The following is a 275,510-nucleotide window of genomic DNA, read 5'->3' as shown; positions in this document are numbered from 1 at the left end:
GGTACGTCTCGGCCGGCCGGAAGACGGATGGCCGGAACTCGTGACTCGATCGCGGCGGTAATAACATAATATTTTGTGTACGTACACACACTACACGGGCGAAGGCCTGTGCGCCGCCACGTATATAACACTCCTATGGTAAGCAAAAGCTGAGTGGGGATATTTCGCATATTATATTATGCGGAGATTAAAGACTATTTATAGTGCTTAAAACAGTATTGAGACGTTATTGTAATATACACACACACATATATGTATATAAAACAGTACCTAAATAAATCTATACATAAATTAAAGATGTCATTGCGTAATATATAGTATACAAATACAATTCATAATGTATACGTAAAAGTTCTATTAAATCCCCACGAACAATGTTTTTTAATTATAACAAAATAAATAACATCAAAGTAATGCCTACATATATATAAAAAAATATATCTTGTATACGTTTTAAGTAACTTTGAATTTCCAAACCTAAGCTATACAAATTGAAGGTTATTTATCATTTCATATTACAAAATATTGTTTGTAAATTTTAAAAACCATCATCGTCAAAGTTGAAAATATGTAAAAGCATTTTTACATACCAAGAGAATACACAGAAAAAAATAATAAAAATAAACTGCGGACGCGTCATTGTAAAATCAATACATTCATTGCTCTACACAGAATCTATAAACGAAAAGATGAATTTGAGACAAACGAAATGATGTAAGATATATATATATATATATATAGGTAGCTGTATTTATAAATTGTTAAATAATTTTACACTCCAGTTTGTAAAATTAGAAGCTTCTTGTATATGCTTTCCATTGTATCTTAGGTATACAAAAAATATAGTAGTAAAAAAATGAGAATCTGCAATCACATATAGATTATATGTTTTAAGCAAAAAAATGAATTCTTGTAAATGCAACTATGAATAATAATAAAACCTATAATATAAAGCTGTATGTTCTTTTTATCAGTATATCTATTTATAGATAAATCAGTACATAAATTATCTTGAGTCAGATATAAAATACGTCCTATAGTGCATATTTATAATATATTCTGAAAAGTTAAAAATTATTAAAAGTTTAGTTTATGCATTCATGTACATTATAATGCTTTAAAACAAATTATAAATAGGCGAATATTAATTAGGTTTTAACTATAAGTACATTTATATTGTGTGTACAATATATATATATATATAAATGCATGTATTATTATAATTTATAATACATAAAAATTAAACTGATAAATATTTCGACACTATAAATTATTATGACTATAATATATCGTATACGTATAGTAGATTATTATAATTCTATTCATATATTTATACTTATAAAGAGTGTAGGTGTATTATAATATAGAGCTATGTATTGTATATGTATACATATTTCAATACCTATAAAAATAATAAATTGCAATACTGAATTCGTTAAACAATATCACATTAGATTGCAGGTACAGCCTAAGTCCTATAACCTTTTAAAGTTACAAATTCGTATTTATAAAATGTAAACGATAAAAAAAAAAATGCTTACTTTATAACTTTAGCTGTGATGTTTACAGTTATAACTATCTAATAAGTAATAATAATATAATATATATTATTTAAACATTCTATACCAACGCTATAACATGATAAGTATTCACCGCGTTAGCACATTCACATCTCAAGTGCTACCCGTATATATATATAATTAAACAGATAGGAACTTACAATAACTCACCCACATACATCAAGCCTATTATATTATAGTCAACATAAATATTAAGTATAATAACATAAATATTTAATACTACTTAACAAATAACAATGTTATTATTAGTCTCGGCAGATTTATACAGCATATTATGTTATTTGGTAAATATAAACCGCGCGTATAAACATATTTAGATGTATATTTCTTTCCTCGCTGCAGATAGCTTATGGATGTACTTACCTATGTTATTATTAGGATGTGCATCTAAATGCCCTAAAACACAAGAAAAATATACCTACCTAACTAACTTGATGTGCTATAATAATGTGGCAAAACTTTAAATAATACCCTAAAAAAAAAATTACCTTAACTATTTTTTTAACATAATGGTAAGTAAAAATAACTAAACAAAAATCTATTCCCTAGTATTTACGGTTTCGTAAATCTTGATATTATTTCAATTATTAATGCCATCCATATTATCTTACTTGTATAGTTGTAGGTACATCAGTCGTTTCTGCCTGCAGTACTGCCACGGCGCAACGAAACTTTCGTTATTCATTATAACAATCATTATGTAGTTACCGCTAATTTTATCCAGCACAGAAATAAAAACATAATATATAGGTACATACATTTTTTCTAAATTTTTATCCATTATTATAAAATATACTCATCAGGATTTAAAAAAATTCTTAAAAATACTCTAAAAATAACGGTTTTATTTTTAAGTTATTTTTTGCATAATGTATGATGCAATAATGTTTTGGGACATTAAAAAAAAAAAAAATGCAATTTGCATTTAATTCCTCCACTAATTATTAGTTAAAAATATTTATCATAAGGCAATTCAGAAAAACAAATATGACAACATTTTTATTATGCTTACATAGTTATATATATGCAAGTTGAAGTGATGGGTAATTGGGCAACAGTTTAACTACCGGCTCTGATTAAAATATTTATTTATGTTTTAAATGAAATGTACATTTTAAAAGTACACGGAGATCGGGCAACAAAAATAAACAAATATACCTAAAATATAATATCTATCATAATATAATACTCTTCTATACTATAGTTCTATATAAACGTATTTTAATATTATAGGAAGATAATTAATAAATATAAAATTGAATGATTCTCCAAACATAAAACTCGCTCACTCTTTTGTTGCAGTTGATTATTGTAATAAATTAAATTATGTATAATTAAACACCATATTTTCAGGTATTTAGATTTTTATACTATTTAAGAAACATCTTTTTTTTAACGAGTACCGCCCTTTTTATATTGTACATTTTTAGACAAAATTTTTTTTTTAATCATCTGGTTGATATATTTAAATCGAAATTCTAATATGTACCTATAGAGTTTCTGATAATGACTTAGCTATAAGGAGCAGAGGGGACTGCAACCTTACCCAAAATTTAAAAATGTTTTCAGTGTTTTTTTTTTTTTTTTTTTGTTAAAATATGCATATTATTTAAAACGTAACTATATTTATAATAAGTAATTTAAAAAAATCTAAAAAATGTTTGAATTGTATACCTATAGGTGCTCCTGACATCAGAAAATACCAAACTGTTTTGAGAGAACCTATATAGTTCAGTCTTTGCCGTTTAAAAAATTAACGGCTTCTTCCCTCATCAAAATAAACTCTTAATTACGCAACAGCATACATATATAGTACTTATTTATAGTTTATACATGTATTTATTTTAGTTTATATTTAATACTATACATTATTATCTCTCTCGTGTACTATATTATAAACAATTATAATTTTAAAATCACCATAATATATGACTTCCAGTTACAACTTAACTTTAAACTTAGCATTATGAATTATTATTCGTATATACTCGCTTATTAGTATACAAATCATAAACTTTAATAATATTGAACAACTATATTATACTGTCTCAGTCTCCGCGTTTGTATTACGGCTTCTATAAATAAATGCCTACATCGATATATTTTTTAAATTATTTGCGATTTACAGTAAAAATTAATTTTGTATCACAACATACAACACCTTAAATTACATAAAATATTTTGCCATTATAAAACACGCGATTTAATTAAGTATACCTATTATTACTTATATATGTTATTTTTGAATAAATTAATTACACAAATAAAAATGGGAGTGAACATGCATGATGAACCACCATATCAATAAAACCTACACATCACATTATTTATACTTTATACGGATTTTTCTCATACCATATATCTATATTACTGTCGATGTTGCAAAAAAAAAAATGCATGTAGGTACGTGAAATCATATTGCTGTTTTATTTATCAGAATACTATAATATATATATATGTATTATACATACTATAAAACTCCATTAAACCATGATATATATATATGTATTTGGTATAGGTTCACTAAAATAATGAACTGCATTCTCTCTTGGTTTAGTGTCAGCAATTTTCATTGGGATTCGGTAAAAAACAGCAGTATATTTATATAACATACCAATATCATGCCACTATGCGCTTGCAGGTATCCACAAAAATATGAAAACGAAGGGCTCACTCGGAAGTATACAACAAAAACACAACGTCAATATCATATATACATAGTGACTGCCATCATTATAACATATTTGAATCTATTTTTATCTTTGAGAATTAAAAATTTTATTTGAAAAAATGATTTTTAGTGCAACTTAATTGAACTCGCATTTTTTTAATACTATAATTTTTGAAAATGTTGATGATCTCTCGAGGAGCTTAACTGAGGAAATACAATAATGCGCATAGTTTGAAGAGTAGTACATTATAGTACATTTTTACATCACGTATAATTTTCCTCACTATTTCTTTTCTATAAAACGTCTTGGGCGTTTTAATAATTAATTAATGAAAATAACCCGAATTAAAAATACGACAATAGATGAACACAATAAACGTGATTTGGTTAAATCATCGGAATGCACAAGCAGATTAGACAAATTATTATAAAAACGATCCGTCATTATCCGTCTATTCGGAACACAGATTGTTCAAGTTATCTATAGCTTTTGTTTCACAAGAGAACGGCATTTATTTCGACTTATCATTGTTTTAATCTTACCTGGGTCCCAATGTATACAATAACTATCTTTAATAATACACCAACTATAAATAGACTTGATTTCTGTTTGATAGATACAACGTTATACCTACTTATATTAAATACTATTACTAAGAATATTTCATACGATCCTCTCAAAATCTAATATAAATGTACTTGTCTTGTGTGCGTAAATAATAAATCCGATTAATAAGGTAAAAACAAACTTATAAAGCGTGACTTAGTAAGGGGAATGATTTAAATAGTTATCATTTATTATATCAACCCTCTAATACTATACATACATTAGGAAATGCAAATATAAAAAAAAGGGGGTGTAACCTTGTTATATAACCTTACGACACGCGCAATATGTAAACAATGTACGAAGTTTATATATTTAATACAACTGTAAACGAGCAAACAACTGTATAGTTCGAAAAATGATTACTTACCTTTATTAGCATATTTTATTTTATTTATTTATTATAATAATTAATAATATACAAGTTTTTCAATCATTAGTTGGAATATATTATCTGTTTCTGGCTGTCATCATATCTTGGGGCAGTAAAAATACTTTAAAGTTATTTTAAAGTTAAAGTTATGGTGGTGGTTGCTGGTGGTAAAATTTAGTTGGTATTTTAGGCCAATGCTTTATAAATGTCTTCACTAGTTATTAAAGGCAATATAATCCAACAAATATTAACGTTTTTATAATATAATTTTATATTTCGAATCCTACGCTACTGATGAAGGTTTCATCGTAACAAATTTGCCTGGACGAGAATCGCTTAGCGAACGCAGTCTGTCACGGCTGAAACGAGTTCTTCAACCTTTCAATAAATTATCTATCTCCCACACATAGGCGAATCTAGAAATTTATAGCAGGGTGTGTCTTTATAAAAAGACCTCTGTAGTTCAAAATACCTCTCGGTTATCATACGTTTAAGAGATGTTTTCCATTTGAAATAACAATAAATAATATTAAGATTAATTGTTATCAGTTTAGATGCTATTGTTTATGCTGTAAAATACACATAGGTATAATGATTAAAAGTTATTCAATTTAATAAACTACAACTATTGCAAAGTACAATATATGTTACTCAATTATTTTTGGACACACTCACAACCTACAATTAAATTGTGAATCAATTGTGTTTAAAATTCTTGGAAGTTTAATACAATATCTTAATTTTATTATCATTAATAACAAAGAATTGTATTAAATATATTATATAACTGGGAGCCAATTATTGAAATCGTACGACTAATTCTCGCATGTGACATGAGTCATACACTTTATCAACTGTGACTAATTTGTATCGCATGCGGCATACAATTGGTATTCTTTTACTTGGTACATTTGCTATCATGTTTATCACGATAATATTTACTGACAATATTTGTAGCCATAAAAATGTATTAAAATTAAAAGATAAATTGTTTAATGTTATACTCAATAGTCAATACCTTTGTAACTGAAATGAGTATTATAGGCTCTACACGGGTTTATACGAGTCGCAGGGTGTGCACTGGCACACTTGGCACACTCTGTATATTCGTCTATCCTAGGCCCTATAACAGAGTCAGCTTGCCACTAACAAGCAGCCTTGTGCTAACTGAAACCTGCAACTTCCCGAATGGTCATCCATCCGAAATTGTAGCTAAACGGGTCACTGCAGTGCGGTCTCTTTGGTGGCCGGTTCAACCGTTTTTACAGAAAATCCGTGTATCAACTCTACGGCCCATAATTGAAGCGACTTTTCAATTGGTGACTTCAATCAGTGACCCAATTTGACTAGTGACGGCCCGAAATGGTAGAGCATTTGCTGTGTTTTGAGCTACTTCAGAAGCGTGTATTAGTGTAATGCAACGTCGCTACTTCCATGAAAATAACCCGACGAAACCCTATGTTAGGCTAACCATGACTAAGCGATTCAGTTCGAGGTTTCTGAGGCGGAGGTGGGCTGGATGACTGTATCGAGAATAATGTTATGAGGATGTGGGTTACTTGCAGTTGTGGAAAAATAATAACTATGTAAAGCTCAGTCAATAAATTGGCAGACGCGTTTATTTGAAGAAAATTAAAATCGATTTATTTTTGTGTTTTAGTGATGACAATGGTGTTCAGTGTACTAGTGTATTATATACCAATAATGCTTTGCCGACCTCCACCGATACGCCGTGCAGTTGTCGCTATAGTTAATTGTGCGTGTGTTCGTCTGATTCATATTTACGTTGACATTATATCTTTTTTTTTATGTATAATTATTATTATTAATTATTCGTAAATTATTCGTATGGCTTTAATGAGATTAATAAACAGACAACTTTTTAAATTACTTCACGTGACAAATTCATCAAATTGTATTTAAAAAACAATAAATTGGGTGTAAGTCAGTTTCATAAAATTCGGTTAAGTAAACTACTTTAAAGGAAAACTTTGCTATAAGTTTAAATCAGTTTGGGTCGATTAGGATCACTGCTTCATGGTAATGCCATATGACTGTTTTTCATAGGCAGATCGAAGTTGTCTGAGAAATCTGCCCTAGTGCATATTTAAAAAAAAAAATAATGTTAATGGTTTTGTTAATTAAAAACCAAATATTCATGAAGACTTGAAACATTTACGTATACTATACATTTTTCATCACACAATATTTTGATGATATTTAAATTAATTTTAGACTATAGCCCATTTTACACCACGAAACTATTTACACCGTTCTACGATAAAGTGCACCATGATATTGACTCAACTGTTAATAATAGCAATGTATACGATAAAAATGTATAGTATATTATATAGTAGTTAAATATTATAATGTAATAAATTCAATGTTTTTGTCAAAAATTCGATCAACCTATCGTAAAATAAATTACTTTAATATAGCAATATAAACAACACGACATACAATATACTTAGTGATTATATAGGCTGACAGACTGTTTCGACGTAGAACTATGTTTCATATACAATAATATAGTATTAAATTAAAAATTAACACATCTATTACAGTAACGATATTAATTGTATTAATACTTATATTAGTACCTACTTATCAATAACAGCGAATCGAACTAGTTTTGTTTTATATATTTTTCGAATCGTAACAATTAAATTCTTCTAATATTTTAAATAATTTATTCTTTTTCCATAAATTTACTATACCTATAATGATAATAAATAATATATTAAAATGACAAAATGTATAATTAATCCGCTTTAATTTTGCGGGAAAAAATTATCATTTGTATACGCAAGCTCGATTCAAAAACCTCGAAACCCGTGTTTTCTTCGTACGTATAGTGTTCGTAAAATATGACGAGACTTTTAAAGTGGATTTTGAACGACAAGCCTTTCTAGTATACTCGTATGCTCCGGAAGGGTACTCACTGCAATTATACATACACGTAACTTGACCGAGTTTTTGAAACAGACGAATAACACGAATCTGCTAACACTGATGGACACACATAATGTCGTTGTAATCGTAATAACATACAATGAAGAACAAAAACTAAATAAAGATATATTAAGTTAGCTATTCCTATTTTATATCCTTATTATTAAAAGAAGTTAATTCAACTATCACTCCTTTTTTGGGATTTATCCCAGAAAAAAAATAAATATATTGACTACAGGAACGTACCATAGGGCTAAATAGATGGCTAAACTTAATATATTGTCTAAAAAATTACGCGTCTCGTTCTAAGTTTTATTTAACATCAAGTGAAAAAAATAGTTTAGGTATGTAACTTTAATGTTTTCGTTCTCGGCATGTATATGTAAAGTAATGGTTCACTGCTCAGTCTGCCACATTAGCAAACAATTTTCTGGAGTAACGATTTTAAGAATTTATCTGGATATTTTTGGTATCTCAGTGAAAAATTGATTGTTTTAGCATTTTTCGACAATTTTTTTTTACTAATACAGCCGAGTCACGATAACTCGAAAAACTTGACAACTTAAATTTTTTTTTATTCTCTTAGAAGTATAAATTAATATAAGTTCGAGTTAGATACTTGAAGCGAATTTTTATCTCCCTTAAACTTCGAGTTATCGCGACTCGACCATATAAGAACTCATTGAGCTACCTTAAAAAATTATTTTAAATTCCTCAAATTGTAAAAATATAAATAATAAATTATATTATGTAAAATTATTATGGGTTGTCGCATTGATTATATTAAAATTGAATATTTTTAATGGCACCCGATTCAAATTTATAACGAGTATCCTACATCGGGAAGTATCGTATTTTTTCGCCTGATAATCATGTGAGGTACAATGCAACACACACGCCTCTGCATCGCCTTTTGCCTATACGTGTAACATATTATTCAATTAGTAGGGAATTACGATATTACCACAACACTTCCCTGTAATATAATAATTAATAATCAACTATGATTTATGATATTATTATAAAAATATATCAAGACGTATATAATCATAGTTCATAATATGAGTATATTACACATTATAATTTTTTTTTATTTATTGGAAAAGAAACATGACCCTTGGCATCATAGGTCATTGGATTGAAAGATAATTTAATTAATTACACGATATATTATATTATATTATGTATAAATATTTATATATACATTTGACTACTTATTCTAATTATTCTAATTGTTTAAATCTTGGTTTGAAGTTTGGCGGCTATGATGAAATTGATGGTGTTGGATATTGACTGAGGGCGATTGTGAAGAATTTCAGCTAATTTTTCCGGAAGGTAGTGACTTGTCTTGTTCTTATGTTATGGTGAATTCGGCATTCAGTGAAAATGTGTTTGATGAAGACTTGGAAACCACAGGCTGTACAAGTTATAAGTGTTATTGTGGTCGTATTTATTGGTAAAACATAATATACATATTTTATTAATAGATGGATCAAATTTTAATGGTCACACATAGGTAATCTAAAATTAAAAACTTTTTCAATTTGAAACCGAATTAAAAATTCAGTCTACTCTAAACACTATACTTGTCTGGTCATGTGCATATGCTATTGCGAGTACACTCATGGATATACGTACAATTTAGCTCATGAATGCACAAGTAATAATTATAAGCTATTAATTACTAATTATCATATAAGTTACAATTATTATTGCTAATCAAATTGTATACTTGGACACCTGTACGTCCGTAGATTAAAATTATATAAACGTTTTAAACATAATATAATATTATGTAGTTCGATGTTACAATCGTAAAAAAAAAGGTAAACATGCTTTTTTTCATAATTATTGTAAACTCCCACCACTATTTGTCATGGTAGATTTACCGCCGCTTATGAATATAAAGAGGCGCTTATACGTATTATTATTATTATTATTATAATTACACACTCGTATCTGAAGATGTGCGACGATTTTACCCGCCCTACGCTGTAATTAACGACAAGGAAAATAATATGCAAACAAAAAATTACCATTCACGATTATTATTACTCAGTGGCCATAATATGATATTATAATATTATAGCTATATTAAGTGGGTAGGTAAACTGTGTAAGACACACCGCAGTGTTGCGTGGAACCCGTGTGGAACGTAGAAACCGTGTCGGCGGCAGCGCCAGTGGACGAGTGAGGGGGGAAATCGCAATGCGCACACAACATAGTATGTACACCTTATACCTGGTTGACTACCTATCCGTCATATATAATAATAATAATATTATGTATAAGACAATTGTAGTTATAATATATATATATATTATATAGGTATATATCGAAGTAATATTTTCACGACGGTTTCTCGATTTAATTACATATGTGTATGTTCACGCCACGCAATTTGTCGGGAAAATTCATCAAGATTGTCGTATCAGATAGCCGCATTTGGTGACCGAGTTTCCTGTATTAATGCATTATACCGCAGTGTATACACTCTATAATATAATATATGTATATACACTAGTGTATACATACTATGTTATTCGTACTCATCGTAGAACTATGATAATAAGGGCGTATTGCAGACACCGAGTACGGACTAGCTGGGGAAGTCATATAGAAAGAAATCGTATCATATAAAATCTATATGGTCCGGATCGGCTCAGTGACTTTGGAAACTTGGAAAGAATATAAAATAAAATATTTTACCATGTCATACGTAATAAATGTACCTATCTACAACTTATTACTACATACTTACAAATTACGTTTATGCGATAACCGTAGTACTACCCGTATCTCTATTTCCAGTGTTGTGGTGGGGCGTATATCAATCACGCCGAAATTACCCTTTTAGCTGTAAGAAATCTATTGATTGCGCCGCGTATCATCTCCGCCAAACATTTTTATTTTCCGCCGACAATCGATTATTTGCAAATTATTTATTTTAAGCATGTTTACATTACGTTAAAAGTTTTTTTTAATCATCTTTATGATGATTACATTGATGAAACATTAAAATGTAATCCAAAAATACGGGTGTCGTCTTTAATTTCTTCAAAACGACCAACTAACAGTTGTGATTGTTGTGAATCGTTTCATTCAAAAACTTGACACGCAGAAATTCACCAAAGCACATTCAAATATATTTTTTTTATACATGTATTGAATTTAAAAATGCAAAATTATTTTTATATAATAATAAGAAGGCTAAACAAAAATAAAATTATAAAATTAAAAAAAACTATATAACAAACATTTTTGACGATTATATTAAACTATTATTTAAAAAATAATATAATAAATTTGTAAATAATAAAATTGTAAACATTTAAAATATTTTGTATAAAACCAATTAATCAATTGTTTTTTCTGCCATATATATATATATATATATAATTGTGTTATATTGTCCGTTGTGGAAGACAATGTTTGAATTGTTTTTGAAATGTTTTTATTTAAAAAAAAAAAAAAAATACATTTACTACTATGGTAAACTGCGTGTACCTATTCTGTTAATTAAAAAACAAATTCCGTATAATATGATACATCGGTTATTGTTTAATAAACAGTCAGTATAATCAACATTAACAAACATCCGGTGGAATCGATAGCCGACGGAATTGATATTAAAAGGACGGAATCTTGCAAACTCTTATGTGAAAGACGGTCGGTTGACGTATAGACGTATAGACGCTTGACGTATTGAATAAACAAAAGGTTTTATAATACCTAAAGGCTATAGTAGTTATCATTACATATCAATTAATAATAGAGGGCTATGAGTTTAAATGTATCTATAATAAATACTTGATGTAAATACCTATTATAAATATAAATTTCAAGTTTCCATAGTTATTTGTTATAAGCCACATTGAAAACCAAAATCAATTTTTCAAAAACTGATTTTGCTTAAAAATTCCAATTTTCTTAAACTTTTTATTTTCCCGATTACTTTGCGAAATATTAGAAATATTTAATACCTGTTTAAAGTATAAACTAGATGTAATTTAGTATTAAAAACCACACTCAGTGTTGAAAAATTAATGAATTTTCTCAAATTTTCACCGTATATTTATAAGAACACATGCATTAATGAAAAATTAACACATCCATCGCTTCGCTCATAATATAATATTTAACGAAATATAAATTAACTATCTAAATTAATCCAGTTCATTTCAACATAGTTTTTAAGATACTTCCGCTCGATGGGCTACAGTTCCAAATATTCTCTCCATACATATATGGAGAGAATATATCTACATTTTCTTATCATACAATGCACTGTATACAGTCCATTAATCACATAATATATTATATAATCATGATTACAAAAAGATTGGTTGAAGTTATCGGGTCACCATTTTTAAATTGTATGGGACTGTGGGTGATTAATTTACAAATGTTATTATATCATAGTTGACTAATGACCAGTTTTTCTATTAAAAGTACCTACTCGAACTGCAATAGATTTTTAAATGTTTCGAATTTCCATCTCCGCGCGTCTCCAGTCCTCTTTTTAACGTATAATATGATACATAGGAATAATAATGATTACAAAATAGAAAAAAAAATGAAGAATTAAAACAGTAACATGTTTACCATGACCAAATATAATATACAATATGTTATATAATGGTATATATTATACATACATATATATAATTGTATACGTTATTATTATTACATTAATAATGATAAGCGTCGGGCCTATGAAATAATGTCCATGCTGAAAACACATTCACTGAGCTGTGAAATTATATTTTCTAAATCGTAGGAAATATTAGTTTTAATGGACATGGAAGTATAATATATATACATATATGTATTAATGTGTAACATACGTCCGTCACCGCGTATAAGTTCTGTCAGTCGCACCGTTTAATCTATATAAATACCTATGCATTAAATGAATACTTTAATATATTATACACTCACCAACTACCAAGTCGTTTGTTATAAAGAAATTTAACACGATTAATGTACACAAAACGCTACGATTACATTCGAACGTAAATCATACCATATTTATTATTATTATTATTATTAATATTATTTTACTTCCGTTTCACTATATATACTGTACCTGTATCGAAGGAATCTACTAAAATAAACAATTTTACGATTGAGTTGACCATATATTGTACGGGGCCTACGCAGAGGATAACGGAGCAAATCAGTTGGACCGCTGAAAAATCAATCTGAACTTGATTATTTTATAAACAATAATATATCACGTATTAATCCATGACAAAAATGTCATCTATTTTAGTCATATACTTATCTGTGTTTACTGTTTATTATGATTTTACCGTAGCTTTTGCTAATTGAGCATACGGTAGCCGTGTGTGCGAGTTATATAGCTATAGGTACAACTAGCTAAATAATAGTTAATAACTTATTACTGTGGAATATTCCGAAACCCCATTCAACTAGTAGCCGCGGTACGAACCACTACCAAGGTCATGCTCATTCATTTGCGCTTCGTCAATGATTCTTATATTATTTATGTTAAAGTTAATGATAATTTTTTTTCGTTTTGGTTTGCTCTTCTATTATGTAATATTGTTTAATATTATAGAATAAATTATTTTATTTACAAATAAAAATAATGTAAAGTTCACTTATTTTAACTAACTCGATTCAAATTGTTAAAGTATTATAATAAATAAAAACTACTTTGTTCATTTGTAACAAATTATAAATACAAATCATGAACAATTTGAAAGTAAAATCGTTTTATTTTAATATTTAATCTCGACATAAATGTGGAATACCATACAATAATATACTACATTGAGATAAATGCGCATGCCCATATCATACATCGACGGAAGCATTCGCCACATGATATGTATATATATATATATAGTATATACATGTTATATTCGTAATACATTTATTATTTTATCCTATCGAATATCGAATCCTTAAATTCCACACCAACTATTGAATTATATAAACATATGAACTTTAAGTATGGGTGCTTAAAAATTCCAAAAATAATTGAATAAACGCATGATAAAGTATAAAATGAGAACATGCGTGCATGCGGCGAATCGTCATATCATATGTAGTCATTACTAATACGGTGCACTGCGCAACATAAATAGAGAAATAAAAACAATTTATACTATATTTTACTTGGAATTAGACGTCAAACAGCCACACGTCGGACGGGCAATCGAACATTGTCGGTGAAATGTATTTTTTGATCGATTTTGAAACGTCAACAAGCGAGTGAAGTCCCGCGCACATATCTTATTCCACAAAAATCTTCGAGACGAAAAAACTAACGAAACAATTCGGATCGAGATGCCTACATCACCAAGTATATACAAAACACATGGACACACATAAATATTATATACAGACATAATACAGGTATACTCATTCCCGACACTCTGGCCGGTCGTATATAATACGGTTTTGTGTATAAATCAGTTGCAACTAGGGTTGTGTATGGCATTTGATAAATACACACACACATATATATATATGTGTATAATATTATATGCATTATAGTTAACGCGCGACCTGCCGTTTCGGGTCGAATTCGGAGGACGTGATGATCGGCGCCGATAAGAAAACGTGTGCTCACCGATTCCAGTCCGGAGAGAACATAATAATATGTATATTGTATAACGCGCGCGCGCTTGTGTGCGTGCATGTAATACAAAACGAGAGGAAAGAATCTTCGATCTCCCCGGGGCCGCTTTCACGGACGGATTCCGTAAAACACTCGATACATAAAATATATTAAATGTACAATGTCCCGTGTCCATATTAGCGGCTAGTGGCTACGAATCCGTTACAGGATTAACACACTGCGGAATGCCTTCAATCGCCGTAAAACGATCGTCAAATACGCCTAGTGTTTCAGATTACATGGATTATATAGAACATTATATATATTGCATATTTTTTATCGATACATTTATAATATGATAAATTAAAAATCTATACATAATAGTATAAATAAATATAAGTAAATAATTTGTCAATGTTACAATTTACACAGGTAATAAAAACATTTGCTTATGTAGATTTATGTAAATTTATGCAGAGTACAATCAAGAAACTAATAACGAATAGATTATACTCATAATCTACTATACCTACTTGGGTATCATAGTCTGTATACTCTACGACAAATACTGATTACAGTAAAAAAAAAAAAAACCGGAGAAGTCGCTTTGTTATATACTCAAAGACGTTGGTAGGTTTTAAGAAGCCGTGACCAAAACTTAAGAATACAGATCACATCATCTTCGATTAAATGTGCATCAATGATTTGTATAACTTAACATTTACAAAATTATCGCATAGATACTTAAAAATTACTTTTCATTAAATCATTAAATATTCTTAATTCAGAAATTCACTCCATTTGTGTTTGACTTGTTTAAGAGCTATTGCGTTGAATTTAAATTGGATTGTTGACGCCCTTATTCTATTGTTAAACCCGAATTAACAATAATGAATTCTATTATAATTACTGCACTCATAATTAAAAAATGTTTTTCCTGGTTATTCTAATTTGGAAAACCAGCTTAATATATCGTCGGAAACTGCCAGTTACTTTATTATATTTTTAGTTCTGTGAAATCTATATTGTTTATATTTATCTAAAAATATTATTAATACTTTTAGCATATTCACAGATATGTTAATTTGATATTCAGGAATATCTAATCATCAGTATTGTGTTCAGTTATTATTATTTTTTATTTATTTATTTATATGTAGATATGATATCTGGACTCAAAAATATCAAAATATAGATACTATGATACATAGTTAAAAATCTAAATACATTATCAATCTAGATAGAAATGAGATAATTTATTTTCCATATTATTCTTAAAACACGCCTAATTTAGTTATGTATTATTCTTGTTATATCTAAATAGTTAATAGTTATGAATATATTTTAAATGACTTAAATGATCTCTCACATAATTTATTTGTCTAGATGGCTTTAGTAAAATTTCTATTTTTTATTAGATTTATTATAAGATAACATTTTTGTATCTTAATGAAAATGCTCGAACGTTTTATGCAAAGTTTCTCGAGAGTTATCCTTACAGTTTTTATGTGTCTGAAGACACTTTTTTTAGTTAACACTTTTGGAACATGATTAATTTTAACATTAATAGTATATAGGAATAAAAATCTCCGAATAAAAAAAAATAATTAGTCATTAATCATAAGAACTGTAATATTCTTTCATTATAACTATATACATATTAATTTTAACAGTAGCCAAAGTCAAAGTATAATAGAATCAAGTGGATTAAACCAACACTTTACATTTTTAAAATGCTTATTAAAACATTTATCTATTTACATTTATCATCTATAAATGTCGATATTTCATATCCAAAAAGTCAACACGATGAACGAATTCCCACTATTCCTACCTATCTCATAACAGTAGTACAGTATAATTAAAGGTTCTAAAATAGTAGGGTAATAGCTACACTAGTTTAAAAAAAATTAAATCATACATTACTATATTACATTACTACATAACAAGTCATATAGTCTAATACAACCAAAGCTGAGCATTAAAAAATTACAATTAAATTACTTTTAACTAAGTTACCCAACGAATTACTTTTAACTATGCGTTTTAATTTAAAATTAACTTTTAACTCAATAAATTAATTTTTATGTATTATAAATATCTTAGGTTTCATATGTTTATTTTAGAGTTTATGTTTTTTTGTATAAATTAATGTTCTACATATAATAATATTAAAAAAAAAATAATAATAATAAAAACAATATATTGTAACTTTATTTATAGTATTGTAAATTCTAATTTGTAGACTACCTAAGTATTGAATGCACTATTTTTGGATTCCAATACTGATTAATATATTATTTATTTTACCGTGTATTTAGTTTGCTTCTTATAATTCATTACATGTATTACACACGAATATACATTTCGTTTAGTTTTACGGTTGATCCGAAAAGTAAATTGTCGTTTAGAAATAATTATTATTCTACACGTTACAATAGAACTATGAAACATTGAATACATTCTATTATACTACCCATTAGTGCAGTGCAGTGCGTAATAGTCCATGTACATCGTTTGGTCTGCTGCAGCCATATCGACAGGTGAGTGACCCATTTATAGACGTTTTATTTCCATGGCCAATTTAATGTTTTAAAATAATTTTTCAATGAAATATAGCCACTATTATCTATTATTAAAAATATGCAAAGTTTAAATTTGAATAAGATGAGAAATATTTAAAATAATATGCAAAACTTATATACGGCCATAAAAAAATAATTATTATCATATGTATAGTAATAATTTAAACACCTATACACCACTGCATTTTATATTTATTCTTTTCTAACGCATGTTTATGTTATATATAAAATTAATTTAATCATTATAAAGCCTGTTACACCTGGAAAGAAATATTCATAATCGTTAAAAATATAGTGTATAATGTATATACCTTATGGACAGGATACTGCAGTTACTATAAACGTTGGGCGCTCGTCTCGCTTCACTCTTTCCGTTTCATGCTAGTGTCGAACTAAAATAAATTTTCTGAAACAAATGATAACAAATCATATCGTTTAATAAATGTGTTAAGAACCATATTATATATTTATGTATAAGTACTTTATACCATTAAAGTTATATAAGTAACAAATAAAAAAAAATGAAAACAATAATTGATAAAAATATACTTAACCTCATAATGATAGTATGATATTGATATAATGTCGCGTGGACCAAATCTAAAAAAAAATATTTAAAAAAAATTACTACTCTTGATGTCTTAAAATTGTATCTTTTTAAAACTAAAAAAATAACAATTGAAACCATTTTTACCAAAAAATATAATAACATCAGATTTTTAATTGTAAAAAAACTGCAATAGGGAACCTTTTATTGTGCCTATATTTTTAATTATTGAGATATCTACACGTTCTTAAAATTTAATGTTTTTGAATTGAAAACATAGTTTAGGGATATAATAAAATTTAACACTATATAAAGTTATATACATAAAATTATAACACCACACATTTTCTACGAATTTTTTATATTAATTATTAAAATAGTTTTGTAACAATAGTAACTTGGTTATTTTTATTTAATTAATAACCATGTTTTTAAAACTTTTAAAGGAAAAATCTTCAAAATACATTTTAATTATTTCATTGATCAATCATCTCATAAAATCTATTAAGTTTAAAGATAATAATTTGACAACTTGTTATTAGTACTATCGTATGGATAATTGTATGGTATTTACGAAAGATAACAATATTAATTAGATACAGTTAAAAATTAAAATAAATAAGAAAAATAAGAAAAATACAATTTTGAGGGCCAAGAACGTAGCCAGGATTTTATTTTATTTATCATAATAAAATAATTGTTTATTAAAATAAAAAAAATCATAAATTTATAATAACCGTAATAGATGGTTAGTAGTGTTTTTACTTAGATAACCATAATACATAGAGTTTCTTCAACATTTTACACGCTACCCATCATTAGTTTAAAAAACTCAACGAAAACATTTATTACTTTGTGCCGTTCTACAAAACATGTTTCACATAAGCCAAATATAGGTACGTGTTTTTTAGTTTTTATAATATGTCCTAAAGTTGCATTTATAAGAATTTCACTGGTTAAAACATTATCTCTAAACAAATTAATAATATCATTCATGACACCAAGACAATTTCTAACAATGTCTGTAGATAAAACCGACGATAAAACAATATTTAATCGATGCGATGCACAACGAACAAAAACTGCTTTTTGATTTATTCTAAACCAAACATCATTAAACTATCCACTCATATTGCCTACACCATCATAACCTTGATCGATAAGTTTATGTAATAATATAAAAAGTCCACGTGAAGCTGATTATTTTGATTTGCATAACAAGCACACATAGAAAATTTCTCTATACCAGATTTAACTTAAATTTAGAACTAACCTATTTCGAGGGAGGAGAAAATCCGAACCCTATGGACCCCCTGATACCGGCATATATAAATATAACAATTTGTTATTAATTATCACAACTATAAGAGCAATTTTCTTTTTGGACAATGATATAATTAATTTACGAGTATTACAAAAATAAAAAATAAATTATTTATAATTAAAACATTTTTTGAAAATATACTTAGTTATTTATACATATATATTCGGAGGTTTCAAAACATGAAATTTGTAGTCCTATTTATAACTATATAGTAATATGCAATAATAGCTTGACCAGAGGATGCATGCGCCATGTAGTTGTACGTGTTTAAAATAAAACCAAAAAACAAAAACGTAGCTAAATATGTAATTATTGTGTGAAAAAATTAATGAATTTTTAAATGCAACCCATCCCGTATGTGCTATCCAATGAACTCCTCAACCGTGTAGGTTACAATAATAAAATATTAAATTATTGTGATTATTAAGACATAAATTATGTAAAAAAACAAAAAGTGCGCGGTTCGAAACGTTTTAATTATTTGTTTCCGGATCGGATCCCGTTTTGAACCACTTTTTTACTTTTATATAGTACCTATAGATATTACAAAGTATATATCAAAAACGAAAAACGAACATTGCGTGAAATAACTTCTTGCTGGACATACCTACCTATTATAGTATGAGCTTACGTTAGTTGATCTTGAGCACTATAGTTTATTATTTTTTAATTCTATTTTTTACCATTACCGAGTCTCATAAACGTGTAACTATATACAGTATATGGTTACCGAACTATACAATCAAAAACCTATTTAATGAATAAATAATATTATACCAGACGATATACCTAAGCATTAACTCGGCTGATATCCCATGCCTGTTGTACATTCATGATATACGGCTACAACACGTTTAGAAAAACGCGACACATTTGGGCACAAAAAATCATAAAACGTTTTTGCATATTTTTTTCTGATGTCGAAACACGTTTGGACAATATAATCTATTATACAAAGTATATTTAAGTTTTTTATGTGCCTTTTCTATATAATTCTTTTAATTAAAAATCATATATTATGAACATTGAACATGCATTAAAACTAAAAAACTTTAACAATGTACATGACGCCATGACCTACGCTATACGTGTGGCTGTCAATTGAGGTTTACTACAATAATAATTATAGTGGGCTGCGATAAAGTGCATGATAATTACAGACAATATATAAAAACCGTCTATTATTTCTAAAAATGTATGATATTGTTATATAGTATATACCTATAGGCTATAATATTTGTTGTATTATTTTATTATTAAAAATGTTTACTATTATTTTATTGATTAGTTAATATAAAAAATGTCATTAACACATCGTTTATTTATTTTAATTATCACAATTTAAGTGTAATGTATGCTATTTATGGTTTATATATTTTAAAATAAAATGTACTGCACACTTCTTTTATTTTAATGCCTAAACATAGTGTCTTTTTAGGGATATCGAATCGCCCGAACGTGTGGAGTTTGAATACCGAACAATTAAAGTTTACCGATCATGCTACATCACATTTAGTACTCATACGTTTACCTACTAATTGCTACGTTATTTTCGGACGCACGTTAATTGCAGATGTAAGATAATCGTTAAAACATTATAATAATTAATAAGCAATATGCAAACCGGTTTTGATATTCCAATTTCAATTATAATATTATATTTTAGATATTGCTTAACATAATCATTTATTTTCGAAAACAGTAGTTTAATAGTTTACACGCATAGTGATTACTGATTAAATACAATTCATAAACGCCTTATACAGATTCTAACTGTACACAATACGCACACACACACACACATAATACACACCAAACGGCAAACACTCATGTTATATGTGTATAAGAATAACTGTAATACATTAATACTACACCTGCACAGTGCACATGATATGTGCATAAGAGTGTATATTATAATAAACGTCAGGCGCGGATCCAATGGGGGGGGGCAAGGGACGATAGCGCCCCCCCCCCGTAGACTCTGCCACACGGGTGAATTCTAGGATGTCTGGTTTAGACAGCCAAATTATTTGTCGGATATTCGCCCCTTTCCCCCCATAAATATATTCTGGATCCGCACCTGATAAACGTATATGTAAATGATAAATGGTTCAAACCTAGAACAGATCTGGAGGACATTCCCCTCGCCTCAAGGTAAACATACAATTGTAAAAAAAAATTAAAATACGTGTATAGATTAGATTTAGGTACTTAATATAACAATTAATAACTATCACACGACTCCCTTAAAATATTTTGATTAAATATACATTTTGCCTATTAAAGTTTATAAAATTATCTAGTCGAAAAGAATAATCTATTTCGTGTTTGGCTTAAATTTCATCTTTAAAGTCTAACGCATCGTAATAGTTAAATTCGTTATTTTTAATATATTATTATGTGGCTGGTGTATAATATTATTATGTGTAAATACAAGATACCGTGGAACAATTATATACGTGTTCAATTTTTTATTTTTTCGTTTAACCTCTGACGTATAATATATATATACATTTTTTCTATTTAAATTGTTTTTCAATCGTAACATTAGTCCTCCCCATCCATCGAAATGAAATTAGCCCTTCCGATTAATTCTTATAATTTTAGTTAACAATCAGTAAATATTTATATAGATATAGTGCTGACTGAAGATATTTCTTCCCCCACAAGACTAATGCCGAATCGCATAAAACTAATTGATTAATTTAATGGTCTAGTCACTAAATTAAAAGAACCGATTAGTTATATTATAACATTATATTGGTTAATTAATTAGTTTAGTGATTGTTTATACAACCCAACATGAAAAATCGACTATTTAAAAAATGAATATCAGCAGAAAATGTGTTATAATAATACTATAAGTCATAAGACTTATATAGTAATTTCTATATTATAATATAGTAAGATGATCTTTATTTCCTGTAATATTCACATTCATAATGTAGGAGGATGCAATGACATAAGGGGTGTATTTATATACGATTTAAAAAAAAAAAAAAAACAATTTTTTTTTAAAAATGTTTGTTAAGACCTTATAATTATTTAAAAAAATAGTGTCCACCATTAAAACAATTAGAATAATATACTCACCATATTAGATTTCTTATATTTTTATTGATTATTATATATAGCTATCATTGTGCTTCTCAAATTCTATTTACGCCTTCGTAAAAAAAACAACTGCTTATCATTTCAAGTCGGGACTTGAAAAAATTGTTGCATTTAAAAATGTTCAAAAAAAAGTAATTAACATTACACAAAATTCCTTAGATTTTGAAAAATTTCTGAATATTTTTAACGATTTCATTATATATTAATGATAACTTTTTATATTATAGAATTCATAAAACTTTGCAATTAATAAGTTTTACGTTAACCTGAATATTCATAAAATTACACATTTACTTATAATTTCGTGCCATGTATGCATATATGTGTGTTTGTACGTATATTATTACAGAATGCCATCCACGTCTCTACTCGAGACAATCGGCCCTGCAGTTTAAAGGTGGTATCCGGTGATCGACGGACGTTATTCGTGCACGTATTATTACGGTTATGATTATTACACCCTGTAAGATATTTATATATAAATACAATATACAATCTCACGCGGACGGACGAAAAGAACGGAAGAAAAACCTTAAAAAGTTACGATGGGAATATGTGCTGCAACGTGTGCGTATGTGCAGGAAACAATTTACGACGGAGCCGCGGCATTACCTTTGCATAATATATTATGATTATACGTATATAGTAGCTAATATTCATCCTCGTCGGGCGGCTGTGGTGCGGTGGCGACGTCTGGTAAGTTATTTTATCGCGGGCGGGTCAGCGGCAATACGACAAAACGTCCGCCTATTTTTTTATTTATTCATTCGTTTTGCCGGTCGTCGCGTACACCTCATACTCAATACGACTTTAATCGTCGGTAGTATACGTACACCGCAGGTATAGACCAATACAACTATATGTATCGTTATCGAATTTCGGGATCTGCACGGCGTGCGACGGCGTCGGCGGCGGCGGCGACTCTGGAGGCAATGGACATAATATCGGGTCCCTTTGACGCACACGCACACAACTGCACAAGTGTAATATAATATACAGGGTGATTCTCCATGTACGTTCACCCCATTTTTCTTCTCCGATGACGCAGTTGTTCAAAATCTGATTTTTGTAAAAAAAAAAAACAGAAGCTTGTACCGCCACAGCATGCACTGTTTAAGTGGTACGGAAAATCTCAAGAATTCGAAAAAATCGTCTTTAAGCGTACCTGCGTATTTAAAAATTCCAAAACTCAAAATCTGTATGATTCTGTTATTTAACGAAAAATAGTACTGATCGTGTTCGGTGAATCACCCTGTACTGAAGCACGTGGGTGTGCGAGTGTGTATGTGCGCGCGCGTCTTGGATCATCTGCAACGAGCGGCGTCTACTTCTGATGCGAGACCGCGATATATGTATATATACACATAAAATAAAGGGGAAAATCACTTTTTATGTGTCTGCGGATACGCGTTTGTGTTTTACCTGGTAATCGACGTGGCGGGACGGGCGCCTGCGCTGCAATATATAATGTATACCTACGACTAAGCGTGAGATCCGTTTGCGTTTTTTTTTTTTCCTTCTCTTCTGCCCCGTTTACGTTTTCCGCCGTAGTAAGTACCGCGCGAGTTTTCTCGTAAACACGCTGCATAGAACAAAACAAACCTTATTATATTATATTGTATATATCGTAAAAAATAATGTGGGTACGATTATTTTTGTACGTAAATCGCGGACGACGGCCGGCGAGCGTGGAGGGCGAAAAAAAAATTTAATAACACTACTGTGAACGTCGTGATGAGATGGTAGCCGGGCGTGAAAAAAAAATAGTTATTACACATTAGATACACTTGCGGAGTTGCGGCGCAAACCTGACAACCGGAACAATTCTTCGCAGTGGCCGCGGCGGTTTCCTATGTGTAGGTACGTCACATACACACATGGGTGGTGTACCTATGTATTATATACGCGTGCGCATATGTGTGCGTGTTATGTATGTATATATTATTTATATACACACACTCCGAGCGTCTCGCGACTACGGCTGCGCATGAGCATATCCGTTTCAGGTTAATTAAAAACGAGTTAAAACGAAGTCGGCGAAAAGAAAAAAAACCAAACGCGTATAAAACATTTAATGACCACCGCTGAATAAAATAACAATATATATGTGTCACTGTTGGCTCGTACATTTCATATGTGTGTGTGACTTGTGTTGTATATAAATGTGCATGCTCGGTGTGTTGCACCGCAGTTAATAGACTTGGGCGCGTAAACGGAGTTCATCTTCTCCTTCGCCACACATGCACAGATGCGAGATATATTACATTTTTTTAACTTTTCACTGCGCCACTCCGTTCAAAACGGATGCATTGTTTTTAAATGGACGACGTGTTCGGGAAATGCACATTTCGTCATGCGTGGCTTAATAGTATATAAATGCATGGCGATTGCCAACCGCGTCGCGGTCAGCCAATACCTCAGACAATATACAATAGATATTTTTATTTTCTCATTATAATATATCACACAATCTGTAAGCAATCGTTTTGTCATTTTGAAGATTAATAAATTCTATATTAGATAGTCAGGATGAGTATCAATTAAAGAAACACATCGATCGATGGAATGTAGCGGCGCTGAGTGTACTTATATATATATATGTAGTTAAATTTATTCGACTGTAAATCAACGCAACTGCACCATTTTCATTTTAAACAGCATCTGTAGAGATACTGAAAAATCGGATAATATAGGTTTGTAATGCGGATGAATAGCTTGGAATGATTTGAGTGGAAAAGATTGTAGATGGTTTTGACGTCGTTTATAGAACAGTGGTAATGGATTGGTAGGTAATTTATGGAGTGCGCTATAATAGGTATTTAGGTATTTATAACGAAGAAAGATGCTTTAAACATTTTGATGAAAGCGTTTAAAGTCGCCGGAATGTTTGGCGAAGTCTCTAAGTTTGTAACAAGTAATGAAGACTTGGATAATCTCCTGATGCAGATTGAATACATTGTTTCAAAAGAACTTTCAAGGGATTTAAAATAGTATTTTCTTAACCTTATTAATGAGAATATAATAAACTATAATTGCTTACAAACATGTCTATCTGACTAAATATTTTGATCTTAAAAAAACAATTATAATTTACAAATTATTATTTCGTTTCTCAAGACATTATTCTTGTACAGTACCTGGTTCACGCCTTCATGGTAATTGAATCACTTTGTATAAATATTATATATCCTACATCATAATGTAGCCTACACGCATTTATACATATATTCTACCGTCACATTATAACACTACTACTACATATTATATTATTCTTCAGGAATGCACGTAATATAACGATCTATAGTGTTCAAAAAATGTTCACGATTATGTTGTGACAAGATATATATTATATTATAGAGTGTGTTAATATTATATATTAAACAGTTATCGATCGGTCTGTGATACGCGACAATAAGTACCAACTCATCTCCCTCCCCGCCCCAAGGAGTAGATTATTTTCAAATCGTGTCGTTTCAAACGGATTATAAATAGCGTTAAATTACTGTTGTACAAAGAATTTAGAATAAGATCCATATAATATAATTATATACAAAGCGGACGGCTCATTCATTATTTATAAATAATATATAGGTAACCGTAGTCTATACATAATTATTTCAAGTGAACAATCCACTTATAAGTGAATTGTATATTATAATATATTAATAAATATTTATACATTAACGCTCCAGATTGAAATACAAAAAATACTCAGTCTAAAAAGAGAGATAACGACATTTTGGATTCTTTTTTTTTTTTTAATATTAATTTAACGAAATGTTACAATTGTTTAAACATAATATATAATTAAATATAATACTGCCAAACAGATAAACGATTTAACGTAGCAAAATACTTACATATTAAGACATTAAGTAATTATTAATTATCATATAATATTTTATAATAAATTAATACCGATAGGTTTAATAAATTATTGCCAAAAATAAATCTTATATCATATTATACAGTAATGTTATTTCACAAACTATTACTACATGTTATTAACTTATATATACAATCTTAAGTTAAATTGTAACGTACCATAAAATATATGTGAATAGATTCATAATATAAAAAGTTTAAAATGATTTTAAATGTTTTAAAAATTGTATTATGTTTGACAAATAATAATGTACGAAGTTTAAGTATGAATAATTTATATGAAAATAATTTTCCCTAATTACATCAAAATAACTAAAATGACTATTTTAACAACTTTTCGTTTAACTATCCAATTTCCATTTGAACTTGAAATATCTATAAAAAAAAATATTTCACATGATACTTTTAGTTAGCTCTATGAACAACTTATAAGGAACCTTAAGTATTTTACTGAACTATCAAACATTTTTAATCACAAACAATAATTTTAAATTTCTATAAATAGCACAAAAAAAGCCAAAATATTTTGAAAATTCAACTCATGCCTAGAAAATTCTTAATGCTTACATAAGTATTCTTAGAAAAATTCAAGACTACAGTTATTCGTATTTGAATTACAACAAAAAAAAAAAAACAAACAAAATAAATATTATTGTCTATATAATCGGTCTTGCACACAAATTCCAGCTTTTTCCGATGATTTTGAAAAGTTCTTGCTGAGCTTCTACTGCTTCGAAAAGTATATAATAGCAGACACACAAAAAAAATAATTACTATATTCAAACAATCCTTAAAGATACCGTCAAGACTACCTTTATATATTTTAAACATAATTAGTCTAGCTGAAGATGACGTTTTAATATACTTTTTATTTAGAATTTACTGACGAGTAGTCATACAGTACAAAAACTATAAAGGTATTTAAATTAGATTATTAATGAATACATTATTATAACCAATGATTGTAAACAATTATAACATCGTCTCGCAGCAATAGTATGTATACAATACCTGTATTTTTTGAACAATAAATAAATATTGTTCAAGAATGTTTAATATTAAAGATAGTATGTACAAAACTGCAGTTAAGTAAACGCGTACATAAAAGTGAGGTTGTTTTTTTTTTTGTCGTTTCTATTGATTGAAATGTTTTTAAAACCAGGATTTTTTACTCGTCATTGTTGTTCTAAAACAAAAAAAAACACTTATTCGTTATGAATGGGGACCTCTACAGCAGATCGTATCACATACAGCGCGTTGCCGGTGAACGGAAGGGTGAGAACCGATCGAAAGAAGAAATTATATACCCTCTTCTTTTATTGATAAATATCTCCTGATATGGTGGACGTGAAACATGTACCTCGCAGCAGTAGATGAAGATGTTCATAGCGGTACCACTCATCACTCGCATCTATCTATATTATATCTTTTTGTATACGTATAAGTACTAGGTATATAAGTAAAGACGTCTGTACCGCTTGCGCAAAGGATTTACGACAACGACCAATAAAATATGGCAATTAATTGATATTAGTTTTTCAAACAAATATACAATAATATACTTAATATTATACGTACAGGGTATATCAGAAATAACTAACGAATGCAGCTAATAATTAACAATGTGAAACATGTTTTGATTTTCGTTTTATTTTTTAAATATGTATAGTATTTACAATAATAATATTAATTCAAAATTTTTTAAAAAATTTTTAGAATAAAAGTAATTAAATCTGTAAATTATCTATGTTACACCCTATATATATATACATAATGTATGGTGTAATCATAAAATCACATCTACCGGTTTTTTTATGTTTTTTTAAAATTACAGACACGATGTAAAATGATTATAGTCGTACATTTTTAAAACCAAGATTACTCAATAAATTTGGCTTTCGATGTAAATTGTTTTGGAGCCATTACACTTGTTTTAAGATTGGTTTATAAAATACTAAAAAAAAAAAAACACTAAAGGTAGACAGTGCACGGTTAACGGGTAAACTTAAACGATGAGATTGGTATGCTGCTACACATACACAATTCAGGGATATAATCTTATGTATTTGATATATATTTATAGGCACGGAGGTAACGATGATTTTTGAAAACATTGAAATAAATCTTTTTGTATTTAAAAGTAAGGAATTTACTCACACATGATACCTATTACAATCTATATTATTTTCAAAATATATATATACCTATAAATAAATGCATTGATAAGCCATAAGTATAATAAACAATAGACTTGATCATAAAAAAAAGAAAATATTTTAAAAAATAAGTACACCCATTATAGAATGTAGCTGAATATAATATCTGACTAGATATAATAAGTTATAATTATTTTATAAATTTGAGTATTAAAATTTACAAGTACTGCAATAGCAAATAAATTAAACTTATAAAAAAAAATCAAAAATTATTTTGTTAAATATAGATATAAATCTATCTCAAATTACAGCTCCATGTCTCAACGAGAATAATATAATAATACAATATAGGTACCTAGATAACATATTGTTATTCATGCAACTTAATTACAATCCACAATGTGAGTTCAAGTAGAGAAAATGATATAATCAGACTAGATGTCTATAAATATAATAACCATCTGGATATAATATCTAACTGTTAATCGACAAAATGGTTTTTTGCTTTAATCATAAATGCGCTACTTTGTAAGCATGGTTATTTTATTTAAATGTTTATAGTAGAGTTTCAGTTCTACGAGGTGAACCCAGTATTTAATTTATAGTTACATAAATATAACTCATTGGTATTTCGAATATTTTAATAATATGAAACCATAAAAGTATTTCAAAATAATACAACGCCAACATTTCCGTCGAAAAAGCATTGTTATTGTTTGTTTTTTCTTAATATTTACAAAAAAAAACTTCTCGACCGTCCCTAACAATATAACCAACGTGTTATTACGTAGCGAATTTCTCAGTGTAGATGAATGTTAACTCACCGGTATGGCGTGATGTATATAATGTATATTGGTATAATTGAAAACTGGGCGTTGAAGAGAGCATCAAACGTGTTATTAATAATATAATCTAGGCTCGAAAACCGTATGTCTTTACACAATGCTTTGACGTCATCGGTACTTTGATAAAAAAAAAAAAAAAAAACGATTAAGATTTCAAACGTAAATTAAACGAAAAATTAAATATAGTTATACGAGAGAATAAGAATATAATTAAATAAAAATAACTATTACTAAACAAAAAATATTTTCATATAAATAATTTACGCCTTCGTGCGCTGTATACAATTATGTTCAATCGGCTCATATTTTTTCTTTTCATAATCGATTGAAAATAAAAATCTATAGCTATATTTCCAATCATTTGGAAATTCCGCGTTGAAAAAAACGCTACAGCTAATAATATTTTCATGTTACAATACAGATTTAGGGATTGAGCGTGTATGCTTGTGTAGCACTAAACGTACTAAACATAATTTACTAAACTAGTGAAATTTTGAGCACCCACTGGGAGTAAGAGAAACATAAATACAAGTGATTTACTAAAATAAATTATCAGATGCAGTATTAATATATTAAACACATATAGAACTACAGAAGCATAATATATTATTTAATTTATAACATTAAAATTTAGACTATTGTTAACTAATAGTTACCACTCATCACGCACCGATTTCACAACTTCAAAACCGACTGCGTCAGGCGCGTTATATATGTTAATAAGTCGCGTGTTTGCGAAGACTTGAAATTACACTCATACACTCATACAGCCAAATATATATATATATATATAATAGTTCGTATACATAATCGTAGCTGACGACGTGACGAACTACTGCAAACGTAAAACATTGCAAAGTCAATACCACGAAGGACGTAGATACTTTTTCGAATACGTGTATATAGTTACCGGTATGATACATCGTACAACTTCTCATAATACTGTTGTCGTCGTTGAACTTGCGTCGACTTACCAATATTTTCTTTTAATTTTTTTATGTTCATTGGAATTAGTTGTTTCAATACACTTGGTATTATCACGATGTTACGAAAATTAACAGATTGTAATATAAGTGATAACAGTTAACAGATTATCTAACCATGTGATATAATGAATAATTTAATAAGAAATCCGGAAGAAAATAATTAAAGGGCAATAATGCCTTTGGTAATGAGTGTGTTTAGTACCGTGGAGAGAAGGGAGATAACAGATAAGAGAATTGATTAATGATCGTAAATTAGAAAAAACCTGGAAAATGTGTCGGTAAATTGTTCTGTATGACTGTATGTGAGTCTCGTTTGGTAACTTCTGCGTAAGATTTGTATCAATATTTTTTATATCATACAAAACTATTGAACATTTGACATTTTTTTTTTTTATCAGAAATCGGTTGTCAACCAGACTTAATTTTAGTATTTGATATTTTTTCAACATAATTAAAATATTATATTCCATATAGTCGTAGGTACTTTGAATTACATTCATAACTTATAAATTAAATAATTATTACTTATTTATTTTAATAATAACAAATACTCGAAATATTCTTATGAATTTTGTTTTTTCGGGAAATCATTGTTATAAAAATATAGTTAAACTCACACAGTTATTGATCAGATGCTCGCTCGTTACACATTACATTCGATATTCGATGTACTACTTAGTAGTATTTGGTTCATAGTATTAATGATGATAATCTAAGCTTATTATAGCTCCCAAAGGTGATAAACAAAAAAAAAAAAACACACATCGCCTTAGTCATTATACTTACAATTATCGCTTCGCTCAGAATCTAAAATACCTAGGTTTAGAACTATTGGTGTAAATAATTTTAATGCTTATTAATAAAAAAAAAACACTTTTAGTTGAAAAGAGATGTGTAAACAAGTACTTTGTGGTCTAGGCTATAACATTAAAATATAGAATTTAATTTAAAAATCAAATAATGATTGATCAAGACATTAAATATTAACTAATACATAAATAAATAAGAGCAAAGTACGAAATATGTATTAGAATTTTATATAAGACAATACGAAAGCGCCTACCATCAAGACAATTGACTCGAATTTAGTTATACACTTATAATAAATATTTATTTTATTTTAAGTATATGGATTACCTACGTAAAATAATATTATGTAGTTCATCATTATATTATAATGTAGGTGTAACAATATAAAGCGGTACCTAACCGCGATGGTGTAATGCGTCTAAGTATGTCAAAGCGCGTCACCAACGTCTATCGACGTAATATGTGATTGACAATAACAGCTATCCTCGTAGTCCTCGACTCATCGTTATACCTACCACATTCATGGTAACCACGAACGATCACATATTCACATGAACTGATCGTATATTATTTTATTTAAATATTTTAAATGTCGTTTGCACCCCAGCCGGTGTTTCGCAATCGAGTTATAAATGTAAGGTAGGTAGGTATTAAAAAAAAATGTGGAAATTTATTCGTTTTGGTTATAAATGTATAAGTCTTAGACATTTTAACTGAAGACACATAGAGTTCAAACTTTAATGCAAAAAATTGTACTAAATAGATACGTATTACTTACTCATTATTATTATTGGAGTTTCATATTTTTATATTGTAACATAAATGAGTAATAAGTTTCTTTTTTATTTAAGTAGGTACATTTTTTATATAAATTCAAAGTCTCTATGACTCCATACTGTATTGTAATAACCCATAAATAAACAATAATATATTTATATGTAGGTATAGGTGACGGTTTGTTGGATTTTTAATTATTTGATTTGTCGCGTATATGATCACACCGGAATATAGTTTAGCCGGTTGGAGATGTGATGAACTCATCAAACAGAATGTAAAGAAAACTAACATCAAATGTTCTAAATAGAAATACAAAAATCTATGGATTATCGCAAAGAATGTGTGTACATTATAAAAGATAATGTAAGGTCAGAAAGGCTGTAATTCAGGTAAACCTTGAACTTTTGTCCTCTATACAGAAAAATGTTTTTCAGTAAGAAGTAGATAAATTGGTTAAAATTCCCTTATTGTTACAATTTCATTGATAAGGTAGGTAGGTAAATACTAAATATTATGTGATATAAATGCGCGTGTTTAACGTTTTTGAAACATTAGTTTTACATAAATAATAATTTTTCGGCTCGTCGAGTCTTAAATTAAAAAAATAAATAAATAAACAAGTAAAACCTAACCGTGGGAATGAAACGTGCCCAGAACAATTAACAACACAGAATCTACAAAAGCTGTACGCCTGCTCATCATATTACTGTGTTACGATTTGTGGATATTTACTCGAGAACGGTAAAGTTATAAGAAGTCTATGATTATAACACTTCCGCGGGCGATGGAACATTTGTGTACTGTATACGTGTGTGTCGAATTCGATCATCGCGATCGCCGAGTTCTAGACGATAACGACCGCGCGATCTACCGCAGTCGTTTGTAATCCTTCCGATGTTTACGTAAGCGCATCAGCCGTCACTGTCTCGTCTTCGTCGCTGCGTAGCGCTGCTGTAACCGAGTTTCGCAGTTTATGCATTTGAATCGATTTTTTCGGGTTTCGACTTGGGCCAATCAACGGAGTTAGCATTTAAGACTATACTTACATAGTTACGTGTAAAGATTATATATTTTTTTAATAACCACCGGCCAATGGCGGATAGCGGAAAACAAATAAATCGATTTAGGTACCTAAATGGAGAACACATTAATTTATTGGTGTCTGCGTTGATTGTACGTTAGACTATTCTATGTATTCCATCTTTTAAACTATCATTTTTCTGGAATTTAATGTTGACATAATATTATTCAGTTTTCGGTTTCTTTATGTTTTACACTATTCAATTATAGCAATAATACTTTTCAACGTGCAGTTTTATTATTTCTACCATTTTAGATGATACACTGTGTAACGACCACGGTTGTGTACACGGTACAGTAAACCGTGATTACCACGTGGCAATTGCAGATAGAACGTGAATCGTAGTCCGTGAGCCACAAAAACCGATGATGTCGATGCATCTACAAACGGTTTCGTTGTGTGCGTGTTCCGCGGCCGTCCCTGTTACGTGCAAAATACCACGCACGGGTACACACAATAATATTATACTCGACAATGTTGTGTACACAAACGTCGCAGACAATTTATTTATTGCAATAGTAATAATAAAAAAAAGTTACTCAAATGCGATAGTTCCCTGGCAGAACATAATTTATGGTATATGAACGGGACTCGGGGTAATTCAAATCAAAAGATTCTGCATTCCGAAATATATATTATTATTTACCGGACCGCAGCGATGAGTTGCATAAAGTCAGTGCACAGTGACCGCACGGCGGCTATACGGATCCGCACGGAACTGCGCTCACGTGGCGATCGTTTTCTATTGGCAGAGGAGAGGACACGCGAATACGACGACCATCCGCGGGACGCGTGTCATCGGGGTGTCGAGGTGTCGGCAATAAATTGACGGACACGTGCGAATATCATCGGACTACAACGGCGGCAGAGTCGCACGGGCAAGGACGAGCGGAAAACCGGACCGTTGACCGTCGGCAACGGACCACACAAAATACTATATAAAGCATATACACATAATACGTTAAACGATTGTTTTAGTTTGAAATATTTCTTGTTCATCAAAACGTGATGTATTGAATTTTATTTTTATAAATAAATGCGCTACTGAGTACATCGGTGTACAACTAAGAGTGTTCAGTATCTCTGTATGGTATTTATGGTTTACACATTTCTGTTGATTTTTTATCAATATATAAAAAAAACTTTAATGATATTTTAAAGTAACAAATAATTATAAGGTAAATATACCAAATAAGTAATGATAAATGAACATACAAATACAACTGATAACATTTATAATAAAAAAAAAATATATATATATATATTTTTATCAATTTATTTTAAAATTTTATACTTGATTGAATTATCTAACATAGTAAATATATTAAATCAGTCACCAAAATGGTTATTAATTTATTATAGTATTTCTATATAAACAAATTGATATTAGTTTTCTTATTTATATTCTATTTAAGAGTTTCTCAACCTGGAGGTCAGGATTGCGTTGGATGGGTGATAAATAATAAAACTCTGATATACGAAATACACATATTGGTCAAAATATGGATTACCAACGATAAAATGCAAATTTATACTTATTAAAAAAAAAAGGGGGCGTCGCGAAATAATTAAGCGTACTTTAGATCTATATTGTGAGTCCCTAGACTAAAAAGGGTGAAAAACGCTGATCTACTTCCTAAGCTACTCATATCTCTAACCGGCTCGACAATATTCCAGCATGATGATGTATGAAACAAATCAAACAAACAAAAATAACACAAAGCTAATATTAAGTCGATTTGAAAGTTAAGCATAATCACGATAAATTAAATATATAAGTAATCTAAAAAAACTTTTTTGAAAACAATCGTTATGGCAGTGAAAGATTTGTAGTGGCCAAACAAAAAAAAATAAAATAATCCAGATTTTTACATTACATATAAAGATGGCCTCGGGCCCTGCGTATTTTTTGACGTTTTTCACCAAAAAAACTAAATATACGTATTTTTAAGATGGAAGCGTACACGCGATGACTCCAAAAACGTGGTAGCGGGTACAAGGGACCGTCGGACCTGCCGTCTATATCAAAAAATTTCTTAAAATTCAAATTTTAACCACCCAAGTACGGTAAAAACCACTTTTTTGAAAAAAACTCGTATGCAAGTTTTCGTGGTGAAGGATTTGTTTTTCGACTCTGAAACCTTACACGCATCGTCAGACGGGTTGTCGAAACGGTTTGCGCGCAAAAACAAACGAAATAATCGATATTTTTTTTTTATACTACGGCCGCCCACGGCCCCTGCGTATTTTTTTACGTTTTTCACCAAAAAAACTAAATATACGTATTTTTAAGATGGAAGCGTACACGCGATGACTCCAAAAACGTGGTAGCGGGTACAAGGGACCGTCGAACCTGCCGTCTATATAAAAAATTTCCGAAAATTCAAATTTTAACCACCCAAGTACGGTAAAAACCACTTTTTTGAAAAAAAGTCGTATGCAAGTTTTCGTGGTGAAGGATTTGTTTTTCGACTCTGAAACCTTACACGCATCGTCAGACGGGTAGTCGAAACGGTTTGCGCGCAAAAACAAACGAAATAATTGTTATTTTTTTTTTATACTCCGGCCGCCCACGGCCCCTGCGTGTTTTTTGACGTTTTTCACCAAAAAAACTAAATATACGTATTTTTAAGATGGAAGCGTACACGCGATGACTCCAAAAACGTGGTAGCGGGTACAAGGGACCGTCGGACCTGCCGTCTATATCAAAAAATTTCCGAAAATTCAAATTTTAACCACCCAAGTACGGTAAAAACCACTTTTTTGAAAAAAACTCGTATGCAAGTTTTCGTGGTGAAGGATTTGTTTTTCGACTTTGAAACCTTACACGCATCGTCAGACGGGTAGTCGAAACGGTTTGCGCGCAAAAAAAAACGAAATAATCGATATTTTTTTTTTTATACTGCGGCCGCCCACGGCCCCTGCGTCTTTTTTTACGTTTTTCACCAAAAAAACTAAATATACGTATTTTTAAGATGGAAGCGTACACGCGATGACTCCAAAACCGTGGTAGCGGGTACAAGGGACCGTCGGACCTGCCGTCTATATAAAAAATTTCCGAAAATTCAAATTTTAACCACCCAAGTACGGTAAAAACCACTTTTTTGAAAAAAACTCGTATGCAAGTTTTCGTGGTGAAGGATTTGTTTTTCGACTCTGAAACCTTACACGCATCGTCAGACGGGTTGTCGAAACGGTTTGCGCGCAAAAAAAAACGAAATAATCGATATTTTTTTTTTATACTACTGCCGCCCACGGCCCCTGCGTATTTTTTTACGTTTTTCACCAAAAAAACTAAATATACGTATTTTTAAGATGGAAGCGTACACGCGATGACTCCAAAACCGTGGTAGCGGGTACAAGGGACCGTCGGACCTGCCGTCTATATAAAAAATTTCCGAAAATTCAAATTTTAACCACCCAAGTACGGTAAAAACCACTTTTTTGAAAAAAAGTCGTATGCAAGTTTTCGTGGTGAAGGATTTGTTTTTCGACTCTGAAACCTTACACGCATCGTCAGACGGGTTGTCGAAACGGTTTGCGCGCAAAAAAAACGAAATAACCGATATTTTTTTTTATACTGCGGCCGCCCACGGCCCCTGCGTGTTTTTTGACGTTTTTCACCAAAAAAACTAAATATACGTATTTTTAAGATGGAACCGTACACGCGATGACTCCAAAAACGTGGTAGCGGGTACAAGGGACCGTCGGACCTGCCGTCTATATCAAAAAATTTCTTAAAATTCAAATTTTAACCACCCAAGTACGGTAAAAACCACTTTTTTGAAAAAAACTCGTATGCAAGTTTTCGTGGTGAAGGATTTGTTTTTCGACTCTGAAACCTTACACGCATCGTCAGACGGGTTGTCGAAACGGTTTGCGCGCAAAAACAAACGAAATAATCGATATTTTTTTTTTATACTACGGCCGCCCACGGCCCCTGCGTATTTTTTTACGTTTTTCACCAAAAAAACTAAATATACGTATTTTTAAGATGGAAGCGTACACGCGATGACTCCAAAAACGTGGTAGCGGGTACAAGGGACCGTCGAACCTGCCGTCTATATAAAAAATTTCCGAAAATTCAAATTTTAACCACCCAAGTACGGTAAAAACCACTTTTTTGAAAAAAAGTCGTATGCAAGTTTTCGTGGTGAAGGATTTGTTTTTCGACTCTGAAACCTTACACGCATCGTCAGACGGGTAGTCGAAACGGTTTGCGCGCAAAAACAAACGAAATAATTGTTATTTTTTTTTTATACTCCGGCCGCCCACGGCCCCTGCGTGTTTTTTGACGTTTTTCACCAAAAAAACTAAATATACGTATTTTTAAGATGGAAGCGTACACGCGATGACTCCAAAAACGTGGTAGCGGGTACAAGGGACCGTCGGACCTGCCGTCTATATCAAAAAATTTCCGATAATTCAAATTTTAACCACCCAAGTACGGTAAAAACCACTTTTTTGAAAAAAACTCGTATGCAAGTTTTCGTGGTGAAGGATTTGTTTTTCGACTTTGAAACCTTACACGCATCGTCAGACGGGTAGTCGAAACGGTTTGCGCGCAAAAAAAAACGAAATAATCGATATTTTTTTTTTATACTGCGGCCGCCCACGGCCCCTGCGTCTTTTTTTACGTTTTTCACCAAAAAAACTAAATATACGTATTTTTAAGATGGAAGCGTACACGCGATGACTCCAAAACCGTGGTAGCGGGTACAAGGGACCGTCGGACCTGCCGTCTATATAAAAAATTTCCGAAAATTCAAATTTTAACCACCCAAGTACGGTAAAAACCACTTTTTTGAAAAAAAGTCGTATGCAAGTTTTCGTGGTGAAGGATTTGTTTTTCGACTCTGAAACCTTACACGCATCGTCAGACGGGTTGTCGAAACGGTTTGCGCGCAAAAAAAAACGAAATAATCGATATTTTTTTTTTATACTACTGCCGCCCACGGCCCCTGCGTATTTTTTTACGTTTTTCACCAAAAAAACTAAATATACGTATTTTTAAGATGGAAGCGTACACGCGATGACTCCAAAACCGTGGTAGCGGGTACAAGGGACCGTCGGAACTGCCGTCTATATAAAAAATTTCCGAAAATTCAAATTTTAACCACCCAAGTACGGTAAAAACCACTTTTTTGAAAAAAAGTCGTATGCAAGTTTTCGTGGTGAAGGATTTGTTTTTCGACTCTGAAACCTTACACGCATCGTCAGACGGGTAGTCGAAACGGTTTGCGCGCAAAAACAAACGAAATAATTGTTATTTTTTTTTTATACTCCGGCCGCCCACGGCCCCTGCGTGTTTTTTGACGTTTTTCACCAAAAAAACTAAATATACGTATTTTTAAGATGGAAGCGTACACGCGATGACTCCAAAAACGTGGTAGCGGGTACAAGGGACCGTCGGACCTGCCGTCTATATCAAAAAATTTCCGAAAATTCAAATTTTAACCACCCAAGTACGGTAAAAACCACTTTTTTGAAAAAAACTCGTATACAAGTTTTCGTTGTGAAGGATTTGTTTTTCGACTCTGAAACCTTACACGCATCGTCAGACGGGTTGTCGAAACGGTTTGCGCGCAAAAAAAACGAAATAACCGATATTTTTTTTTTATACTACGGCCGCCCACGGCCCCTGCCTGTTTTTTGACGTTTTTCACCAAAAAAACTAAATATACGTATTTTTAAGATGGAAGCGTACACGCGATGACTCCAAAAACGTGGTAGCGGGTACAAGGGACCGTCGGACCTACCGTCTATATCAAAAAATTTCCGAAAATTCAAATTTTAACCACCCAAGTACGGTAAAAACCACTTTTTTGAAAAAAACTCGTATGCAAGTTTTCGTTGTGAAGGATTTGTTTTTCGACTCTGAAACCTTACACGCATCGTCAGACGGGTTGTAGAAACGGTTTGCGCGCAAAAAAAACGAAATAACCGATATTTTTTTTTTATACTACGGCCGCCCACGGCCCCTGCCTGTTTTTTGACGTTTTTCACCAAAAAAACTAAATATACGTATTTTTAAGATGGAGCGTACACGCGATGACTCCAAAAACGTGGTAGCGGGTACAAGGGACCGTCGGACCTACCGTCTATATCAAAAAATTTCCGAAAATTCAAATTTTAACCACCCAAGTACGGTAAAAACCACTTTTTTGAAAAAAACTCGTATGCAAGTTTTCGTTGTGAAGGATTTGTTTTTCGACTCTGAAACCTTACACGCATCGTCAGACGGGTAGTCGAAACGGTTTGCGCGCAAAAACAAACGAAATAATCGATATTTTTTTTTTATACTACGGCCGCCCACGGCCCCTGCGTATTTTTTTACGTTTTTCACCAAAAAAACTAAATATACGTATTTTTAAGATGGAAGCGTACACGCGATGACTCCAAAACCGTGGTAGCGGGTACAAGGGACCGTCGGACCTGCCGTCTATATAAAAAATTTCCGAAAATTCAAATTTTAACCACCCAAGTACGGTAAAAACCACTTTTTTGAAAAAAAGTCGTATGCAAGTTTTCGTGGTGAAGGATTTGTTTTTCGACTCTGAAACCTTACACGCATCGTCAGACGGGTTGTCGAAACGGTTTGCGCGCAAAAAAAAACGAAATAATCGATATTTTTTTTTTATACTACTGCCGCCCACGGCCCCTGCGTATTTTTTTACGTTTTTCACCAAAAAAACTAAATATACGTATTTTTAAGATGGAAGCGTACACGCGATGACTCCAAAACCGTGGTAGCGGGTACAAGGGACCGTCGGAACTGCCGTCTATATAAAAAATTTCCGAAAATTCAAATTTTAACCACCCAAGTACGGTAAAAACCACTTTTTTGAAAAAAAGTCGTATGCAAGTTTTCGTGGTGAAGGATTTGTTTTTCGACTCTGAAACCTTACACGCATCGTCAGACGGGTAGTCGAAACGGTTTGCGCGCAAAAACAAACGAAATAATTGTTATTTTTTTTTTATACTCCGGCCGCCCACGGCCCCTGCGTGTTTTTTGACGTTTTTCACCAAAAAAACTAAATATACGTATTTTTAAGATGGAAGCGTACACGCGATGACTCCAAAAACGTGGTAGCGGGTACAAGGGACCGTCGGACCTGCCGTCTATATCAAAAAATTTCCGAAAATTCAAATTTTAACCACCCAAGTACGGTAAAAACCACTTTTTTGAAAAAAACTCGTATACAAGTTTTCGTTGTGAAGGATTTGTTTTTCGACTCTGAAACCTTACACGCATCGTCAGACGGGTAGTCGAAACGGTTTGCGCGCAAAAACAAACGAAATAATCGATATTTTTTTTTTATACTACGGCCGCCCACGGCCCCTGCGTATTTTTTTACGTTTTTCACCAAAAAAACTAAATATACGTATTTTTAAGATGGAAGCGTACACGCGATGACTCCAAAAACGTGGTAGCGGGTACAAGGGACCGTCGGACCTGCCGTCTATATCAAAAAATTTCCGATAATTCAAATTTTAACCACCCAAGTACGGTAAAAACCACTTTTTTGAAAAAAACTCGTATGCAAGTTTTCGTGGTGAAGGATTTGTTTTTCGACTCTGAAACCTTACACGCATCGTCAGACGGGTTGTAGAAACGGTTTGCGCGCAAAAAAAACGAAATAACCGATATTTTTTTTTTATACTACGGCCGCCCACGGCCCCTGCGTGTTTTTTGACGTTTTTCACCAAAAAAACTAAATATACGTATTTTTAAGATGGAAGCGTACACGCGATGACTCCAAAAACGTGGTAGCGGGTACAAGGGACCGTCGGACCTACCGTCTATATCAAAAAATTTCCGAAAATTCAAATTTTAACCACCCAAGTACGGTAAAAACCACTTTTTTGAAAAAAAGTCGTATGCAAGTTTTCGTGGTGAAGGATTTGTTTTTCGACTCTGAAACCTTACACGCATCGTCAGACGGGTAGTCGAAACGGTTTGCGCGCAAAAACAAACGAAATAATTGTTATTTTTTTTTTATACTCCGGCCGCCCACGGCCCCTGCGTGTTTTTTGACGTTTTTCACCAAAAAAACTAAATATACGTATTTTTAAGATGGAAGCGTACACGCGATGACTCCAAAAACGTGGTAGCGGGTACAAGGGACCGTCGGACCTGCCGTCTATATCAAAAAATTTCCGAAAATTCAAATTTTAACCACCCAAGTACGGTAAAAACCACTTTTTTGAAAAAAACTCGTATACAAGTTTTCGTTGTGAAGGATTTGTTTTTCGACTCTGAAACCTTACACGCATCGTCAGACGGGTTGTCGAAACGGTTTGTGCGCAAAAAAAACGAAATAACCGATATTTTTTTTTATACTACGGCCGCCCACGGCCCCTGCGTGTTTTTTGACGTTTTTCACCAAAAAAACTAAATATACGTATTTTTAAGATGGAAGCGTACACGCGATGACTCCAAAAACGTGGTAGCGGGTACAAGGGACCGTCGGACCTACCGTCTATATCAAAAAATTTCCGAAAATTCAAATTTTAACCACCCAAGTACGGTAAAAACCACTTTTTTGAAAAAAACTCGTATGCAAGTTTTCGTTGTGAAGGATTTGTTTTTCGACTCTGAAACCTTACACGCATCGTCAGACGGGTTGTAGAAACGGTTTGCGCGCAAAAAAAACGAAATAACCGATATTTTTTTTTTATACTACGGCCGCCCACGGCCCCTGCCTGTTTTTTGACGTTTTTCACCAAAAAAACTAAATATACGTATTTTTAAGATGGAGCGTACACGCGATGACTCCAAAAACGTGGTAGCGGGTACAAGGGACCGTCGGACCTACCGTCTATATCAAAAAATTTCCGAAAATTCAAATTTTAACCACCCAAGTACGGTAAAAACCACTTTTTTGAAAAAAACTCGTATGCAAGTTTTCGTTGTGAAGGATTTGTTTTTCGACTCTGAAACCTTACACGCATCGTCAGACGGGTTGTCGAAACGGTTTGCGCGCAAAAACAAACGAAATAATCGATATTTTTTTTTTATACTACGGCCGCCCACGGCCCCTGCGTATTTTTTTACGTTTTTCACCAAAAAAACTAAATATACGTATTTTTAAGATGGAAGCGTACACGCGATGACTCCAAAAACGTGGTAGCGGGTACAAGGGACCGTCGGACCTGCCGTCTATATCAAAAAATTTCCGATAATTCAAATTTTAACCACCCAAGTACGGTAAAAACCACTTTTTTGAAAAAAACTCGTATGCAAGTTTTCGTGGTGAAGGATTTGTTTTTCGACTCTGAAACCTTACACGCATCGTCAGACGGGTTGTCGAAACGGTTTGCGCGCAAAAACAAACGAAATAATCAATATTTTTTTTTTATACTACGGCCGCCCACGGCCCCTGCGTGTTTTTTTACGTTTTTCACCAAAAAAACTAAATATACGTATTTTTAAGATGGAAGCGTACACGCGATGACTCCAAAAACGTTGTAGCGGGTACAAGGGACCGTCGGACCTGCCGTCTATATCAAAAAATTTCCAAAAATTCAAATTTTAACCACCCAAGTACGGTAAAAACCACTTTTTTGAAAAAAACTCGTATGCAAGTTTTCGTGGTGAAGGATTTGTTTTTCGACTCTAAAACCTTACACGCATCGTCAGACGGGTTGTCGAAAGGGTTTGCGCGCAAAAAAAAACGAAATAATCGAAATTTTTTTTTTATACTACGCCGTCCACGGCCCCTGCGTGTTTTTTGACGTTTTTCACCAAAAAAACTAAATATACGTATTTTTAAGATGGAACCGTACACGCGATGACTCCAAAAACGTGGTAGCGGGTACAAGGGACCGTCGGACCTGCCGTCTATATAAAAAATTTCCGAAAATTCAAATTTTAACCACCCAAGTACGGTAAAAACCACTTTTTTGAAAAAAACTCGTATACAAGTTTTCGTTGTGAAGGATTTGTTTTTCGACTCTGAAACCTTACACGCATCGTCAGACGGGTTGTCGAAACGGTTTGCGCGCAAAAAAAACGAAATAATCGATATTTTTTTTTTATACTACGGCCGCCCACGGCCCCTGCGTGTTTTTTGACGTTTTTCACCAAAAAAACTAAATATACGTATTTTTAAGATGGAAGCGTACACGCGATGACTCCAAAAACGTGGTAGCGGGTACAAGGGACCGTCGGACCTACCGTCTATATCAAAAAATTTCCGAAAATTCAAATTTTAACCACCCAAGTACGGTAAAAACCACTTTTTTGAAAAAAACTCGTATGCAAGTTTTCGTTGTGAAGGATTTGTTTTTCGACTCTGAAACCTTACACGCATCGTCAGACGGGTTGTAGAAACGGTTTGCGCGCAAAAAAAACGAAATAACCGATATTTTTTTTTTATACTACGGCCGCCCACGGCCCCTGCCTGTTTTTTGACGTTTTTCACCAAAAAAACTAAATATACGTATTTTTAAGATGGAGCGTACACGCGATGACTCCAAAAACGTGGTAGCGGGTACAAGGGACCGTCGGACCTGCCGTCTATATCAAAAAATTTCCGAAAATTCAAATTTTAACCACCCAAGTACGGTAAAAACCACTTTTTTGAAAAAAACTCGTATGCAAGTTTTCGTTGTGAAGGATTTGTTTTTCGACTCTGAAACCTTACACGCATCGTCAGACGGGTTGTCGAAACGGTTTGCGCGCAAAAACAAACGAAATAATCGATATTTTTTTTTTATACTACGGCCGCCCACGGCCCCTGCGTATTTTTTTACGTTTTTCACCAAAAAAACTAAATATACGTATTTTTAAGATGGAAGCGTACACGCGATGACTCCAAAAACGTGGTAGCGGGTACAAGGGACCGTCGGACCTGCCGTCTATATCAAAAAATTTCCGATAAATTCAAATTTTAACCACCCAAGTACGGTAAAAACCACTTTTTTGAAAAAAACTCGTATGCAAGTTTTCGTGGTGAAGGATTTGTTTTTCGACTCTGAAACCTTACACGCATCGTCAGACGGGTTGTCGAAACGGTTTGCGCGCAAAAACAAACGAAATAATCGATATTTTTTTTTTATACTACGGCCGCCCACGGCCCCTGCGTGTTTTTTTACGTTTTTCACCAAAAAAACTAAATATACGTATTTTTAAGATGGAAGCGTACACGCGATGACTCCAAAAACGTGGTAGCGGGTACAAGGGACCGTCGGACCTGCCGTCTATATCAAAAAATTTCCGAAAATTCAAATTTTAACCACCCAAGTACGGTAAAAACCACTTTTTTGAAAAAAACTCGTATGCAAGTTTTCGTGGTGAAGGATTTGTTTTTCGACTCTGAAACCTTACACGCATCGTCAGACGGGTTGTCGAAACGGTTTGCGCGCAAAAAAAAACGAAATAATCGAATATTTTTTTTTTATACTACGGCCGCCCACGGCCCCTGCGTGTTTTTTGACGTTTTTCACCAAAAAAACTAAATATACGTATTTTTAAGATGGAAGCGTACACGCGATGACTCCAAAAACGTGGTAGCGGGTACAAGGGACCGTCGGACCTGCCGTCTATATAAAAAATTTCCGAAAATTCAAATTTTAACCACCCAAGTACGGTAAAAACCACTTTTTTGAAAAAAAGTCGTATGCAAGTTTTCGTGGTGAAGGATTTGTTTTTCGACTCTGAAACCTTACACGCATCGTCAGACGGGTTGTCGAAACGGTTTGCGCGCAAAAACAAACGAAATAATCGATATTTTTTTTTTATACTCCGGCCGCCCACGGCCCCTGCGTGTTTTTTGACGTTTTTCACCAAAAAAACTAAATATACGTATTTTTAAGATGGAAGCGTACACGCGATGACTCCAAAAACGTGGTAGCGGGTACAAGGGACCGTCGGACCTGCCGTCTATATCAAAAAATTTCCGAAAATTCAAATTTTAACCACCCAAGTACGGTAAAAACCACTTTTTTGAAAAAAACTCGTATGCAAGTTTTCGTGGTGAAGGATTTGTTTTTCGACTTTGAAACCTTACACGCATCGTCAGACGGGTAGTCGAAACGGTTTGCGCGCAAAAAAAAACGAAATAATCGATATTTTTTTTTTATACTACGGCCGCCCACGGCCCCTGCGTCTTTTTTTACGTTTTTCACCAAAAAAACTAAATATACGTATTTTTAAGATGGAAGCGTACACGCGATGACTCCAAAACCGTGGTAGCGGGTACAAGGGACCGTCGGACCTGCCGTCTATATAAAAAATTTCCGAAAATTCAAATTTTAACCACCCAAGTACGGTAAAAACCACTTTTTTGAAAAAAACTCGTATGCAAGTTTTCGTGGTGAAGGATTTGTTTTTCGACTCTGAAACCTTACACGCATCGTCAGACGGGTTGTCGAAACGGTTTGCGCGCAAAAAAAAACGAAATAATCGATATTTTTTTTTTATACTACGGCCGCCCACGGCCCCTGCGTATTTTTTTACGTTTTTCACCAAAAAAACTAAATATACGTATTTTTAAGATGGAAGCGTACACGCGATGACTCCAAAACCGTGGTAGCGGGTACAAGGGACCGTCGGACCTGCCGTCTATATAAAAAATTTCCGAAAATTCAAATTTTAACCACCCAAGTACGGTAAAAACCACTTTTTTGAAAAAAACTCGTATGCAAGTTTTCGTGGTGAAGGATTTGTTTTTCGACTCTGAAACCTTACACGCATCGTCAGACGGGTTGTCGAAACGGTTTGCGCGCAAAAAAAACGAAATAACCGATATTTTTTTTTTATACTACGGCCGCCCACGGCCCCTGCGTGTTTTTTGACGTTTTTCACCAAAAAAACTAAATATACGTATTTTTAAGATGGAAGCGTACACGCGATGACTCCAAAAACGTGGTAGCGGGTACAAGGGACCGTCGGACCTGCCGTCTATATCAAAAAATTTCCGAAAATTCAAATTTTAACCACCCAAGTACGGTAAAAACCACTTTTTTGAAAAAAACTCGTATGCAAGTTTTCGTGGTGAAGGATTTGTTTTTCGACTCTGAAACCTTACACGCATCGTCAGACGGGTTGTCGAAACGGTTTGCGCGCAAAAACAAACGAAATAATCGATATTTTTTTTTTATACTACGGCCGCCCACGGCCCCTGCGTGTTTTTTGACGTTTTTCACCAAAAAAACTAAATATACGTATTTTTAAGATGGAAGCGTACACGCGATGACTCCAAAAACGTGGTAGCGGGTACAAGGGACCGTCGGACCTGCCGTCTATATCAAAAAATTTCCGAAAATTCAAATTTTAACCACCCAAGTACGGTAAAAACCACTTTTTTGAAAAAAACTCGTATGCAAGTTTTCGTGGTGAAGGATTTGTTTTTCGACTCTGAAACCTTACACGCATCGTCAGACGGGTAGTCGAAACGGTTTGCGCGCAAAAACAAACGAAATAATCGATATTTTTTTTTTATACTACGGCCGCCCACGGCCCCTGCGTGTTTTTTGACGTTTTTCACCAAAAAAACTAAATATACGTATTTTTAAGATGGAAGCGTACACGCGATGACTCCAAAAACGTGGTAGCGGGTACAAGGGACCGTCGGACCTGCCGTCTATATCAAAAAATTTCCGAAAATTCAAATTTTAACCACCCAAGTACGGTAAAAACCACTTTTTTGAAAAAAACTCGTATGCAAGTTTTCGTTGTGAAGGATTTGTTTTTCGACTCTGAAACCTTACACGCATCGTCAGACGGGTTGTCGAAACGGTTTGCGCGCAAAAAAAACGAAATAACCGATATTTTTTTTTTATACTACGGCCGCCCACGGCCCCTGCCTGTTTTTTGACGTTTTTCACCAAAAAAACTAAATATACGTATTTTTAAGATGGAAGCGTACACGCGATGACTCCAAAAACGTGGTAGCGGGTACAAGGGACCGTCGGACCTACCGTCTATATCAAAAAATTTCCGAAAATTCAAATTTTAACCACCCAAGTACGGTAAAAACCACTTTTTTGAAAAAAACTCGTATGCAAGTTTTCGTTGTGAAGGATTTGTTTTTCGACTCTGAAACCTTACACGCATCGTCAGACGGGTTGTCGAAACGGTTTGCGCGCAAAAACAAACGAAATAATCGATATTTTTTTTTTATACTACGGCCGCCCACGGCCCCTGCGTATTTTTTTACGTTTTTCACCAAAAAAACTAAATATACGTATTTTTAAGATGGAAGCGTACACGCGATGACTCCAAAAACGTGGTAGCGGGTACAAGGGACCGTCGGACCTGCCGTCTATATCAAAAAATTTCCGAAAATTCAAATTTTAACCACCCAAGTACGGTAAAAACCACTTTTTTGAAAAAAACTCGTATGCAAGTTTTCGTGGTGAAGGATTTGTTTTTCGACTCTGAAACCTTACACGCATCGTCAGACGGGTTGTCGAAACGGTTTGCGCGCAAAAACAAACGAAATAATCGATATTTTTTTTTTATACTACGGCCGCCCACGGCCCCTGCGTGTTTTTTACGTTTTTCACCAAAAAAACTAAATATACGTATTTTTAAGATGGAAGCGTACACGCGATGACTCCAAAAACGTGGTAGCGGGTACAAGGGACCGTCGGACCTGCCGTCTATATCAAAAAATTTCCGAAAATTCAAATTTTAACCACCCAAGTACGGTAAAAACCACTTTTTTGAAAAAAACTCGTATGCAAGTTTTCGTGGTGAAGGATTTGTTTTTCGACTCTGAAACCTTACACGCATCGTCAGACGGGTTGTCGAAACGGTTTGCGCGCAAAAAAAAACGAAATAATCGATATTTTTTTTTTATACTACGGCCGCCCACGGCCCCTGCGTGTTTTTTGACGTTTTTCACCAAAAAAACTAAATATACGTATTTTTAAGATGGAAGCGTACACGCGATGACTCCAAAAACGTGGTAGCGGGTACAAGGGACCGTCGGACCTGCCGTCTATATCAAAAAATTTCCGAAAATTCAAATTTTAACCACCCAAGTACGGTAAAAACCACTTTTTTGAAAAAAAGTCGTATGCAAGTTTTCGTGGTGAAGGATTTGTTTTTCGACTCTGAAACCTTACACGCATCGTCAGACGGGTAGTCGAAACGGTTTGCGCGCAAAAACAAACGAAATAATTGTTATTTTTTTTTTATACTCCGGCCGCCCACGGCCCCTGCGTGTTTTTTGACGTTTTTCACCAAAAAAACTAAATATACGTATTTTTAAGATGGAAGCGTACACGCGATGACTCCAAAAACGTGGTAGCGGGTACAAGGGACCGTCGGACCTGCCGTCTATATCAAAAAATTTCCGAAAATTCAAATTTTAACCACCCAAGTACGGTAAAAACCACTTTTTTGAAAAAAACTCGTATACAAGTTTTCGTTGTGAAGGATTTGTTTTTCGACTCTGAAACCTTACACGCATCGTCAGACGGGTTGTCGAAACGGTTTGCGCGCAAAAAAAACGAAATAACCGATATTTTTTTTTTATACTACGGCCGCCCACGGCCCCTGCGTGTTTTTTGACGTTTTTCACCAAAAAAACTAAATATACGTATTTTTAAGATGGAAGCGTACACGCGATGACTCCAAAAACGTGGTAGCGGGTACAAGGGACCGTCGGACCTACCGTCTATATCAAAAAATTTCCGAAAATTCAAATTTTAACCACCCAAGTACGGTAAAAACCACTTTTTTGAAAAAAACTCGTATGCAAGTTTTCGTTGTGAAGGATTTGTTTTTCGACTCTGAAACCTTACACGCATCGTCAGACGGGTTGTAGAAACGGTTTGCGCGCAAAAAAAACGAAATAACCGATATTTTTTTTTTATACTACGGCCGCCCACGGCCCCTGCCTGTTTTTTGACGTTTTTCACCAAAAAAACTAAATATACGTATTTTTAAGATGGAAGCGTACACGCGATGACTCCAAAAACGTGGTAGCGGGTACAAGGGACCGTCGGACCTGCCGTCTATATCAAAAAATTTCCGAAAATTCAAATTTTAACCACCCAAGTACGGTAAAAACCACTTTTTTGAAAAAAAGCTCGTATGCAAGTTTTCGTGGTGAAGGATTTGTTTTTCGACTCTGAAACCTTACACGCATCGTCAGACGGGTTAGTCGAAACGGTTTGCGCGCAAAAACAAACGAAATAATCGATATTTTTTTTTTATACTACGGCCGCCCACGGCCCCTGCGTGTTTTTTTACGTTTTTCACCAAAAAAACTAAATATACGTATTTTTAAGATGGAAGCGTACACGCGATGACTCCAAAAACGTGGTAGCGGGTACAAGGGACCGTCGGACCTGCCGTCTATATCAAAAAATTTCCGAAAATTCAAATTTTAACCACCCAAGTACGGTAAAAACCACTTTTTTGAAAAAAACTCGTATGCAAGTTTTCGTGGTGAAGGATTTGTTTTTCGACTCTGAAACCTTACACGCATCGTCAGACGGGTTGTCGAAACGGTTTGCGCGCAAAAAAAACGAAATAATCGATATTTTTTTTTTATACTACGGCCGCCCACGGCCCCTGCGTGTTTTTTGACGTTTTTCACCAAAAAAACTAAATATACGTATTTTTAAGATGGAAGCGTACACGCGATGACTCCAAAAACGTGGTAGCGGGTACAAGGGACCGTCGGACCTGCCGTCTATATAAAAAATTTCCGAAAATTCAAATTTTAACCACCCAAGTACGGTAAAAACCACTTTTTTGAAAAAAAGTCGTATGCAAGTTTTCGTGGTGAAGGATTTGTTTTTCGACTCTGAAACCTTACACGCATCGTCAGACGGGTAGTCGAAACGGTTTGCGCGCAAAAACAAACGAAATAATTGTTATTTTTTTTTTATACTACGGCCGCCCACGGCCCCTGCGTGTTTTTTGACGTTTTTCACCAAAAAAACTAAATATACGTATTTTTAAGATGGAAGCGTACACGCGATGACTCCAAAAACGTGGTAGCGGGTACAAGGGACCGTCGGACCTGCCGTCTATATCAAAAAATTTCCGAAAATTCAAATTTTAACCACCCAAGTACGGTAAAAACCACTTTTTTGAAAAAAACTCGTATGCAAGTTTTCGTTGTGAAGGATTTGTTTTTCGACTCTGAAACCTTACACGCATCGTCAGACGGGTTGTCGAAACGGTTTGCGCGCAAAAAAAACGAAATAATCGATATTTTTTTTTTATACTACGGCCGCCCACGGCCCCTGCGTGTTTTTTGACGTTTTTCACCAAAAAAACTAAATATACGTATTTTTAAGATGGAAGCGTACACGCGATGACTCCAAAAACGTGGTAGCGGGTACAAGGGACCGTCGGACCTACCGTCTATATCAAAAAATTTCCGAAAATTCAAATTTTAACCACCCAAGTACGGTAAAAACCACTTTTTTGAAAAAAACTCGTATGCAAGTTTTCGTTGTGAAGGATTTGTTTTTCGACTCTGAAACCTTACACGCATCGTCAGACGGGTTGTAGAAACGGTTTGCGCGCAAAAAAAACGAAATAACCGATATTTTTTTTTTATACTACGGCCGCCCACGGCCCCTGCCTGTTTTTTGACGTTTTTCACCAAAAAAACTAAATATACGTATTTTTAAGATGGAAGCGTACACGCGATGACTCCAAAAACGTGGTAGCGGGTACAAGGGACCGTCGGACCTACCGTCTATATCAAAAAATTTCCGAAAATTCAAATTTTAACCACCCAAGTACGGTAAAAACCACTTTTTTGAAAAAAACTCGTATGCAAGTTTTCGTTGTGAAGGATTTGTTTTTCGACTCTGAAACCTTACACGCATCGTCAGACGGGTAGTCGAAACGGTTTGCGCGCAAAAACAAACGAAATAATCGATATTTTTTTTTTATACTACGGCCGCCCACGGCCCCTGCGTATTTTTTTACGTTTTTCACCAAAAAAACTAAATATACGTATTTTTAAGATGGAAGCGTACACGCGATGACTCCAAAAACGTGGTAGCGGGTACAAGGGACCGTCGGACCTGCCGTCTATATCAAAAAATTTCCGAAAATTCAAATTTTAACCACCCAAGTACGGTAAAAACCACTTTTTTGAAAAAAACTCGTATGCAAGTTTTCGTGGTGAAGGATTTGTTTTTCGACTCTGAAACCTTACACGCATCGTCAGACGGGTTGTCGAAACGGTTTGCGCGCAAAAAAAAACGAAATAACCGATATTTTTTTTTTATACTACGGCCGCCCACGGCCCCTGCGTGTTTTTTGACGTTTTTCACCAAAAAAACTAAATATACGTATTTTTAAGATGGAAGCGTACACGCGATGACTCCAAAAACGTGGTAGCGGGTACAAGGGACCGTCGGACCTACCGTCTATATCAAAAAATTTCCGAAAATTCAAATTTTAACCACCCAAGTACGGTAAAAACCACTTTTTTGAAAAAAAGTCGTATGCAAGTTTTCGTGGTGAAGGATTTGTTTTTCGACTCTGAAACCTTACACGCATCGTCAGACGGGTTGTCGAAACGGTTTGCGCGCAAAAAAAAACGAAATAATCGATATTTTTTTTTTATACTACGGCCGCCCACGGCCCCTGCGTGTTTTTTGACGTTTTTCACCAAAAAAACTAAATATACGTATTTTTAAGATGGAAGCGTACACGCGATGACTCCAAAAACGTGGTAGCGGGTACAAGGGACCGTCGGACCTGCCGTCTATATCAAAAAATTTCCGAAAATTCAAATTTTAACCACCCAAGTACGGTAAAAACCACTTTTTTGAAAAAAACTCGTATACAAGTTTTCGTTGTGAAGGATTTGTTTTTCGACTCTGAAACCTTACACGCATCGTCAGACGGGTTGTCGAAACGGTTTGCGCGCAAAAAAAAACGAAATAACCGATATTTTTTTTTTATACTACGGCCGCCCACGGCCCCTGCGTGTTTTTTGACGTTTTTCACCAAAAAAACTAAATATACGTATTTTTAAGATGGAAGCGTACACGCGATGACTCCAAAAACGTGGTAGCGGGTACAAGGGACCGTCGGACCTACCGTCTATATCAAAAAATTTCCGAAAATTCAAATTTTAACCACCCAAGTACGGTAAAAACCACTTTTTTGAAAAAAACTCGTATGCAAGTTTTCGTTGTGAAGGATTTGTTTTTCGACTCTGAAACCTTACACGCATCGTCAGACGGGTTGTAGAAACGGTTTGCGCGCAAAAAAAACGAAATAACCGATATTTTTTTTTTATACTACGGCCGCCCACGGCCCCTGCGTGTTTTTTGACGTTTTTCACCAAAAAAACTAAATATACGTATTTTTAAGATGGAAGCGTACACGCGATGACTCCAAAAACGTGGTAGCGGGTACAAGGGACCGTCGGACCTACCGTCTATATCAAAAAATTTCCGAAAATTCAAATTTTAACCACCCAAGTACGGTAAAAACCACTTTTTTGAAAAAAACTCGTATGCAAGTTTTCGTGGTGAAGGATTTGTTTTTCGACTCTGAAACCTTACACGCATCGTCAGACGGGTTGTCGAAACGGTTTGCGCGCAAAAACAAACGAAATAATCGATATTTTTTTTTTATACTACGGCCGCCCACGGCCCCTGCGTATTTTTTTACGTTTTTCACCAAAAAAACTAAATATACGTATTTTTAAGATGGAAGCGTACACGCGATGACTCCAAAAACGTGGTAGCGGGTACAAGGGACCGTCGGACCTGCCGTCTATATCAAAAAATTTCCGATAATTCAAATTTTAACCACCCAAGTACGGTAAAAACCACTTTTTTGAAAAAAACTCGTATGCAAGTTTTCGTGGTGAAGGATTTGTTTTTCGACTACTGAAACCTTACACGCATCGTCAGACGGGTTGTCGAAACGGTTTGCGCGCAAAAACAAACGAAATAATCAATATTTTTTTTTTATACTACGGCCGCCCACGGCCCCTGCGTGTTTTTTGACGTTTTTCACCAAAAAAACTAAATATACGTATTTTTAAGATGGAAGCGTACACGCGATGACTCCAAAAACGTGGTAGCGGGTACAAGGGACCGTCGGACCTGCCGTCTATATCAAAAAATTTCCAAAAATTCAAATTTTAACCACCCAAGTACGGTAAAAACCACTTTTTTGAAAAAAACTCGTATGCAAGTTTTCGTGGTGAAGGATTTGTTTTTCGACTCTAAAACCTTACACGCATCGTCAGACGGGTTGTCGAAACGGTTTGCGCGCAAAAAAAAACGAAATAATCGAAATTTTTTTTTTATACTACGGCCGCCCACGGCCCCTGCGTGTTTTTTGACGTTTTTCACCAAAAAAACTAAATATACGTATTTTTAAGATGGAAGCGTACACGCGATGACTCCAAAAACGTGGTAGCGGGTACAAGGGACCGTCGGACCTACCGTCTATATCAAAAAATTTCCGAAAATTCAAATTTTAACCACCCAAGTACGGTAAAAACCACTTTTTTGAAAAAAAGTCGTATGCAAGTTTTCGTGGTGAAGGATTTGTTTTTCGACTCTGAAACCTTACACGCATCGTCAGACGGGTAGTCGAAACGGTTTGCGCGCAAAAACAAACGAAATAATCGATATTTTTTTTTTATACTACGGCCGCCCACGGCCCCTGCGTGTTTTTTGACGTTTTTCACCAAAAAAACTAAATATACGTATTTTTAAGATGGAAGCGTACACGCGATGACTCCAAAAACGTGGTAGCGGGTACAAGGGACCGTCGGACCTGCCGTCTATATCAAAAAATTTCCGAAAATTCAAATTTTAACCACCCAAGTACGGTAAAAACCACTTTTTTGAAAAAAACTCGTATACAAGTTTTCGTTGTGAAGGATTTGTTTTTCGACTCTGAAACCTTACACGCATCGTCAGACGGGTTGTCGAAACGGTTTGCGCGCAAAAAAAACGAAATAATCGATATTTTTTTTTTATACTACGGCCGCCCACGGCCCCTGCGTGTTTTTTGACGTTTTTCACCAAAAAAACTAAATATACGTATTTTTAAGATGGAAGCGTACACGCGATGACTCCAAAAACGTGGTAGCGGGTACAAGGGACCGTCGGACCTACCGTCTATATCAAAAAATTTCCGAAAATTCAAATTTTAACCACCCAAGTACGGTAAAAACCACTTTTTTGAAAAAAACTCGTATGCAAGTTTTCGTGGTGAAGGATTTGTTTTTCGACTCTGAAACCTTACACGCATCGTCAGACGGGTTGTAGAAACGGTTTGCGCGCAAAAAAAACGAAATAACCGATATTTTTTTTTTATACTACGGCCGCCCACGGCCCCTGCGTGTTTTTTGACGTTTTTCACCAAAAAAACTAAATATACGTATTTTTAAGATGGAAGCGTACACGCGATGACTCCAAAAACGTGGTAGCGGGTACAAGGGACCGTCGGACCTACCGTCTATATCAAAAAATTTCCGAAAATTCAAATTTTAACCACCCAAGTACGGTAAAAACCACTTTTTTGAAAAAAAGTCGTATGCAAGTTTTCGTGGTGAAGGATTTGTTTTTCGACTCTGAAACCTTACACGCATCGTCAGACGGGTAGTCGAAACGGTTTGCGCGCAAAAACAAACGAAATAATTGTTATTTTTTTTTTATACTCCGGCCGCCCACGGCCCCTGCGTGTTTTTTGACGTTTTTCACCAAAAAAACTAAATATACGTATTTTTAAGATGGAAGCGTACACGCGATGACTCCAAAAACGTGGTAGCGGGTACAAGGGACCGTCGGACCTGCCGTCTATATCAAAAAATTTCCGAAAATTCAAATTTTAACCACCCAAGTACGGTAAAAACCACTTTTTTGAAAAAAACTCGTATACAAGTTTTCGTTGTGAAGGATTTGTTTTTCGACTCTGAAACCTTACACGCATCGTCAGACGGGTTGTCGAAACGGTTTGCGCGCAAAAAAAAACGAAATAACCGATATTTTTTTTTTATACTACGGCCGCCCACGGCCCCTGCGTGTTTTTTGACGTTTTTCACCAAAAAAACTAAATATACGTATTTTTAAGATGGAAGCGTACACGCGATGACTCCAAAAACGTGGTAGCGGGTACAAGGGACCGTCGGACCTACCGTCTATATCAAAAAATTTCCGAAAATTCAAATTTTAACCACCCAAGTACGGTAAAAACCACTTTTTTGAAAAAAACTCGTATGCAAGTTTTCGTTGTGAAGGATTTGTTTTTCGACTCTGAAACCTTACACGCATCGTCAGACGGGTTGTAGAAACGGTTTGCGCGCAAAAAAAAACGAAATAACCGATATTTTTTTTTTATACTACGGCCGCCCACGGCCCCTGCCTGTTTTTTGACGTTTTTCACCAAAAAAACTAAATATACGTATTTTTAAGATGGAGCGTACACGCGATGACTCCAAAAACGTGGTAGCGGGTACAAGGGACCGTCGGACCTACCGTCTATATCAAAAAATTTCCGAAAATTCAAATTTTAACCACCCAAGTACGGTAAAAACCACTTTTTTGAAAAAAACTCGTATGCAAGTTTTCGTTGTGAAGGATTTGTTTTTCGACTCTGAAACCTTACACGCATCGTCAGACGGGTTGTCGAAACGGTTTGCGCGCAAAAACAAACGAAATAATCGATATTTTTTTTTTATACTACGGCCGCCCACGGCCCCTGCGTATTTTTTTACGTTTTTCACCAAAAAAACTAAATATACGTATTTTTAAGATGGAAGCGTACACGCGATGACTCCAAAAACGTGGTAGCGGGTACAAGGGACCGTCGGACCTGCCGTCTATATCAAAAAATTTCCGATAATTCAAATTTTAACCACCCAAGTACGGTAAAAACCACTTTTTTGAAAAAAACTCGTATGCAAGTTTTCGTGGTGAAGGATTTGTTTTTCGACTCTGAAACCTTACACGCATCGTCAGACGGGTTGTCGAAACGGTTTGCGCGCAAAAACAAACGAAATAATCAATATTTTTTTTTTATACTACGGCCGCCCACGGCCCCTGCGTGTTTTTTTACGTTTTTCACCAAAAAAACTAAATATACGTATTTTTAAGATTGAAGCGTACACGCGATGACTCCAAAAACGTTGTAGCGGGTACAAGGGACCGTCGGACCTGCCGTCTATATCAAAAAATTTCCAAAAATTCAAATTTTAACCACCCAAGTACGGTAAAAACCACTTTTTTGAAAAAAACTCGTATGCAAGTTTTCGTGGTGAAGGATTTGTTTTTCGACTCTAAAACCTTACACGCATCGTCAGACGGGTTGTCGAAAGGGTTTGCGCGCAAAAAAAAACGAAATAATCGAAATTTTTTTTTTATACTACGCCGTCCACGGCCCCTGCGTGTTTTTTGACGTTTTTCACCAAAAAAACTAAATATACGTATTTTTAAGATGGAACCGTACACGCGATGACTCCAAAAACGTGGTAGCGGGTACAAGGGACCGTCGGACCTGCCGTCTATATAAAAAATTTCCGAAAATTCAAATTTTAACCACCCAAGTACGGTAAAAACCACTTTTTTGAAAAAAAGTCGTATGCAAGTTTTCGTGGTGAAGGATTTGTTTTTCGACTCTGAAACCTTACACGCATCGTCAGACGGGTAGTCGAAACGGTTTGCGCGCAAAAACAAACGAAATAATTGTTATTTTTTTTTTATACTCCGGCCGCCCACGGCCCCTGCGTGTTTTTTGACGTTTTTCACCAAAAAAACTAAATATACGTATTTTTAAGATGGAAGCGTACACGCGATGACTCCAAAAACGTGGTAGCGGGTACAAGGGACCGTCGGACCTGCCGTCTATATCAAAAAATTTCCGAAAATTCAAATTTTAACCACCCAAGTACGGTAAAAACCACTTTTTTGAAAAAAACTCGTATACAAGTTTTCGTTGTGAAGGATTTGTTTTTCGACTCTGAAACCTTACACGCATCGTCAGACGGGTTGTCGAAACGGTTTGCGCGCAAAAAAAACGAAATAACCGATATTTTTTTTTTATACTACGGCCGCCCACGGCCCCTGCGTGTTTTTTGACGTTTTTCACCAAAAAAACTAAATATACGTATTTTTAAGATGGAAGCGTACACGCGATGACTCCAAAAACGTGGTAGCGGGTACAAGGGACCGTCGGACCTACCGTCTATATCAAAAAATTTCCGAAAATTCAAATTTTAACCACCCAAGTACGGTAAAAACCACTTTTTTGAAAAAAACTCGTATGCAAGTTTTCGTTGTGAAGGATTTGTTTTTCGACTCTGAAACCTTACACGCATCGTCAGACGGGTTGTAGAAACGGTTTGCGCGCAAAAAAAACGAAATAACCGATATTTTTTTTTTATACTACGGCCGCCCACGGCCCCTGCCTGTTTTTTGACGTTTTTCACCAAAAAAACTAAATATACGTATTTTTAAGATGGAGCGTACACGCGATGACTCCAAAAACGTGGTAGCGGGTACAAGGGACCGTCGGACCTACCGTCTATATCAAAAAATTTCCGAAAATTCAAATTTTAACCACCCAAGTACGGTAAAAACCACTTTTTTGAAAAAAACTCGTATGCAAGTTTTCGTTGTGAAGGATTTGTTTTTCGACTCTGAAACCTTACACGCATCGTCAGACGGGTTGTAGAAACGGTTTGCGCGCAAAAAAAAACGAAATAACCGATATTTTTTTTTTATACTACGGCCGCCCACGGCCCCTGCCTGTTTTTTGACGTTTTTCACCAAAAAAACTAAATATACGTATTTTTAAGATGGAAGCGTACACGCGATGACTCCAAAAACGTGGTAGCGGGTACAAGGGACCGTCGGACCTACCGTTTATATCAAAAAATTTCCGAAAATTCAAATTTTAACCACCCAAGTACGGTAAAAACCACTTTTTTGAAAAAAACTCGTATGCAAGTTTTCGTGGTGAAGGATTTGTTTTTCGACTCTGAAACCTTACACGCATCGTCAGACGGGTCGTCGAAACGGTTTGCGCGCAAAAAAAAACGAAATAATCGATATTTTTTTTTTATACTACGGCCGCCCCTACGGCCCTTGCGTATTTTTTCACGTTTTTCACCAAAAAAACTAAATATACGTATTTTTAAGATGGAAGCGTACACGCGATGACTCCAAAAACGTGGTAGCGGGTACAAGGGACCGTCGGACTGTTTTGTTTGAAGATATTAATGGTGTAAAATGTTGTGTATTGATAAATGTAATGTCAGTGGACTCAGTTGAGTATGATGTAATAATAAAGTAAAATTAAATATTTAAATATAGATTACTCATGAATTGTACTAGACGAGTACAGAATAATAATAAATGTTGAAATAGGAAATGTTGCTTGATGTGAATAATGAAAGCAGCGAGTGCTGACTGGTGGTAATAAATGTATACAATTAAACAACGTTATGTCCGTCAACTGGGAGATTCGATTCTCCAATTTCGTTGTTCGCAGACTTACCTAATCTATCCGTGGCAACCCTCAGACCACGCGCCTTACGGAACCGATCACGATTTTCTGTCGAGCGATCTGAGCATTCGTTTAGCCGAGAATATCGTACACGACGCCAAAAACTTTAGGCGAATTCGTCGAACAGGACAACGGTGACACGCTTGTAAAAAATGCCACAGTATAAGTAAACTTAATATACATACGCGCGTTATTCGGTCTCCCTAACACTGGCGGTTCGGTGGTTAGCGGTAGAATCGCGGATAATGACGCCGCCCCGACTGCAGTACCAATTATCACGGCGATAGTGACACGTTAAGCGGCAAACGGTCTTGGTCATTGATCGTCTGATGTGCCGACGAGGCAAGCGCCTGACGGAATGCCCAGTGCGTGCCCGTGCAAATTAATGTATAAAGTTGTCCGTGCCGCGATGCCACCGCAGTATTTTTTTCCGCTGTAATTAATATAATAAATTTAGTGTATGCCGTGTATCGTCACCGCATCCATCACTGTCAGTGCGTAATATGTTTTTTTTTTTGATTATATTATTATTTATAATTATTATTACTATTATTACTATACATATTCATAATACGTCATGTGCATCTAGTTTTCACCGCTTTCGCCGTCGCTGCGACCAGGCATCGTCACTGCGCTCAAAGATACTCCGAGAAGCCCGTAATCCCGTATATCACGCGATATTCGTTATTATTTTTTTGTTATCACTGTTACGCGGACGTATCCGACACCGGACATCGTATACTTATATGACAATCACAGAAGATCACTCGTGATTTCGATCGGCTGCCATATCGGTCGCCGCGTACCGCCGATTATTGTCGACGATGGCGTTCGTCAGCCTCCGTCGGTGTTGCGGCGCTCAAACGTCACGAGACGCTCGTCGCCGCCGTACGACATCGCACGTTTTTATTTTAACGTGCATCCGAATGTTCCCTACACTTCATGACGACCTACTCGACGTCGCGGAAATTAAACACTTTAATACGGTTTTTGATGTGTTTAACGTTTGTATCGTTGTTGGTTAACGTTCCCGATCCCAGCTGCGTCGCTATAATCCGACGGCTTCAGCTATAAACCATAATTTTACGTAAGTCGTCGGTTCGTTTACTACTGTGCAGGTATTTGCAATCCATGAAATCGTCATATTACTATCGTTTACTTCGTTCGTTACTAATAACAGTGAACCGGTGAATTCGATTTAATTGATGTTGGTTAATTCGTAGTCTGTAGATATCTTATAATAAATTCTTCTTGCGAACGTTAGGTTTGACGTTTGAACTCCAAATTGCAAAAAAACTATAAATTTGAATTTCGTCCAATACCGTGCACCTAACCTAACCTATTTAAAATATATTTATTTATAAAACAACATTTAACATTTTTTGAAACACGTGTCAGTTGAGTTAAATTTAATGAAGTAAAATATAATAATTAAAAGAAGACCACATAAAACGTATTAGACGAGTACAGAATAATCATAAAAATTTAAGTACGAATCTTCGTAATACTCTTACACCTATCTATGTAATAATACGGGGGACGCCGTTTATACGACTCGTGGATACAAGGTTCAGTCGCTTATTGGACTCAACATCGTCTGAAACATTCCGGACATATCCAAATACATTATAAAAAAATTCGGCTATAAAACTCAAATGTCGTAAAAAATAACCATTTTTGGTTAAAATTTAGAAATAAATTGGTTTTTTAAAATTACATATTTTTGAGTTATTTCTGGTTTCAATTCATGCTTTTTAATGTGTGTATTTACAACAAATTGTATCGCATAATTTGCAATCATTGTTATTATAATATGAGTACGAGAAATATATTTTCGAAATATTAATACTCAAAACAAACCAAAATTACAATTTTTTTTCATAAATAATAAATACATCATACATCTTTTATAATTTTTTATTAATATGTAATAATTTTTATAATATGTATACCTATGTATTATAATTTTAATTTTTTTATCAGAATTTTTAAAGTTATTTCAATAACAGATGTGTAATATGTAATATTATATGTATTAAAGTAAATTGATTAAAAAATATTAAGTAAAAAAAAAAATCATAAATATGTAATTCAATTTTTTTTCCCCATTTCGCCTATAAAATTCATTCGGTTATAAGACTCACTCTGAACTGGTCCCAAAGTGAGTCTTATTAGCGGCGTCCGCTGAACTTGTGTTGGCCGATAAGAATAATTATTAAAGTAACGAGTGCTGGCTAGTAATAAACAACGTTGTATTCGCCGGCTGGGAAATCTTTTAATTTATCGGTCGAAACCTACATTTTAATTAATTTGCAATTCGAAGTTCAAACGTCTAACACTACAAGAGCAAAAACGATGGCAGTCGACGAATAAGTGAACATCAATGAAATCTCAGCTGTGAGGTAAACGACCGAAGCTCGCACCACTGCAAAAGACGCGCAGTTTTCGTACTACAACGACGATATAGGGTATGCCGGTCAGCTGGTGCCGTACCGTAACTGGCCGTACACCGGAACGGCTACTATAGCTGATATCGGCAGGTAAACCGAACGCCGTCGAAGAAGACAGTCAAACGCAGGTTAGGCGACGGAACGTACTGTCGTGTGGTATAGTGTACACCAATTAAAAAGTCACCAATTCATTATAACGAGATCATCGGATGGTACTATCGTTAAATTTATTAAGGAAACGATCTCCGTACACTCAATAGCAAACCACGGAAATCAACGCACCGACTGACCGATTATTATTGTGGACAGGTCCACAATTTGAGTTATAAATCACAACCATTGTTGGAAGTCAAAAACAATTTCGGATGTCTTTGGTCTGTTGCCACCATGGTCCGGAGCGACCAAGCGAAGCTGCCGCTGCGTCAAATGATGTGTGGTTCCGCAGCATAGTCAAGTCAGTCGAAAACATCGTGCACGGCGCCGTAAACCTTTGGCCGTTAACCGGAGGCGTCGACCTGGGCGACAGCGACACGCGGATAAAACGCTGCAGTACAACTGCATACGTCAGTAAGTCAACTACGCGTGTAATTCGGTCGCCCGAAGACTCAGACGGCTTGATGGTTAGCTTTAAAAAGAAAAGCGTGGTTGACGGTGCCGCACCGACTACAATACCAATCATCACGGCCGTATAACGAGACACGTTACGACGGAGACTGACATTATTCACGGGTCGACGTTGCGGTGATCAGCGGCGGCAATCGCGTCGACTGATTACCGGGCGTGTGCCGATGCCGACACAAACGCAACAGTGACACGATTTCAACGATGTCGCCACAGCCACAGTCGGTACATACAACAGGGGTGGCCCCGAATTGCGGCTCTCTTCGCCGACGTATGCGGTTCGCGGTCTCGTTTGCAAAGATTTAAATTATAAAAAAAAAAAAAACTCGTGTGTGTGTGTTACCAGTACGCGCGCGGGAAGTTAAACTTCTTTTGTACGGTACTCACTGAGTGAGTGAAAAAGAAAGTAAGGCATGGACAGAATGGGGTAATGAGGATAATAAAGAAAGAAAAGAAATTATAATACGTAATATTATTATTATGTGATATTATGTATATGACGTACTGATACGCTTCGCACCGCCGCCCCGACGACCGTATGAAATCATCTCGGACGATCATTCCGTTTTTATCTAAATATTTATCTCATTAATATTATTGTTGAGTATTCTTTGTTTAATAACCCAACCAAAAATACTGTCGCTTAATGACACAACCCATGTTTACAAAATACAGCTACGACAATCCGCGGCTGCGCACAACGACATGTCCGTGTTTGCGTTCGTACGGCCGCCCGTTCGCTTTTTTTTTCCTCACCACCCTGCGTAAAGAAGTTTAACTTCAAAAAACAAATGTTTTTATTATTGCGATTTTAAATTTCGCGTTTTGTGATTTGATATGTTTATCGGATGTCGGCTATCTTTATTATTTTTGTGGTATTAAAGTAGTACAGATTAGATAATTTGGCTCTTGGTGTAATCGCATCAATATATGTGGCTGTATAGTCGTGTTGGCCGTCCCTGATGTATAATAAATATGTCGCTCAGTACCTACGCAGTTCGTATCACTGCGACCATAGACACAGTCACCGCACTCAAAGACGTACCGCACATTGGTTAGGCTAATGAATTCCCGTAATCCCATATCACACGCGATATTTGTTTTGTATTTCATTTTTATTTAAACGCTTTGTGCCATCGCAAAACACCATAAACGTCGTACACCGGGACGTTTTTACTTAAACGTGCGTCCGTGCGTGTGCCATCGCTTCGTGGCAACCGACGACTCGACGTCAAACGCTTTAGTACGTTTTTAATGTCCGCCTTATTCGCCGGCTGTTCCATCGCCGCCCGCCAACTTTTCTACCGTTTGTCGATACCTTTGTATACGTGCAACGCAGTACTTGCAGTGTCGTTCTAACTATGCCGTTTTATCTGTTACGTTTCGTGTCCGTCGAACATTCGATCGCATTGCCGCGTAACGATTGATTGTCGAGCTCACGTAAATCATTAGTGACGATTGCCACGACTGCGACCGGTGCCGCTGCGAGCCACCGCGTCGCTGTCGCCGTAGGGCCGAAAGGCCGTCAGATGATGGTCTTACACGACTATAGCCGGCCAGTAATGACCAAGCGCCCGTGAACTCGTCACACCACGGGGAGCCGGAGAACGTGCGTTGGTGACTTGTCGCCATCAGACTCGTTTTCCCGATCTCTGGAGTCGCTGTCGTCGTATCCGATGGCTTCTGCAGCTAACAACCGCAATCTCAGGAACGTCGTCGATTCGTCTACTGCCAACTGTATCTTCAATCCACTAAATCGTCATATTGATTACGATGACAATATTATTATCGATGACTTCATTAATAATAACGGCGAGACGGTGTATTCGATTTCATCGGTGTTGGCTGATTCCGTAGTCTGTACATATCTTACAATAAATTCTTCTAGCATGCATATTATAGTGTTCGACGTCTTAACTCCGAATTTGAAATAACTATACATTTTAGATTCGTCCAACGCTACGACCGAGAATTTAAAAATTACCCTAACAATTGTTTAATTATTAATAGTCACCAGTGAGCACGTTCATTATCCTTATCGCCCAGCATTGATGTTTAACACTGGTTTTTTTTCAAACCAGTATTGATTTATTTATTTACCAATACGTATAGGCATGTATAATAATTATAATATTTCAATGAGGATTCGTATTTCAATTTGTTCCCATTATATGAATGGTCTTTGTCTTTTTTTTAAATATTCTATTATTTTTTTCTTTAAATTTAACTCTATAGACACATTTTTCTAAAAATGACCTGCAGTAATCAACATTGAAGGGTGCTGATAATCCAAAACATAGTATTGCCAACAATTTGAAAATCAATAGATGAACATCTATTCTATCTAATCTATCGATTCTTATGTAAAAATATACAAAGAATTCAAATCCGACATAAAATTCTTTCTATGAAAAATATCGGTTTAAAACTCGTCATTCAATTCAAAACATGTTATTGACTTTTTTTGTATCAAGTCAAATCGTGATAGGTATTGCTATATTTAAACCAAAACGCAGTAATGCCCGTATTTTTTCTATAGGACTACATTCTACATTAAAACAAAATGTTGTACTGCCATTCTATAATATTGTGCTCATTACAGCGAACTTTTATTTAACTTTTTAGCGTGTAAATGTTTATTATTGTTCCAAAAATTTTAACTAATTAATATTATGATTTATCGGAATATTTTTGTTTTCATAATAATTCAACTTTACAAAAATAAAATACATTAAATTCATATTATTGATAAAGATAACGTGTTTTTATCAGTCTGATGTAAAAATAAAATGTAATAAATTGTGCAAGTTGTATAAATGTAGATAATTAAATAAATTCGGTAAATTATTTTTTTTTTTTTTAGTAAAGGTTAAAATCTAGATATTATGTAGGTAAAATATAACTACAAGAGAAACTAAATCTTTCGAAATCCATATAATATATAAATAATACGCGTTTGTAAAATCCTCTATTCGTTTGCGGTAGGCGGTGGTGACCTTACTCGATCGGTTGCTCGGTAAAATATAACAACGCGTAAATATTTGAACGTTGTTGTTATTTGTTTTTAAAGTTTTTTCACTTTAAACGTTGGTCGTTGTCTTATGCCTTATGCCGTAGACGTTTAGAGAATTTCGGGATTGTTTTTTTTAGCCCACTCACAATTTAAAAATGTAGATACAATCAATCTTAAAATATTATACAATAATTCACGCCGTTATATAGAAATAAATCAGTTGATCTATCAATACACTATACCTATAGTGCCTACGCTAAACACAATACAACATTGGCGCAACTAGGGGGGACTTAGGGGGGCTTTAGCCTCATCAAAATATATTTTAGCCCTCCCAAATTTTTTTGATTTTCTAAGATTAAATAATAATTTAAGCATAAAATAGTGAGAATGTGATATGACAATATGACGTAGAGAATTATTATAACAGAATCATTCAAAAGTAAATTGTTTAAATATAAAATATTAAAGTTTATTTTGCAATATACGTATTATAATTTAATAAAAATAATTTTTCCTAATAAATATTATGCGGGCATGTAGCATCGGCCAGTGGTATTGCGACGTAAGGTGCAGTGTAAATTAATTAATTAATATAATATTCCGCTCGTGTCAGACGAATGCGCGAACTATACGATATTATTAATAATTGTGTCTTAGATTTACGCATATTAAACAACCAAAAACGCATAAAATAAAATTGTATCCTACATAATTTAATTTTAATTCATATGTGAGTATACTCCATTTATTGTTTTATGTTGAGTTTGCGTGTATCTACTGTACCTATATTATAAAAACACTAATTTTTCAACTTTTAGCTCAAAAATCGTAGATTTCTTTATTTATTCATTATGATAATTGTATTTTATTATAATTTATCTATACCTAATCAACGCAAACATTTTTAAATTATGCGTCTGGCAATAACGTTTTATGATATTTATAAATAAGTAATATTAAAAAAATAATAATCGTATTATTAATGAACACCGATAAAACGTTGTTCAAATCATACAGCGACTGGTCACCAAATTGCCACAAGCACGTTTAGACGTGCATTTTGACCTTGACGACGATAACGACGACGACGACGAATGCCCGAGTAAATTACTGCGGACAGCCGACAGGATTCTGGTGGCTCGGATTCCGATGCGTAAAAGAGGTGCATATAGTCTGCAGACAGGTCTGATACCGGTGTATAATAATTATCGCCTCGTCGGTAATGTCTGTATCCGGTCGCCGCCGATCTCGCGCGCCTGCACCGTACCCGGAAATCGCAGCCGAGTCGACACTGCAGACATTTTTATTCCAAGCAGCTAGCCCCGTACCGTGTTCTCGCCATCAATACGTCGTCGCTATCGTAGTCATCACTATCGGACGTCCGAGTCGTGGTCCGCCCTCGTACCAATATAACAGCCGCCGTAAGGCAATGGTCCGACACCCAGCGATATAACCAAAACCAATGTGACATGACATTATACTTGGTTTCTCTGTATCGGCGGTTACAGATCTGTTCCGTACGCGAACCAGTGCACATCACGAGGTTCACTCGCGCGCGCAGTCAACACGAGCGGACATTCCTATATTCGGTTCATCCCGTCATCATATGTTTTGCGTAAAACATAAATGAGCGATGCGAGATATACCTGTATAATCATAGACATGCGTGCGGCGGAGCTCGACCGGTCATGTTTTACCGACACAATACAATTTGCGTGTAAGTCGTATTAATTCAGTGCTTGAATTGGGAGTGGACGTGGGGGGACGGAGTCCTCCTTCTTTTTTCATTTTTATTTTAGCATACCCCTTCTATTTATTTGAAATGAAACGCTGAAAACGGAACATTTGATGTAGTGAATCTGTAAATCTTCAGTGTTTGCTGATGCAAAATATACCTATAACCTATAGCCATAATATTTGTATATTTGTATAGACTATGAAAAAAAGAATTGGTTAATAATAATGGGTAATTAATACAATCAATCGTTGGGCTGCGGCGACCACACCTAGACCTTTTTTCTATACGACCGCTGCGATCCTAGATATTGTGAACATGACTATTTTTCACTTTTATTATAATAATATATAAAAGAAGAAGATGTCAAATCTATGAGTGTTTTTTCAACAAATTTTACACTAATTCGCTTTTAACATCGATTGGCCACAGTTTAGTTAATTGCTCATTTTTTATAGGAAATTCATAAAAAAAATATTCATTACTAGGTGTTTCTAAAAAATAAACTTAACTAAATGGACGTGGATATATGTATTACTAAAAAAGGTCTTGTATAATAGGCAATTGTTATAAATTTATAAGTTAGAATTTTACATACACTACCAAAAATTAACGTTTTCGTATTGTGTACAATGTTTCGAACAGATTCGTATGTCATTCAACGATGTCACAGCCACCGAATAATCGGATCAGAATCAAATCGCACACCTTGTCAGATCATTACAGCGGCACACGAGACGGGCAGCTCGCTCAAACGAGAACGATACACCCGTAACGCGGAACTCTGACGAGTCACTGAAACTGTGCCATTTGCTCGCTACATCCGACGTACGCGCGACTTGTCATTTCTGCGGAACGTAACCCGCCGTGGCTCTGCGCATATGTCGACAATGTCGATAAAGCACAGGGAAACGGGGTTTTACGAATATACGTTCTGTTTGGGAAACATACTTGAACTCTTACGAATGACTGTTTATCGCATAACACGGAAACAGAAAAAATAAAATACGTATTAACGCAAATATTTAATACATATGTGACGTTCAGTGTTCGCGCAAACGCAACAAACCAACCACTGACCCACTGCCCGAACGGTCTCAGACTTATATTATAGGTCACGGAACAAGGCCAAAGTCGAATTTTGTTTGTGCACACCAGAGCTTGAGCTAAGGAAATTTTAAAGCTGCGAATAGGTATGAATAAAATCACTATTTAATAATACAAGTACAAGCAATGTAATGTGCAGGCAACATAATATGTTAAAGATCAAAAACTATAGATACCAGATGCCTTCCCCAATCGCGCAAGTCTGCCCGGGGTGGGTCTTGCTGCGACGGAGGACAGACGGTGAATGTCAATGCTGGTCGTTTCGCCGGGCCTTTTATACCCGGTTCATTAGCGATTACACAGGACCGGTATGGTGTTCTATGACAGCAGATAACAAGAAACCGTAGAAACCCCAATAGTGCAATTGCCGATAAACGCACAATTTAAATAAAATAATTATAATAATAATAAAAAGGAAAAGATGAATTTAGAACCTTACCCGTGCATTCCCCCACACCGAACGGAAAAATCCCCTCTCTCGGACAAAAAATTAAAAGTTAAAATATTAAACAATTACAGACTTAATGTACAGACTTTTCCAGAGTTTTTTCCAACCCGTTCTTTTCGTATTCGCGTAGTTTGCGTCTTTTGAAAGCCGTGCGTGTACACGATTTTTTCGCCGTTGGCGTTCGTAGCGATTGCGATCGCGGTAACGATTACGACCGCCGACGACGGTCCCCCGGATGCTTTTCTTCGTTCTTTTTATTTTCACACGTAGGATCGCGGACGACGATCGATGTACGTGATATTTATTCTATTGTTATTGCTTAAATGTACACAGGGCCGGCGCAAGGGCAGTGCAGCCGGTGCACATGCACAGGGGCCCGCGGAAAACAAATCATTACTGAATAAATATTATAATTTAGAAAATATTACGTTATTAATGAAAATATTATATTTTAAACTACAGTTGAAATAATAGTTTGGTGATGTCTTAGAGAACAGTACTTGTGTGCTATATTTTTATTAATACTGTACTGGTGATTGACATAATAACTTACTAATATACTTGTAATAATATTATTATTATTGTATTTGTAGTTATAGCTATTATTGTTGATAAAAAATAATTATGGGTATTTTCGTGGTGTCGGCTGTGCATGCATTGATTAACTGAAGAGTATAAATAGATTATGTTGAATGTTGCCATGTTGATAATATTATTTTGATCTCATTACTTACTTGTGTCTACTGATATTATTGTTTCATTTATGAATTTATGATTTATCTGTCATTTGCGCACACGCATTACAAGCGTAGAGACACGCGAATAATATTATAATATATCAATATTTTTAATATTCATACAACTGGCAGTCACTGTAGGTAAATAACTTTTTTATTATTAATATTATTATTTCATTTATTTAGTTTATACAACAGTAAATAAATGTATTGCATTTTAAATTATTTGAAAAGTAAACATTCTTATTATATTTTTGTATGTAATCTGGAGTGTATTTATGTGTTTATGACACTTATTAATATATAATATTGATGGGAGAGTGGTCACCTTCATTTTATGTCAGAATGTTTTAAAAGAATAAAACAATTTAATTAAATTAAAATAATAATAGTATATTTATAATCATTCTGCACGCCCGGCCCAACTCGGCAAAAGGGTGCAGACAGACCACTGGACCACTGATAGACATAAGACATACTAAAAAACATAATTATTACAATCGATCTCTGTTGTCATTTGTCGTCGTGGTCGGCCCGAATCGTCGGCCGACGCACTCCGACAACGTACACAAAATACTATAAAAAAATTTTATATTATAATATATTATTTTATTGTATACATTTATTTTATATATATAACTAAAAATAAAGAGTAAATATTAAAAATTAATCGTTGTGTATTATTGTATTTCAACTATTTTGCACGGGGCCCCGCAATTTGTAGCGCCGGCCCTGAATGTACACGTATATAATTATTACTGTGTTTAATTATTTTTGTTGTTCTCGGTAGCTAAACTTTTACGTCATACTAATATCTTCAACCACGAGTTGTGCTGTATACCATAAAAGCGTTTCTTGACGACGTTTGTGACGCACAATACTGTATTCATGTATATCGTACATGGGTGTAATTGGCGTGTAAATATTAAATGTACTAATACATGATAAGTTTTTTGTAGGTGTATTGATGAGTTATTATAATAACATGTAATATATTTTTATAAATCGTAATTTAAATTATAATGTCATTGGACGATGTGTAATAAATAAATGTTTCTTTATTTTAAAATATTTTTATATAATGAATTTAATGATTTTTGGGGATTATGGGTGGCTGATGGTGATGTTGGGAGGCTTTGCTCCGCACAGTAATGTGATATTGAATTTTGTGTGGAACGCTCGTTCATCCAACATCCACTGAGTCCCCCTTCTAGTTTTTTTCCAAATCAAACTCTGCGTATTATGTATGATTAATATTTATATTTTATATGGTTTTATTTATATAATGCATATTGTATTAAATACGTATTAAATTCGTGGACGAGACCGTGCTCATAATATTTGTCGAGATAGTATGATAAAATTATTAAAATTAGTAGGTGTTAGTCGATTAACTAATAGATATCTATGACTTTAATAGTATAATTGTATATGTTAGACACCATATTATTATAGACTTAATAATCGTGGTTTTTTACCGTACTACAATCACTTGGTGAAATGGGACGTAGCCCATTCGGCTCCCGTTTTATAAAAAGGTAAATTCCCAGACGGCTCCGGTTTTTTACAAGACAAATTCCTTCCCACTTCATATAGACATAGGACTGTCTCAAAAGAGGTGTGGTTAAAAATGTGTTGGTGAACACTAAGTAAAATATAAATATTATATAAAAAACATATATTATCGTATTATTGTGAATTAAATTTAAAAGTTAAAAAAATGTATAACATTTATGTATATATTAAAATATTAAAAAAATAAAAAATTTTAGGTAAATTTTTTTGACACAATTTTTTATATACTAAATAGATAACAATATTAATAAATATTGTTTTTGATATAAAAAATTGTAAAGTTCGTTAACTAATACTAGGGATTTAGAGGAGCTCAAATTAGTATACCTGCAGTATTACCATTAGCAATTTGGAAAATTAGCTGTTTGTACATTTTTTTTTCAACGGAAGCCGTTTTGGAATAAGCAAACAAGCGATAAGAGCCGTTTGGAATGCGCCGGTGTAATATCGGTTACAAGTTGTATACCTAAGAACTAGTCGAGGCCGTTAGGTTAGCATTATTCAGAGCTGCAGGACAAGAGGTCGTGAGTCAGGAACGCAATTCTAAGAGTGCAAATTTCAATACTATACCTACTTATTAAGTAATTTACACGTAATATTTGAAAAATGTACATATATTTTAACAACTTACTACCAATATGGCTATATTAAAGTTACGCTCTATTTTTATTGTATACAAATTATTAATGTTTAGGCTATTGAAGCACAAAATTTAAAATATAGACAATTCATTATACATGGAATATCTATATATAATACGTATAATTGATATGTGAGTATAGGCTCGTAAGAATATCTAACGGTTTTTTTAATCGAATGCAAATTTTCTATCGCGGGGGGAGGCAAATGTATTAATTCGCCAAGGGTATCTCCAAATCTCAATACGGCACTGGTGCCGTCGTGCGTGTCGTTAACCAATCGGTGCAGCCATCTCTTCCGTTACAGTGCGAAGTGTGTGCATGTCCATCCGTCACCGAAACTGCATATCATCACCAGTCCTCGGTAGCCGTATAATTGATAAATTGTACCGGTTATGCCCGCTTTGCACGATATGAATGTGTTTCGTTTAATCCGTAACACAATATCAATTAGTTGTATGATCCGGTTTATATAAATATATAGGTAGTTAATCAAAAATATAAATTTTCTAGTCAATTAAATCTATCTCCGACGCATTACATTTCCAGTCTAATCTAGATAAACTGGTAAGTAAACAAAATTGCTTACCAATAAATATTAATAAATGTATATCATTACTTTCACTCGTCTTTATAAATCTATTTTAATTAGTTATTCAATTAATTCATTCATTGCTTATACAAAAGTAAATTATAGTATAGAGACTTAGAGGAATTTTACTTGAATCTATAATACGTCTTTCTTCTCACACATATATTTGTTTACTAATAAAGCGTTAAGTTTAATTTACAGCTATACAAAAAATTTAAAAATAAATAAACTCTATGAAAATATTATACTTCTTACTTGTTAAGTTTCATTAAGAATATGACTATATAGCAGGGATGGAAAATCCATAGCACGGGAAAAATTAAAATATTTTTACTATATATAATAGGTTATTTTAATTCACATCAAAAAAATAAATAATTAACAAAGTAATATTATAATAGTATGTACCCGAGTACCTCAACTAACCTTTTTTATATTAATACTTTAGTCATACAATAAAATTACAATAATTTTGCTTACAATACTGAATATATTTTTCATGACATGCCAGAAAAAAAATAAGGTAATTTTTGGCACGTTATGTTCAAAAGATTTGCCACCCCTGCTGTAGTCTATACTGGGTCACCAAATTATGCTCTTTATATTAATCAGATATAAAATATACAATATAAATTCTTAAAATAAATTTATTATGAATTTTATTTATAATTTAAAAAAGGTTTACAAGTGATACCAGTAAGTAGGTACGTTGTTCTCCTGGACATTATATACGTTGACTGCAGAGTGGATCACTATTATAGTAGATGTGTTAAATGTGATTATGTGAATTCAATATTATAGACGTATCATTGTATATAAAAATATTTGTACTGTAATAGTATTATTATAATAATAAGATGCACTACATACCTATGAATTATTATAATTATACATGCCATGGATAAAGTCCATTTATTTAAATAAAGATTTTTATAGTTTAAATGTATTATTAATTAATTTGTTATAAAATAATACAATTTTATAAATTTTATGAGGCAATAATTACAATTAATTAATGAACAAATATCAATATTAATAAATATTTTTTGAAAATTAACGGGGTTTCTTTTAAAATTATATATTATAATTTGGTATTCTAATATCTTAAAATCAGTTAAAAATTTACTTAGTTATTTCCATGGAGTACAGACCAAATCTAAAATTACAAAAAAATCTTTAAATTTGATTTAAACAGTTATATATTAGTGTTATAAATTTATAATATGTAGTATATTTCAATTACCGTTGATTTAACATGTTAAATATAATAAGCACATTATTAATGATTCACAAATTAATACCAAAATTAAGTTAACTTATAAATTGTTTATAAATTACTCTAACACTAAATATGTGTAATTTAATTAACAGAGTAATGTTTAAAAATCATTATTTTATATTTACAAAACAATGTTATGCAATAACTGTTCTCTTATTATTTTTTAAAAATTATTGTATTTCTTGTTCTGGGTTCCTACACTAAATCATCTTGTTCTAATAGTAATAGAATTTTTGTTACTTCTTTGAAAAGAAATACTAATTATTATGTTCAAAATACTCATGGTAATCAAACAATATCAAGCACACCCAGAGGTGGTTTAAATTTTTAAATTGTACTCAAAATAGGCTGTTGTAAAATGTTTATAATATTTGACTAACTATTCAATATATTATCAAAAATTGAAATCAGCTAGATTTCCTTGTTGGAATTTTAGTGTATAAATGTATTATACATTTATATACATAAGGTACAATACTAAAGCATATTGTATGAATTACAAACAGATATGAATGTGTCTAATAGTTGTTCAGAAATACCTAACCATTTATAAGGCAATATTGCTTACATTTAACAACCTATTTACCTTTTATGGATTAATTAACTATTTATTAATCACAAAATAGTGAAAAGATTGCAAACCAAGTTATATGTAACATTCAAAATAATGAATGAATAGATACATCCAATCATGATTTTTTATAATATATATACACAAGGTGATTCATTTATCATTGTACACTGATTATTTCAAAAAGTATTCATACCAAGTATTTTACATGGTTTTAAATTCTTAAAAAGACATTTTTATTGAAAAATTAGTTTTTTTCTTTATTGAATGACAACAGTTTAAATTTCATATTCCAAAGTAGAATAAATTTCTGAGTATTTTAATACATAAAAATTGAATTAGTTTAAGAGTTAAAAATATTTAAAACTTAGACAAGCGTAGCAGTGGACAAACACTTTGCAGGATAACCCCGTACTACTTCACTCCACGCATCTGAATTTTAAATACTTATAAACGCAAAAACTACTCGCTCTAAATTCGATTTTTATGTATCAAAATATTTAGAAATTTATTCTGATTTGGCATATGAAATATAAACTTTATGTTGTCATTAAAAAAAGTAAAAATCTTAAAAAAAATATTTTTTTTTAATAACTTGAAACAATGCAAAATAAATGTTTTCAAAAACATGAACACTTTATGAAATAATGAGTGTACAATGATAAAAGAATCATCTTGTATACACATCATAAATTAATGTAAATAAAAACTTTTATATTCATTTGGAATATTTAAGAATAAAAAATGTACCAGTATGAAAATGATATAGTAAAACTTAAATTATAGGTAATTTAAAAAAAATAAATTAAATTAACGGCATGATGTAATTTTAAACTTTTATTAGACATGATATTAGTTGTCGTACCATTCAAATCATATATTATAAAAAAAAAACACATCACTCGCTAGCAATGCTAACTTCAGCAATAACACCAGGTTCGAGGTTGACACTGGTGATTTGTTTGACTTTATCGCTTGGGCATTTTAAATCGATCACCCTCTTGTGAATCCTCATTTGGAATCTGTCCCATGTCTTTGAACCTTCACCACAAGGTGTTTTTCTTGTTGTGATACGCAAGAATTTGGTTGGCATGCGAACTGGTCCTTTAACTGGCAGTTTTCTCTTCTTAATATCAGCAATCATCTCAGAACACACTATAAAAAATTATTTTAATTAACAAAGCAATATACTAACATTTTTAAACAATAAAAATATAACTTACCACTTTCCAAACTTTTGATGTTCTTAGAAGTCAATGTAATACGGATTTTGTGTCTCTTTTGATCTGTAGGAGCGTTTTCAACATCTTTGAATTCCAAATCCTATAACGTATAGAATTATATTTTATATATGTATCAACTAGTAAATTTTTAGCAAGAAAATAATAGGTAAATAAATAATATACATAGATATTTATTAATTACTTAATAAAAAGGTTTTAATAATTATTACTCATCACGTAATCAAGTAATATTTTTCTACATACAAATCTATGGTTCAATTAAATTATTTTATAGTTGGCCAAAAAACCTTATACATTTTATTAATAAGCATGTCTGTCAAAAATCTAATATTGTTTTAAAAAAAATCAATAACAATTAGGTGTTTGTAATTAAATTACTTGATAAAAAAAATTCTTTATCTTAAATTGAAGTAAGCAATAGGTACAGTAAATCCTCGTTTAACATCACCTCATGTAGCATTGTTTTGCTATTGCGTCATTTACACCTAATACATGTGTTTGTCAAATTTTTTTATAGTTATATATATTTTATAAATAAGTAATTTAATTTTGTTGACCTTTTGTAGGTAATATGGTTATCGTTTTTATTGACATAACTATCATATGTAGATACTATTTTCATTTATTTTAAATAATATGTACTTCGTCATTGTTTTCTTTTTTTCAAATCTAATAAGTTTTTGTTAATTTTGGTATAATTTGTAATATAATACAAACAATTAATAATGTATAAATAAAATAATAAAATAGTGCAATGATAATAATACATACATAGGTACATTGTTATTTATTGACAGGAACCTATTATAATAAAGTGTATGTAGTGTTTCGCCTAACATTTTTTTTCAGTTAATGTTGTTTTCCAGGAACTTAACCTTGATGTTAAACAAGAACTTACTGTAGTAAATAAATCATCTAGGTATTTCAATAACTAGTATTTAAACAAATAAAGGTACATTTAACAACTTATAATAGTTTATGTACTAATTATGTAATTTTAGAGAACATTTTTTAAATTTATTATATTTCATCATACAACAAATATTTATTAAAAAATTTAACATTTTAAGAAATAGAAGCAAAAAATTAAACTAATGAATCCAAAGATGACTAGGAACATTAGAATTAATTAGGTAATTTAATAATATTATGAAAAAACATAAATGATTCCAGTACCAAATAAAGCAAAAAAGATAATTATCAATCAACCTTATTAATACATTATATGAATACATGAGTAAATACCTAAAATGATGTATAAATAGATAATAATGCGAGAACAACGATAAGTTACTTTAAAACATTCAACAAAAATAACAACACTTGAAATTATTGGAACCTACCTATAATAATGAATTGATTTAAAAATAATATTTAAGTAATGTCTGAAGTAACACGAACATTCTAACATAGAATACTATTATACTCTATAAAATGTCAACATGAGTGCATACAAAGTTCAGATAAAGTAAAATATTTAAAAATACGCACAGATGTATAGCCCTAGGGGTAGAAACTCAGTAGTAACAATATAAGAAACCTATTTGTACATTGTCAATTTGAACACTAACATCAACAGAGATCGAACGGCGTAGTTTGACAAGCATTTAACGTTACTGAAAATTAAGAATTTTCAGACAGCACACTGGGAAAGGTCAATAGGAAGACTAACAGTGTACTATACAAATTGTAGGTATATTGGTTACATAGGTTTCATTATTAACAATTAGTGCATTAGTGGGTTATGGTCATGTCCGTGCAATGTATGAAAGGAAACTGAATCCGTTTAAGATGATACGATAGCAGCCATCAGAAATAGTTTTTGAAAAACAGAACAACGTACATTAAGCACTATTCGTATGGCGTCCACCGCCGGAAAAGACAGAATTTTACCGCGTTTGAACACAACACAGGTACGCGTCGCGTTCAGTTTTAGTTTTCCGAAACCTGTCAAAAATTTAACCGATAGCGACAGCCGATTAATACCAGTCATGTAATACTTACCATGATTGAATGGCGACGATACAGCAAGCTGACGACGAAAATGAACGGAAACGGTCCGAATGACGAAGGACTGAAAATCACCAAACGTGGAAAAACGATCGCAAAGGAGAGAATATGTCGAGCAGAATTGTTAGGTTATGTTATCGTGCATTCAATAGCAGTGGTAGGCGGACCACAGACGTATTCCGGTAACACATCGGCGGTATGCTGCGGTATGCATCTACCCAGTGCCGACAACTTGTTCGCTTCTCCGTGGTGCCCCTGTACTCCATTATCAACTATACATTTTTATTGTAATACTGTGACAATGTGTTGATGGCGATATGTATACATATAGAGAGTTAGTATACAACTTTATAGGGCCGTATGGGCAATGTTATGGGAAGATATTCTCTAAGACCGTGATTATGGGCTTTTGGCCTGGGATAATGCAGTCTGCGACACGTAATCGTTAATCTCATAGTTTTTTTTTAGGTTTTAGCAATTATTTTTATTATTATTTATAATACATTAATACGTTTATATTTAATAAAAAGAAATAAATGTAAGGTGATATTCCGCAGTGCTATAGATGAGTGCCTCAGTGATTATGTCATACATGAGAAAATGACCATTGACCAATGAATAGTAAAATAACAAGTACTAAATAATACACATTTTAAGTTTATTATCAATCGAATCTGAGTTAATAGCGATGATAAGTATTTACAAATATTTTTACGTTTTAATAACAAGGAAAATCAATCAAATAATCAATCGTATTTTTCAAACAGTTTTCATAATTATGTATTATTTTTTTTATTTTTATCGGTGGCGCAACTTCAAAATTTGGATCCGGGAAATCGAGATTTTCAACATATCCCTCCTCCCACAACTAGGCATTATATTACATGGAGATCTAAGGAGAGTTATTGACTATCGAGAAAGGTGCATTTATCTTACTAAAATAATGTTATACATATTTTAAAAATATTGTTACATAACAAAATTAGAAATTATATAATAGTTATAATTATTAAAAAAAAAACCGTCATACAATTATTTTGGGCCCCTTAGATAAGTGATCTGGCCCGGGTGTGCCTGCACTCAATTCCTCTTAGTTATACACCACCGATTTTTTTTAGTCATGTTTCATCATAGACATGCCAATTATAACACATACAATAAAGATAACAGTACCTGGCAACTAGCTCTATAGTTGATGTAGAATATACCTACGTTCTACACCGTGTAAGTGATTCACTGTAGTAGGTTCACTACTTATATAGGTTTTAGCCAGTAGAAAACAGTCATACAAAATATAACAGAAACAGTATTAGCATGAGCAGGTCGTATGAGTATTTAATATTTAAATGACTTAATTGGTATGTACATACATTTTGTAATACTACAATTTAATAAATCTAAGTATAGAAAACACGACCTGATATTTAACCTGCAGAGACAATAAAACATGAATCGTACTCATGACAATTATAATTCAGAACGTTTGAAAAGATACATAATAAATAATAATCATCCTGTATAATAGTGTGGAAAAGCCATGAATAAAAGAAAAATGTCCGTTTTCTTAATAGTTTATTTTTCTATACTTTTACTTAACGTTAATACCTATGCAATATTATTGCCTATAAGTGCTTCGGTGTCAATTTGATAAACATACAACAGCAAATAGTAAAAGGCAACTTTTTTTTCGCTCGTCACCTTTTGAAGCAGTAAAAATACTTTGATTTTCAAAAATCGGTAAAAATTCTGGTAGAAAATTAAATCTAATTGGTACTTTAAGAGGATAAAAAGAAATAATTCCTATTGCCTACTTTTTTTTATAATTGGGAAAAACCAAAAAAAAAATTCAGGAAAAACGGAAATTTTTACGCAGTCCAAATTTGTTTTTTTTATGTACCTATAAGTTGAAAACGAATTACTTCAAATACTTGACATTTTCACCAAAAGCTTATATTACCTATCTTTTTCTATTTACGATTAAACTTTAAAATTGTTTAGTTACTTTTTCAATACACATCAATTAAAAAGTATTCGCTTGGTTGAAATACTTGACAAAGTTAATACAAAGCTCTTCGTAAATTGTTAATTTTCCAATTAAAAAATATCAAAAATCTACAGTAAAAAAAAAAACATATTAAAACAAAAAATTTTTTTTTTTTCTAATAGGTCTCAATACACTTATATTATCACAATAACACAATTCGCAAATAATACAATAATATATAATATATTGTATAGGTAGATAAAACGCAGTATTTCTTCTTAGAATAAAATACACTTGTTTTAAAAACAATTTTTAATAGTATTTATTTCAGGGAAAAATAATTGGTAAATTGTAGGTACTTAAAACCGAATAAATTTGCTTTGATACGTTATTGATAATTGATGTTAAATTGTTGTTTTTAATTTTACATATACATTAAAATATTTAATATATTGATGTGACATTAATTTGTTTTGGATTTCATAATAAAGAAGCTTCATTGTTTCAAGACTATTTATATAAAATAATGATTTCACAACAATTTATTTGAATTTTTCATTCAAATAATGTATTTTTTTACAATAGTATAATATATATTCAGGTTTATTAAGTTGATCTATAGAGCTTATAGGAAAACAAAGAAAAACAAATTAAAAATCTATTATGCTCATCTGTTTAATGCTTTTAAAGATACAAATCCATTATAATATAATTATTAGGTATAGAAGTATTATATTATGCATCAAAAATTGAAAAATTATAATATTTTAAGTATTGATGAACCTTTATTATAATTTATTTATTATTACTTTTTAGTTTTTATCTTTATATCTTAAAAATGGATGCATTTAGTTTTTTGAACTGATCTGTATTATATCAAGTAAAGATAAAAGTGTTTTTATTTTAATGCAAGACACTCGTTATTTAAACACCATTCCTATGAATATAATAATATGTCATACATAAACCTAAATACTTCATTGGGATAAACTGGATAAAGTACCTAATATGATTGCAATTAAATTACATTATATTATACTTAATAGTTAATTGTGTAATTATAATTGTATCTGCTTCAAAGAAATATATAAGTATTTAGAATAAGATAACAAAATTAGTAATGTCTTAATGGCTATTGGAATTACTTTCCAGAATGTTTGTGGCCTGTGGTACTGCCGGTATAGGGTTATTGTTTTATTTTTTTCTCATATTGTATACATTCCTACTTATAAAATATGAAGATATTACAATGCTTCTTTAAATACAAAAAATAATCATGTACAAACTACTAACCGAACTTCGATATAGTTCAATTATTTCATAGTTAATAAATTGTTATTGGTAAACATTATTAAATATTATAGTAATAAAACAATATCTATTATACAGTTTTTTTTCCTACAGACACGTAATATTAAATAGGTATCTACAAAAAAAAATAATTAGGTGAAATAGAAGTATGAACTATATTTTTAATAATTATATATATTAACAATTTACATAATAATTAATATATTATTTTGTATGTCAATATAACTTTTGTGATATAACATTATGATAACGTAATCAATGAATAGACACAAAATAAAAATTTATTACAAAATTTATTTTTATTTTGCACAATAATAATAATATTTTTTTTTAAACCAACATGCTTATTATTTGTCTCCTATATAATAATTATTATGGGCACAACTAAATATTATAGTTTATATCAAAGCAATACATTACAACGCTGTACAATATTATTTTAACATATTATAATTCCAACAAAACAAATTATAATATAATATAGTATAATTAATTATATTTTTATAATAATAATGTTACACGATATTTCAGAATGAACGACTACGATTTAAATGCATTTAAAATAATAAAGTTCGACGTCAAATAAAATTGAAAACATCATAATATTGTTATTGTATCTATACGTGTCAAATGTCAATACAGTTGATATTTTGGACTACTAACAATATGTTTTTATTAATTTATCATAACTTAGTTTATAGGTTAATAAATAGTCTATAACTTGTAAAGGTACGGCGATAAGGTAAAATAATAATGGTATTATACTATTATGTATATAATACATAAAATGTAATGCTATTAGTCAATTGTTGGTCTGCATGTAAATAATGACAATTAGCAAACGAAATCGACGTATAATATATTAGTGTAATACTATAATTATTTAGGTATAGGTAAGTAGTTATATAAAATCGAAATAACGGTAAAATAGTAATAATAATAATAATAACAATAAGAAGGTATAAAACAAATTGGTTACAATAATAAACCTATAATTAATATACGCATTAACTATTACAGACTTATAGTATTACATTATTCTAACTGACGAGGATAAAATTAACTAATCTCGTGAAATAGGTAATTAAATAATGGTCTAAAATCTATTTATCAGTCATATCGTTTATAACACTATTAATATTATAATATTATATTAAATATGTCTCAATAATATATTTATTTTGGAACTGGCTGCTCGGTAAATATTAATAATAATAATATTAGTTTATGGCAAGCCCAACCGTAATTTTGAAAATATTTAATAAAATTTTTTATATTTTAATTTATGATAGATAGACTCTAGGAATACCTATTAATTGCTGTATAGATCAACAACTTTAAATATAAATTATTAATATTTGTGTTGCCAAGCAACGATCGATTGCTCTGTGGTCCGGGTATATACTTCTTTACACGGAAAACTTAAAATTTTTGAAATCCCCCTCAAATTTTAATGTAATAAGAATGTGTCCAAAACCACAATAGTCCTTTAGGCTTTTTAAAGCAAAACCTTGAGTTCAGCTTTAGAACGGAATAAATTGACATAGCAAAAATAAAATGCAATTTGTTTCATCTAACACAATATATGGCAATAGAATTTGACGGTAATGTAAAATAATATTATAAATTATAAAAACGATACTATATAATATGTAATTTTCGAAATGTGTTGTAACTTTGTAAGCACTAAAAATCGCAACTTTTCAGTTACGTTCACCGCGCAATACAACTACAACTGCGATGAATGCATTTAGGAATTTGTTGTACAATAAATAATAAAATTACTTAATGCGAATGGATAATATTTTATATTTATAATACCAATATTATTCAAAGTACCTTTATAAAATTAAAGGTGATATACAAAGTGGTATAAATCTAAAACAATAAAATATTTTGTTCAATCGATCTCGAAAGGTTGAAAAAATCAAAATCAGTTTAGCCGCAAATTACAACGTTCGATTGCACTACACAAGATGTAATAACAATATTAACCGGGATTTACATCAGATTGTCAAAAAAAAAAAAAAAAACAAAAACAATTTGTCCCTCTTTCACGTCAATCGACACACTATTCTTTTTAACTGTCTTGCGTAGGTACTAAAAGTCTATAACACACACACACAAATACACAATATATCACAAAAAATTGATAAATTAACAATTCCGATCGTGTAAAACAAAACTCGTCGTGATCGTATCACAGACGCATATACCTACGCTCCGAGATCTGTATCGTTTTTTCGACTGTCTATTAAAATCTACCAACAACATGTGCACTGGCGTGAGTTTTTTCGTACGAAATCTAAGATTTATCTGTGAAAATTCATAGGACAATACATAGATATCTATTATAAAACAAACGATTATTAGTAGAACGAAAGTCTTATTATACGCGGTATAATATGACTCGAATACGTGACCCTTGTTGCATATGACAATGAATGCAGAACATAGTTGTTATATCAAATGTGATTATATGGAAATATAATAATATTATTTTAAATGGTTTCTACATAAGTATTTTTAAATTTTTATATGGGTGGGAGGGACACTCGTACATACGAAGAATATACGACATGGCCATACGTCTAGTCTGTCATATCACGTGGAATTATATTGAGTGGAATGTATATTATCTTGCTACTTAATTTACATTTAATAGGGTTTTTTAACAGGTAATCAACTTATATTATACTATATTTAAATCATACACAAAACAATACTGAATATTCCCGATTTTTTTATTTGTTCAGTCGTCGTTTTATTAGTGTGTAACTTTTATTATTTTAAACCTAAATCGTAAACAAATATATTATAACAAAATAACATAATTTATAATAATACTACATTTATTGTTAAATAATCAATATTACGATTGAATTATTGAACTTATTGAAGAATGCGGTGGCAAAACTGATCGAAATCCACGGTCAACGAAAATCTATAATGCCCGTTTAAAATAATATGATTATAAATCACGCATAAAGTGATATTGAACAATTATTTAAGTTTTTAACTCATGATATTATAGCATCATATACAGATCTATTTAACGATCATAGTTTATATTGTAAGATTGATACGTACCAATTGGCAGAAATCTAGGAAGGCCTTAGTAACAATAAAGACTCTCTAAAAATAAAAAAATTAATTGGAATATTTTTTTTTATAAATATTGTTTAAAATGCTCATAAAAAAGTACTATGTATAGGAATATTTTCTTAGAAATTATCGTAAAAATGTTGATTGAAAAAAATTCCTTATTTTCTTATGAAGTTTTTGCGCGTAAATGGCAGGCGACTAGCTATAATAATTTTAAAAATAAATACTAAAAACCCAAGAATTTGCTTCTGATAAATATATAGTCTTGTATATTGAATACACTGAGCGAAGAAATTAAGACAATTTGAACTTTATGGTTGTCAAATGGATTAGGCACATGCTATTTTGATATTTGTGAATGTACGGATATATATTATATAAGAACCACCTCAAAGGGATATTGTATCACATTTTTAAATTTTAGGTATTTAAATTGAATATTATGAAGTTTTAAATACGAAACAGTTTTTAAATTTTCAAGATTTTACAGAAAACCTAATAAACAAAAAAAATTAATTCTGTAACATTACCTATTAATAAAATTTTAATAAAAAAAGTTCGAGGGAAGCCAGAAACAATTTCTTTATTGCAATTTAAGTTGTTAGCACTCCCCTCTCCCATAATAGTAGGCGATTTCCTCTTAAGTACGTATTTACTTAGCGACTATTCGAAAACAGAACAATAAAAAAATAGACCGCTACGAACAGTATAATAGTACGTATACTATAGTGTACAAAATATCATATGTAATCAACGGCACACATTCAAAATCGAATTAAAATAGTATTTCACCTACTTAACAATATACATATTAGTTCAACAAGACGTGCGTTACACTTAATACTTATTGTAACTCATCGTATATAATAATTATGTACAACGGAATGAATGCTAAAACACTTATTAACACTTTAAAATTTAAAAAAAAAAATTGAAATAGAAAAATAAAATTACAGTGGATGATGTGTTTATGAACACGAAAGACAGCACTGTGTTTGGTATTGACGCAAGTGACACATGTTCATTTGTTTTATGTTCTTGCAGTTGTGTTTGCTGTGATCTATGCATTCGTTTTCTATAACAAAAACAGTTCGCATAATTACATAATTTTTAAAACGTTAACAACAATTATAACGAGTTATGACATGTTATAGACTTATAACACTAATCAACGAGGTTTCGGGGCGTTATAGGTTTTATATATATATATATTGCGAATGAGTAAATTATTAATTGAAAATGAAGGGTGACTTGATGACTTTCGAGTCTCCAGATAGTTTTACGGACTGTTTGTATAGTTTTAAATCTTAACAGAGCAGTATTATTTACATTGTTACGAGTAATAAGGGATTTTTGACATCAAAACATCGAACATGCACATGATTTCGAGTGTGAATTTTTTGGTACAATTCGCAAAAATGGGTACTTATTATTGTTGTATCTGCTGTAAATTATTAATATTTGCATAATGTATCTATACCGCTTGTTGCGAAGACATTTCGTATGGTCAAGTCGATTATATAATAAATAAAACACAAGCATAATCGATTTGAACCCTAAACGATTGGCGATCGTGAACACAGTACACATGCAGGACAAAATGGCTCAACACGATTATGGAAGGTTGTGAGATTTTTTCCCCCACCTGTCTCCCACCCTACGTAATGAGGTCACTACTCTTGTTGAAAGTGCTCGCACAGTTATGTGTGTTTTTACTTGTTGCGCACTGCGGCCCTGTGCAAGTCTTCATCACCGGTGGCCTGGGCTGGTCGCGGCAGGCGGTCCCGGCCGGCTTATTGGTGCCGTACCAGACACACTGCAATATTCGGTACCTCAGCCCGTCCTTTTCGCACGACGCCGAACACTGACAACAAAAAAAAAAAACATTATATAGTATATCTGTTACTGTGAATGTCCGCAATTGGTGAGTGCTGACAATCACCTAGTGAATGTTGACATACACCTACTAAATTGGTAAATGTTGAAAAATTAAAACAATATAGACACGTACTTGTGGATGTTGACATTTACGTTAGGATTTTAGTGACATACACAACACGGTTTTGGTTAATGTTGTACATAATAATAGTACTATAGAGTATAGACAATAATACAAAATAGAAATGATATGTTTAGTTATAAATATTAACAATTACTTTTATTAATTACAATTGTTATTATTGAACAATATTATACTTGTGTTATTAATTTAAATTATTATTATTTTGCCATACAAAAATTATTATTTTAAAACAACGGCGAAAATTGTTCTGCTTATTGCAACATGACAAACTGTCATGACATTTTGAACTGCATAAAATTCCAAAATTTTTACAACCGCACTTTTTTGTGGTGCACTTTGTTTTGCAATTACGTCTTGTATAGGTAGGTACTAGAATTTTAGATAAGATCAGATTAAATAATATCGGCATTATCAACATTCACCAATATCGTTATATAAACGTCGACATTCGCTAGTAAATGTTTACAAACAGTTCAAATTTAAACAAAATGCCAACATTCACCAACGAATTTGGTGTATGACGACATTAACCGGTGACTGTCAGCACTCACCAATTGCGGACATTCGCAGTAACGTATCTACATAATTCCTATCTATAGTATTTGAAAGGCGAGAGCCTAAAGCTACAACGACAGTTGTGGAAATCGCGTGTTTGCTCATGTTAGATGTCTATATGTATGCTAAACAAGTGGCGTAGCGAGAATGGTTAAACTAATAACGTTATAAATGCCCACCCCGAATTTCACTTTATAATTGTATTATTTAATCAAAGTTCAAAATACGATGAATGTAAGTATTTGAGATGATTTTGAACTAGACATTATGCCCTATGAGTTATATATATATATATATATATATTATACATATTCCTCTTTAAACTTTTATAGAGAAAAGTGTACTACCGAATCCTCAACTATAAATTGTAACTTAAGTTTTTGATTTTAATTATTGTATTGTGCATTCGTAGGTATTAAAGTTTAGAAACATTGACCTATTTACAAAAAAATATATATATATATATATATTTTTTTAAAGAATCAAATATTTATACACTAACACTTAATACACTATATATATTTTTAAACAAAACGAGAAATTCAGATGTTGGGCAATTTGAATTGTTAATGATAAATTAAAAACTTTTAAAATGTTGGAGTATATAATATAATAATAACTGGCTGGTTAAACTTTTTGATCTGTACATAAATTATTTATTTATATTATTTTTGTGATTATAAAATATTTTAAGTGGAAAAGACGTTTGAAGTTCAGCATTATCGTTTTGAAATTTATGCAGAATTTGATATATTATTCAAAATAGGAAAAAAATGACGCGTCATATTATTTGTATTATAATAATTTATATTTATTATTTTATATGCCGTATCGTTTCATTTAAACGTAAATCACGTTTATGTAGACATAATTTATCGATTTTCAAGTGTCACAGAAATCGAATTATTATTGAACGGAAATACTTTTCAGAAAATCAAATTATACTTATCTTTTTTGAAGTGGTAAAAACCGTTTGGATGTATACCGATATATTATAATAAGTACTACTGCAGGCGAAACCGAAAACAATATAGACGAAGATTGACGTTACTCGTGTGAATGTTGTCTGCACACGTCAAAAGTTGATTTTATACATCCTGAGCCTTATTTGTATGCGAGTCGAAATTTCACACACTTATGCAGTGTTTGTGACGTGTGCACATATTAGTGTGTGTGTACGTGCATGCCCACGAGAGAGAGAAAGATATGAGCATATTATAACAAACTATCGTTTTGTTTATTATATTTTATTTTAAAAAACAAAAAATATAGTATCAGATCGTTTTAGTTGAATCATTTGATGCATATAAAAATAAAACGAGGTCAACGTTTGGAATTTCGGGAAACCGAAGGTATCTACAAAATGCATCTGCAGTAGGATAAAATTATAGCATAATACAGTGATTTGTGAGTAAATACAAGTGATCACGTAAACACACACACTACGCATCATCAAAAATGGTCCAACGCGTTTATCGACCGTCGCGCGACAGTTTCATTTATACGCGGCGTAAATTGAGATAACGCACGCGCCCGCTCGGCAGTGTACGGTAGCAAATAACTTATAATTGACAGTGACGACGACGCGAATCGAAAAACTCTATTTTTATCCCTTCTTTCTTTTCGTCTTTTTATTTATTTTTTTCCCTTTTTCACTTATTTTCTCCTCGGTTGCATTATTTATCGACGTCACCCGCGCACAGATACCTACGCGTGCACTCACACTGTAGACACTTACCTCGGACCACTCGCCCACTTTCCAAGTGCCTTTGCACTGATCGTTGTAACATTCCTTCCGGTTCACCGGCTTTTCGATCCCGTGGCACGCTTCGTCCGATATAGTGGCTCCATCCGAATTCTGACAGTACACGTTTCGCCTCTGCATCGCTGCGCAAAGTGGAAAAAAGGGGGTGACGTGTTTAAAAATTTAAATAACGTTAAATATTTACGTGGATAACTAGAGTTCGATAAAAAAAAAAAACTAGGAAACTATAGCACGTATATTATATATACATATATTTACAAAGCCCGATCACTATGGATATAGTTAAATTTTTCTAGTTAACTCCGGGATGCTGCGATTTACTAATCGTACTCAATAAAAGATAGAAGTCAATATTTTAGTTGGGCTTTCATTGTATAAATTTCATACAGCCTAGGATGTAAAACCATAATAGTAAAATCTAATCGATCCTTAACAGAAAACAATATATATCTTTTTTAATAATAATAATGTGTAATTTTGTGGCGCTATTTTTACTACGTAGTGTTATGATTAGTAATTAGTATATTTTCATTGACGAGTGACAATATATTTTCTAAGGCAATCGCATCTCGAACATTTTTTGTCTGTCAGACAATGAAAGTTAAACAGCAGCTTGTACAGCCTATATTTGTTGTAATAATTGCATTTTGATTACACGATATGGAAATAAATATGAATGTATAAAAGTTTATACTTGCAGTAGTACAATAATTCACGCTATGTAAATAAACAATAATTAATTTTCTTAAATTATTATACTTTAAGTTATAAATAATTTCAATAAATACCAGTTATTTGTTTTTATAATTTATAACCATAATTTTTAAACAATAGAAATGTATGTGAGTAAACAACTTATGTATAATTGGGTTTTTAATAAATCATTAGAAGAATATTACATCATAATCGTTTGTTATTAATCAGTTTCTACTGTTATAATAATTTCATCCTAAGATGTATAAATTGGTATACATCCCAATAAAATTACGTTTTTCAGCTTTTAGTGAGTACGATTAATAAAGTCAATCATTATTCGTGGACTTTCATTGTGGTGGGAGGGGGGAGGGAGGTGAAATAAGACGAGACTAACCAGTATTCCAGGTGAAACACTTGGACTCCTCGCACGGTTTCCATTCGGTCACCGACCACTGCGGACAGTCATCCGTCTCGCACTTTTGAATGGTCACGGGCGTCGGCAGCCGGGCGTCCTCGCACAAGTTATTGTCCACGCTCTGCGTCATGTTGTTCAGTTTGACTATGCAGTGAGCCGCTCTCATCTGTGAGAAGGCAAACATTAATGTAACAACAGGAATAATAAGTATTTACAATTTATGTCACCGAGTGGTCGTAGTTCACGGCCAACGAAAAAAATTATAAATACCTACGCCGTTGTAACAAAATAAAACAAAATTGTACCTGAAAGCCGTTGCCACCGCAAGGCGGAGAGCAGTCCGACCATTCCGTGATGAGCCATTCAAATTTCACGCTCTTCCGGTCACCTGCAGCACAAAACATAGCCGGTGTCAAATCAATTACATTTTAATCACAAAACTACAATATCACATCCCGCCAATGTGCTAGTAATAACACAGAGCTGTATAATATTATAAGTACCTTTGCCGAGCAAAACGGGTTTACCGAACATGTCTTCCTCGGTGCTGGTTTCGATTTCTGCCGGTGGGTTTGCCGGTTCTTCCATGAACATTCTATTCACTCGTGCGTTGCTCACGCCCTGAAACGGCCACAGAGCCTACTCATTTTATTAGTATGAATGATTGTAATGATGTTTTTCCGATGGAAAATGAAACAAAACTTTCCCCAGGTTCGTGTAATATGTTTACGTGTAAGCACAACTCAAACAAAATGACGTGTCGTTTACAGAAATCGACGGTGCGTTAATATTATAGGTTATAAGTACAGGATTCAAATAAACAAAACCAAATACGTACGTATATACATGCAAGGGTTTAATCGTGAGATGATAATAACAATAATAATAATAGGCAAAAAGTGGTGATGGTATAATAGGGTTGGCTAAACTATATATAATCATTATAATATTCAAGTAATATAATAATGCGTATTTTACTATAGTGTGTACGTTTTATGTTTATACGCGTATGTGTGCGCGTGTGTTTGTTTGTGTGCATGTGTAATAAGGTATAATATGATTAATTATAATTAAAATAAATATACTATTATAAATTAAAGTCAACGGAATGTGCAATATAGTTTAATAATAATAAACATTTAGACGTAAGGGAGCTAATCATCTACGGTGATAACCCAGGAAATTCAGTTTTATTTTCCTTTATCTCACCTTGAGGTTAAAAAGAAGACTGTGAAGGTGAGGCAAGTTTCGTGAACTTCCGGAAGTGGTGGGTTTTGGGGAGACGTCTATAGCATTTTTCTCTGTTTCCTGTTTACAGACACAAAGAAACGTTGTAATGTATCAACTACTATATAGTCATACACAATATTTATAAGCTCGGGTATAGTATACTCGTGTATATGCGCCAACGACGTAGTTATTAAACGGTATAATCAATTTCGGAGGGGGAACAGGTCAGGTTAAATCAGATAATATTATATTAAAAATTTAAAATAAAAAAAGAAACAAGTTAAATGGGAAAATAGTAAAAATCAAGAAGATACTTGCCACTACGTGTTTTTCGGAAGACGCCGTGCTCGTTACGATTGACTGCATAGTAGTAGTTTTTTGTCGTGACTGTTTGTGTTTCTGTTCGCGATTTTGTTCACCTTTGATGCGCTCGTGGCTGATGTCAAATGACGGTTCTATCCCTTGCGGATTTGCATACGAAGGATTTATACCTTTGAACGAATATATCATGACGCATAAATAAATTATTACAACAATAATAAATTAACATCATATATAATGCAAGACATCAGTGGTGAGACTATACGAATAAAAAATGTTTTTCAATATAAAGAGAGGGAGGGGTGAGAAAATTAAATTGTAAAAATTAAACCTAACCTTATAATAAACTTACGTTACAAAACAATGTAAGAACAATCGTAAAATGACTCTGAACAGATATCTGTGTGATAAGATGTATAGTTAGGTATATCGATTATTATTTACCCATACCCACTAAGTAAACAGTTTTATTTTTTTCCCTATTTTTTCTATTAAATCCTAGTATTATACTAAGCTATTTATTACTGGTAAATTCAAGAAATAACCTCCTTGAACTAAAATTTATATTCCGTATCAAATTTAAAATTCTTCCTGATAAATCATACACCATATTTGTCAAACAAAAATAGTTATTCTTGCAAGGATAATATGTTAATACAATGATACTATGTAATATAGAATGTGTACAACTACGTTTAAGAAAATAATAAATTTAGATTTCAAACGAATGGTAAGAGAGAAATAATGACTGGTAGCGAAAGTACGTAAATCGTACCTGGATCTTGTTGGTTCAAAGGCTTGTCGATTTCTTCGGAACTAGGAAATTCTCCCGGCTGGGGTTTGATGTTGATGTTCATTGTGGCTTGGGCATTACCAGCTAAACAATAAATAAATAAATAAGAAAGTCATTAATACAGCAGGTATACAATTATACAAAATGATTTATTCATCGTGGACTAGGTAATAATGTAGTGCTTTTTAAATAAATTTTGTTTATACATTCGTTTAAAAACCATTAATTACTTAGTTTCTTATAATTTTACTTAATATTAAGTCTTTGTTTTTACCATTCAAAAATGTTCAGTTAAATCCTTATGTTTTAAGATATTGTCTGATGATTTGGTTTACGATAAAGGATCACTTTATAGTATAAACCTAACCATGCCCGACTTCCTAGTTTTCCCGTAACATATAAATTATATTCGTACGATACAATACGAATCATACGTAATAACTGATAACATAGTATTGAATTTCCACGCAACATACCCGTGCATGTATAAGTCCCTCGGTCAGAGTATGTAGTGGTCCGGATCTTGAGTATGCCTTTTTTCGATATCCGGACCTTCTTGCCATTTTGTAAGGGCTGACCATCTTTTGACCACTGTATTTTTCCCCTACAACAATATTACTTAATATTACTCACTCTGTATATCATATAAAAACTATAATCATTATTGTTTGCTAAACACGCGTTTCACCCTTCGAATTTGGCTGTTCGATGTATAACGATATGAAATATACAATGTACCTATACAACGTATAATAAGTACAGTGTACACATTGTATAAGTCATATACCTAGCAGTGATATAATTGCATATATTAATTAATTGCCTTACGTTTAGTAAATAATAAGGATATTATGAACCAAATAGGTTAAAATATTATAAGTAAAAGCTACAACGTGTATTATCAATATCGGCTATATAGTTGTAGACAAACCAAATCAAAATACTACGTAAAGCACATTAATTATTATACGTTTGTGGAATGTATCAATGAGTAAAGCACATTCAATACATTAACAAGTACATAACTACCTCGTTGGTCATCACTCATCAGTCATCATAATATATTACACAGTAAATGGGTTGTAAACTTTATCGTTGTGAAATGGGCTTAAAGAAATATTTAAAAAAAATCGCGAAGTTTATAGAGGAGGTATAGTACTCTGAGAATTTTAAAGCTCAACTCAAAGCTACAAGAAACAAATGTATAATTATACTTCTATCTACTAACAAGTTATGCATGAACAACATCGGAATCAGCGTACAGCCGTACGGGAGTTAAGTGGATAAAAATATCTTCGTATACTCTGACATTTAAATAACATTACACGTTTGAAGTAAAAACTTTTAACTTATCTATACAGTTTAAGAACACGGAGATCGAATGAATTTTCAAAAATGTCTTTAGGTCATCGACAAACGAAATAAACTCGTGTTGACCCGACGATACACGTCCGCGGGCGTCACGTTTCATTTTATGCACCACGTTCATGATAACAATGGTCGAAAACAATAAGAGGCAATATATATATATATATATATATATCCTTTATATTATAACACGAAACCCCCGAGGGCTGTGCCAAGTGCACTTCAGACCTAAAACGCCGTATAGTTTACACCCGCTACATATACCTGCAGACCTTATACATTATAGTGTGACGTCATTGATCATTATTATATAAAACTTGCTGGCACGTATAATATGTGTATAGTAATACTATTAATACTTGCATATATTATAGATAAGTGTGCGCGCAGGGGTGACAGCGAGGGCTAATACCTCTCGTGTGAAATTCCTTCATCCTAGATCTCTCGTCAAAGTATTTTCTATTTTATAAAAATATTTTCAACGTGCAATCGAATATGATATCTCGAATTATTATAATACATTTTTTTTTTTAACGACAAGACCGTTTTAGCTACGATTACTAATTCATTCTGAGAGACAATACTGATTACTAAAGTTAAAATATTAAAATAAATTATGTTTTCATATTTTTTATTATATTAGACATTATTATTGTTATTGAAAATGGCTTATTGAGAACTATACATTATGATTATCTAACATTCTAACCATGTTTATACATTGACCAATACAATATGGTATAAACAAGCATGTCCATAATTGTGTGTGAAAATAAATTTCAATGATAGTTGCTTAATCTTAAAGACATCTTTATGATGGGAGAGAGATTTTGGACCCCAAATCATACAATTTTAAATCCCCTGAAAAGAGGAGAATCTTATGATATTTTATATACCTCTTGTTGACGGGACACCGCATCTTCATTTCCACCCCTCTGTACACCGTCGCCTCACCACCGACTTTAAGCATGACATCCTCCTCGGTGGTGGCCTGTTCGTATTTCTGAGCCACGTCCGACACCATAACTGCTTCCTGCGAACTGCAAGCGTTCGGGTTACATAACCTACTGTCGAGTGGCTTGTCAGTGCCGCAATCCGTGTCTGGCCGGTTTATTATGTGCCCGTGGGCAATCCTCTGTACACACTCTACCACTCTGGTTTTGACGCCACCGTTACATTTTTTACTACACTGTAAAGAATAAATAATAAACACATCATAATAAATACTTACAAAGTAAGTTATATTCAAAAATGACTGAGAATACCATGTAAATGCATGTAACCGATTTATATTACTCATAGCTTCACTTATTCGCAGGCACAAAACCCGTAATTATGTTATTTTATACCATAAAAAAATATAATTTAAACACTTATTATTTTGAAAAGAGTACGTCAACAATAACGTAAAGATACATTAACTTAAAATGTAAATGAAATAATATTAACTGAGAAAATGAAGACCAAACAAAAAATAACTTAAGAAAAATCCTTTACTATTCGTATAATTGTATATGTGTTTAAAATACATTTTCTAAAAATACACAAAATACTTTATTGTTCCAGTAACTCAAGAAACTTATCACATGGTTTTTAACGAAAGTACAAAGTTTACTTTTGTAACTGCTACGAAAACATATCATATATTAAATAGATCGTATTACGTATCATATTCATTTCATCAAAGACCTAACAAAAATGGACATAATGGATACTGCATGTAACTTTATGCATACAAATACATATTATAATATATAATACGTAAAATATATACTTTAAGTGTTTAAAATAATATAAATAAATAATTATTATTTGTAATACTTTCTACATTTGAAATACGAAGGTATAAAATACTCTCAAAATGTAACCCACGTTAACGTAGTAATGGCAGTTATGAAAACTTAGAACGTACCTTCGACCATTCGGAAGTCCGCCATTCTGTGGGACAGTCAATCATGTTGCATTGCTTCCGGTCCGTGGGCGGTGGTTGTGGGCACATGTTGTTCGGCACGATAGCTGTGTTCCCTTCGGTCACCTCGTGTATGCAGTTGACCTCGCGCATCTGAAGCCCTATTCCGCAGCTCTGTGAACACGGCTGAAAGTCGCTAACGTTCCACCGGGGTGGACAGGGTTGGTCGTTGCAAGTCTGCGTCAGTACTTCGGGCTGATCGTTTCGAGAACACAAATACGGGGAGACGATTTTCTTGTCCTCTTCGCGTTCACACAGCACCAACGATTCTTGTACGCCTACACAGACACAAATAAAAAAATAAAAACTGTTTACCAAATGTAAAGCTCAGTAGTATGTTGATTGATATTATATTATTATCGTATTTTATATTATTACTGTCATCGTCTAAAAATACTTTTTACTTAAAATGTTACACAATTCCAAGCCTCAAATTTTCACTACTTTAATACACATAATACGATTTACAATACTTTTTTGACTGAAATCAATCTGTCGCTATATATTATATAATTTAAACTAATTCAAATTGTATAACAAAATCGCGTTTTACACAGACGTATATTATAGCTGAAGCACAGCGTTTTACTAGGAATACACAAACATAATATTATTTAATTTGATAACGCTAACATTATGTACAGGCGTACGTTTAATTATTGATGTACTATATTAGTTGTAATATTATTAAAAACATCAAAATATTATTGTTATTAATGTTTTTTTTTTTTTTTTTTACTATAAAAACCAGCAATTTATTGCTTTTTGAAACCTTATTTGGTCCAGGCAATACAAATCTAACCTCCAAGACAAGAAGCACTGCAATGCGTAAAGCCCTCTCTTTTCCAAGAGTATGTTTTACCAAACGAACCGGGGGCGACTTTCGGTGGATTGAAATCATCAGAGCTGGCATCCGCGTATCCGTCCCTAATGGACCTCTCATTTTGATCAAATCTGAAATCATGGATATAATTATTGATCATGAGATATTATATAATGAACTCGTATAGTTGTAAAAAAAATATATCGACGACATTATTTACATTTTGTTCAACGAACAGGGCACTGAGGAGCATTTTTCGACCTCCGGTGGTTTGGGACCGACACACGCGTCGTCTGTTAACTTCGTCATGATCTGAGTGTAATCTAAATGAGCTTTGCAATACACTTTCCTAGTCCTGATACCATCGCCGCACGTGACACTGCATGGGCTCCAATTGTCGGCAACGAACCTAAACATTATTATCAGTTTAATAAATCGTTGCGCGTGTGAATGTGGGCGCTAAAAGTTTACAGTGTATGTGGAGAAGTTTTTTGTTGGCCAACCAACCGCTGAGCGTGGGCTTGTGAAAAACTCGATTTGGACGACACTTGGAAATCCGAGTCTGCGTCAAAATTTTCGTCTGTAACAACACGCGTAGCAAAAACAAACATGACGTTAAGTAAAAATAACAAGTAAAATAAACAACCGAAAACACGATACTTCGATTTATTATGTTGGTCAAGAAGAGAATTATATTTTTTTTTACCATTATTTTTGAAAATAATATAAAGTTTTGCGGTGCCGACAAATACTTTACTTTTCCATTGTTTCGCTGAATTTCAAAAACAAATAGTACCAGAATTCGTTATTTATTGAGAAGACGATAGAATTATTTGGTATACAAGTATATTATCATATTATTAGAATTATCTAACAACATTTTTCTTCGTGCAAAATAGTTATATAAAAATTATAAAATTGTTAAAGTGTAAACAAATTTAGGCTCATCATAACATATTGCTCGGAATATTTTAAAATAATAGTTTAACATACTTACAAAACATAATTGTAATGGTACACCTCAACAGGTAAATATTTTAATTGGGTACCCAGCTTTGTAAAAAAAAAAATTAAAGGGAGCATCCTGAGCGAATGTCTAATTATAAAACGTAATAACACGTTTTAGGGAGACTTTTAGTATTCTTAAGATCTAAAAATTGAATTATTTGGAATAGATAATGAAATTAGTATAGTTAAAAAATATTACAATTTTTACTGGTAATATCCGTGTAGGATTTTGATTTATCTACTTAAATATTTAAATTATTATTAGAAATAGTATACATTTATAGTTTATACAATTTTAACTGCGCATCAAAATAATAAAGATTTTTGTGTTATAAAATTAACTACGAATCTTTCGATTTATTTACAATAAATATAATATTTTAGAAAATATAGTTTGAAATTTGTTGCAATAATGATGTTCAAAAAATATATTTATAACTATTTTTATTTATTAACACCCCAAAGGGTAAGTATAAAATTTATATTGATACAAGAATATGATGTAGATTATAGATAAATAACATTGTAAAAAAACTATGATTGTAAAACAACCATTTTGATATACATACTATATTTGTTTACTCAATATGATAAAATATGAAATACTTGCTATACAGTTTTAATCTAAAAAAAATTTAAATTTATAAGACATATTTTCAGTATTGATCAATGAGGTGACGACGTGACGTATACGTAACCTAATAGTTTATTACGTTATACTTATACCTAACCCTCCGAGTGATATATTACAATATATTATATTATACGGTAATCTAAATAATAAGTTCTTGGCCCTGTCATATACTCGACCTACTCACGTCTTCTGCGGCAGTACAACTATATATACACATGGCACATAATACATAGCATGCATTATATTATTTTGTATACATAATACGCGCTGTGGTATAAAATATATAGCCTTGATCGAGTATTTCGACGAAAAGAAAAACAAAATTACGGGATTCGGGATTGTTTGTCCAGAGCAAAGATTGAACGCGTAAAAGTGTTATTTTTACAACAAATGAATGGAACTTCCCAATAAAAACGATATGGGGAATAATTCGATTAGCTTTTGAGCGAATTTCACGACTGTTATGACCAGCCAGTCTAAACTTCCATGGGCGTTATAACACTTATACTTTTTTTAAGCCCCGAGCGCGAAGGCGGAAAGGGTTTATGCGTGTCAAGCCGAGTGGATTTATATCGTTATCGACCGTACAGCTAGGAGTCTGAAAAATGTAATTTAAAATCGCCGTTTTACTACCGCCGTCGTGGTTTTTGTAATCGAAAATAAAACGGACTTAAACCGATCTCCGTGTTTTATGATTATATTTATTCACGTCGAAGGCCTCTTCGGGCTGGGTTATATGTATATGGTATTATATACACCACACATTGTGTGTGCTGTGCCGCTTTGGCGATGCCCTTCTACCCGTTCGATAATTCGTTTGGATATCTCGACGAGATTTTTCTCGCGACAAATCGAGACCGACAGCATCGACAGCGACACATTGAATTTTCAATTTTTTGACATACACCCACCAGTCCTGTTGGAATACATGACGGGAGACTCTCAAAATGAAAAATATTATTCCCCTCAAAACATACATACGCACACGCATGCTCGCAGCAACAATCGTCAGTATACATATAACTTTGACGATCAACGACTTTATCTCGTGTATTTCGACATCATTTATACTCGGATCATTATTCAGTCACTTGTCGCAAGTCCTCCGCGGCGTCGGCGTTAGGAAAATAATATTTCGGCACATGTACACAGATGTTTACTATTATGTTTTCGTATTTATTGTGACATTAATAAAGCGTGTTTAGTAGTTATAAACTATAATGTACACTAAAGTTTCCTTGTTTGAAACAAGTTTTCCAATAAAGTAATAAGAAAATTAAACTCAGTATTCTTAGATAATGAAACATTCTTGATACTTGATAGAAATAATATAAATATTATACTTTATATTTTATTGAACTTACGGTAACACGGCAAGTTTGCAGAACAAGTCTTGGTTCGCCTGGGCTCAGTCATTGGGTCGCAAGTCAGGTATTTTTGTTTAGGTTTGCAAGTGATATTCCTGATCTGCAGTCCATCGCCACAAGTTGCCGAACACTGCAGTAAATCGAACAATACATGAACACAGTGATACGACACGAATAAGAATTCAATATACTATTATCAGATAAAACTTAACTGTATTATATTTTTATGAGCCTACTAATAGCATGTGTTTTATTATTTATAAGACTGTGTGGATAAACCGGAACAGTATAAACCGATATAATCTGGAGTATAATATATAAGTGGTATAATAAGCCTTTAAACGAACACTTTTTAATTGCCTTCAAATCAACATATATATCATAAAATATGAATAGATTTTTAAAAATCTAAATTTATTTACCAGTTGGGTATTTAAAAAAAAATTAATTAAAAAAATATTAATTACACTGTATCGTATATTTTTATATTCTAGTTTTTCATATCCATTACAAAAATCGAAGAATACAGTTTTTAATACGAGTATAATATGTGATACGATTCGAGTATACAATTATACCTATATATATATAGAACATTCAAATTTCCTCTGAAAATCGGAGGTGTTACTTAGAAAAAACCTACCTATAGCCTATAGGTTTTTAAGGTAATACTCGATAAGAGGCTTAATGGTTAATATTTAAATATCACGCTGTACTCACTTTAGACCATTCACCTGTTGACCATTCAGAATAACATGGTTGAATATTGCACTGTTCCTGTATTTTAGGCTTGTGTCCATGGCACATGTGATGCCATACCTGTAACATACGTTTAAACGACGTCCAATTATAAAATGATAAATTAAGTAAAAATAAATAATATTATAACTGAACTAAATTATGTAATATATGGTAACACAATGCATTAATTTTTTTTTATTTATTTATAATAATATTTATACAATTATTAAGTGATACAAATAAGAATTAAATTATGAATACCTCCTTTAAGTTTGGGTTGTGACGGAGGCACAGAGACACAGAGTTACAAACTAATTACATTAATATTAATACTAATTGTAAAATTATTAACAATAGATAATAGTTATTTACAAATTAAATAAATAATAAACTTGTGCAGACTTAAGATTAAAAGGTATGTAAATAAATAAATAAATACAAATATATATATATATATACAAATTACAAACACGAGTTAGGACTCAAATGTCTTAAATTCTACTTAGGTATAAGTTTCAAGAATCCATTTCAAAATGGATTTTTTAACTTTAATACCATTAAAAAAACCTTTTTTTTATATTAACAGGGAAGAAACTATAATATGTAGGCCCAGGATAATTCACTAATCTCTTACCAATAGACTAAAAAAAACATATTATGTTCTCTGATCTCTTTTTTTCATAAGTTGTTTATATTCAACCCAGTCACCTAAGTGTGTTACTTTTCACATAATTGATATTTTTATTTAAAAAAATTACACTGAAAAAATAAATATTAAAAATTGTAAAATATTAAATACGCAGTTTTCTAAACGAAGATCATTGTCAAGGCTTTAGCGAATTTTCAGTTAAATCACCCCACACCAATAAGGCAATAAACCATACTGAAAAATTTACTGATATAGAGTTAGATAAATGGTTCTCATAGAATTTATTGGCACAATATACCGTAATTTATAAAAACTAAAATTAAGAGTGTGTAAACATAACTAGGTTGTTTTAAATATTATAACTTACTTGTGAAGATTCTATCTCATATTACAACCAAAAATTAAACCTAAATATCAAATAATAGAAATCCAAAATAAAATTTTACAAGCCGTATTTTTACAAAGATAATACTGTTTGCAAGAATTTTACCTATACTAGTGAAAAACATGCTAAATAGATTAGACTTTGATCGGGATTTCATTAATATCAATAGTGTTATCACTTTCTTTAACTGTTTTAATTTTATCAATGCCATGTTTTTTCTACGTTAATTTCAGGCTATTAAATATTTCTTTAAATTTATTTTGATAAAAATTAAATTTAGCACCTCCATTGATTAAATATATTGAATATATTATATATTATAATATATAATATATTTGTATATTTAATCAATGGCATCTCTTAAAATGTATGTAAATTTATCTTTATACTTGGTAAAAGAAGTAAAAAGCTTATAATTATTTGAATGTTTTCTAACTTGAATTGATAATTGTTGTTTATGCCTCGAAGAACAAAGTAATCCGAAAGACATATATTCTTTTAAATGTTTATTTGTAGGGTTAATTACTTTTTGTTGTTGTTGACATTTCAATGGCCACATTTATTCTATTTAGTAATGAATCAACACATACATTGACATTATTTTCATTATATATATCAGACATTCAGACCACTTATCTTTAACAAATATATTGTTCAATTTATTGTAGTTGATTATGTTTAAAACTTTATCATTAGGATTTATCGTTACATTTATATCGACTGCTATAATGGTAGAGTAATGGTTTGTAATATCTACTATAACTCCTGTGTTTATATTAGTGTTTGAGTGTTTCTATTGCAATTATTTTTGACAAAAACATGATCTAAAAATGAATGTTTTGTATTAGCTGAAGTTCTCGGGTACAAATCTATATGAAACTAAAAGACATACTCTGAAAGAATATCCATTTATCCAAGTATCTATTAAATATCACCATGATCACACCCCATTATATTTATATTCATAGTCTTCAACAATATTGTAATATGTTCATTGCTACATTTAATGGAATCTAATATATTTTCAAGTATTGGCAGACATAAATATCACTGAATGGAAATCTATACACACAAATTATAAATAAGTAGAGTCGTGAATGTCAAGACGCAATTATTTTGATTTTTTTTTAACTTTAAAACATTTTGTATCCAGGAATTAAAAAAACACATAAATAAATATCATGTCAGGTTTCTGTAAGTATAATTCAAAGTTCTTACCGTATTTATATATCACTTTCTAAAAATAAAATAAACTCATCAAAATTAGCATTGTTACTTTTTAGATTTCAACCAAATATTTTGATAGACAATTTATTAACTAAATTATGTTTATAATAATCTGATATTGATATGAATTACTGTGTCTTAAAATCTAAAAATCTATCCTATTTAATAAGTTTATATCTGTATCAAACATTTAGAGATAAACTTTGCTTTACATTATGTGTACAAAACTAATAAAGATTTGACAAGTAAATTTAATCGTGTATAATAAATAATTAAGAACCTTCGTTCTTTTATGTAAGCTTTCTTAAATTTTTAAATCATACAAATTTAAACCTATTTCTTTTGCAAACATTCTAGTCTTAAAACAAATTATTAACTATTACTTCTCCAGTTTTCATACACATTTTTTAAATTTAATTCCTTCTTTTTCACCAATTCTATAAGCTGTTTTTTATTTTCAAATGAAATTGTCCAAAGATAATTTTCTTAGATTTATTACTTTATTAGGTAAAATTAATGAGTGAACACGGAAAATCTTTGATATTAATAAATTTAGACTCAAACTAAACTCAATATTTTCAATTTTTTTACAATAGTCTTCATTTTTTTTATTTCCAGGACACCTGATATTTCTACATAATTCACAAACGATTGTTTCTAAATTATGTCAGTCTTGATAATAAATTTAGATCAAAATTTAACTTACTGTTTTACTCTTTTTTTAAATCGTTAACCGTTGTTAGAATCTTTTGTAATTGTTTTTCAAGATCATTAAACTGGTTGCTCATAAACATTAAAGAAACAGTTAAAACTCGACAACATTTCATTAGAGCCAACAAATCTATTTCCAACTTATTACAATCAGTTTACATTTTGCACAGCACTATTTTGCTTTAGTTTGAAGTTCAACTTTTAAAAATATGCTTCGCTAAATTTTACACAGTGTAGAAATTCTTTACAATTTGAGCACTTCACTTCATTTCCATCAAATATTTCTTCTATAAATAATGAATACAACATGTTGAATTAAGGTAAAAATTATCAAGATAAAATATTTCGGTCACACTATTATTATACTTGTGAAAACACTGATAAGAGCGGACTGCGAAATAAACGTCCAAGTTCATCGATAGTACCAATGCAACTAAATTTTGAATAAGTAAGTATAATTTATGATAGGTACATCAATAAATAATAACATTTTATATTATAATCGTCGGGAAAAACGAAAATTAATAATTACAAAAGTTTGTCGAGTAAATTAATGATAATGGTATTATTATTATTATTTTTGATTATATAGGTAATTATATAAGTGTATTTAGTGATCCTCGATTTTTCAATGTGAGTGGATTTTATAATAAGTAATTGTAAATTTTATGTTCTTATAAATCATCTAGAAACTCTTTTTTAAAGTATTTCAGCGTTCAGTTCCCCCTCCTAAATATTATGACCAAGGCAATTGCTCCTTTCAGACTTCCTAAATACGGCTACGATCCCAATTTGCTCTAATGAGAAATACGCGTTTTTTTTATAGAAGACCATATTTATTATATGCTATAAGTTTTAAAATCAATAAAACGAATAATAATATTATTAAAACAAATGTTACTCTACTATAATAATATAATTTTAAGCTATGACACGTATACACTGACACTGTACAGGTTAAGTGAAGTAAAATATTTTAACATTCGCATAAAATGTAATTATTAATAGTGATTTTTATTATTATTATTATTTTTTTTTTTTGTTTTTGTTTAAAACAAGTGCAGTGTTAATTAATAATGTATTGCGAGTGCAGTCAGAGCGAAAAACCAACACCGCCCTGCTGAAATATTCTATCTCGAGGGAACTAAAACAACGACGATGTAATAATAAAAAAAATTATATATATAAAGTTAGGAAAAAAAACAGACAAAAATAAATTACTGTAAAAATCCTCGTTAGAGAATGTTCTATGAAAAATATCTTCCAGTCTGTACTTTTCGAATACAACCAAATGTATTTTGTTCGTATATTTCATTTTACAGCGTGTTATATGTTAATGTGTCAACCTCAATAACAAATCGTCTACAGTAACAAGTTTTCCGTAGACAAATTTCCATTCCAAGACGAACTCCATAATAATATAGGTACCCCAACCGCTTTTAACATCGCCATAGAACAACTCGCAAACACTCAAACAAAATAAAACAGACGAGCCGTACGATATTTTAGTTTTTAATATTATATTATAATTTTATAATATATTATTATCACGTAACAAGACGGACGATCGCAAATACATAATGACGTATTTCCATTTTATATCATACGCATATATTATGAATTATAATATATTATTTCAACAGTTGATAACAATTATTATATCTACCGTCTAGCAATAAGTTATATAATAATACCAACTATTACCTATGTGCTTCACGTTATTGATAAAATCAGCCATAGTGTCGAAAATGGTTAGTATTTTTTTTTTCATTACAGAAAGTAAAATTAACCAGTGTTAACGTTTTTGTGGTATTTGGCCAGTAAATTTAAATATACATAATTTTATACTTATACAAATATTACAGCCTATATTATTATGATACGCATTGCTTATTATTGTTAAAATACGTTTTTAAACGGGTCTACTCCAATTTTTAGAATTTTCCAAGTATAATAATTAGAATAATTATTTACTTTAACTATAGACGAATCGAAAACACACTTGGACAACAACAAAACAAAAATGTTAAAATATGCACTTATTTATTCTGTGCGATGAAATATGCGTTTTCGAGTAGCATTGGTTTCCGAACTAGAATGATACAGATTGTTTTATAAAAGCACGCGGAAAATTATTATACATAAATTTATTATAATAGACTATTACATTTTGAATAGCTAGAGTAATAACCAGTGTATAAAATAAAATTCCAATTATCATAAATTTTAAATATTTATTTTGCGATTTTATACTTAAAAATACAAAATCTTAATATACTTCTACGGGATACATTTTATATATATAAATATACACATTACTACATTAGTTTGTTGAATTTGTCTTCATTCAATTGGAAATAAAACATTTAATCATTATATATTTGTCCATAGCCACATTCCTACTTAAAAAAATGTATATTCAATATTCATGGACTAGTATTTAAAAGAATTTTTTTAATGTACTATCATTTTATTCGTAAAATGTTGTAATAAAATAAATAATTATGTATTTTTTAATTTTTAGGAAAATTGCCTATCCCATAGGACAATAACTGACAACTGTGTTGAGCTCTTCTCAAGACCAAAAGTCATGTATTGAGGATTTTCCGTCAATTATTATCGTCAAACAAGAACGTGCCTTTGTTGATAATACAAATGGTCGCACTCGTAGTATATTATATTATTAAGAAGATTATATTGTTAAATGAAAACTTTTATCATTAATTGTATTTTACACTTCATATAATATCTCGTACGCGCTGGACGCGGTGTAGTTTCATTGTGGTATGTATAATACATTAGGTTTTGTAGGTATCCCTGACAAATAGTTATACATCAAATGTTTGGGTATTCATTAATTACCTACATGGAAAATCGCAATAAATGTAATAAACAATAGTTATTATTGTAAATTCTGTTTATCCAGTTATTGCGACGAAAAGATCTGCGACTTATCAACCTAAAGTACCTATACGACAGACGTGTATCATACGACCAACACGTGAACTCGTTTAATATATTTCAATCATATCCAATAGTAGTGACGCGATATTTTCACGCTGTAGTAAACTAGTATAAAGTTCTAATAATTTAGCCGGGGAAATCCAGCTATAAAAATAAAACTACGTAGTACGCATGTTATAAACTATATCCTCAGTACAGATTTATGAAGTGATTCTTTTATTGTGGAGTGTGGACCAAGCAATATCGTACAGGTAATACAAGAAATATTTAAATTATTTTTATTTCTAATGTTTAAGAAACTAATGTACTATTTTAATTTTTTCTACAATCGATATAATCATTATTTATTTTGTTATTAACGTTTAAAAGTGTCTAATAAAATTTCCAATTATATATATATACCTAGTCATCGATAGAATAATCATTCTGTATTATTGTTGTAATAAAATATAATACACATACCAGCGTGATGTTAACCAAATTTAGTTCAAATATTGGGGGGGGGGGTGGCTGTGCTAATTGTAAATCCATAGGGCGCACGATAGTATAAATGATAAGTCTCCTAGAATTGCGCCATTGAATCTGTGTTATAGATTTCGAGGTACTTGCCAATCCAAATTCAAAACGAGGCAATTGGTAGGTAAAGTCGTTTAAAATATAAATATAAAATATTTATATTTATAAATATAAATGTATAATGTATATGCATAATATTATAATAATAGCGAATTTTACCACATACATGCTATAAATTATAATATACCCACCAACTATCCCACTATAATAGATGGGGAAACGATATTTTAGGCGCATATTAATTATACGATATGTTGAGGCACGGCGCCGGGGTGCAGTATAGTTATATTTATCCATATAAAATTTATTGAGATAAACAGTATATTCACTAGAAAGTGAAGAAAAAATGTTGAATGTTAAATCAATAAAATCCATTAGTTAAACATAATAATATATATGACTATAGAAAATTAGAAACCAACAATTAACTAGCATTAATTTAAGTAAGGTTTTTTTTTTAAATATTTATATAAATAACCAATAGTAATAGTTGTAGCGAAAATAAGTTATTTTAATTGAACGACTTCTCTGGCTACTGGAAAAAATAAGTACATTTAAGAATATTACATTTTTTATTTCTTATTATAATATGTACCATCAATAATCATTTTAATATTTTGTTATATTTATTATTTAATCATTTATAAATAAACGTAACTTGAATTTTATTGAATGTAACTCGTTATTCATTAAGTTACTATCAATAAAAATATATAATATTAAAAGCTAAGTCAACAAAAATGAAAAAATCTTTAGGTTACATTTTACTTAATTTTTTAAGTCATTAATAACCAAAATTGTTATTATAATATATAATAGCTAAAAAGTACCTATTATTATAAATTCAAAATGTCACTTGACTCTCCAGTCTCCGTTGTATATTTAAAAGTGAAAAACTTCCCAAATATACTTGTTACAAACTTTTAAAGTTTTACTTTTTGGTAATAATCAATTTTAACACCCGCGCGGGAACACCATCGAGGTTGATACTTTAAAATGACGATGGCGACAATCTAACAACCGGACATAAATAATAATAATAATAATATATATTTTTCTGCTCATAAACGATAAAATATTCGCGAAATCTAATTAAAAAAAAATTGCTTCCTTCGGGCCGGATTTGAACCAGCGACCTATGGATATCTATGATTAAATTTAACACTACAGTCCACCGCTCTACCAACTGAGCTACCGAAGGATGGAAAGAGAGTTGCTTGTTAATGCACTTAAATAACTTGTTCGTACTTTCACCGTTTGCACGATTTATTATTTATATGTATAATATTATGCAGTTTAAATAATATTATTTTTAAAAGCAAAAATCGTCATAATCTTAATATCTACGTGTACCTATGTCCTGTAGTTGCTCGATGTATCGCTGCGACATGTATAATTATTATGTCGCATCCGATTGATGGGCTATGGCCATTGACTTAGACTGGGAAATTTCTGGTGAAAAATGAGGTGTTTAGAATTTTTACAAGATTTTTACTCTTAATGCATCATATTAAAGTTGACAATTATTATCAATCGTCAAAAAAAATGTATAACTATGTAATTTAATGTATATACATTAAATACACTATAACAAAATCAAATGTATATATATGTGTGTGTGTGTGTGTGTGTGTGTGTGTGTTAAGTATTGTTTGCCTTAAATTTTTTTGGTCAAAATATTAATATTATAAAGATAGATACAACTATTTTATTTGGTAATTAGTTAAAGTCACCAACAGTGAAGAGGGCAACAGATATATTATATATGTATGTAAATAGACTATAATTGAATTGTATATTTATATAGTTAACGTGGCATTTTGTATGAAATATTAATAAATAATTTGGTCTGTAAACGCTATGATATTATGTGTATGTGTATTGTGTAATAGCCAATAGGTACTCAAAAATAGACATTTTAAAATGCCGCATCAACTAGCATTAAATGAATATAAATTGATACTTACAATAATCAATAACATGGTATTTATTTCTAAAAGGTACTTAATATAATATAATAGTATTTGATTTACTATTACTTGTTAGAATAATATATATTATTAAGTATGTACTATTAAAATATTATTTTTATAACATATTTAATATTATAATAAAATAATGCGTAATGAACGATTATACATAAAATTATGAATAATTAGGTATTACATCATATCTTCTATAGTACCTAATATTATAATTTATAATTTATTGCACAATAAGTCATTCAAATATGAAACAGTTTAAAATATTAATTTTAATAAGCGGGTTTGATAAGCTGCAGTTATTCAGAAACTATAATGATATGGTTATTATGTGGTTATAAATAGGTGAATAGATTTAGGCATACACGAGATATACCTATAAGTACATAGAAAATCAATACTGCGTGGAATTGGCTAATCGTTTCCCCCCCACAGGAGTATAATTTTCTTAGGATAATAATAGGTACCTTAGAAAAAAATCCTAGGAAAATAAAAACCCCTTTGGAAATTGGAATACAAATACTCAAGGGTTTCAGGGTTCCCGGATTCCTGGATTCATCACGTTGATAAATTATTCATTTTTTTTTGTGTGTACAATTTTCCATTATAAATTCAATTTATTTGTAAACGTCATAATTATATAACATATTATAGACCATTAAAAATGAAACATAATATGGACTACAATTAGGGAATCTAATTAAATTTAACTAAATTGGAAAGGTATAATCACAGTTGGTTTTCGTTAAATTATAAAGATCTACATAGCCGTATAAATATAGTTTTAATTCTGCATTTTTTCTCGTGATATATTCCTATTCCGTGTATAATAAATAATAATACAATACATGCTTAGTGCCTACCCATCCTTGTCATCCTACATTCATGTACCATATTCGTGAGCTTGCGGGTACGTACATATATTATATATATATATATGTGTATATAATAATATTATATAACATGTATTATAGTCGGTTTAAAGTATTGTCCGTACTATACATAATATCGGTTTTTGAGTTTTGATCGAAACATATAGCAAATCGCATTTTGTTCAACAACAATAAATCCAATGTACGCGAACGCGAGTATTCCAAATATCAAAAATACTTTTCGTATAGTTTGCTGTTAAACTCGACGTATAAATAACAGCGAATCGGTAATAAATAATAAAAAGTTTAGTGATTTTTTTTCTCTAGCAAAATGTATTTGTAACGCGAATGTAATGTTTACCACGACGTTATCGTCGAAATTAAAAAAAAAACTAAGCAGTATTTTTATAAAGTAATTTTAGGTATATAAAACGCATTTGTACAAGAAAATTATCAAAATTATTGTATATGTAACGATAATAATACATTAGTACATTACACATCTATATGAGCAATAGTTAGGTATAATAATAATTATGTAGGCCATTACGTCTACTGTTCGCAGCAACGGTGCTGATCTATTATACAACTTATATCATATTTCTAATGTCAACGGCATTATTGCATTATTTTTTGTAGGAAACTGAAGTTTATTAGAGTATTTACTATTTAGATTATAAAAGTGTCATGGTCTAAAAACAATCGACGTTTCTCCAATCGAAAAATATAGTGTTTTTTTTTCGATTTTAAAGTAGATATTATTAAAAAAATTTCCATAATATTATAAATTATAAATTATATAATATGCATTTATTTATATTCTATTAAATCACTTAACATGCAGAATAACTTATATATACTCTTGAAATATGTCTTAAAAACTAAAACATTTTGACTACACTATTTCAGAAAAATATTATTTTTTTGGTAAGTAATATAATTAATTCATTTTTTTAAATATAAATAATATATTGATTTAAAATAAATAAATGCAAATATAAAACTTTGGCTACTAATCTCAAACATACATTATGGTACAAACGGGGAAAATAATACCTAAGCAATAATCATATTAGATAAAAAGGGATATAACAATTTTTTTAAAAAGATACAAAATTGACAAACAAGACTTAACATAACAATGATTGATATCCCGTGACGGCGTGACCCGTATGAGTGTACAACTGTGTAAGAATCATACAATATAGGGATGCAGTCTGTGTGTAGATAAAAGTTTATCGGTGGTTAATAATTTCAACTATAAATATTCTCGCAAACAGGGATAACACGACCCACACTAATTTCATTGAATATTCTTTTTTAGGTACCCACATTAAACATTTTTTTTTAACAATTTAAATATATAAGTAAAATATTATGCACTTAAGATAAGAATATAACAAAATACACATTAACACGTGAAAAAGAGTACAATTTGCAAAATATGCAAAAAAAAATTAATTACTGTTGATTCCTGGAATTATGAAACAAATGTCTACATCACTAAGCTGTGTTTTGAACGAATATTAGTAAACATGAAAACTCCAAAAGTCCTTAGTCCTAATTAAAATATATGACTTGATATTATACACCTAAATACCTTAGATATTATAATAATTGATAATATAATAGGCGTTATATATATGTAGTTAGAAATGTTTACCATATTATATGATAATTCATAATATTAAATATCATATAAATATGTACGTACCTATCTAACGCAATGGTTTTTAAAATAAATTTAAGTAATTTATAGTATTATGATATAAACCGTTAGGATTATATTAATATGTTATAATACCTGCTTTTGGGAAAAATTGTAAATATGTAAATAAAAAATAATGGTATTAAAATTGTATGTTATTGTTTAAAAATGCAATGTCAATATGTCATAAGAAAACCCATCCATTAATACGATTCATTATCTAAGAATTATACATTGATAATATGTAAAAAAATCGGTTCGTCCACTTCTATGAGTTTATGACGAGATATTTAAATAATAAAAAATATAAATATATTAATGATGAACAATTTTTTTTAAAAACAATACGATAAAAAAATTAGCAAAAAATGAGTTCCTTCGAGCCGGATTTGAACCAGCGACCTATGGATATCTATGATTGTTAACACTACAGTCCACCGCTCTACCAACTGAGCTATCGAAGGTTGTCTAATGTGGGTTGATTTTACGCATTATAACCGTAAATATATTGTATAATATGTAACACCGCATGAGGTTATGACGTTATGTACAATAAAAGATTTGGACATTTAATGAAGTTCACTTAATTAATATAATATTATCGACTAGTAATTCTTGTGTTATTATTTATTTTGTAATGGTTAAGTGTTAAGTCGTAAAAATAATGAAATTAAGATTTCCGTGATCTGATACACGTTCTAAGTTTATGTTAAGTACTTATTTTCACATTTCCCATTATATTTATGACTTTGGGTCGTATTATCATTGAAACATATTTATATAAATTGACAGATTTTAAAACTTTTGAAATTATATCATAAAATTGGTCATCGATATTCGTCACACGAAAGCATACGAAAAAATTACTTCGGATTATCCTAATATTATAACCCGATAACCGTGTCTATTTAGCCTATGCGACGTCATGACTTATTGTGACTCTATTATACGATATTACCTATTTGCCTATAATATATAGCTCTATATTTTATAGTGTTGTTGGTATTCCTTTCGGCGATTTTATTATAATATATGTGTAGGCGCGTAGCCGCCGTACACAGTAGGTATTAGTCTTACCTACGATAACGCGTTACATTATACTCCAAGACATGTAATAAATTAATAATGTTATATTATGATACTGGAGTGGACTGAGTCTGAGTGGAGTAGTTTTCTATTAATTTTTTATTAATTGTATAACTATTTACCTACTTGTTATTAATAACATATTTTAACTTGTGTATACACACACCTTGAATAGCATCATCTATCTATAATCCATAATCTATTTATATTTGTATAAATCGTACATCGCTGTCCGTTGATTTAAAATAAATAAAATAGCAAGAGACAACTTTTGAAATATACCAATACATATTATATATCTATAAATACATATACCGAATAACTGCATGTTTAAGTTAGGTTAGGTTGTTTTGTTTCAATTATGCTTTCAAAGTTCAAAATTACACTGGCCTAGATCTACAGTTCCCAATTATTAACATGTATGATCGCGCTGGTCGAGGTTTGTATATATTTTATACTAATTAAAAATAATAAAATTTAAAGAATTAGGGCACAGATACTCTCCGTGAAAAAGCCACAAGAATATATTATTATCCGTTTATGATTATGATGTGCTCGAAGTCGGACATCAGTCGTAGCTGCCCCAGCCTTTATATATTATATTTTATAACGGCAAGTTGTTCGACTAAAGTAACTCGTGGGCCGTGGCAATTAATTTTTTATACATATCGATTATTTTTTATTATGTTATGTTGTGCATGTATTTTAAATAAAAATCTGTTCAGTTTCTATATCTTTAAATATTAAATTTAAAAATAAAACTCGTTCAGAATTGTTCTAAAAACGAATTAAAATGTTTAAAAAGGAATTTGATTATACTATACAGTTTCTATTCCCGTTAAAGACAAAAACAAAAACAAAAACAAACAAATAAAACATCCAACAGGTAAATAGTTCTAAATATATCTACTAATCTACTATCATGATTACTGCAGGCTTATAACATTTTAATACAAACATGACGATGACGTAAGTATAGCCGTGTAGGTCAAAATTATAAAGTTACGTACCACTTATAAGTTGTTTCTGAATTTCAAACACAAGTGGAATCTAAAACAAATATTGTTGTACGTCGTAAATTAAAGTTGTGGTTTCGTTGCCCAAATTACCTAATCGAGTTCAAAAAAACTATATTACGGATTGTCGAATCACCCAATTCAATGATAATTGAATAAACATGTACTTCTGACAAACAAATACTTTAAGTAACTGGCACTCGCCACTTCCCTCCTCAACACACCAATATGCTATAAACAACTTTGTCGGTAATGTAGAAAACAACATTGCGATTTATTAAGATGGCACATCGACAATATGCATAAGTATAAAATAAGTGTATTAAATAGTAAACGTTTTTACGTACATTTTACGTCATTCACCACTACTTGTATACACCAGAACAGCCAAATAGTATCAGATAAACAAAGAAGATAATAAAACAATTTGAAGAAAAAAACTGTACTCAATTAAGTCGTATTATTTCGAACTCAATTCAGTATTTCAGTTATAATAATATATTAATATCTACAATCGTTGCCTTTACAACTATTATTATTTTAAATAATATCTTAAATTGTGACAACCATTGAACTACAAAATATACATTATACATAGTTTATCAATAATATTTACACAAGATATTGATACTTCTTACTATATTTCCCATTCAAATGTTAACACTTAACACCAAGTGTACCTTTATTTATTACATACGGGTGTTTTACATAAATCTATCAATCTACACAAATTGAATTTCTAAGTTTATATACTCGAATATTATAGAATGAAAAATATGAATATCTAAAAATCATATATAAATGATATGCGAATGCGATTCGTATAAAAACGCATATTCCAAAAATAAAACACTAAAATAATTCTATTATTTTCTATTCTTAAAAAAAAAACAATGAAATCCATTATTACCAGTTAACAATTTAATCAATTCCTATAAGAACCATTGTAAGTTGTCACTCAAAACTATTTCAATATTATCTTGGTAATATAATATTATATACTTTTTTATTTTAATTATGACGGTTGATGAATTATAAGTCATAAGAATAATTAATGAGTACTGACTATACTACACATATAATTTAAATCTTATATATGTCTCTGTTATGCACTCAATCTGTTTTACATAATATAATATTAAATTAAATTGGTCCACGACTTTATATTATTCTAGTTATATCATATATTTAAATTATTCTTGAAAATAAAATATTCAATATATAATTGTTATTAAAATAACGAAGTAATTAAATAGATTATAGATAATGTAACTTATAAAATTGTAAGCCATAAGTCAGAATTTTAGCACCAAACACCTCATATACGCCTACATCCTAGGTACATACGAAAATGATTACATGCTGTGTCAATCAAAATTAATATAATGGTTTGCAAAATAAATACTTTTAATATCGCTATCATTTTGCAGGTATAAATAATTTTAACTGTTAAAAGCAAATTGTTTGTAATAATGTTTTTTCGATTTTAAGTTCAATGTCGACGAAGAGACGAGAACGGAGAAATTGGTGTTAAAGTTCTGCATTAGGTACATTATTACATTTCATAAAACGTTATTTCGGTGCCATGTACCGATATGTACCAGTGCATGTGTAGGTGCCATATATGTAGCTACGTGTACGTAGGTAGTATTGTGTTTATTATATTTTTTTAAACGAAGATTTCATTAATTAATTCAGTTTATTAATTAACATAACGAATGCGAATATGCGGTGTTGACATTGCTGACAGCCCTACAAATTCAAGTACAGAAATAGAGCAAAACAATTAAAATGAAATATTCTGAGAATGAAACCGTACTTAATCTTTTTTTTTTTTTTAATTATAAGTAAACAATTTTTACCGTTGTATTAAAATACATTTAAAAATTATATGCAAAGAAAAAAATACTAAAAACTTGCAAAGTACAATTATAGAAATATAGAATAATTCCAACTTCAATAATAAGTATTATGGTGTCGATGTCAACATCAACAGTCAACATGTGCTTATCAATCAGGTATCTACGTTGTTATATTAGTATCACACTATCACGATGTAGAGAATATATATATCTACTCTACATCGTGATTAATATAACCCAAGTTATTTAGGTATTAATAGGTATGTTGATACATACCAACTGTATTAATTGTTACTATTATTATATTGTTCATTTTTCTTTATTCAATTTGAGGTATAAATGTTTAATAATAAACCGATCCTGTCATATTATTATAACAATTCATTTTTAATTTAATACGACTTAAGAAACATGAATCATCTATTCTGTTGTACAATATTTTTATTTTTATTTTCTAAAGAGTAACATATGAATTTCTTCTTTGTACATTTATGTGTGGTTTTAAAATTTAAAAACTATTAATATTGATGTAACCAGAACAAGGAGGCATTTATGTATTAAATTTAAAGCCAATAATAAAACGAACAAATTTCTTTTGAACTGCTTTTATTTGATTGGAAATACTAATAGGATTGTTGTTCCATAATACTATTATATAATATAAATAAATGATATATTATTATTATTTTCTTCAATATTTTTATTTTATATTTTACAGTATATCCTAAATAAAACCGGGCAACAGAAGTAAATATACATAAAGCTTTCATTTATACGAGACGACTGTCAACTATTAGATAAGCATATGTCTAAATAAACTATTTAGTTATGGATAAGCACTTACGTTCTATATATAAATTATAATAATTATTATTTGTGTGTGGTTTGTGACATATTAATATCTGTCGATTCGATTAATACATTAATAACATTGACGTAACATTCGACGTATTGACAATTCAATATTATATTGATATATATGTATCAATATGATTAAATTTAATTTGCAAAAAATTTTCCTTCGGGCCGGATTTGAACCAGCGACCTATGGATACCTGTGAATTTTACGCCACTACAGTCCACCGCTCTACCAACTGAGCTACCGAAGGTGGTTGGAAATCGGAACGTAAATCACTGTATTTAAATCGGCCGCAACTTTCACGCGTCACCTTTCACGAGCGTTATTAGTTCGCGGTTTCGTTATGTATTATTCTAGTTCATATACACAGCGAAGCACGGGCCGTGGCCATCTATTGTGATTTTTTTTACCTACCTTTTATATAGTATGTGCGTCCCAAGTGATGGGTGGAATTTTGGAAACCTACCCTTATGGTAGATATGTATATTGTATAACGGTATAAGGCTATAAACATTGATTATAAATCCTTTTACAATCAACAGTCAATACTATTAACTACCAATTCCAATGATTGTTCTTATTAGTTTATTTACAAAAAAAAAGTGTGTCTAATACTTTCTTAGAGTGCTTTAGTGCATACAATGTTTACCAAATATTATAATGTCTGTAGCTTATCGTTTTTAATAGATAGGTAATATTTATATAATTTATTATAATTATAATATAATATATGATCTAGCCATCTAAGCACATAATAAATAATTATCAATCCATTTTTTCCATTTTTAGATTCGGATCTGTAAATACGTATGATTTGTGTGTTACCTTGTCTTGGTTAGAGTCCGATCAACCTGGCTATTAATATTAGTACATTGCTATAGTCTACAGCAGTGGTTCTCAATCTTTTTAGTATCGCGGCCTAAGTTTACCCTAAAAAATCTTTCGTGACCCACATGGTTTCACTTTTCAAAAAGTAGTTATAAAAAACAAAATTTGTATTATATAAATATGTATAAATTTGTAATATATATTTAGTATTTTATAGGTTTATAACCAATTTATTTTTATAAAAGTCTTTTAATAATGAGGTGTATGCGAAATATGTGCTTGTTTTTTGTTATGGTTAATAACAGCATTGACATCATAATTCAAAAAATTTTTCACTACCCACTAAAAAATTGACTGACGACCCACCAGTGGGCCGCGACCCACACTCTGAGAAACGCTGGTCTACAGTGGTGAGTGGTCGTATTATAAAAACTAAAAAAGTGAGGGATAAGGGTATACGGATGATTTCATAAACCCCTTCACATATTTTCGTTCACAAATTATAGATATACATTCATATTTAATTTCTTTACAACATTTTATTTTAAAACGCCTACATCTTATTGAAACGAAATGATACACGTATCTACTTATGCAGTTATGCATAAGTATAATAATATAATATATTAATAAGTATAATTTAATCATGCTTATATGTAAAGTTATTTATAAATATTATACTTAAATAAAAGTAGACCAATAAACAATAGTACAAACAATTCAATAAACTTAGTTTAGTTTTCAATATTTGAATATTATTTAAAAAATATATTAATATGCATTCCAAGTCACATTACTTAGGTCAATGTTTTCCAAAATGGGCGATATCGTCCCCTTGGGGGTTAAATATTATTAACAATACTTTTTTTAAGGGTGCGTTTCGTATGTCGAATTTTTTTTTTTTAAGTGGGCGATAAAGGTAAAAATTTTGGGAACCATTGACTTAGGTACTTGATAGTTGATTGTCTTAATCCTTAAGAGGACGTACTGCACGCATGTGTTGAGAGTGTACATGCACACGTACGATATAGCAAATTTTCGTTCACCAGTTTCAATGGTGTGCTGTTAGTTTTGATATTTGAGTGTAATGACCTATTATACAATTTAAAGGTTTGATTATTATCTAATGTCCCACGTAGCCTTTTATTGATATTATTATTTTTAAGTAATTTATGATCATTTTAAAATGTACAGTTTCAAAAAGATCATAATTTACTTAAAAATAATAACATCAATAAAAGGTTACGCGAGGCCCTGGATAATAATCTTACATTCAAATTCTATAACAGGTCGGTTCACTTCACTCTAATCTAAAAACTAACGGCACACTATTGAAACTGGTGAACGAAAATTAGCAATGTCGTACGTATGTAAGACGGAGTGTTGTACAAAGTCCTCTTAATCTATTGTGTATCAGTGCCGTGAATTAATATTTGCTGCCTGTAGAGCCGTGCCAAGAGGAGGATGGTAAAATAGTTAGTACTTTTCCACTTTACCCGATGGTTCATACTCCGAGTTGTGTAAGTTATGTTTAAATTAAATATTTTATTCACGAAAAACGTGTTGTAGCTTATCAGTTTATGATTACGGACTAGGTACATATACGATTACGTAATCGATATACCTATATATTATACTATTAATGGCCAGATGGCACTACGGCATGGAGGACGTATGGGACGTGTATTCCGATAAACGGATAACAAAAGATGTTATTTTTAAATATTTCCAGAAAATATAGTATTATCGAATAGGGATACGGTTATAACTTTATACCAACGGTACGGTATCACTATAATAATTCAAACATTCGATGTTCAAGAATGACAAAAACAACGAAAACACGTCTTCTACTCAACATTTGAATTTAATAAATTATTTAAATCGAATTTATTTATTTTACTTGAGTTGTTATGTACGTAATTTATTTTTTTAAATAAGCGGTTTTCAGACTTTTCAGTACAGAACAATTATCATAACAAGAAGAAAGTGTACTACCAGATCATTCTAAATGCGACACAGGACTGTTAATTATACCTAAACATTTTTTATTACAAGTATGTGTAAAAGTATAGGAAAAAAAGTTTATTATATGAATAATATTAGACTTGGAAGGTTTACGCGAGCTTAGAAAGCTATTTTTGTAGAGGCTTAAATATATTGTATGCTTAATAGGCGTGCCAAATATTATTACCTTGTGGCGCCAATTATAGTTATTAGTTAGCACAGGCTGCTTGTTTTATAGATAATAAAATGGTAATTACCTATCATAATATATTTAATTTTGCGCTAATACAATTTAAACGATATTATACATTAGATATTGATATTTGATAATTATATGAAACTGCACTCCGTCCAAATTATTATATTATAATTTACATTTTTTTAAACTATGTGATAAAATTCAGTATTATGTTATTAATGCACATAATATAATAATTGTAGGCCCTGCTGTTTGATAGTGCATGTGAATTTAGTATTTAATATAATTCACGATGAAACAATTTTATTATAATCGACAACAGTCAGTTGTGTGAAAAAAAAGTGAACGAATAGGTTTAAACTTTAAAAAAAACACTATATGTAGCAAATATAATGAATAATGTATAGTCAATGAAGGTATAACTTTGTCTTACGGTGCATTGCTATTGCAAAACCATATAATATTATGTAATGACGTTAATAATTCGAGACGTCGTGAATTAGTCTTTTAAAAAGCGCGTCCGAGCTAAGTCAAATTACATTTGGCTGCATGTGATGATTAAAAATGTATGAAATGCGATCGTTAATATAAAAAAAAAAAAATGTGGACATCCAATTTACTGATGTATAATAATATGAGTAGTGCGTATACTTTTATTATATATAGTGGTATTCATTTGACAGTGGGTGGATCATAATAATCCAAAGGTCCAACATGCGACCTACATAACATATATCGTTAGTTAAAAGTCCGATAAAAATAAATTTCTTCTGCTTCAGAGCTTATTCGTTAATCCTATAGATAGGTATTACATTATATACACCACCATATAATACGAATAGCAACATTGCCAATAAAACGGTATTACTATATATTCCGTCTATATAACAGTGATGAGGCTTTGACAGTTTGACATAAATATTTTATAAACTAATAATATAATTATGTATTTAAGTACTCTGTACGTAGTAGGTATACAATAATTTATAGGTTACAGTATATAGTGATACTGTGATAGTGATGTGATATGTTATAATGTTATACGTATTATAAGTGTTATATTTTCCAGACCCCCGTCAACGGCTAGAAAATAATATAATAATAAATCGTCGGTGGACTTAATACGTGTTAGTTTTCAGTCCTCGTGATGATGGAAATATAATACAATTTATATTATCGCAGTATCATAATATATCGAACCATAAACTACCACCTAGGGATACCTATTATTTGGACAAACGAATAGCAAGTGCCAAGCGCCTACCCTTGGACACTGTCCAGAATATCAAAAAATTATTACCCTATATATCAGTATGCAATGTTACGAAGATATATATATATATGTGTAAAAGTGTATCTATTCTATAACATTTTCTACGACTACGATATTTTATTATTATTTATAGTGCCTGCTGCAATTGTTCACACGTGAACTATTATAATAATAATATATATATTATTATAATATGCGATGATACTGATGATAGGTATAACTGCATGTGATGCATAGCTAAAAAATTCACGGGTATACAATACTTTCATGTAAAGGTAGGTAAGAATAGTATAACGTCACATACAATATTAATCATTATCAAAATTTAATTTTAGATCCAAACAAAACAAAATACACATTTTAAATATATTTAAAATGTATATAAAATAAAATAAGTTGTAAGTTACAGTGATTTAAAACAGCTATAAATCATTTAAATCTATTCACAAAATACAAATGCAGAATAAAAAAAATCCTCTTAACTGTTTTAAATTGTTTTAACAAACAAAATTAATTTAATTATTTATTTTATATACATTTTAAACAGGCATCTTGGTTTGTTTGGATCCAAATGATCCAATTGATACAATTTATAAGAGTTGATAACAAAGTATATTTTAAGAATTTTTGACTTGATGGCACTGTGAGCCATAAGGAAATAATAATAATAATTATGTGCTCCGGGAGTTGAGGCATGGCCACATGGGCCTTGGGGTACAATTGTACAAGGCACATTCGTTAACCACAAGGTTTTGTATGTTAAAATATGCTCCGCTTGATAACGTGTATGACGTAGACACTATTCGAGCGTATTAGGAAAAAGCAGTTTGTACTTCAAGCAGTTCAAGCAGGCCGTTTAAATACTTCTATTTTCCAGGAAAAAAAATTAAAAGGTTTACACCCCATACATGACTTGCATTAAGATAATTTTTTTTATGAAAATATCGGGTATTTTTGTTGGGTAGTTTTTCTTAGGTTTTTAAAATATTTTTTGGTAATCATCTGATCTGATGTTTAATTATTTGCATAGCTTTTTTATTCAAGTTTAAAGTGGGGGGGGGGTTGACAATGTAATTTACTTTTAAAATTCAAATACCCGTATATAATCGTAGATTAGTGAGTATATTAAAAATCAGAGAATTGAGTATACTCTATCACCTTTGAATTTAACGGAGATAATATGGACATTCGTGAATTGGACCCTTGTCCACTCTAAGAGTGCTATAAGTTAGTATGGATATTTCGCTTAAATCAAAGCCTACCATCATTTATAGTTACACATTTAAAGTTTTATTTTATAGACCAGTACGGTAGTACCCACTTAATTTATAATTCGTACCTATGATGCCCAATCGTAGAATAATTAAATTATATGCAAGGTAATTTAACTCGAAATATTTATTAAAAAATAATATATGATGCCCTAATCCTGAATAATATTTTATTGGGACTTTTGCAATGTTTGTGGATTTTGTAATTTTTCTCATATATCTGCCACTGATAGATGGTACACTAACTATAAACTATATTGTCTATATTATAACATTTAGACCGGTCGTGTTACTGTAACTGAATGTCTGAATAATAATAAATGAATACACCTGCAACAAAAGTGCGCTGCAGCAGTACGTTCGAAATGAATATAATATATTATGCTTGGCGCTTGGACAAAATGGCTGACTCACTGGCTGTGTAGTTTTTTCTTTCGATAAATTAACTGGACTCGGTCTGCAGTTTGCGGTTTTCTGGATTTGAAAATATAATCTACATCCATCTACCTAGCCTGTCACGTTGCGTAGTATCAGCCGTGTGCTGCGTATTACTATTATTATTATTATTATTATTATTGTTATTTTATACCGTAGAATTTCACGACACATCATGTATAGGTAGGAGGTAGTTGCTAATATTGTTGTATTATTATTAAAATAATATGCAAGAAATGCAATTTCTGACTTCCATTGAGAGCTTAATATCAAATCGATCGACCATTAATTTCAACGAATTGTAATGTAAACAGAAGATAACGTAATATTACTGAAAGAAAAATCGTCATTTAAATAATAATTTACTCACGATAAATAAAAAAAAAAAAAAACGAAAAATTCATTGTACAATTTATACACCATGATAATTTAAATGTGAATTTTGCCATGTCCTTGCACTTAAATCTGTTTGCAAATCATAGTAAGTTATAATCGGTTCGATTACGAATTTGACACACTTTAAAGGTTGATGCAAAAATATATTTTATATTTCGTATTTACATTGATATGATTAAATGTCTAAGTAATTTTTTTTTAAATATATAATCAGAGAATATAATAAATTGTGTACTAAAATAATATTATATTACAGTAAATAAGCATAATTAATATGAATAATATGATGCGCTATAATCAAGCATATAATCAATTTTACCTGCAGAATGTTCAATGTATATTATACTTATTACTTACATTTACATACCTAAATATGATAAATAAAGAAAAAAAATACCATAATTGTGTATAGGTATACTTTAAATCTTAATAGTATATATACTATATAATAAAATAAAATTATAGTTCATGATAATTTATATAACAGAAATTAAGGCTAACTATGTGTTAAAATTTTAGCTATATAGAATACGATTTTATTTTGTATTATATAGCGAAGTAGCAAACATACAACTGAAGGCCCCAGAGTACAAAAAACATTTGAAACATTAAAATCGTACTTCGTGCAACTCTACAAGACTATAAAACATTTTTTTTTAATGTATATACTATACACGTGAGTGCGTTTGTTAATGTACTAACATGCAGAAAATAAAATTCTGTGAACATAATTTTATTATGATATACACAATTGCATAATACACCATATACGCATCACGACGCTATAACATTGTTAAAAAGATTAAAAAAAAATTGTTAAATTCACTGCATTATTAATACAATATTATATCCTATTGTTATTATTTTCTTCTTTGTGCTGCATTTCCACGATGCAGCGATAGGGATAAGAGTAGCATCGATGTTATTAAAAAAATACTCGTAAAAATTGCTTGACCGTGTGTTCACAACTCTTCTCGACCATATTGTTGTAGTACATAAACGTCGGGCGTGTATAAGCGTTAACATAAATGTATAAAACTCCCCCTCTGAAATACTGAAGTTATATAGGTATTATATTGGGCAGCTCTATATATATATATGGACATTGCACGGACGCACTATCACGACGCACTAACGCGTACGGACGACATCGATCTGTTAGTGTTTCACTCGAGTGTAATATACGTATATGTTGCCGAAAAAGGGTTAGCCAAAATGTAGACAAGTCCGTCGAAACACACACATATATATATATAATGTGTATACTATGTAGGTATGTGGAATACCGTCATCAAGTGTGCACGTGACAAGTCATCGCACACTCTTTCTATATGTATATATATATATATAATGTGTCGTTTTAATGGTACTTCGAGCAGTCCGCAGGATTGTCCAGCGTAATTAAACAGCAGTGTGTTTATGTATTTACGCGTATATATATATATATATGTTATATTGTACATTTACTCTGAAAGCGTACATTGGCTTAAAACTGCAGCAATTCGAACCTCACAGGATTTCATGATTCCGAATAATATAACGTATTAATATAATAAAATATTATATACATAACTATGCAGGGAGCATCATCCAACATTGCGTTACTACTTTTTACTATACAAATCTTATCCGATTTTACCAAGGATTCGACCTCCCCTTTTATTCTAACAAAAACTTTTCATTATTGGTAATTACTAAAATATTCATATATACTTGTAAGTCTAAATTACTATTAAAATTAGAAGTTTAAACGTATCACCGATATGAACATTTATAATTTATAAATGTTATAAAAAGTTAAAATTCTTACCTGGGGGTTCAGTGTCCAGAGGTACGACCCCACCCCGACATTTTTAAAAGTAGAAACATTTTAGTGGTGAATATAGTTTATTGATTGTAAATTTTCAGTATCTAATATCTATATTACAATAAATGTTGGGCCCTGAATTTTTTTTTAATTATGACTTAGTAAACAGATACTGCCCTTAACATTATCTTATAAAAATAATTTTCTTCCCTGCATACGTGCCTGAAATAATCGTATAAAGCGATAATTAAATTGAAGTATTTTAATAATATTGCTCTATTTTTATTTAAATTTATATTTGATATGGAGAATGTGTTAAAAAAATGTGGAGTATTTAACTTCTTAATAAGTTTTTTACACATCTTATAGTCGAAAAGTTTCGTCCACGTGTAGCAGTAGCACGTATGGGAAGAGTTATGGTCACTTGTAGTAATTTGTGTAAATTGGGAATGGCGATTTTTGAAATGTTAAATTTTAGGACTTCTTGCCATTAATATATTTGTGGCATAGTTATTATTAATAGTTATTATTTCTGCCACCAATATAGGGGATTACTAATAAAGTTAACAATACAAAATAGTTTTAAAAAAAAAATCGAAAACTATGGTAATACGAGTATAATACCAAAAGTTAAGCTAATTTAAAATGTGAAGTGGCTAGCCCCCCTTCAATACCTGTCTATGTAAATTACCTAAACCAATAACCAGAGTGCATAAAATATTATTAAAATATATTAATTATATCGTATTATCGTGTATATTGACGGTCGCAATAAAAATCATGTTTTTTTTCGCGTAAAAACAACGGAGTAAGCTTAATGCAAAAATACATATAAAACAAATTATCGAAAAAAATTAACGTCTCCTTCGGGCCGGATTTGAACCAGCGACCTATGGATAACCATGGATATTTACACTACAGTCCACCGCTCTACCAACTGAGCTACCGAAGGATGTTAAATACAGAGTTCATTTTCAGCATTTAGTTGGGTGTTGTTCACACTTTCACCCGCGGTTTGCACAGCTGATGGCCAAAACATGTTGTGAAAGTATAGTTATTTAAATGACGTGTCAAGACATACACCAGAACCGGCAGAACCACGTCGGCACCAACACCACCATCACCACACGGTATAATATTGCACAATACTTTTGAGGCCGAAGACGTAGTGGTAGTGTGCTCGGCATTCGACCGACATCGCTAGACACGTTTAGTCCAAAAACTGCAGTGACGGCGCAAGTCATTTTAGTAGTCACAGGCAATATATTTTTTTTAAGTTTGTAATTTCAATATCGTATATAAATGCGACGTGATAAGATTTTATATTATATTTATTTATTATATTAATAAGTCATGTTGAAAATTATAGTATTAAAATAAAAGTTAATGTTTTAAAATAGCAAAGACAATTCCTTGATAACCCAGACTTAAAGCATTTTCTGACTAATTATATTACTATAATAAATTTCATAAATACTCCTTCTCAAACTCTCTTCTCGTATATTACCTGACAACCGTATCCGTCGTCACGTGATCTATTAAATAATTAATAACAACTTACTCCCTCTAAGTTCATAAATTAGAAGTAGTGTAGACTGTAGATAGATAGATGCTCTCTTTCCTCATGTTTCTCAAGCTTTATACAAACGTTAACTAATTTACTTATTGCATTAATTGTGTAAACAGATTGACAGATTGCATTGATTGTAAAATAATATGTTATATAAATAATAGAATTTATAAATAACAATAATAATAATATAAATCCAATTCTGTTCGTTTAAAATAGCTTCTTTCTTTTTTTCCTTAATCGAATAATATTAAATATGGTTTCTAAATCTATATTTTCAAAAATTAATACAATAAAAGAAATATACCGAAAACGATAAATGTTGAAAAGCAATAAGAATAAAGTTATTATGATAAATATACATTGAATAATAACAGTAAAAAGACGCGTTAATACAAACAACGGATAGTCCGAATTATTGCTGTCTCGTTATCCAATATCGGTGAATATTTATTAATGATAGGGAATTTTCGCTATAAAATTAGTTAATGCCGCCCTAATGCATAACTTGACAATAATAGTTGGTTGGCTAGTGGCTACTAATCTAATAATACACCGCAGTCCACAAGCTCGTTATTGTAAACGGATATTACGAGAAATTGGAAATTGAGTAATTATTATAATCTTGGGAGCGGGAAATAATACAAACTAGCATTGCATGTATTATTCATTATTGTACAATAATTTAGTGTCCCGTGTCTTGTAAATGTATACCATCCGTGCCGTGAAGTGCTATTCTGAATAGCTCCTTCAATCAGGCCAACCTTGACCTATTATATATAATATCCACCTCCTCCGTCTATTGTGCTTATTGTAAATATATTTTATACAGATTGTACAAAAATAAATAAATATGACAAAATAAAAAAAAAAAATTATTAATATAATGTTACTAATAAGCCATGGTATACGATTTTGGAGAATGCCTACCTACATTTAAGCAGTTTTAAACAATGTATATTTTGTAAGTGATTATTTTATTAAAAAGTATTAATGTATATTATATTGTATAGTAATTTTGTAATTACTTATGAGTTATGACAACCATTAATCACGTAGGAAACAGTGTATTCAAAAAGTTTCAAATAGTACCTATAACGGTGGAAATACTATGTTGATACGAAATCAAAATATATAATAAAGTAATACTATGTATTACTTAATAAAATCCAAGTATATAGGTTAACGATCAATATGGGTAATGTTACCAAAGCGTTTGTTTAATTAACACATAGTGAATGATATAAAAGATAATTTTTTTTCATCCAATAATTATACACATCTATTTTTTTTACACGGGTTGCATGAGAAGTGGAATTCATTACCGAGCAATTTATATTATAATATTATGAACACATCGTAATTGTATTGTATTTACATTATACGAGAATATAATATTTAAGTTGAGTTTATGTATAGACTTTATACCATTGTTTATGAAAGGTCACTTGAGCTAGTGCGTAAGAGGATTATTATCGAATTCGAAATATAATATTCATTTTTGAACGGTTTTTCCTTTTTACCTTTTTATACCTTTTTTCAGAGGGATTTCAAAATTTAATATAATTTTCATTGTTCAATTATATTTCCAATCCAGGAATAAAAATATGTTCAAGGTTACTTTAAAGTTTAAATTTTTTACAGATACTTCAACAATAATAATAATAATAAAAATAATAATAATTGAAATATAATTTGAAAGCTAATTTAGGTTAGTTATGATTCGTTTTTCAACTTAAAAATTGTAAAGCAAATTAAACTTAATTAAATTATTAAAGTAATTTAATAATTTTTTTTACATAGCTATTAAGTTGATATAGTTTTTATGGGATATTGAAATGTAGAATGTTGTTTATGAAGAACGACACTATTTTATCAATAAAGCAAAAAAATAAAGCAACAAAGTATTAAGTATAATATTTTATATTTTGTACTTTTTTTTTTTTTTATAGCGAACGAAATAAAATCTGACCCTATAAACGCAGTTATATTATTGTAGACATTTTACGATGTATATATAGTACCTATACTTGAACGATGCGAATGGGTATTAAGCAAACGCGGTGTACTTTTCGGAGAATTTGTTATATTGAATACGCTGCGCTTAATAAAAAAAAAATTTCATGCCGTACACTTTTTCTGTATACTAGTCGAACTGGAGGGTGTAGAGTGTGCGAAGGGATGGAGTTATAAACTATTGTTAGATAGTTAGAAAACGTATTTACAAGCTACACATTTTTAAATTCATACTGCGAATTTGTATTTTTGCACTATACGTTAAAATAGAGGCTGATGACCATGGTATAGGTAAATAAAAAACGATAAGCACAGCAATATGCTTTTAATATTATATTTTTTCAATAATAATAAATGCATCGCAATGTGGTGTACAATAAAATATTAAAACGATAATATTATTATCCAGGTGTCAGGAGCTGTGTGGCAGACAAATTCGTATACACCCAAGTGTATTAGGCGCACTGTCCAGTGTCAGTGTCACAAGGAACTATTATAATAATAGTCTGGAGCAGGTTTAGCCGGTTTATCAAAGGTGATTTTTGCGGTGAAAGCGAACTCGTCGATTTAAATGCACTAAAATGATCTATATTTTTCAACCTTCGGTAGCTCAGTTGGTAGAGCGGTGGACTGTAGTGGTGCAATATCATAGATATCCATAGGTCGCTGGTTCAAATCCGGCCCGAAGGAATTATTTTTATTAATATTTTTGGCTAAAACACGATTGAGCATAAAACACCTTTTTTGCGACGCGATTGAGCAAAATTGTCGGCGTATCAAAGGAAATTAAAATACAAAAGAAAACCTACACGATTGAGCATAAACATCTCTGCAACGTTGCCATTTAAAATTTTGAACTGTAGTCATAATACATATATAAATATATTATACAAAAAAATTATTCAAATAATTCAAATAATTCAAAATATAACATGATTTCATTCAATATGTAATATTGTAATAATAAATAAATAACGATAATAATAGAGTAATAAAATAGTAATACCTAACAATAAAATATTTATAAGTCAATAATCTCACATTAGTCGTCACATTATATAATAGATATATAGATTTGTTGGATAGTAATAAAAAATTAATAAATTAAATAAACTCATAAACTACTCGCCCTAAATTCAATTTTTATGTATCAAAATACTCGGAAAATCATTCTGCTTTGGTATATGAAATTAAAACTCTATATTGTCATTCAAAAAAGTAAAAACTTAAAATAATATAAGAATAAAAAAAATTTAAAAACATAATTTTTTTAATAAAAACGTTGTTCTTCTTATATTTCCCCCCAATGCTTAATGTTTAAGACGCCGCAGAACTTTATTGCTCCAAATCTAATTTAATAATCGATAACATCGTCGATAAAGCTGGGCTTAGTTCGATAGATCAATCGTGTAGCTAAAAAGGTATATGCTCAATCGTGTTTTACCGATTTTTTTAATAATTTGAATTCAAAGAGGCCACGCACGATAACTACAAAGATTATATTGCCCCGTCACACAACCGTCCTCTCTTTAATTATTTATTATTATTACTTAATTTGTATGAAATGAATAGGTAGTCGTAACGTGAAAATATGATGTTGACATCCTCCTCGCGAATGGTACGTGAGTTAAGCGATCAATAAAGTTTATTATTGTTTAAGTTTTGCCGAAATAAATAGGGAACGTAAACATTTCAAAATTAAGAGTAAAAGCTGTTATGAATTACATTATCTAAGTTTGCACAAAGTATTACAATGATATTATTATATAATGTATTTCGCTGCATAGTAAATTTGTTCAACAATATACATAAATGACGGTTTACCCACGTCTCCGTAAATTCCGGAGCTGTCTGTGTATTTCCTAAAAAAGTCTCGGAGACTATGTGTGCGTCGAATATTCAAAGTTAGTTTTTATTTAAATTTTATTTTATCATTGGCTTATGATCTTCAAAATAAATGTACGAACACGGATGTTTCGCAATAATAATTATGGAAATACCGGTATTATAATTTAGTTTTTCTCTTTTTTTTTTTTTAATTTTTTTTTTTTTGGTCAAACGTTTCCAATTCATTTTACGACGTTTTACTCGTATCTCGGTGCAGTACTGCAGTGTATATATATAAAAAAAAAAAAAAACAAATTAAACGACAAACAAACAACATTACTATACACAATGCCACCGCAAATCCTTCTTCAATTATTTTTTATGGGCTCGCACAACTCGATACGCATTCGTGACTGTTATTCTCTTATTTTCGCGTTCTTTATAATTCGGCCGATTAAGTATAATACCAATCGATCGTACATACGCGCTAACGTGTTTTTTTGGAATTTATATAGTGTGCCGTACATCGAAACGTGTGACGTAAAAACTTATTTCATACTTAAATAATCGTGCAAATGTTTATGATACAATTTGTAGGCTAAGGTAGTGGAAAAAAACACCAATAATTTGCACGTCAATTGATATTTAAATGTAAGCATAATGTCCTGGTTTAATGCAGTATAAACGGTCTATTAGAAAAAAAAAGAAACTTAAAGTTTTTATGGTTTGTGCGTGTTTACTGTTTAGCGAGTGATTTTTCATTGATTATATGTCAGTACATATTACAATAATAATTGAAACACGATCGATTATATGTGTTATTTACCTATCACCTATAGTGGTGCATGTAGATTTTTTTCAAAATAAAACGCTCAATTTTTCGAAAATTATTAACGTTTATGGAAATATTTTCTTTACATAATTTTACATCATTAAAAATAACAATTTTGAATAAAATGTATATTCATATTGTTTTTAATTTATTTTAATTTTTTGAAAGAACGTAACATACGTGATAGTTAATTAGTTATAATCATTAATCTTATAAATAGGTATTTAATGTTTGTATGAATGGAGTAGTGGACTGACATTTTGTAAAGTATACTCTTGTGCCACTCTATATACTGCTCATTGAAGCTTTAAATATTCATGTTATAAATTAAAACATTTTTTTTTTTATTTAATACTTTACAGTAAGGGAATGTGATGTGTACCGAATAAGTGGTTATTTAGACCTGTATGAAGAATACATCATTCATTACAACCTAGTATATAAATATTTATTATATAATTCGATTTTTATGTAATGGAATTAGGGATATGACATTAAAAACGTGCGATGCACTGATGTTGTGCGAAAAAGTAAAATCATAAAAATAAATTTACCTACTTACCCACTTAAAGTAAGTACCTTTAATAGAATTAGTAATCATCTTGTTAAATATTTTTTAAACATTATTTTGAATCAAGAACGTGCGGCAGAATCCTTTAGACCCACTTTTGTCCCTTTGGCCCTACCCCCCTCCCTCCCCCGCATGCGAGCAAAATAAAACATTTTTAATTAAAGTAACTATACCTACATGCGTATTATACACATAAACTAAATTCCATGTAATTTCGTAATGTTCATCGAACACCACGGCTGTTGAGTATCTGCGCGTACGGCAAACGTGTGTTGTTTTTTTCGTTATCATGCATAAATTATTATATACCGACGGGTAAAATACAATTATACGACTCCGAGACTTTAATTTATACCGAGATTTATTTTTATTTTCGACGGCTATTTGTATTTACATTTATTTTACCAACCACAATAAAACCTCCGATTTTCATGTTTATGGCTTATTTTGTTTTCTTTCTTCGGCTTTCGAATAAACCTTACGTGACACAGTATCGTTACAAGATACGCGCTCATTGTTGCACCCCCTCCTCTCATCACGCGCGAATTGATTTATATTTAATGCCGTGTTTTACGTTAATTTATTTTCGGAAAGTCTCAACGTGCAATAGGTTGAACTTCTAGACTCCACGGCGAGTGTTTATCGAAAACTCGCTTTGTGTTATTGGGCTTAAAAATACGGCATGGGAGGAAATCAAATACAAAATGAAACGAAATGAACAAAAGAACTTTACGATGTCCTTTTGGGAATTTTAATGCGGTGGCAAGCACAGGGAGACAGTGGTATAACGCAAATAATAGAAAACTGTCGTGCGAACGACGTACGCTATTTTGTTCATTCGAATTAACATAATATAAAATATATTGTACCTTGTTAAATAATCCCAACAAATGTACATTTTGTATTTATTTTATTATTTACACCATAGGTACACGTATATTGTCGATTCACTCATAGATTAACTAAATTATACTATAACATAACATGATGTTATTTACAGTCGACGAAATTATTACGCAGCTTCATCAATTAATTGATTAATCATCTGAGTTACTTTGCTCTGTACATTATACCCACGCAGTACTCAATAATAATATATGCATTATTATACATCTATTAGATCCTATCTATTTATTATTACTTTGATATCCTTTCACTACCAAAGTACCAACCGTATTAATCAGTAAATAGGTACCCCCTTTGCCTATCTATAGTGTTTTAGATTTAGGTTCTTTCTATCACATTTTCCCGGCTCGTTTTTTATACAAAATATTGAAAATATCAAGTATACAATAAAGTAGAGATACCCGCCATGCAATATATAATTTTTTTTGAATTATTATCTTTTAGATAACGAGTGAAATCTGTACACACAAATAACCTTGTTAAACGGATCATCATATTTTCTAAAATATGAATTTTAATAATGTATTAGATACCAGACATTTTTTTTTTTTACATATTTATCATTAATTGTATTAATGCATAAAATATAAGTTGTATTCTATCATACGCATATCGTTTGCTTTGTAAATTCGAGAGCATAAGAATCTTTTATGCATGTAGTTTAAAGTGAGTCAATTAAACGTCAAACAGAAAAATAAACAAGCGAACAGTAATTAAACATTTTTTTTTTCATGTTTGAGAAAAAAAATATGGAATAGCCGTAATTGTTTACGTTGATATATAATTTTCCGATCGTCAATTGATGCTGTAGGGTAATAATAAAATATACATTTTCTACAGAATAATAATTTTATCAGCAATTGAATGTCATATTGTCATAATAGCTATAATATAATGTATGATAAAATATATAATATTTATATAATACAATCTTATTAAGAACGTTAATCAACCTATAAGTCTATAAAAATATCAAATACTAATATTAAGTCTGAATACATTTTAAAATTTTTATTTTTTACAATTTTTGATAATCTACCGCGTTCATAGTTTGTTGTCACACCAGGATTTTTTATACCAGGTAAATCAAACAATAAACAACATTACAATTAAACTTTTACTTTTCAATATTTAACTTGTATCAAACGTAAAATTACTCAATTCAAATAGATTAAATCCACAAATAATTAAAATAAAGTTAATAAAATGGTAACGAATTTAAATCATATTTATAATACTTAGTTTATATATTTTAAGTACGTGTGAAAACAAACTCCATTCTACTGTTTTATAAAAACTTATGAGTTATCACAAAGGCGTTACTATAATCGAAAACCACACACTAAAATATACGTAAATGTCGTAAATACTGAATTAGTTAATTGATTAGTGAACAAATAATACAATATCGGGTGTAATATATTTACTATAAAAAAATTTTATTTTATTTTTTCTCTTTTCGTTATTATAACATAACATGTACTATTGTATTTATGTTATATCTTTAAGAATATTTGTAAGCTAATATAACCCTGGGCCTCCATACAAGTTATTCTCAGCGAGGCCCAGTGATCTTCTTGATATTCATTTAAACAAAAAATAAATATAAATAGCAAATATTTTATGTATTTACGGAAACAAATTACTCAAAGACTTAAAATTCATAGCCGAGATAAAAATGATTATTTATTATTGTGATAATGTATATGATATCATTGATTAAATAAATATTTGATCAATGATGACATATGTACTATGTTATAATGAAAATGAATACCATCTGTATTATATAGTTTCAAAGTTATTAATATCGTGTCAACTATGACCGGCCTCTCTTAATTATACTATACAGAATATTAATAATAATACGGGATTAATAAATCAATCGAAAAATATCATACATTTAAATATTATGCTTATTTATGTACAGCTTGATCAATCTAAAATATAAAATAACGTATATTATAGTTACCAGCACCTGACTATAAAATATAAACATCAGATCAGGATGAGTTGAACTTTATCCCAACCTCTTTATTCACAAACACGCCTTTGGACTGGTAATAATTATTACGGTTAAGTGGTACATTCGCATTGTTATTATTATTATAATTGTAATACAAAGTCAAATAACCGTAAACGCCCGTTTCTCCTCAACGAATTGTGTTATTATTACTATTTATTAACAATAATCGATTATAGAGTTGTTCACTTCGAATTGGTTATATTAGGTTAGGTGCCGGTGTAGTTTTATTGGGGTGAGCTAAGATGATGCAATCGATAAATCAACGTGAACAATACGAAATAATTGAATTCTCCTGAAAATGAGTAAGTAAGTATGGACTATCTCATTTGTGTACGGTGTACATCTACCGACTGACAGCGAGTGGTACATACTTAATATATTATGTATTTCAGCTACACGAGTATTGTAGTGTGTAAGATACATATCTTGTTTTCGAATCGCTCGTATAGATTGTAACCGTAAATTATATAAACAATTTACATCGAACAAGAAGGATATTTATTAGACGAAAGAGAGAACGTGGATTTAGATCCTCGTGATAGCCAAGTTTGGATTAAAAGAATTCGTGAATTTATGACCCATTTTCTGTCGTCAGTATAAAATTATTACAACTAACGTTCATATTTTGTAGTATAACAATATTATTGATAGTTGTTGTAATATTAAATTATTATATAAATCATTTTAAATACCTATATACTTACTGAGATCTAAATATAAATTAAAGTATTTATCTGTATTGTTATTTTCTATAAATAAATTAATAATTAATAAATACTAATAAATTTAAATTTATTTCATGTTTGTGGAGCTAAATATTATGACAATATAACTATTTATTAGATTTTTGAAATTTTGAATTGTTTGCAACATTTTAGTTTTTTACAATAAATTCAATGACGATGGACGATGGTATTGTTTATTAACTAATAGGTAATATAAACGTCATAACGCTCATCGTATTATCTTTGATGCGATTAGAACCAAATTTATTTTCACTCGAGAGGGTTTTGGAGTCGCGTCCAAGTAAATTAATCGCTAGGTCACTAAAAGACTTAATTCCGGCTAGGTGATTATCCTTAGAATCGTGTTAATATTATTTACGATTTACATTATGAAACTATTCGAAACTACATAAATCAGCAATACGACCAAAAATATTTGCATACATTTATTATTAAATTAAATACTAAATACAATATAAGTACTCGGACTAATATTATAATGTTGTATGTAGCTCGGTGACATAAATTTTGTCGAATATATTGTCACATTTTCCGCCACTAATGCGTGTCGTAAACGGTCGCCTGTGGCATTCACTTATTTCATCCCTATTGTTAATATGTGTCGAATCAGAGTTGTTCGACTAAACAAACCTAATAATTTAATATACGAGCGGCTCTAAAATCGAATCAAAACTAACAACGTGGTTATTGAACGTATTTATTGGTTTCATAAAAAATGTTTGTACGTTGTGTGTTTGTAAAATGGATAATGAGAAATTATTAATTGAGGTTGCATTGCTACACGTGTTTTACTGGCTTTAATGCATTTGGGTTAAAGGGTTAATTGCTTTTTTACTCACATACAAGTTTGCCATGACGTATTTAAAAAAAATGTACGTGAAAAAATGTGTTAGGACGAGTATAATACGAGTACAATGAGCTCAACAATTAAACATTTTGAGCTTTATATAATACATATTGATTTCACCAATTGTTTAAAATAATATTAACCGATATATAGTATATAATACGCATAACTTTTTTTGACAATAAAAAAACACATTAGTTGAATCCAGTTTATTGTAAGTAAATTTTATGAATTCATTTTTTTAAATTAGTAACAAACATTTTACAAATACCTATTATATATGTAAAACTATATTTTCATATATAATTATTGTAATTCAATAATATAAAATGTTTATTTTTTTAAATAGTGATTTGATACCAATTTAATATATCAAGAAAATCTATTGATTATTTTATTCTAAATAATCATCTGCAGAAATTATTGCAGTATCTTTTTTTTAATTACATGTACATAGTTTTTGTTCTTGTTGATTTTATTTGAGTTAGTTCTCTTATTATCAGATACGAATAAATTTATATTTTTAAATTTAATATATATAAAAATAAATATTTATTGGATGCATTTAAGTAAATTATGTGTTAAGTTTTAAATGAAATGATTTACAATATTACTGCAAGTTGTTTGTTCCGACGATATTGAAGACGATCACCAAATTCAGATGCTACATGCTCATATTTTATAACTTGATACTGTTTCAATAGTTTTTCATGTGCTTTTATTACATTCAAAGCTGAATTGAGTGCATGATAGTAAATAAATAAGATAATACTTTAACCTTTGATATACAAATATTCGGCATAATCGATAAGTTTAGTTTCTTATAGGTAAACTGATACTTTTGGGAAAATCGATTTCGAAGATTCCTGAATTTGGTGGTCCTTTTGCGTTCGAATATAAATATTATAACTATTCCGTTGATGCTATCATACATTAGCCCACAAAATAACATAATATTTTAAATATAAGTCAGTCTTACTAACATAATAATTATATTAAAGCAGTTATTTCTGGATTCGTTATAGTATAATAAACTAATAAATAATAGTAACCGAATGCTCGATAATTTTTAAGTCACTTTGGGCCTCAATAGGATGATATCCATCGACAGGCGTCCTTGTTTAATGTAATTTTATAATATAGGCTCAAGATCAATCATATTAATGCAATATTTATTTATGTTATTTCAACGTACCGATATTTTTGTCTTTGTATGCTTTTAACGCAACATTTAGAAATGTTTTATGCTATATAAATTCTACGATATGAATATATTGAAGAAAAATAGTAAATAATAAATCATATTTTTTTTCTTATATCATGTAAGCATCATTACTCGATGACTAAACATGTGAGGTCGATTGCTGTAAACTATCGTTGTTGTACAGTCGTTAGTTTTAAAAAACTTTATCATAATCGATTTTCTATAAAGTTTTCTCTTTCTGAGGTACAAAATTTGATCGAATTTCCTAGCAGAACATTAAACGCACCAGCCTACGATAAGATAGTGATTCATGTATACGATAATATGTATATATACTATATAATATATAGTATATATATATATATATAAATATCCATACAGGGGGATTCACAGAGTATGCTAACCCTCTTTGTTGTTCTTCAATAATGCAGGTATTCAAAATTTAATTTTTGAAATATTTAATACATATAAAAAACATGTTTTGAAATTTTTAAAAAAACGTCAAATAGTAAAATTAAAGTTTAAATGAGTATTTTTTTGTTATTTAACTTTATGTACTAAGGATCCGCGATAACAGGTTTGATAGATATGGGGGCTATAATGGTGATATGAAAATTTTAGTTAGTAATTTTAATCCATCAATATTTATAATTTGTAAAAATGATACAGTTAATTATACTACTTATATCTTATTCTAGATTCGAAATTACATAATATTCTATTTTATTTTTTTGTGAAACTATTGTTAAGGAATAAATGACACTTAAATAAATTTAAAAAAATACTAGTTTGAATTTTAAATTATGTACATAAAAATAAAAAATAACCCACTAAATAATTTATAGTAAAAATGAAGGTTCTCATTTAAAAAATGGAAGTTTATATTATCATCACTCTTTAAGTTGTTCAAAAAATTTAAAAAAAATCGGTCAAAATGTATTTTTAAAAATTTTAAAAATCAAAATTTGTTGTATTTATTTAATTATTGAAGGAACAAATGGAGGTAAACACATACTTGGCGAATCACTATGTTTATGTATATATATATAATTATTGTTTGTACCTATAAACTACAACGATATAATATATTTCACATAAACATATATATATATTATATTATATATATAATGTATACGGACGGACGCGCTTACTTAGCACCATTACGCACACCGCACGGGACGAGTTCGTTAACGACCACCGTGGGAGTGTAACTTTTTGGCCGTCGTCTCGAATTTTTGGAACGCTTTCGCCGCCACGCGCGCTACTCTACCCTCTTCCCACCACACACATAGACTACTCTGCAAGTCCCTTCGCCCCTTCGCCAACAATCTTTTTGCTATACATAGCTGCAGGCGTACAGAATATACTCATTTAATCCTTATAATAATGTATTATGTTCTTAACACACGCCTGAGCGCATTATTCTATGTGATATTATTATGTTCAATATATTTATATATTATACTGATTTTATTAAGGTAACCACGCGATATACGTTCTTAGGTTAATATTTGATGTTTTAAAAATATATTTTTATAAATTATATTATGACTTATGCAAGTCGTGATAGTGTTCAGCTGTTATTTGCAATTAACAGGTTTTAATATGTATGTATTTTATATTAACTTTCACTATTATTTGTTATGGTGTTTTTACTTTTTATGTTTGTCTGTTTATTTAATTGATTTTAAAAAAGACCGCCAATATTTGTAATTTTAAACTCTCGACATTTTTACGGATACATAACGAACAAATTATATTTATTGAGCAAAAATCACATAATATTGAAATTAATTTTTAAATTAAAAGTGATGTTGAGATGGCGAATGAAAAATCGACAATGCTTAGCTGTCTTCCTATTTCTTTATACATATCAAATGACACGTTATAAATAAATAAATAATATTAAATTATGACGTGAAGTTTGTATTACTAAGTGTATATTATTATATTTGGTGTAGGTTTTCACTGTTTAGTGATTAGTTTGTCGAACTGTAAATTTTCTACGTGAAAGTAGGAGGTAAAAATATAAACAAGATCATAGTTCGTGCCAAAAAAAAAAAACAAATTGCATAGACGGAACAGTCAGTTTAAAGTCAGTATTTTATCATCTTTAATAAGTGCTATTATAGCAGAGTTTAATGATAGAATACAATTTATGTTAAATTAATATTTCATGGTACAACATAAAAACTACGGATAATGACTTCATTTTTGGTTTTACGTAAAATAGCATTTATTTATTATTCCACATAATTATATTATTATGGCAATATTATATTATATACCAATTTATAATAGTTATATGTACCTACCGTATTTTGATCAACTCTTGAATTAAAAAAAATAATAATAATTTATTCTATTTTAACATTAACATGAACTAAAACGTTTTATGTTAACATGTTTAATGTTATTTAGTATTTAAACATTAGTTAAATTTCGGGTTTAAAATTATCGAGCTTTTTCAAAGTAACTTTGTTTTTGCATTTAATTTTTAATGTTATAATTTTTTTAACTTAATTATATTTTTTATAATTACTGTTACATTTAACCTTTCCATTAATTATAATTACTAACAGTCACGGTTTTCCTTTGATTTTATTTTAAACATACATTCATAAAAGTTCAATGCTAAATTTATAATTATCATCTTTATTTATTTATTTAATGTTTTATATTTAGTATCACTGATTACATGATTGGAATAATTGTTAACATCTAAAACTGAAAATAAAATTATGCTAATTTATTATATATATTTATATTTATGTAGACAAAATATACAATAAACAAAAATATATTTTTTGGTTAAAGTAATTTCGATGATTTATATTTTTATTTTTTATTAAACTTTCTTAACAATATTATAAATTGTTTTGTTTTCGTTATTTGTTTTAACTATGTATTTTTTTTCAAAGCAAAAACTTTTTGTACTTTATTTAAATGTAATTTAACACATCAAACGTCTTAACAGATATCAAGCATTAATGATATTCACTTGCAAAGTAATCAATATCATAAAAGATAAAAGGTTTATTATCGTAATCATTTCATTATTTTCATGCGTACAAATAAGACAAATGAATTAGTGTAAGACAAAATCACGAGAAAATGGATTTGCGGCAGTGGTGTACCTATTTTGCCTATAAAAAACGCCGGGTTACCATAAACATAATTTTGCCAGCTACGTTTATCTTCTAAGGCCGAGAAAAAATTATAACCACAGCAATAGATGTATTGTATGCGTGAAAAAAATTAATTCAACAAGGTCTACAAACATTGTTATTATCATTTATGGTGGTCATTATATGTTTTACAATGATAGCGTATCTTGATGGTTTTCGTCTGTTTTTCGGTGTTTGATTTGTAAATCCAAAACGCGAATTATATATTACAATGGCATGTTATTGTATACGGTATTGCCGTTTGTCATGATTTACGACAAAACGTGACATGTCTTTGCTGACTTTATAGTCAACTGGATTTTTTCGACCAGTATTCAAACGTCGAGTACACATTTCTAGATAATAATATACAACATTCGTAAATAGTAATACACGCGCTCATGTGAAAGTCATCGCCGCTGAAATTCGAACGTTCTACTCGATTTGCTCGGAATTTGAAATATTTTAGATCAGACATCGTTAACATTATTCGTTGCACACACTATCATAATATAATATTATTATATAATATTAAACATTTTTAAAATTCCTAACATATCGATCACGATTTCTATAATAAATAAATAACGACCATTTACTTTTTCAATAACAACTGTTATGTACTATGTAATATTGTTATTTTGTACAGGAAAATTAATAAAACGTGCAAAGCTCTATTTTTGTTCTTTACTTAATGATTTTATTAAAATTCTAATATTTGGAATTCTTTTTTTACTGTAAATAATAAAGTTTTTTTCTGCAGTTGATTTTTTCAAAAATCTTAACATATGTAGATAGAAATCTAAACAAGTAGTTTTTTAGTTATTAAAATGTTTATTTCTATTAAAGATTATAGCTCTTAAAAATGATTTTAAATTAATATAAAATATATGTAATATTTGTCATTGTGTTTACTGTTTAGTATATACAGACAATTTTTACAAATAATTAAATAATAATACATTTATATAAATTATTTAAAGTTTTAAATCAGCATAGCCCATATTATCCAAGCTCATTATCGTAAGCCTATTATCCTTACTACAAAACGTTAAACAAATCAAAAACAACTCACTCGTATATATTTCAATTTAAATACATTAAAATTCACATAAAAGTGATATTATCATTAGTTTATATAAAACTTAAGTGATTCTCATTTGAAAAAAGAAGATTGTATCGCTACAGGGCGATAAAAATCTAAGTATTTGAAATGATGGCAATTATTTATGATTAAAAAGTTCAAAAATCAGAATTTAAATAAATAATTATTTATTAAAGAAAAAACGAGGATAAGCTCGCTTAGTGAATAAGACTGCATATTACATTACTTTACATGACCTTGTGAATATTCTGGAGGAAACCGTTACAATATCATTAATAAGTGTTCCCAATAAAAAGAAAAAAAGGTGTGCTAAAAATGTTAGCATAAGGCCGCGACGACAGTTATGTTCATATTTGGAGGCGCAAACTATATTATCATAACGTAAAGGTATTTATGTATTATATATTAAAGGCCTACATATGCACCCGATTAGTTGTTAAAAATTTTCTTCCATACATCGGTTGGAATATTGGAAATATACATTGTACACTTAGGTACACTATAAATTTTCTTTTTTAATTCAATTTTTATTCGTTTTTATGAATAGTAATAATATAACTTTATTTTAGGAACGTATTAGCGTAGTAGGTACTATTCATAATAACAATTATTGAGCTAATTGTGAGTCTGGTTTGATGACGAGTGATTATTTGTTGTGACTTATATCCAAATAATTTACGTATTCATGTATATTAATCAATAACAAAATATAACATTACGTAATACCATTAAATAAATTTATATTATAAATATTTATGAAACTTCATTGGTTTTGCATGTGCAAATAATATTTATATTACATATCCATATAGGTATTTATTGTTGTAAATTACGGTGGAATTATTTATACACGGAGTGATGATAAAATCTGCAATTTATATTCAGCGTAATGAATCTGTGGCTTAATAATATTATCGCGATGTACTCGCAATAAGTGTAATAAAATATTAATATTAATATAATTAATATTATAAACGCGTTAAATATTGTTTTATCGATATCGCATTACTTGATATTCTGATATAATATTTAGCAAAGTATTTACTTGTGTTATGCAAGCAAATTTTTAAATAATCACATTTTTTAATAAACTATATTATCAAAAAACCATTGTAGCTCTCTGCAGTATTATCTCCTTAACCAATTTTTAAAGTAAATTATCAATATAATTTAAATAAATTGTTATAATAATTAATAAAACCTATTAATGCGTAACTAAAATAGACCGTTGAAAAATACATTGTCCTAAAAATTTTGATTTTGAAGATATTAAAAAAGTGTAAAGGTTTAAGTTGCTCAAGACCATGTTTTTTCTTAAAGCTTAACCTGTTTTTTTTTAATAAGTTAAGCATTTGAATTAATTAATTTTTAGAGATTATCTAATATTAATGTTTTTAGTTAAAAAAAAAATACTCTATAATAAATGTAGTTTTATACTAGAAAATGTACAAATTGCGTATCCAACTAATCGGTCAATTCAGAAACAATTACTGTACATATGAGTCTTAATTTGCGTACATAATATACACGTCTGTTCAGCAACCGCGGAAAACGTTTAATTACCGACGAGATTTTTGCGACTTGTTCTAGCCTTCATGGCGAAATTAAAAAAAAAAAACACTGCATTGAAACTATTCGTAATTATATTACCAGTTTAATTTGATTTTTAATTCAATTCTCATTACCTTTGTTCTAGTGCCATTTGTTTCTTCCACACAATAAACGTGTCGTACCCTTATTCCGCCTCCACATGTTTTGCTACAGGGACTCCAATTGTCGTCAGCCACCCACCTAAACAAAAAAATAATAATGAAAACAATTTTAAAAAAAAGTATCATAATAAAATATTCAAAGTTAGTAGCGCGCGAGTTAAATTAACGAAAAATGAAATATTTTAATACACATGAAACTTTAATGACTACATGTATGTATTCGTATTGTATATGTACATACGTATAATCCACTAATGTCTCGCATAACAAGTAGGCATTAAATAACTACAAGCGCAATACAAATACAAATGTCTGTTTAAAATAATGACTGTATATTATCTTTCTAAACAAATAAATTTTTTTATATTATTCCAATAATTGATATCATTTATTATATTATAATGTAAAGTCGAAAATTTAAGTCAAAGATGGGAGTTTGAAAATACATAGGTATATCTTACATCGGAATGTTATTGGATGAACAATTGTTTTTCTCCCACAATCATTAAAAACAGAATGAATAAATTATTTATTCCTATTAAACATTATTCTCGAAATGGCGAAAATATTGTATGGGTCGAACAAAACCATTATTTACTCTGTTCAACTAATATTTTGGATAACAAGCGCTACTCGTTGTTTGTTTGGCGTTAACTTTTATTTACTTTAGAAACAAATCGGAAAACAATTTCACTTTTGATAAACAGTTACAAATACAAACTGAAAAAATTAATGCGTAAAAATCATTTTACACGCCTCTGATACAGTATTATGATACAAAGTATTGAAAAAAAAAATGATATACTCGAATACGTTCGAGTTTTTTTTTGTTTTTAAAAATATTCTGTGTTAGCTATCTTCTGGCAAAGAACAACGCGGAAAGTGTTTGTCAGACTTGTTTATTATTTCGATACGATAAAATATCTCATTAAAAGTTATGAATGTTATGATAAATCTTGAAATAGTAAAACAATATCTGCACACGACGTCATAATGCAGTAAAACTTAGTCAATTAAAAGAAGCATATTTTTATTTAAGCTTTTGATAAACAAAAAAGTAACAATTAGTGGATTTTTAATCATATTTTAACTTACATTCATAGAACACTAATACACTATGTACCAGTTTTTAAAAACAAACATATTTCTAATGGATTATTGAATAAAAAAACTACACAATAAAATGTTCAGTAATTATTAAATCTAAATAAATATCTTGATTTCATTTTTTATTGCAATTTTAATAGGACTTGAACCTTTTGTGAATAGCATAGAAATGATTGAATTATGCACGTACTAAAAACAGTATAATATATAATATTCATCAAAAATAACAATTCACGATTTAAAAAAAAAAAATTAAATTAAATTGTTCACTTTATAAATTAAATTGTTCTCATAATTTTATATTCTAATAATTTAATCAAAGTAGATTTATTGGTTTTCATTTTTTAAATTCTGATCAGAGTGAAGAATGAATTGATTTTAAAATATTTATGTTTTTTTTGTTTCCGAAAAAACTTTTAATAGCATAAAGAATGTTCAATTTTAGCATCATTTCTGGCAGAAAAGTGAATCTTTTTAGTACTTTGAGGGGTTAAAGATAAAAAAATTCCAGCACTTATCTTAGTAATTTTGAAAAAATAAGGAAAAACGTGAATTTTACATATTAAGCTAAAGAAAAAATCGATTTTCTTGTATTATTGAAATTCAAAATCGAAAACCACAGATACCACAAATTTTTACTAAATGTTTAGATTAACATATCCAATAATATGATCTTTTTCATTTTTTATATCACAATTGCGTTCCGTACAAATCAGGTAGTTAATACTGTTTTCAGTGGCTATTAAAACTAAATAAATATCCTAATTGCGTAGGTATTACGTACTTATTTTTACACGTATATAATAATGTAGTAATTTTACACGGGCTAACTATAATATTCAGCACGAACGACAAACGATGTTTTTTTTAGATTATTGAAAACAAGATAATAGATGTACAGCAAGTGAGACGTGGATTTACTATGTTAATTGTTATAGGTACAAACGAAAAACAATAATTTAAATAAATAAACCTATTATTAGAACATCAAAAATTAATTTGTTTATACCTATACTATACGCCTTTAACTAATTTGACTACTATAGAGTACTAAGGTATATTTTTACGTTTATCTATTATTATAAAAGTAAAAAGAAAATGCATTTTTAAATTTTCAAAAATTATCGAGTATCATATTGTTATTATACTTTTAGGACTGTAATTTCGTGTAATGATGTGATAATTATAAACGCATTTTTAAATATATTTGTGTTTGGACGCATTTACATAGGTCCATCCGAATTCAAGCCGAAAGTTATCTGAAATTACGGTATAAAAAGGTATACGAGCAAACGAGAGATTTGTCAACCGGTAAAATGTTTATCCGAATCCTGCGTATTATTTATATTAATAATTATATGTATATAACGCGGCTGTATGTAAATAAAACGTTGTGTTGATAACGATCGCCAATGACAAAATCGATTCGTGTTTGTGATTCGGTGACACTTTATTGATACTGACCAGACGGAAAAACGACCGTTTCGACGAAATAAAACCGTTGATTAACGGGCTATAATATTCTAGTATAGTATTGTACCGATACCGAGATGTAATCTCGGCGAGGATAACGTCCATGGTGCTTTTGCACATTTTGTAAACGAAATCTGCAATTACAATATTAACTCGTGTGATATATGATGACTGTATAGTAGCCGACTGGATGTTTGATTTTGTCTTTCGATTAACAAGACAACGCGTTTTTCGCGGAAATCGTCTACGTCTGCGGCGTAAGACAAGAAACTTTAATGCGAACATTGCGGGACAGTAACCAGACTAACTATTGATAACTATTGTAATGTATATTTTACGGTAAAAATACGAATTTCGGAAAAACCTGGGTTAAATAACTGATTAAAAACTAGAGATTACTGACTAAGTTTTTACCGATTGATCTTGATAAGTTCTGCAGAATAAAAATTAATTCAGTCTAACCACGAACGGTTATTGTAGTTCTGGTTTTTACAAACGGTAGATCTTAGTATAAGCTGTTTATTATTTTTAAATTCCGAAATAGATATTAAAGAAATTAAAAACAAAATGTTTAAATTAAAATAATATGATGTAGTGAAATTAGTATTTTAACATTATTCTAAGTATAGTTAATTGATTAATATAATCATTTAAATAAATAATAATGATAAACTGATAAACAATGATAAATTTAGCTAAATATTGTATTACGTAGTATTAGGTACATGTTTCAATATTCATAAAATATACTTTAGGAGAAAAATTAGTATACGTGGTAAGGACAGAATACTATATAATACTATAATACTTGGTATGAATATTAAATAATACTGTTAATGAACTAAAATAATAAGAAATTCATAATATTTTCTTAGTAAGTTTTGATATGAGCACTGAGCAGTAATAGCAGTTATCCATTAATGGTATAATTACACTCGCTCACTTTTTATCGGTAGTGAACCTAGTCTGGTTTTAAAAAAATATTTGTTTTAACTATGGAAACTATTATAAACAAATTTGAAATCTGAATGTAATTTAAAATTTAAATATAAAATTATTATTACAATTATATTATAATATAATATTATTGTTTGGCCACCATAGCTTCGAAATTGTGTAAAACGATAATCATTAATAATTTATTAAATATTTCATTTGTTCCAACATTCAAGAATGATTTTTTTTTTTGTCAATAGTATTTATAAATAATTGTATAAATATTTTTAAATAATACTTATACATTTATTTATAAAATAAGTTAAAATTAAATTTGTAAAAGAAATTTTCATTTTTTTATTCGATTTCAAACTATAAATTGGACTATCACCATGATAAATCATTTATTTTAAGTATTACTATTTCTTATTTATAAAATCAGACCTGAAATTATATCACTCAGAATTTGAACGAAATGGTTTGTAAATGATCTTAGAATTTATCAAGATCAATGGATAAAAGTTCGAAATCCTAAAATGTACAAGTAGTACTCAGTAATTTTTAGATTTTAACGATTAAACCTAGGTTTCTCAGTATTCGTGCTTTTAACATAAAGTATTTCATATAGCTTATACTGTTTTAACGATATTAAATACTGCCAGTATCTGTTCGTTTTTTGCTGATTATCTCAAGTTATACTCGTTTATAAATGAACCTGAATGATTGCCTCTGTTACAATTATACTTAAACAACTTTAGACAGTGTACTCAAAATGGTATGTCACTGATTATAAATAAATGTTTCAAAATTATATTTTCTTAAAAAACCAATTATAAATAATATATATATAGAAACAGTAACGTCTATTAAAGTTTTAGGTATTATTATTTCAAGGAAACTTTTTCTTAATAAATATCACATATACATATTGTTATAAAGCATTGCAAATATTAGATTTTATTCGTAAAAATTATATAATAATTTGAGTTATCCATTATTATTGAAAGTACTTTTTTACGCTCTATGACCTAACATGATACGCACGCAGACGGCTTAGTATTATTGAATCTTCATTAATCTACCTTAACCAGTAAATTGAAAAAATTTTAAATAGTTTTCCGTGAAAAATCTACTATAAATTTAGTGAGGATCCTTGTTCTATTTTTCTTTGTAGCAAAAATTTGGTATTATAACGAAAATACTTAGACGTATATTTTAGTTTAAATATGCTAAACAATAATGTTGATTATCGACGACTATTTGAAGAAATATCATTCAATACTCCATCATTTGATTCCAAAAATCGATTACTATTTTGTATTTCTCATTATGCTCAAAATTACAGCTACTTTATTATTGACTTTTAATATATAATGTGCATGATGTATTGCAATTAAATTAAAGAATATTTAATATTTTATTAATGTTATTTTATAGTCACTATAATATAATATTATGTTGTTACTATTTTTAACGTTAAGGTATTATTATATTATTATGGTTTCTATGAATTTTCGTAATGATCTATTTTCCCGAGGGTGGTTAAGTCGTGAACCAAGTTCAATTTTCGCCGATTCCAGAAGATAAATAAGCATCGCTTGCATCCCGCAGGTGGTTTTGTTTTTTTATTTGAAAATGTCTCTTTTTATTTGCCTGAAAACGTATGTACGAAATATATTATGTTATTCGGGCTGTAATAAAATTGTACAGTAGTAACTAAAATAAAATAAACAAAAAAAAAATTCTTCTCTTTTAAATAAGGTGTAATTATTCGGCTACTTAAGTTAAAAATTTGGTTGTAGGTTATTCAGTTATTGTGACTGTTGTACAGCAAGTATTTCCATTTAACCATTTAGAGATTATTAATCATTGCCGTTAAAATAGTTACCTCACGTAATAGGCCAATACGTACAATTTTGTATAATATTATTTTGAGACGAAATATGTACAAGGATGAAAATAAAAAAATGATATATTTTTTAAATCATTCTATTAATTGATTGTAGGTATTTAATTGTTGTTTCTCTACTGTTCAAAGTTATTGCCAAGAATGTCTAAATTATAATAAAAACTATTAAGTAAAAAAAAGATTTTAAGAATTAGTTATAATTTATAATTTATTTATTAATAATGTACCTATAATAATAGAGTTCCTAATAATAAAAATTAACAAGTAACTATTTTCACAAATAACAGATTAACAACCGATATAAATGTATTAAAATAATATAATTAATATTTCATAAAAAAAAATATTAATTAGCCATACATTTAGAAAATAACAGCTAGAATGAGTTTCAAATGACTTTATTAATAGAAATAGTTTTAATTTACATCTACTCCTAACTATTTTTTTTTTCATAGGTAGGTACTGTTTTAATATCTTATTTTTAATACATGTATATTGTATGTATTATGTATAAATATAATTTTGAATATTTTTTATTACAGAGAACAGAATATGTTTATATATATACATACATACTTATATTCTTAACGGTTACAAAATTAAATTTTTTTTAATACTTACAAATGGTACTATGATTCATATATTTCATGAAATAAAAATTACAAAGTACAATTCAAGAGACATTTTACAACTTTAGTGAATACATTATTATCTATGCTTTACTTTTTCTTTAACAAGTATTGATATGTACCTATATTTTTTGATTTTAAATAATAATATGTAGTACGTTAGCAAACAAGTTTTTTTTATCTATTCTATACCATACATATACACATATTACATATTAAAAACACACACAATATTTCTTTTGTTTCTATTTTTCTTATTCTTTTTTAATATTACTAACGCACCTTTAAATTACAGTTTATACTTAAAATACTGTTACTTCGTGGTCACTTAATTCGAATTGTCTTAATCAGTCAGTGTAAGTAATAAAAATTTAGTAAATTGAATCAGTTCTTATCGTTAATTATGTTATTGTACATGTACATCGTAACATACGTTCAAAATATTATATCACTATAATTTAATATGAATATCTAGAGCTTTAAGTATATTTTTTATATAGAAATATGTAAAATATAGTATATGTTTATGTTTTATGTGTATTTCTTCAACGAACATAAAAAATATAAATACGTTTTTTAATCGTCAAATCTACCAATTTTGTTGTTTTAATAATGAATAACTGACCTTTATTTTAATAAATACAATAGTACAATAAGTTTTTCTTTAAATTAAAAAAAAACTTTATAATTATTTATCTTGAGATGTTAGTAGTTTATTTTCAAACCAATAATTATAATCTAAAATCGCATGTTTTCTACAACCATTATCCAGATATACATATAATTAAAGTTTTTAATTAGTTTATTGTTTTTTATTCGTTAATCCACAATTATTGAAATATTCAATTATTTTCATTTTATATTATATCTACTTTTAAATTTTTTTGCATATACAGAGTGATTTACCAAGCATGTTCACTTTTTACTTCTTCAATGTTTCAGTTGTTGAAAATTTAATTTTTTAAATTTTTACATATACCTACCTACTTAAAGACCATATTTTCAAATTATCAAGATTTATTGTACTTTTTAGTAGTATTCGGTAGAGATAAAAATTTCTATTTTTCAAATTAGAACTCCTCCACATTTTACTAATGTAAATTATTAAATGTATCATTTTTTGTTGAAAATGTTGACATGTTAAAATTGAATGAATAGTTTTCAAGTTATTTAACTTTTTATACTAAGGTTATAGGTCTATGATAATGAGTTTGAAAGATATAGTGGCTACAGTGAGTTAAAAATTTTACTTTTTAATACTTATTTATCAACATTTTATAATTTATATAATATATATTGTATATAAATGGTCCAAGTATAATAATCACTAGTGGCAATATTACATCTATTTTATATTTTTGTAAAATCGTTTTTTAAGGACTTCTATCCTTGTATAAATATTTTAATAACTGAAAAAATACTTTTTCGAATTTTGAATTATGTACATCAACATAATAAACAAATCTACTAAATAATTTATACTAAAAAGGGGAAGAATTCTCATTTGAAAAATACAAGTTTGTATCACTACAAGGTACTCTCTAAGTAGTATAATAAACCAAACAAATTTGAAAATATTGTCTGTTTGTTTATTTAAACATTCCAAAATTTAGAATTTTAATAAATGCATTATTAAATGAAAAATTGGAGTGAGCATATTGTGTGAATCACTCGGTATACCTATATGTGCATTTATTTATATAATAACATAATAATGTATAAGCAATGTATACAGTTATTGCTTAGAGTAAAATATAGTTATGAATTTATAAAAGAATAAATTAAAAAACATTTGAACTGTGTTAATCGTATTTTTTGAACAAAAAGATTTTCAAAATATACCATCGAATGAATGTACCCCGCGTAAGTAGCCTTGGCGGTCTAATGATGAAATGCAGATTAAACGAAAAAGAAAGAAAAGAGCAACATACCAGAGTACATCCATGAAATAATCGGACCTGACTATCAATCAGAAAACATCATAATATTATTCATCAAAAATACTGAAATATAAAAATATATTTAACAAAAACAATACAAGAGCTTAGTACTTAGCCAGTAGTCATAAGTCTTCATTTTACAATAGTCAATAACCAAATGTTATTTAAATCATGATAAATATAATATCATGTCAAGCTAATGACTCATATTTTAAAAGCTAGCGTTTTAAAAAAAAAGTTATAACTGTTATGTATCTTTTATTAAATAAAAATTATGAAATTAAACTATATTTATCAAATCTAATTACAGTTGAAAAATTGTTATTAAATTGTTAGGTAGGTTTGTTGTCTTAATACAAATCTACTTAAAATTAAAAAACGTATTTACTAGTTCATGTTATTATTTTTACTATGTATTTCAAATTTTGATTTATCGAATCCATTGTTTTTTACCCGGATTATAAATATATAATTAATGAATCAGTCGTATATATTCGTTTAAAAACCATTTATATTTTATCGAATAATAATGGTACCTCCTATACGTGTACTACTTAAATCGTCTACTAAAAGGAAGCTTATAAACGTCTAATGGTTATATTGAGATACGTATATAAAAGTAATAATTTATCGACGTCGTTACGACCATAATGAAGTATGTAACGTTAAGGACGGAAAATACGGCTGGATATGATATACGAAATGGAATATAGGATAGTCGGAAAAAAAGTTTTTGTCGAATGAGAAAATATAAATTCTTATACACTCAAAAAAAAAAAAAAATACATACCTATATATATTTTATTTTCAATTCTTTGATTATCGTAGTACTAAACTTAACCTATTCATATAGTTATTTTAATTTGTTAACTCATATTTTATCAAATACAAATTTCATTATATTTATTATTATTATAATGATATTGAAATTAACTTTTGAAAAGTTATTGTAAAGTTATCGAACTTAGATCTGATTAGCAAATTGATTTAGCATTAAATTTCTAACTTAACATATATAGCACAATATGTTTATCACAGGAACCATTTACCTTCCTAGAATCATTTACCACTCAACAAAATGTGTAGCCGCAGAAGTTTATGCAGGTATTTGATTTTTTTTTACCAATTTGCATAATATTATAAACCTAATATAATTTGTATTTGAAATATTTTTATTTTCACTGTTTCAATTAGTTTTTTGTTTGTTGTAATGTTTAATTGGAATAAATAAATTTTAAGATTATTAACTATAAATAACGTAATAAAGAAAGAAAATATTTTTAAATCAACTTTCCCAATAGTTATAATAATCATAACGTCCTCTATCATTTCAAAATTCAAACTATTTAATTCATATTTAAAATTATATTTTGTATAAAATATTACATTATTTTTCATTATAAAAATACCCATTTTTTGAATTCTGATTCTTTATATATATATATTTTTGTTATGTAATGGAAATAGAAATTGCCATTATCTGTGTCCTATATGATAATATTTAATCCTAAAATATTATTTGTATAATTTTTTTATATTTAAAATGTATGTATTCATATAAACATACGTATTTAATATTTATACATTAAAATCGATAAATTAATTATCTTTAATATTAAATTGACAGTGTTAATAATTTATGATACGAACATACTTATAGGATAGTACTGTAGTGGAGAATCGATCTAAATTTAGTCAACTACAGTAATATTTTGCTTTTGAAATATTTTGATTAGATGTAAACCAAGTACAAAGGGAATTGGTTAGTAAATTACATTTACTTAAACTTACTGAGATTCAATTTACTGTGATCTAACGATACTTTATATAATAGCTTTTATAGTAGTTATTAAAACGAGGACAATTATAATACTAGACTTTCGTGTTATAAAGGCTAGACACAACGAAAAATCATTATACTGTGAATGGGAATTAAAGTAACGAAAAGAGATTAAAATTGTTTTCTCAAAATATTTCGTATACGTTCAAACAATTTATTGGTTCAGTTGATGTTGACAATTTCGAAAATAACTTCAAAAAAATTCAAATATTTTTATTTATTAATTCCAATGTCCTAAATAACTCAAAAGCAATCGATTACGTTGATACCAACTTTATAGTCACTAAATACTAACGTTATGTTGAAGACATCCAATACATATTATTTTAATAAACTGTTACATAACAAGACTTACAGACAGTAGTTATTAGTTAAACCTCATATCATATGATGTTTACATAAATAAAGTTGGCAATTTTCATAAGTAATTAGCATATTTGATTAAATAAATAATAATAAGGACCTATCATACATTATATTATAATTTGATTATATTGTTATGTTGTGATTAAGAATTATGTAAATTTTATACAGCAAATATAAATCATTTATTTAAAATAAAAGAGATTAAGCGCTAAAGCGTATGAATAAGACTTTATGTCATACGATTGAAAGCACGAACTGTTTGTTTAGCACTGCTACACTGGTGCAGATACCGTTGTTACTTTTATTTAATATTTGTTTTTATATTTAAGATACAAATACATTTATTTTTTATATTCTATACAGGCACTTCTACAAGGAGGTTAGGGTCCTTCTCCCCCGAAATTTTATTTTGTGTACGTGGCTGATTCTATACATTTGTTTGATAAAACATATATTTTTAAGATTTGAAGTATTTGAACATCAGTAGTTGATCAGTAAAAAGGTATAATATTATGCTTAGATATTATTCTGTGCTATTAATTCTAAAACATTGTAGATATCGTAAAACGATGATAAATAATAATGATACTAAATTTATAGAATGTCTGATAGTATTTTTTAGAATATCATTGGAATATTAATAAAAATGATAACTTTTAGACTAAAAGATAATTACGAACAAAAGTGGGTATTCCAACATGAGAATATAATATTTCGCTATTTTATTATTCGCTATTCCCTAAAGAGGAAATGAAAACTGAAATGTATATATTATACAAAACCGTTTACATTTTTAAATTTAAGAACAAACACATAATATATAAACAATTTAATGACAATCTGACTTACATTAAAATAATTTTAATACCACTAAAAACATGATATAATATAAGGTGATTCGTCTAGTATGTTCACGATCATTTTTTTACGAATAAAGAATTTATATAAATTATGATTTTTAAAATGTTTAATAATTTATTATATTAAAGAACCATATTTCAATTTTTATATCATGCAAGAAGTTTACTGTTGTAAATTGTAATATTGCCAATTTTTTTCATTCATTTGAGAATCAGCCTATTTTTATATAGTGTTAAACAGATGATATATTTTAAAATATCGATATATCTAAATCGAACAATTAATTTGAACGATTAGTTTCTAAGTTATTTAAATGCACTTATTAAAAATAAAAATAAATGGTCTAATAATAAAATGTAAAATTGATACATTCATATTGTACAATAATAAAAAAAAATATTATTATAGTTTAAAAATAAAATTAAAAATCGTAATATTCATTTTACTTATATAATGTTTATGTACTTGTTATAAATATATTATAATTTACAGGTTACAATTAATAATAATATTTACATTATTGAAAATAATAATAAATATCATATTTATTATTCAGACGAAAAAATACAAAAATAATTGAGTGCTTATATACATGCATTGTAACTTTAAATAATTTCTTAAAAATTCTGCTCAGTCTTTATCTATTTTGGAAGGTAAATGGTATTTTTATTTTCTGTTGTAATACTGTTTCACGTTTTGCCTGTCTTTTTTTTCTTACTTTAATGATTTCTTAAAACTTCTACTGATTTACAATTTTCCTTTTAAAAAAAATAGTGAAAAATGGAATGAAAACCGTACCTACTTAGTATGTAGTTTATTAAATATGATTTTAAATAAAACTAGCTATTATTATCTTTATTAAACTGAATTTTACCTTTCCAATATACGATGTTGGTAATTAAATTTAATATTTATTTTCGTTGTACTTGTTAGTAAGTATAAGTAGTGATAAAAAAAAAACAATTGGTTGATGGGAAACATATATTGTGTAATATGTACCTATTTATTATTTTATGTATACTTCATAATTAAACATAGTGTGAATGGTAGTTTATAATGCGAAATTCATTCACAAAACAAAATGTGTCGAAAAAGGTAAACGCTCGACGAAGAAAAATGTAATGTTTAAAATATTAGAACTAAATATATTTTGTTTTATTTAAAAAATATATATGTAAAATTAATAATACTATGGTTTTGAATTTTTAATATTAATCAATATAGTATTGTATTTCAATAAATACTTATGTTTTTTTGTTAAAATCTCATTATAATAATAACTATTATTATTTAAATGCAACTTGAGCTTACGGGGTTCAAAAAGTTGTAAGATATATCACGTTTAAAAATTTTTTATGGTCCAAAGAAAACATAAATTAAACTAACTATTAATTGGTTTTTGTAGATAATTGTTTTTATTTAGGTCGATCTTTTTCTTTCTAACGTATTTTGTTGTTTGGTTGCACCAGTATGTGGCAAACACCACACACGAATACATTAAAACTGAACTACAAAAAAGTGTCATACACACGTTGTTGATGCTGTTCAGACATGTACAAGGGGATTGAGAAAGCTGCTTAAGTCATGCCATGACGGCTGTCGGCAAAAAAAAATAAAAAAATTACGAAAATCCCACATGAATCCCATATGGTGCGGTTATTATGCTCAGCTTAGCGATAAAGCATTTTTGCGACACTACACACCGTTTAATCTTTCAACGTGTTCTAAGCTCATGCCCTCCCCCCCTACGTCACTCCACACCTATAACCCTCGACCGCATCGAACCCGACGAGAAAATCGCGACGAAAATCCACACACCGAGCAACACAGCTTTTCCGGAGGCTGCATATTTAATGCATGAAACGTGTCGGAGGCGTCTGAATAAAACAGTCACACATCCCCGTCGTCACGTATACATGTGTATAATAAATACATGTATATATATTTTAATCGTATGGGTTTTATGTATTGTTTTATTATTATATATTATAAAATTACTGATGTTCACTTACTTGGGAGGACATGGTTGGCTGTTACACTCCACAGATAAATCGCTGCCATTTGGCCTTTCGCCAGGACACAGATCAGCATCCACTTCAACGCCCGTGTCTCGGTTCTGACAGATTATCCTAGACATTTCGTACCCTGGACGAAATAAACACAAATCCATGGTTAAATTATACGCATACTTTAATGTGTATAATGTATTATAAATATTATATTGAGTTGTATGGCTTTTATTATTGTAATATTGTAAGATAATATTATAATGCCGTGTTAGCCACTTGTTGCTATGTGCTATAGTGCTGTAGCCGTTGCGTATTTCTTTCACCATATTATATCTATAGCATATCTATAACTATAAAGTAGTTAAAATAGTAAAATATTACATTTAAATTGTATAATATTATCTTATGAAACTCTATTGTATTTGAATAATAAATAATGAATAATGGAGAGACGGTCTTTGTTATAACACATCTCATTGCGGATTTTTATGATTTTAGCTATTCATAAAATAACATAGTAAAGCTCTCGTTAAAAATCAATAATATGCCAATAATTTTATTATGTATATAAAGGTCGCCATAAATTGATAATATAACTTTCATTCTATCATAAAAAGAAGTTTTTATTGTTTTAAATTTTGATACGAATTTAATTATTATAATTTGGGACATTAAAATGAAATTGGTGCCCATACAAATAATAATGATTATCTAGATTTCTTTGTCAGTAAACGGTTTATTTTTCTTTTTTTACATGTTTTTACGAGATAACTAAAGAGTCAACAGCTCTTGTGTTTAGATCATGTGTTAATTAAAAGTAATAGTAGATATTTTCAATAAAAACAATGCGGGTGTTTTGTTAACTGATATCATTGGTATGAAAATTATTAAATAAAAAAATGAATGTTATTAATTTTTATGTATTATTATTTTATTTGGTAAATTAATGTATGTTGTCTATATTTCAAAATATTATTACAAATGACCTAAATGATTCTTCTACTTCTGAATCTGTACAATTCAAAAAATAAAAGGTTAAAAGAATGTTTGTCAAAAGGCTTGTTATATACCGCACTCCGTAAGCAATAACTTTCAATAAAATGTAAATAAACACCCATATTATATTAAACTTGCAATATGCTACAAAAAATATAAAAATTATTTTACGAAATTATTAAGAAGACGCTACACCCCCGCATGTGTTGTCTTTGTTTTACTAACGTACATCATAGTAATTTTGAACAGAACATATTTTGTGATGTTAGCTTTAATATTAGAGTAAATTTAACTATTATCAAATATAAAGATAAGAATATTATCTAAAAAATGACATATGCTTATTGTTATTATCATTTTCAAGTATGTTATGAACATTTTAAAGTTGTAATATTTTACATAGTTTTAAGTTATAACTCACTTAAAATAATATCAATAAAAGCATATGATATTTTCTAGATAATATTCTTACCTTTAAGTTTAATAATGGATATATTTACTCTAATATTAAAACTAACATCACAAAATATATTCTGTTGAACAAAAATTTGTTATGATCTATGTTAGTAAGACAGAGACAACACATGTAGGTATGGCGTCTCCTTGATGCTCTATAAAATCAAATTTTATGAAAACAATTTAAAACAGAGTTGCATAATCCTTAGTTAATTTGAAAATTAATTATTGATGAAGTATCAGGTAATATCCATTAAACCAAAAATAAAATTTAAGTTTTAAAAGTGAATTAAACTACAATAAATATTGTAGATGATTCAGTTGGGACGTCAAATTCAGTAAAATAGTTTTTTTATAAACGTCAATAAAAATGTGATTGATATATTCTCACACACAATAATAGCACGAACAATTATTTAAATCCGAATGATAAATTTTATGTGTAATTGTTCAACGAATTTTTTCTAAAAAAAGTTAAAGTCTCAGAGATACAATTGATTATAAACAACTGAAGAGACAATACCTCTGCGGGATATTATAATATGATAATGGTAAATATCCTAAAATGTATTTCTGAACAAATTCTTAATTTACTTGTACGTGTATATAATTTAAGTATCAAAAATAGTATTTTCTCAGATAATTTTAAATTAGCTAAGTCAAATTATTATATAAGGAGAGGAGGGAAACGCAAAACCATTAGCAATTATAGACCTATATCTATGTTAGAAATTTTTTTTTAAATTATTGAAAGAACTTTTATGTACTTGGGAAAAATAACGAACTATCATCTAAAAACCATAACGGTTTCAGACTGTGTTAGGGAACAGAGAATGCTTTATATGATGTAACGCAATTTTATATATTATGATGAATTAGACAATGGTAATTAAGCTAATATCTGTTTTCTTAGATTTAGCAAAGGTGTTCGACTCCATACTTCATGGTATTCTTTGTAGAATTCTATTTGTTTTTGGGATAAATAATCGCAATCTAATGTGGCTTAAGAGCTATCTACCTTATAGCAAAAAATAGTAGAACTAAATGATGTTGTAAGTAATATAAATATTATAAAATATGGTGTTCCTCAGGGTAGTATGTTAGGTACGTAAACAAAAAAAAATTTGGGAGGGGGGCTTCAAAATATAGTAATACAAATTGTGTCGCAATATAATAAAACAATTTTTTCCTCGTTACTCAAAATTATTTTGGAGGTGGGGGGGAGGTTGAACCCCCAATAAACTCCTGTATACGCCCCCCGTCCAATTATATTCTTATTATTATACATAAATGCGGTATATAATTTAAAAGTTGATTGAAAAATAGAGACTATGATGGTACTTGCTCAATATTGATAGATAGTTCTTCGAAAAATGTATACTTTAAAGCAACGGAAGGTTTAAATTAAACATACAAATATGCTTAACTATGAATTATGATAAAAGCATGTATATATAATTTTCAATAAATAAATGTTGTAATTACGATTCTTTGCTTTCCATTATTAATGAGCTTGATTATTTAGGTCCAACTTATTTTAATCAAATGTCTACTGTGTACAAAAAAAAAAAATATTTATTCTGGTTTAATTAATAAGGGAAAATTGGTTTATAAATGGTTGTTTTCGGATTTATAATATAATATTATAATTATTATAAATGTATTTACATTGATATAATTATAAATTTTGTATATTAATTTGTATCATTATTATTATTATTTATTTACATTTTCTTGTCTTCTATATTTATCATTTAATACTATAAGTCAGTTTTCTTAACAGGAACACTTAAACTGTTTTATTTTTATATTATATAGTTCATTTATCATTTTGTTAAAAGGTAACTCTACTCCATCCCAAGCTATATATTTAAAGAATAGATTTATTTTATTTTATTATGTATTGTCATATGTGTGTATATTAAATAAAATATTTCTCATAAAAAAAAAAAAAATAATAAACACATCTGTCCTAAGGATTTTACCTAGATAAAATTAATCTATTTTACTGTGCAAAAATAACCTGTTTGAAGAAATTTGTAGGAAAATTTTGCAAGGTCGATTGTGACTAAAACTTCAGTTCTCTGCTTTGGTTTACTTATTTCGCTTGTTTGTCGAGTACCTATAACTATTTTCTGCACAAGTACCATCACTTCTTTCATGTATATAATGTGTTATATGCTCTGACATGGGTTCTTATCATATATTATGTAGTTCTCTTCTGTATATTTTAGACTCCTTGTCTATGGAAATGTTTCATAGAATCAAATTGGGACCAGCTTATCGAGAGAGTGCACTTCACACAATAAGACACGAATGTTTTCAAATATTATTTAGTTCTCGGCCTCACTTAAGATGACAACACTTATCAAATATTAAATGGATTTATATAATTAATAATAATGTGATTTAAGATTTAATTTGTTATTAAAAATAACATAAAAACTAAATGTTATCAATTTGAAAAACATTAATTAATTTTGGGAAATTAAAAACTAATACAAACGTAAAATGTATGTCGAAATATAAATGTGTCTGAATATAAATGTTAACACATAGGGTAGCCTTAACGATAATATAATCAAATGACAAATATAGTACAGATTCCTACACCTAGATATTCGATAAGAGATTAAACATTTTAAACAAGTCAAGTAAAATGCACGACCATGTTTTAATTTTTTTTTGTGAAATAAAGTCGACTAAAATAGTAAAATTTAGGTATTGGATATAACCTAATAAGAGATCACTAAAAACATGATGTATGAAAAAATAGTGATTGAAAATGTTTGTTAATTATTTATTTGTTCCAAAATAATATTGTATTTCAACGCAGATTTGACAGCTGAAACTTCTAGGTGTAATGGATACTAACGACCCTTTTCAGTGTTATATCAAAAAGTTAATTTATATACAACATAAATAAAAAACACATTACGCTGTACGCTTTAATTAACCTTTTGTAAAAAATTTAAGAGCCATGTGAGTATGTGACTAAAACTTTTGTTTTTCGTCAGGATTAAAAACCAACTATGGTAGGCCTCTATATATTATTTGAATAATTTTAATTATATTCTATTTTCTACTGAGCCATTTTTATTTATTTTTATCATTTATACGATTACCATTTACTGATATTTTTCCAAATTTAAATAATGATCACTAATTAATGCTGTATACATTTTATTTTATTTTGGCTTACGTGTACTTACGTAATGATATAATAATAATAGTATAGATTTATCACGACATATTGTTGAATATTGGTAAGTTGTATCTATGAAATTTGCGGGAAATACATACAATATGTTATGGTACAGACTTATCTTGTTTCAAAGATCAGGTTGTTATTGATGGTGAACAGCATACAACCTTCTTACGATACTATCCTACACTCGTTTTACGTACACATGAAGCATATAAATCGAGTTCAATATGTCTGTTGACCCTTGGTTATTCTATTAGTCAACGAGAATGGAATACATATACTTATGTGCGTGTATCCGAAACATACAATTATATTTCGAACGTCCACAGTTTGATTTAGAAGTTAGAAGAAAAATCTTACAATGTATAATATTCGTATAATAGTAAAAAAAAAAAAAAAAAAAATGTAAGTAGAGAAAACATAGCCAATGCCTTCGGCTGATAATGTTATTGCCCGTCGATCGATGCATATAGGTATACTTCCGAAATTATATTGTAATGGGAAAAGGGGTCCTCTAGAAAATCTACAATCCACTATCCACTTAGTCTGCATGTATTGGCTGTTGGATGTGTATTTATTTTTTCAGCGGTCGTGACAAATTCGTTGCTTTATTCGGGGTTGAATTTGCAAGCAAACGTTTCTCGTATACAATTATTTGAAGTGGATATATTTTTTTTTATTGGAGACCAAAAGTCGTAAATCAGTGTAAAAATAATTTTTTTTTTGTTATAATTTTTTTAAATGAAAAAATGTATTTAATCGCTTTCGAATTTTACGAATGAAATACAATTGAAATTTAAAAAATATAAATAGGCAAATTATACAGTGCAAAATAAATAATAATTGAAACTAGAATATATTAATATATTTTTCAATTTTAGTTATTATGGATCATAATCGTATGTATTGTTAATGTTATTTTAATATTATTATCATTATTTTTAATATATGCAATCCAAACAGATAAATAAATATTATAAATTATATTGTAATAAGAAGAGAGAAAATATATAGTTAGAGGTTTAACGAATAAAATCCTTCCCATTGGTACAGTTGGGACTTAAAGGTTAAAGAAAATTAAATAAAAATATCACGATACGGTTTCCTTATGAGTCTGCGACAAAAATTTCCAGAGTGTAAAATTATATGAAAGTTATTTATGAGTGGATTGTGGGGTCTTTTTGTCTAAATAAATCCATCCATAAAATAGTGTAGCCTCACTTTTAATCGATTTAATGCCAAGGTCACTGTGAAAGGTTAGGTTAGAAATAAAAAGTAGAATATTTATTATTTTACGGAGTGTGATGTTTTGAAATGCTTTTACTTGACTAACATAGTTGTATCCTGCATATTATTATTTTAGTTTGGATAGTGTAATAAATTAACAGTTTTGTTTTTAGTAATTTTTATAAATTTAAAATTTAAAATTTGTTATTTTAATATTGTAGAAATAAAACATTAGAATGAAATTTTATTAATTGTTTTTTAATTAGATAATGAACATTTTTAAAAAATTAATTTTGATAATACTGGAGCTCTATGAATATTTTTTACAGTTTTCAAAGGTTTTCCTAGAAAACCATTAGAAAATTAAAAAAAAAATGCATTAGTCCTTTCAAGTGCAAGAGCTCAGAGCACCATCTCAAATAGAATTATGTCTCGGGTAAATCCGTTATAAACATAATAATATTATAACGTTGATGTATAAAATGTAATAACGGTCAAATATGCTCAACGTTCCATATAACCATTGTAGCCATGAAACCTGTAATAGTGCGTCTGACTTTAAAGTGGTTATATAATTTGAATTTTATGCTATAATATAGAAGTTCTTCTAAGTTTGTAGCATATTATGATGTTGATTATTTCACACTATCTTTCCACCTCGCCCTTATTTTAAAGTATGTTAAATAATTCGTGCAGTAATAGGTAATAGTTATTATTTTTATTGAACTGTTAATAAAAAATTAAGGAACTCGCTGTTGTGGTTACCGTACTCTTTTCTTACACAGTGAACACTAACGATTGTATTTTTTTAATACAACTCAATCTATATGTAATATTAAAATTAAATATTGAAATTAATTAATAACAGTGGCCTAAATTAATAACCGTATAAATTTAATCTTGTTATATCTAATTTAGTATATATACTCGTATGTAGATTCACCTATATTCCTATGTTACAAAGTGGTAATATATTATAAGGAAATGTAAATATTTAATAGAATTATATAATCATTAAAACGAGACATAAAATAATCCACGTGGGAAAGAAAAGTCGTTTTCATGTGATGTTTGTATAAAATAATTGTGAATAAATAATAATTTATTCACGTGCGAGAGTATACAAACAAAAAGATGTGCTCTGCACAAAAACCAACTAAAATAAATTTATCATTTTAATTTATATAAAAAATATTTTACGGTATGCGATTATATTCAATGAATTTAAAAAGCTCTAATCCATGTAAGAGTATTGTTTTCTAAAGTGTAAGTGGATGGGTAAGCGCAATGTATTGTATAAAAATTACCCTTGGTTTTTTAAATTTTGAATTTTTTATTCTTTTAAATTATTTTTTTCCAAATTATCTATTTTATTTTACTTTAATGCGATTAAAATGTAAGAATTTAAAAATCTTGAGATTAAAAAAACTCAGTGGACCTATAATACATTTTTCACCAACAGAAATTCATTAAATATGAGTACAATGAAAATGATATATGATCACTACCTACAATAATCGTAAAAATTAATATTAGTTTAATACTTTGATAAAGCTATAAATATATGACAGTTGATATCAGTCATTCAGTTATCATAATATATTGTTATGATATTATAAACGTTTTTAAATTTTTTATAAAATATAAATTGAAAGTACAAATATAACGATCCGTTGTATTATATTATACGCCACGCATAAATATATCCCAGCATACAAACGTCATTGTATCATGCGATAAATATATATAATATTATACACATATATATAAATATACGTTTATGCGTGTGTGTATGTCTGTATGTTATATGCACTCCTAAAATATGTGGATTAGTTTCCATCGTGAAAATGACGATAATAATTTATGATTTGACATCGGATGTATATTACTGGTAAGAATAATTTACAATGAATCGTATAAGGTAAAATTCAATTGAAAATTTCTATATGTATATAAATACAATATTCCTACCTTTATCCATTTATACGAATGCAATAATATATTATAAATGGTGTTCTTAATGTATAAGAGATCATATTATGGCGAGGAAAGCATGTGTTAGTTGATCAATAATTCAAATGACAACCACAGAAAATTCTCTACGATCAAATTCACAAGCAAATCCATATATTATAGTAGTTCACTGAACTTGTAGTGGTATTGGAAGATGGAGAAGGGGAATGGAAGATGTCTATTAATGTTATATTTACCAAGTATGTACATCATGCCATAATGGATTATAATTTATAATAAGTACTTAAACCGTATAGAATACAATTATTTAATTTATACTTATACTCTGGAGGGGTAAGCTTTCAAAAAATGGGTAATTTAGTATATTATTGTTATTATAGTAAGTAATAACCTTAAATAGCTAATTTGTATGGTGAAATATATATGCTTAAAAAATTAAAAAATAACATGATTAACCGAAGATTATTAACTGAAGCGTTAACTAAAAAAATCTAAAATTAGATTATATATTACAGGGAATATAAAAAGTATATTTTGTGGCTATAAAGTGTTACTAAAATATCGATAGAATTAATACATACGAGTATAATAAGTCGACTATAAAATAAGATACGTGATTTAGTATTAAATGTTTATTATATTGATAAAATTATACGAATGATTCGAATAGTGAAAATCGAAATAGAAGAAAAATAAAATTTTATTTTCAGCATTCATGTAGTATCTATTAGAAAAACAAAATATATACAAAATGGTAAATTTATAGAATAAACATATATTATATTATACAATATGACAAAACACTTTATAGAAATACTGTGAAATTGGAAACTAGAACAAATGTATAAATACGTATATTGTATATATTAATAACATAAATTATAATTTTGCTTCTTTTTATCATAAAACAAATGTTACCTTACTCTAATTCACTGCTTGAAATTTAAAAAAAAAATAATAAAATATTAATATAGTAGTAATAGTAGTAGTAGTAGTAGTAGAAGTTTGTTTTTATACAACAAAAATATAAATATACAGTGGTTAATTAATAAAAAATTTAAATGGAATTGTAACAGTTAAGTAAGTGCAGTCACTGGAGAACTCTCAATGTTAATCATGTCAAAAAATATATTTAATTAAATATAATGTATTTATGTATAGAATAATAAATATAATATCTATATAAATAAAAATACGAACGATTTGCATAAAATATATAACATAGATAAAATAAATTATGCAATAATATATTAATATATTATTATTAAAACTGTTTAAACTGTTAACTATAAAGTGTCCTATTTAAAGAACGATTGTATAAACAAATTCGTTTTAATAATAATATTATGTACTCGTACACGAAGACGCAATATTGTAACCTCCATTATATATGTATATATATAATCGTTATATAATATACATATTATATGAAAACCATCGGAATACAAATATGTTTAATTCTAATCTATTATATTATGTCTTATTACAATAATAGAAGACAAACACGACGAGCATGTGGTTAAGGAGCTTTGCGGCGTCTTTGGCGTAGATTATATTCGACTGGGCGTTGTGTATGGATTGGCGCGTATAATATTATATAAACACGGCGACAGGCGTAAGGAATAGGTGGATGGCGAGGGAGGGTGTTGGCACAGTGAAAATACTAGAAGAAAATAAGAAGAAAGTCATACGGCGTATCCGTAAGGAACTTCGCGTGGGGGTGTTCAAAGCCATTAATCACATTACAGGCAGGGGCGATAAGAGGTGACCGAAAAACAGACTGCGCGTGGTACTAGAATTGATTAAAACGTTTTATCATTGTCAGTATTTTTCACGTGGCGGTCAAAAGCCGCCGAAACATAGCTGACCGTTATTACAGGTTCCAGAGTATTATTAGGATTATTGTTCATAATTCGCCTTTTTAGACATTATGAAATCCAACTGTCTGCTGCGTCACCTCTGTAGTTCTACATTGTATTATTTAGTTAGGTAGGTATGTACGATATTATACGTCACTGATAGACGATGGTTTGCACCGCCACTGACGCCACCCCTTTATTTTAGTACAGGGTGATTTACCGAGCATTCTCACCTTGTTTTTTCTTACATCAGTAATACTTATGTATACTTCAGTTATTTGAAATATAATTTTTGAACTTTTAAATAAACCTATACTTGAAAACAATATTTTTAAATTCTTGAGATGTTTTGTATTACTTAAGGGGTGTTTTGTAGTAATATAAAATTCGATTTTTCAAATAAAAACCCCTACCCGTTTTTTAATATAAATAATTAAGAAAATAATTTTTTTGAAAAAGTTGACGTGCCAAAATCAAACGAGTAGTTTATGAGTTGTTTAACTTTATTTACTAAGGATTATAGGTGAATAGGTCTGTGGTTATGGGTTTGAAAGATATGGTGGTTTTAGTGAGTTGAACATTTTTTAGAATATAACATTAATTTATTAATATTTATAATTTGTAAAAATGGTTAAAGTATTATTTTTTTTAAAACCATTAATGACTTATTTCCTGAATATAAATATTTTAATAACTGTCAAACTACTTGTTCAAGTTTTAAATAATGTACATCAAAATTTAAAAAAAAAAGTTCACTAAATATTTACTATAAATAAGAAGAGAGTGGTTTGTTTGAAAAATATAAGTTTATATCCCTACATGACACTGCTAAAAATGTTTGGTGAATCACTCTGTATATATAATACAATATAATATATATACACAAATCAGTGCAGCAGTTCATGTCATAATATTATTATGACCCCAACCCTGACCTCGAGTACCTTTGCTCGTGCGCGTAGACGATCATCATAATATGACATAAATTGACGGCTGGTTACGATTATCGTATCAAACAAAGGAAAACTGTTTTTTGATCTCCTAAACCGAAAATAATAAGGTAGGTAAGTAGGGCACCACTCTGCCGCTCATATTTCATAGAGTATTGAGTGGGTCACTATTAAAGGTGTGTTAAATTTGAATTCAATGATATATTATTGTACATGAAAACGATTCTGAACAGTGAGCGGAAACGCTCTACAGGCTGGTAGAAAAAAAACATATAGGTTATATAGGTAATATAGGCTGATATTACAATGTTTTTTTTTGATAAAGTCATTTATTTTACTTTTAGTATTAGATTTACGAGTAGAAGGTTGATATTATTTTTTTCGAAAATATTTATATATTTTATTTACTATATTATTAATTTTTAATTTGTATAATAATATGTAAAGAATGGTTACCACATTATTTCAACTTCTAACTATATAAACTTAAAATGTAATAATATCTTTCTGTAAATACCAAAAACAGTAAAATAGATTAATAATACTAAGAAATAGATAACATTTTAAAATAATTCAAAAATGTTATTGCGTTTAGTAAAATTCATAATAATATAAAATACATAAAGTTTAAGGTTCCACAAAAAAATGTTTTAAATTATAAAAATAACTAACAAATTGTTATTTATCGTTTAAATGTATAAATTGTAACTTTAAATGCATATATCAAATAAATCAATACATTAATCGCTCCGCTTAGATTCTAAAATACTACACAATTTAAATTTTATTGTAGTATAAATATGATACTTGATAAAATTAATTTATCTTATTTATCCCGGGGTCTTAAAAATTCATTACAAATTCGAAGAGAAAAGTTAGGTTAATTACTTTAAATTTCACTAATTTTCATTAATTTCTAAAAATTTGGTGTGTGATGTTTTTAAATTTTTCCTAATTGTGCCTATACTCCTATATTATAGGTAATATTCAAGGTAGGTAGTTTAATACCCATACACCAGTTCCCAGTTCCCACTGTCACAATTACTTATTAATGAAGTAATATTCTACGGGCTGACCATACTTTTCAATTAAAATATAATTATCTAATTTTTTTAAAATAAATCAAATAGTCCTTAATTTCTATCAGTTATAGTAAGTTCCTATTAAGTTTCCATTACGTTTTGCTTAAACGCCATATTAATAAATAAATAAATGATCGTAAACCATTCATCATTATAAAAATTTATATATCAAAATAAATTTTTAATCTAATAGTAAACCTTATTTTTAGTTTTTTTTTTTTTTTAAATTTTATTTTGGTCACATCAGTAAACATTTTGTTTAGAGCACTAAAATGGTTTGAGATCATCCCCGTAATTAACATGCAAAGTTTAGGATAATTATTTTAATACATTTTTATTCTTAGCCATGTTTAACGTCACTTCAAAAAATAAACATATTTAGAGTATTTAGTATTTAGTCTCGCGTATTAAATATCTTTTTGGTTCGTGGATACAACTCGTTTTAAATTTTTACGAACGTCAGTCGTACTCACCTCCACCGCAAGACACCGAACAGCCCGTGCCTATTTTTCCCCAGCGGTGTAAATCCTTGGAACACGACGTACCGTCTCCGCCGCAGACTCCACACTCGTCTACGCTGGCCTTTGATCCGATTTCTAAATTACAGCCGACTCTCTGTGAAAAATGTAATATACGCCATGTGTTATAATAGTTTTAGTTGAAAATCAACTAATTATTACTGTCGTAAACATATTAAAATATATTACAGTGAGGCAACGCTTCAGAGCGTTTGGTCCTTCAAGTTGTATATCATAGAACAATATTACACGGCAATGAAATATTAAATAAAAATCGAGCGTAGTCCACAGTTTTTTATCGTGCAGTGGATTTTGAACATAGTTTATTCGAATTATCATTTTAATCTTAGGTGAGTTTAAAATGTTATAATCCCATCATGCATATCATCATCATAGTTTTATACTGATTGATGTCGAGTTCTCTTAAACTCTATTTTTATATACATATTCATAGACTACTTTACACATTATTTACTATACTTAGATTTAAAAAAATATCAATTAATATGAATATATTCATAAGTTAGATTAGGTGCATAAGTAAATTGAGTGTTAAACAAAATAGTCAATGTTTTACAACTTATGCAATCTTAAAATGTATCTTTTACTAACCGCAACTTAGATGGTAATTTTAAAAATTAATTAAAATTTTTTAAGTTGGAAAAATTGGTTTTTTCCTTTTACTATATTAATTGATAACCATTATTGATTTTTAAATCTAAACATTAACTTAACTATTAACTGACTTTAGTAATTTTTCTTTCATTAACTTGTCCTCCTTTAGATGAGTTGTATTTTTAAGGAGCATGCGTCCTTTATATTATAATTTATAACATTATGTATAACAAATGTACGCTATTTCCGGATCTCACTTGACACACGCCGTCGATACACATGTCCAATGATCCCAACCTGCACCTGGTGCCATCTCGCACCCTCGGGGCCATTTCTTCCACTCGGCCCTTGGAGTCGACGCACATCAGCGTGCAAGGGCTTTCCTCGTCGTAATAAGGGTGCCATTCTACAGTCTCGCCATCGTACGGCTGGTCGTTGTAAGCTGAGCACTGCACTGCTCGGAAATCCAATCCGTCGGGACACGGCTGTAGAGGAAAAAAATATTAGTAACAAAATGTATAAAATTACCTTTAAAATGACAAAGTGGTTTCAATCAAAAATAGCATAAATGCGTGAACGAACGCCCAGAAAGAACGAGAATTTTAAATCACAATTATTATTTGTAAGAAAATGATTTTGACGTTTGGCAATAGGTTGAAAACACCCAAAAAAGTAGCACAGTCTTTGTGGAACGAGTTCATTTTAAAATCGTATTCGATCACGGTTATTTTCGTCGTTGTTACGTTTATATCCAGACGTTTTCCATTGGTGCTACAAAATTTATGACTACCGTAATGGTGTACGAAACTCAAGTATTATAATACGAGTATGTGATATATAAAATAAAATATTTTTTCATCTTAATCGATATTTAAAAAACAATTTGTATGTACAAAGGAAAAACATTTGGAATAATAGAATATATATTAAAATAAAGTGAACGTGTGTATAAAAGTATACTATTTAGGATATATTATATATTTATGTATATATTTATATAGATATATTATAGTATGCTATACAGTACCTACACACTACTATACTTCAGCGAGTTGTTTCAATTTCTGAAAGAGGAAGTTCTCATGCGCATAAATCACGGTGTTAAAAACAAAGCTTAGAAAAGTTGGTTCGTTTACAACTTTCTTTATAATGTGTACAATGAAATTAGTTTATACAAGTTAATAAGTGTCAATAACCTTACCAAAAATAGGTCATTTATTAGTTTTTTTTTATTTGTTACACATACTCAGGTATTAATAAAATTTAAGTTACAATACAAAATTATATCAAAACTATAACTAGTAGCTGCAATATAGCTAGTATAATACTACGGTTTTGTCATAATAATCGAGTATTACTAATATTATTATGCATAGGTTATGTACTATCGTCAAATAATATCCAACACGTCAAAATATATTAAATTCAGTTACCTATAGGTTATTATGCGAAATTATATAAATTTAATATTACGACTGGTAAAACAATTAATATTAATTTTATGTGTATGAAAAAATATTTTTTATTTGTAACAATGTATGATATGTCCTATATATTTATGTAAAAATATTTGAAATTAGATATAGTAAGTTATGATACAACAATTAATTCTATAATTAAAAATAAGTTAGAACTACCAAGACGTAAAGTTGAAATTTGAATTAAATTAGCTTTAGGTTAGGTTAGGTTAGGTTATACACCATACGACTATACATGTTGAGATTAATAAAGGGTTAATATAAGGTACACATTAAAACAATTCTAGTAAACTCTACAAGACTGTTCTAATGAATTATTTGTATATACAAACTCAAAACGATGATGACTTAAGCCGTACTTTAAACGCAGAATTTTATCAATAATTTATCAAAATTCATGAGTAAAGTAAGTAACAACAAAATCTTTATTTTACACTATTTTACCCCATTAAAATAAAATGTTGTATTATAAACCAGACAAGTTTCTTATTAATTCTAGTTTTTCCTTTTTAAATCGTTAAATCACCCCAAATAATATATATAATATTTACACACTTTATACACAATTTATAAAACACGCGCTATTGGTCTAAAAAATGGCGATGGCTATTCAAATACAAAATAAATGTAGATAAACATAAAAAAATGTCAAAGGATTACAAGAAAAAAAACCATCTAAAGTGGTGTTTTATGTGATGAATGTATAACTACTGCGTTCAATTGTAAATCGAGACAATTTTTATAAGTAACGAAAAGAAATAAAAGCCGATTTATTACTCGATCATTGTCATTAAAAATGAATAAATCCGGTAAATTGAAGTGTATCAGGCTCTATACAGTCTAGACACATATATTATCAATGATACAGCAATAATTCATCTGTAAAATAATATAATAAATAATAATTCCAAAAATGATTGTTGTAAGCCTTGTTTGTACTAAAATCATAATATTGTCATGTTATGTTTTTATTTATACTATATATTATTAGCTCCAAAACAAAGAACAAATTATTTTTTTAAATCAGGTACCTAAATCTATTTGCCAAATCCTCTCTAAAAATAATATTAATCTTTAGATCAAACCATAAAACATTTATTAAATATTAAAATATTTGACCACGTGCTATTTTTTTTAAATATGCACTATTGTAGACTAGTGATAGCAAAAGAGTTTTTTTTTATTATATGATAATATTGATTTGATAACATTAACCATACGAATCTTTAGTCTCAAAACGGATAATATTTTTCGAACAATATTAATTTTTCCAATAGTATGTAGAAGAAGAAAACTCAAAATAAAAGTTAAAATATTAAGTTATCATATCTCCATTATGGTAGCATCATAATATTGGCTCAACTGTCTATGTTTGTACTAACAAGTATAATTTACTACAGAGAAGTCATAGTTTAGTTTCAAAAGACTTACGGGGCCTGAAGATTAAAACTATAATGATTTGATTCCAATAATAAGGAATGATCCCCCATGCTCCTGATTGCCTTTTGAAATTAATATAGTGAAATACAAATGCCGAGGGTTGTATATAAGAAATTACGTACAAAACATATTTGTGCACATAGCGAGGGAAATGGATGTCAAAATTACAACGAGCCAAACGCGTAATGAATGAAGACGACCTGGAAAAGTCATACTTGGAATTGAATCATTTAGACAATGATTGTGTGGTATTAGAACATTGTTGAAAATTAATGGTATTATTCATGTAATTTCCAGTATGTTCGTGTAATGATTATCTTTATAAAAACAAGAAACCTGCATGGTAGTAAAGTTTTTTGAGTTTGTATGTGATTCGTTATTAATAAACTATTATGTATACGTAATTAGTAATTAAAATAAATGAGAAACGACGGAAAGTAATTTCATGTCATATACCTATTTATGTTTTAACTATCGTAAATTATTAGACAGATATCAGTTAAATATTTTATCATGTTAATTTTCAAGATTACCGTGTTTTTTGTGAATTATTTAATGAAAATTGTAAAAACACATTGTTATTATTTTGTAATAATTAGTAAAATACTACGTTTATTTTTGTTGATTCTATTAATTTAGTAAATAAATTAAATTAATAATTTAGTAAATATAGTGATAGCGTAATGAGAAAATCTCAAGTCTTTATGTTTTAACAAACTTGAACATTTGTGTAATATGCAGAATAAAATGAACTAGTACCATAGTATTTGTAATAAATTGTTATTTCAAAAAATATATAATGCTCATAAAAAATTTTGAAAATACTGAAAATACGCTGTTTTTCTCAATTATATCATTGTCAAAGGTTGTTTCGTAAATAGGTATTTTAATTATTATTACGAAAATTAATAAGAAAAAACTATAGTACACTATTACAACTGTTATCGAATTACCTCCATGTTGCAGATTTTGTATCTGACGTGGTGACCTTTACAGCCAACTACTGCATTGCACCTTCGTAGTTGATAAGTGGCTCCACCATCGCACGTTCTCGAACAAGACGACCACTCGGACCAGGGTGACCACGAGTTTTCATACTATAAAAAAAATATTTATTTAGCACAATATTATTTAACAGATATATTATAATATATAAAGTGATTCAACTTTTAAATTATAACGATTTTATCATATAAATAGAAAATATTTATAATAGAAAAAAAATGTTTAATACAAAAGTTTTTTTATTTAGAAATATCTAAATAGTTAGTATTTATTATAGTATTTTATGAAGGGTTTTTACGGTCACATTTATAAATTTAAATGGGAACCTATACTTTTTTTGTTATCTTAATGTGATAATTTTTTCGGAGTTTTTCGATAAGTATATAAAAATTGAAATTCGGACGAGTAGTTTATGACTTATATAAAGTTTTAATGAGCGGAGTGGAGTGTTACGAGGATACTCCGCTAAATGTTGGTCTTCTACACTGCTCATCTAAACATAAAATACTATAAGTATTATTACTCATAAACTACACGTTTGAATTTTGATTTTAATACAGCTATCAAAATACTCCGAAAAAAATTCTTCACATTATAATTGCAAAAAAGTATTGGTTAACATTTGAAATTTTAAAGTTTATTCCCAAAACCTAAAAAATATTATAATACAATATAAAAATTAATAATTATTTTAGATATTTTCAAATAAAAATTTTTCATATTAAAATTTTTTTTTTATGAATGTTTTATATTTATATAATACAATTTCTTAGATTAATTTATTCTTGGAATTTTAGTTAAAAGATTTCCGGCCCCCTCTTTGGATCCGTTGTGTATTATACACCAGAGTGTAATTCACCCAGCATGTTCAGTGTTCACCTCTATCAATTTCTTCATTTTGCAATTATATAAATTCTGACTTTTGGATCTTCAAGAAAATTTGAAAATATGGTCTTTAAGTTTAATTAAAAATTAAAATTTTATTAAATGCGTTTTTAATGGAAAATAAGAGTTTGAGTTATTTAACACTTGTCTATTTACGTTCTATCCTGTATATGTTTACATTGAAATGTCAAAATTATATAGGTAATATTATAATTTTATCTCCTCCCTACTGAAAATAATAATATTATTGAAATTATTGATACAACGTTATAATAATACATTTCATTTATTATATTGTATTTTAATATATTTGTATGAGTATTATGTCGAATTAAAATCGTTAAGTATAACGCTTTGGATATACCAGACCTATACGCTCGGGAGACTATGCTTCATAAATTAAATATTGCAGAAATACGCCCGAGAGAATCGATTAGTGCCCCATTTATAATTTAGTCATCCGAACAGTCCAAACTTCAAATGTGACGCGTTGTCGTATATGCGCACTTTATATACCCGCTGTCAACTGCTGTCACTATATACGCGTATACGGTATATAATGTATATTATAGTCAAATCCTCCCGTTGACTTTGAAATTCACCCCAAAATGCGCTTCAGGTGTGTAATAATATTATATAATATTGTCCATTTAATACAAGCGTAGGTGTGCGCGTTTAGACTGTTAAATGAAATATGCAGGTATAAAAATGGAAGCTTACGGTGACGATAATAATATTTAATGTAGTGAAATGGAAAAAAATCTCATTAATAAATCCAATGTGTCGTTAGGTAGGTATATTTAGCGTATACCTAACCTATGAATATATTATATTCCGTGTGCCCGTGGTTGAGAGAAAAATATAAATACGTATATATTACCTAGTAAATTATGAAGGTCGTTGTAAAAAAATAACTGTCTACGGGGGTGCTATATATATAATATTGTTTTTAATAACATGTTATAATGGATATTAAAACCTTAACACGACTTAACTGCGTAGGCATTATACGCGCGCGTGTATCTATATATAGTATTATATATATATATGTATCTAAGGATTAGAAATAAATTACTTACGTCGTCCATATAAGATGTGTTCGAGTTTGCAGAGTTCCAAGCTCTGACCGTCGATAGTATTAACTGAAAAATAAAACGGAAAATGAATCATACACAATAAATAAATAATAATAGTAATAATAGTAATAATAATAAACACAATACAAAAAAGTGAAATATATAAAAAAAAAAAATGTATTTTTTTCACATATAATATATAAAGACAGAAATCGCATCAATAAATAATTTTTTTCTGCGTTGCCGGAGGAGGTTCAGTAAAGCAAAGTTTCGGTTGTACGGAATCTACAGCGCGGTTCCTGGTGCACATGCGTGGCAAAAGTATGCCGAGTCACGAGGAACAATAAAGAAGGGAAAACAACTTTTTCTCTTTTTTTTTTTCACTCGCATCGGAAACATATATAGTATGAAGACAAAAAATAAATTTTATGATCGATGTACAATACACGTGTAGTGTGGCGATGGTAGAAATCGTATTATATTCGCTATCCGATTTGATATTCCAGACGGAAGTAATATTTATTGCTGCTCGCGCGATCTCCTGAAAATCCCAAAACGGCATAGTGGTGAAAACGTTACATTTCTCTGACCACGAGATATACCTATGGCGTTTACAAATAATATAATATATAAGTCACTTCAATTACACACGATATTATTTTTTCCTTCGCACGTAACGTTTACAAATCTAAAATATCATACTGCACCGCATTAAGATTTTTTTTTAAATTACCCTTTATTAACTACTAAAGTAAGGAACAAAAAAAGGGAGCAATCTGACCAACTGCTGGAAATCATCGGATAACAAATGGAGGAAAAAAACAAAGTAACAGTTAAAAGAAAAAATTATTACTGATTTACGAATATATAGCTATTAAGATAAACCATTTTTAAAGAAAAAACGAAACATTTAAATTGTAATTATACATATTAAAATTTCTAAGTAAAAAATACAAAATAAAAATGTAATTCGAGTTTGTTCTTTTATAATATTATAAATTATCATAATATAGTGTGATTTAACAAATTCAAAATAAAATTAACAAAACATTCATATAATATAATATAAATATTTGTATGTGTTTTATTTTATTGGTTTTTAAAAATTATTTTGTGGGATGTGGGTGACTGTGTAATTTGTTGTTAAAAATAAAAAAATAACGTAATTATAAGTACAACTTGCCACTTGATTATTGTTTCTCTTCATTAAAACGAGTACTATAATTTCAATGTAACATTATTATATTATTTTATATGCCTGTTTTTTAAAAGGTCATAAGTAGGTAATTATAACAAATTAAAAAAAAAAAATAATAACCTAAAAATGATTGTGTCTGAAAACATTATCAATGGAATAGTACTCGAGTGATACCAAAAAGCCCAGTAGTGTATTTAGGATTTGTTTAAGTGAGGAAATATGACCTAAAATTCTCGATGCCAAACGTTTCAGAATTTTATTAACTAGGTACTAATAAAATAATAACTGGAAAAAACACAACTATAAACATAAAAAAAATAGTTGAAAAAGAGGAGTCAAGGGGGAGATATAAGGAGATCCCTAATATTACCCAATAAATATGCTACTGAATAACTAATAAGTCACTACCTACCACTCTTAGTATATTTTACTAATTTATTTTAATTTATATATTAAATTCATATACAGGTGTCTCAAAAAGAACGATTTTTTTTTAAATAAGTTGTCATTTATTTTGTTTTTATGTTCACAATATTGTTCACATCGTTCTTTTAATCTACAATCATTTCCGTTTGTCGTCGTGTTATCAATTTTTGCCAAGTGTCTTCATGGACCGAATGTCAATTGAAATACGTGTGTTCGCTGTTAAGACTTTTTACCAATCTAACGCAAGTAGTGCGGTGAATGTGCGACGACTTCGTATCTTTTCGGACGGGACGTTGCTCCCAATATTTCATTGATTCGTCAGCTAATAAAAAAATTGAAAAACTGGTTCAATTGTTGATCTCAAAAGTCCCGGTTAGGTTAAAGTGTCTTTGTGAAACTCACTAGTGAAAAACGAGAGACAGTTATTGTTAATTTTCTCGACTGCACTTTGGCCTGTCAACATACTAGTGGAGGACATTTGAATAATATTATTTTTAATACATAAGACGTATGTTATACTAAAACCGTACATAACATTTTTTTTATAATTTTTTGAAAAATAAAATATTTTTTTAATTAATTTAAAAATAATTATTTTTGGGACACTGTATATATATATATATATCTTCAATTCAGCGTTTTTTGTTGTTCAAACATTTAACACAACTCGAGTAATGATTCAATAGAGCATAATATTTAAAAGGTAATGCATTTTTACAAATTAGATATGAATTTTATATAATTCAAAAAATTAAACATACCTAATCTAGAGTTGTGTTCTATTAGGAAAAAAAACAAACATGGACATTTTAAGGACAAGTGACGTAACATAGACTGGTACACGTATTGGATGTTTATAATTTTATACTGTTTAATAGTATATCAAATTTCATTTTCTCATTTCTAATTTTCTATGTTCATAATATTAATTGACGCCGAAATGTATTACTGCACAGGCTATATAATATTCTATGAATTATTGTTTTTTTGCATAATAATCGGACCATATAATATATTAGACAAAAAAACAACGTATGGTGTATTTATTTTGTCTTTCATTAAAAATATTATCATACGTACAACGTACGAATATATTATGCATATTTGTTTAATATTGTGTATTAATTGATATTCATAAAAGGCTGTCGTACATAGATTAAGTGCATAATATGTACATTTTGGTTAGACTAATGTTTATGAGAACTTGGTGATATTGTTATGTTCGCGGAATTTAATTCAAAATGGGAGATGAACGCTAAATGCACTGTTTTACGTATTATGTTAATATATAAATAATGTAAATAGAGAGAAACGTTCAAATGTATTCACTATTCAATAATATATACATTATACACACAAACACGTCGGAAAGGGTTGAGTACAGGCGGTGTTAGAGTTGTACTTATCTTACTTATCTTATTTATTGGCATAATTATACCATTTCTCTCTCATTCGGCCTACGAAAGACTACAGCAATAATATAATACTCACATAGTCTCATTTGTTGAGATTTAATTGTAATACAGCGCCATAGCCAACGTATTTTATACACATCTCAGTGTCATATTCAGTAGTGAAATCAGGAGAAATGTTGGCCAAAATTAAAATTACCTATTTTAAAAACATTAGATATCTAATACATTCAGTATTCAATTGTTTATCGGTACCATAATAACATTAATTTAATTCTAGAAAAGCTGGATAATTTTTTTAACTAGTTAAATTAATATAGATAAATTGAAATTAATAGAAATTAATCAATTAACCATGAAAATTAAAAACCATTGAACTTAGAAATAAGTATTGTTGAAGGTGTATATTACAAAAATATTAAAATATTTGAAAAATCAACATTTTGATGAAGTTAAAATGTACCATAGTTTGAATTAATTTTTTTTATTTTTTAAATTAATTTATTTATTTTTATTCATTAATTAATTTAAAACGGAGTGGGCATGTCTATGCTTAGTTAATCACGTTACGCATTTAAATAGATATAATATACAATTTTAGTCTACGTGTATATGATAAAAAAAAAAAAAAAACTTTAATGTTAAACTAGCAGAAAAATCGATAAGGTCGCTCTAGTAAGTAGTTATAATACATCGGTTTTCATATAATATATTGGAATTGTCTGTGTTTGTATATGCATAACACGTGGATATAAAGCGAAACACGTGTATAAAGGACGGACAAGAAGAGATAAAAAGTACGATGTGAAAAACAAGTATTAAAATATTGTATACGTTATTATCAGTAGTAGCAGCAGTAGAAAAAAACTGTTTTCCATTATTCGGATTTAGCGTATGCACAGCGTGTGTTAATCGAACACAATTCCTAGCCGAAAAATCCCGCGAATTCGGGTGCGGGTGGTAGGACACCACATGAACCCTCATAATTGACCGACAAAACGAAATAAAATAACCGAACTAACACGGAAAACCCGAAAAAAATACCGAATATAATACGCGCTTATAAAAGTGAGTTTTACCTATTTAAATATTATGTAAACAAAATGTCGTTTTGCATGTCCCTGAAAGAGTTTCGTACTTATAATAATATACAATCCATAAAGTTGAGCGGAAAGGTCGAAAACGGTATCTATATAATATTATGTAATAATAAAAAACAATTAAACGTAGTTATTATAGCAGGGTTTTCGCGACCTGTTGACGCGCGGTCGTAGTTTTGGAAATTGAATCGCCTGAACAATATATAACACGGCGGTGGCTTAATGAACCATCGTTTGTGTTTTTCGTTAATGTGCCCGTCGTCGAGCAATATCCGCCGTGGTGCGCCGCCGCCGTCGTATATAATGTAAGTGGGTATATACACAATATTATTATAAATACCCAGGTCAAAATATTAATATTTAATTATTGTTATCGCGGTCGCCGCGATCGTGTTTATTATTATAATTAGTAGAATTATAGTAGCAGTAGTCATAGTGTGGCAGTAGTGGCTGAGTAGTTTAGTGGTAGTGTAGTGTAGTTCACGTAGTCACAGCGAAAAGACGAACCTGTAGTGCTATCTTTTAATAAGATCTCCTTTATAATGAAGAGCCCCGCACATAAAAGCTTTTGAAATCCAACTCCGCGGTTGCCGGAGATTGCGAGTTTGGTCTAATGAGGTCTCCCTTTATTATTATAATTATTATAATTCGCCTGCGAAAACCGAACGAAAAGTCATGTTGCGAAAACACCAGTGTACACTATACAATAAGTACCTATGGTATACCTATCTAAACCCTGTTAATAGCAGCTATCGTTGTAGATTATAATATTCTAACCGGTTGGCCCATCCGAATCGTACAAGGCAGATAAAGATTACAAATCATAACAACTGAATTGCATGCGAGATTTATTCTTAGTGCTTCCGAGTTGCGTACAACATAATTATTATGACATTTTATCAACATGGGTTTTTGCTTAATCACATATTATATTAATGACATTTTATAGTATAAGCATCAGGGGTGGATCCAGAAATTCATCAAGGGGGGGTATTTAAAATATTTCCATCAGATACTATTCATAACTTATTAATAACATACTTATTAATATAAACATTTATTACTTTTATTATTTATTTATCATAATATTCACCATTTAGAATTTATTCTTACAAACTGGTATCAATGAAAACATTTTTATACTTTTATAAATTTATAAAATTTAAATATAATAAGCTCAAGGGGGGGTATTTACCCTTTTACTCCTTCCTTGGATCCGCCACTGATAAGCATATTATCATGCATAAAAAAAAATAAATGACTAGAAGTAATAGTTATGAGTGGATAAATTCGTAAAAAAACATAATGCCGAGATAAATTCTCTATGTAAATAGCCTAGGCCCGTTTCACATGAGTGTGTATCATACGCTACGTATCGTACGCGCGCGTTTTCGGTTACATTGGTTAAATTGGCCACTCCGACGATGGCGCGTATGAACTCAATCAATGTAAACTAAAAACGTGCGCGTACGATACATCGCGTATGATACGCGCACATGTGAAACGGGTTAATAACGCGATTGAAATTCGTTGCCAATTAATAGATATAAACTTATACATTTTCACCAACAAATTTAATTTATAAAAACTAACCTTTAAAATGTATCCAATATTATATTAGGTAGGTATATTACTATATATTAGTAATACATTTTTATACATTAAATAATTATATACCTTTACTTAGATATTATAATCAACATATATTACATATAAATATATACAAATATAACAATATTAATGTATATAATGTTGAGTACGGGTTTTAAGAACACACCACGAAGTTAAATTTTTTTGTGAAATTTTACAATTGTATTGCATGATATGAAAATCAGGCATACAATATGTTTGCAACCAATAAAAAACTCACATCACGCAATTCAAGAATTCGACTACAATTTGAATTTATTTGCGTGCTTAGTCTCGTAGTGTAGGACTTGTACTGTATAATTAAATACCATATTTGATTTGAGCCGTTTTGTACTGTGCGATAATATTATACTTTAATATCATCAGCACATTCGCATAGTGCCATATACGTCAATCAAAATGATCAATGATATTGTAAACGTTAATAAGAATTAAATTAAGTTATACTTAACAATTACCTAATTAATACAATTATTACTCAAGTACCTACTTACGAGATGGGACACTTATTTATTTTTTTAAATTTTTTATTCTTACTAAACGAACAACATACTATATTTTAATTTGAACATTAACTGTTTTATATTGTCATGATTATTATTATTTCGTTGTATTCGTTCTTATAAAGACACAAAACATATTAAACGTGTATTATTATAAGCTGCAGCAGATACGAGCTTTCAACTCAGCATCATAGTATTAATAATTGTTATAATAAATATTATTTTTTTACTATTTTAATTTTAAAATCGAATTTTATCAACAATGAATTACCATAAACTATGAAGACCTGCAGTATATGAAGTATGATATATATTAAGATTATATAGCATTAAGAACATTATTATTATATTAATAAGTTGATTACTGAGTGATTGTCGATTAGTTAGATCTTTTTTGTTAAAATAAAATGTATATGTTACTGTGAATATCCGCAATTGGCGAGTGCTGACAATCACCTAGTGAATGTCGACATACACTTTATAAATTTGTGAATGTTGAAAAATTAAAATAATATAGATATGTACTAGTGGATGTTGACATTTACATTTAGGATTTTGGTCAATGTTAACATACACAACACGGTTTTGGTTAATGTTGACATAGGTTACATATTCGCACATACTATTATAGTATAGTACTATAGACAATAATATAAAATAGAAATAATATGTTTAGTTACAAACATTAACAATAACTTTTATTAATTATGATTATTATTATTGAACAATATTATACCTGTATTAATAATTAAATTATTAATATTTTGTCATACAAAAATTATTATTTAAAAAAAAAACGGCGAAAATTGTTCTATTTATTGCAACATGACAAACTATCATGACATTTTGAACTGCATAAAATGCCGACATTTCTACAACCACACTTTTTTGTGGTGCACTTTGTTTTACAATTACATCTTGTATAGGTAGGTACTAAAATATTAGATAAGATCAGATTAAATAATATCGACATTACCAACATTTATCAATATCGTTATATAAATGTTGATATTCGCTAGTAACTGTTTACAAAAAGTACAAATTTAATCAATATGCCAACATTCACCAATGACTTTGGTGTATGACGACATTAACCGGTGACTGCCAGCACTCACCAATTGCGGACATTCGCAGTAACATATATACATATATATATATTTCGTATTTAAAATGTTAATAGCTGATTTGCAGCTTATATTATTTGACAATGCACTATTTGATTTATAATTTAGGGCAACAACAATGATAAATGATTTGCGCCAAAATGTGTAGGACAAAGTGCTAATTTAATATCATGTATCTTTTATACTCAATATATGACATAGACGCAGAAGATATAAAAAGGAAATATTATTTACACCAATAGTCGATGAAATATAATATATAAATCTATTATTATGAAAATGAAAATGGTCAATAAATCTTATAAATGGTCTTGTGTAATTATTTGTATAATAAAATAAAAAGGTAATACTAAACACGATTGCAACTTCTATATGTACATCTACTGTTAGTATAGTATTGAATGCAATATATTAGAACTATGATATTATTTTGTTATTATAACTCCTCCTATTTTGCATACATGCTCTCAGTGTTTTTTACTTACTTTGCGCGTAACACAAGACACAGTAAACACAGTAAACGCTGTTAGATTTGAGCTCGCAAAATAAAACATTTTTATATAATCGCCTTCTTCTTGTTTGTATTACAATAATGATATTATGCTTTTCAAATCTCGTTCGCGCAAGTTTGCTTTACCGGGTTACACTCTAAACCGTTTTTAAACCATAACGGATCGCGTACAAGAGACATGATTATTTTGAAAGCAATACAATTAAAAAATATATTTTGGATGCGTTCAAGACGTATTTGGTCTTTGGCAACTACGGGACAAGAGAACTGACAATGGTGAAATTATAAAGTACAAATTTATAAATATTAAAGTGTTGCATTGATTTATGGGTATATTGAACGGAAAAGAAGAGGTAGTTTTCAACTGACTAAAAGTTAGCCACTTTAATTTCTCTCGTGGACATAGGAAATCATAAGGGAAAAACAGAACTCTTATTATGTCTAAAATTAATTACAAAAAACTTCACCAAGACTAAGCACACCATTGCCCGCTGTTCAAATCTCACTAAAGCTTTAAATAAATTTTACATCCCGGATAATTTATTCGAAGCAATTATTGGCCCGTATTGTCATAATAATTTTGTCTTCAAGAAATCAAAATGTGTAACTCAATATAATGTAAATACAATGTAATTAGTGATGTTAGCTAATAAGTATAGTAGTTGAGGGTATAAGCAATTATAAAATAATAATAAAAAATTAAAACGTATTTACTAAATGCATTTTTAGTGTATTTATTGCAGCAGTTGTATTTTGGATTTAATGTGAATACAATTTTCTGAGTTTTAAAGGTCAAAATTAATACAGTGTAAAACTGTTAAGTGATCCGGATAAAAACACCTTTTTATAATACATGTGGCGTACTATTATAATATTATGTTGTTGTTATTATGATTATTATTATATACTCATCAGAGCAGGTGTTAATTTATTTGGTGCGATTTCCACTAGCTTACACCCGCTCTGATCTCATTCATTATACAGGCTACGTTCAAACGAAATTTAAAAAAAATGTAATACTTGAAACGGAAGGTGGGAATAATTTTATGGTAAATACGAAACGCTATCTTTAATTCTGTGCTTTATGATTAAGCATTTTAATTACTGAAGTTTACGCGCATGCAGTTGAAAAGATCAACAAATACGAATGAGTATTCGGGTATTCAGGTATTCTATACTACAATACTAGAAATATGTTTTAAATTTGGTAAAATTATTATACACACATTGTGTATGACACATATGATATAGGTGCAAAAATATCGTCACTACGCTTGTTTTTAATCTTCAAATATTAATATTAAAATTACTAGAGCGTTGAGAGCGATTATAACTAGCGTCCTCGGGCTGAGAATTATTCAAATTTAAGGATCATATATATTTTTTTTTTAAATAAAACGTATGTTAAACAGAGAAACGGATTTATATAAACTTCATCTCTTTGCCCACAAATCAATGTTTTTAATATTTGTATTTTATACATTACTTTTTATATCAAATAATAATAACTTAAACACATAAATGAAAGTTAGTAATAATCAAAATATAATAATATATTACGTCATACTTCTATAAGTATAAAAAAATATGTTTATTTAACTTTTACCTTTAATAAAATAACATATTTATATTCCCAAAACGAGTCGGCTAAAGACAAAAACTTTCCACCCTAAAAATAGATATAAATAAAACCCAATTTATAAATAAAGAAGATAAATTATCATAAAACAATAATGCTTATTTATTATAGAGTTGTAATGTTTGGGAGTCTTGAGTTATCCTAACCACTCCACCAAATCTATGGTAATTTCTAATCGTATATAATATCTTGGAAGTGATTACAATTCAAGGCTTGATTTGATAAGCGTTGAAAATGAGAAACTATTTTTATCGTTATATTTTGTTTGAAACAACTTTAAAGCAACATAATAATATAACATAATTTTCTCATCGTTAAATTCCTGATTTAATGCAGACCGAATAAACGCGTGAGCGATACGCTTATCGAAGCACGTGATTGATGAAACTACCGTGCATGAGTTATTATTATAACTTTGTAACATACCTATATTTTTGTGAGAGAAGATTAAAATAGAATATAAATCCAAAATATTATAAATAGGATTTATCTGAAATGTATATTTAATTTTCCGAAATGCTTGGGATTAGTGGGTTTAACAGGACAAGATCTAAAATCGAGGAACAACGTATGTTAAGAAAATGCAATTTTACATGTTTAATTTAATGCGTTTGAATTAATTATCTGCATATTACTGTACTACATTACTACCGTATGTGAAAAAAGCTGCTATCGGGGGCGTATAAAAGTGGGGTGGTCTAATCCTCTCATGGTTATTATTTTATATTTTTAGGATATTATAAAATATATCTAACTAAAAATGCCTTAGGCGATAGGTTAGATTTTTTTCTGCAAATCTAAACCCCCTTCCCTGCACATAACTACAAAATGTATGTATATGACACGGTGCAATAAGAATAAAGTCGAAGTCTTCACAAAAAAAAAAAAAAAACACTGATAATGGTATCGGGAACCCTGAAATTCATTCCCTTGACGCGGCTCAGATCTTATCGAATATTTCCTCTCGAAACATTAGATTATACTGGAAAACTATTCAAGAAACATGTATATAAGTATATATATATTATATATATATATAAAATATGAACCTGTCACTTAAAGACTAAAAAATATATATATTTTAATGGAGAATAATATAAAGTTCTCAATGTGACTGGAGAAACCTAGTTCAATCTGCTAAGCCAGCTTAGAGATGGCTCATAAGAAATGAGTAAATTAATATATCCTCAGTGTTTCTCCCGAAATAACCACGTGGATATAATCATTTGATTTAGAGTTTTAATATCTACACATTGTTAGAACGACTTTGTTATGACATCATATTATTATTTTTAACTACTTACTATATTGTTATATTTATTATATTTTTGACAAATGTACGTAATTTTATCATAATATAATATATTACTGTTACATTATTAATGATTTTCTATTACTTACGTTATAAAAACTATTTAATAGGTCATTTGCCAAAAGATAAATTGAAAATAATTTATAAGCTCATCTGTGATAAAGTTTTTTTCATTTTAAAACATTTTTGTCCAAAATCCCGTCGTCTAATAGGTACGATTAATATTTTATTATGTTAAACACAATAATAATAATAAAAAAAACTTTCGATCAATTATGCAAAATTATTAAAACTCAAATTTACTATAAGCAAACTTAATACCTACTAACAAAAATAAAGTCATTAGCTCATAAATAAATAATTTATTTAGTTTGAACAATTTATCTGTCTTATGACAAAAGTTGTATAAGATATTATTTACAATAAATCATAAACATAATAATTCAGTATAGAATTATTGAACGATTTACTTGGTTCATTAACTATTTAACTTTAATTACAGAAAAAGTATTGTTGTTCGTTTATATTTACGCGATTGATGTCTAAATTAATACGATTTTATTATTCACCCCGCCGTCAACCGACAATCGGCGTTTTAATTTCTTATCACTATTTTTTTTCAAATGCACATTATTATATTTATGTAATTAACGCAGTGTTCGCAATTTCCGTTGACGTAAGTACGTTTACATGATATATAATATAAAAAACATCATCACATTTTGAAATTAACTTTAGTTCAGAGTTCACTTCGTCACAGTATTCTTATGTTTTACCCGGCTTAATGACACGGTAGCATTACATTTCGTACTATTATTATATTTTCATTCTGGTTGGCTCGGCGTTTGTTACTAAATACACCTTTGTGTGCATTTCCCCCACCCACCCACTCCTTACGAACACGCATGTTCAAATGTCACAAACACAGAATTCTCGGACGGTTAAACTTAATAATGTAGATAATGAAGCCACTACACAATAGACTCGGGATTTTTCTACCCGCTTCCCAGCCACACCACACCCGTTCACTGCGTTTGAAGAACATTGAAAACGTTTGCATGTGTGCAGTGCACAAGATCGGCTGACCCGGGGCTGTTTGCGGGACAAATGCTATGAAATGATTACAGAAAGCAGGAGCGCATGATTGGAGATCAAAGACGCGGGCCTCGAGATTATGACGGTCGGGTAACGAGTGGCGTGGAAAGTACGCCGCAAAATTACCTTCCTTTTATGCGGAATTTTGCAGAATACGTGTGTACCTACATTTTCCATTTTCGTGTTTTGTCCACTATATTATACACCGAATAATCATACTGACTAGACAAAGAGGAATCATCTACTTATTTAACATCACAGAGATGCGTGCTAGTAACACGATGACACTTGCACGAACCACCCCCATTATTGTCCTACTAATTGACAAATGTTTAAATTAATTTACAGTTTTTACATACACGTATGTAATATTGTTATTAGAACTTAAAACCAAGCACATTATAATTGTATACGCTACACGGTGCCATGCCATATTTTATTGATATAGAATGCATAATTGACTATTTTGTATACACACGGCGATTGTCTATATTCACTATACAGTGATATGTATAATAGCATAATGTCTAAACTGTATTGTAGTAATTAGAAATTCAGCAGCATGGATTAGCATTAACAAAGATCTGATGATTGAAATTGGTATATAGAGGGTCCAAGGACTAAAAGTCAACTATTTTTGTTCAATAGATTTGATTATTAGACAAAGATTTGATAAAATAAATTATTTAAAGGACTTATTACAAAAATAATACCTTTACTATAACAACCATAATACATCAGAATATATAATAATGTATAGATTTTTTTCGTATTTTATTAATCAATACGCTACAAGTTTATTAGTTTGATAATATTAGCGTTTATTGTCTATATATATATAGGTATAATATGACACATTTACATATTATACTTGCATTTTTTATATTTTTTTTACTTTTTTATATGAATCTGTTTATCACATATTATCGTAATACATAGAATAATGTTATTTAAATATTTTAAAATGCGTATTAAAAATGTTTAGTATAATAGGTTATTACTATATTATTAGCTGACTTGTAAATGTATCGTAAAATATAAAACATTATTGATTTATCAGTCTTATCGGTTTAGAAGATGAAATAACACCTGACGTCACTGCTTATATTATTATAATGAAGTAAATGTCAGGAAATCTTCCATCTGAAATGCATTCAACCGTTATCTTGTTAAAATTTCCATATTATTTAATATTCAAATAAAAACAAATGTGACATTGTCTCAGTTTACGCGCGCAATTTTAATCTTAAATCTTATTTTTTAATTCAATATAATATACAAACTAAACTTTTACAGGTCAATTAACATATTAATTTGTACGTACTGTTTCAAAAACGTATATTTTAACTTGTCAGTGTGTTTCCAAAACTTTAAACATGTAACTAACTGTTGTTTTATTGAGAACTCAAAACAATATGCACGAAACTTAAGAGATTTAAGAAAATTGATTTTTCTGTTGTATTTATACCGTCAAGGGTTATAACTTATAAATGTGTTTCATTAAATTACATCAGACTCGAGCATAAAATTTAACCTCAATTACGGCTATTCATAAAAAAAAAAAAATCGCTAACGTTAACAATATTATTTTTGCAACAATATAGGTCAAGTTGTTAAACATTTAATGAGTTCTAAATAAACTTCACATCTATTCCTCTCCTGGCATATTATATGTTAATTCAGATTTCGGTAATAAGATAAATACTATTTTTTTTTTAATTAAAATCTATTTTTTCCTGGTTGCCTATATTCCTTTTTTTGTTAAAGAAATTGAAATATCTATAGTAAAATAATTATTAAAATATTGTTTATGATTATAATATATAGTGATGTTAATATTTTGAAATAAATTTAAATGATATACATTTGAGTATAAACTTAGTTGAGTGTTTATTGTTTAACATTTTGTCTATACTATATATGAATATAATATAATTAAAGATTGTACAATTAAAAACAAAATACACGTAAACATTTACGTTATAGCTAGTACAATATATGTACGTAATACATACGTAAAATTGAATCATAATAATACTGATCTGGAAATTACGAAAGTACTACAAACATCTCGATCGGATTTCACAATGTACAATTGTACACATTAGACAATAATTTATGGCTTGTCGTCTAGTTAAATATACATAATATTAAAACATCGATTGATATAAACTGTGTAAATACAAGTACGGAAAACAAATACACTCCGTACACAGTATTCCATGTAGACAGGTAGATACTTCACGTATATTTCTATCTGTTAATGCATTTTAGGTGGTATAAATAATTATTATTTTAAAAGTAAACTCATAATTTTATAAAATTTGCAGTGAACTTGAGGTTTTGGCAGTAAAATAATTTAATAATAATATACTGAAATACTGTACTAATATTGCGCTATCTTAAATATAATATATAGACGATTTGTGGTTTAATCGTGAGTAGATATACCTTATTTTTATTTTTAATTATAAAAATACATAATTATATTTTTATAAAAATATGTAATTAGTATAATAATTTAAAATTTAAATGTACATCACTGTACAACAAGAAAGTATTATTAGTTTTTTTTTTATTATTTTTATTATTATTATTCAGGAGAAATAAAATGAAAATATTTGTTCAAGCAGTCATGTTTAATCATTATGTTCATAGCTCAGAACACACTCTATTTTGCCGTGATTTTTGCACTTGAATAAATTACCAACAACACTTCTTGACTCTTGTTGTCAAAAAATAAATTAACCAATTACTCAAAAACTGTTATACGGCAAGTTACTTATTTTTTATAGTTACAAATTGTATTTTTCTTTGTGTGTATAGTTATAACTACCTAGTTATTTAAACAATTTTCTGAAATAATACACATAGATCCAAAATTAAATAAGTTTACAACATTTTTTTTTCGATTTCAATAAAATTATAATATGTAGGTACTACATAATATATATTAGCATTTATTTATTGTATTTATTTATTTTTTTTTTTTGTAAAAGAAAATCAAATGTAAAATATTAAATTTATTTGGAAATTTTATTAATTTTAAATTGCGTGTATCTATTATTTTAGAGTTAAAAAGTAGGAAAGTCATTATTGTTGGTGTAATAATTATATATCATTATATAATAAATTTGTTTAAGTTGCTAATACTTTATTAATTATTTAAAACAGTAATGTTTCGTTTATAATTTTTTAATTTTATCTTTATTAAATAATATTTTATACGCCAAAATCATTGTCGTTTTAAACGCAAAAAACACACTTTTAAACTGCCTCGGTTAAGCACCATGTTAACCTGACCTAACTATGATTTTAAGTGCCCCATCACAGCTGCACACCATATGAGTAGCTAGATTTTTTTTTATTGCCTCGAAAGTCTACACTCGACCTTTACCACAAACGCATTTAATATTTAGACGCTTTTTCACTCGTATAAAATGCAGCATGTAGCAAAACCATCAATATGCAGTAAACGAAATTTTGCTATCACAGTTATATAAATTAATTGATAACTGAATATATAAGCTTAATAGAATTTACAAAATATATAATAAACTAGATTTTGTTTAATTATTTCAGTTATGTATCTATAATTTTTTTTTTTATCTAAAAGTAATTGCTTTTAAATTTATTTGATTTTGATAGACAGCATATTTAGTTGCTTATGTATAATATAATATGTAGGTATATTATAGGTACGTATATTATATAGATTTTTTCTAATCACTACTAAATTAATTTGTTTTTAATTTATTTGTATTATAATATATTAAATTATATGGTGTGTAAAATAATTATTAACTAAAAAATAATCATCTCTAATAGCTTTATTGATAAATTCTATAAAAAATAATCTTGAAGTTAGTTTTAACGTTATCTTTAAATATCATTGAGATTAAAGGCTTGAGTTTTAATAATAAACATATCAACTCTAAAAAAGGTAGCCAAGATTCTATCTTATCTTTGTAGATAATTTAATGGGCTTTTAAGGGTTTTTACTTAGTATTGTGGTATATTTATGAAAACCAAGTCAATTTTTTTTTTGGAGGTTAAAAATATTAACGTTAATGATTTATACTTTAGAAAAACTTTTTTTTGAATCCAAGAAGAAATATAAAAGTTACTAGTCAGGGTGAAAAATGCAAAGAGTTTTGAGCACTTTGTGCGGTAAATTGGGGTTTTAGTGATAGAACAATGAAATGCAATATTAAGGTCGAGTTCTGTGGTCTCTTTTCACAAGTGGTTTTTTAGGATGGTGAAAAATATAAAAGCCTTTGAAAAGATTTTTTTTCTTTTCTTTCTTTTACATTTTCTACTTTCCTTCTTGTCGTCATAAAAGTTTAAATAGTTACCATCTACTTCTTTTTATCACCTATTACAAGCATCAAGTAAGTTCACTAGGTGCTGTGTTATTTTTCAAAAGTAATTTTGTTTTTAAAGAAATATAAGGTTATATTATTTCATATTCTAACAATTAATAACAAAAACTATTAATTTTGGCAAAGCAACTTTTAAATTTATGTACAGTTTAGATTATTAGGAAAACATTTTTTTTTTTTTTATGTACCTAATTATAAATTATATAGTTTTGTGAACTATACTTTTAAAATATCATTATTCATTATAAAAACAAATAAGAATCTCAAGACATAATACTTGCTCTCATAAGAGCTAAATTAACTAGCTTCTGTTAATATATGTTAAGTATCTGGTATACTATTAATTTATCGTTTTGATAAACTAAATACTTAATTTCTTTTATTTTATATGGTAAGTGTTAATTATTATACAACAAAATTTTAATCAATATTATTTTTAGCTTTATGTTTCGAAATTAGAACAAATAATTAAGCCAATAGGTAGGGGATATGTACATATTTTAAATAAAGCTTATCCTTCATAAATATATAGACATAGGTTAACAATAAAGTTATAAAAAAATTCAATTAAATATTTAAAGTTTTTACTTAGATTATATTTTATGGTAGTTTAAATTTATACTTGTTTAATTAGTAAGTCTGCTGTCATAATATTTTATGCTTGTATCATACAATTAACAGAAGATTAAAATGAAAGAATAATATTTCTGTCCATTGTATCTAAATTAATATATCATATGTTGATTAGTCCTTTTTACTATTATGGTGTGTCATTTGTACTTGATGCATTTGGTTGATTAAAATTCTACCAATGACCTATATTCCACGTAGATTGATACATATCATATACATATATTTGCTAATCACTGATCCTCAAAGATAATTGTACACAAATTAAATGGATTAATTTTGTTAAATATTCACTTTAAACCTACAAATCTAACATTACATTCGATAGTTTTAAAGTAAATTAAAGAATATAGTATTATACACACTTTAGTAGTTTATTAATAAACATTAAAGATAGTTTTTAATTATATAAATAAATAAATATATAACAAATAGACTTTGTTAAACATAATATTATTATAAAATAATATGTTATAAATGGTATGTATGTATACCAATGGTAATAATATGTAATTAATTAAGGTAATGAATATATTAAATCGTCTTTGTGATGGAATAAAATTTAGAATAGACCATGAATTTATTTTTAGAAACTTAATTGAACATAAAAACTAAATAAACGTTTTAGGGAAATAGACCATTTTTGTTTTGTACATGTAAGTAACTTGTGCGGAAGTTATAATTTTTAATCTTATAACTATATAATGTATAGTAACATAACATTAAAAAAGCGATTCTATGTAAAACTTACTAACTTATGTAATTTAGCATAAATCACAACTTGGTTTATAAAAAATATTAGCTTAAAACAAATAGTATAGTAATACTTTTTTTTTAATTTTTAGATAATTGAAATGTAAATTGAAAATAATTTCTGGCAAAAGTTCATACCAAAACTTATTAATTTAAAAAAAAAATTTCATGGTCATTTCTGTAAGAAATATTTTCATTGCGATTTTTAATATTTTTTTTTTTAAAAAAATACGAGCTTTGAGATTTTTATTAACGAGTATTTCGTATCGTAAGTGTTTATACTGTTTTTCCAATTAACTACGAATGGCAACAAGAAAAAAATAAGTGGATAAACTTTATTACCCTAAAAAAATATTCTCAGAAAAATAAATATCATCACAGAATCACTATACTATATGTGTCTGTACCATTCTCGATCATCTCGAGTTCAAAAATATCAAATGGCAAAATATGTTTTATCTGTGTTATTGTGTACGAGATGTTAAGATCCTACATAAGTTTTCAATTGATAAATCCGATTATTCTGGTTGATAAAATATTAATGTAAAAACTGTAGTTTGCCAATAACATAACCTGAAGAATTTGACATTACAACATTACAATTGTTTACGGGCAAATCGGTTTATGTGTTTTTCGCGAACCAATAAATTTTGTGCGCATTTTCCTCGTAAAATAAAGCGTGTTTTTAAGACGGCAGGGAGGAAGAAGAAGGTGGTCGGCTGATATAAAAATTTGTCATTTCCGTTTATCCCGATGGTTTTATGTTTCTGTTTATCAAATTTTATAGTGGTTTTTTGGCATCGACCAATCAATAATTCATTATTTATATGTACATGTGGACGCGCAAATCTATTGGATCTTAGGTGATGCTGCAGTACCCAAAAAACTGTAGCGATATTTTTATGTACATGAAAATAATAATAATAATAATAATAATACGCATTTTCTCGGCCGTAATATACACATACTTCGGTTATCATATTCAAGCCTCATCCTAGTACAGACTTTAAACACAAAAAAGGACCGTTGCACAGGTGTGAATTTGAATGGCTAGGTCCTTAAGGTCATTGGGTATTGTCCTGTGGGGCGAGTGCACGGGATTATCGACGGTGTCCAGGTGTTGTTAAAAGTTCTGAGATTTCTTTCTCTAGCCCGGGGAGTGGTCCAAAGTTTTCTTGGGTCGTAAAAATAATAGCCGCCGAGTGTAGGTTTCTTTTTTACATCGGTTTTGACGTTTTTATATTATTATTATTTTTACTTCGCTCCGTTTTATGTACACAAAAAAACAACAAACAATCGTAAACAAATCCTTCTGGCTGTAATATTCCGAAAAACTTTAAGTTACTATTGCGCAACATGGTTGAAAATGTTTGACTCGTACAATGAATACGTACAAATACGTCATTTATATATATATATATTATACATTTATGCGATATTCTTACAATGCTACCAATGGATCTGATTTTATAATGATGTTAACTTATTAGTGTTTACAGTACCATCATGTAGTATTATATTATTATTATAATCTCATTATTGTTATTATGTCTCAATTGTTATCCAAATAGTGTATACAACGGTATTAAATATATTCATGTGTTTAATTAATGTTTCCATAGGCAATTTTTTTTCAGAAAAAATGTATTTTTTTATTTTGTATCATCGTTTTTATTATGTATTTTGAGACTTTCAAACAAACTTTTGTGGCGTGTGTGTGTGTGGGCGTGTATTGCAACAAATAATAAAATGAGATTATACTTGTCAGACCCTTGTTTATTATCTCATAAATAGAAGACTTTTTCTTCATATTCGCCTACAGCGTATAAAACTTCAAAGACTATAATAGACCAGATAGGTATAATAGGTCACGAACGACTTACTCGCTCCACCCCTCTCTCAACCACCAAAAATATGTTCCAAAACATTGCAATAATAATGTTAGATTACCTAATCGATATCTAAACTATATTGCTTATGTATATTCTATACTGTATACTGTTTTTTTTTAATTTTTCAATACATAAAATCGTGTTTAATAAATTAGTATATTATCCAAAATACTAGAAGTATGTAAATTACTAATTCTACAACTTTTGTCAAAAGTGGTTAGGTTAGGTATTATGTACAAACGCATTTTATTTATTTAAAAAAAATCGATTTGGTAATTGTGACAGCCACGCTCACAAAAAAAAAAAAAAAAAAAATAAAATATCATCCGTATTATTATTATATATTAGTTTGACGGTTGACACACGCTAAGACAAAGGCAGTGGTGATGAGAGGACGAAGTTAATGGTGTTGTATGGTATCTGTAAACAGGAATGAGAGGTGGACCAATATAAAAATTGTCAGCGTGACTGGAGCGCCCGATTATTTTTTTATTCTAACAATGAGAGTCGAATTCTGTGAAGAAAACCGAAGAATATAGAATTGGAAAACGTGTCTAATTTAAGTGGGGAACGACGAAGATAGTAGACCGGACCAGTGTATATATAACTTCATAAGAGTTAAACGAAAATACAATGTCCAAAATCGATAAGCGCGTGTTGCTCCGAACACGTATTTTAAACGTTTTTTTCTCGAAAACATTTTGCACTCGTATAGTCACTTTGCCGTACAACGTTTTCTTTAGATCTACTAGAAATGGGCTAGTAAATACCGGACCGCGGTCGGTAATAGGACCAAATCGAATTTGCGTCTCAATACCGCACAAAAACGCGGATAGACTTAAATGGATTCTATATAGGCACTGTTTTCTTATGGCCACGTTACATTTTTATTTATCGCTTTTATTTTTCTAGCTATACGCGTCGTCCTGCCCGAACATATTATATTCATCTCGCCCATGAAAATTCGCGAAGACGAAATCCATTAAAACCCCCCACGGCTGTTTCCTCGAGTTATGTATTACGCACACATACAACTCAAAAACATAATAACTTAACACTACGCGATTATTTGTATCGGGTAACCTATATAAGAGCTATTGTTTTATTAATAAAGGGTTATTACAACAAATATACTTGGTTATACACGGTACTGAAATCAAGAGGTACCTAAAAGAAGAGTGATTTCGCCGGCAACTATGAGTTTAATGTTTAGTTATAATGTAACATAAAGAAAGGTACAATAACTATTATACTCATAGTGATAATTATTGCAAGCATTTTAATATTTTATCACTCATAAACGGTTAATATAAAATTAATACAATTTTTATATTTTATTTAGGTATAACTTATACTTTTCAAATCGTATCAAAGATAATTAAAGATATTGTATATAATAAAAATTGAAAAAAATTAAAGAGTGAAATGTTTTGAAGAACATTTTTATTAAAAATAATATTATAAAAAGGAATATTCTATATAAGTTAAAACAGTATTACTTAATTATATTTTATGTTTAGTTGTACATCAATATTTCCAGTTTCTCGTTAAACATTTTAAAGATTAAATAAAATAAATTAACTGTAATGTAAATGGTTAGACTAGCTAAATTTTAAATGCCTAATCTCTATTAATCAAGGATCATTTATTTGAATATAATATATTTTCTACAATAAACTTTATACATTATTTTTTGGTATTGGTTAATGTATAAATGAATTATGGTTGGTTTAATTCAACTTTTATTCTTGGGGGGCATACAGCATGAAAAACTAAAATTAAGAACTAAAATATATTTTTCTGTCGTAACAAATATCTTTCAAATTCTATTGTACACAATAAAACGTATATGTATATGTGTATATATATGAAATAAAAATAATTTTTTTTATTACAGAATTTAATTATTATTAGTCACAAAATCTTTAATTAATAGGTTTTTCTGTTTTTTTCGTACGGTAATATAACACCCTGTTAAAAATTGGTTCCAATTAAAATCAAAATATGAATATTGGAAATGTTTAGGATACAAAATTTATAATTAAACATTAAAAATGATTTAAGTGATGAATAATAAATAATTCCTCGATGTGGTGATTTTCAAAAGTTTGTCTATTAACTGACATATTATTAAACTGTATCTATTATCTTATTTAAAGTTGTACCTATTCATTTAAAATTATTACAAAAACTAATAGTTATATACATCATAATATGTGTAAAATCTGTGTATCTATACCAATATATAACAGCTATATACTGAACAAAACGGAAATCGTTTTAAAAATGATTGTTCCTTTAATGCCAAATAATAGCAAATCGTTTTTATTTGACTTAGCACATTTTATAGAAGCACAAGACTTATCACACGTTTTAAAAATGCATGTTACTTTAATTCCGAAGAATGGAAAATCGTTTTTGTCATACTTTATATATTTTATAAAAGCAAAAAACTTATCATGTGGTTTTTATGCAAGCATGTCGGCGGTCGACGTGATATATTAAACTAAGAAAAACAATTTTACTCTTATTCTATTTTAATATTTTATGACTTATGAGATATCTGATGACATTTCACGGTATCTGCCAACTAGTAGATACCGTTATTGTTAAGTAACAATATATTATAAACTATTTTCTATTGATTCATCTATAAATATTTATCGTGCAAGAATCAACCACATCCAATAAGTTCGTTTAAACGAATAAGACTACAAGAAAAATTAGGAGCCAGTTAAAGGGTATATAACTAATAAGATACCACCGAATAAAAACGAAAATAAAGGTCAACAACATTTTATATGATTTTTTTAGAAAATTGCATAGTCGTCTTGCCGTGGCTTAACACTGAAATATGTACTAGTTGTAATAGTCTATACTAAAGACTCTATAGGATATCATTGGACAAGAAATCTTTAATACAATTTTATACTTGACAATTTATTACAATATACTATAATATGATACGCTTTATATGTTATCGATAATATGATTAATATGAGTATAGAATTTACATGTAGAGTATTATTTATGTACAAATATTGAAATATGTATGTCATTATGTTAATTACTCATAATATTTACATTGCAATTAAAATACGAATGAGTAAATAAGTTGTTCAGGTTAAAAAAATGTATACACATACATTTTTCCTTTTTCATTAGTCTTCACTGTTCAGTTATAATGATAATTAGTACCTACAAACGGCAATAAAATATTATACGAATGAATCAAAGAATGTTTAATTTATACAGTTCTGCATTTGAGTTGTATTTAAAATTAAAAACTAAATAATATAGAAAAAAAACTTAAGTTTTACTAACACTTTTCAAAGAGTACCTGTATCGAGTTCTTTATCGGGTATCAAGGGATACTTCTTTCAATATCCATTAACGTTAATTATTCTTTGTATATTGCAGTTACGATAAAATATTCGATTATTGGTATTAAAAATAAACTAAAATATTTAATTTAATACAATGTCATTGATGAATCCACGTATAAAATCCATGTAAAATTCCAAGTATCTACCTACGTAAATGTAATTGAAATTATATAATTGCTATTTTACTGTAAAGAACACTAAATGTATATCTCTATATTATGTAGGTAATAGGTACTAGTAAATAATGATATAGCTATATTAAAGCATTAAAAAATCATTATGTTCAAGTATTTAGTGTTTCATAACATAATTTATATTATATTTTAACAAAATCCATTTTGGTGAAACTCTAATACAAATAACATTAGATACTTAAAACTTTTATCAAATATTTATACTATCATTTTCTATTTACGATAAAATTTTCAAAATACATTGATTCTTTTTCAATATTTATAGGCATTTTAATTGTTTTTAGTTTTTTTTTTATGCCAATTTAAAATTATTTGCTGATTAAAAATGTTTTAAAAATTAATATGAAGCCCAATCAAAAAATATCGAAAATCTACAGTCACATTATTTTTTTATAAGCATTTAAATCTAGAATTTTAACGAAATTCGTCAAAATTGGAAAAATTGCTAACTAATTCGTAGTTGGAAATTCATAAAAACTTTTTTTTCAACTAGGTTTTGAATATTTAGCAAAATATTCCTCATAAGCAGTTTATGCTAAGACCATAAAATCCAAGAAATATATAAAGACAATTATTTTTTATAGACATTTTAAGTTCAAGTTTCGATGAAATACAAATTACTTATTTAAACGATAAACAACAATGTTACTTATTAATAAAAAAAAAATAAAAAATTAATTTAATAAAAATATATATATTCATTGGAGCTTAAGATATATGTATATTGTTTTATTGCGATGTACGTAATGACATTTTGATTTATTTTATCATATTATGAACCTATTTATGCTGTTTTATGGTATTTACAGAAAGATGTTATTACATTTCGAGTTATAACAGTTGATAAAATATGGTATAAATTAATGTTATTATAATAATTAAATACTAAAAGTAAAATAAGTAACATTAATAGCTATTTCCAAAAAAAATATATCATGAAATAAATGTTGTGACTGACTGTCTCCACTCAATATTTTCTTGTACAATGATATATCATTGAATTCAAATTTATCACACTCATAATAGTGATTCACTCGACACCTAATGTACAAAAGAGTGGTACCTACTTGCCTACTTTTTTAAATTGACATTACGTTATTAAAATTAGTCAAATTGGATTTTTTTATGGTTTGATGTTGAAAAATAAAAATAAATAAATTCAGAGTTCCAATCGTTAAACTATAATTTATATAAAAGAAATATGTCCCGAGAAATCGACCCAAAACATTCAACACCAGACATATTCTTGTAAAATATTTGTGTTCATTTATTTTTCACTGTATGCGTCAAAAGTCGTTTTTATTGTCGCTGTGAAATAAAATTACTTAACGGTTTATTAAACTCAGTTCAAAAAATGTAAACCAATGTTTATGTTTCTCACAAGTAGCAAAATATTAAAAATAAATATATGTAGGTACTTATTAATATATTTTATTTTCCGAAATCCGTTTCAATGACATTTTTTGTTATAAATTACAAAACCATATACCATATTATAAAATAATTAAAAAATATTTTACAGGATAATTCACCAATTATACTTACCCCCATTTTTCATTTAATTATTAATTAAAATTATTAAAATTTTGATTATTGGAATTTTTAAATATACTTAAAGGAAATATTTTCTAATAAATGAAAATATTTTTTCTTTGTACTTAAGAAGTATCCTGTGGTGATGCAAACTTCTGTTTTCAAATGAGAACCTTTTTTGCTGTAATAATTTGTATTGTATGATTTTTTGAAAATCTTGATGTACCTAATTGAAAATTGTAGAGTAGTTTTTCAGTTATTAAAATGTTTATATTAAAGATAATAGTCTTTTACAATGTTTTAAAAAATATTAAAAATATACGATATCAAAATAATATTTATTATACTTGGACCATATTTACAAATTATATAATATGTAACTATTAATATATATTAATGTCCATACAATTAATTAATAATTTAAAGACTACTAATTTTAATTTGATACGTCAACATTTTCAGAAAATATCCAATAAATAATTAAAACTTAAAAAGGGGCTTATAATTTCTGAAAAAAAAAAAATAGAAATTAGTATCACTACAATGGATACAATTCATTCTTTAAGTAGTACAAACAATCTAAAGAATTTTAAAATATGGTATTTAAGTATAATTAAAAACATAGTAAATTCAATTTAAAAAAAACTGTATTGTTGAAGAAGAAAAGGGAAACAGGTATGCTCGGTGTATCACTTTCTACAGCTGATATTGAATGTAATGACAATATTAATGTATTAAGTATACTTTCAATTTCGAATAAATAAAATAAAACTGGCAAGACACCATGGTAATCATTTTAAATTTATTTTATATGGACAATTTTGTATATTTTAAATTGAGCCCATACTTAAAATGTACGATAAAAATGTATATTGTCACTATCAAGGTTACCTTTTAATTATTTTATATTTAAGTCGAAAAAATGATATTATAATTAAAATGAATCATAAAAATAAATCGCCTACATTTTTCATTTACGTACTCGAATAATTTAATGATATTAATCACCAATTAGTAAATGCTGTATAGCTTTTCTTTAAGTCTTTCCATCGTGACAGATTTTAAATTCTAGCGTTTATAATAATAATAATAATTTGGAGATTATGCATATTATGATACACTGCGGGTGTTAATATTATGTTCAATTGTACCATCCTTTAATCAAACCAATAATTTATATTCTATTTAATTAAACTTATAAACTATAATACACTACAGTAACATCAAATTAATTATATTATAAATTATAAGTTTTGATTGAGTGATAATTATTTTAATATCGTTTCAAATATATTCAACCGGAAAAGTTATTATTTTTTTTTTTTGTTTATGGATTTTATTGTTTTACATATGTATGTGTGCTACGCATTATAATATGTATGTATTTTTAAAATAAAATAAAAGCCACGGGGAGAGCCCATTAGCATCATCTTATACATTAATAATTATAATTTATCGTTTGTCTACAAATATGTGTAGAATTAATATTAGGTTAAGTTAAATTGTACAATTGTACATTGTACACGAAAATTTGTAAATATTTATAAAAAAAAATATATATAAAAATGGAATGTAATAAACATACTTTATTAAAAATACTCATAATTTAATCTAAAAGTATAATAATATTATTAATATGCTAATAATCGTTGATAGATCTTCTCCAATCAGCTGCCTACGCTCCGTCTCCAAATTAACAAATAATTGATTCCTTAACGCGTGCACCCGATATACTCGTACGTAGAGGTTTATATTGATGAGGCCTTAACCACGAATACATCGTTGGAGAAATTAATTTCTGGTTATGTCATATATAGTATAGATGTAATGACAGCCTGGTATCGGCCGAAAGTTTGGTACTTGTATCCTAGATACAGTTCGAATTCAAGATGTTAGACCACTAGACTGGATTATGCATTGAATGACGAATTGATCTATCTCAAAATAAATTCACTGTTCTATTTTAGAAAACGCTATTTCTAATTTTGAATTTTTCCCTTTGAGTTTAGAGTTCTATAGGTACGGAATAGTGTTATAAAATAATTTAAAGCGTCTGCATAGCGTGTTTAAATCGTAGTTGCACATAATATTATGTACATACCTGCATAAACCAGCGAATACATTAATAAAAATTGTAATGCCCCTTTTGACTTGCTGTAGAGTTGAAATAATATATTGTCATTATTATTATATTACTACATACGTTTCCGAGACGTTTTCTTACGCGTCATAAAATATGCTAATCGTGCTCAACATGCATGTGTAAATCAAACAGTGTGAAAACTTTTCCAAGTGTGACGATTTAGAAATTATTCACGTAAGGAATCCACGGGTGGCCACGGTAGTATTTGTTTTGATTATTGTTTGAAATAAATCTGTGTAAAATGATGGTTAGGTGTGATAAGATTGTCGTGAGCGGGTTTGTATTATTAGAATGAAAAAAAAAATGTATGAAAGGGGGTAAAAAAAAAAAAAAAAACGTTGTGGGGTGCTTATGTAACTCCACGGGGTTGCGTAACACTCCACTACACGTACATCGAGTACACCTTTTTTTCTTGAATAAAAACAGTACCTACGGTGAACCGACAAAAACCACACACATGAAAAAAAAAATTTTATTACCTCTTTTTACATATATTGTTATTAACGTCCAGAAGATAATATTATGAGCACTGTTACTAAACAATAGGATTCCTAGCTGATTTCTGAGAGAAATAGAGAATAAGAATTTTTTTATAAAATACAACCGTATCAAATATTATTTTAAGTGAAATCAATAAGCTCGAGTCCCCCCCCTCAATCGCTGCATACAAACGATCGGTATTATGTTATTATTCTTATTATATTATATTATATATCGTAAAGTAGTATCATACGAACACGTATTGCGATGAGAAAAAAAAAATAGAAGAAATTGCCTACCACAATCATATTACATTACACAATGTGCACACACGCCAAACACGATATCACCGACATTATTACTTTTGCCAGTGACTGTGTAATATCTTACAGCTGCTGTATGGATGAATTATGATAATAAAAATAATAATGTATCGTCCGTACTTACCATGAGAGTTATGATTAACGCGTTGAAATCTCGCGTGGCGCACACCATGTCGCTGTCGTCGTCGTCGTCGCACCGTTATTCGAGGACACTGCTCTATCGAGTAGACGTTTATTTTGTGGGATTTATTGTACAGCGAGCGACGGTTCGATCATCCGGGATTTTCCAACGCAATCCTGAAATTGGTAACATTACCGGATTAATAATAAGACTTTCTTGCTAAGGGCACGTAATCATATAGACAATAAGGAAATAAATATGACACGCCCATCCGATATGCCATATGAATGGCCTATAGGTACTAAACGCAAGTAATAAGGCTCTGCCTGTTGGAAACGACGGGAAACCGAGGCGGGTTGCCAATGTTTTAATTTTAAGACTCACCCACATTTTTAAAATTCGATAAAAAGGTTGATGATGTTCACCTACATTCCTCTAATATCCATGCAGAACGCATCAGGTTAATACATTATATATTGTGTGTAATATGCTTAGAGTGTGAATATTATTTAATAAAATGCAACTGTCAAGTAGGTTACGTTTTTTTATTTTCATTAAGTAATTAATGAGCCTGAGGTGATTTTAATTTATTAATACATTTTTAATACGGTAAGTAATTATTTTGTATATATATAACAATTCAGAAATGTATTTCAAGTACAATTTAAGAGTGTAAATATGTTTAAACGTCATAGTACGCCAATACCCACCTGTCTATCTATACATTTTTGGGGTAAAAAAGGAAATTCAATAAAAACTTACCACATTTTCATTATTTATGTATTGTCTACAAATTACAATAGTGAATATTTAATCACTACCCTTGTAAAATATACACGGAAATCATATAACATAATAAACATAATAATACCAAATAATTCTCCATTATTCATGTTTATCAATGAATAATATTGTTTATGATTGTTTTATGTGAAATAATATTTAGTTATTTACCCTTTAGATTTTTTAAATTTCAGTAAAATATTATGATATAAAAAATAATGCCCTAATAGTTTAAAATTGTAATCGACAAACTACGAATTAATAAATACAAATAAAATATTATAATTAATTATATATTATGTAATTACAAATAAGTAATAAGTAATAACTAAATTCAGTTTTGTATTATTAATGTTGCAAACTATTAATACTCTAATTCTCTGAACATAAATTATTCATTTTTAGCATAATATAAAATTCAGTATCTTATTTCATTTCAATTTCAAGCTCCAGAATCCTGGAATACTGCAGTATTGTTGATATTGAATTTAAATTATTTATTAATAAATATATACATTTAAAATATGGTACACTTTTGACAGCGAAACATTATAATTTATCACACATTTAAAGAGACTTATAAAATATTACGTTTTACACGCATTTCACATCGATAAATGTATTCTTATTCATATTCATATATCATTAGGTACCACGGTACTCATTATAATAATTAATGATGTGTACAAAATATTATTTAATAGACTGATATTAATACATATTATGATAGTCTACTATTTAAAGGATTTTCGTTTTGATAGTGATAATAACTTTTAAAGTATCGATTTTAATTTTAATGCTATACGATTATAATACCATTTTTGTGGTGTTTCGGTAGTCTAAGTCATAATAATATAAAATTCATATTATTGAGTGGCGTGCAGGATGCTACATCTACACGAACACGTTTTATAAGGTTATTATTGATTTATAATATGTTATTTAATTAAAAGTTATTATAAACCACAGATAGATTATACGATCAGTATTACATATTATTATGTATGATAATGTAAATATCACGATACATTAAGTTTATTATGTTTTATCATAAATATCGTATACAATTTTGAAATTACGAAGAATATTTTAACGAGAACAAAATATAATATTATGTATTAAATAAATATAAAAAAAACTGAGAATTTGAGAACATCCCTATGTTTAAAATATATAATAAATGATACATTACAATTATTTCAAATTTTGTTGTCGGCTATGTTGTGCTAGAATTATTATATTAATTTTAATTTCACATGTACACTAGGCGTAATACAATCGTCTAATTTTGTAAAATGTGATTAATCTAATTTCGTTTACATCACCACAATATTTAATAAGACATTGTTATCAACGTATAAATATAATTCATTATATGTACATGCACTATATAGGTATGCTTTCTATAAGGCGAGGTATTTATATCACTTAATACAGCTGAAGAAGAGTATCATAATTTCATTACGATAATTTTCTCGTAACCTATATGACATAGTAGTAATTATTACTGACTGGTTTTTTTACATTTATTTTAGTTTTTTATATTGCTGTTCTTGATATTATTAGTTTTCTCGACCGTTTACTGTTAATAAGCCCTCAAATAAAAAAATATTAGTACACTGGCGTCTTTTAAATTATGAATATTTTATTCTACGTATTTGTATTATTAACGTTTATATATGGCTTTAATTTGATGTAATTATACTTTTTCTTCGTTATTAATTTTCTGAATTATTTTTAGGGTACCTACATAATTGTGTCCAAGGTATTCTGGTAAAACTAAGAAACCATAATGTATTAGACAGGTGTAGCATAGTCTGGGAGGACTAATAATTAACGATTTAGTTTATTCAGGAAAGGTTTTCTATTTCTTATTCATATACCTATATTAATCCACAGCTGGGGATCGAAAATTGTAATTGGTTTTATCAATAACAAGAAACGTGTTCAGTCTATGTAACTATTTATGTATGATATATTAATGTAAATTATAATATATTAGTTAGTACTTTACTTTACAATTTACAAGATATTTAAGTAATTCAAGCCAACTCACACTGATAGCAAGATGCAATATGTTTTATCTGAACAAAATATAATATTACATGGTTATTCTTAATGTCTGCAGTAAGGTGCCAAAAAGTGTCAAGTACATGTATACTGTATAGTACTTTATTGGTCGTTTTAATATTTAACATGTAATGGGTGTATAATAATATTATCATAGCTTACAGTATGAAACGAATGTTGTACAGTTCACATGGTAATAAGTATGTACGCCTGCCTATATTATGTATTCACTATTCTCTGTGTAATATGATAAACATTTTTTTTTTTTAATGCATTTTTAATAATTTATAACGCCAACTACGTCATATTTTTTTATAAATATGAGATGCTATATTATTATTATAAAAATGAATCATATATTTTTATTTATATTAACTGACTTTCCTGCTAATTGTATTCAACTTATATTATGCATTACGAGATAGTGGATTTGAGTTGAGGGTATCGTATATATTAATTGCATTTATGACACTGCGTGTTTCAATTAATTTTAAATGCTTTCATTTGAAAAGTATATTTATAAATAAATGAAGTTTTTTGACAAATATGTATAGCGTTTTGAATAAATTATAATATTCAAGATTCTATGTATAGCAATCTGCAGTTTTAAATTATTATTATTATTATTTTAGTTTTTTTATAATAATTATACGAATAAACAAAAGAGAATAAAAGATGGCTACAAAATTAAAACAATACATCCATTATTATCTTATATTGTAGTATATATGTTAACCAATATTCATGTTGAAAATGTTATACATTGTAGTGGTAGCTTGGGGTTTTTTCGACGAAACGGAAATACAAATTCAAAGGAAGAGTATACGAAGAACGGAATCGAGAAGGCGGCGAAGAAGAGCTAATAATAATTCTGTCCGGCCAAACTCATCGGTTTATTCTGATCACGTCCACTTGTTTGCGTAGTGAGCTATGACTTAAGTATACGAGAAGAAAAAAACCCTTGCGGAGGATGCAAATTTATTTAAATTGAACGACAGACCCAAACGGGTCAGGGATTATGCGGTTCAAGACCATCCAGGAGAGTCCGAAAATTGGTATGGCAAAGAACTTTTGCAATGTTGACGTTTGACAATTTTAAATAAAAAACGATTTCTTATATTTGTTTGGTCAAAAAAGAACGCATGTTTGAAAAAAAATTCCTTATTCTTCGACGACATGAATAGAAAATTCGTATTATTTAAGAATAATAGTCTGTTCTAATAACATATTTCAAATATATTACCTATGTCATTAGATGAATCATTAAAAAAATATTTACTATTAACTGAATAGTACTTATATAATCATTGCTTCTATGTGTATTAACTTACTATTACAAAATGTTTTATTCAAATAATAATAAATAAAAGTTTTTGATGTATAATTTGTATATTAATACTCATAAACTATGGAAATATGTAATGTGTTTTTAAATATTTTAAAATCGATTATACAATAATCACCAATTAGTGACTCATGAAAGTATATTCAGCTATTTACTCATATATACTCTTACGGGATCTCACGTAACACATTTAGATAAATACGGCATATAACAAAAACCCCTACTGTGATTATGATATTATAAAAAAATATCACTTTTTGTATAATAATTTACTGTAATAGTCTGTATTACTTTTTAATGAAAATATTTCATAAGAGATATTTTTTTTTAAGTTTTAAAATTATGGTCAGATAGCTTTAGATTTTTATGAAAGAATTGAAAAATAAATCTTTTTAAATTATTTTGAAAATGCTTTAGAATATAAATGAGTAACAAAGATGAATAATTACGAAGGATGTAACATACAGCATTAATAATTTAATAATAAAGTAATATAAATAACTACTGATAATCTTAATTCTTATTCTATATAATGTCATTAAAAACTTTTTAGTATTAAAAGTATGTACTACTTTGTTATAGTTTTTCAAAAAGTTCTGGTACAGGTAACACGGAAACTGCATAATATGCTTATATATTAAATGCAATTATAATAAATATGTACAATTTAAGTTACGCGATATTGCTATTGCTGTAATTTGAATTATTTGTTTATCGAAGCCTATTAACAAATTTCGATCCGTAGAAATGTAAATATTTTTTTTCAAATGTTTCTAAGAATGTATGTTTTTAGGCGGTGTATATTATACTCCTAGGTATATATATATATATACGCGTATTGCGTACGTATTTTTACTTCCGAGATTTATACAGTAAAATAATACGCCCTAACAATGGCCGTTTTATTCGTTCTACACCAGGATGTCCCAATCAATTTCTTTTTGCCTCACTCGAGCAACCCTTGAACACACTCGAACGCACTCGCACGCACGCGCTTTATACACATTCGCGCTCGCGTATTATACATTTATGCATTCGTATAGATCCGTTGATCTCGATTCCCACCACTATTTTACGGCTATACACGTATATACGTATATATATATATATATATATGCGTAGCTGACCGACCGCTACGGACGACCGACAACGTGCGCTGTCGACGACCCCGCTGTCCCTGCATTGAGTATTACAGAAAATTTGGCTGACGGTCGCTGGAGAAGGGCACGGGGGATGGGCACATGATTATGAATAGTGGCTAAAATAAATGCGTGTATTGTGTCTATAGTTATATAGTTTCGCATTGTTTTCTAGTGATTCTGCAGTTTGGAACTGCTGGCCCGGACGATTTTCCATTAAAAATAGTTTTGCAGGACGACAGCATATATAACAAAGTAATATTATATCTGACAACTGCGTGGTGCTCACAAAACCTTGAAACTACTATACTAGTCTACTACTGCTACTATTACTACTTTTTTTTCTGCTATCTATAAACCGATAGACCTGAAATACTACTGCTATTGCTATTACTATCACTATTACTACTACAGTAATTATGTACTATACCAAAAGTTTTATAATAAATGCTACTACTACTTCAGAGAGGTCAACAATATTATGAAATAGTTCATTATCATGAAAATTTAACTTTTCGTTCATTATCTTTAAATTCTCATTTTTTAATTTTCATCCCATTGCAATATACATTTTATGAGTACAAATTACCGTAATTAAATTAGGGTTTTTACAACAAATTGTTGATCTTAAATATTTACTTTTTTTAATCGTTTATTACTTTTGGAGTAATATGAACCTCGAAGCAAAATTTACATTCAAAATAAAGTTTATCGAAAATATGTACAAAATTAACATTTTAAGTTACTCATAATTTAGTAATTATTTATTAAATTATTAACTTAAGTTCATTTGTACTACTCGTTCATTCCGTCTTCCGCTTTTGCACTACTGCCGTCAGCCACTATATCCACTCGTTGGCGGATATCACTACCTGTCACACATTTGTTATTGTAGTCGTGGAATTAACGGACTCGTGGACCACGATGCATAGTTATAAAGTGCTACTGACATCCGTCTTAGAGTTTTACCGAAAGCCGTTAATTATTTATGTTGGCCGACATTGGTGCGTATCGATCCGATTTCTCGCCCCTTGTCCAGCCAATACTAGAATTACTTTTCTCGTCAATTCGGCCCGAGTCAAAAACAAATCGCATTTAATTAATTTCTCAGTTCAGGTGTACCTATACATATATTCACTTACCAGTATTATATCACCGCATTATTAAACCGCACACGCGTAATAGTTTGCTTGGATTTTAAAACTTTTTTTAACACCATATACGTAGCCATGCAGTGTAGATATATACTATATACGTATAATATTGCTAAAACTATTTTCTGAAATTTGGGTTTAACCAATTTAACATTAACTAATTAACTAATTAATTTTTTAACTAAGCTATTTTTTTTTACAGCAAATAGTTATTTTTATATAATTTTCTTTTAAATTATTATTTGCACGATTTTCATCATTTCATCCTATGTAAATGTTTCGCTTTGGCTCAAACGAATAATAGATGATTTTTCTATTTGTTTATCGTGTTATTTTTTTTTAATAGTTTAGCTTCGTAAAAAAATGCGCGATAAGATAATAATATGATTGGTGTGCTTTTAAAAGGTTTTTATTAATGATTATAATATGGCGACCTTTTTAGGGGATTGTGGATATTATAATTATTAAATTATACGTCTATACGTGTATTTCGTTTCATAGGACTTCGACCAAAGTACTCGAGGCGATCAATTAAAATTTTACAGGTATTTTATTAATGCGTTTTAGGAGGTTACGTCTACATCAAACCAAAAATAAACAGACAACTTGTTCTCTTTTTTTCGTATATTTGAATTTGTAATTTGTTAAAAACATTGCATAAAATACTGAGGTCTACGGATTGATTAATTAATTAATTCCGTAGTTCAAATGTTGGCTTAAAATAGACCTACAGTAATAACTAATAAATAAAGGATAATAATAATTATTATTATTGTACTCGATTCGTTATTGAAATAAATTCAACTTAAAATTAATTTAATTTCAATTTTATACGACAGTTAATTATAATCAATTTATGTCTGTAACCGATTGTTAAACTTTAAAATAAACTTTTTTTGCGTTGATTTTGTAATGTAATTGCGTTATTTTATTAAATATTCGAGACAATGCAGTTAAGCGATAGTTGGCTCCCTATGATAAAAACTCTAAGTTATAAAATGTCAAGCGAATAAAGTATTCATCAGAATTTAAATTATATTATTAATTTATTATCTAATTAAAACAAATATTTTTTAAATATAATATAAACTAAAAAATATTTTTATTTTCATAACTGTACATACATTAACTAAAATATACAGTAATATCCGTTAGTATTAGCAACTTCTGTTAATTTATTTATTAAATTACCAATAATCGTAATACTCAAATCATAGAAACACAATTTTGTCGTTGAAAATAAAATTACTGGACTCACTTCTCTATATTTCTCCGCGACTATATATTTATATATAAAAAAAAATGTAGTACTCTTCGACGTTTTATGACAATTATGTTTTGGTATTTTTGACGAATTCGTCAATTATGTGTAAACATCACGATAATATTGGCTTACGCTGTTTCTTTTAAACAAGTTACCTACGAACGGTGTGTAAACGCGCATGCAGCAATACACATAATATAATATCAAATAGGATTACGTTGTAGAGGTTTGGATCACGCAACATATCGATCTCGTATTATTTATGATAATATATCGATGAGATCGTTTTCTTTGAACGTTGAAGAGAGTAGATTTATAAGTGCATCGCTACAGATAGACACAATAGGGGGTAGCGCACCCACACGCGTATACGCATAATATATACATACTATGGTTGAAAAGGCTTCTGCGTATAATATCGGGTTTGGCAGTCGAACCGTGTAATTTGTTAGCCACGCTCCCGGCCGTGCTGCCTACGGTGATGTTGCTGAATTTCCGATATTACGCCGTTTGGCACCGTAATACAGTCAGACGACCGCGGTGCGACATTACTTGAATAGCATATTAGATTCTTGATAAGCTCCAAGCCCGGGTGTGGGTCGACTCGTGAATGTAGCGTCGTCGTCGTCGTAGTCGTAGTATTAGTATCGGTTGAAAAACACCTCTTTGCGTGTATACACACACATATATATATATATCTATATAAGGTACTCCGCGAATAAGGTCCCCGTAAACGTATATTATATAATAATATGTGCGGGCTCACACTATATAATATATTTACCTCCATACGCGCGCGCGTGTGTGCGCGGGAACAATACATATCATCCGGAATTTGGCCGGCATCCAAGTGGACCGACTCCGGGTCGACGACATACGTATATATTATAGGTGTCGGCGGTGTAGGGACGACGGTCTACCCTCCCGCGGCGACTGCACGAGGGGCTGGATAGGTCGAAAAGAAGAAGGAGAAGAAAAGCGAAAACCGCTCGAACAGCAGCAGCGTCGGCGGCAGCAATCTTACTAATGCAAAGCCATACCCCACCCCGACTCACGGCCATTCCATCTCTCCGACGACCAGGGATTGGAAACGCCTGCTCATGTATGGATATATTTATTTATATATATATATATATATATATATACAACATGGTATAGTTGATAAACTTTTCATTATTTGCGTTATGCGGTTTGTTTTCAGTTTTATAGTGTGTCGTTTTAGCGGCCAAAACGCTCTATGAAACTAATGCCATTTCATCTCGTCTGGCCGCCGACAGACGGTCTCACAGACAATCAAGTTAACGCGTTGATTCTCCGAAAGTTACGCATTTATACTATTATACTATACCACTATTACCACTGCCGTACCACTACTACCGCTGCATCTATTGGAGTGATATACTATATACGTTTTCTACTGATTCGGCTATAACACTGACCGAGCTACATTATGAGAAACACGACGCGCTACAGTAATTATTAACGATTCGAGATTCTGTTTTACTGGCGCTAAACTTTTTGGAACATTCTAACGTTGGCCAAAATTAACTGAAAACTTATTTAATGCCACTTCGGCGTCAACTTTTAAATTTCAACCATATATATGCACATTAAAAACGTTTAAAAGTATTATTTTTTTTTTGGTTAGTTATACGATTATCACGCGTCTGGTGCCAAACGCAGTACTTGGAAAACATTTCATAATGAACAGCAATCAAACGAATTGCTTTATTAAAATTTTTACAAGCCGTGTTCATTCGAGAGGCAAACGATTTTTCTAACCTTATACAATTTTTCAAATTAGTTTATATCTTCGAGCATATTAAATGAGGTGATTATTAATCATCCATACTGACATCAATCCATTATTTTTTTTGGTACGATGAAAGATGGTATCAGAAATGTACATGATCATATCACGAACTTACAAGCATACAAATGTAAGCTAAAATACAAAAAAAAAATCATTGTTATATTATTATTTATTATGATAGTACAATATTAGGATATAATTATAGTAGAATGTAATAATCATATATTTAAATGATTTTTATCTATAATAACTCGTGCAACATATTGTAATACTTCGTGACATTATAAAATTAGGTATTTATTACAGTATTTTTTCAGAAATATGGAAAAAATAGCTTCTATATCCTGCACCAAATGATTAAAAAGAAAAAGTTTTTCTATTTATCGATACCGATTTGATTTAATTTTACGAATAAACATAGAAACGATATTATGCCCGCATAGAAATGTCTAGCCGACCGAATATGAAGAGCGTACGATGCGTTTGATATGTCTATTGTCTTGTATATTATAACGTCGTCCTCCAAAGCACTTATGTCGTATAATAATAATAATAATAACTATGATCGGTATTATACGAATATTTACTTGGGGACAATCAATTCCTATTCAGTGCACACAATCCTTACCATGAACAGTATGAACCAGTATAAAATCCGTCTAAAAGCGACGATTCATTGTAAATAATAATAATATGTTACCATACAACTCTTTTTGATCAACAGCCGTGTGATTTACCACGCGGGAAACAAAATATAGGAGTGAGTTTCTATATTTTTTTGACGGATGGCTAATATTTATTATTGTGGCTAATTAGTTACTGTAAAATATGTCAATATTGACTTCCACAAAGTCATAATAATATACCAACAACTCATAAAAACCCAATGAATATACTTACTTTAGGAGTATGACGAAAATATTGTAAGGCAGTTAAGTCAATGTATTAAAACAAACTAAGGAGCTATTAAAGTTCGAATGTGTATGATATAGTATCATGTATACATGAGAAATACAAAAATATTTTTATCTTTATTTTGAAATAAAACTTCATCATTATTAATATTAATATTAATATCATTATCATCATCATTGTTATTATAAATAAGTGATAAATGAACGTGATGTTTTGTTTTTGTTTTTCAATTTAATGCAAAGTTTATAGACAAATATTAATTATTGATTAAATAAGGCGTTTATACAACGAAAAATATAAACATTACACATCATAGAGTAACACTACTATTATTAAGTAGGATGGTATTTTGTTTGAGTAAATATTGTATTGAGGTTATTACGATCTTCTATTTTAAAAGTAAATACATTATGATAGATAATCAATTATTGTTTGAAAATTATAAAATATATGTTATTTTAAAATCTCCAATAAAAATATTGCAATACAATTCTTGATAGCAATAGAAATGAAACAACAACAACATTGCATTATTATATGTTTCACCAAACCTACAGCTCTGCTAAAAATGAGTGCCTGCAGTGCAACTTGGAATTGGAAGAAATGTAATACCATTAAAATTAGTTTTTGACAAGATACGTGAATATCGTAAAAAAAAAAAATGTTGTCAAACCGATAATTTTAAACCGTTATAATTTAAATTGAATATTCGATGTTTAATTTATAGTTCTACTACATGTCCTAGGGGAAATGTTGTTGAATATGGAATAGCCTAAGTCATTAATTATATATTATTCATAATAAATTATAGAATAAAAAATACAATTCTTAAAAAAACAGTTTAAGAAAAAAATAGTACATCTTATTAGATTACTATGTTTAATAAATAATAAGAGTATGCATGTTTTTAAAAAATAAACCATTTGAGTTTTATTAAAATATATTTATTTGAGAAAATAAACGTTATAGTAATAACAAACGAGAAAAATCTACGGAATATTAATAATTGTTGAGAATTAAAATATTTATAATTTTTATATTTTAATATTATAATAAAAAGACTTTCCATTTTAAATTTGTGTTAAAAGAAAATCTATTGTTATTAATAAATAAATAATAACAAAATTGAGAATTGAGAACAATCAATGCCAGATCATAATTTTGTAGTTGATGCTTTTGAGATGTAAATAAAATTAAAAAACATAGGTGCATAGATTAAGTACGTTCCATTAAATCGGCTTAATATGTTTTTTTAAGAAACTCGTTTTTTATTACACATGTTACCTTCAAGATTTTAATTTTTTTTTGTGAGAAATTATTTCCCATTGCCCTTTAAAGGGTTAATAAAAACATATCCCTAAATAATTGTAATTGGTGAACTGTGATTTGTTATTGTTATTATTACATACGACTATGTTTAACTGTTCATTACACCTACAGTGTGCTTACATAAGGTATTTAGATACATTATTAGACGGATTTAAATGTAACATGAACACAAAGGGTGTACTAAAAAGAATATTGTGTAGTCTATTTTAGACGTTAATATCTCAGTAAAATATATATGTTTATAACCATCAAATTCATGAATACCTTGAGGAAACATTAGAAAATGAAATCTGGAAACAATGCTTTGACGAAACACAATATACAACAAAGAAAATGCTATGTATTTGAATAAGTAAGTCACATCTATTAAAATATTGGAATGAGAATTGTGTACATTAATTATTATAGTAGCGATGGATAGTCGGACAAATCATATTATGTTTAATATAATAACGCTGTACAAAAATGTACGCTTTTCATCAATTCACATATTTTCAGTCGTAATTGTTTCAATACTTACTTTAATTTAAAAAAATAAAAGCAATGGTGTAATAAATAACCTTGATAATAACTAAAAAGTAATCATATTATTCCAATAAATTAAAAATAAATAGTATACTGTATATTCTTTGTATAATATACACGTGGATTTTCGATTTTGAGATTGTATCCCACTTAATTTTTCTTTATGAGTGTGTATCACAATATATCTCATATATTTTAGTGATTTATATACATTTATGTATAATGTAGACACATAAATATATTGTTACGTTTGGATAGTGTATACGGACACCGTCAATAATTAAGTCAAATTAGTTTCAAATACTGACTATTCAGCCATTTGTTATAGTTTATCGGTGTTTATGAATCCGGATGGTATGGAAACCATTAAGATAAAATGATTACAGAAAATATGTGGGGCTTCTGATGGCTTTTGAACACTGTATTTCACCGAAGTGAAGGTAGTTAATATGATTAATATATCAGTACTTGTGCTTATGTACCTATCTACAACATTCAAATATTTAAATTATATTCTTAATTTGTCAATGAATGTGTACAATATACATATAGAAATAAATCGTCATATCCTTGTACGTTTTACAAATGTCTACAGCAATTCATAATATTATTGTGAAATATTATATGTGTTGTTTATTTTTATAAACAAATTATAATTTCAAAATTATTGTTTTTTCAAAATATTTTTGTCAGTAATCTTACAAAAAAAAATTTAAAACGGTTGGACGGTAGACTAACTGAAATCTACACTACATTCGTACAGTCGTACGCAATGCATTTTTTCTTAACTCCTTGACTATGTGTCAAATTTTAAGTAAAAAATATCATCAGTACTTACTATATAACTATAGTACTTAAAATTATAGCATACCTCCAGTATAAAAGTATAATATGGTTTTTATGTACGAATTGTATCTTGTATGTTGATATTATATAATATATATTTTTTCTATATTATACTTATTAAATGCATTGCTATCGAGACGATATATAATAAGAACTTTATTCGGAACTGCAATGCAGTGACGAAGACAGCCATGCAGTAGTATCTGTAAGCAGTAAACGCAGAGCAGAAGAGAAGTTCTATGGGAATAAAATAAAACTGTTATGTTGTAGAGAAGTGTAAACGGGGTGCAAGAGTGAGTGGTGCTTGGCGTGTTCACAGAGTATTAACTTAGTACCTGGCACATCTCTTCCATTATCGGGTAGTTTCTCTCGGTGGCAGCTCTAGGGCTGAAAAAATATTTCTCTTTCCACTTTATTACGACATCAGTCACCTTATTGAGTCGTGGTAGATAGGAGGTGGGTCTGACAGGCGCACCACACACACTCACACAATACACACACACACACACTTACCAGCCCGCCCAAATAACACACATTATTTATTAAAAACACGTGGCCTGCACGCGCGAGAGTAATGAAAATCTACGCAAAGTAAAGTTTTCTAAAGTGAAAAAAAAATAGCACAGAGAGTTATGTAGAGAAAAATATATAAAGGCCCCGCACACGACATACGATTTAGATCCATCGTCGATCCATCAGGCCAGCCAATGTGTTATACTTTTGAATACAATCGTTCTCTTTCTTTTATATGTACCTCCCTATTCAAGTCGACACGCAATAGCTGTTGATCGAAAATTTTCGATTTGAGAATAAATCTGTTATCCCTAGGGGGGCTACTGAGAGCGAACAGAGCATTCGAGGGAAAAAACGCTCAATTTTCTATTTACCAGAAATCGTTTTTTTTTTTTTTTATCTTATACACGTCGTGGAAAAAAGACGCTTAGAGTTGTTTTAAAATAATAAAATTACTTTTATTCAAAGTAAACGTGTAGAAATAAACTATTTGAATTTAAAACTATATTATACCAATAAGTCAATCGTATAGGTAATTAAAATTTTATGTTGTCGATAATAATACTGTTGTGACTAAAAATTCCATTTTCAAATAACCCAGTATTTAGGTACTAATCTCGAGTAGAATTCATATAAATTATTAAAATTATACGTAGGATATCAAAAAAAAAAATAAATTTAATGGAAATAATATATAATTTAAAATATCTTATAAATGTAATAAATTATTTTCAAAATGCTGCAGCGATTCAAATTTTCTAATGTATTGACTAAAAAAATGATATGGTATATTACGCTTTATTTTATTTTCAAGCAAAAATATATATACATTTTTAAATATTCCCAATTATTTTCACAGTTCAAAAATTCTAATAAAAAAAAAAATCTTGTGTATGGTTTAAAATGACTGTAGCTGTAAAATATGAATATTTAAATACTATTTGTCCAACAGCAATGATTAATAAATAAATATGAGCGTATATATATATATTACACATAATATGATATGTTCTTTGAATATCCATTAATAAAATAATAATGATTAAACATAAAATACACATAAATCAGTATAAATTATAGTTTATGCAATTTAGACATTCAGTTATTTTTACTCGGATACTAGGATATACTTCTGTTCACGATCCTGCTTATAGTATCTACAACTGTTAAAAATATACAGAGATTTGATTTACTGACATCATAAATCGATTGTAATCAAATAAAGTATTATGAGATCAGACCACTTAATGGGCTGCATATTGTTTAGTTTCAATGTCGATATACCATTTAAATAATTCCAATCATCATATTGCATTACTCTGATTTCAGTTATTTGCATTATTAAAATATCAAAACACCAGGTGATGTAAACCTGGGTAAAAAGAACAATAAATGATAGGTTTCCCAAAATATGCAAAAAAAAGTTTTCACCGACCACATACAGGTCATCTATTGTTATAAAATATAGTACGAGGACTGAAATTATAAAATAATAAATAAAAGTGGACATCACAATAATAATAAAAATAATTATAACGTAATTGATTGTTAACTGAAAAAATAAATAATTTTTTTTTATTTATGCATAACACGTTTTTTGAACATAACATTAATATTTTGACATAAAAAATTAATTGACAAGAATTTAATTTTTAATGAAGAATCAACTGTTTACTTACCGACTGTTGTAAATACAATAAATTAATAAATAATATATAAATGACTATGGACACATAGTATATGATAATAGTACGAATATTAATGACAACAATTTGGACGAGTGACTCTGATTATAATTGTCTATTGGCAAATTATTTTATGTTCGACGTACATAATTCTAGTATTACGCCCCTATATGGTACTTGATAGATATGACATTATTTGTATAATGATTGTTTTGTGTTTTGTTCGTCATTTACCTGTATACATAACTACATATAGGTAATAGAAATCTGATTCCGTGATAAATAGGAAAATAAGACAAATTGTTGTTAACAATTTCGAACTTCAATTAGATGTAGGTGTACGATACACCTGACGTAAAAAGTCTCATGTCCACACCAACAACTGAAAAATCGTAAAAACTAAAACCCCGTGGTCGTAAAGCCGTTAAAATCGTACGTTATATGTTTTGGTGTAGATACGTAATGAATACTGTAAGCGCATTGAAAACCGGTAACTGTCAAGTAGACGTGAACAAACCACCGCGTACTTCTCTAATATCAGTTCGTGGGGTCGCGTCGTCGTTACCGACGAGAAACTAATATAATATAATAATAAAAGTAATAATAATAATAATAATAATAATAATATTATTATGCGTTGCTTGGTCGCTGGAGTGTATATAGGTGCGTCCGTTCAGAAATTTATTGAGACGTATTTCATTCGAATCACCCTATATGGGACGAGCGGGAAATGACATTAGATCGGTCCAACGATAATATAATAACACGAGACGAACATTATTATGACCGAGTGTCGTACTCGTACATCAGTCGATCGTCCGACACACGACCAACGATATAAGTATGAATTATTATTATTGTATTATGATAACGTAATATTATCATACGAACAGATAACGGTTATTATTATAACAATATATGACATGATATCTAAACGTGTAATACATAATATACGTAAGCGAGCGATTTAATATATTTTATTCCGTTTATTTTTGTTCAACGGCTAACAGTATAGTATATGTTATGTATACAAGCAATAGGCATCACAACGGTATATTATTCTACCTACGTCAGACCCACAACGAAGTATTTATGAGTTTTCCACAACAGGAATGTTCGACAGATGACAACTATTCCGTGGTTGAAACTGTCTGGTACAAAGGAGTGTTGTAATAGGATTTTTCGGACCTAAAACGGCGGTGGCGATCGTATTTACATCAACAGTCCCTTGTTTGTAGTATATAGTTTTATAGTTCACTGTATTATAACAACACGATTTACCAAGCATGTTCATCCCCATTATTATTAAAATTATTCATACTTATACTGATTTTTAGAAAATGTAAGTATGCTTATACATCTTTTTTTTCAATTTGTATATTTTAAATCTAAAGAGTTTTTTTTTTTTTTTTTTGACGTATATAATTTAGATAATAGTATTTAAAAATGAACTTACAAAAATATCAAATAGATGTAATACCGAATTTGTATTTAACTTGGAAAATGTTTCAATCTTCATATCCTCTATATTTTTTAAGCCCATTATCGTGGACCTAATTATCCTTAGAATACAAAGTTAAACTTATTCTAAACTCAAAAAAACTTGATTGTATTTCGATTTATGTACATCAAAATTTTAAAAAAAGTCATCAGATAAAACAACTCATACTTAAAAAAAATACGTCATTCGTGATTCGTCATTTGAAAAAAAAATTGCATCACCACAATACAATTCTTAAATGGTATAAAAATTTAATAAATAAAATTATAATTGTTAAGTATACTTAAATTTCTAAAATTTTGTAGATAAAAAAATTTACTATTAAAGGAAAAATCAAGGGAGTTTATAATTGGTGAATTACTCATCTATAATAGGTACGTAAATGACGCAATTTGTTATACAAATCATATTTTTTAATTATTTCGCTTTGATAATATACTATTGTATTACATTGTTATTAATAAATCTCTTTCTAAAAAAAAAAAATGTTAATAAGTAATACCAAATGTTTCACTATTTTTAGAAAAGTTTTTTCATACAATATAATGACGACCGACAGAGTAGAACGCCCGTGGACTTAATAACAGTACCTATCGTCGTTCTAATAGTTCTTCTAATATTATAGATTATATGTAGTATAATATATTAAATAGGTATCTATATAATAATATATTAGTAATATAATGTGACGTATAGTAACCACTATGACCACCGGCGACTGCGAACTAAAGTGGTATCCAACGGATACTGCGCGTAGTCGGTAGGTACGCATATGTAGGTAGATGGGTAGGTATTTAGGTGTGCGCGCGTGCGTGTGTATGTGTGTGTATGTGATGTGATTATCGACATAATATTTACGAAAAATTACTGTTTAACGTGTGCTAGGTCTTTAATCAAATTGGACTAAACACCGAGGAATTCCGTGTTGTAATGTTCCGGCCGTCGGCTATGATTTCATTATTATTTTCTATGGTAAATGTGTTTTCAATGCTCGGCTGCCGACTCCCACTCGTGAGCCCGTTTATTATAATATAATATATCTACTTAATATTATTATTATTATTATCGTAATATATTATAATATGTACGTGCTCACGGTATTATTATTAAAACGTAATTTATTCAATTATTATAATATCATGGGCTACTCAGGTAGCGCGGCACCGTCAATACGACGAAGACCACGACGATAATAAGGTCTGTCGTCTGTATATTATTATAATAATGGTAGATATTATATTGCAGTATACATATTATTATCGGGCGCCTTACGTTTTTCAATAATATATACACTGCGATTATCCACCCACCACCATCTGGGGTGCGTCGCTGCTGTATTTCACCAAAATAGACCATTTCGTTAATCACCATTTGCGATAATATATGTATATATAAATATTTCCATTTTCCGGGAAAATTAAAATTTTTTAATTTTGTAAGTCCATAAAGCCTTTTTTTTTCATGTTTGAACCGACGGCGCCGTGGGAATTACTTTCGCACTACTTCCACGAAGAAAGTCCATAACGCCTATAAATGATCACAATAACCTAAATGCTATATCATTTTTTTTTTTTATCTTATACTATCATTTATCGGTCACATATTGTTATACAATATTAGAATTTTATACGTCTCGAAAACTATGAAATTACTAGCAACTCGCGAGAATAATATTACGTTTCCAATGTATCTATATAATACTTCATTGTTTTATATATAATATATATTCATATCAATGATTATATTATTAGATACTGTATTTGTGTTCAATGGACTTATAGACAGACAGTATATTATTGGTCTCATCAATAATTTAATATTTTACATAATTGATATGTGGGCAAGGTAACTCTAAAAATTCATCGTGACAGTATTCAATATTAGATTGAAAAAAACAAATATCTAATATCGATTTTAAACGTAATAAGTCAAAAATATATATATATTTCATGTAAATTATGTACAGTTTTAATATCAATTATCAAAACCCGAAAGCATGAAATTTTTGTTTTGTTAGTTGCCGGTTATTGTTTGTATTGCCGAGAAAAGGTAAGCGAATATGTCGATTTTGATGTAAAAGTGAATCCATCAACCAAGTATACATGCCAGCCAGCAGTCGATTAAATCACATGTGGTATATCCATAATTCACGGATCTCTCAACGTCATCAATATACTATAATAATATTATATACGTAGAAGTCGTTATACGTAGGTATATAACAATAATATTATTATTGTTGTCATACATACTGATGATCATAATATTTAAAGTGGCCTTACGCCAAAGTGGCTATTTCGTTATTATATAGTTTGACTAATTATTTTAATTATGTCACCCCAATAAAAGATTAAATAAATAAACGAACGAATAACCTAAATTTACAAAATACACACATCATTGACACACTGCCATGCCATTTAGGACAGTTGAACGACGACTCGGCGTGCTTGACGATGCTTCGGAATTTACTCTATTACCGTTGTTTTTTTTCCATTTGTACCACCTACCCCACTGCCGAGAGAATAAATAATAATAATAATAATAGTTGTCTTGAGCTCGTCTTTCGTTCGGCCGTATTATCAAATCCGTGTGCGATGTGTGACGACTGTGTTCCGCCGCCGCCATGACCGGTTGCGCCTACGCTGGACTTACGATGTACGATAATAATATCACTACGCACGCATATTATTATGTATATATATATATACACACACGCGTGTCCATATTAATGTTATAATAATATAATATATTGTAGGGAAAAGGCCGCCGACAACCCCAACGGCATTCTTCTGTTGAAGAAATAATATACCTTCGGCGTCGGCGAGCGGCCAACACACAACAACAACAATAACAACAATATATATAAATAAAATATTATTATAATTTTATTACGCCCCGTAAACAATTCATTGAACGGCAAAAATATTATACAGGGTGATTCATTAAGCAATCACGCCCTTATTCTCCCATTATCATGAAATTATTCAAATTATGATTCTTGGAATTTTTCAGTACTAACACAAACTTCCGTTTTTCATATGACAACTCCGCGTTTTAGTAAATTATTTATAAAAAAAAAATTAGATTTCGATTTTGATTTTGAATATTAAATGAGTTTAGTTTTTTAATTATTAAAATATTTCTACTGATGATAATAATCCCTAAAATGGTTTTACAAAAATACTAAATAATTCTAATATTGAATACCTATAGTATTTAACTTGGACCATTTTTAAAAATTATAAATATTAATAGACCTTTCATATCTATTATCATCGATAAATATCTTCGGAGTAGATATCTATGTAAAAATAAAGATATTTAATAGGTAACTCATAAATTAAATTTTACTTTGATATACTTACCAAAATTTTCAGAAAAATTATCCACTAAATAATTTACAGTAGATAAGATATGTTGTCGTTTTAAAAAACAGAATTTCGTATCTCTTTAGGATGCTTATTATTATAATATTATTGTAAAAATTGAAAATATGTCCTGTTAGGTGCTATATATAAAGAAATTCTAAAAATCACATTTTGAATAACTGCACTATTGAAAAAAATGGGGGTGAGCATGCTTGATGAATCACTCTGTATATGGATAGGTACCTAAGACGTAATGGTAGGTGTGTATAGGTTCGTCCCATGAGACACGGACCACAATACGCGAACGAATCGATCATAATCGACTGACCGAAGACGTTTCTTCGGGGTCGCCGATTTCCCCATGCCGTATGCGTGGGATCAAATAAAAAAAAAAAAAATACACGCTTCGTAGAAAAATTATAGTAATAATGATGTAACCATTGTTTCTCGGAGTACAGTAACAATTACGTGTGGCGGGAAAAATGTTTTTAGTTCGTTTCGTTTTTGCTGACCCGTGTGATAATCGTAATATTATATTAGTTGGTATTATACAGTTACAATAAATTATAATAATTATTATTACCGGTGATAATATGAGTATATGACATTGATATCGTACACGGCACGCACTCCATTCATATTATAATCGTTTGATATTATTACAATAATAATTAATAACACATATAGTATTTTGAACGTAAATAGATACGGCGCAGTAATACCAGCCGATACAGCTCGGACTAACAATGCGTAGATGATAGTCGGCAAACAATTTCTAGGTATAAACGTGCCCCAGTAAAAATACCACATGAAAATTAATTTTTTTTTTTTTATAATCTATATTAAATAATATAACAAACAAATTTGATAAAAAGAGAAAAAAATGACACGAGGAAGACAGAACTTAGGAAAATATCCATTACAATCACTCTATAAATATAATATACACATTTACACGAATAATAAATTATTTAAAATCTGAATTTCAGAATTTATTTTTTTTACATAAATTTGAGTATGAATAATTAAGTTAAAAGATTTCTGGAAAATTTTATTTTTAGTCAACAGGTTTAATCGGATCGGTATAGAGATGATAGATTTGATATTAGAGGATTTAAACGATAGTTTATTATGGAATCGAAATTTAAATTTAACAAAGAATATTGATTTTTTGGATAATAAATGTATAGTATTTTATAATTTTTGCATTTTTTTTTCAGTTTTCTGTTTGGTATTTTTCACGGTTCTGCGTATATTTACCCGAACAATAAACAATTAACCACCTTGGATCTCACTCCTGCTTAATCACGATTAAGATTTATATTTAACAAGTAAAAGTAAAATAAAAACGATTAAAAATAAATTTTGACTGTTGGGTACCTATACTCGTATAACAACATGCCGTGTATTTTATTATTTCACCAAACTCTTATTAATTGCTCGTTATTGGCGTGACTAGGGGCGGTGCCCGAAAATTGCCACCTTTTCGGTCTAAATAAAGTGTGTAGGTACTGTTTAAATATTCTAATTTTGAAACAGAAACGTGATGCCGAAAGTTAATAATTACGATCGTTAATAATTTTTAATGTTATACCAATAACCGATGATAATATAATAGGTAAACAAACCAAAATGATACGCATTTATAAGATTTTTCGTGTGAGATATTATACAACTTAAATATTTTATTGATTTAAAAATATCTAAGACGCACTCGAGATTGAAATGATTTTTAAAAATAAAAATATTGTAAAACTCAATAACATAATGTAAAATATATGTCTACTTATATGCGTCTATTTATACAATTTTTGTTTTCTTAAGTTTTTTTTTTAATTTACAATAACAGTACCGTGGTTAATGATTATAATACTAGGTACTCATCTTAACTTCTAGAGCTCAGAATGTACGAGTATACGGTGGACATTTTGGAAACCAAAAGAAATTATAAAGTGTCTGAGTCGTGTAGTCTAGAGATGAAACAATACCTCATTACCACCTTAAATACGGCACTGATAGGCATTACTCCGATGACACGACGATTGGTACGCACATCTCCAAGAAATCATTAACGCGGGTATTATGTTTTAATTATCAAACTAAAATATTATTAATTAAAGATTTTATATTTCCCCTTCAAAATCACTGCATCAAATAGTTTTTAATTGCTTTCGGTCGGTAGAAACTGAAAAATAATTGCCCGCGTACAAACTTTTCGTCCGAGTGTCAGAAATTTTATGGGTCTCGGTATTTTATCCCTTCTATACATAGCTCCTAAAGGCTAAAACGCCGCGGTGTAATGTATGAAAATACAGCAACCCAGTGCAGAGCAACTTGTTGCCCGAGAATGTTCTACTGGCCACTCTTCGGCGTAGACGTATAATATGTGTATATAATATAATAAAGTGTAATAAAAACTACTTGACGCGTTCCCGAAATATCCGAAATGAAACATCCATTATTTTGTTCCGCAACAAGTTTATCAACATTAAACATAATTACCGAGCGATCTGGCATGTGAGTATAATGTTTACTCCCCTTTTTTTCTGGACTGCACATGAACGTTATTAGTTATTACTGATGGATAACCGATGTTTAAGCCGGTTTGAACAAGAAAATAAAACTCCTAAAAGGTGTTGCAGTGATATTACCTGGTTTGTGGTTTGACAGGCTAGAGTAATTACAACATCGATATATCATTATCAATAAGTGGGCTGAGTCGTAATAATTTAGTACAATATTTAACACTTCAATAACGTATATAATTATTACAAATCGACTACACAGACGTCTTAATCGAATGTTTTTAATTGCTTATTGGATAATAGGGTGTAAATAACACAATAAAAAATTAACTCGTTTTTTGAGGGTGAATTATTTTATAGGTCCAATAGATGTATTTTAAATTAACATTTATATGTACCTATTGATCTTTAGATATGGTGTTGAGAACACATTTGTTTTAAACATGTTACACATATATTTTTAAATAATTGGTTTTAAATAATTGATAGGTCGATAAAAATATTATGCTGATTCAAATGAATAATACATTATGATAATTTACACGATATAGTTTCTTAAAATGTTTTTAATAGATATTGCATGTACGATTTCAAGTTAAAATTAATTGCACTAGAATGAGTAAACGAATAATGGATAAAACCCAGGTATTTCTGCACGATTAAACTGCTATATTTTTTTATATAAATAATACTACGTAAACAAGGGTTTCGTCATTCTGCATGTTTGAAATTTATAATAAACCTATAAAGGTAAATTTTTGGTGGTACCTACTTATCAGTGAAGGTGTTTAGGACATTAATCGCTTCTCATCCCTATTTCCTATTGTCTGTTTATCAGTGGCGGTTTTGGTTGTATTATTTTAGTGAGGCGAATTATGTATAACCCCCCCCCCCTCCCTCACTATCATAACAAAAATTAAATAGTAAGAATGGAATTCAAAAATATAAAAAATGCTATAATATAATATAATTTTAATTGTGACATACACATATGTATTACAACAATAACAATTGATTGTTTATTTTTTTGTTGAACGTGCCGCACTGCCGCAGTACCATTAGCCGTGGCTGCGGGTTGACACTGACTATAATTAGTAAATCTATTTTCAGTACGCAGAGGCGATGACAAAACGTGCCTCACTATGATTATTGCGCATGCGTAGTTCTACTTAATAACCAGTCGCGTGCATTCGCGTACATACGCGTTGTGTGTGTAATTTGTGTACACAAGTACAAAATCAGAGGCGACGTAAAACGGTGCCTCTCTGACGTCATTTGAAATACGCTGAAATACCGTCGTTCGTTTACGTACTATAATTGTTTCGTGCATTTCTTATCGGCTTATCGATATTTTTGATAATACACACGGAATGATAGGTACAATAAAATAATAAATAATAATTAAAATTAAAGTGAAACGAAGAAGCATTTTTTCTCAAACAAAGTCATAAATACGTTAAAAATTATTAACGAAATATGTTCTATTAGTGAACCAAGAAGTTCACATTTTGAGTATTATTTTATGTTCACCACAAAATTTTAGATGAGGCGCCGCCTCACTTGCCTCACCCCCAAAACCGCCACTGCTGTTTATTTGTATAGTTAGTTTTATTTGTATTTGTATATTTTCGTAAACGGCATCAGCCTACCGGCAACTCAAAGTGCACAGCACCGAACGCCGACGTTCGGGTGAGATACCTTACGCGAACACTTCGTACGTTGTTGTCGCTCGAGTCGTTGTACATCGGATATAACACTTTTTGTTTTTGTCGTGTGTGATTTATACAACACAATACCGTACGATTTGTGCTACCATCGTTGTCAACCGTTTGACACCGCCAACTACCAGATTACAACACCGTACACCACCGTACCATCTACCATTCGCCCTTTGCCATCTACCAACCACGATCATCACTCGACTATCACCATCTTCACGTATCGTTATTTTGTTATTATTATTTTATATATCTACACCTGCAGTATCTACCGTATTTATATTGTTAGCAGTAATTTTTAATATTATTTTATAAGATAGAATTAGTCTCTCTGTCGGCCGGCATACTACTTTTGTGCCCACTTATATACGTATACTGATTTATATCCAGTCTATTGGTTTTATTATTTTGTTCACATTTTATTATTAATCGATAGTACTACACCGCTGCGGTAATTTACCAAAAAACGTCATTTGTTTATTTTCTTTATATTTTTATTATTTTTTTTTTTTTCAATTTTTCGTACAGTCTACTTTCATCCCAAACGGAAGGAATTGTAGTGTAGCTGATTATATTTTGTAATTAAGTGTAAAGCAAGCTTAAAACTATGATTTCTGAAGATTTTAAAGCAAAATACGACATGACTAAGATAAAATTATGCGAAAACCTCATGTTGTAATTTTAAAATTTATTCATTTTTATTCATGACATAGCGATGAAAATATACATGTTAATTAAAATTTAAGTATTATTAGGTTGATAATTATTATTTAAATAATTTTAAATATTATTTGGTTATTATTGGATAATAATATGTTGCATTAGTATAATCCAAATAATTTCCATGCATAATAAAATAACTACACATAATGACACCTATCTGATGTACCTATTTTACGTATATGTTGTGTTTTAATTATCTATAACGATAAATTACTGTTATAAATAATGTAGATTCCTAAATTGACTAATATAAATATCAGCCACGAACAGATTTCTAAAAAATTTTTTTTACGACATTCTGTTAAAATATGATTATTTTAATGTTGTAAATTTTCGTTTCCGAGCTGAAAACATCGACAGGTACCGGGAGTGATGGTATATAAGCAGATAGCGAATAAAGTGTTTTCGGATGAGTAACGATGAGTTTTCGGAAGCATGACGTTATCATGTCTCATTTCAGTCTTTTTTAGTGGATAGAAATAGGTAGGTATTTCAGGTGTTTGGTAAAAAATATTATTTTTTTCGTCCGCTGCTCGAAAACCAGCAACGGCGCGGCGGCGTCTGAATAGTGCACGATAACGGTTTTTGACTGAAATCAGTATTATAATATATTGTACACACAGTTTTGTTTTCTTTTTACATCATTTGCATAATTATGATTAAGCTGACAGATTGAACTGACCGGATTATTATGTTATAAAATTATATGTCGGTTATTGTCAAAACTGCAGCATATATTTATCGGTACTTATACATATACTGTATTGCATACGATGGAATTAACGAATGACCGAAGGGAGGAAATATACTTTCTCTGAGTTACGGAATACGCTGCAAAAGTGTTTAATAGATAATAATAATAATAATAATAATAATAATAGAGTATTAACGTTTCATAAAATCATAAAACAATGTTTCGAATAATAATAATAAAAGTCCTGTAAATGTAATGCGTGCACTATAAAGAGAATCCGAGATTTACAACAGGATAGACTAGACATTTATTGGCCCTAAAACTTAAGTTATTCCGTGTGGAATGCCGAACGGCAGTTACACTGGTTAAGGCTTGGAATATTGCGTGTTTCTGATAACAGCTAGCAGCTAGCTAAGGATGTAAATCAAATCCAATGGGAGTTTTTCAGAAATCATATACAGGGTACATCTCAAAAATTTTAATAATCAAATAAATTTTCAATTTTAAATAATCAAAAATGTTTGTATTTGATCATAGCAAGTTCTAAATTTATACACAGGCATTTTATTTAACGACATAGTGTAATATTTAATATTTAGTTAACGCTTTGCCAATCGTTATACAATAAAAAAAATGTATAGATAAGAACAATTGATAATTGATTTATAAATAATTATCAATATTATTACAGTTTGGCTGTTACGCATGATTAATACTGATTGATATTATTATTTTTTAATTTTCCCAACTATCCGTTAGGTAACAGAAGGTATCTTTAAAGTGGTTAACAAAACAATAAATTTAGTTTTTACTCATAAGCACTTGTACAAATATGTCTTATTAATCAACAAAATTATCCATCTGTAACCATGTATACACAACATAAACATTTAAATATCATTAAAGGTTTAAACAATTATAAGGAAAAAATAATAATATTTTCATAGGTGTATAGTATTATAATATTTTGTTTAATAATTACTTTTGTAAAAATAATATAAAATATCTTTTGTAGACGAACTTATTGATTCTTAAATATTTAAAATAACTATATAAGACTACTGGTAAGGCATATTTTTTGATTTTTTTGGGGGGAATAAACTAAAAATGAAACCCTATAAATAATGGACAAAATTTAGTAAAATGATAATTACAATCTCATGATTTGATGGTACATATTTTATCTAAACGTAATTAATTGTTTTTATTTCAATCACGTTTAATGAATGATAGAACAGTACAAAACAATACGGACAGTTTTACGAATTTACGATACTATAATGTTTTCAAATATTACTAGTGACTACGGTAAATCTACTAAAACCCCTCATGTCAAAACACCCATTCATCATAACCAGGGGTTAGGACTTAATGCACTAAAAATGTTCGAATGTATGCATATGAATGTTTAATTAAAATTACCATAACTGCTCAAAAATATGTAACTAAAATAATAAGAGAAATTGAGGGAAACTGATAGGAAAGTATAAAAATATGCACTTCTACCATATTAATAACAATTGTTAAAAATACTGACAACTGGTGAATATGATTTTTTCGTAAAATGTAATAATATTTAATATGCATACAATTGTGCAGTCAAAATTTACATTTGATTTCATCATATCAATAAATAAGCGTATATTTTTCCTAGAATATTCTACAACCACCACAAAAACATGCGAAATAATTTGAAGTCTCTAGTCATAATATTGAATGAGAGTAATAAATAAATGCAGTACTCTATTATTTAGATTAAAACATATTATACACGTACACCGAATTATATTTTAAACGTAATCAGTCACTTATTTTCATTAATATGGTATAATTGTGATTAAATTTAACAATTTATTGTTTTGTATGGTAGTAATTGGTAAAGCATGTAAAATCTTTATTTACACTAATAATAATATTCAAATTAATATACGATTTAGGGTTATAACTACTGTACTGTTTACCATATTAGATTAGTGCATACTATTTAATTATATTTATTCTTTACTAAAGTTTGATATTCATATAAAATTAAATTATCTATTTAATTATTTAACATTATTACATTAATACATTAATATTATTTGTTCATTTATTTTATATTCATGAGAAAATGCCTTTATTACAAGTTTATAATAATTATTGTAACAATTCTCATAAGTATATAATATTAGAATAATTATTTAATCACAATTAATGCTAATACAATAATTTAATTAATTCTAAAGTCTTAAATCTAAATATATTGCGATAAAGAACGAAAAATCTAATACTTATGGAAATAATAAATACGAACATTAAACATACAAGATACAAAACAAATACATGATTACTAAAACGGTTGTCTTCAGATAATGAAAGTTATTTATTACAATATTAAATTATACAATAAGCCTATTCACACGTGGTAAATTATAAATAATATTTTACATTTATTTACTTTTGTTATAATTATTAAATACCTACTGATATTGCAAATAATATGATTATAGCCTATTATTGCCGATAGATTATACGATATTAAATAGTTGTAAAATTTTACATTTGAATTTAGAATTTATGTAGATAACTTCAACTTAAAAATTATTTAATTGTATATCATTGATATGCTTATAAATTATTTTCATCAACATAATGTTTAATAATTTAAACTGGAACATTATTTTTTCTATTAAATATTTTTCAAATGCATGATTTTTTATCTCCGTAAGCTTAGATTCAAAGTTTAGCTATTGTAGTCTATTAAATCTATTTTGATATGGTTTCAAGTACCTCAAATATAGACTGCATATTTTCAAAGAAACACATATAGTAGAGAATATCAGTTACTCTAAGCTCATATATTTATTATTAAATATATTTTTTTTTGTGTCAAAAAATTAATATCGTTTAATTTAAGTCCAAATATTTTATCAGAAAACATAACTATTAACGATTTATTTGATTTTAAACATAGGCTTTTCAAATATTTAATATAGTTTGAAATATTATCATTTGTTTAATTTATTTTTATTTAATTAAGCGTAAGTACTAATTTTCTATTGATTAAACTTATTTGCTCGTAAGTAATAGAAAAATAATTTTATGATACAAAACGAATTGTCTAGCGAAGTATTACATTTTCCATAATAGGTTCCTATAGTACGCACTACGTTCTACATGCTTACAAAAATTAAAAAAAAATATATTCTTATCGTTAAGAGTTAAATGGACTGAAACTTTTTAATTTTATTCAAAGTTATAAAAACGTGTAATATTATTAGTACTTAATGTATTAGTTTGTAATGTTTATATTAATTAAGTTAACAAGTATGTCGAGTTGTTCAGACCACAGAACATAATAAACAACATAATATTTTAATTTAATAGTAGATTGACTATTTTTTAAACATACAACTTATTTCGTTAATCATATTTATAATATAAATATTTAATAATAATAATAATGAAAAAACATATTTTTGTATTACCTAAAATTATTTATTAGTTGTTTTTCGCTATCAATAGTTTTTAATTATTAATTATAATTGGCTAATAGCAAGTACGATATTAATTCATTATACTTAATTTGTATTTTGTATCTACACTCTGTAGTCATAGTGAGTACCTATAAATAAATATATAAAAGGCTTTGCATACCTTTTGATAGGTTTTGATTGGTTGATATGATACTTTTTAAGCTACAAGTATACCAGAGTTCAACATAACGATATATTTTCTTTGGCAGTTTTTAAATTGTATTAGAAATATTTAAAAAAAAAAAAGTTGAACATTATAATATCGTAATTAGACTCATACTAAATATTATAATAATATGAACAATTTGCATTAAAGGTAATTCAAATTTTTATATTTTGTAGAGAATATTTGAAACCAAGTAAATATACAAATTCCGTTTAAACATGACATAAGAAATATATAATTTTAAATTTATGATGTTTTTCAGTGTTATCTTGAAATTTTATTTAAGTTTTTTTTCAAATATTTACACATTACCCATAGATTATTCACGGTTTACTTATTATTATAATATTTTATGGCAATGTATATCAATGTTTCAATGATTACAATCGTACGAACCTGCATTTTTTACATTTAGGTTATAAATCATATATAGATAATCATAAATCATTAAAAAAACACGCCTTAGGTTTATGAATGCATTTTTGGAAAACAGAACTGCGAGAGTATGAGTACGAGCGTTCAGCATAGCATTATTGTGCTTTAATTAACAAATTCAATATATTATAATATTTAGACAACGTCACGATATACATTATATTTTATACGAAAGTCAAAAAATCATCATTGTTGTAATATGATAAGTGTGATTTGTCTTTGAATTATCTAAATGAGTTTGGTGTACAAATACAACTGTAGTTGTACAGATAAAATAAGTGATATATTATGTACACGACCGTTGGACCCTTATGAAATAGGTTAATAATATTATATAACACTATTATGTATTAAATATTTTTTTTCATTAAAAATAATCATTGAATTTACCTAAATAAGTGAATTTTTCATCTTAAATAATTATTTAAATAACTTAAAATATTTGATCTAGATAAGATAAAAGATAACTAATTATATTTAGATATCAACACTGAATGAGAGTCACATTTTTAATGTAAATTATTAGCCAGACGTCTTTTTTTAAAATGCTGACTTATGACTTGTCCAAATAAAAATTCTAACCCAACCTAACCTAACCTGGGTTTATACTAAGGATATTAGATAATAGAAAGTTCTCAAAAATATTTTTATAAAAATATAAAACAATCGTAACATTGAGTAGATAGTATTTATTATACTCGGATGATATCGAGGAACTTATACACATCAATAGGTATATCTATATTATATATAGTTTAAAACTCCTAAAATCAGAAATTGAATTACTCGCTATATATAATATGATAATAACATGAAAAACTCTATACGGTAATCGAGTATTATTATTATTGTTATTTTTATCGTAATTACGGTGTCCATTACCCCACTGCAGCCTGTTGGCCATGTGTTACCACAAAACGAGATATTATTTAATATGACGTACAGTTTTTCCGTTAAACAGCGATTTGTTACTACATAAATGTCACACGCGTGCCTAATACAGTTAAAGTAGACTACATTAAAAGTAGGTATACAATATACTGTACGAGGACGACGGAGTAACGGCGGTTAGGGTGTGTTATTAATGTTTAGGTCGTTTTTTCGGAACCATCCACCGTCGTTGTTGCATCAAACGTGAAATTCCATCGTAAATCATTTATGAACATTGTAATACGCGTGTAAATAATATTATTATCATTATTACTTTGTTCGTCATTGGTTGATCAATGTCTGTTGTTACTTATATATATTTTTTTAAATTGGAATCGTAAAACAAAACATTATAATAATATCCTTGGATAAAGGACAATCACTGTATAGTACCTATATTTATTATATAATATTAGTTATTAGTCTCGCCGCCGTAATGCAAGTTATTTTACCATCATTTAGATAACTTGACCACAACCACTTAACAGCGACAAATCAAAATAGTAAACATAAAAATAAAAATCACACCCGTGGTCAGTCGACATAAAACGGTCTTTGCAACCGCAGTTTTCAGTGGAATGGACCTCGAACATTTTACATCGTTATAGTTTATCATTTTTAAATAATATTATACATACACTATAGCTGCTTGTACTGCGTACAGACTACAAATCATATTTATTATGGTATTTATTAAGTCATTTTTTTTTTTTGTACGGGTACCTACGTAATATATAATAGTATGAAAAATATAGACTCGTGCATTACTTGTAGAATATATTTTGTATTATACAAAGTAATATTTTTTTATTTTAATAAAATTACACCGATTATGCATTGTTTTTCTCATTTTATTGGAAACGTTATAGTTTTTTTTATTACAAATGTACATACTATATTATGGTAAAATGTTTAATATTAAACTATGTTATATAGTAATTTTTATTACGCATAACAAATTTGTTTAAAAATTCAAAAACACAATATACTTTATTATACGCGATTCGCAAAGCACATATAGACTATTTTCCATCCATTAATAATAAGTAATACCTTTTACCTTTCGATTCGTGAAAAATGAAAACATATTATAAAAAAGAGCTAAGTAAAATTAAATCCAATTTTACAACTATAAAACTGTATTTTAATTCAATAGCAGATGATTCAATTTGATTCAATAATCAGCAGATAGCTGCAGATAACATATAGAATGACGAATTAAATTTAATTTCTACGCATTTATATTTGCATTCAATACCTTCGAGCTTGGGCAACAATGGAAAACTTTCTTATTAATTATTACTCATATAAGTGACGGCCGTGTAAACAATATAATTATTAATGCATAAATAAATGTTTTTTATGTGAACGTTACAAACGAAAAAAATACTTTTTAGTATTGTTTCGAGAATGCACGTGTATGATAACGGTGTTTAAGTCTTTTCTAAGAAATAACAGCCTTATTGTATAAATGCATAATTTACAATGTACATACGTATATTAGTAAAATTAATATTATTTTTAATCATTTACCGACAACATAATTTATGCTTGTCTACAATGTTTGTACGCTCGAACTACTTTTTTTACATTTATATGAATTTATGAAATTGAAAATGTTGAAATGAATAAATTACTCATAAATATATCATCGCATGCTTGGAAATTTGTCAATGTTTTCATTTCTGACGAGGTTCTTAACATTATACATATGATTACCGGGTAATTTGAGCGCATTTTTTTTTTATATTTATTATAACGTCATATATTCACCCTTAGCTTTTTTTTCCATTTGATTGATTATCACATTTGTCATTCTCTTCAATCTCAACTACCCATCTCTCGTCGGAAAAGCAATACGAAAAATAACGTTTACGAGTGTTTGAATTTACACATCCATTATACAATACGAATATATAATAGTATTTCGATATGCATCTTTTCATTTTAAAACCACAATAGCATCAAATCATAAAAACAACACTGATACGTGTTTTATACCTCGGGGGGTGTAAGTAGTAAATATATTATAATGGCTTCCAATAAGTCTGCGATTTCCTTTGTATATATTATTATGTAGTTATGATAATTTATTAATATAATTTTATTATATTAAATGAAAATCATAAATAATTTCGCTATAAAAATATATATACAAAATATTTTAATGGCAAGACTGGGGTATACAGAAAAAATACATTTAATATATTTTTATTATTTAATTAAATTGGTATTATAAACACATCCTATTGAATTTAAAACGTATTAATGATTGAATACAAATTTAACCATCTTTCTTTTATTAGAACTGTAAATAAATACCTTTTTTTTTTTTAAGTTAATTAGAAACATAATATTTAATCATTTTATGTTTGGTAATTATAAATTACTAATTTTATAATTAGATTTTATATCTTAAAAAGCTCTAAGCACCGAGGATTACTAAACTATTGATCTCATAATTATTAATAATCACATTTCAAACTGAGAAAATAATTAAATAAAATACTGCTTTCATAATAAAATATGTGTTATTCACGTATTTTTATTACATTGTTCGTTAAAAGAAAAATGATTATTTTATTCATTGATAATATTAAAACGTTTTATGTAAAAATATTGAAACTTTAATAAATATAAAATTTAGATTAATCTGTCTATATTTTAAATAAAATCACATAAACAGAAAATTAAAAGTAATGGAATTTAATTTGCATTATCGATTTTTGAATGTAAAATATATCTAAGAATTTAGATAAATAAAACAATTGAAAAATCTAACTATTATGCAAGGTAAAAATTTTAACAACTAACTTACAGCATCTTATTTTAAATTTAATATTTATTTTATAAATTAAAATATTGATTTTAATATTTAGTAACATGTTTTGGATAACTAAAAATTACAAGAATTTTTAATTTATACTACATTTTGAATTGTATTTATACTGATTTCGTGAAAAATCTCTCCATTCGATGCGTATAAAATATTTATATCGTCAAAATATATTGCATTAATATTTCTTACAATGCCTGGTCTGAGTTTTAAAGTTATTAAGATAATTAAAGTTTTATTTTTTAATGATACTTGTAGATTAAAATATCACATTCAATAATATACGGTTTAGTCTGCTATTCTATACAAAAGCAATTATCATCAATTCTATTTAAATTCAACAATTATTAATGTAAAAAAATGTATTTGATAATGACACATAAATGATTCTTTTCTATTATTTATCATACCTTATGGTGGTTCTGTTTCATAACCAAACAAAGTTTTTATTAAAAGTTTTAATTTTTATACTCGGCTAATACAAAACATTAAGATAATGCATAGTTGTTTGTATTATAAATATATATACAGCACGCTTTATTATACTATGTGTAAATTGTTTTACGTAATTTTCGTTCTTTATAATGATATATTATTATACTTTGTTGAACATTTTTTTTTTTATATATATATCAAACACTCGACCAATTCATATGGTAATTGATGTGAATCGTAAACAAATATAGGCACACAAAGTGAATCCCATTCGATGTAACATTTGTGAAATGGCTGACAAGGAACACCACTAAATCATAATAATAATAATATCGTCGGACTGACTTCATACATATTTTATTAAAAGGAATAATATAGAAGAAAGAAAAATGCTATTTAAAATGTTTCAATTTCCAATTCCTCGACATCTCTATAGGCCGCATTGTGTGATACATCTCCAGCGTTTACACGCACTATAATATTATAAAGAGTGACTCAAACCTGGTTGAAAAAAAAAAAATAATAAATAATAAAAAGTCATAGGTACCTATAATATTGCCAGGGACGGAGTATCAACATCAATCTATATAATGCCTACGCATGTGCGGACCGATACGAGTGGTCGTGACACGGTGTACACCCTAACGTTTCGTTTCGGTGAGTGGGGATTATTATTATTATTATTATTGCTGACTTGTTGTGTATATCATATTATAAAATAATATGGTGAATAGACGGCGGGCGGATTTCTAATAGCCGTCAAAACAATCTGAATAGGCGCAGAGAACGATAGGAAAAAAATTGTGGATGTGCGCCCGACATCACCCATATAACAACGAGTCATATTATTATTATTAATCGACACGTCCTTGACAAAGGTACACCTCACTTGTAACTACCTATCTACCTCCCTACTCTCCCAAAGACACTATAGCACAACACGTCTTAAACATACCGGAGACTTTAAGATATTATTAAAATATTAAATTACACGACAACTTCGAAACCTAAGACTAAAAACACACGTCATACGGGCTACGGGGTTGTTTTATATATACACATTTACAGACTACAGTTTATTATAATGCATCTGTTCGTCAGTGGTTCACGTCTATTATATAGGTGTTAGGCTTTAACGATAAGATTGATGTTCCAGTACAATACAACTAGGTATTTGTATTTTATATATTATATTGCATCACATCCGATATTGGTTTTTCACAAGAATGGGTTTGTATCGCCACTGTTCACTCCTTAAGTAACTCAAAATCGATCGAGAACTTGAAAACGTGGAATTTAACTACGTATATTATTTAAAAGTTAAAGAAATTATGATTTTAAAAAACAATATTAATGAAAATACAGTGGAACCTCGACAAGTCAAAACCCTTGATAAGTTAAAACAAATGCCATTCCCTTGTGAAAACCTCAATAATTACTCGAAATAAAGCTATAGATAACTCGAGTTTCGAATATACACTGATAATGACGGATACATTTAATAATCATTTGTATCTGCTAGTGAGTTCCGATACTAAACCTAATCGCGTTTATTATATTATTTTTATTCGGTTTATATTCACTACCTACATTGTCAGTTGCGATCGATCGGTTACACGTGTACGGTTGTATCGAATGTAAAAATTATTAATTATTTAATAACATTTTTTATCATTATTTTTTAAGTAATAATTTTAAAATACAAAAAATAATAATACACAGTGTAACTATGTGTATAAACTTTATCTATATAATAATTAAAAACTATAATATACGTAGTACGTACATATATTTTAAAAACTCTTCAAGTTGAAATTTTTTCTAAAATCTTGATAACTGAAAAACCTCAGTAAGTTGATAACTTCGGTGAGTCAAAATAATTACATTTTTTTTCTGAATTTTGAGTTATTTGAGGTTCCATTATATTATGTGTAGTAAGCATGCTTAATGAATCAACCGTATATATTTATCATTACGTAATGTGTTATTATATTCTTATATAATATTACACCTTCTTTTCTACCGATATTATGACGAAACACAACATTAATTAATCTATCTCAGTTTATAAGCTATTGTATACGTTTTATTATAACTACGATATAATAGGTGTTCAGGGGAACAAAACGATCAAATGATTTAATGTAATACACACACAAAAAGTTTTAGTTAAGTTTTCTATTACTGCAGCGGCTAAAACTGTATAAATATAACGAACTTATTCAATACCAAGATATGCTGGTTATAGGTATAATATTATCATAATGCACACACAAACACACACGCACACATATTATATTACATTATAATAATATATTAGTTTGTTAATAGTTTTTGAGCTAACACTTGCATAGTAGTTAATCAAATTAAGATTTTAGTCGGTTCATAATAAATTAGAAACTTAAAACAATACAAAACGCGCGCACGTAACTTATGTTATAATAAATAAATTGAATAAGGAAAAACTAATTATTTTTTTATTTATTATAATTTACAAATATATTATAAGTGTAACTGTACGATCAGAGATAATTAAGTTTTTGGATTAATTTTTCTTTGAAAATAAAATAAAGTGCAGTTACACTGCACTGGTATTCTGATGGGTTGTATTAACGAGTAGCGACAACATAAGCGAATACTTTATAACATTAAAACAATTATGAGTTGAATTTGATTTACACAAAAATGGTTTAATTTAGTAAAAATATAATTCACATGATCACATGCCTGTGCTATTGTTTATTTTTCTTAATAAAACAAGAAAATTCGATAAATTAAATTTTTTGTCTTAAACTAATAAATTAACTATATAAAAAAAAGTTATAAAATATATATATGTGTTTAGTAAAATCAATGCATTCTAGCTTTTAAAATTAGTAATTATAGAATATAATATAATAGATTCTTATTCTTGGTATTATGTTGTACAGAATTTAGACTTTCATCAATCTGGAATTTACTTATAAATTATACAAAGCTAATTTTCGTATACATCGGTGTTGGTTAATCACGAACGTAACAGATTTTAATATAATTTTATAATATGAAATTATTAGTTTCGTATTATATTTGAATTAAGGTACTATAAACATTAAACTGTATACAATATGGTACGAATACCTATATTAGGACATTTTAATATATTGCTTTGAATAATAATTTATGAAAAAAAACATAACTTTTTACATATATTTAAATTTTAATACATAAATACCTAGTTATATATTTATATTTTAAATACATTTTTATTTTATGCGTACACGTTTCTGTTTTTTTTTATGTGAGCAAGTTTTCATGTATGTGGGTCACCATACAAGCATGCAACCACAAGTGTTGAGATGTTTTGTTCTTTTCCTTGAAAATCTATTATTATTGCGAACTTGGCGTATTGGAGTCAATGAATGTTTAGTTCTATTCTTGAATTTATATATTTAAAAATCCAAATCACCATAGTTTATATAGTATTGGGAATGGTCTATAATAGACTAAAGTTGTTAAAAACTTTTCCACTTTTATTACGGTACTGGGGTCAACAATGTTCGTCATTTGTTATAGGTCGTTTTACTTTTATAATCCGTTTAGGATATTTTTGGGACCAAAAGTGACTTTGAATGTCTTCCGGCCAATAGATTTTAAACGGAATGTCGAGTCGTTTTCAAGACACACATATATACGAAAATAAAATGTAAGGTAATAAGTACAGATGTTGGTAGTCATAATAAAAATATCGAATAAATTTGAAAATGATATAAAAAAAAAAACCATTTCTTATCGAACAATATTGTATATTTGATATTTGTTTTGACTATTATGTGATCTGAATAAAATTGTTATTATATTATTTTTATTATCATATTATCAGCTAAAGAGGCACCTAGTACGAAAGATTATAAGGAATGTTATTTTATATTAGAATGCATTATTTCTACGAAAAGAAAATAAAGTCAACTGCTCTACTATAATTAATTAGTTTTGTACTTTATATGTTTCGTAAATCAGATGATTATATTATAGTATTTAAACATTAAAATTAAAATTTGAGACGATGTTTTTATAATTTAATTGAAAAATTATAGATTTCTTTGGACTTGAATATTTTCAATAGTTACACAAATATTGCCCATTTTTTCCTCTCAAAATTAAAACATTTTTATGTCATAAAAATTTAATGACACAAAAAACATTTATAATACATAAAATGACTCATCGTCGTAAAACCAATACATTAATGATCCACTTAGAATCTAAGCTAATAGAATCCATGTAATTGCATGCTTTTTAAAGTAAAGTATGATCTTTAAAACTATAGAAGCATATTCTAAAAAAGACTGTTGTTACACTAAAAACTTATTATTTTTAACTCTTGAAGTGTTTTTTCAGAAAAAAAATATATATAAAGCTTTACCACTCTAACTGTTTTGTAAAGTTAAAATGCATAATATTGTATAATGTGCTATAAAACATTTAGATTTCATTAAATAGATACACGTTTAATTTCATGAAATAAAATATACAACGACGTCTTAAAATACACCTCGATAACGACTAAAAACTACACAATTATATTTCATATTCATATAATTTTTAAATATATACAATTATTTGAAATGTATAATAGTATTACTAAAAAAAAAATTTATCTTTCAATATTAAACCTGCAAATTAAAACAATTGTAATAATATATCGTATCAATCTATAATAGTATATTACTTTTGTGTGATGTCGTTTTTTCTATTACGGGGTTTGAGTTGACAGCAAATCAATTATTTGGACTGTGGACACTGGACACCCTCTACGGCACTATTATACCGCATTATTTACCCGATCTGATGCTAATGATACCTCTAATGCACGTTAACGTGGTCACCGGTCACGCAGCTATTATATTGTTAGTTCGCTACGTTATCCACGTCTGCATTTGTATATTAATTCACACCATATAATAAACATACTTAAATGAATAGGTTAGTTTGCAGTTGGCATCAAAAACGGCATGAAATTACCATAAGCCATCGTATGATGATAATACATACTGCACACACATACAAAATAATTTCAAGCAAACAACAAGTCAAAATGTTCTGTTCCAACATCATAGTGAAATTATCTAAATAACTACGATATAGAAACATATATGGTATAGGCATCAAATATATAATATTATAACATAATGTTTACAATATTTCATTCACCTATTTACTCCGTATGATCATTAGCCATTCACAACATACCAATCTATTTTATCAAATACCTACCTATACACTGAATAAATGATTTGATTTTTTAAAAAGTAACTATATTTTATATAAATCAATAACAAAGTTTTCTATTGAAGTTATAACTTGTGAGTACAACTGTAAATGACTTAAAAACTATCAAGTTTTGTTTAAACGTATTAAATATGAACAAACTTGAAACAAGAAAAAACCGTTATGTATCTATTATAATATCCACTGCAATAGCTAAAACAACATTTCCCATGAATTACTTTGTTGACTTTGAATTACTTCGAAAGTAATATTGAGATTTATTTTACATTAATAAAATAAAATTATAAAATATCTACGTGCATGACGCTTTTATTCTTTATGAACAACAAAAAAAAGTAAAGAATATGCATTGACAGGTTTTGACTTGTAAATATTATGATAATATGATCCCAATCTGAAAGTTTCTTCTTTTGTTTAGTTTTAATGATAACATATTCTATATTATACTTTCTAGAAAGTTGCTAAAACATAAATATTTATATTACCGTTATTAATAGTATGACATTTTCGTTAATTCGATTTACTACAAATCATTGTTATTATTTAAATAAAATATCATCTACCTATATGCATTAGGAACTAATAAAATATTGTCATATATATATATATTATATAATACTTTTATAGACTTAATAATTATATAATATATGATATATTTCTGTGAAATTGAAAATGGAATAAATATTTAACTTATATTCTAAGAAAAACTAATAATATACAATATTATGTCTTAAACTCCTAAGTCCAGTAATTCAACAAAAGTTATTAAGATATTTTCATTATATTTAATGTACTATATTAAAAGATTATAATTATGTTTAATTTTGTATTCAAATGTCGGGTTTTAGAAAATATAATTGGAAAAAATAATTAATCTACAAAAATCAGTACTAAAATTGTTAAAAAATTATAAATGTTCACGTTATACTTGAATAAATGATTAATAATCGTTGATAATTGTTTCTAGTTTTAGTGGGTTAAAAAAAAATAAATAAACATAATATATTCATCATTTTAGTTATATTTTTATATCATTATATCATTTTTCGATACTTTTTACCTATCGTTTTACTTATTATATTTAAGAAAACTACTTTGAAAATCGAAAAACGTTCAAAACACTAGCAATAAATGCAATTTTCAATTTAAAAAGTCGTTACCTACATGAAACTTTCAGAGCACTCAGTCCAAAAAAATTGTTCACATACATAACTTACTAAAAAAAATCCATATCTTTGTAAACCCAATATAATATCTAAAAATATTAAGCGAATAATATCCTTCATAAGCATAATAATTTTTCAACTAAAAGGCAATTTTAAAATACTTGATATTTTTTTTTATTATCATTAAAGTTCACTATTGACTAAATAAAAAAGAAATATAATACATAAAATATAATGTTTACATAAACCAGCATCACGTTCGTAGAAACGATGTATAATTTATATGCTAAAACATTAAATTGTTTTGTTATAAATCGCATTACTATATTGAGACAGTGCAGCCTGGCTGCTGCATACCTACTGTTGTAAGCAAAAGCATCTAATCGAATATTCATTTTTATTTGGTTTATTTGAATAGACAACATAAAACAGAAAACAATACACGTAAGTCCGTGTAAAATACAAACGAACGTTTTCATCTGAGGCGTATAAGATGAAAAAAGAAAATAAAATATTTTAAGTTTGCGATAAAATAACATAAATATTCACAATAATTATCGATTTTTATTATTAAAAAATTATCACGATAAATCTTAAAAGTTGCTAATTAATAAAAATGTGTATGATTTGTTCTATAACGATGCTATCGATGTTCATCAACTTCTAAAGTTATAATACACGTGTAACTATTGACATGGCCTTGACGACTTGCAATACTAAAAAATTAAAAATACGTAATCTGCGACAAAGACAAGCCCTAACATATTTAGTTTACGTGACCGATAGGAATTATTTTTTTTATGTTAAATATTGGTTATTTGGTATTTTTATAGATTACATTTTGGTAAAAAAAACACGTCTATACAGACTTGTCATTTCTCCTTCTTATGTAATATTTCTAATATTCATATCTAAATGAGCGATCTTCGGTGAAAATAATTGCACACAGATAGGTTACCCACACGCCCGACGTAACTGCGATATGACAATGCGTTATATCTGTCTGTCTACCGTTTCATGCAGTACGTACGACTGGACGTTCTGTTGTCAATATATTTTATCCGCCAACTCGTCAATTTTTATTTTTATTTAATACTTTTAGTTTTTAGTTTTTAATCATTTTTGATGATCATAGTGACAATGTCGACAAATGTACATTTCAAATTGGTATCTGTATTAAGTATTTTCATTTTAAGCGAGTTGAATTTAACTTTTGCGAAACCGGTTGATCGTAAGTAGCCTATACATGATTTAATATGATATAACAGGATCTTGTTGAAAATGCTTCAACTGTCAATTTAAACATACTAAAAAGTCACGTAGATTTAGCCAAATTCAAGATTATTTCACAAACTATGCTATTTTCTCGTTTGGGGCGTAGCAAACCTATCTTATTTACATGCACAACAAATATTTAAACATACCCACCTCCTATTTAAAAATTTAAAATACGGTTTTTAATAGAAGGAACATGATAAATATCATTTGACAAATTTATAATTCAAAAAACAAAAACAATTAATTATTAAATTGAATATTTTCTCATATTGATATACTGCATTCATAAATATTATTTTTATATAATTGCCTATTGTATATAATTGTCAAGACTTAATTGAAAATCAATCCTACTCATTTATGTAGGTATATGATTTTAAAATGAATTTTAAAAAGTTATAACATTTATATTTATACAAATGACAAGAATATGCAGTCGAATAATAACAATTTTTTTTTTTTTTTATTAATTAGCATGTATTAGTATTTTTTTGACATTAATATTATGTCACATATAATTTAAAAATATATTAAACATAATATTCGAATATTTTAATTATATTAAAAAAAAAAAAAATGTAATAACCAAGGGTTCTTTTCAATATATACATTATACGTAATTTATATGTTGTTTGTAAAATTAATTATAGGTATTCCTATTTTATCACTATAAGATTGTTTATATTTGTTTACTTTTGTCAAAGGGCTAAGCCCGTATAATAAAATAAAATAAATAAATAAACAATGTCAAAAACTGGTTTTTTTATGATAACGTTTTACTAATGATTACATTAAAAGAGTGAATTTCAAAATTCAACATTTTTTAAATTTAGTTTTGATGAAAGTTAACTGTAAAATAATAAAAATGAATCTTTTTTTTTTTTAAGCATTTTAAGTATAATGTTTTAGTAATAGTTTGGAAATTTAAATATAATTTTGATATTAGTATTATTTGGAAACTATAAATATGAATCTATGTTGCTAAAAGCTTTATATTTAATATCAAAAGAGTATCAATTATAGATGGCCACAATTTATGATAAAGTGACTTTAGAAAAGTAATGCCATGAAACTGTCTATGTACATGACTGATTACATACTCTTATTTTATGTCCAGAATATACAGTAACGTTGTTTTTGAAGATTAAACGCTCAAAAATAAAGCTATTAATCATAAAAAATAAAAAGTTTCTTAACACAATTATATATAAACATAGATGACAAAAGTTCAATTATATATTGAATTAAATAAAAAAATAAATAAAATAAGATAAGATTAAAATTTTCTTAAAAAATATCCACTAACTTCAATCAATAAATTAAATAAATATTATTATTAAAAAAAAAAAATGTTCATTTTGTATTAAAATAACTAATCAGTAATATCAACCACTTGAATAGTAATTTAAATTAATAAGTATTGATAGCATGATGTAAGATAGTATTTATATAATGTTACTCTTTTATGGATAATTGATTATAGTAAACACTAGTTTTAAATAGAGATAGTATTAGAATACTATACTCCAGTAGTCACCGAAGAATGAAAAAAAATTATAATTTCTAGTTACCTTAATGATAAATATAAATTGAAAAACAAATACAAATCGAAAATGTGCCCGATAATTGTTTCACTAAATAATAGTATTTATTATGAATACATTAATTCACAAGTGCTGTTGGCTATTAATAGTCTTTAGACGTGAGACTTTTGTTTAACTTGAATTATTATTTTTTACTTTATGATAACAGAAAGAATTGTTTTTAATCATAAACACAATCTTTTATTTTCTTATAAGTCTAGTATAGATCAATAAAAATAAATCTTAGCAATTTCTGAGTAAGCCAAATCAATTCAAAGTAAGTTTGAAGTTTTTAAATATTTATAATAAAATGTATACATATATGTAACTAACACAAATTCATTATTTGTATTTGATTTTTGGTATATAACTATAATTCCTTTACATAAATCCTTTTAGTCAAAATTATGTACAATTTATAAATGGGTTTTACCGATATTCAATTAAATATTATGAAATGTATAAATTAATCAACAAAATGTTGTGTGCCATTTTAACTTTTATATATATATATAAAATATTAATATCATTTTAATATTTTAAAATTATGTTTAAAAATGTAGAAGACGATAACAATGATTCATCGACTTCACCATTTTCACAAACAACTAAGGAAGCCACCAGCATATCCACAGAATATACAGAAACTCCATATTTTTCACCAGGCACAGTATTAAATCCAAGCACGCCACAGATCAATTTAGAAGATATTTTATCATTACCAGTAACTGCAATACCTTCAAACACATCTCCAAGCACTGTTGAAGTTCCGTCTTCGTCATCTGCACCTACGGAATATCCAAGCACTGTTCAAGTCCCATCTTCGTCATCCGCGTCTACCGAAAGTCCAAACACTGTTGAAATTCCGTCTTCGTCGTCTGCTTCTACGGAAAGTTCAAGCACTGTTGAAGTTCCGTCTTCGTCATCCGCATCTACCGAAAGTTCAAGCACTGTTGAAGTTCCGTCATCATCTGCGTCTACAGAAAGTTCAAGCACATCTCCAAGTAATGTTGAAGTTCCGTCTTCGTCGACTGCGTCTACGGAAAGTTCAAGCACTGTTCAAGTTCCGTCTTCGTCATCTGCGCCTACGGAATATCCAAGCACTGTTCAAGTCCCATCTTCGTCATCCGCGTCTACCGAAAGTCCAAGCACTGTTGAAGTTCCGACTTCGTCGTCCGCATCTACCGAAAGTTCAAGCACTGTTGAAGTTCCGTCTTCGTCATCCGCATCTACCGAAAGTCCAAGCACTGTTGAAGTTCCGTCTTCGTCATCCACATCTACCGAAAGTCCAAGCACTGTTGAAGTTCCGTCTTCGTCATCTGCGCCTACGGAATATCCAAGCACTGTTCAAGTCCCATCTTCGTCATCCGCGTCTACCGAAAGTCCAAGCACTGATCAAGTTCTGACCTCGTCATCTGTGTATACGGAAAATCCAAGTACATCTCCAAGCACTGTTCAAGTTCCGTCTTCGTCATCTGCGTCGACAGAAAATCTAAGCACATCCTCAAGCTCTGTTCAAGTTCCGACTTCCTCGTCTGTGCCTACGGAAAATCCAAGTACTTCTTCAAGCGTTAGAGTATACTCGTCTTCGCTGTCTACTATTACACCAAGTGAATCACCTAATCGTATAAGATTTATTTCAGTACCGTCAACAACTACAGAAGTACCAAAAATTCCATCTGAAGTATCTATGTGTCTTCAGATAGCACCCTTTTTATATCGCTGTGAAACTGCAAATGCAATATATGTAATAAAGTTAATACACAATATGTTTCATAAAATATTCTAAAATGCTACTAAATGCTATAGTCTTATAAAATAGTATTGTTATCCTCGAATACTTTAAATTAATTTTAATGACTTTCATAAATATATGCTTCATAGTACTATTAGAATTCTGTTTTAATAGATTTTTTATTTCATACGTATATAAAATTTAGATTCTAAACCCTTAATTTACTAGTACATGTAGATTTTATAATACTAATATATTATGAATCGTAAATTATTCTAAATATTATTGTAAAATATGTCATTGCTATTAGTTCTGGAGGCTAGTTGATTTATAAACACATTCCGCTCTTAAACATCTAGACGGTTTAATGGCGATAAACAATATAATAAAAATGTCTTCTTCGAACTTTTTGTCATGTATAATAATGCGAAATACACATAATGAATGGGTCATATTTCCTGTCTAGAGGAGTTGAGTGGCTGTGTGTAAGCGTAAATATAAACTATCTAGCAGTTTTTGGCATACTTCTCTAAATGAATAAGCAAAAGCTTAATTTTAAATAATATTATTCATTTATAGAATTAATATAAGTAATAAAATGTCAATAAATTCATTTGAAAAATATAAAACATAATGTACATCTAATCTTAAATGTCGCCTTAATAACCGTTAGAAATTTAAAATTGTGTTTATTTAGTGTTTTTTAAAATTATGTTACACATTAATATAAATTAAAACTAAAAATATGATTAGTAATGACTAATGAGTAGGTTTACCTATTAATAATTAATAAACAAGTATTAATTATAATTAAATATTTATTATTCATCTAATAATACTAGGTACTTTAAACAGTACCTACAATTATTATAATTTAACTAATATACCGTCACACTGATATTATTTAATTACTACAGATCACAACAAAAATAAATTAATATTAATAAATAGTATATCAATACATATTTTATGAAGTTGAAGATTATAAAAATAAGGATGTACAATGTACATGTAAAATATTGTCTAGTTAGTACAAAATTATAATATTTCTTCAGGAAAATTAAAATTAACAAATTTTTATTATTTAATTTAATTATATATTTATCTTATAGTGATTTCTGTTAATTTTTTTGTATAGAGACACTTTTTCTAGTAGTAGGTAATAATGATATTCTGATTATCAACTTTGAGGTAGATTTCAGGTAGAAAATTGGATTTAGTTTATACTAAAGTAGGATATATATAAATATACCATTAAAGTGTTCAAAAACATTTATTCATAAAATATTTATTATATTTCTTGTACAACTGAGTTATGAAAAATTGAATAAGCCTTAACCAACATTTTATTTAAATTTCAATAATTAAACTTATTATTAGTTTTTATTTATCAAAATAAATATAAATAGATACCAACTTAAAAAACATAATATTTATTGTTAATTTTTCATAATTTTTTTTGTAAATTTAAACATATGGGCGTGATAATTAACCAAATTGTATTATAAACGTTCATGTTTTTGTTATATAAAATTGTAGTAACATTTTATGATTACATTACATTTATCATTATTATTATTATAATTAAATATTAATAATTAAAGAAATTCGATGTTTTTGAAAAAATTTTAATCAATCTATTATAATACAACTGTAAAAAAAACTACTTTAATAACAATATCAAGAAATGTACTTAGTGATGAAGGCTAATTGACAGTCTCAGCTTAGAATTTTTTTTCGAATACCATATTGATAAATTGATAAACTATCATTGAATTCAAATATAACACATCCGTTATAGTAATCCAGTTGACACCTATTATACAGCTGAGTGGCACACACTTTCCCACATTTCTAATTACGAATTTATATATAATAGCCATAGTATATAGAATAAATATTTTACATTTTTGTATTCTATTTTATAAAAATTAACATAATATTTAAGGCATTAATTGTATTAAAAAAAAAAAATGATCAATACTGATTTAATGATATAGTAAACCCGCCTCTAACGGACACTTGCCAACAACGGACGTTTTTTGGAGAACAGGGACATTTTCACTACTTTTCAATTTGAAAACCTCCAAATAGCGGACATTATTTTAATCTTTGAAAATAATGAAAAAATGACTATACCAAAACGTATTTACATTTGTATGTATTCTCGTAACAATATAATTATAGTATTATACTATAACAAACTCGTTATGGGATGATAAGATTACGACAAATTCGGTTATCGGTAAAACAGTTATGAGTGTTATGACAAACATATATCAGTAATAGTTTTAGACGTTTCTTAAACTTTTTCTGGTGTAATGTTAAGAACATAAGTCATTTTATTTTATCCATAGAGGTAAAGAACAGTACTATTTTCACTTCTACTATAACATTGGTGAATGATATTACTAATGAGATTGCACAGAAACGGTGCAATTATAAACAGACAACACTCACCGATTTTTTCTCGAAAAGAATTTGTAAAAATATAATAATTTTCAATAAATATTATTATTATACATACATAATATATTATTTAATTGAACCTAAAAATGTGTTTTTCTTTTACAAATTTATGCTTTATGAATTTAAAAAATGTACTCCCTCTGAATAACGGATAAAATTTTGGTGACCAAGAGTGTCTGCTATTAAGAGGTTTACCTGTATCAAATAATTCTGAAACTAGCCAATAAAGATTTATTCATCCGCAAATAACACTCTTGGTCATTGTTTATTTCCGGTCGGAAATATAAACCAATAGTTTAGTTCATAAATCATTTTCCAACTGGCAAAACTTTTATGTGGTAATTGGTTTCTCCAATATACTCGCATTTATTAGTTATTACTTAATATGCTATGTGTTAAAGAAAAACTTAAATCATGATTTCATAATCATTTATATGTGTAAAATCTGTATTGGATTTTTTTCATCAATAAACTAATTCAATTTACGTATTTCATACATTTTAACTTTATTCAAAGCACGAAATCATTGCTTAATAGGTAAGTATATTTAGTAATAACTTCTTCATGTATTAAAATATATAATTTTTCCTATTTTTTTGCCCATTATGGATACACTGAATATTTAAAAAACACATTTTTTATTCTGATAAGTGTGAAACAAGACAAGAGTTTAATAACTAAGTCAAATTATATCGGTATCTTGTTGCACGACAGTTGTCTAACTCCAAGCCTGTATTAAACATATATTGGGCCTTGAAACACTTGTATATATTTTAATAATTACATGGTAATTCCGTGAAAAACATATCTATATTTAATTACATATTTCACAACTTCTATTTTTCATTGATTTACAAGCTGTAATAAATTGTTATCGAATGTAAATTTATTAGGAATTTATCATATTTAGTAATTTTATAAACTAACATTTATTTTTTATTTTTTTAAATATTTGTATTTATATATATTGTTGGAAATCCGGTCCCTTGCTCCCCCAGATTCGGGATTACATAAATCATCATCACTTCGTTTTTTAAACCGCCTGCAGTTATATAGCCATGAATTATCCTCAGGTCACGGCAACACGACAATAACTGTGTAGGTAATCATCTCTAATCATAGATGAAAGATTACTGAAATTCGCAACTAGTTCCATCATAAATTAATCCACCTTAACCTTTTTTAACATACAGTACTGATGCTTTTTCTGAAAATAGAACTGTTGCAGCCTTTCTTCATTTACATTACTGCTGTGTTGCAGATTATCATCGCAGTCGATGGTCCCGAATCATCCATCCGTTGTTATTTTTTTTAACAAGACATCACTCTGCATCTATATCAAATGATTTTCTACAAACGAGACTAGTGGCAAAAGTTTTCATTGCGGGTGCAATAATTTGTATTCTACACAGTTATCCGACTAGCAAATGATAATAATCCCAACGTATTCCGCAGACATAGGCCGACGAACGAAATGATTATCCGGGAGTTTCTCAGAAAATGATTTCGCTGGGATATTCGCTATGATGAAATCATATTTCGTCTATCTATTACTTAATAAATACAAATGGATGCTCTCGAGTGTTTTTTATACCCCGCATACTGAATATTTCTTAAAAGAACACAGTAAATGATATTTAAAGGCTCAAATCATACTTCCGTTGTGTTTTATTCACATTTTAGACGATTTTCGTGTATTTGAAATAACTTACATTCGTTTTAAATAATTTAAGTAAGTATATAAATTAAAAAAAAAAAAACATAACTTTTTTAGTTATTTAATAGTTCATAATGTAATCATAAAAAGGTATTTCTAAAAAACCTATATTAATGTCCTAATTTAACTAATAAGATATCCAACTCTCTGGGTAAAATCATTAAAATTAAAAAATGAAGCCACGGGCAATTAAAGTTTTCATAAATCTCTATACAACGATGTTGAATCGCACATTAAAATATTTAAACTATAATAAGAATAAATATTCATGAAGCTAGTGTGGTTGGATTAAAAATAAAAGTACATAAAGAAAAAAAAATTGTGACAAAAAATACTTCGTAATGATGACAATAACTAAATTAAAATGTTCCACCATCTGTATAACTGAAGTAGTATAGTTTATAAAAATTTATTTAATTATCTATTTATTAATATTTACCATAGCCTCAAAGAAGTCGAAAATACAACGCGAAATATTTCCAACCACATAAAATTAGGTGTTACCATCTATGCTGAGTACACGTGGGCTCCCGCTTCGATTATAATCGCGTTAATAAGTTATAACAATATACTAGTAATAATTATTAGACGCTAACGTGTTTTATTTAAAGCACCGTAAATATATAACTGTACCATGTACATAATATTACAAATAACTAAATATTACAATTTTGTTCGACTCGTGTTTATTTTATTTTATTTATTTGTACATTTTTATAATAATATAATATTGTCATATTAAATGAAAACACAACAAATAATAATACAATAAATGAGTAGTTTGTAAAAAAAATATTTTATTAAAGAACGTGACTTTGTCGTCTTTCATAAAGTCTATAGTTTTATGAATGTATTATGTAGAAAAACTCGAGTATCACTTAAAATAATTCACTTTGTTATTGTAGATATTGAGAAATTTCAAATAAATTCAAAAACTTTTTAAAAGAATAAAAATTTTCATCGTTATAATATTTGTAAAAATGTTTACTTAACGTACAGTGAAAATAAAAAAGAACTACACATAAAATAATAATATAATAATGATAAAAATAAATAAATAAATTATAACAACTATTATTATATATTATTTTTGATTATGCAATATACATTTTTAATTAACAAAATAAAAATAATCATATTTTGTTTATTGTTATAAACAGATTTCGCTGTATCAATATTTTAATTAAAAATCGTACATCTAAAAATCACGGTTCATTTTTTTAAGGCCTAGTTGAAAAAATAAAAATGTTTAGATATCATTTTTTTTTTTTAATATTTAAATACATTAATGTCTAAATATTTATAATTGATACCACTGTAATTTAAAATCTTTATTGTGATTTCGGATTAAAATGTACATGCATATTTTACCAGTGCAGTTATTATATTTTTTTTTATTAAAAACTGTAGGTTCATTTAAGTTCAACTATTTTATTACTCGTGTAATACAATTCTACAAAAAACAACAACAAAAGTATTTTTTAGGAACTATAGACAAACTGGAAAACATTCTTCAGGTCGAAAGAGAAAAAAAGTTTTTTAGATAAAAAAAATATATTAGTGTTTTAGAATAGAAAAACCATCAATCGAAACAGGAAAAAAATTTATGGACTAACTTGAATCGTCTTAAACAACAAATACGATTTAAATGAATTTGATATTTATCGGTTTTGTTTATGTCAGTGTGTATAAAATGTATACATATAGAACTCCGTTACGTCGTTGTCCGGAAAAAAGTCAACAAATAATCGCGGTCGCGTAGGTAACTTTTGATTATAGGTAATAGGGTCGGAACGACTGGGATGGCAATGTTCCTCGATAATAGGCTATCTGCACGGAAACAATACAAACCAAAAAGTACGCGTTTTGTAGATGTTAATATAACAACGATATATTTTACTCGTATGCACGAGCCCCGTGTAAAGGAGTTGGGAGTCGTGAATCAAGTCCGTGAACAATTGTTACGACAACACATCGTGTGCTGTTAGTTGTACTAGACATATTCATAAAAAATCACGCTGAACACTCGAAATTTTCTTACATAATGGTACTTACATATCACGAAGCAAACTTAGACGTGACGATGATTTGGCGGGCGCTTCGCGGCGTCCACGTGGTGGGCACGTTAACTTCTCCCGGTGACGGTCGGCCGCAGGAGCGGGACGCACACACGAATAAAATTACGAAAAAGCGTAAAAACGAAGAAACCGCGTCACGAGCGGTGTTTTATCGTCGCCGGCCGCGGTATCCTCGTATATGCCGTAATGTTATTATCGTATTATTATAAATATATAATATCGTTATCGCCGTACGTGCTCGTCGGGAAAACGCGCGGTACTGCGTGCGGTGTGCGTCGTCGGTGGCGCCGGTGTCGGATATGTGTGTCGCTCTGCCGGCCGGCCGGTCGGTCGTGTCCGCTCTCCGTCGCGGGGGGCGCAGTGTGTCGTGGTAGTTTAACGGGAAAGACGGCGGTGGAGGTGCGCGCGCGCCCGCGCGAAGGGGAAACTCGCACGCGCTCGGAGCCAACGCGGGTGCACACCCCGGTCCGCGATGGTCGGTCGGTCCCGACGACTGCGGCGCGGCGGGGTGGATGTCGTACACCACACGTCGACGACGTCTCTCCGCCGTCCGTAGAGAGTTTGAAAAACGCACCCTCCCCGACGACCTGCGTCCGCCCCAACCCCACCGCCGGCCCGACCGAGTGCGGTTTTCCCGGAACGGAGACGATCATACCACTACGCACACCCCTCTTAATCCTCAACCACCCTGTCACCGGTTTTCCCGGAAAATAGACAGGGGTGGCGGTCACCACGACGGATTACCCTTTTCCCGCGACAATAATAATATATATTATCGTCGAGTGAATATTATGGTGACCACGCGTACTGTAAATAACACACTATTATATAATTGTACGATATTTACAAGTAAATATATACATATACTCGTTTATTAACACCACGTGTTCAGCCGGTAATTATACATAATAGATAAGTTACTCTTAACCTAAATGGTAGAGGTTATTATTTACATACGTCCCACGCAAACCGTATACAATAACTTAAGCTCTATTGACAATGATAAGTGTTTCCACATTTCCCGCGAAATGTTTAATAACTAATAAGCAACCTTTCTTAGATATAATATCGTTTTTTTTTTCGATTACAATACCATACTAGATAACTACAAACGCATTTCGTTCACGATAATATTTTGGTTGAAACATGAGCGCTAATAAAATTTAAAAAAATATATATTAACAGAATAATCTGGTGAACCGAAAATATACATGGCAAAGTCCATATTATTTGAATTCCTATACCGTAATCATCCAGCATGTCTCGATAGAAAAAAAAACAATTGGATTGGGTAGATAAGTTAATTGGTAGATATTATACTTAATTGTATATTATATTTGAAAAAGTCTCAAAAGCAATTAATGAACACTTCCCCTTCACCCAAGCCGACTATTCATTGAATTTTATTTTATTTGGGTATGTATAACTAAGTATAATAAAAATCTTATTGTATTAATTGTTTTCGGATTGAAAAATATTTGCTTTCTCAATAATAATAAAATAAAATGTTTATGCCTTCGTAATATATAATAACTATGTATGTGTAATATTATTGTATGATAATTCTCGCCGTTAGCTGATCTAAAGAATACCTCAGAGACGCATGTTTGAAATTTAAGCATCCCACGGCTATTTCCCGATTCTAATATTGTTTTAAATTTTTGACAAACAATATATTTTTTCTGATTTTACACATATTATATCATAATCCAATAAGGCAGAAGGGATTAAAATCAACAAATTAAACACGTCTAATACTGTAGTATTACTGTACAACATGATCATTATTTTATATTTATTCACTAAATTTTCTATATTTTACTTTTTATATTATGGTATGGTAATTATATTAATACTATAATTATTGAATTATTATTTTTATACGAGCATTTAAGTGACTACGCTTGTTAATATTTCATGTACAATTATCATAACATTATAATTTTTAGGTTATCTAAGTATAATGATATTGACATGCTAGCAACTAAAACTTTTTTTTCGGGAAACTATAATGAATGACACGTTTTATTCATACAAACGTAAAAATTAAAATTTATTCTAAAACTTTTAAGTTTTATTTAAAACGGTTGACTCGCCACTTTCAAGGATTTTTGCAATTAGAAGTACCACCCTACAACTTGGTCAAACTTTTGTTAACATTTTTCTTTTTTGTTAAATTAAAAATGATCTAAACATTTAAAAACTACGGTTGATATCAACTAATACGAGAAACTACATTAAAATAATTTTATATGTGCTTATTTCACCATCAAATGAGATTCAATATTTAATTATTTTTACACGTAAACGTTATCAAACTCAATTATTAAACTTGAATAAATAATAAGGATCTAAGATATTCGAAGGTAAGTGTAAGATAAACTTATACTGCGTAGGTACTACCCATTATATTTTGATGTTATATTTGCTTTAATAATTATTTTAATATTTTATTCTATTTCTGTATAAGATAGTTTAAAAAAAAAAAAAACTTAAAAAGTATATTTCACACAAAATATTGACGGATACTTTTAAAATAAAACAGAATCGATTTTGATTTTTAAATTGTATAATACGATAAGATTTTTAATTCTAGTAAAACGAATAAAAAAATAAAATGTTAAATATTATTTAGACAAATTGCTACCTATATAAAATCAATCATAAAGAGTTAAAAAAATGTTAATTTATTATTTTTTTCTTTTGTTTTTAATAAAAATATTACAATATTAGTTTGAGTAATAGTTATATAGTAATAGTTATTTAAGTATTCTTTAAGTTGGAAATCATTAATTATTTGTAATATTGTCTAAAAAATCAGTAATTTATCAGTTTAATGTCTAACTCAATTATTATTATTATTCAAGTTATCATTAATTTAATACATTGTCTTGTTATTTATTTTAAACATTTAAGTTACTAGATATACAGTATTATTATTTTTTTTTTATAATCTTTATCATTTATTTATAAATAAATTTTAACCATTTTCATTTTGCTAGTATCTTAAATTAATCGAAAGACAAATGGTGCATATCTTGCAAATACATTTTCTTTTGTTATTTGATATCTATTAACTTTGAAATTATATTCACTTTATGCGTGGCATATTAAATTAAATTTATGACAATATTAATCATTCAATAAATTTTTATTTTTCTATAAATTTAATAATCACTAGAATATAGATTAAACCGAAAATTGTAATAATCAATGACGAATGATACAAAGTTGTATAATACCTAATTAAAAAGCCAAAAATGCAAAAATGCAAACATTTAAAAAAATATATTATTTGTATTTTTGTAGGTATCAACCTACTCGAAACTTTTAACGCATATCAATAAAATTATTTTAAACACACAGTACAATTTTAAAATACAATAGATTTAGCGAAAATTAATTCAACTTATTGTATTAATAACTTTAAAATAAATCACTTTATATCAGTATAAATATATCATGAAATATACTTAGTAATTTAGAGTGACAAAACTACGTCATATACATATTATAGGTATTATAAATCAATCAATATAATTAATTAATTATATTACACGTTGGTTCACTGACGAAAGTATTCAGCTCAATGCCTAACATTTCAGTGAAGTTTGGAACCAAGATCAAGGTGTCGTCTGTCTAGATAAATCAAGCTGATAGCTCGACTAACATGAGTGTATCATCTAATGATTTTGTTGTTCACTTAAAAGACATTATGGTTCGATGCTAAATATAGCAGATATGACATCTGAATCCGGGATTAAGCTGTCGTGTTCCTAAATACATCAAACCAAGTAAAAACGACTGCCTGAACTCAACGAGGCAACTATAATCATTTAGTTAGCTCGTTAGGAAAAACTTCGTACTTCAATGGCAAATATCACGTGAAAAACGTCTGGAGAGACGAGATTAGGGTTGTGGAAGTATGGTTGGTTTTGACCTAACCAAATACAAAGTGACATTCAATACTGATACCTTTGGTCACACTTCCCAATAATACAGAGATAGGGCGTAGAATCAATATCAAGACACTGTAATCTCGATGGTTTAAGCGATGTCACAATATCTGATCACTGTGGAAGCTATATTATGTGGGGATGTCCATTGACGAGCGATTAACCTATGAAGCTGAATTTTATAACACGATGATTTGAAGCGACGTCCGTAACGAGTAACCGTAAACACCGATCATTACAGAACCGGACTTAGACATTTGTCAGATGCATGTTTCGTTACAAATAGTCCAAGTGCTGTCTGTTGTATATCCGAAGTGTAAAGTTTATTATACACCTTCCGGCGACCATACAAATATACAATCAACAACAATAACATAAAAAGGATAACATTTTGATAATAATTTCAAATTATTGTTTAAGACAGTATATAGTTTAATATTATTTTATTTTGATATATATTTTATATAATATCTAAATAAAATATAGATTTATAAAATATAAATTGTATTGATAATTACAAATAGATGTTTATGTTGGTCATTTATTGATTTTTGTTTGATAAGGTATTAATACATTTTGATAAAACGCTATTGTACTTACCCAATTGTCAATATTGATTTAGATGTTCATGAAGTATAATTTTAGTATTTAAGAAACCATTTTTCTCAATAAAATATTATATAAATAGTCAATGTATGCTCTATATATTTTAAAATAAGGGGTTAGGTTTAAACAAAATCTAATACCTGAAATGTGTAGTTGTAAAAGAAAATAGAATTATATTAATTATTATACTGGACGTAAACGTAAAGGTCGATTTTGACAATATATACGTATATTATGCTACAATATATTTAAACTATGTAACTATTTAATTGCATATATTATAAAATATAACATATTTTGTACTTTCTTAATGTTTAAATATTAATATAAATAAACTCACAAAATGTAGACTATTAATAACATTGAGATTGATGAAAAATGAATCATTTTATCCAATTAGACTAATTTAATTTAAACTTTCTTTCATAATTTTTAATCTCTAATATGAACTATAATTTAAAATAATTTTTGTCTTGTTTTCTTTAATATAAAGTATAACATACGATAGTAAGCGTAAAAGGAATTATTATGAAAAAATCGAAACTAATCACATAACAAAATAATATCAAGTTTTCAGCATGGTAAAGTGAATAATCAAGTGTATAATATAATAGTGGCATATGTTTATATGTTAAGAATGATATGTCAAATTGATAAAAATTACAATATCCAAAATCTATGTTAAAATTTCAACTCCTATAAAGATAGACACAGAACATCCTTATAAAAATACAAACGATACGACGGTATACATTTTTTCTTCAATACTCGTGATTCAAAAAATTATTTTTCAAACATTTTAAACGTTAAAATAAAAAAGTGAAATTTGTAATCAGATTGATCAGAATTTGAAATTAAAAGTCTATATTTTATAAAACAAAATACCTTAGCTTATTATTGTAATTTAAATTGAATTGATTTCAATCAAGTACTTATATTTCATCGGTTCAGAAATGTCCTAAAACATATGATGGTGTACATTTATTTTTATTCCAAAAAAACAAATATAAGATACTAACTAAGGTTTGCATTTTTTTTCTATGGACATAGTTTATATGGTATCTAAAAATGACCTATCTATATAGGTTCTTTTTAATGACAACAGTTACTTTAAAAAATTCTATTGTGTAATGTGTTGTTACACATTAACATTTAACAAAAATAAGTCAACAAAACAAATACAGGTTTAAGGAAAAAAATATAACGATGTCTAATTAAAAAAATAATATCAGACTACTTTTTGCTTTAGTAAGATACTTGCATCATAAGTAAAAACATATATTATTCTAAGAGTAGTTTTGCAGGAATATAAAAACATATTTAAGGCCACTTTGAATACTCTTGATTTAATCAGTATGTCATTTTTTATTAAACTTATCGTATAATAGAAAGGACGTATAATTAAATAACTTAATACAAATAATTCTATGCATTTCTCTTCGGAATGTATGTTATTTTATAATTTTACCACTTAAATACTTAATGATTGCCTCATGAATGTATAAGTATGCATTCATTATTTTAAGTTGACAACATTTCACATTTGTTCTAAGAAAATATAATATGCCTATTTCATAAAACACAACTTTAAAATTAAATACGATTCCAGTGAGTACAAACGATAAGTGGATATTATATCTATTTATATTAATATGAATACGTTTTATAATGTATAAAGTTGTTATTGTTGTATAAATTATAGGATTATTCATTAGGCATGTTTGCCCGAATTGTATTCATTTACTTATGTATTTAATACAATTGTGATTTTCAAAACTTTCATGTACACTCGAGGACCATATTTTCAAAATTTGATACAGTTTTTTATAACATTTGGGGAATGTTCAGTGGCGATAATAATTTATTTTTTTATACATAATAAATAAAAGAAAAATTGGAGTGATCGTAGTTAGTGAATGATCCATATACCTATATTAATATATCAATATATTAATGATATAAATGTTCTTATATATTTCCTATCGCACTCGATGCAAAATAAACTATCCTAAAAAAAACTATAAAATGTAAATGTTAGTTAAAGCAATTCTGACTAAAATCGATGATCGTGAATAATGTATTTAGACTCGTTACTCGTTTATAACATTTCTATTTATACGTTAAATTTTAAATATTATAATATTTATGCCGGATTTTATGAATTATCACTAAATATTTGATGAATCGACAGTGAGGAAATGGTCCTTAAACCATGATTTAGTGACCCATGATTGGTTCATTAAATTTTATTGAACCATTAGATTAATTAATTTTTTTATGCAATCGGCATTCATATTTAAACTATAATAAACTCGTTTTAACAAATGTGATAATAAAAGTAACCGACAAATGATTTTTAGGAACTTTCTTATCGACTAAAATTAGGAACTAGGTTAATGGAAACTTATTGGTATAAATAACGATAGTTTGAAAATAAAACACTGTATTTTAATACGTACATTTTTACATAATTTATAAAATACAATAAACGTACTTAAATGCATTTTCCGATTTGTTGAAACATTTTCACGTCCCGCGATATTATGCGATTTCTTCGATGTCATAAACTATGTTTTCTAAAAACTCGTTCGGTTTTGCCTTTTCATAAAAATTAAAACCGTTAAGTGTTTTAGAAGTGTCTGAGGAAAAAAAAATAAATAACAATAAATAAATAACTCCTATTGTGCGCAGTGCTGGGCTTATCTCTCCTCCTCACCGCTCGTTCGCCCTCTACTAGCACGAGCCCCCCCCCCCCAACACCGTCGAACACCCTTAATAAATTGTTTACGAGCTGGTGGCCATTGTAATAATTTTTTTCGCTGTCGTCTCGGGAGGTTTAATTATGTGGCGGACTCTATGTTTATATGCGCCGCCGTCCCGCCGCCACTGCCGCAACGAAACAGTTCGCCAGCGGCGGCTGCGATGAAGAGCACGCAGGGCGACGGTACAGATTACACGGGAATCGATCTCGACGGCATAAAACTGCGACAAGAAGGCACCGACCACAATTACAACCCTCCGTGTCGTGTCCAAGTAACCAGTGCAGGCGGCGAGGGGCTGATGCGCTGGAGTCAGGTTTTTCTATTGTAACTATTATATTATTATTTACACACGTCCTATTGTCTATATTATTATTATTATTACTATTTTTATTATGTCTACTATTACTATTATTATTATTATTATTATTATTATTATTATACATACGCCGTTGTTCGTATACCATTTCTCTGAAAACCTTGTTATTTTATTTTACTCGGTTTCGTACACAAACGTATAAAATCATTACATTATAACGTCTATAACACGTCTTGAGTTTTAATAATAATATTTTTTTATTTATCAATGATTAGTTAGTTTGCACGATCAGCACAAATCAGCCTGTATTAAATAACAACTATGCATATGACTATGTGTATACAATAGTTAATTGGATATATATTTGAGTAGACCTTACACCATATAAACAGATGTGGTGTGATATTATAATTAAAAATATTATTTAATCATAAAACCGGTTTTCAGTGAAGCCATTTTTTCACATAACAACCACGAAAATCGTGCAAATAAAATTACTTTAATAAATAAAATACTTTTGATACACAAATTTCTTTGTAAAATGTAAAATATGAGATTGAAACGATGGTAGATAAATAAAACAATATACGTCAAATAATTTTGCTTCATCTTGATATTTACTATTTATTTTAGTAAAACTAAATGTATCAGTAAAGAAAAATGAATAGAACCAAAACGAATTTTATGTTACGGCGACTAGTGTAGGCAATATTGACACATGTAGGTGCATTTTTTCAAGAGCTGTTGAAATTATTTTATTCGTAATTTTATTATAGTTGGCATTTTAGTAAATAATGCGATAGTTAAATTACAATTATTGTAACAAATCCATACAAACACTCAAGAAACATGATTTATTGAAATTCAACTATATTATAGTATTAATATGTAATTAAAGTATATTATTATATACTACTTGGAATTTTCTACAACATTTAAGATATTTTATTTAAATTACAAGTAAATTGAAATTTATTTATACAAAGTATAAAATAAATTTTAAGTGATCAGTTCATTAACTATGAAAACACTTAGGTACGTTTTATTTAACTTAATCTTTAAAACGTGTACGTTTTTTGTAAAACAATACAATTATAAGTACCTATATATTATATAATATAATAATATAAAAAATATTATAATACTGTTATTACATCCCAATAAATACCTCCTATTTGGGTTATAGTTTATAATATTATTAAAAGTCTAAGTAAGAAACACATTAAAAAGGAACCGGAAAAAAGATCATGCTTTATTTATTAATCTATTATTAAAGTTTTATTGTTCTAATGAAGTTTATCCAACACCATCTGCTTCTTTATTCAGTCGTTAACATTTCTGTCAACATTTTCAATGACAAGGTAAAGTATTGCTTCCGATTTTTATAAAGCAGATGTATTTTTGTGTACAAATATAAATTTATATTATATATGTAGAATAAATAAATATATATATATATATATATATTATATACATCATTTTAACATTGTGAATTCATTCAAGAGTCAAGTTATGCATATTTTATAAACAGAGAATTGACAGCTCTCTCAGGAAAATATTTTTACGAATCACTTCTACCCGATAAAAAATAAAGCGGTGTCACATCATACTACTTTTCAAATGCTTTGTGTGTACAATAGTGTACATGATGTTCGTATGAACACACGAATAAACAATATAAATCGTATAAAATCTAAACAAGTGATGGAAAAAATATTATTACTAAAATAAAATTATTATTAAAAAAATATATATACATACAAAAATATCGATAAAAATTAAAAATGTTTTATAAAATTGTGGATTAAGAGTCTAAAGATTTTAACTTTATTGTATTTAACATCATACTACATCCTCTTTTGTAAAACTGAATTTTGTTTCCCAAAAAACATAAATTTATTTCAGAACTAAAATATTCTAATTAAGCGAAAAATATATATTAATAATCTAAGGGAGAGATTATATAGATCAGATGATCTAGAACTTGTTAGTGTTTAACTGAAATTATTTCTTTGAAAAATCAACAAACCCAACTTACAAGAATTTATAAATGCATAAATAAGGTTTTTAAATTTAACAATCATTCATTGAAAAAAAGGTAAAAGTGTTTGAAATATATCTTGGTTTTGAGCCCACAAAATTATAAGCTGAACATTGTTCATATGAATGTGACATAGTTTTAACCAAGGTAGATCAATTTTAATTTATTATATGTACTCATACTATTTATTAAAATCCGTCTTTATAAACGTATAATGTGTCTATATATTATTATACGCGGTAAAATAAATATATCTAAGTTTAAAATCAGTTTTTTTTTATTTATTCAGAACTACAAGGCATGGCCGTTTAATAATTAAATCGAAATAACTACAACAGTCATAAATAAATCTGTAAATGTTGTAGACTATTTTATAGTTTAATAAAGTGAACATAATATTCTGTATTGTATAATATCCATTGAGTATCATAGAGTTGTTTCAAAAACATAAATCAAAAATAATATTTTATCTTTTAAACACTTTACTATTTCAGTTTTATTATGCTTTACTGTAACACAGTTTGAACACAATTTACAAACACAACATATGTATACATTATAGTGAGCTTAAAATAATTAAAGTAAGTACAGTTATCTACAATATAATGTATTTAACTATTAAAAATTAAATTAATTATTGATAATTTTAATATTATTTTAAAGTACCAATTTAAAAAAAAAAATTAAATATTTGGTCTTTGAATTTGAATATTAAATTTAATTTCACATAGCAATTGATTAACAAAATAGTGATTTTCCATACGTAACTACCTCCGAATAATTTGTATTAAATTGATAATACATATATATATTATAATATTTTGTACGTGTTTTGTTTTATATTATGACATAAATATAATATGTATTTGAAGCTAGTAAGTTTTATGACATTTTTTTCTAAAATCGTGCGTTTAGGCTAAATAATTTATTTTTTATCGTAAGCTTACCATGTATACCTACAAAATAATTTATCGATTTGTTAAAAAAGAAAAACAAATATCCTTCAAAGTTGGTACATATACTACAGGTAAGCACTGTTCAGATTCTTATTACCATAATATATTATACACCTGCTATACCACGTCAGCCGTTTACGATAAATTAACACGATGTGACGCGTCAAAATGTAATAGCTTAAAGTTTGCCGCCGAAATGCTTATAATTCCAAGCTATATGCAGGCGTGTGAACACGGACACGGTGTACATTACTTACCGCCAGATCAAACCGACTTTACTTTGATTTTTGAACTCGAGGAATATACAGCTTCGTTCAATTTATATTATTGCAGCTTAGTCGTAAACGAAGAAGAAAAGAGTATTTGATAAAATGTAAAAACATAAAATGAAAATAAAAGATATAACCATAATATTTCAGTTATTTCGAATAATAAATCATCCGTTCCTAGTATTGCCTCTTCCCCTAAACCCGGGCTTATCTATCCCCGCCGAAGGTTAGAAATGGTTTGGAAACGGACCTGTGCTGTAAAACACTAAATCGTTCGTCTCGCGAAATAATCGTGAACATTGTAAAACCACAGCGATTGTTTATTACTGTTATTGTTATTGTTATTACAGTATCATCTACGCGGCTCACGTCACCCGGCCTCCCCCCCTCCCCATTCTCCACTCCCCGCAAACAGACGGATCGGACAACCGGAGACACTGACGCGGAGCTGTCGGGCCATGTTAGTCGTGTTCGGTGTCTTGTCGGGATACCGTATCGCAGTGGTTGTATACTGCACGGGGCAGTTGTATACATTTTATATTGTACAGTCGTAGTCTCGTGTACGACGACAATGGCGTACCGGAAGACGGAAGTGAGACGCGAGTCCGAAAAGAAAATAATACTCATCACCGCCGATCGCGCGACGCGGCACATAAAAAGGCGAGCCGCGAAAGATATCGTCGTTCGCGCGGGGGACGACGACGTTGCGGTTTCCGCGCGGGCCCGGTCAGACGCGTCGTCGGCCGGTGCCGGTGGGTAGCGGTGGCGGTGGCGGGCTAGCGTCGGCGGAGAGGGTCGCTGCAATGGGCTTTCGTCGGACGTTTGGCACAGATACAAACGCAGAGGCGCCAGTTCGTCCTCAGAACGGTTAGTGGTTACACATTATATATGTATATACATTATATAGCTGCGCGCTAGATGATGCCGCCGTGCCATATACATATATATATATTCAAGTGTGTGTGTGTGTGTGCCCACGAATACTACACCGGGGTGGGCATAGGGTGTAGTTTCCATCTCGTCCAACACTCCGAAAGCGATCGGGGGGGGGGGGTGAGAAGGGGAGGGGAATAAAAGAGAGAGGGTGAGAGAAGAGACGACGAGAAACCTCCAGGCGGCACGCCCTCTCTACAGCAGTGTGCTATACGATGACTTACCCCTCTCCCATGTGCGACGGCAAACGAATGTACGATTTATATATAATATAAACTTATAAATATATATGTGTGTGTGTGTGTATTATATTGCATACCATATACGTACACACTGTTATTGTTACATGTATATTTTAATACCATTTTCTACGTTTGCCTCGACGTCTGTCCGAGTGGTTTTAGGTTGTGTGTCGTTTCGTTCACAAATCGCAATAATCTCTAAGGCTAACCTTCGCCCACCGCGTATTGTGGCGTGTACGAATATTATGTGGGCACTAAGGCGACCGACACGTATTATAATATGATCGAGACAATGCTGTCACTGATCCGTTTGCCGTGGCGCGCACCAACAGCCGTGCGAAACACAGCACTGTCCGATCGCGAAAAACCGTCACTCGAATGACAACGCGTATAGTGCAGTATACCTAAACTAGGTGTCACGAGACTTGCTATTTAGTATTTACTGTCGCCATACAGTGGCGTCGAACGTCCGAACCCTATGATCCAAGGTCAACAGTTTCAACTTGTCCGTCTAGTTGTGATTAGTAAATAATAGATGAAGATGTTGTATAATATATTATATGGGTCTATAAATCAAATTTAGGTGCTGGGTGTATACTTAAAAATGTGTACAGTTTCGCAACATGATTTCAAATTAACCTCAGCACTACTGTCGAATTATATAATAATATTATGAGCACGTGTCTTATATATTTATGTACGAGTACACAAATTATGTTTACTTATCAACATAAACACGATCTAGTCAAATTCGGTACTAGGTACTGGATGCATTTAAATTCGACCTAGGACGTATTAAAATCAACCTATTAGAGATCGATTCGATTGTTTAAATTTAATCACCCAGATAATTTATTATCTGTAAATCCCTATGGTTCTACGCCTCTACGGTGAAAATACATAGAAAGTTACAATTAAATACGTTGCATTTAATTATGTGTGTTAAAAATAAATGGACGTAATGAATAGTTTCTACTAAGGATTATTTAACCAGACATGGTGGAGATGTTAGGTTGATCGATAGGTGTGATATCAAATTAACATAATGTCGTAAATAAACATTAATTATAAAACAAGTAACGCGAGCGATAATTTTCTAGTGAAATAACAACAGTAGTAATCGTGTAGACGATGTGAGCAGAATTTGAAATGGTATTTAGTCGTAGGTGATATTCGTGAGCTGGTAAACTATACTATGTCTGAATCCTAGTCGGGATAATTTGAAAATGTGTATTCATGACATGAGATTTCTTGAACTATTATAATGATACGTCTATTATTATATAAAAAATTACATTATAATATAAACATATTTTTTCATTTCATTTTTGAAACAAATCAGACAAAACATTATCTTTTGTTGATTATTAAAAAAAAAGAGTAGAATATCTACTCTACTTCTACTATCTTTAACATGTTGTAGCGTTGTAATTTTATAATAAATTAATAAAAATAAAAGAGAAAATGTATAGACTCAATTGGCGCTGTATGTCAAACGAACTATCTCTAAACAAACTTCTCATTTACATAGCCTTTATCAAACAAATTTTTAAACTTGGATCTCAACATAGATCAAGAGAACATTTTGTACATTTTATTATGAAATCATTTTCACTACTAAATGAAAACAATCTAAAAATTAGTTTTGAAAAAATTTAAATGTTTAGTTCTAGCTCTAAAAATTTATTTATTAAGTAACCAAACACTTAAACACGCAAATATTAATGAAATCGTGCACTGTATATTATATTGCATTTGTATATTAACACTTCGTAGTTCCCTTGTTTTTAATGCTATAATGCTTAATATTTCAATAAAGACTAAATGGTTCATTTTAATAAAGACGATTATATAATTAAAAAAAGAATTTATAAATACTAACTTTTGATATTTTTTATGTAATATTCATTATAATTTAAAGTTCTTTAATTTTTTTTTTTTGTTTAGCTAGAAAATGTATTATTTTTTGTCATGTTTGTCAGAAATATTATTGCATATTATTCTAATTCTTGTAATAATTATACATACAAATCATACAATTTAATAAGCGATTTATAACAATTCTGAACAAGTATAATTTCGTATAAACAGTAATATTTATTTATATTGTAACACAAATTACGTTACAATTTATACAATGGGCATACTCTTTTATCTTTAATTATAATATAATTTCAGACTCGTATAATAACTTTTAATGTTTAAAAAACAAAATAATTTTAACTTTGTGATCTAATAATTACATGGCTTTAAATCTCTAAATCGCTTCAGTTATAATGACTATTACATCTTTTAAAGCGATAGCAGTACTCCTTGTTTTTCGAAAATGTTCTTGTCGTTTAGTTTGAACGTAAAGTTTAATATTTTTCTCGTTGTCAATGATAATATTAACGAATTTCGGTCAAATGTAATTACGACACGCACATTTTATGCTGCGGATAGTGTTAATAATCATACAAAAACTAAAACTTAAGAGCTTAAACATATATCAAGAAATGTAAATATTTTTATATATGGATACAAAGAGTTATAACTAAAAAACAAGCTTTCTAAAAATTAAATTTAAAACAAAAATTGTCCTTAATATTATAATACGTATAAAATATACATACATAAATATGTGTTATACGCGTAGCATGTACTTGAACTATGATATACAAAAAGTGAAGCATCACTGATATATTTTATAATCTCTTTACACACACGTAGAGTGTACATATATGTAGAAGTCCGTTGATACTTTAACTAAATTCATAATTTGTTTTTGATGAAAATAATTACTATGAAGGTAAAAACGAAAAGAACCGTTTTGTGTGTTGGTCCATTGAGTTTGTGGTATTATTTTAAAATTTAAACTCAGTATATTTTAAATGAGCCGTTTTATTATACTTTCTTTATAAGAATTGTTTTAATAACTCTAAAAGTAAAAAAAAAAAATTGAAAACATTGTGCCGTTAAAAATACAGTCTTGTTTTGTATGAACATTACTTTTAAATGGTATATTTTTCATCTAATACTAAAAGTGATACGCTTTCCTTAAAAGTAATAAAATTTAAGTTTTGTTAAATATAAGATAGGCGGCCACAAAATAATTTCTTAGAAAGTATTAATTTGTTACTGTTCTTGTGTTTTCTAGGAATTGTACAGATTCAGCTCTATTCAAATACATCTTTCAATCGTTTATACTAGTACCATATTATGAAATAAGTTGTTATTAAATTAAAATGTATACAATCGTAGAATATCTATTTTTGATTTTAAACTGGAGTTTATTATGTATGCATTTGACCTTTAAAGTTTATTAGAAAATCATTTTGCATCCAAATAGGTACTGTAATTATAACAAAAAAAAAAAAAAAAAAATGGAACTTGCATCAAATGAAATATCAAGTTAAAAATAATTTGGAAAACAATTCAAATCAAGAAATAATCATGAAAAGTTAAAACATAATAAACTGACTAAACACAAAAAAAATACTGTCACACATAATATGGATTTGATATTAATCGGAAAGCTGAATAGAAGAAACTCACTTTCCTAACATATTAATTCATACATAAAATCTGTTAAAATAGCATTAAATACTAATCTATCCAATATTTAAAAAAACAATAAGTATTAAACACATCTTAAAATGTTCCAAGTTAACTATTGACAACTCCAGAAAAATTTACCAAGCAAACCTAAAAACAATAGATATAGTTAATTACTATAAATTATTTTAAGTTAACAAAACTGTATTAGTTTTAGAATTCTAAAAATATACTTTATCATATTATTATAATTTATATTCATAACAATCTAAGTTGAAATGTTAAATATATCGTAACGAATACTAATTATAACTACTTACATAATAGTATTATGTGTGATTTGTACCTAGGTTGTATTTTATATTGACTCGAAATAACATATTAAGTACACGAACTCATGAATATTTTAAATGACTACAAAGTATAAGTATCGACATTATAAGACTACTTTATATTTATTACCTTTTCTGAGCACAAACTTGCATTTTATTGATGACATTTCTTAAACATTATATTAAAAAAATCTTCATAATATAACAATAATTTATTATTTTAATTTACAACACAAAGCACAAACTAATTGACACTGCTAAATAATATGAAGTTTGATAATAAGCGTTATGTATACTCTATAGAATTTATTCTTTATGGTCAATTGTATATTTTTTCTCAAAAAATGTATACATATTAAATGTGTTTTCATTTCGGACGAAGAAAATAAAAATGTAAACACTTTTCATAGTGCATAGCATTTTCGAGGTAGTGTATAAAATATATGTATATATGACTTTAAACTTCGTCACGTCAGTCACATCAAACGCCCCATGTAAAAAGGGAGGAATTTTCACTTGAAAACACAATAATGGGTCGTGGCGAAAGAATGAAATGGAAAGTTGAAGGGTAATAATAATAATAATAGTATTTTTTTTTCTTAAAAATATATATTATTATAAGCTAAAAAATACAAACACAAACCGCATGATACTGGTAAGCGTACATTTATTTAAATGAAAGCTATTTGTATAAAATTATATTCAACCGAAATGAAAATAGCATCGAACGTAAACAGGAGTTACCCGATCATCTTGCGCGTCCTGTACACTATCCAGACGGAATTTCATATTAAAATAATATATAATACTATGCAAACATTTAACGGTATGTGTAATAAACATCATTCCGTCCGATTTTCCCAAACACCATAGTTTTAATTCGCGTACCTACTCCCAAAGCTCTATTATGATATAAAACGACGGTGTTGTGTAATTCTCGACGTTGACATCGAGCGCAAACCTGCAAAATTATATCACTTACCTATATAGATCACAAAATGATCATTATTAAGAAGGTATGTCGTTATGGTTTGGCGGATCTTGGTGGTCCGTGTTGCCAGCCATTAAATTATAATAAGCTCGTCGAGATTAACGTTGGTCCGTCGCTTGACACTTCCCGGTCAGTAAAATAATATCGAATAACGATTTTGCGAAACGTAGGAGAACACATTAACAGCAGATAAGTGTTGTGTGTATATTACATTTTCGAGTTAAAATGTTGGAAGTTATTATCGACAAATTGCTTATAGTTTTAATGTACGTAAGAAGGTAATAAATTTTAAATAATAATCGAACAAAATAGTTTAATAACTTTAAAAATACTATCCACATCGTTTAAAAATATAAGCAATAATACGTATAGATAAAATATATAGATAGTTGAGATTCAAAATAATATTTGATTAGATAGTTCATTAAAACTGATAATTGACGAAATCACGAGAGCAAAAAAAAAATTAACATAATAATTCATGCAAATGAGGAATCAAAAATATTTGGATTGTATTTAGTTTAATTTAATTTATAATTTTTTTTATTCATATTTATGAGTTTTTATTGAATAAAATAGAACATGTTATTATTATACATATTTAAGTTTAGATTTCCAAATAGCTATTAACTATATATTATACTATTAGCAAAAAGTTAAACATAGTACAGTATAGTAAAAAGTAAAACCATTATTTACTTGAATTAATTTAACTTACTACTAATTAAATTGAGATAATAATGAAATGGTATCAAAATAATAACAAACATTAGTTAATATAAGTAGAGATAAATTTTAAATATACCCAAATATGATGTTGGCTTAGTGCCAGTTGTTATTGTTTGATTAAACGATTTTAGGATCATATAGTTGCGTACGTCATATTCAAGAATATTTTAGTCCATGAACTCACGAGCCCTGTTAATTAAACATTTACACTGCACCCGTCCAACGAGATAAACTGTCGAATAATATTATAATATGTATAATATAAATGGAGCGTAAACGTCTTAGGAGAACGGTACACATACATGTATTGTTTGAGTCTTACACACGCGATACACGTAATAAAAAATGTTATAAAAAAAAAAAAAACAATTTTTCTCAAATTTATATACCTAACTAATTTTTAAATAAAAAGCTCTATGCTTAGACAAAGCTTACATTCCGCTGTACAAATTCGATAATGCATACATTTTCTTTAATATTAACTTTAAATCGACTTGCAGCAAAAGCACTTTAAGCTATTTAAAAATCATTTTTTTTTTTTTTTTTAGTAAGTCCCTCATAATATATATATATCGATTTAAAAAACGTGGGGCGTAACAGAGACGACACATGCTGCCGTTTTGGTGTAGCGCTCTCTTAATAATAGTATAATGATAATGATAATTATAATATGTTTAGGCGTGTTAATAATAATACGTCTAGGGCGCGCACAATGCCGTTGACGACAGAGGCGCGGTTTTACGACGGAAGATCGGTCGGGAAAACGGTCGGGAAATCGGCGAGTTTCTCATTACTCATCGTTACACGTCGACCCGCGTCTTTATTATACGTACCCCTGATCGTTTATTATTGTGATCCACGCCGCCGCCGCCGGTTGGACTCATTATGTAATATTATATAATATTATTATTATGTGTCTACATCAGCGCCTTCCGCCACTATATACCTATCACTTTTCAAACACGCATAATGTATGATTGTACGTTATAAATGTATACACCTCATGGTAATAATATTATACACCTATATAATATGTAGGCGGTGTATGATAATATTTTAATATGATGTTTTATTGCGTAGATGTGCAGTACAAGTAAATGTGTGTGTGTGTGTGTGTGTGTAGTGCGTCGCTATACATTATGAGTAGTATGGGATATCATATTATTATCATTATATTATTGTTCACACCGTTCACCGTGTGTTGTTATTTACTGTGTAAACATCACAACCGTTAAGCCAACTTGCAGTGTTTGACGTTGATGCGCACCGCGTACAGTACAGCAGGCATTGTTTGGTGCGTATTGAAAAAAACAACAAACAAACAAAAACAAAAAGAACAGTAAAAAAAAAAAAAAAAAAAATGTTTCCACTGAAATAATGATTTTTCTTTCTGAAAATAAGAAGTCTTTAAAATACAACTACGCGACAAAAAAAGAACACTAGGTGCCTGTACATAATAATATATACCTACACATAAATAAAACTGAAATTAAATTTTCGAATGTCATGGCATCGCGGGATTACTAAGTACAACAAAAATCATATCCGTAATCGGAAAAATGAGTTCAAAGGATCATAATATAATAATATAATGTTCATAAGACTTTTTTCCTTTTTCAGGGAAGCTCTTGACACAAAATTGCTATTTTATGAAAAGTGCATAGATATTGAAAGGAGGAAACTATGTTCAATTTTGGTGTGGACCGAAATTTTTTTCGTTCTTATCAACCGATTTTGAGTCGGCCAATAAATGTATTGATTTTACAGTGAAGCGAGTTTTTTTTATATATTTAATATGTAACACGATTTATAGAAGAAAAAATACTTTGATTTTCAACTTAAATATTATATTGTTTGGTAAGGAAATAAATGCATAGTTAAAAACTTAAAACTTTTAGGAAATCAAAATTATAAATTCCCTCTTTTCCTGTAAGTTTAATAAATAGGTAAAAGAAAAACAGAATTTTTATCCAAAAATTATAATTTTTAATAAAATCGATTATTTCTTTTTTTGCACCTAATTCAAAAATGAATTACCGAAAATATTTTAAATATTAATTAATTTGCAAGGATCCAACTTAATAATAAAAATGAAAAACAGTCATATCTTATTATAACTTTAAAAAATATTGTTTTCTCACATGTTATAGTATTAATTAATTAACACAAATAATTTTAATTAATTTTAATTTTTTTTTTTTTTTATAAAATCAAACATAAAAATTAATTTTTCGTGTTTTTACGACAGAAAAATCATTAATGATTTTGTTTGTATCCAATTCCTTATTATTAGATAGTAATACAAAAATTCTATAGATAGATAGTTTTTTGTCTTATTATCGTCAGACACACAACAGCAATATTATACTTTATAATATACAAAATTACATTTCCAAAACATTTAGATTAAGTCTAAGCTTTTGTTTATTTATATCACATATTATATCACTTATTCACATTTTACGTCGTTCTGAAGACTGTAATGACTTAAAAGTTAACAATAATAATACATTAAATTACATAAATACACACTATTAAAATAATTAAATATTATATAAATAATGAATGTAATTTTTTTTCGGCAACAATTAAATCAACCTACCGTAATACTTACTAATAATAAAACAAATTACATTAATAGCAATATTATAAAATATGGGTAATTAATAATATAGACTGATAGGCCTATCTTTGCGCAAAACGATTTATCATTGAATTCAAATTAAACACATACATTACAGTGATTTACTCAATGACAAGGCAGATTCGGCACTTGCTGTATAGTGTTAGGTACCTACAGCAGAGCTATTACCTACTGTCGCACTTTTCTTATTTTGAAAATAATTTAGTATCTAATCATTAATCGTGTACTTTGATTTTATGTAGGTAATATAATTTGTATCTAACTTGTAGATGTATTAAGTAGATATTGGTGCTGTATATGATATGTACCATGTTCCCAAATTAAAAAAAAAATTTAAGCATCAAATTAATACTAATTTAAAGATGTCGACTATGGTATACCTAAGTACGTGTAATAATTGTTCGCAAGATGAATTTATTACAAAAATAATAGATTTTATTTTATTTACAAATACGTACATTGAATTTTGAACCAGTAACAATAAGTAATGAACAATGTTTATCGACAATAAATAGTATTCATAAGAGAGAAAATATTACAACGCGTATAACATTATATTACAAAATAAAACATATAAACGCAGCAATAAGATCGCATATAGTCATCGTTAAAATACGAAATTCGTCAGTAAATTTATGTAAAAATAAATATTTATAGCATTTGAACTCATCTATAACTTCTTTTATATCTATAGTAATGTTCTAGTAGGGCGAGCCATACACACCTAACAAAATTAATTGTGTGCACTACGTGGCGTATAACGTGTGTTCAATTGAAAAGATGTAATTCGCCGACGCCACTAATCTGATAAGCAATATCAACTTTCAGTTTAGTTCGATAAATATTAACAATTAACCTGCAATATTATCTTACGGCAATACGGTAGGATTACGGGTGCGGGTGCGGGCCGTTTCTACGCCATTGCGTATACTTCACGCGTGTCGTAGTCGCCGTCGGTATTTTCAATGGAAAACTACGGAATCGTGACCAGTGACGAACATCCACCGTATATTGTGTTGATATAATGTATTATTGAAAGCTATTATAATAACATCCGTTTCTCGCACTCGTCGCGATTCACCGTTCGGTTATAATATTATTACAATTCCGTCTTTGTTCAGCAATCAGCTCGTCGTTATAAAGTATTATTATGTGCAGGCATACAGCCTATTATCAGATAGCCGACGACGACGTCATATCGTAAGATTTATATTAACTGCTCGCCTACATTCGAATTTGTATACGTAAATTTCCTATTTTTAAACTCCATTATAATACGACACAAATGCAAGTGACATTTCATCCAAAAGTTTGATTGAAAAAAAAAAAAGCGCAAACGTTGAATAACGACTTTGAACACTATTTTCTTTTAGAGCACAACGCCGTATTCACTACTACAGGTACACCACTTACAGAAAACCTATTAAGGTTTTATGCAATACAATATGTAGGTCATATTTTATTTACAGAGTGGTCTGTTTAACGTAAGACACTCATTATCTCGTATAGCATTAACATTTTTCAAATTGTTATTGTTTTTGGATTATCAACATTTAATAACATTTTAATATTTTTTTTTACCTCTTGAAATATTAGCCTTTATTTTTGTGAATATCGACCTATGTATAAAATCATTAAAATCTCAAAATTGTATAGAATTATTTTTTGTTTGTGAATTTTCAAATTAGAATTTTAATTTTTGGATAATCCGTTGATGAAATATAGTTCATCAAGGTTAAGTATTTTTTTGAGTTACTAAAACATTATTCGTTTGTAAAGACTGGGAGTTAAATATTCTTTACATTCACCCCATTTAAAAGATAACCATAGAGCATATTAGTATGGTACCAGATTACCTATAATACATATTTATTATAATACTAATAGTAACCGATATACTTCTGTCATACTAGTTCGTGACAATCTACCGACATCTAACCACTAGGAAATGCCCTTATAAATTATAATAATAAGTAATGACCGGTCCGATAAACCATAACATCGTTAAATTCGTTCATGTTGATAGGTTATACTTATAAATCCTATTTAGCTATACCAACTTACTAAGGTAATTGATAAAATATATGTATATTTAATGAATGCTATGATCTAAGTCTAAGATGTATATTTCAACGAAATTACTGTCGTTTAATATAGCCTAATTACAGTATTACAATAATAAAATTTATTTTATGATCATGCTATCAAGTTAACTTTAAATTTTTCATTATTTTATTTATTATTCTAATTGGTAATTTCTATTTTCTAATATTTCTATTTAATGATTAATAATAGATTTATGATTCGTCATTAAGTTTTGCTATGACTAATTTGAATTCCTGATGATTTAACTAGTTAATAAGATACATGAAGTAGATCATTTAGATATAGACATAGATCAATTAAATCGTTTGATATATTACTTCCGGAGAACAAATGACACTTGCATAGTTACACTGCAAAAAAAACGCTCTATTAAAGAATGATAGTTTATCAGTTGTTTAAAAGCAAACACATATATGAAGATAATACCGCAGTATACATTCTATTCTAAGTATTCTAAGATAATTTAAATTGTACAACAAATATCTCTACTCAAAATTAAATTTTTTACGTTGAACAATTAGCAAAATTTACATTAGTATAATGAAAAAATAATATTTTATTTTCATAATGCATTTTAATCGCTTGATTCGCTACAAAATAAATTAAGTATGTATAAACATTTATAATTCAAAACTTAATCATTTTCATAAATAATTTGATTTTTAATCTCTTTTTAATTTTATCTCAATTTTACTAGGAAAGTTAACTAATCAAAAAACATTTTTCACAAATAAAACAATTGATTTTGAAAGACACCATTAATGTATTATATGTAAAAGTAAAACAAA

General features: G+C 29.0%; 3 protein-coding genes and 5 non-coding genes across 14 annotated transcripts; 2 read left to right on the top strand and 6 right to left on the bottom strand.

The window, feature by feature from the left end:
- Positions 1-73,938: 73,938 nt before the first annotated feature.
- LOC113549891 (40S ribosomal protein S20) lies at positions 73,939-76,534 on the bottom strand. Its single transcript, XM_026951405.1, has 3 exons — positions 76,377-76,534; positions 74,352-74,451; positions 73,939-74,283 (listed from the first exon to the last, which is right to left on the bottom strand). Exons 1-3 carry the CDS (start codon positions 76,377-76,379, stop codon positions 74,027-74,029), a joined length of 360 nt encoding a protein of 119 aa, XP_026807206.1. The 5' UTR covers positions 76,380-76,534; the 3' UTR covers positions 73,939-74,026.
- Positions 76,535-80,918: 4,384 nt separating this feature from the next.
- LOC113550543 (ADAMTS-like protein 1) lies at positions 80,919-252,510 on the bottom strand. Of its 6 annotated transcripts, XM_026952452.1 has the most exons (26): positions 252,283-252,509; positions 200,782-200,954; positions 172,975-173,037; positions 170,959-171,102; positions 167,345-167,572; positions 166,428-166,569; positions 154,206-154,338; positions 141,106-141,211; positions 98,470-98,568; positions 97,747-97,879; positions 95,212-95,320; positions 94,961-95,149; positions 94,720-94,871; positions 93,861-94,195; positions 92,845-93,137; positions 91,057-91,184; positions 90,563-90,664; positions 89,785-89,957; positions 89,446-89,544; positions 88,740-88,875; positions 88,542-88,624; positions 88,216-88,402; positions 87,099-87,247; positions 84,499-84,646; positions 83,737-83,857; positions 80,919-82,812 (listed from the first exon to the last, which is right to left on the bottom strand). In XM_026952452.1, the coding sequence occupies exons 2-25, from the start codon at positions 200,827-200,829 to the stop codon at positions 83,751-83,753; spliced, it is 3,486 nt and encodes a 1,161-aa protein (XP_026808253.1). In that variant the 5' UTR covers positions 200,830-200,954; positions 252,283-252,509; the 3' UTR covers positions 80,919-82,812; positions 83,737-83,750. The 6 variants fall into 6 exon arrangements, with proteins under 6 accessions (XP_026808253.1, XP_026808252.1, XP_026808254.1 ...); XM_026952451.1 differs by lacking the exon at positions 80,919-82,812 and having other exon boundaries at positions 83,208-83,857; XM_026952453.1 differs by lacking the exon at positions 80,919-82,812 and having other exon boundaries at positions 83,208-83,857; positions 88,740-88,857.
- On the bottom strand, positions 106,111-106,203 carry Trnay-gua. The gene is made up of 2 exons: positions 106,167-106,203; positions 106,111-106,146 (listed from the first exon to the last, which is right to left on the bottom strand). It is a non-coding gene; the product is annotated as a tRNA-Tyr (tRNA).
- Trnay-gua lies at positions 109,939-110,028 on the bottom strand. Its single transcript is given in 2 exon segments — positions 109,939-109,974; positions 109,992-110,028. It is a non-coding gene; the product is annotated as a tRNA-Tyr (tRNA).
- On the bottom strand, positions 114,546-114,637 carry Trnay-gua. Its single transcript is given in 2 exon segments — positions 114,546-114,581; positions 114,601-114,637. It is a non-coding gene; the product is annotated as a tRNA-Tyr (tRNA).
- On the bottom strand, positions 123,466-123,555 carry Trnay-gua. The gene is given in 2 exon segments: positions 123,466-123,501; positions 123,519-123,555. It is a non-coding gene; the product is annotated as a tRNA-Tyr (tRNA).
- Trnay-gua lies at positions 126,789-126,879 on the top strand. The gene is given in 2 exon segments: positions 126,789-126,825; positions 126,844-126,879. It is a non-coding gene; the product is annotated as a tRNA-Tyr (tRNA).
- LOC113550544 (flocculation protein FLO11-like) lies at positions 242,425-246,692 on the top strand. Of its 2 annotated transcripts, XM_026952458.2 has the most exons (3): positions 242,425-242,676; positions 244,870-245,066; positions 245,316-246,692. In XM_026952458.2, the coding sequence occupies exons 1-3, from the start codon at positions 242,571-242,573 to the stop codon at positions 246,093-246,095; spliced, it is 1,083 nt and encodes a 360-aa protein (XP_026808259.1). In that variant the 5' UTR covers positions 242,425-242,570; the 3' UTR covers positions 246,096-246,692. The 2 variants fall into 2 exon arrangements, with proteins under 2 accessions (XP_026808259.1, XP_026808258.1); XM_026952457.2 differs by having other exon boundaries at positions 244,870-246,691.
- Positions 252,511-275,510: the final 23,000 nt, after the last annotated feature.

This window comes from Rhopalosiphum maidis, chromosome 1 (assembly GCF_003676215.2).
Source record: "Rhopalosiphum maidis isolate BTI-1 chromosome 1, ASM367621v3, whole genome shotgun sequence".
Lineage (NCBI taxonomy): Eukaryota > Metazoa > Arthropoda > Insecta > Hemiptera > Aphididae > Rhopalosiphum > Rhopalosiphum maidis.
Note: the sequence above shows the minus strand (reverse complement) of the source record. Positions and strands in the feature narration are given on the sequence as shown.

Coding starts and splice junctions, on each gene's coding strand:
- LOC113550544 (XM_026952457.2), top strand. CDS start 242,571: ATGATCATAGTGACAATGTCGACAAATGTACATTTCAAATTGGTATCT. Junction 242,677..244,869: donor TTTTGCGAAACCGGTTGATC/GTAAGTAGCCTA, acceptor TTAAAAATGTAG/AAGACGATAACAATGATTCA.
- LOC113549891 (XM_026951405.1), bottom strand. Junction 74,284..74,351: donor CATCAAAAGTTTGGAAAGTG/GTAAGTTATATT, acceptor AATTTTTTATAG/TGTGTTCTGAGATGATTGCT.
- LOC113550543 (XM_026952452.1), bottom strand. CDS start 200,829: ATGGTGTGCGCCACGCGAGATTTCAACGCGTTAATCATAACTCTCATG. Junction 89,958..90,562: donor TTTGAACCAACAAGATCCAG/GTACGATTTACG, acceptor ATTCGTTCAAAG/GTATAAATCCTTCGTATGCA. Junction 84,647..87,098: donor AAGTGGGCGAGTGGTCCGAG/GTAAGTGTCTAC, acceptor TTTTGTTGTCAG/TGTTCGGCGTCGTGCGAAAA.